The following is a 288,358-nucleotide window of genomic DNA, read 5'->3' on the forward strand; positions in this document are numbered from 1 at the left end:
TACATTTGATAATATTGGAATCATAAATTGCGCTCCTTTACCTCATATTATAATCAGAATCAGAAAAACATGCAATTTTCCTGGCTTGTATAGCTAATGCGCATGCATGTTAGCAAGTTGATTGACAGGCGATGCCTGTACCTTAAAGGTGATTGGCTCTTGTACATGTAAGGTGGGACTTCCTTAACCATTGGGTACTTGAGCTTCTTGGTTGGGCGTTCCAATTTCTCCCATTCATTTAAATAGAAGTGGCCCATCTCTGCTAAATATTCTCTGGTTCTATTTTCTTTTCATTTCAAAAAGAGTAATTTGTTATGCTCAGGGGCGGACCGGGACATTTGCATAGGGAGAACCGGGACATTTCCCGGTGGGCTGGGGTGAAAAGTGGCCAAATGGCCGAAACCCATTTTTTTTTTTTTCTCTGGTAATGCTAATTTTATTACAGCCACTGTAACCTTGTACAATTTATTTGTTCTTAAACATTTAAGGGAGAGATCTCTCTCAGTTGAGTGAGAGATGAAAAGGCCTGTACTATAAAACTGTGAGCTATAACTGCTACAGTTACTGTCTATAATAAAAATCCATGGTTGTAAACAGTTTTTTTTTAACTGTCCCCGATGGAGAACACCACCTGGTTAGTGGCCCCCAGGCAGTGTCGTGTAAGTTACTCAAAAAAGAAATTAACAGCTGTTTAAAATATCTGATTACTTCTATTCAATTGTAATCAGATTTACTTTACTAGTATTTAGTCAGAAAAGTAATCAAATTACTAATTACTTTACTTTTAAGTTATTTTCTAAAACACTTTTTACAGTAAAGTTTTTGTTGTCTTTGCTCATCGAATTCAAAATAATGTATATATTTCCTCAATTTTCATTGTTGCATGTCATACACTCCCTTACAATGACTCATTAGGGGGCGTACGCCTTTCAGACATACATGTGTACATAATTCATGCTTTAAATTCCACATAAATAATACTATTTTAGAAATTTACATTTACATTTTACATTTATGCATTTGGCAGACGCTTTTATCCAAAGCGACTTACAGTGCAATTATTACAATGACAATCCCCCCGGAGCAACCTGGATTTAAGTGCCTTGCTCAAGGACACAATGGTGGTGGCTGGGTTAGAACCTGTGACCTGAAAGTGAAACTAACAGCCCTGTGCTTTAGCCACTACGCCACCACCACTCAGAAATGTGAGTTTGTAACTAATCTGATTACTAAAATTACAAATGCAATGCATTACAATACTTTTGACTAAAAAGGTAATTAGATTGCAGTAAATATTTAATTTGTAATAATTTTACACCCAACACTGCCCCCAATTAATTTGAGACCCCTTTAAACTCTTTAGTATGCATATGGATCGTATAAATACCACTGAAGGAGGTGCACTATATGGCCAACAGGACTATCAGATTATTGATTAGAATCCATATAAAGCTGTGTTTTGTTTTCTGATACAGGGACAAAGATACATTTATTAAAATGTAAACTATGTTAACACATCAATAATAAGAAATACATATGGGGAGTAATAAAACAAACAGTGTGTATGCTCTAAGCATTTTACAGTAAAAAACCAAAAACAAAGTTTTTAATATAAAATGCAGAATAATTTCTATAATTTATACTATTAGCAATTATATTCATTGTTTCAGTTATTTCGAACAGTCAAACCCAAAATCATACATTATTAATATCTATCTCCAGTCCTTATCCACTATATAATATATACTGTATAATAAGTGAAAAGCTGAATTAAATGAAGAATATTACAAACATAATGTTTGTATTTTTTTTATTATCTTTGGTAAATAGCAGTGTCCCACTTAGGTTACTAGTTAAAAAAGTTACTAAACTGCAAGACCCTAAAATGTCAAATTGAAAGAATTAAGCAGGTATTTTTCCTAATTATGAATCATAAGAAATACACACTGGAGTTGTTGACATGTTACTGACAAACAAGACAAAAATATTGTTTAATGGACGTAAGATATCAGCAATGAAAAAACAAACAAACAAACAAACAAACAAACAAACAAACAATTACACTGTTTGATATTGTGCAATGACAATTATTTTTTAAAACAATGACACTGATTGATATTGTTAACAGCCTTGTAACACCCAAAAGGCCAGTATATTAATTAGTAATTCGATTTTATTAATTATTTTTGTCAGAAGACAAAGTATACTCTTGCTCCTTTTTAAGAATCTTTGGTTATTTGCACTTTCTCATACTTAATGATTTTCCCACCCTTTGTGACAATCTCTTTATATTCTCGAGCTCCTTTCTCCTCATTGTAGCATTCCAGAGTCACTTTTCCGGTTTCCGGAAGAGGGCAAGGAAATGACATCAGGGACATCTGATTGTTTAAGGCCTCAACTTTTACTGGGACTAACGCCTTCACAGCCTCTCTCTGATGAGGTGGATCCTGCCGATAAATTACCATAGGAGGATTCTTTACCTCCATCTTAGGTACAGCGGGCACTTGTGGACACCATTTTTGATTTCCTCTAACTTCATTTGTCTGTGTCACTGTGACATCTCTTGGCCTCATGTCCATTTGTGGAGTTGAACCAGCTCTCCTAATGTCTGAGATAACAGCAGCCATAGTTGCTCTGCAGTTCAGATTGACTTCCACCATACTGGACACAGGAACACAGTACGGCTGGTCTTTAAGAATTTCCCGAATTCTGCCGGCTGACACAAATTCGGCCATTAACCTGACCCTGACACAGACCTCAGCTATGATTTTACCCATGGCCCAAACATCTGAACGCTTGTCACGAACTCCATTCATCTGTAGGATCTCTGGAGCTGAGTAAGCCTCATTTCCCATGTTTACCGCAGAGGTGGGCCCATTTTTTGAGAATTTAGCCAGCCCCAAATCAATGATCACAGCACGATGGGTTTGATGCTCAACCTGAAATGGGAAGAAAGCAGCAAGAGATGTTTTCTTTGTTAATGACCATCCACTGGAGATTAAAATCCCAAAGATCTCTTTAATACAGTATCTAAGTTATATAAAAGTTTCTAGATTTTTAAAAGAGGTCTCAAAAATGTTTAAATTGGTGTTGGATTGGTGAGATCAAATGTCAGAGATTTAAATATGACTTCAAACATTCTCTTAAGGCAAATGATCTTACCTATGTTATCATCAACATTAATTGTATAGCTCTATTATCTTAGTGTAATTGTTTGTGTCCGACTTACCATGATGCTTTCGGGTTTGAGGTCTTGGTGGACAATGTCTTTACTGTGCAGGTGAAGCAAACCTTCACACATACCAGTGATGATGGTGCCTTTCACTGCTGGAGTCAGCTGAAGATACATATTCATATATATTAACAGATACATTATAAGAGTGTTGCATTTTATCTCCACCAAAGCACAAGACCTCAAGAGTCAAAAATGATCTTTGTATAGTACTTTTGTAAAGAAATATTGCAGCCAAAATGAAAATCAATACAGAGAAATTTGTCACAGGAGTTATTTTCTATGATTATTAATGGGGGTAGATGCAGTTGAGCTCCAAAAATACAAATTAGTTTATGCAGTATATTCCAAATCTTCTGAAATGGTAAATAGTCTGCACTTACAGGTGAAACTCGAAAAATTAGAATATCGTGCAAAAGTTCATTAATTTCAGTAATTCAACTTAAAAGGTGAAACTAATATATTATATAGACTCATTACAAGCAAAGTAAGATATTTCAAGCCTTTATTTGATATCATTTTGATGATTATGGCTTACAGCTTATGAAAACCCCAAATTCAGAATCTCAGAAAATTAGAATATTGTGAAAAGGTTCAGTATTGTAGGCCCAAAGTGTCACACTCTAATCAGCTAAACACCTGCAAAGGGTTCCTGAGCCTTTAAATGGTCTCTCAGTCTGGTTCAGTTGAATTCACAATCATGGGGAAGACTGCTGACCTGACAGTTGTGCAGAAAACCATCATTGACACCCTCCACAAGGAGGGAAAGCCTCAAAAGGTAATTGCAAAAGAAGTTGGATGTTCTCAAAGTGCTGTATCAAAGCACATTAATAGAAAGTTAAGTGGAAGGGAAAAGTGTGGAAGAAAAAGGTGCACAAGCAGCAGGGATGACCGTAGCCTGGAGAGGATTGTCAGGAAAAGGCCATTCAAATGTGTGGGGAGCTTCACAAGGAGTGGACTGAGGCTGGAGTTACTGCATCAAGAGCCACCACACACAGACGGGTCCTGGACATGGGCTTCAAATGTCAAACGGCTTACCTGGGCTAAAGAAAAAAAGAACTGGTCTGTTGCTCAGTGGTCCAAAGTCCTCTTTTCTGATGAGAGCAAATTTTGCATCTCATTTGGAAACCAAGGTCCCAGAGTCTGGAGGAAGAATGGAGAGGCACACAATCCAAGATGCTTGAAGTCCAGTGTGAAGTTTCCACAGTCTGTGTTGGTTTGGGGAGCCATGTCATCGGCTGGTGTTGGTCCACTGTGCTTTATTAAGTCCAGAGTCAATGCAGCCGTCTACCGGGACATTTTAGAGCACTTCATGCTTCCTTCAGCAGACAAGCTTTATGGAGATGCTGACTTCATTTTCCAGCAGGACTTGGCACCTGCCCACACTGCCAAAAGTACCAAAACCTGGTTCAATGACCGTGGTATTACTGTGCTTGATTGGCCAGCAAACTCGCCTGACCTGAACCCCATAGAGAATCAATGGGGCATTGCCAAGAGAAAGATGAGAGACATGAGACCAAACAATGCAGAAGAGCTGAAGGCCGCTATTGAAGCATCTTGGTCTTCCATAACACCTCAGCAGTGCCACAGGCTGATAGCATCCATGCCACGCCGCATTGAGGCAGTAATTAATGCAAAAGGGGCCCAAACCAAGTACTGAGTACATATGCATGATTATACTTTTCAGAGGGCCGACATTTCTGTATTTAAAATCCTTTTTTTATTGATTTCATGTAATATTCGAATTTTCTGAGATTCTGAATTTGGGGTTTTCATAAGCTGTAAGCCATAATCATCAAAATGATATCAAATAAAGGCTTGAAATATCTTACTTTGCTTGTAATGAGTCTATATAATATATTAGTTTCACCTTTTAAGTTGAATTACTGAAATTAATGAACTTTTGCACAATATTCTAATTTTTCGAGTTTCACCTGTATATAGCGCATTATATTAACCTTAGAGGTTACCAAAGCGCTTTACACTGTGTCCCATTCACCCATTCACACACACATACACATACACAAATGGCAGCAGAGTTGCCATGCAAGGTGCTACCCTGCCATTGGGAGCAACTTGGGGTTCAGTGTCTTGCCCAAGGAAATTTCGTCAAGTGGAGTCGCGTGGGCCGGGAATCGAACCACCAACCCTGCGATTGGCAGCTGACCCCGCTCTACCACCTAAGCCACATCCGCAACCAAAGTCTTCATTCACTTCCCCTCTGAAAAGCTTCCCCTATTCTGCATACTTGGCATAAATCCTTGCGTGCCACACAGTGTTTACAAGCTCAAAAGATTGAGTTTGAGTTGTAAATCTGTTTCTCAATATATTGGCATCAGAAGACTTGGAATATGGTGCACAAGCCATGTGGACTATGTTAATGGTACCAAATTATGCTTTTTTTATTTTATGCTTTGGTCAGATTTAGAGCTTGACAATGTCTGCCCATATTCAATAGATAAAAGCACCTTGCAGGACATTCTGCTAAAGTTCTCTATTTGAGTTCCAAGGAAGGGAGAAAATCAATAGGGTTTAGAAAAACATCATAAAGATGTGTAAATAATGACTGAATAGTCTTTTTGGGATGTGCCACACACCATTACCTGTATTTGAGAAACTTGAGCTTTAAAGATGGTTGTCTCAAGGTCTTCACCAAAGATGAATTCCAAAGGAATGTTATACTTGGAGTCTTTCAGCCATGGTTCTCCAAGAAGTTTCACCACGTTGGGATGCCGAACATTACTGGTGTTTATAAATAAGTTCTCATGGTTATACAACAAGCTCAGTAAGTAAGAATTAGCTAAGACATTTTATATAGATCTATACATACTAGTATACTCTGCATTCTCTTTCCAGCTGTTGTTTGCTGAAGCCTAGAGGAATTCTCTTCACAGCAGCCCACGTCTCTCCATACTTCTCCTTGTATGTTTTCCCAAAGTAGCCCCCAGCCAGTGTTTGTGCAGAGTATGCCATCTAGTGGTGTTATCAGAAGAGGCACATCAATGTGAGAAACATTAAAACCCTCCAAAAGGTGGCCGGGTCTGGGGTGGGGAAGATGGTGGGTAGCAGGGTTGGGTCAACAGCGATACACGATCAAGGGGGACCAACCCAAGCAAAATTATCAAGGAGGAGAACCTCCAGTCAGACAAACAGATAAACAGTTGCCCATCCTAAAGAACAAAATGCCCCCTCAAAGAGCACATCTTTGTTAAACTCAAATCTTTTTAGCCATTCAACTCTTGTCTGCTGTCAATACAAATTGTCTGCCTCATGAATAGAGTGGTGGTGGCGCAGTGGGCTAAAGCACATAACTGGTAATCAGAAGGTTGCTGGTTCGATCCACACAGCCACCACCATTGTGTCCTTGAGTAAGGCACTTAACTCCAGGTTGTTCCGGGGGGATTGCCCCAGTAATAATTGCACTGTAAGTCGCTTTGGGTAAAAGCGTCTGCCAAATGCATAAATGTAAATGAATAAATGTAAATGTCAATATATCTGGTACTTTGCTTTTCAAAGTGATTGAACATAAATATGCTTCAGTTAGTTAAATAAGTAAAACTTTATTTTAGATTCAGCTTTTAGTACTCCGTTATCATTTCAACATTCATCATCAATATTTATGTAGGAGTTTGTCCGAAAATCTCACAAAAATCAATAGTTTTGGTTGCAATATTTGGTTTTAAATGCATGAATGAATGTCAGATGTGTTACTGACTTGAATAGAAAACTAACTATCAACATGTACAGAATGTATAATGGGTTTTCTGGTATATTTGCTGGAAATCCCCACCATTAGACAACTAATATGACCACGAGTTTCAAAATTAGAGGAATAAGTTCTGTTATTTGTAATAAAACACTATAGACATTCCACATTGATCTGGCTAAATTACCTCCAAAGATGTTGAAAGTAGATTTACTGTAAAGACTCATTATTACATGTAATTTAACCGAATACATTTTCCCTTGAAGCCTTTGGCAAAACTAATTTATATTAAGCCTGTACACGCTGCACAAATATGAAGCCAAACTGGATTTGGATTGCAAAAGAAATCATAAACCTTTCATAATCATAACCCATTTCATGCCTAATAAAATCAAGTCATGTTTCCTTTAAGTTAAGATGGTCTTGATTACTTTCTTCCCACCCCCCAGGTAATTTAATTTTTTTATTATGTTTCTGCCCATATTGTGAGTGTATACCATAATTGATAATTCATCACAAATGCCATATGGCAATCTGTAGGAATTACACAGACAAAAGCAGTGATTCCTTGATAGTTGCAGCTGTTTAAACAAGAAGAAACAAGAAACACAGCACTATAAATCACTAGTATTGGTACTAATGCATAACACAACACAAAACGTGCCTAGTCAACTGTTGTTTTCAATGTTCTTACCTGTATCAGCAGGTTACGTGTCTGATAGCAGTGAATGTGTTCAAATAAAACAGGATCTGAGAATTTCTACCTAATTATCTTTCTTTTATAACCACACCCTCGTATTTCAACATTGGAGGCACATCTCCAGATGACAAACATATTCTGCAATCAGAAAAGAGAAAAAAGTGTTACTTGTTAACACAAAGAAAAAAGACTTGTGAGATGTCTAAAAAAAAAAAAAAAAGTCTCTGAGCAAAATGCTTGTTTAGGACAAAATATATTCAGGAAGGCCACCTTTTTTAGAGAACACTAAAAGCAGTGACATCTGAAGTTAAATAAAAAATGACTATAAAATCGTTCAGTTAAAAATGTAACATCCTCCATAACGTCACAATGTATCCAGAGGAGAGATCTACTTAAAACAAACATTACCGTGGGATTTTATGGTCAAATGCAAACGTCACACCCTCCTAAAACAAGAATCATGTCTGTCAAGTCAGAACAAGATAGTCATTACTTTAAGTGTTGAGCAAGAACAGATTGTGCTATTAAACAGGCCTCTGAATAATTATATTATTTCTTCATTAATTTGTTTTCCCTGTTAGAATTTATATTATGCTTATTATACTGATTCTGTTTGCTACCATGATGATGATTAATATATATTTTTGGACTATAATTACATTTTCCTGGGGTATACAAATAAATAAAATCAAATTAGGTCACAATCCCACTTAGTTCTCATGCTTTTTTTTAAAGCCCAATGTATTAAAGCCAACAGATGTCACTGTTGTATTGAAATTGTATTTGTAGACGTTTATAAAAGTGATTAGTAGAAGGCCTGTGCCATTTCGTACTTAGTTGATTTGTAAATAATTACATATAATTTGAGGTGATTTATTCCTTTAAATCTTGAAGTCCTAAAATGTAGATTTGCCAGGGAGCTGTTATCAACAAACATGTATTATATTTGTATATCATGCAGAGCTAATGGGGTAGGAAGTAAATTGGATAGACATGTCAAATTGAGCAAACCAATTTGTAATTACAAGTTTGTAAACGTAAATGTAAACCACACACACACACACACACACAGACACAAACAGACAAACACACACGCACACACACCAATCTATCACAAGCTCAGTGATGTGTTTAAGTGTAAACAGAGTGCTTCAAAAGTGTGTAAATGTAAGAATATTGTGGGTGGAAACATGTAGTTCACAGCATTAAACAGTTTTTTCTTCTGTATCAGTTTAAAGCAATCTGTTATCTCTCAGACACCCCAACATAAAGAATCATACTCTAAATACTGTCCACATACCTTACAAATAAACCTTTGGACTTTGCATAATAACAGGAACATTACTTACAGCAGGCAATTTACAGACCGATCATGACTAAAATTGACATTTATTGTTAAATGAGGTGAATTTGTACAGAAGCAATGCTTTAAATAATGAGGAAGATTTAAGATGCAACTTTTCAAGTTTACTCGCTAATAGTAACTACCCACAATGGTAAAAAAAAAAATGGTAAAATGGTCTGCACTTATATAGCGCCTTTTTAAGCCTTAATGGTATTAAAATCGCTTTACATTGCATCTCATTCACCCATTCACACACCAATGGCAGCAGACCTGCTATGTAAGGTGCTAACCTGCCATTGGGAGTAACTTGGGGTTCAGTGTCTTGCCCAAGGACACTTCGGCATGTGGAGTCATGTCGGCAATGCAGCACGTGCTGTCAGCACACTTAAACTATACAAAAAGTGGCATCTTTAATTCATCACTTTAAAATCAACACAGCTTAAAATATTAAACTTACTAGTTTGTTGTTGGACGATTAGTGGAGCATCCTGTCCCATTTGTAGAATATGTGTCTATGATGGACTTCTGTCTGCTTGTTTTACAGCCGTCGTCTTCAGTCAGTCATTTAAATGCTGCCAAACAGCTGATTTTAGTAGCTTTTATAATAGATACGAGCCTGGTAGTTAGAATTCCTCTGTTATACTTTGGAATTAGTGTGTTTAAGCTTCAGTTTTACGTGAATTGAAAGTTCATTTTCAGTTTGTACACCTGGCCATTAAAGCACCACAGGGTCAACCTCCGTAACCATAGCAACAGCTCCAGTACCCACACAGGCATAAGAGTTTCAACAATTACAACAATTTTCCCATTTAGGCTTACAAAATCTTCAGACAAACTCTTTTATATTTTTATGTATGGGATTTTATATATTTTTTTATATTTTATATAATATTTTTGCCACATGTAAATAAAGCATTTCACAGTTTTTAACTGTGGATTCTAAATTCTTATAGTTAAATTAACGGTGATATTTTTAATCGTGGTTAAGAGTGAAACCGTAAAATCATGCCATCCCTAATTCAATGCATACTCTTAAATATGTATACACTGTATCATATCAAACATTCAGAAAAATCATTAGGGTTAATCTTTCAGAAATATTTGACCCTTTCAGAAAATTACAATTCTTACGTGCTCATCTGATCTGCTTTCCTCACCATGAAAAACAACTGATCATTTCTATAGATGCCTTTAACATTTTCACTGACTCCACATATGACTCATGTTATATTTCGCATTAATCTAAATTAATACAAAAGTTATGAGTGTATAACAGAATTACAGACCAAAATTGCACGTTGTCAGCAACTGACTGTCTTGTGAGTTTTATTCCTGCAGGGGGCGCTTGACGCTCCGAAAACCGAATCCTCCACTCATCCGAATTTAAATCTAAGAACGCTGTATATCCATTTGGAGACATTTTACACTGGATAGTTATTTTTAATAAAAACTGATAATTGCAAGGATTTATACCTGTGAATGAAAATCCACCTCGGCATTATCTAAAAAAAGCATTTTTTTAAATCCTCATCCAGTAATAACAAACGACTGTGAGTTCACATACATCCTGGCCAGTGCTGAGAAAAGTAATAGATACCATGTGACACTGCCGTCTAGTTGCGTGATACCAACTCATACAATATGACAGACTAACAGCCATGCAATTGCAAGGTACAAAATTATTTTCAGCTTTGATAAAAATATATAAAAAAGGGCAGATACATGATTGGGGGGGTGGGTCAAACTACAAACAATTCAGTTACGAGCCATGAGGTTTAAACACTACACCACTACACACAGATTATGCAGACAGTTTTCAGATATTTGCACAAGGTCAGCCACCACAACCTGTAATGGATACATTTTGGTTATGTTTCATGAGTTGGCGTATTTCTGACAGTTTTTCATAAATGTTTGCGATCTTGCCACATCTTTTTTTGCAACCACTTTCCATACATGACACGAGAGGTGGTGCAAAAGTGATGCACCATGTTAGTGTTAGTTCCGTGTTAGTGATGGCTAATAAAACTCAGAAAATTTACTAAATAAAATGGTTTGCATTTCTCTAAGAGAGTGTTATTTTGCCATAACATATTTTAACCATGAATATGGTCTTAAATGTCTTAAATATGGCCACATGGGAACACGCAGCTACCTTTTGATAGTTGAAGTTTTTATCATGGCTGAAAAGGAGAGGATTCACACAGAACTAGAATAATAAGCCACTACATTCTTTAAACATGAATAAAAGAGATTGTTAAGATGCCGCAACACCTGTCAAATGCAATTTTATTATCAAAGGAAGCCTACCATACAAATACACTTTGGGAAGTTCAAAAAAACCATTCAAAATCCTCTTGTCTCAAAAATCTGAGGTGGCACGTGTCCCCTCACTCTGATGGGGCATGACACCTCTGGTGGCAGTAAAGTGTTGACAGAGAACATTTCCTGGTTATTCAAACTCCTTATTTAAGCATTGCATAGCTTGTCTTAGAAATGCATATTAAATGCTAGCCCCTGGTAATATTCTTCCCATTATATAAATGTTTTTTTCAAATAAAAAAAATAAACAATAAAAATCAGGATTGACAGATGAAAGTCAACATGAAATAAAACATTACCCTATATTACCTTCTTTACCTGCGTTTCTGGTCTTATTGTGCATTATTCATTGGTGCATGATATTCCAAAAAAAAAAAAAAAAAAAAGGTTTTCCTATTTACTTACATAGTGTTTTTCATAGTGTGAAAATTGCTCACAGGATGTAACTGAAGCCTTCTGGTTTGAAGATAAAGAAAATCGGTTGGGGGGCCCCAAAGATGTTTTTCTGCTCAAAACACGATAGAAACAGGATATGAATTATTTTAGCCACGCCTTGTGAGACCTATGCAAGCGGGTGCAAGCTCAAGACACATCAGTTGCTCTGCAGACTGACTCGGCTTGTTATTTCTAATAATAAAGTCTAATTTTCTGGCATTAAAACCTAAGAATTGGAGTGTGATTCCGCACAGAAGGGGGGAAAAACCACAACAGTACATATCTCATTAATGACTTGTTTTTTCATAGCAGTGTCCAAAGCATGAAATAAAATATGATTGAGTTGCGGTCCACCCACTCTGATCTAAAAAATAACCCTTTAATGTATTAGATTACTCTGTGGATTGTTGGTGTGTTTGTGTTCTAGCCCAGTCTATTAAATATTGCCTATATTATCAGTGCTCACACACTGCCAAAGTTTTCTTAGAACTGCATAAATAAATGTTAATTGATGCACAAGCATTTTATCAATTATGAAAGTTCATGAAGACAATCTTTTGATACTTGACTTGACAAGGCCGTGCCTGGAGAGTTTACAGTTTAAAGGTTAGTTTAAAGTGGGAATGTTAAGGCCTCTGTACTTAGTAAGTAAATGAGCTGTTGATGGTTACATGCCAAGTGTCATTTTTTTACTTGGGAAGTTTAAGGAGGGATTTGAAGGAATGAATGTCTTGCTAGGAAGTTGCTAAGATGTTCAGGGTGGTTGTTTGGGCTTTGCCAGGCTATTGTTAGGGTGTTCTGACTGAATGTAAATGTGTTGCTAAGTGGTTACAAGGAGATGGATGGATGGATGGACAGATAGATAATCCTTGAAATGCTATGTGTGACAGTGATGAATGACACATGACTGCCTGTCATGAACCATCAGTGTAGGTTGCCATGATGATGATAATTAATGACATGTTCCACTGCTAGTAAGATCTTCTAATGAGTGAGTTACAGTAGAGATCAGAGGAAAAGAGTGACTCCTGTAATTTCATCTCCCCAGACAGCAGATACACAGTCTTTTCAAGATCAAATGAACATCGTTGCTGGAACATCTTCCAAGATACAATGAACCATATCCTCTCTGTCTGTCTGCCTGACTTTATTCTATCCATCCATCTGTCATCTTTATATATATTCATGAATGCCTTGCATTTTTTTCTTTTTTCGTAATTAAAAAGAAACACACACACACACACACACACACACACACACACACACACACACACACACACACACACACACACACACACACACACACATGTTGTGTTTCCATGTTTTATGGGGACTTTCCATAGACATAATGGTTTTTATACTGTACAAACTTTATATTCTATCCCCTAAACCTAACCCTACCCCTAAACCTAACCCTCACAGAAAACATTCTGCATTTTTACATTTTCAAAAAACATAATTTAGTGTGATTTATAAGCTGTTTTCCTCATGGGGACCGACAAAATGTCCCCACAAGGTCAAAAAGTTCGGGTTTTACTATCCTTATGGGGAAATTTGGTCCCCACAAAGTGATAAATACACGCTCACACATACACACACACACACACACACACACACACACACACACACACACACACACACACACACACACACACACACACACACACACACTTTTTATTATGAAGCATTTTTGTACCTTGACATTAATTTTTCAAAGTGAAAACCTCAGAGTCTCCTAAATGGTCATGTCATGTGATTAGCAGGAATGAGTGAATTTTTTTGTATTTTATTAAACAGCAGAAAACAAACAAGAAAAACAAAACTCTAACGGGGGAGAGGAATAAACTAAATATAAACCAGAAAAATATATATACAGGAACACAACAGGAAGGAAGGAAGGAGGGAATGAATGATCGACCCAACAGACAAACAAGCTCACAAAACAATCTGACCAATACAAGAGGGAAGAGGGTGACAGGTGAAGAAAATTAATATAACAAGGACTAAACTGGAGAGTGATGAGATTAATGAGGAGGCGGGGTCAGGAAAGCACATGGCAGGCAAACACAAAGCCAAAGATAACACACTAGACTACAACATACACGACTGCCCATGTTGATGAAGGACCAACAAAGCCATGTGCATTCACACAACACACAAGACTAACAGAACAGCGCATGGCAAGTGGACCGAAACTGAAGCCATGCATTCACAAAAGACAAGACATGGAGCATGAGTGTCCGGATCCCAACCCAGAACAGAAACCGAACAAGGTTGATGAGTCAGGACCCAGACACCATGCTCGGCGCATGAAAACACAGAACCTGGCCATTGGATTGAGCAAAAGGCTGCTGGGAACTGGACAGGCTCGTCGACAGAAACGGGAAACTGGACAGGCTCGTCGACAGAAATGGGAAACTGGACAGGCTCGTCGACAGAAACGGGAAACTGGACAGGCTCATCGACAGAAATGGGAAACTGGACAGGCTCGTCGACAGAAACGGGAAACTGGACAGGATCGTCGCCGGTCACAGGGATCTGGACGGACATGTCGACAACTACGTGGTGTATTTTATGGTAATTTGTTTGAGCCAGAGCATATTCCAAAACTCCATTTGTGTCCCATTGGAAAACAAAATTAAAGTTTTATGATTAAGCAATCGTTTAACTAAACATGTTAATCATTTTAAAGTTTAATCTTAAAATCTTAAAAAAGTCATAAAATACTTTGAAACAAGTTGAATACAACAATCATATAGAACAGAAATTAACTTATTAAAATTAAATTATAATTAATTGCACAAATTCAATATTCATAGATTCAATAAAAATTTATTTGTAAATCTAAGTTATTCATACGTAAAATGATTATGTTTTAGATGCTATCAATACATCTGTACGGTTCAGTATAATAATTCAGTGTCTATGCAAACCACACTTCATGTAAAAATAAAAGTATGTACAATTATGAATACTCATGAAATCTGTATAAGTTCAATACTGTCACCGTATTTGATGTTGTACATTCATTCAATTTTATGTGTGCCATAAAAATAGGACTGTATATAAATAACATCATTGGAAAGTTAGGAGATACTGCCCTGCAATGACAAAACACAGTAACTACACAATTAGTTTTGTTATGACCGTTCTTAAAGTTATGATCAGAATTGGTTCTATTTAGACAATGATCTGTCCACAACTCCTGGATGGGACCGCGACTGTGTTAGCATATCAATTGCCTCGTGTTGGATGGACAACACCGCAACGGTAGCATTTATAAACCGCTAAGGCGTCTTTTGCTCATGTCGCAACTCGCCCGCCATCTCCTCCTCTGGAGTCAGTGGCGACTGAGGTCACTGCGGGCCACTCACATCCCGGGCAACCTCAGCGCTACAGTGGACATGCTGTCATGGCAGGTGATGCTCACTGGAGAGTGGAGATTCCACCCCCGTGTGGTCCAGCTGATTCGGAGTAGGTTCAGCAAGGCACAGATAGACATGTTTGCTTCCCGGGAATCCTCCCACTGCCCACTCTGGTATTCCCTGACAGGGGCCCCCCTCGGCACAGACACGCTTAAACAGAGCTGGCCCCAAGGGCTGCGCAAGTAAGTGTTTCCCCCAGTGAGACTACTTGCACAAACCTTGTGCACGATCAGGGAGGACAAGGAGCAGGTCATCCTCTTGGCCCTGTACTGGCACACCCGGACTTCGTTCTAGAACCTCACACTCCTTGCGGTGCCCAGACCTCTGGAACCTCCATGGGAAACGGAAGTCCTAAGTGGCCTACCACCAGCGGTGGTAGACATGATCACTCAGGCCAGGGCTCCCACTACGAGGCAGCTTTATGCCCTGAAGTGGCTTTGTTCACAAGTTGGTATTCTACCCGAAGAGAAGACCCCCAGAGATTTGCAGTCGGGTCAGTGCTTTCATTCCTGCAGGAGAGGCTGGAGGGACGGCTTTCCCCCTCCACCTTGAAGGTGTATATGGCCACCATAGCGGCACACCACGACACAGTGGATGGTAAGTCCCTAGGGAAGCATGTCCTGATCATCAGGTTCCTGAGAGGCGCCCGGAGGCTGAATCCTCCTAGGCCATGCCTCTTCCCCACATGGGATCTCTCCATGGTCCTCCTGGGCCTTCGGAGAGTCCCGTTTGAGTCCCTAGAGTCAGTCGAGCTGAAAGCCCTCTCCTTGAAGACGGCCCTCTTGACCGCACTCACCTCCATCAAGAGGGTTAGGGACCAGCAGGCGTTCTCTGTCAGCGCCACCTGCCTGGAGTTCGATCCAGAAGACTCTCACGTGGTCCTGAGACCCTGACTGTGCTATGTGCCCAAGGTTTCCATGACCCCTTTCAGGGATCAAGTGGTGAGCACAAATAAATATTGGCACAAATATTAGCATAAGTAGGCCCCAGTCGAATATAATACTCTGTGAAGAGAAAAAAACATAGAGAGAAAATGCCACATCTGGCCTGCTCCCATGCTAGTTACGTGAAGACAGAAGTGACCGAAGCTTGAAATTAAAATCCCACATCAGTTATGCAGTTGAAGTCAGAAGTTTACATACACCTTAGCCAAATACAGTTAAACTGAAGTTGAAGTTGTCGATCTGGTAGTGCTGGAGCAGTTCATCTCCCAACTTACTTGAGGCATGTCCGAGTGAGTCCAGTGCCCCCGGCCCGGAGTCACTGGAGGAGGCCGTCCAGCTGGCAGAGGTCTACATGGTGGCATTTCCAGGAGGTAGTGAAGCAGTGTTTTCTTCTCTCTCTCCTCTCTCTCCACCCCCTGTGTCTCATGTTTCCCCCCTCCTGTCCCCCTCAGTTTTGCCCAGTTCCGGCTCCTCAGAAGTGGGGAGGAGCCCCGCCCAAACACTACCCCTGGTCCAGAGGGTGAGGTGTGTGCATGGTTACATCCACAAGTATCCAGTTGTTACCACTGATATACGATTCAGTGGAAAAAGCATAGAGCCGAGGCTGTGGTTAATTCCTGCCTCACCCATCCACTAATTTTGGGGACCAATTGCCCTGGTTTTAAAAATGTTTTGAGGGAAATTTGTGTGGATGGGTCCTGCAAAATAGTGTCATGGCGTGTGATGTGTAATGCTGTTGTGGGGGAGGCAGTGCCAGGGCTGTCGACGTCTGCTCCGTGTTCTGATGACACAGATGGGGGAATTCCCATAATTGGGGGTTTCCTTGAGGGGGATTTCCCTCTGGAGCAGTCGCCCTCTGCCATAGATCGAGGTCCCCTTCGGAGAATTGGCAAGGACCTTGTCTGGCTAATGGAGCGGACTGTGCACGGGCATCGCTTTGTATTAGTTCTGGTGGAATATTTGGTGGATCTGGTAGAATTTGCTCCAAGTGCAAGAATGTCAACACCAACTGTACGACAGGGGTTCTCAAATATGGGAATTCGCGCAAGGAGATGAAGCTCCAAATTACTCGCCAAGTGGCATGGACCCTTTGAGGTCACGCAACGAGTTGGAGATCTCGATTATGAAGTTAGGCAAATGTATATACAGGCGAAGCCTGTAGCCTTGGCAACAGTAGTTCCAGAGAGGATGGAGCTCGGGTCAGAGGTATCTCCCAAACCAAATTCATTCACCCCGTTCCCTTGAGGAGACCACCCCCCACTGTCGCAGCTTACAGAAATTGCCTGGTTGCAAGCGGAATTCGCGGACATGTTTTCACCCCTACCCAGTCGTATGAACCACATAGATTTCCATATCGAGACCACCCAGGGGTGGTGGTTCGTAACCGTTTTTTTCCTTTAACTATCCCGAGAATATCCAGAGAAAAGACTGCTTTTTCCACACCATTCGGATTACACCAATTTGTGATGTTCGGTTTGTTCGGAGCCCCAGCCACGTTTCAGCGCCTCATGGACAAGATCCATGTGTGAGTGGTCATGTGTCTGTCTGTGGTAGAGGGAAAGCGGTAAGGCTCATCACCTGGGCTGTAATTACTCTAACACCTGTCTCTCATTATAGTGATGAAGGAGGGAGACCAGATAAGGCTTGCCAGAATGGCAGAGGAGAGTGAGAGAGTTGCCCAGAGCAACAGATCTTTCAGAGAGAGAAAGCTATTTTGAGTTGTTAACCAGAGCCGTTTGTGCGTGTGTGTGTGTGAAGCTAAACTGTAGAATAAACACTCAACTGTTCGCAGTCTCTTGACTCCTCCATTGCCCACAAACCTATCTTTATTACAGTATGTTATTTAATAAACTTTTTTTGCCTATTTAAAAAGTTAAATATCACTAAAATTAAATCAAATGCATGTTTCCTTCATGTTTTTGGATTAAGTAAACATTGCTTTAAATAGGGCCCTTTACAGTATATAAACAGTTTTGTTGAAATGTTTTTATTGAATTCCATGTTTTGAAGTTTAATTTAACTTCAAATTAATTCATACAACTTTAATTAAATAAAAACTGCATATATATATATATATATATATATATATATATATATATATATATATATATATATATATATATATATATATATATATATTTCTGTCACAATTTGAATCAAGCTTTTGTTTTTACATGTATTAAACATACATAAGTATTTTTAATTTGTGTGTGTTTTTGCTGGTAGCTTTACATCTCTGGATAAGAAGTTTTTTAATGCTGCATTCCAGCCCTCTCTGAATTCTGTATTTTCCCACCTCTGACTTGAAAATATGTGAATACGGGGTAGATCGATGAACCTCGACTTCAGTGTGTAGTGTCATTTGACATAATTTCCAAGAATCCATGACCTAAATCAGAGCTGGGTTTTGTGAAATATAAAAACTTTCACTGCAGGAAATGTCTGCATATGCAATATACAATAACGTACAAGATGACGTTAAGAGAAATTGTTTGTATACTATTCAATGCCTATATTTTAACTTATTTTGATCATGAAGTAGCTACTAGATAGCCGGCTAGCAAGCATCTGGAAGACTGTGCAAGTGTTTACAGATTTGGCATGTGTTCGTATGACTATGACATGTGATTGACTGGAATGCACTGAGGTCGTACGTTGGAAATTTCAACTCCGATATTCCCACCTACGACTTTGTCTGGAACGCATCTTAAAGCCCAGTGAGATTATTAAAGTGCAAAATGTTGCAAAGTAATTATACAAACAATGTCTGGAGGTACTACGTGCTTCACAATGAATAAGCGCTCTCTTCTGTCACCTATTACAACACGCACAGCTCACATAATGTGGTGATTTAAGCATATGAGCAGCTTCACACTCAAAGCCACTAGCACATGCATAAAATATATTTATTAAAATAAATCAAAACCATTAGCAGTTAAAAAGTCACTCTAGGACAACGGTTTTAATTAGACTAATTGTGCATACATTTATTCCAAACACATTCTTGCAAGTGCATTCGAAGGCAGTCTTATGTCAGTCAGATGGCATGTGGATATCGAATATTGTGACATCTTTTTTATTCTAGAATCGACTTGGTACCAAAGCACCGGCACGGTGCTTTTGGCGTCCCTAGTAAACACATTTGAATTGATACAAAAAAGTCTGATGGGAGATGGCTTTTATCACTAATTCGGCAGAATGGGGTTGATGTCAGGGTACTGGAGCATTCGGTAGCAAAAGTCCCGGGTGATCATATTGTGGCGGCAACTTTTTGCATGGGCAAGGACCACTCATGTCTTCTTTAGGAAATGTCATTGTGCCAGTGCAGTGCTGAGTGAACATTAGCTTTGACTGCTTGAGGTTTCACTTGAGTGGCCTCCCGACAAGGGTTCACATTGAGCTTGTGGCCTGTCTGCTCACTGGAGTGGAAAACTAGACTTCCTGCAGGGTTATCCTCTCCTGTCTAACCTGTCATTCATAAAACACACACCACCACCGCCTCCCGACTGCCTTTTAAAGGAATGAGCTTTATTTGTTTATATCTCAGAGGCATTTGCCTTTTTGTGTTTCAATGCATGTCTATTTGTGCCACTTGGATTATTATTCATGCAGTGTGAAACTATTAAATATGAAACTATTAAAAATGTGAACACAGCCGTAGACATGTGTCTACTTACAGTTGTCTTTGCACCTTAAACTAGGATAGGAAAAATTTAATTTGACTAAAATAATAAATAAAAATAAAGCTGCTGATTCTGCTTATATAAATTCAGATTTATTCAGTATTATGGAGCCTCCAGAATCAGTGCAATGCCATGATAAGAACAAGTTGACTTTGTCACTGTCAAACTTCTCGTGAGAACTTGAAGGCAACACAAGCTCTCATGCAAGAATCTACTACTCACTTTCACGACCTGAGCTATTGAGTATTGAGCAAGTGGATTAACAAGACAGTCATTAAGAATTAGTGATCTTTGCCCGAGGAATGAAAATTAAATTTGAGAGTATATCAAGGCCGATTCTATTGCACCATTTACAGTGAGTCATGGGAGTGGGTGGTCGCTGCAGAGCTCTTTTGACTTGGATTGTTTGTCGCAATTCCCTGATTCTCTCACTTTAAATTTTTTTTTTAATTATTATTAGTGTTTTTTTACCTCATGATCTTGGATAGTGATAATCTTCACCAGGAATTTTGTTATTAAACATAATGTTTGTGTTTTTTAAATGAAATTGAAATAACTGACTGGTGGCTTCAATAGAAGCATATACAATCGATTAACAATCTCGGAGCTCACAGTAGGTCTGTCTTTAAAGGGATCATGAAATGCTATTTTTAAAAATAATAGTATTATCTTCCCTGATGTCCACTGATAATGTCAGTCATTTTTTTATAATACATTCTAATTTTCCACCCTGTTTCTGGCCCTCTGTCTGAAACACCTTTAAAATTAAATGTAAACGCCCACTGTTCTGATTGGCTTACATCATGCAGCCCCTCATATTCAGCCTGTAGATGCTCACAGACATTGGTGCACTGAGGCGCAAAGCCAGAAACTCATCCAAACTGTCATTTAAATACATCAACAATAAAAATAGGGCAGACAGGCACAAGAACAGCAAGCACAGCTGCTGAATGAAACTGAATGGCATCTCTGTTTCTGAAATGTAACTTGACACAGTGTCTTTTAAAAGCAGCACGATAAACATGACAATGGTCAACGATGTCTGTGTAATGCATGTTATATGCATTAACGAAAAACTTCAAAATAGTCAAAATGGGTCCCCTTTGGTGCTCAGAATCATTTAATCACATTAGGCCTGTCTCTCTCCCTCTCTGTGTACAACAGGAACTGAGTGCCAGTGGGCGGGGCTAAGGGTGCAATGACAAATGTTGTAGGGCATGTAAATACAACTGAGCAATGTATCATGTCATCACGAACACACAGTTTTCAAAACGCAACATTTCAAACATGTGGGAACTATAAATGCTCTTTTTACACTGGGGAGGAAGTTTTGTGTTCTGAAATTTAAAGTATGTTTTTATGATGTGTTCTTATATGTCTAAATATCAAGGAAAATGTGAGTTTCCATTTCATGATCCTTTTAAAGGTTTATAAGTTAGCATTAATGATCAATTCCCAAATGGAAAACGTGAATAGGCATTTTTAATTCCTTGAATCAGACCAATGGCTGAAACGTAAATGACCTTAGTGACGTCAGCAGAAAAGGAAAGTTTTGTGTTGTTTTGCTATTTTGACAAATACGACGACACAATTGTATTTCTTTTAAATAACATGCACTGATGAATCGTGCTCAATAAAAGCAGGAATGTGAAGTAAATAACTGTGATTTCAAGTTGACTAAGTTTTCAGCCAGTGCATTTAATGACACAAAAGTTTTTCTTCACCATTCATTATTTGTCTCATTTATTTACACTTTTATCTTCACCTAATTCCAGTCCCCTAATGCAGACACAGAGAATGTGGAAAATAAATGCAGTTCATAAATCTCTCCCTTTCTCTCTCTCTCTCTTACTCCCTTAGCGACAGTGCTTGGCTCTTATCTTGTCTTCTTTAGCGTCACAAGAGCATGGGGAAGGAGAGTCCTTGTGACCGAAACATCAAAGAGAGAGAGAGAGGGGGAGAGGGAGAGAGGCGTGATGCAGCATCAGTGAGCTGCAGTAGGCAGAGGACAGCGGCAGCAGTAGCAGTGGCTGCCGTTCTCTATTGTTCAAGCAGAGCATTCTCCTTATCGCTCCAGCCAACCAGAGGGGCAGAAAACGAGGAGATCTTCCACATACACCGTTCCTTTAGGGAACACTATCTCAAGAGGCACACAAACTCTTCAAGTTGATTCTTTGCTCTTGTTGGGGTGTCTGTTTCTCCTAACCGAGTGGATTTTACCCGATTCAGGGGAGCCATGGGACTTGGGGTTAGGGGTGCAAGGACAGCGTTCCTGTGTTTATGGAGGTTATTTGTACTGCTTTGTGGATTCTGGACCACTCGCTCCCAAACGACAGGGGACGGGAAGTCGTTGTACTTCTGGGAGACAGGTATGGCCATTTCAATAAGTGTCTTGATGGATAGATCGTGGGGTGTGAAGGTTCCAGACATTACCTCTGTTTTGTCTATGTATACTAAGTTACAATTGGTTTTTATTCTGAGTCGAAGAATAAGGACAAGTGGAGGGCTTCAGTCTCACTTCCAAACAGCATGGCAAAGAGTATTTGAATTATTTCTCAGCATTCTGGTATCTGATTCTCAAAGTCTGCACATCAAAGAACATGTCCCCTTTTCAACATAGTAGGCTGGCTTAATTTCCCCATGTAGATTGTTTGAGTTAACAGCCATATCGTTATTGTTGTAAATCATGATAATAATATGGACTAAGCAAAATGGTGCAAATTAATACATGTTTTTGATTTGTAATCATGATTTTGGTCACGATCTTGCTATGTCCTCTTTCAGAACACAGTGATTTTTTTTTCTTTCTTCAAATTAAAATCAACATAAATTATATTCTGTTAAACAAATAATACTATGACGTATAAATACTTTAAAATTGAAATAATATATCATTATTTTTTCCACAAGTAATAAATATCAGTGATCTTACTAATTCTAGATTTTTTCCTTTAATAAAGACGTTTTGTAAAAGTAACCTAAAAGTCCATATGCTGTACTACACAATATGCAGCACAACTTAGTTGCTGGACATTGCTTAATAAAGCAAAACATTCAAATCAGAGCTACATTTAAAAACCTGTATCTGTTCAGTAACAGGCTAAATGGACAGTTTAAATTGTTGGTGGTCAGAGACGCAAGTCAATGTGCTCTTGTCACTTGTGTTGGTGAATTTTTTAGAGAGGATATAACAGCATAAGGAGATTATAGATGCCAGCGGGATTTATACTGTGAAAACTCCCAGTACATGCATGCAGAGAACCAGAGCAGCAGGCAAACATAACCTTCATATTTCCCTCCTGTAAGTCAGTAATTACACATAATTTGCACATTTCATTGAAATGCTTAAAATGCAGAGACTTTCTGGGACGGGCTGTTGTATAATTGTGGCACCTCTGTGGCATTTTAGTTGTGGAAGGACCCACGTTGTGACAATTTTATGGCCAATCTGAAGCATCACTCTGGATGTGATAATGTTACCTCGTGTTGTAGTGTGCTCAAGGGGAAGGAAATTTCATTTTGACATATGATGTACTGTATGCATAATTAATCTGACCATAAAAGAGCTTGGGCTTCAACCTGTGGGGAATTGTCTTACATCATTTTTTATTGGCTTCACAGGAGAATAATAAATCTGCTGTCTAGGTCTGATATGCTCTCATGATGGAGATGTTCATATACAGTAACAGGCTCTGAAACACAAGTATCCTATAATATCCAGAGGAATAAAGTGACGTTCCTATGATCCAAAAAAACATTTTCTTAATCAGTATTTTGTCTTGTTTTCAGTAAAAGTTTCTACATCCTTAAATCAAGATTGTGTCAAGATAAAATGTGTCAGATTTGAGAATATATCTTGAATTCTTCTTATTTTTCTTTCCCCATTGGCAAATAGTCTTTTCTTGTTTTAAGAATAAACCTCATTACATTTTGTTAGATTTGTGCTTCAAGGTAAAGTGTGAGTCCCCAACCAGCCCAACACCGCAACACTGTCTTAACCAATGGCATGAGTTTGGGCACAGGTCTGTCTGTGTGTCCAAATATTGGAAGACAGGTTGAGAAAATTATATTCTCTGAAATCAAGTCTAATGCAATTTGGCTTCTCAAGTAAATTCACCTTGTTTTTTTTTTTTCAGTGTAAGATATCTGAATGATCTTTATAAGCCTTATACATCTACACAAGCTGTTTAAGCTTTGACTTATTCTAAATGGCCATGTGTTTCTCCTTTCAATCGATAAACCTGGCATGCTCATTTGTGCTTTTATTTCTTACAAGCAGTCTGAATTAAATGGCACGATGAGCTCCATCCATTTCCCTCCGTCTTAGCTGTCTAAATGCAGGTTTGATGCTAAAATATCCCTGGCGCAAGTCTGTCTATTCCTCTCTATTGCTTAGTCTCCAATTAGAAGCAGTGTTTTATTTATTTCATCAATATACACTCTGGGCTGCTCTTTTTGACCCACACCGCATCAGATCCCAGCCTGGCTCCCATGTGTCTCAAACAAGGCTAATATTGACTGAGGAAGGATTCTTAATTAATGAGGGTATTTATGGTCCAAAATTGACTGCTTGGGTTACAGTAACCTTGACTTGTATTCTTGATTAAATAGAGAGATGCATTGGAAACTAAGAGGAATCATGTTTCATTCGATTTGTTGAGGGATTATATTTGAGTCCAAGATTTCGAATACTTTCAGCACTGGTGGATACAGTTTTGTTTTAGATGAGGAAGTAATGGCAAGTGTTTTGGTTAATCACCTGATTAAATGAACAAATTCAGCTTTACTTTTCTTCCTTTTCCATCTCAAATATAAACAAACATATTAAAGGTGATGTGTGTATTTTTTGTTAAAATATTACCTCCTATCCTAGTTTAGTAATCAGAGACAACTATTAGTAAATCAATTGTAGGTTGATTACATTGTGGCTGTGTGGCACTTTTAAAACATCTCTTCCTTTGTTTCAGTATCCTAGCCAGCCTGACATAACAGACTGGCGCGAGTTTGGAGCAGGACTATCTGTTTGTTCAACCTATGGCCGATGTGGCGAGTGTTTGGGAAACCAATTATTATTTAACTTATCATTATTTTTGCAATTCCGTTTTGTAGACACCTCACCTTTAACTATCGCCAACAGAGACAGTGCTGATTTTTACACTTGGTTCAATTGCTTGGTCTGAACCTGAGTTTAATTAATGGAGAACCTCATTTCACATTATAATATTTAGTTCCAAAGCGTCCTAAAACAGCTTTCACACCATCCAAATGAACTGAACTCTGATGTCAAATGGTCCTTTTTTTTTAAAGCACCATTAGAATGTATATTCCTTAAGTCAATAGAATAAACACATTCTAAACTGACTTTGGCAACTGGGACTGTTGCAGCTCTTCTCTTTAGCCAAAAGCATCTTGTGCACCATTTATTTATGGGCTGGAGACGTTGCTCTGAGCTCTAGCCATGTTTTCCTCTTGTGATTCCACGAGATCCAAAGTGCACGTTAGGACAAGCATTACACAGCCAAGCTTAGAAAGCACAGACAATTTAAAAGCGGGGATGTCTGTTCTACCGGTTTCATCGTGGATCCATAAGCTTAATCCATATATTCTATAACTTATTAGTAAGGTTTAAGCTACATTATTATTACATTATTGGTACAGTCTTAAAAAAAAGGTGGTTCCCTATCTGTCACTCACTCGAAGTTGTGTCCTCTTGGGAGCCCCAAACACATCAGATCTTTGAAAAAAGGCCAATGAGAGTTGGCGAGTGGAATTTGCATGCCACTCCCCCAGATATATGGGTATAAAAGGAGCTGGCTCGCAACCACTCATTCAGATTTTTTCTTCAGAGCCGAGTGGTTGATTCAGCAGATATCTGTTCTTCTCTGCCAGTCCATTCACCTCGAAAGAAGTGAATTGCTGTTGGATATACATCACATTTCAGTGGCTTTCTCTCCTTCTGCATCGGTTGCTGCAGAGTACACCCCTGGGGGCTTCGACAGCTTAAACGTGTTTATATATTCCTGCAAAAAGAGTAAATTTCCTCTTAATTTAGCAAACACATTTTTTACTTTATTTTTTATTATTCAACAAAACAGCTCCACCTCTGATGGCCATGATCGCTGCCTCACATGTCTGGGCAGTAAACACTTTGAGGAAGCATTCGTGGATGGTTCATGTTCTCATTGCTAGAACATGACCGTGGCAACGTTGCGGCCGTACCCCGCGCCGGGCCTTCTACCTACGGGTATGAGTAATCCCCCATGGACCGCTCATTCCCCAACATGCTCGTTCATTCCAGTCCATCGCCCTGATCGGCCTATTTGGCGACACCGCCAAGGACTTTGCCCAGCAGTTCTCGGCGGTGAAGAAACAGACTGAGACGATACAGCACATCTTGCCCCAGCACAGCTCAAGATTGCATACCCCATCTGTTCACCGAGGGTGTCCCCCTGTGGTAGTGAAAGCCCAGGCGGCTCCGCCCCAGGCCGAGGCAAGTCCTCGGCCCCGGTGTAGAGCCCCCCCGCAGGAAGCTGATGTCCCCCGCTTAACGGCCCATGTAGGAAGACGTCGGCCGGAACCCTGGAGCTGGTGACCAGACCACTCCATCCCCAGTGGAGGGCCGGGAGGAGAATCTTGCGTTCCCTTTTGTTTTGTGTTCGCCACACCCAGGGCAGGCTGCGGTGCCCACATTGTCAAAAAAGAGTGGTTTCCTCTCTCCTTGAGTCACACAGCCAGTGCCTACAGCTACCGTTATCATGGCGACCAGACACCGAGCACTGGCAGCCAGGGCCCTGCGAACATGGTCCCCCTGCCTTTGCATGCCAGGCCGCATCACCAGACAGCCGGTTGTGACGAGTCTCGAGGATGGCCCAAAAGGGCCTTCACCTCAGTCGCTGACCTGCCCTATGCCAGGTACGCGGAGCAAGGTTAGTGCTTCAAGGTTTCCCTCAGCGCAGCCACCTCAGGACGAAGCAAGGCTCCTCAACTTGGCATTTCCTTCTCCCCCCTGTCGCGAGGCCCCACCCACAGGTATGTAAGATACGATTGTCCCCTTAGTGCCCCTTGGACGTATGGCTAGCGCTTTCCAACCCATCGCGTTGGCTGGCCAGGACCGTCTTACTTGGCTATGATTCGGTTCAGCGGCATCTGCTTCACTTCGGTGAAGATCGAGAATGCCGCCGTCCTGCGTGCGGAAATCATCGTGCCAATGAAAGGCGGTGGGTTGCGGGCAGTCTTGGACCTGTGAGTTCTAATCCGGGCCTTGCACAGACTTGCGTTCAAGATGCTGACGCAGAAGCACATTTTGGCTTGTGTCCGGCATCAAGATTGTTAAAACTGCATGTAACGAATATTAAACAATACAACACACAAAACAAACCCTAATCTTTGTATATGGTGTATTATAAGTGCCGGCAGCCTGACTGCGAGTGTAGCAATGGTTTGAGTGTTATGAATGTGCGTGCTTGTGCTTATGTGTGTCTCATTCACAGACGCTTGCTACAGCGTTCATCTGTGACAGTTCCACGGTATAACTAATTAAACGTGCCGTTTAAAGTTGCGCTTGGACTTGTTTTAATCACAATGCAGCGATGTAAGTAACGACGTGCTATTTCTCACATTTTGTTTATGATTCATTAAGTAATAAGCAATAACAATAGCCCCCATGTGTGAAGTTTATTCAACATTTAGGAGTACACTAGTATATAGATGACATCAAAGCTTAAAGACATACACTAAAAGTAACAAAACTGTCATTCTGATTTCATGTGTTCTGGAGGAGTGTATTGCATTCAACTCATTGGCTCTACTCACTGCATCACAATCAATGGGAACAGTTAATGCAGACTGAACTCTTGTGTGTGGCCCATGCCTCAACAGGGTTTATCCACTCTTAGCGCAGAGATTACAGAGATTACGCAGGATTCATCTCTTGTCTCCTGATCACACAATCTCCCAGGAACAAATTTGTGCTGTCAGAGCTACTCTTCACACCATGCTACCTCTGTATTATAATAAGGCTTGTGAAGGGACATGCAGGTTGCCTTCTGTCAAGATCTCAGCCCAACACACCGTTTCACTTTACATAAGTACTTGACTCTTAAGGGCACCCAAATATTACAGTTTATTCATTACAGTATTTTTTGTCTTGTTTTGCAGTAAAAATATTCCATTGGCAAATTGCTTTCTTGTTTTTAACATAAACCACACAAAATGGTTTTATGCTATGAACAAGAAACAACTTCAACATTTCTTTTCAAATTTGTGATTGGGCCATGTGCCATGTCATTTATTGTAGGTGAAATTCCGAACTCATTTCAGATAATGCATTTTAATGTCAACCGGCATGACCCTAATTTTCATACGGACCTCCCGGCAAATGAACTCTCTGACTACAATTGGTTAAAAACTACTCCAGATCCTTGGCAACAGATTTAGGACATGCATACAAATGAGGCCGGTTTTATAAAAATTCTTTATTCTCCCTGAATGTTTAATAACATTTCTTCTGCAACTGTTTTGAAAAAAAAAAAAATCTTGTATGAATGACTTTTATTTCTTCATTTTATTTTGAAACACCAGAATTTTCCCCTAATTTAAGATTGTTGCACTACTAATTGCACTGTGCATTGTGAGGGCATTGTATTTTTAATGTAATAAAATGTTACCAAATGCGATTTGATCTTAAGCAGTGCTCATTTTCAGTAAATGAAGTGATCCTATTCTCTGAACAATTTAACCGCTAAACAACAGCACATATTCCTTTGCAACCTGGGATGCATCTTCTTAAAATTTACTTTTACTTTCTTCCTCCATTAGTCATATTTCCCACAGGGAATAATGAGAAAGATTCTGTAATATTTGTAGAAGTCTCTGTGAGCTCACTGTGTCTATATTATGATACATACTTTCAGGGACAGTCTCACTGGACACTGGCTAAATGGGGATATCAGCTCTGAGGAGTTGAACGGAGGCTAATTTAAGGTTATTATTTGGGAATATTTACCTCTCCAGTTCAATTTTAATTTAAATGCACCAAAATAACAACAATATTTATAAATATATATTACAAAAAAACGTTATTGATGTAAAATGCCAAGCAGAACTTTGAACATTTGAACATTTCCAAGTGAAAGCGTAATAAAAGTTTCATTCAGTAATTTTGAATTTATTAATTGAACTGATTCATAGAAATGGATCAAACTTACCAACTGCGACTGCATTTCTTACACTGTGAAAATATGCATCCTAGTGGTCCTTCAAGGACTTATCACAAAATTAGTCTAAGGATTTGGTCTTTAAAAAAATCAAATTACAACATTAACACATTGGAGAAGGAAAACACTATTGTAGCAGCCAATCTTTCTAGGAATATTGCTTCTATCTCTGTTTAATCCCTCTTTTCCAAAGGAAGTACTACACCATGCCTCTATTAGGTTTAACAACCGTTTTTGCTTTATATTGTTATGTAATCCAATTATTTTACCTCATACTGGCTGCACACAAGCCTTTATGTGTGGACATCTGTGTGGTCTGGTTCTTCCTGAAATGGTGTTTGTTTAATCTAAATGGCAAGGCTTACACTAAGACCAAGACCTCTCTAATATGGCTGTTTTGTGTGGATTAAAGATCATTCTAGATCCATAAAGTTTATTTAGTGTGTCATAAGAGGATTGGTCCTTTACACCGTGTTCCACAATATCCAAGTGCCAGACCACATATGATTATCATTTTCCACAAGCATATTTCTTGGGGCATATTAAATATAAAATAGAGTTCTCTGAAATCATGTTCGCCATAGGCCAGAGCTGAGAATTTTCAGTGTGTAGGTAGGGTATATTCAGTCATATATCTATGGCTCTATTCCAACTATTTACCTACTGAGCTGCCTACACAGGCAGTATTTAAGGCATTATAAACTGTAGGTGTGTTTCCAATGCATGATAATTATAATTATTTTAACAAAGCGAGATGTGTAAATGTACAAGCTATGCTTATTAGAGAATCTTGTTGTTTGCTTAGGAACATGCTAACGTTAAATCCAATTGTAAGCCGAGTCTACCGTGTGATTTATATGAGAAATCCTATTTGTATAATACACTTTTTTGTGTATCAATTGCTTTCTATAAAGACCATTTCAAATCAGTTACTTTTGAGCATCCATTTCAGTTATGATGTCTATGTAGGCAGCAGACAGGAAGACTCCTTACTAGGTTTGGAAAAGAGCGCATGTGTACATATATACTGTACGTTTCATATGTATGGCTGAACAGAATGAACTCTCTTATCTACTCAAGTTATTTCTCAGAAAGAAGATGAAGATACTTCATACTGTGACAACCCTAACTGTAAGAGGTCAGCTAATTTCACATTCACCCGTCAAAGGACGTCTCTCCTTTAGATCAGAATGAAAGAGACGATTGGTATTCACCTAGAGAGAACAAGTCCTGAACACCTCAGCAATGGCATTCAGAAAATCTTCTTTCATCTCCTTTGAGCAGCAACACACAGCTTTTCTGTGGGTTGAGTAAAATCGTATCAATTTTGAAGAGCAGTACCGTTTAGTTGGCTGATATAGCCAGAGATCCTGTTGATAATATTGGCCGGCAAAGGAAGGAATGTGTTTCATTCCTCAGCGATTGAGGATCAGTGGTGTCGAAACCATGTGACGTTTATTGAATTGAACAAATGTATACTTTAATTAGGAGATAAAAATGTGATTATATGCATGTCCTTTGATGTCAGTGTTGGGCAGAATACTTCAAGATAGTATTCTAAATACTAAATACTATATCTTAAATGTATTCAGTAATGTATTCGACTACATCACATAAAAAGTAACATATTTTTAAAGTCATGGCACAATTTGAAGAGTAGTGTGTGATATGCCATTATAATCTAGACTGAACCGCTCTGCTACATCTCCACTATTAACATCTAAGTGAGTCTAAACAGCTTCCTATTTGTCAGCTAATGTAATGAACTAAACACTACCTTGAGATGTTTCTTTAGATTAGATGTGGAGTTGGACGCTGTTGTTTTTCTTTATGGAAGGCAGGTTTTTTTGGGAATGTTCAGAATGGGATTTCTTATGTTTATTTAAAAATGCCATTCTGAACATTCCCAAAAAAACCTGCTTGATATGGCTAAGATATGGATATACAATGGCTAAGGCTAAGGGCTTTTGTGTCATGGAGGTACAGGTAGCATTTTTCTTATACATATTTTGGAAAGTGTATGAGATATTGTAGAGTAGTTGACCACAATCTGCCGCCTTTTCTTCTCAACTCAATTTTTGATTGGACTGGCAAATATTATTACATTTTGACACAAAATTGGGTACAAAATGCTAATTTCTAGAATAGTCTTGCTTCCATATTTAGACCTATTTATTCTTTGTATTTTCTATTTCTTTTTTTTAATGACACTTTCATTTGTGGGTGCCTTATATACTTTTACCACTCCTTTGTTTCTAATAAATTTTGTCTATTTATTCACCAAAAAAAAAAAAAATTAAAAAAATAAATAAAAAAAAAATATATATATATATATATATATATATATATATATATATATATATATATATATATATATATATATATATATAGGCCTATATATATATTTTTTATTTATTTTTATTTTATTTTATTATATATATATATATATATATATATATATATATATATATATATATATATATATATATATATATATATATATATATTTTTTTTTTTGTTTTGTGAATCAATTTGTATGAGATGTTAAATAAATGTTTTTATACAGAAATTACAATCGGAAGATGTATCATGCGCTCAAATGTAATATTTCTGTAAAACTGTTGCTGTCAACAGACACCTTGCCAGACATTAAATTCCAGAATCATTGACATGAATGAGACATTGCAATTTAATGATCTTGTGTCAACCATCAAACATTTTGGTGACTACAGTCTATTGTTAAAGTATCCCAAAAACCACATTATGAGAGGCAATCATTTTAACCTGCAAGTGTGTTTTCAAATTAGCACAATTTGGCATGAATGCAGGTGCTTGTAAACCGTGAGTTTAATACAGTTACTTCATTTTTGCATTATAAATATGTAACACATACATATTGATTAAAGCCCAACCCTGTTTGGCATCAACAACAAAAGATATAGAAAGTGTTTTCTCATCCCTTTTAAAAGTTAATAAGCCTATTTTTATGCAAGTATGCTTGATGTAGTTCCCAGAAGAAAAATAGATCTCCAAAAACGTTGGAAAAGTTTTAGGAATAGCATGTAGTCATCACTGCAAGCCCACATGGACAAAGAGACAATTTCTTTTCTAATTTTGATGGGGTCTTTACATTGGCCAATTTGACTTTAAATCTTTGCATATTTACAGTAAATTGTATCTAAATTTGGTTTAGACAACTGGCCTAAAAGTCAATCAGCCCACCGTAAAAAGTCCTGATGGCCACTTCATCCCTGCTCACCAGCACCAGGTCCCAGAAACCCTGAACCTGAATGTATGATGTCAGTTTGATTCCTGCTGCAGCTAACGATGTTTGGCAGGCTACATGATCTGAAAAAAGAGGCAGGTGGCTGCAGGATGGTCAAGCCCTCTCTCCCAAACCTCTTCTTTACCTCTTTCAGATTTTCTAGTCTTCAGTATTCCATCCATCTATCCATCCAACTAAATCTTTGAGCTTTTCCAGTCAACAGTATTCCATCAATTCATACATCTTTGAGCTTTTCCAATCTTCAGGATTCCATCCATCCATCCATCCATCCATCCATCCATCCAAATCTTTGAGCTTTTCCAGTCTACAGTATTCCATCCATCCATCCATCCATCCATCCATCCATCCATCCATCCATCCATCCATCCATCCATATCTTTGAGCTTTTCCAGTCTACAGTATTCCATCCATCCATCCATCCATCCATCCATCCATCCATCCATCCATCCATCCATCCATCCATCCATCCATCCATCCATATCTTTGAGCTTTTCCAGTCTACAGTATTCCATCCATCCATCCATCCATCCGAATAATTTCTCCTGATATCTTGGTAAATCTAAATACTTTTTGAGACACATGCCAGATTAAAAGAGAAAAGTCTGAGATGCATGAGTCTCAATAACCCCAGTGTTCTCAATTTAAAGGAAAAATAACTTTAATATTGATCGGTTTCTTACCCTCACCTATCACATTGCTTCTGAAGATATTGATTTAACTACTAGATTACTTTTATGCTGCCTTTATTTGCATTTTGAAGCTTCATAATTTTGGTAGCTGTTCAATTGGATTGTGAGGAACTACAGAGCTGAAATATTCTTCTAAAAATCTTTGTTTGTGTTCTGCTGAAGAAAGAAAGTCAAACACACCTGGGATGGCACGAGGGTGAGTGAATGATGAGATTATTTTTGGGTGAACAATCCCTTTAATCTCATTGCTGTCCAAGAGAGAAAAAAATACTGTTTATAAACACTGAGATAGAAATACTGAGATACATTAAATTATTATATAAAAGAGATCAGGGCCTGTGTAGCTCAGCGAGCATTGAAGCTGTCTAACACCCCTGGAGTTGCGAGTTCGAATCCAGGGTGTGCTGAGTGACTCCAGCCAGATCTCCTAAGCAACCAAATTGTTCCAGTTGCTAGGGAGGGTAGAATCACATGGGGTAACTTCCTCGTGGTCGCGATTAGTGGTTCTCACTCTCAAGGGGAAGCGTGGTAAGTTGTGCATGGATCGAGGCATGAGCCTCCACATGTGGAATCTCCGCGGAGTCATGCACAATGAGCCACGTGATGAGATGCATGGATTGACTGTCTCAGAAGCGGAGGCAATGGAGACTTTTCCTCCACCACCCGGATTGAGGTGAGTAACCATAACACCATGAGGACCCACTAAGTAGTGGAAATTGGGAAATGTAATTTTTTACAATCCATCCATGCTCTCATCTCTAATGTGGGTGTTGTTTGTAGTGCCAGTTTTCACTGTGGCTGCACCTCCACATTTACACCCAGGCTTTGACGCCTTCAGATCTTTTAGAAAGGGAGAGCAGGAGTGAGCTCCATTTCTGTCACACCTTATAGTAAGTTCATGCATCTGACATCAGATAATACTAATATGTCTTTTATCATCCTTAATAACTCTATTTACTTCATAACTCAACACTTACCTCTCAGTATCAAAAAGCTCTTTTTGCTTAAAATTTCACAAGAATATATATTCAAATGGACAACTTACAGTATACAGTATGTATTTTCTTTATTTGGAACTTGACATCTATAGTCGTATAGAAAAGTACTGCTGAAAGATCCTTCAAAATTTCTCCTTTTGTGTTCCACAGAAAAACATTATATCACATGGGTTTGGAATGACATGACTGTGAGTAAATAATCAAATAAGTTGCATAAGGTACTATAAGTTTCAGTAGCAGATTTCTTTCATTGTATAAAGGTCAAGATGAAATGGCTTTCTTAACCCATTTTATTTCGGTAAACCTATATTATATTATTTCTTATTTTATTTACTTAATTTTGGGTGTGAACAAACCACCGTAGGTTATTTTTGCATCCTATAGTGGTGAACTCGATACTTTACCCGTCATGGTCTTGCTCACCTACCCTCCCGATTATTTCCCCCGTCTAATCACCTTGAAGATGCTACAACACCCGAATTTGAATTTCTCTTCTGTCTGAATATTATTCCATGCAACGGGTGCCTACACGCTCCCTCCTACTCAGTTCATGTTGTGATCTCTGTTCATGCTGCTCTGCAGTTGGGCTCCAATGAAGTCTGTTTTTGCAGCGAGGGGATTGATTACACCGCTGTCACAGCTGTCAGTCATGGCACAAGCCCCCTATGCCATGCTGACAACTGCAGCCATAGCAACTGCGGCGTGACGACAGTGTTATATTAAGCATTGCATCTTTTCAAGCTCTTACTTTCTATCCTGTATTTGCTTCCTCAATGTGCGTTTCTTCAGTGTATCCTGACAAGATCTTCTGTTCAATTGAGCCTGTTATAGTTTTCGTACATTCAGAAAACACATCAAGCACATTATTTGCGATTCGATTCCGATTGATTTGGGTAGATTTCATTTATAATGTCAATTTTTGATTACATGTGAAAGCAATTTGATGATTCTGAATACCAATTTTGATACCACAACAAAATATGAAATAATTTGAGTAAACAGTTTCAAGTTCTAAAGTTATTATTCAGGACAAATACACTTTCAGTTTGAAAAGAAACAAATTACAAGCAATAGAACAAATACAAACATTACAACAAAGATACAATGTTTTAAACAACAGTATCAAGTATTCAAGTAAACGTTGAAATGTAATGGGATATGAAGTCTCTGTTCTCCACTGCACGATTATAATATATCCATAATAAAATATTTTCATAATATATTCAGCCTCTAAAGTTCCCCAGCCAAGAGCATTGAGTTGTTTTCTCATTTTCTTGTTATGGACTTAATTCACAGTACTATAGTTTCATCTTTAATTTTTGACTGGAATAACAACAAGGCTGTGAGGGATAAACTTGCAGTCTCTTAAATGGGTTGTGCTGTTGTATACAGTGTTTTGGATGAAAATTGTGTGTGATCTATAAAGCATTATACAGCTCTATACAGTGCATACCATTGAAGAGACTGTAAGTCTATCCTAGTTGCAACTGTGAATACATTGTATTGTTGTTTGATTAATATGAACAAGATATTAGAATGCAACAGATTCAAGTCAAGTCAGATATTTAATTCAAATCCAATTTTTTTTGTTCATCTGTTTATGTTCACTTTAGACATAAATGACTGTGTTTACATTAATACCTCATCAAGATGGACATTTTCATGGAATTTTGAAGTGTATTTTACCATTAAGGCACACATCCCCGCAGCTCCGCCAGTGCTCTCAGAGCATGAAAGCACTTAGAGCACACACGCATAAGCCACTTTTCAGTCAAACAGTGCACGTGTAGCAAAACGAGGAAATAAAAAGTGATCTTTAAGATTAGATTCTCTCTCTACACAGTACTCGCTTTTTACTTTTGCTCTATTAACTTGATTTAAACAAGTGGTTTTCTTGCGATAAACTGGCAAAAGAGTATAAAATAGATCTTGTCATTTTAAAGTGGCACTACAGAAGATTTTGTAGCTGAAAAATGAACAAAATGCCATTATTGATTGAGTACATAAAAAAATCAGTGTTCAAAAACCTGTCCTTTCCTTACCTCGATTCACTATGGTAAGCCTACAAAATTTATTTGTTATTTGAGGTTGTCGGGTCAGATTTGGCTTGAAATCAGAGGCTTACATCATTAATTCTTGCCTCTTTAAAACATGTCTGTAAACACAGAAAAGAAGAACCAGCTTTTGCTTGTTCCTGCTGGCCGTTCAGTCAGTCACATGGTTCAGCATTGCAGCAGTCTGAATGGATGTTTATCTGGTAACTGTTTGGCCAAGTTTTTTAATTGCTATAATGCTTGGAAATATTTTCTGGTAGGGTTGTTGAAGTTATATTGCTTGTCATGCTTTAATGAATCAAACATTAAGGCAATCAGGAAACATCGTGTGTTTCCTGATTGCGATGTATGTATGTTTTTCGGTGAAGTTACTGTAAAATGTTTTACTTATATTATTGACTACTGAGTATTTTATAACATTTTTGTATTTACTAGGTTCCCTTAGTGTGTCTGTGCTGCTGTTTTTACATTTACTTTTACTCCAATAACAGAAATGCACAAGTTATCACTTTCCATTGTTCCATGTTTGACAAAAGATATTTCCTCCCCATCATTATTGAATCCTTGTTTTATGTTTCTAGTTTACAGTTTAATTGTGTGCAGTGCATAAGGGGACTATTGTAGTATTACGGTTTACTTGCTTCAATTTAACTCATTTCGGCCATATCACAAGTTTCACCTCTTAAACTGATAAGTGTAGTACAATACAAACATTAAATCTGAAGTATGTAACTTTTTATGTGTTAAAATACATTTTCCTATCCCAGCTAAATATAACATTTTCTTGGAAACTGTAAACTCTCTGTGGCACTTTGAAAATTGCTCTGTTTGTTTTGAGCGACCCACTTAGACCCTAACAATAATACTTAACCAATGGTTAAATGGAGTTAGGGAGGGACTATCTCTTTGATTGACTAACGGCAAACGGGGGCCTTATTCAGAAAGCTGTTTTGCAATTCCGTTTGGTGGCGCGGAAATGACATACTTCAGCTTTAATAGTAGATATACTGGTAACTGGTTGTGACTGAGCCCCCTGTTCTCTATGTAAAAACGCTTTGGTGTAGTGTCAGAAAAGCATTGTACAGTATATGTGTCAATTAATTAACTCATTAATTCAATTATTCATTAATTCATATAAATATGTAAACGCGAATGATGTTTACGTTCATCAAAGCAAGTAATATTTCAGTTATAAATGATTAATCAAATAAGAATAACAACATGAAAATAGCACGTAATGACTCTGGGTCTATTTATCTAGGAGTGATCACATGCGATGTGCAGGTAACCTAAAACCATGTGATTCATCTGTTCATCCAACACAGATGTCGCTAAAGAGCACAATATTCCGAAGTCCAGCTTTAAGAATCAATATTGGAATTGTAAAAATTTTTAAATTGTGGTAAATTGAAAAAATTTAAATTCCCCAGCTTCAGTGAATCCACTGATGATAACAGAAGTATATTGACCACAGTAGCTGGGTTTCAATCCAACAATTTTTATTTGCATTTTGAAATTGCGCATAAGAAATCCTGATTGGAAATGCTTGATATGCGAATAAACTTTCTAAATTCATTAAAATCGAATGTGCTAGGAGAAGGTGGATTTTTAGGAGACTGGCCCACTGAAGGGTCCAAACTTGGCACACAATTCTTTGAACATAGTCATAGTACTTGGCATTCAGAAGTGTTTAACCCACAGCTTGACGATAAAGTGGGTCCTCATTATATGCCAGAACAATTTTGAGAGCGGGTACTCCCAGGTTTGCGGAGACCGGCGCCCTGTGTTCATCGCAGCTATTTCAGCCCCATTATATCAGATATTACCCTCATTCTGTGACATCTCCTGGCAAATAAAAATAAATCTCTCCCCGAAGCAAGGAGGTCATTCAGATACTGAATGGAAATGCACAACGATTCGTATTTTTTAAAGTCTAATATTTTTTAAATGCTATTAAAAAATGTGAAACATTTCGATGGAAACCCAGCTCTCTAGTGTAAACAGTATAGTAAAATCTCTACCGGCTGACTATATTCTTCTGTCGTACAGTGTACAAATCCCACCCCTTATTGTTATGCAGAAAACAACGTGGCTGGTTTTCCTGTTAGCTCCAGGCCTCTCCAGTTTCTCCCTGACAACAGCTAACATCCTGTATCTCATACATGAAACCGCATGGCCCTAGGTGTGTTCTTTCAAACTCACAACGTACTTGCAGTTGCGGGGCCATGTGCTTTTGCGTGTGTGTGTGTGTGTGTGTACTTGCTTGTATGTAGGTCAGCTCAATCTTTTGCAATCCCCCTGATAAACCAAGCAGTCTTAAATGGCATCAGCATAATAGTGTAACCACACAGTTGGAATCTTGCTTTGGCTAGTGACAGTTTTGCAATTGTGTGTGTGTGTGTGTGTGTGTGTGTGTGGTGTTTGTGTGTGGGTGTGTATTGCCATGGCTCAGAGAACCTCGGCAGCTGGTATTTACATGATCACAGATTGGCAAGGAAATACCATGTGGAGGGACGAGACAGGAATGATTATTCCAATCTCTCCATTAAGCTCACTGTGAAATGGATGGACTTCTATTAGGAGTACAGAAAAGTTTCTCTTCCGGCTATGCTAATTATTATAGGGCGACTCTAGATGGTTGTGCAGACTTGTTAAGTTTGCTGGGAGTTGTGAAGCTATCTTTATTCCCATATCAGTGAAAATTTGAAGGCAAAAACACAGATTATTGCATCATTTCAATTAATCTAGCCCGGTCTCATGAGAAGTCATAATTATAGTATGAGATGGCATAATCGTACTAGTTGGCTAGTACAAAAACGATGATATTATTACTTTATTTGCCTAAGTTTAGCCCCCAACCCAGATCTAAACCGAACCATAAAATGTAGCCCCTTACCCAAGGCCTAAGCCTAACCATGGTTTTAATAGGAGAATCAATGTTGAGTATCATGAAAGAAGGAAAACATGATGGTTTGGAACAAGTTGAGGGAAGCATATTATTATGTCATTTGTATTGCATAAATACATATGGAAAGAGTAACCAAATTGTTCACAGAGTAAAGCATTGGATTAGAGGCTAGCTCAGATTTGATGTCAGTATTGCATAGATGTAATACTCTGTTTCGTCTATTTCGTTGGCTCTATTGGAATAACAGTGGTACCATTTTGTACTAGCCAAATCATACGATATATTACAATTTCACAATCTCGTTCGCATTATTAAATGTTGTCATGAGTCTATGTTGTTCAATCTTATAAAATGGATAGTTCCAGTCTTGGATGTTGATTGGTTGTTGCAGCCTTTCAGCTGTACTAAAATACATAGTATTAGAACAGTTACTGTGTACTGTATATCGCTGCGCAATACCCATCGAGCCCAAGTAAACTAGGCAGGTTTACATGTCTGGGATTACGCTTCCAAATGGTAGAATGGCACTTAATGAATAAATACAGTCTTGTACATCATTACTTGTAGTTTAAAAGTGATTAGAAATACTCATGATGTGAGGATATTTGTTTAATCACTGCAAATGGATGCAAAAATATTCTGAACATTGTGATTGGCTCACATGTTCACTGTATTCTAAAGGAGAAGTGCATGATTTCACTAATGTTCTGTGTCGCTTTCAAAACATTGCTCTGTTTGAGTTGTCAGACATGCAACTTCTGGCTCAATCAATGGCATCAGTTTGAGGGCAGGAATTCCTAGTTGGCAAAGCTATGGGGGACGAGGTAGGGAATAAGGAGTGTTTGGGAAACCTGGTTGGAAACAATTAACAGATTTTTGCAATTCTGTTTGGTGCTGCTAGTGGCACAGCAATACATTTGAGCCTGACCTTATACAAATGATGTGACTAGCGTCATTGTGAAGTTAAAACATGGATTTGCACAAGGTTAATAAATTGGAAGGAGCCGACTGACGGAAAAAGCCAAGAGTGATGGAAAAATCCGAAAGTGACAGAAAAAGCAGAGTAGTGGGAAAATAGGAAGTGCGAGAGAAAAGGGAGCAGGTGCTTGATTGTGAGTCAAGTTCACGAGGCAAACACACACAGTGAATGAGAGAGTGCGACCAGATCAGTGGATTAATGTTGCAGTTTGTCTCAAAGCACAGTTAATCTACCGTGTAAGAAGCCGGCTCAAACTGGAAAGTTTGAAGTCTGTAAAAATTGGAGCATGGAGTGAAAATGGAAGTGCATCATCTTACGGTCATGCTGATGGTATGCAAATTCATTTTCTGTGTGGACTGATGATTTAATGTTACTCATGGGTGTATACAAAGATGATACATAATTTAGATAAGAAGAAAATGCATTGCTTTTTTATTTAAGCAGTTTGATGTGCAATGTTAATGAGGTGTAAAAGAAAAAAATAAGACCAGATATAGCAACTGATTGAATGATGACAAAGTCTGTAAAAAAATATCTCTTCATTTAGTCAGATTGTGCTTGGTGTTTACATTTAAACAAAATTATTATGTCATTATTTAATTGTTTTTTTTTGCTTTTTTTAAGGTTATCAACCTACTTGTCAAACCTATCAAACCCAAATGAACTATTTGTCTTCCTGACTGACAAACAAACAGCATGTCAATCAAATGAACAAAAGTCTGATTATGTTGACGAACAAATGAAACCTGGAAACTAAAATCCTGAAAGTCTTCAATAAATATTGTGAAAGAGAAATTGAAAGCATTTGGAGTTGTTCCCTACAGTGTCCCCTGTGGTTCATTGAAGCTCTTTGTCGAGTTAAAGGCAAAAGATTAAGTAAAAATACCAGATAATTTGACAGTTGATAACCAAAGTGTTGCAGCAAGGACAAGAAGATTAAAGGCTTCGTATAGTCCAAGAATAAAGAGCTGTTGACGAAAAGAGACAAGAACATATTAAACATAGCAAGATGGATGAGGAGGCATTGGGCAAATCGATTGAAGAGAGGACCACTACAAAAAGCAACTTCACCAAGCAAGCAAACTTTCTTAGTAGAGAGGCATACAGCTTAATAGAGACAAAACTCAGAGAGGAGATCAAACAGTTCTCTTCCAATGCAAGGAAAGTCATTGAAGCCAACGATGATTACAAGGCTGGAATATTGGCAGAGATTGAAGCCAAACAATAGGAAGGTGAAAATACATTTTTGACAAGGCAGCAAGAGGTTGACTTTGAGAGAACTGTAATGGACCGTGATGTAAGATTTGACTAAATTGAGGTTTAAACTAACCACTGGACAAGGTACAGGGAAGTCAAGATATTAGCTGTAGTCCTCAAAGCAGAGAAAGCCTGTGATCACACAGCCGCCATGCCTGTGGATAGTATAAGATTTACGAAGTTATGAAGGTCAACTGATTTTCCTGGTGAAGCTCGTCAATAAGGCAAATTAAGCTTTTGTAACCTGTGAGCGATGGATTACAACAGCTGAGAAAGGGGATCCAGAGAGCAATGAGGAAGGAAGGAAAGTTGAATTTGTCAGATCATGAAGAGTTGAAGAGGTTGCATAGATATCAGCAACTAGTACAACAACAGAATTGGCAGCAACAGCACCAGAAACAGCAGAATTCCACCTCCGGTTTGCGACGGAGTTTGTTTACGTATATTGGAAAATGATGATCTGATTGCTCGTCTCACTAAATATCCTGCTTATTACAAAACTACTTTCCAAATAAATAAATAAATGTACAAGATTTATTTTGACATGAAATACATTTATTTACTAACATCTTACTTGTACCGATCACAGAATGATTCGATAGTAGAAAGATGACTCGCAATATCTGGGTGACTAGTGAAATATCATTTTATCCCTAGAGGTTTGGTTATTATTCAGAAATATCAGACAGTTTGCCATAGTGATCCTAAATGAAAATAGCATTCTCCATAAATAATTGAACAAACCTTTGATTCCGTATGCAACAAACTGGCCTGTTAACTGTGAAAACTCTCTCTCTTTTATACTGCATGTTGTGAGCTCAGCTCAGGGAGTAGAGTAATCACAGGGAAGGAAAAAAAGAGAAGTGTGATCCTTCATCTCACACTCATTCTAATAGAAAATGGCCATATTCATCATGCCCTCGTCTGTTGTGATCACAGCACAGTGGTCATGTCATCTCTGAGGAGAGCCACACTTCACTCCGGGCATCAGACAAGCTACAATATACATGGCACCCTTTAATGTTAGATTTTAGAGTGGAGACAAAAAGAAACTAGATGTTTTCTTTTTCTAAAAAAATGTGAGTGGAGTTGTGGGTGGTTGGCAAGGCGTTCTGAGTGGTTTCTAGCATGTTGCTATGTGGTTGCTAAGATAATTTGGATGGTTGTAGGTGGTTACATTACCGCCTACTCCTCAAACGTGTATGTTTTATTGGACGCTAGATAAGGCTTGGTTACTTTAAAATGTCGTTCTCCATAAATCTATTTCAAACCATTAAGAGCCTTTCAAAAATTGGCCACAACTATAATTTAATGTTAATAAATTGTAATGTTTTGGAGCTTGATCTCATATAAAACATGACTGTGGTAGACTTGCCACTGTATCATAATTTTCACACCAGTGCGATGTTCATGTTCAAACCGACTAACACCGGTATAACCGCTTGTTGGACGCTAGGTGGTAATATGGGGTAATTTTCGTTGAGCAATAGCCTACACAATAACTAAGTGCAATTAAAATGTGTGTTGTTCTTTGCACTTTTTGAAAGATGGCTTTCCAACAGTTGTGAAGGGCAACATCTGTTTGGCAATGAACCAACTTCATCTGTGCATTCTCTCCATCATGTCTACCATGTGCTACCGGTTGGGTATTTCGCGGTCAAAGACATTTCTAAATTCAAATTGCAGTTCAAACAATACAAAAAGCAATCCAAATTACAAAGTGGTAAAAAAAATATAACCACCTTTCCATTTTACCGTCAGGCAAGTATCCGTCTATGACAATGGTGGAAAATAACTAATATATATATATATATATATATATATATATATATATATATATATATATATATATATATAATCACTGAAATATAAATCATGGTTCGAGGTGAACATGTTTTTGTATTATTTTATGATTTAATCACAGATGTAAAGGCTTTATATATATATATATATATATATATATATATATATATATATATATATATATAAAGTGACCCTGTAGAGTTGCGCTCACAACGAACTGCTCTGTGGAAATAAAGCTAAATGAACTTAAAGTACATCCTGAGCAGAGATGTCTGAGGTCATCTGTAGCATTCTTCTAGATCAGGGGTGTCAAACTCAATTCCTGGAGGGCTGAAGCCATCCAGAGTTTAGTTCCAGCCCTGCTCCAAAATGCCTCCTTGTAATCTCCAAGCACTCCCGAAGACCTTGATTAGCTTCAGGTTTGTTTAATTAGGGTTGGAGCTAAACTAAAGCTGGACTGTGGCACTCCAGGAACCGAGTTGCTGTTGTGATCTAATGACTGAAGCTCAGAGAAGTGAGAGTGAGTAGTTTGATGGTGCAGCCAAAAGATAATGAAGTCAACAGATGCACAACCATGTACATTAATACTGCCTCCTTCTGATGTAATAATCGTAATATCTAATGCAAGATTACTGTTAGTGCAGTGAAGAGAAAAAACAAAGTGCGTTGTTTATCGCTGTGTGAAACTCCTTTTAATGTACCCACAAAATATACTGAACTGTTTTAAATGTAAATGATGCATTAGCTTGTATAAATCTAGCCGATTAAAACCTGAAAGTTCTTTATAAATCATTTGATGTGAACCAATACAGTGGAAGGTGTGTGTCTTGCGAACCTGAGAACCCCCACAACACGTCTATTCTCTCTTTCAAATTGTTTCCTTGTAGCACTTGAAAGGATGACACATCCATTAGTGAGTTTCAGCTACAATGACTTGAGTTGTGCTTGATTTGTGGCATCGCTTCAGTCTACCGTAAACAATGTCTTGTTGTGTTGCTGGAGTGTCTTTTCTTTTCTTGGAAAGGTTTTATGCTTTGGGGGATCAGTATAAGGTTAGGATGTAACTTGAAACCTTTGATCATTGGCCCTGTATTTACAGGGTTCCAGCAATCATGAGAAATCTAGAATTGTCAAGGAATTTAAATACAATTTGGGATTTAAAGCAAAAGTCAAGTAGACTAATACAATCTCATGAAGTCACTGAAATTCCTATATGAATTGAATATATTTTTGTATTTATTTCTACACTATAATTATAATTTTATGATTTCTGCATTTCAATTTCATACCAGAATTCCATCAAATTGAACTGATTAATCATAAAAAAACTTTTAAAGATGTATTAATGTTGTTAGGAGTATCTATATAGAAATATATATGTATACACTTAACAAGATGTAAGGTTTGAGCAACCAGAATAAAGCATTTAAAAAATAAACATGGCTTATTTGTTTTATAGATCGCAGCCAAATGCAATGTAATTAGTTATAAATGTTCAATAAATAGGTAAGTTTATTTTGTTGTTGTTTTTAATAGTAATAATAATAATGAATATGGGGAGGTAAAAATGAATATTGCAAAATTCTTTAATTCTGTGGCCAATAATGATCTACAGTACATCACAACAATATACACATTTCATTGAAAATGCAAAGTCATCTGAAAAAGAAAAATGAAAGTTCCTTATTTTATTTAAAATAAGCCAAAGTGCTGGACTTTGAACAAATTACTGAACCTTTCACGCATTTGTACAATTTAGTTTTTTATTTGAACAGTCATTTCCAGTGCAATGAAGCAACTTTATCAGTTAAGAAAGAACTAATTATTAAACACTACTGATTTATCTTTTATTTGCCCCATATAGAGGTTTAATCCAATCAAAATATGAGGCTTCTTTAGTTGAACATTATAAGCATTTGCTTTGATTCTGAGGCAAATTAACCCTTCCTTCACAATGTTTTTTTTTATTCAGCCTTCCAATAATATATATATAAACTGCAAACAGCTGTCTATATACTAGATTTAACTGCACTGCTAATAAAGGTGTTATTTAATAATTCCTGAAATAATTTGCACAGTTTGCTTCGCTCTGCCAACCACGTGGAGGATGCAGTTTTTAGTAAAACATAGACATGTATGTCTCAATCATTTGCACCAGTTGACACATTTCTATTGGTTTATTGCTTTAAGCAGTATATTTCCCACCCCTAATTGGAATTGAAGAAAAAAAGAAAAAAATAATAAAAAATATTCCACCAAGTAACACAGCTCAATAGCCTAATTAAAGTTTATTTTCAGTTGCCAGGCAATGTAGTAGTAACTATAATGAACATAGAATGTATCATCACAGTTGTATGTTTATCAGCATTTTAACAGCTTCTAATATGGCTCTAATATGGCATATTAAAATATAGATTTTGAAAGATCATGCAGTATATACTTAAGTTGTCATTGTGTTGCATACAGTAGCTAGAAGGATTTGCTTTCATGTTTATGCATAGAGTATGTTTTGGGCCTAAGTGTCTGTATATCAGAGCATACCCTGAACACAAGTGAATTTATTTGCACGGAAGTTGTAATGGTAAATTTACTTGATATAAAAAAATAGCATTGGAAGTCTTTCAATGTGTTCATTTTTGGGAGATCGACCAAACAGAAGCCCTGTTGTCATGGTCAGGTGACCATTAACGTGAGTTTTCAGCCTTGCACTATAGAGCCAAATGATTAGATTTGTGTGTGGCCTGAAAGTGCCCAGTGGGCGTCTGCCAGCAGCAGTGACCAGCCCTTCAGCCCCATTAGAGGAGAGTGAGTGAAGGTGAGGACAGGGCTAAGGACACTGCAGAGCCCACACCTCACTGTCTTAACACCAGACGTTACCCAGAGACGCTATATTTATTGCTCTGCTTATCACAGGCCTGTCCTACACATTAATCTAATTTCTTGAGAGCTCTCTGAAGATTGTTTTAAGCAAAGATGCTGCCTGTCTTAATTTAGCTCAAATCACTCGCTGTGTTTGAAGTTCAACAGCTTCAATTGTCACATAAACACGGTCTTTTAATTTGCAAGAACAATTTAACATTTCTGTCCTAGAAAGACATTTCAGGCTTCTAGCTTTTTCTTTCTTGGTTGCGTGCACAATCAGTGTTCAGCTAAAACACTTCTATGCTTATTAATAATATATTCGAATATCTTTTTATATATATATATATATATATATATAGATTACTTGTATGGACCTACAGATCTTCATTTGTGTTCTGCAGAAGAAATGGTTACATTACTAATGGTTACATTCAAGTCCCATCCCGGTGCCCACTTCAACAGGGCTGGACTGGACTGAACCTTTTTTCAGATGAGGTTTTTAAGGTTAATGTACTATCAAGTAAAACAATTTAAACCTACTGTAACACAGTTCAATGGAAAGGAGGAGGCGAGAACTGGCCTGGCGATATAAACAATATTTTAATGATTAACTTAAACAAAAGACAAACACACACATATGACGGACATGTCCGTAAACAATCTCTCTCTCATCGCACCACCATCCGCAATCGGCCTTTATCCCTCTCGGAGGCTTAATTAGCCTGATAAGGGACCGGGTGAGAATGATCACGACCCGGCCCCACCCTCCGCCCTGTCACACCTACCTCCATACCCTAAACCTTTAACCTAACCGACAGTGTCATAAAAAGCAAATGTGAGAGGCAAAATGTAATTGCTGAAGCAATCATGTCATTTTGTGGTGCTTCTACAATACTTTCAGTTGAAATATCTACTTGCATGTTCTTCAAGACTCATAACCTTTGCTTCACAAGTACACCGCAGCTGAGCTCCACACAATTTGATCACGTAGAGTATGAACAAGCTTGTAAATGTAGTTGGTTGTGTATTATAAATGTTAAAATGTATGCCGCCATGTCATGCGCTATAATAAACGCGCAAAGATGTCATTGGGTAGCACTGTGTGAGGAACAAGGCAAAAATGATGTGTTTATGATAATCCACAGTTTTAGTTTTGCTTTGTGTGAAAGAGAAAAAAATTAATTGTCGTTGTAGCACCTCTAGTGTTCAAATGGTGGAATGACATTTACTGTGCATGTACATTTTTTCATTTAGCGTCTGCTCTTGTGTTCTCGGTAGGTACAAATGAGCTTCTTCTTTAACGAAGAACCGACAAGACTCAAGTTGATCTGAATGTTTTCATTTGTGATCACAATCACCTGCACAAACGCTGATTGTAATCTATAGTGATTTAGTCGGTAATCGTTTTTTCCTGCGTTTTCCTACATTAAAATAACTATAAAATCAGAAACTGAAGGCACAACAGTTTGTTTTAATTGAACGCAATTTCTTCACTCACTGAAAACCATGTATGGGCATGCTTCTATGGCAAGCCTCGATGGGATAAATACACAATCACACACTTTCACAAGGTATGTTACTTCATGAATCACATCCTAAATAACTATTTTACAAGTGTTTATGCTCACGTGGTACTACTGCTGTTATGACGTGACACGGGACATAGAACAAGAGAGACAGGGTTTTGGTGAGTTGGTATGTTTGTCACCCCTCCACTATTTTTTGTCTGCAAGTGTGTCATAACTCTCAGCAAAACAGTCTGCGTGTGAGACACTCTCTGCCAAAATTGAGTTATTTGGAGTCTGCAAGTGTGGTGCTAGCTTGAGTTGTCTCTGCATATTAAGGTGGGATAGGAGACATTATTTTTAACATCGAAAAAAATGCACACTTCAACTTTAAGTGTGTTGCTCAAAGGCACAAATTGTTTTCAGTAATACCTTTGAGTCTGCAATACTGCCAAAGTGATTGTCATTTTATGAGTGGAAAAGTTTGGGAAATGTTGTTTTATCTCACTGACAGAGCTGATGAGCCTGTGATGCTTAGATGACTGCAATCCCCCCACCACCCCACCCCCCGTGATTAATATTATGTGTTTCGTGATAAAGTAAAATCTTTTACATTTGATACATTTGGAACAAAACAAAAGGGATTTTACAGAGATCCTTTTCACACTCATACGTGTCTTTTTGTCTATGACCCTGTTTACACCTGGTATTAAGATGTGTTTCGGGTGATCCGATCACATGTGTTCAGTGCTAAATACAGGTCTAAACGGGATCTAAAACATTATCTTATCGGATCACAAAACCCACATACGGATATCAAAATGCTATCTCAAAAATGCATGTGACCACATCGCATTTGAGGTGTAAATCTGTCCTGTATGCGTCCCAGACAGCAGCATTATGAGCAGCTTTAAAAGGAAATATCCGTCCGACTGGAAAATTAAAAAATGCGGATACATACATGAAAACTTCACAGATCTTCTTCAGTGTGTCTGATCCCAAAACAAATGAGAAGCATGAATATCTGAAGTTCCTTTAATACTGGTAATCCACTAAAATAACAGGGAATTCTGCTCAAATTGTTGCGTTTTCGCTTAGATTGAAATCTCAGATACATCTAGGAGACACAGTTCACAATTTTTAGTGCTTTCTTTGTCTTTTCTGACTTTGAGGAACTTTAATGTCATGCAGTAACACACCGGCATAGTGACTGATTTAGAGGTCTTAACGAGTTCTCCAGACCCGGGACCCATCCGGGTTCGAGTCCATATTTTAATATTTGAAGTATTCACAGATAGCAGTGTTATTTGGCTGAACTCGGTGGTAAAGCGGCTCAGACTATGAGCACAGGCCAGGGGCTGTTCAAACAGATGGAACACAACAGACTCACATTGAACATCTTTCCTGACAAAGCATTTCAACAACTCATTGCTTTATCTGAGAAACGCTTATAAGAGAGTAAGACGCAAAGGCCAAAGACCTCCATCAATTGTAAGGGGTTGTTCACACAGAACGTATCTACAACCATCTATTTCCTTTTCTATGTAAATGCATGCTAGACGAACGTCTTTGTTGCCCTTTGTTTTTGTTTATTCAATGTCTCATGCAGAAGAGTTCTTTTTTAGAGGATATGTCTAATTAAAAATAATTTTAAAAAGCATCTTGAGACACCTTCTTTCTGTTAAACTATATTTGTTGCCTTGTTGGCAAACATACTGCTGTTCTCTACTAATGCAGCATCTAGTCAACAAATGAATTACTTTATAATGATATGACAGCATGTAATGTGGTGTACTGTATACATTTTCGTTGTTATTGTTTTAAATCTGCATCAGAAGTGTTCCGCTCCATTCAGAGTGTAGTCTCACGTGTCAAAACAAACACCACAAGGCATCAGTGAAGTGATAGTTTTTATTTCGCCTCTAGAGGACGCTCTCATAATGTATAACGACAGCGGACCCTTCCCAGCCGCTCCAGCACCGGACGCAACAGGGAAAAACTATCGGAGTGGATTTTTGCAGATAACCGATAGTTCCAGAAATCTGTTATCGATTAATCTGCGAAACCAATATATTGGTCAACCTCTACTTGAAACCGTTAACCCCAGGTCATTCTAAATCCCCTGGTAAACAGAATCCTGGGTTATCTTATTTCATTTTCACACTTATTTCATGTCATGTTAAAAACATCTGCACCAGAAATTAAACAAATGATGAAATGAAGTGTCAGCCGATCTGAGAAGGTTGAGTCTGGAGCTGTGATTGTTTCAGTCTAATCAGATGTTATGGGCCTCTCCATCCTGACTGTGCCTTTGGCTTCATGTTCTCTCAGTGTGGGAATGTTGCAGTGGTTCTGGTGTGAGTTTTCTCAACTTTAATTTTTCCATTCCTGCTAGTTATTCTGCACTGCAGCCTAGCAGATTTCCCCACTGGCTTGAAGACTGCAGCACAAACCCTCAGAGTCTCATACTTAGTCAGCAGTGCCCTATTTACAAATATTTCCACCAAGGTCATGTCTATTTTTCTATTTTATTGTGGCATGCTGTATTGTTTCAATAATAATTGAAACAATTGTAAATGCCAAGATATATTATACTTCAATTATTGAGATGCATCTCATTCCTCTGTAATAAAAATGACATATTTAGAGAGTATACACTCACTAGACACTTTACTAGGTACACCTGTACATACATATTCGTGCGATTATCTAATCAGCCAATTGTGCGCCAGCAGTGTAATTTGTAAAATCACACAGATATGGGTCTTGAGCTTCAGTTAACGTTCACATAATCCATCAGAATGGGGAAAAAAGTTTATCTCAGTGATTTAGACCGTGGCATGATTGTTTGGTGCCAGACGGGGTGGTTTAAGTATTTCTGGAACTGGTGATGTCCTGGGATTTTCATGCTCAACAGACTCTAGAGTGTATAGAGAATGGTGCGAAAAACAAAAAACAACCAGTGAGTGGCATTGTACCATTTGATACAATGTACTTATTATGTACACACACATGTTGTTGCATTGTAATTACATTTAAAGTATACTTTTAATTAAATTTTTAGTTACACTGTTAACTTTACCCCTAACCCAACCCTTACCCCAAAACCTAACTCTAACCCATAATCATAACCCTAGCCCTACCCTTACTCCTAAACCTACCCTTTACCTTGTTTTCATTTTTGATGAGTTTTCGAGTGTGGGGTTCACCAAACTGGATCACAAAACCTTAAAGCCCAGAGCCCCCCCGGGCAGTCAAGGGCCTCTTGTACTGAAGGGCCCCTGGGCACTTGCCCCATTGGCCCGGTCGGCATCTCTGTGCGTGACCTTTGATCAGACATTAGATGTTATCATTATGTTTTCTAGCATCTGTTAGACATCCTCTGTGAACTTACCAAAAAATAACTGCTCTGTTCAGTCTGTTGAGTTATGGTTGTCTGTAAGAGGTCAGGAAGGGAGACCTCCTGAGAGAATTCACTCTTCTTATTCAGGCAAACCAAAAGCTTGAACCCCTTTCAGAGGATTTTCCGAAGGGAATATACTATTGGTGAACGGTAGAAAATTTACATTATGTGTTTGACATGAAACTGTGCCAAGTTCTTAATATCGGTATTTAAAAAGTTTCCTGTATCCCCAAAAAATGACATTGTGCACGCTTTCTTATATTAACAATTGGAAATATTATATTATAACATGTTTGTTTTTTTGTTTTTGTTTTACCGTACAGATTTGGTACATCCGTTCCTTGTTTCAACTTTTGAAGTGTAATATTAAATATTAGGCTAAATTTTGTTATATTTTTCATGACATGGTAACACTTCACAAAAAGGTTGTATTCATTAACATTAATTAACTAAATTAGTTAACATTAACTAACAATGAAGAATACTTTTACAGCATTTATCAAACTTGGTTAACCTTAATTTCATCATATACTAATACATTTTCATATTATAAAATGTTTGTATGTTAACATTAGTTAATGCATTATGAACTAGCATGTACTGACAATAAATAAACAATTGTATTTTAATAAATGTACATTAATCCAGATTAAAAACTGCTGTAAAAACATTGTTCATTGTTAGTTCCTTATACCTAATGCATTAATTCATCTTAGCAAATACAACCTTATAGTAATGTATTTCCCAACCTAGCTTAACTAGATTTAGTGAATTAAAGATACAATTACATTATTCTTTTTATGTACTTTCAATATTGGACACATATTAAGTTAGATGAAGGCATATGATAAATTAATATGTCCGCATCCAATTCATTTTCATTAATTAACAACATGTACTGTATTTAGCCAGCTTGAGAAGAACTGAGACTACTTACAGGACTAGATATTTTGTGGAAAACAAAAGGAGATTTTCTGAAGACTCTTCACGCAGCTGTTTCATAAAATCAGTTTGATCTTCAGTGATGGTTCGTCAAATGTGTTGTGATGCGTAATTTTGAAATTTGAATTGAATTCGATTGCAAAGCTTTGGTGGAGAAGATTTGTGTTTAGAAGTCTTCAAATATAGAAAACGAGTCATATAGACCTCCTTTATGGTGCTTTTTGTCCTCTTATTGGTCACTATGAACTGCCGTTATATGGAAAGATTATATGGCATCTTCAAAATAAAAATGTCTCCTTTTGTGTTCCATGGACAACATAACAGCGTATTGGTTTGAAATTGAAAAGGGTGTGTTCAATGACACATTCATTTTTGCCTGGACTATTCCTTTCACACTTTTAACCACTTTTTCAAAGCTATTTCAAAAGAAACACTTTTTGAGGTTGAAGTATACCTAATATTTTTGGAGTGTATAGTTGTTGTTTTTTTCTGTACGCTACATCAGAGCTCACAGCACCCATGCCCAGCGATCAAAGAAGCATCTCCCATCCTGTCCTGTATTAGCTACAGGCCTCTGTTATTTTAAATTTTTTTCTTCAATGCAACATCCTCCCCTAGGGCATCCTGCAGTGTTTACCATCCAAAACCACTCATGGTCCAGACCCCACACTGAATGTCTTTTATCTAAAGGGCACATTGGTGGAGTCTGGCTGTTCTGTGGCAGTAAAAATCCTCTTTTCGTTTCTCAACGGCCCCCAGGGAGGTTTCGCATGGAAGTGGCATGCCAGATCGCCATCAACAAAGTGCTGCACATGGGCATCATATTGATATTTACTGCAGTACTGAGGGGCACATGGACCTGCTGTGAATTGTCCTCTCTGCCTGTGGGGGAACAAAACTAAATACAACATCAAAATGTTTTTGCCTGAACATATTAAGCGCTAATATCCATCCATCCATCCATCGTCAACCGCTTATCCTGTGTACAGGGTCGCGGGGGGCTGGAGCCTATCCCAGCTAACATTGGGCGAAAGGCGGGGGACACCCTGGACAGGTCAAGCGCTAATATTTATTTATTTATTTATTTATTTTTTTGGGCCATTTTTTTTTCTCCAAACTGAGCTTTCAGAAGGCTTTGATTTCATTTCCGCCAGCTTAGCTGCAGTTGATTAATGTTCTTACAACAGGCCTTCTTCTGCTGCCATGTCGTTGTTTTTTGGATAGAGCTTTTCACTCATGATGTCAATTGTAGGCCAACCCAAATGGATACCTGACCATGTGAATTTCCCTTAGAAAGTTCCTATGTTTATATATATATATATGTTTTTCCATTTTTAAAAAAAAATTATATATTTTGTGTGGTTGATATTACTCTATGAAATATTAACATTTTGTTCTTCAACATAAATTACACACAAATTGAATTTTGAAGTTCAATCTAAATTGCATAGAAATTATGTACTGTATTGAATATGAAACGTTCTCAAGGAATAACACATTGTGCATGCATTTTGACATTTGAAATTTCAACAAGGTCTACAAAGATTTGTTTAGCATGTTAATGCGTCCTTCTGGTGATTGTATTCCTTATTTAGCCTTATTTTATATTAACGGCTTCAAAGTCACATTTAAGGTAAGAATTTCTGTATTGCAAAACTAAACATGAATAATTAATAAAGAATAGTCCTAATAATTAGTATGAGTAATATATATATATATATATATATATATATATATATATATATATATATATATATATATATATAAATCGTACATAATTTACTGAGTTGGCTATTTATTACGATGTTGTTCACATGAGGCGTTAAGGACATACTTATTAATATTATGCTCTAACGCAAACCCCTTATCTAAACTTCAGTAGAGTGTTTAAGCATGATAGGAAGCTGGAAGTTGTGAGTGACAGAAGCAAGTAATTGTCACGTATTAGTTGGCATCGCTTGGATCTTGATCAGCTCCGATTCCGTGACAAAGTTTACAAATTGGGGAGCCATCAACATTGATGATGCCTTGTGGGTCTTTTAAATAACCATAATATTCCCACACTGTGGACTTCAGCCATTTGGCAGAGGGAAATAAAGTTTCAGGCTTAGACATTTCAGTGCGCACCGTTCTTTCTGCTGTGCAGTTTGCACGTGTGGATTTTAAAATGAATTGACGGTTCAGTGAATCAGGAGATGAATGTTGCAATTTAGAGATCTCTATTTAAAACTGTGGTATAGCATGAAACCATGACACCGTTACATCCCTACCCAACCTAAAGCTAATCATAAAGTCTTACCCCTTACCCAACACTAAACCTTAAATCTTACCATGATTTTTATAGGAAAATCACTGTTGTGTACCACAGAACAAAGAAACATTTGGGTTTTAAACATTCATTCTTATGGTTTCTCCTTAATTTAACCCCTAATCCAAACCCCAAACCTAAACCGAACCATAAAGTTTAATGCCTGACCCAAGCCCTAAACCTAAACTAAACCATGATTTTTTTTTTTTTAAACGACTGTGTTTTCCATGGAAGGAAGAAAAATTGCGTTTGGATGGAACGATATGAAAGATGCGCATTACAGGTTATTGACATACATAATTTATATGATCTATGATCAACAAAATATGATCACAGACGTTTCCTTTCTTACAATAAAGTTTTGGTTTGGAGGCTTGTTAAAATTTTATGCCTGTTTTGTGTAGATGTGAAGTTCTGTTTGTTGATTTGTTGGTCTCTATATGAGAATAAAAGTCATACTTTAAAATAAATCTTATGATTTTCCAATCTCTTACGAATTATTATGAGTTCTCATGAGACTATTTTGGTAAGTCTCTTCAAATAACGTTAATCACAGACCATATTTCACACATGCATTGAAACTGCAGTTCTAAAAGCCCATTGGGCATTCCCAAAACAACCCATGGATCTAAATTGCAAATTCTCCTCCGGGTTTTAGGACTGAACAGCACTATTGATCTACACAAGAACAGAGGGCTTTTTGATGTTGTTTAAATTTTTCTTGTTATTGAACATTTTTACTCCTCAAAGACCAAATAATGTGCTTACTGTACATTTTTCATCTGCTAAATACAGATTTGTAGCCGTGCTGGATTAATGTATTTACCTCAGATAACTTCAGACACTAGAAACTGACCTACTCTTATCCAACTTTCCCACCAGCCCATATCAAAACGCTCCATTTGCATTGTGCATTTCAGTCTATTGCAGAGTAAATAATGCAAAACGCTTTCTCAGGACATGTATGGACTCGCAGACTTGAGTGAAATTGAAAATGACATTTATTATTGCATCTCTTTGGCGTAGGCCCCGTCTGGCGGTCCGAAATTGTTGTACTCGGAACCGTCATATCCTGCCGGAGATAGGAAGCAGGGGCGAGGAGCCTACCCCCGTGCTGGATGGGACTCAACTGGTGGTGGTGGGGTGGTGGAGGTTGCCACTTCAGCACACTGAAACAGCAATGTGATAGATTGTGAGCAGATTTATAAAGCAATGGCTTACATGTGATTGGCTGGGGATGTAGAGCCGCTAGTCTTCCCGTTAAAACTACGCTGCGCTTACATGTCTGGCAGAGATATAAAGCATCTGAAAGCTGTACGTTTTGTTTTAACATGCCGTTTAGGGGTGGATTATCTGAAATAGATTACCGTAATTTCCGGACTATAAGCCGCAACTTTTTTCCCACGCTTTGAACCTCGCGGCTTATACAATGACGCGGCTAATATATGGATTTTTCTCGCTTTCAAATTTTATAAAAAAAAAAAAATCATTCTGTGACGTGCTCAGTTTTTTGACGGCGTGAAGCTTTCATTAGACCAATGAAATTGCCGAACGGGTTAAGGTCAAAACAACTTTTTTTGTTTACTGTTTAGACTAAATCGAGCGCGCTCAAACTTCCCATCATTCTGATTACGGTAGTCATTTTGTCACCCTCAAGACACTGAGAAATGCATATGATGCAGCTTTCAAGTTGAAGGCGATTGATCTGGCTGTTGGAAAAGGAAATAGAGCTGCTGCACGGGAGCTTGGTCTTAATGAGTCGATGATAAGACGTTGGAAACAGCTGCGTGAGGAATTGACTCAGTGCAAAAAGACAACTAAAGCTGAGGCTATTCTGAGGCTATTCAACTCCGACACCGAAGGAGATGACTTCAGTGGTTTCAGTGCACAGGACGAGGAAGATAGTGACCAATGACTTTCTTGGTAGGCTACTGTTTACTGCAAATGTTTTATTACAAGCCGTGTGTGGCAGCGGGGGCGTGGTCAAGCGCCCGTCCGGGTGAGAAAAGCGGTAAGGGCGCATACACCTGTGTTAGACATAATTTAGCTCAGGTGTAAGCGCCCTTACAGCTTTTCTCTCCCGGACGGGCGCTTGACCAGGCCCCCGCTGCCACACCGTGTTTCGTTAAAGCCTATTTATTGTTGTTACAAGCCGTGTTTCGTTAAAGCCTGTTTAAAGTTCATTTGTTTCAATGTACCGGTAGGCACCTGCGGCTTATAGACAGGTGCGGCTTATTTATGTTCAAAATCATATTTTTTTTAAAAATCAGTGGGTGCGGCTTATATTCAGGTGCGCTCAATAGTCCGGAAATTACGGTATACCAAAATCATTTCAAAATAATACATATTGTATGTGTATATACTTTTTGATCCAATTAAGTCCAAAAGCAATAACTGATTATTTCACAAATAAATTCAGAAAACAAAGCACAATATACAGTTTTGCTCATGGATATCTAACTTGCTAATAAATGCTTTAAACAGTGTTCAAAAGTGAAATTTCCACTATGTGGCGCTAAATGCGAGTAAAATGTTCTCCTAAACAGATGAGGTTTAAAGGTTAATGCCCTATCAAGTTTTAAATCAACAAAACTAACCTTTCTACCCTAAACCTTAAACCTCAACCTAACGGATTGTTTTATAAAAAGGAAATGTGAGATAAAAAATGCATTTGCCGAAGCACTTTTTGGTGATTCTATGACACTTTTGACTTGCAAGCTCTTCAGGACTTGTACTCTGGTCCCATGCATCGCAAGTGCAATACTCTATCATTTGAGCTGCAATGCATTTTGATCACATCTAAACAAGCTCACAAATTTAGTTGGTCATGTAATGCAAACATTAAAATATAGAAGACTTGCACTATACTACTAAAAGTATTTTAATGTCATACTAAAGCAATGTATGAAAACTAAGTGTTTATGAACTGACAATCTGAGTTTTTTCTTGTGATTTGTGTGAACGGTAATGAAAGTCAATGTTGTTGTAGCACCTCTATTGTTAATTTTACCAGGAAACTGCCACGATACAATGAGTGATGCAAAACTAATTTTACAAAAATGTAAGTATGCGTTTTATGAGAACAGGTAGAAAAAACTAGAGGCAGACCCATATATCGGTTTTACCGATAAATCGGTGCCGATAGTTGCCTTTTGCTGATGGGGTCGAATCAAGTGGGGATTTGCTGTATTATTAACCTTTCATTGTTGACATTATTCATTCATATTTTTATCCTCACTACAGTGCATATTTTGATAAGATAATCAAGTATTGAAGTGAGGGCCTGCAAATACAAATGCGACTAGATGGAAACGTGCCCCGTCTCCAGCTTCATATCTTATTAATAATAAAAAACCTTATTCCTCATTAAACCTCATCTGGTGAAATACATATACTATATACAAAACCCTTCATCTGGCGAATATATTGACCTTATTCAGCCCACCCTTTTTCAGCGCTACACACGTCCGAGTTTTGTCTCTTATCTTCCAGTTTGATTTGGAGCTACTGATAAGAGTCGATCATAATGGATTACGTAGTATTTTTCAGAACGAGTTTGATGGTGCTAGTCTGCATCATACCTTTACTATAATGCTAGTGAGGTGTTTTTCTGTCATTGTAAATGTGAATTTGTTTGATGCTCACTGAGGTAAATTGGACCTGCCAGATCAAATTTCATGTCAACTACACAATTTAACTCAAATTATTAACAAGTTCAAAATTAAATGCTTGTATCATGAAAAAGTGCATTGTGTCATAGCTGTCTGAATGTGATCTGCCCAGGTCCAATTGTGACAATGTAATGTAAGACATGTAAATGTCAAATGGCAATTCATACTTCAGTTCCATTTGACATTTACATAGATTTTAGTTTAAACCCATAATTACAAATCTGATATCTAAAATCTATTTCACAACACATGATATAAAAGTTAGACCAATATAAAAATGTATGATATAAGAAAAGTCACATATTGCACATACAACATATATTTCAAAATACCATAAATGTATATATATTTTACTAAATCATAGTTTAATATAGATAATATGAATAGGCTATGTAGCCTACATATATGCCCAAATATACAGTATGAACTATGCTTTTCTTTGTATGTTAATTGCCATATATAAGATGTTTGTATGGGAAAGCAGATGAAATACCTCTTATATTACACTCTTAATAAGCATACAATCCTTTTTTTTCTATTCATATTAATGGACTATTAAACCAAGTCAAATAAAAGATTCATCAAGTTTATGCAATGTATTAAAATGATGATTATTTTTACAATAATATAGCAACATGCATATTTCATGTCTGTTTTGTATTTTAAACCCATATAATGTTCTTTCTTTTGTGGAACGAATAAGGAAATGTTAGGCACAATGTTAGGTATGGGACTGAACCTCAGTTACCATCATTTTATTTTATGAAACAAAGATGTGATGAATGTGTGAAACATTTTGCTTAAAAGTGCTTAAAAGAGTGATTTTAGCCATTCTAGAACTTCCACCTGACCAGCCGTTGAATAATCAATGCCCCCTCTTTCCAAAACCCACACTTCAAAGACACGTGCACACACACTCTAGTGAGCGTTGTGCTGGAGCAGATGGAGTAGGACAACATACCGGCACTTATGCAAGCATATATGGGCTGCCCTGTGAATGAGCACAATGCATGACAGGACGAAAGACTTATGATTGGCTAAACAAAGGATCTGACAGCAGCCCAGATGTTTACAGAGCCTAGTGCTTTTACAGAGACAGGTCTGATATTTCAACTTTTTCAGTAATATCTGACAGGTAATAGGGATAATTTCTGAATGTCATTTCATAATTTTTTTTTAAATACAAATCACTTACAGGACCTTTAACATCTTAACATTGTTTGAAATTATATGGGTGTGAGTAAATGATGACTGAATTGACATTTTTGGGTAAACTGACTCTTTAAAGAAAGAGTCAGAGAATGCATTTGTGAAAGCACAATAATACATTATGCTGAAGACTGAGTAGTTGAATAGATTACAGAATAATTTGACTTGTGTTTGGCATGTGGTAGCAAAATATTCTGTTGTGAAATTCTCTCATGGTGTGCACTTCCTTTAAATTCATGTTTCAACACTACAAGTGCATAGAGGCCTGTTGATATTTTACTGCCCATGAGGTTAGCAGGGCATATTAGATGTGAAAAACAGTGTTTTCACTGTATCAAATACTTTCTCCTATCCCAGCGTAATGAGCTGTGACAATTATAAGCACAGACTATTTAGCCCGAGACAGAGCAACTAGTTTTAAAATGAGTGGGAGAAACTGGAATAACCAATATGCTGAATTTTTGAGCATTTAATGAGTTTTAAAGGCTTTTATTGGCAAAAACATTCAATATATGCAAAGAGTCAATATTTACAGTGTTGACCCTTGTTCTTCATAACCTCTGCAATTCACTCTGGCATGCTGGATATCAGCTTCTGGACCAAATCCTGACTGATGGGGATCCATTCTTGCCTTATTAGTGCTTGGAGTTGATCACAATTTGTGGGCTTCTGCTTGTCCACTCGCCTTTTGAGGATTGACAACAGGTTCTCTATGGGATTAAGATCAGGGGAGTTGCCTGGCCACGGATTCAAAATTTCAATGTAGTGATCTCCGAGCCACTTCATTATCACTCTTGCCTTGTGACATGGTGCTACATCATGCTGGAAAATGCACAGATCATCACCAAATTGGTGATTTTAGTTTGCAAAGTTACTCTTGCAGGACGTCTTGATACCATTCTTTATTCATGGCAGTGTTTTTGGGCAGAATTGTGAGAGAGCCCACTCCCTTGGATGAAAAGCAACCCCACACATGGATTGTCTCAGGATACTTCACTGTTGGCACAACACAGGACTCATGGTAGCGTTCACTTTTTCTTCTCCGGACTATCTATTTTCCAGATGTCCCATACAGTTGGAAGGGGGCTTCATCAGAGAAAATAACTTTGCACCAGTCTTCTGCTGTACAATCCTTGTACTTCCTGCAGAATTTCAGTCTGTCCTTGATGTTTTTCTTGGAGAGAAGTGGCTTCTTTGCTGCCCCTCATGACACCAGGCCATTGTCCAAAAGTCTTCGCCTCACTGTGCGTGTAGATGCACTCACACCAACCTGCTGCCAATATTGAGCAAGCTCTGCACTGGTGGTGACACGATTCCATAGCTGACTCCTCAGGAGTAGACGGTCCTGGCGCATCTAGCTGAACCAGCCTGAAAAATAGTGTTGTTTTAGCATGATATGAGCTAAAGAATCACAATGTATGATACCATTGTCAGATTTAACTGCTGATTTGAAATATGGTCTTTAATTATAATCTTGATCTTGACCAGCCACTTTGGAGATCTTGGTCTTTCCCCATTTAAGTAGATACGAGCCAGGGCTGGACTGGTAATCTGGCATACCGGGCATTTCCCCGCTGGGCCGACGCACTTTGGGGCCAATCAGAGGCATACTGACCATCGGGAGAACCGAGCGGGCCGGTATGTCGGCCACAAAATGTGCCCAACGAGCCGCGATAAGCTAAAACGAGCCGCCGCATTATGTAGAATGGACCACAAAACGGTGCTGCGATAAACAGAAACCAAGTTTTAGGCCAGTTGCCATGTAAAATCCCAGGCCGATTTCTTTTCCCAGTCCAGCCCTGATAAGAGCTGTATTTTCATGGCACTTGTATACATAGAAAATAGCTGCCAAGTGTTCCAAAGATGGCTGCCGAGCGGACTGACTTGCCTTGAAAGGGACTTTATGTAAGCCTTACTTAGGTCACCAAAAAAAATAAAAAATGGGTTAACACTGTGGCACTATCAAAGTATTGCTCTGCTTGTTTGAGAATCTTACACAGATTAGGACATGGTTGTACATTAGACTTCTGGCCTTTGGAGCATCACTATTGGACTACAATGGTTAACATTAACTTGTTATCTGCTAAAGTAGAGATGATGAAAGGCTAAAGTCTTAGGGCTGACTGGACTTTATCTTCAGAAAGTTGTAAGGACTTAATTTGGTCATAATATTAATTGTCTTTGCTTGAGGTCAGTTGTCTGAATCGGAAGTATAAACGCATGCATCTTTTTTAACTGTGACATGCCAGAAATAGCTGATCAGGGAATATATTCATTTAAACTGATTTAAAAGACATTGATATCAGAAGAGTCTGGTGCAATTGACATGCATTATACACATCAAGTGTTTTCTTTATCTTTTATGTATCAGAAGCAATTTGACTTCAACATCTTTTCATTTTTTCAGCAACTTTGATGTCTTAGTGTATCACTTAATTGTAACGCACACTGGCCTTTTCTTTAAGGAGTCATGTCTGAAGGAATCACATTTTCCTTGATCTTTAGGGATAAAACAGTTTATTGTACTATGAAAACATACTGTAACTTTCAGAAATTCTTGCCCAGTGAAAAAAGAGCATATATTGAAACAGTCTCGGTAAAAATGTGCGCACTTTTTCAAACATTAGACAGACTTGAATACATTTGATGAAATCATTTTTATTTTAATTTTGTGCCATCATACCATCTCTAACCCATTTATCTGTAATGCATTACATGCTCAAAGAGCGTTGAATCGTTTCCATCTAATGTTTCTGCTCATTTCTGTAGTTTTCTCTCTATGAATTGAACTGTTGTCACCTTGTCGGTCTGACTGACAGCATGAATTGTCTGCACTCTGTTCTCTCGCACCTGTCAGACACTGATGGACCAGCATTTTGTCAGCAGAATTGCCTTTTATCATGACAGCTGGCATCTCCTCTGAGCACACAAAGTAAGGATGTGCAAGATATTGATCAATACTGACCTGCTACAATGACCCCAGTGTTGAGGGAGATTACGTTTTTTTAAAAAACATTGTGATATTGTGTATTTTTGGAGAATCCAGCAAATTAAACATTTGAAAATAAAAGGTACGTTGTCTCATTTGATTATTTTCTATTTTTTGTTTGGAACTTGATGGATGCAAACCAAGAGTATTTTTATCAATTTAATAATAAATCTGGCATCAGTGCAAAAACATTTTAAGATTACAAAACACTGGATTTTTTAATCAAAAGATTAAAAACAGAAATACAAAATAGCCAGTATACTGTATTTTCTCTTAGTCACTTCATGCATTTTACTCATCGGATAGATGGCTGATCATGAAAAGAACACGACACGATCACACAGGAAGTTGGCATATTGTTTCCGAGTGTTCCGGTACCCAAGGATCGGCTGCATTATACCGACTCACCATTGACCAATAGCATTGGCTCCAGCGTGTTTGCTTTCCCCTTTAGCATGACCGAAAGCGTGTTGCATCAGCAGTGTGGGAGACCAAGGTCGGGTCCCAGGAAACCAGGAAGTCATTGAGTTTGCATAATCAGTGATGAGCATGAGTCTGAGGTTGCAGTGTTCCCTCTAACATCACATTTTTACACCATTGATGGTTATGTTTAGGTTTAGGGTTTGGGTGGAGGATTCAGTTTATAAAATATGCATTCCTCCTCACTGCATTACAGCCTTTACAGCTTAAAACGACTTGCTTCACAACTCGCTTTTGGTGCACATCCATGGATATTTCCCCAGGAAAATGGAGATCACCCATGCCCATGCCTCCAACAACACTAACTGCATTCACCACTGAGGGCAGTGTTTCACATTTAGCTATTCACAGACCGATTTTAGCTTAAGAAAAGTTAGCCTACTGTTTTTGATTTCACTATGATCAGTCTGAAAACTGGCCTCCAAGACGGATATAGATTTGAGACAGATAGCAATCTGATCACTCAAGCTAAAAATAGTGCAGGAATTTAAGATCAGTTATACACTATATCCATTTTGTGGAGAAACATTTAAATGGCTAAGTGTGAAAGGAATGTGCATACCTAATCGGACTGTTATCTGATCATGAACTGACCATGTGTAAATACCCTTATAGATGTATATACGGCCGATATATAGATCTATAAAAATAGCCAATATATGAATACCCACGACCGCACTTTAGTTTAATTATACAGTAACCGGCAAGGTGTGACGCTGTTCGGCAACCTTAAACAACTAATGGTAAAATGGTAAATGGTCTGCACTTATATAGTGCTTTTTTTAACCTTAGATGTTACCAAAGCACTTTACACTGTGTCCCAATCACCCATACACACACACACACACACACACACACTCATACACCAATGGTGGCAACTAGACTTCACTTCAGATTGTGCCAAAAAACAAGTTCAAATAGCACGTTTTTCCTTGTCTTGACTTGCTTGGGATGCGTCCCAAGTTGTAAATATTGTAAAGCAGTCCTGCCTACTTAAAGCTTTTTAACTATCTATGTGGTATAGCAAAATTTGTACAAGGAAAAACATTTAAACTGAAACAGATTATATTCCTTTTATACCATTTACCCCTAAATGCAAAGTTCAGTATATCTGAATATTTATTATCTGGATACACAACTAGCTGCACCAAACAGAATAAAAAAGTGATGGCTGTTTTCAAACAAGTCTCAAACCCTCCCTTCTGAAGTCCCGCCCCAAACTCAGTGTCAGTGTTGCTGTATTGGGATGGTCAGAATTTTTCAAACAGAGCAATGTTTTGACTGTGCCAGAGACCACAGTGCTACACATTTTGTGGGACTCAACCTACAGTCAGTATACATATATGTATTTCTCCATATTATTGTAAGTTGATATAGGAGGACATTTCAACAAATTATCACCTTTATTTTGCATATTTCAAAGGGTTTTATTTATGTTCACACCTCTTCACGTTCACAGACCACCTCTGTCTTAAAATCCTCTTTCTCACCCTGTGGGGGAGTTGAGTGACATGAAAGAAATATCTCTTTTTGTTTTCGGTGAGCGATTTTGCGGGGATTGTTTGTATTCCTGCATTTCACAAAGATGATTAGCCTCAGGAAAGCTACAGCCGTTCTGCTCCCACCCACTGTTGTTATATGACGCACAGCCATTAAATCTTTGAATTAAACAGAGAACTGTATGCTGTGTGTCTCCAGCTCAAAAAGTATTACATGATCAGGATCTTTGTATGTTTTTAGTGTTAAAGGAGTGGTGGTGGTGTAGTGGACTAAAGCACATAACTGGTAATCAGAAGGTCGCTGGTTCAATCCCCACAGCCACCACCATTGTGTCCTTGAGCCAGACACTTAACTCCAGGTTGCTTCAGGGGATTGTCCCTGTAATAAGTACACTGTAAGTCGCTTTGGATAAAAGCGTCTGCCAAATGCATAAATGTAAATGTTAAAGCTGATGTATCTAATGTTTTACATGTTAAAATTCTTAGTTTAATATCCAGTGTTATCTACAGTATAAGTAAGCCATTCATAAGTTGATTTAATCTTAAGGTGTAGCGCCATAGTATAACTCCAATTTTACAAAAAATCTAAAGTTCTGACAAACTTGCCGCAAATTACCCACTCATTATTTTCACATGCAAATGAGCTTGCGATTCCCCACAAATGTTTGCCACAAGTTTCAAGCTCTTCACCAGTAGTGGTGAACCTACAGCAAACCTTTGGTGAGAATGAAGAGATTGCTGCAAAGCTTGTTGGCATGTGAAAGTAATGAGTGGTGAATTTGCAGCAAATCAGCAGCAAGTTTGCCAGAACTCTCGATTTTTGTAAGGTACTGACGCAATCAAAACCTTGTTCTGCGTATTTCAGAGGCCAGTACACCTCGACACAGCAACATTTGACTTAACCAATGGTATCAGTTTTAGATGGGTCTACATGTTTGTACAACCATTATAAGACAGGGGGACTTTTCTGGAATCTGTTTGAAAACTGCGATTATTTTCGCAATTCTGTTTGGTGACACTAGTGGCTCTGAATTGACACACTTCAGCTTTAACTGGAAGGAGGGACCTGAGTCATATCTAATGACATATATATCATGCTGACACTTTAGATTTGGGTCTATAAGTAACCATTTAGCAATTAGTTAATTTGGAATACCCTGAAACATCATCAAACACAGACAACGCCTGTTGTCCCAACCGTGCTGATTAAGGGCCATACAGCATAGTTGTATGTGTGATATTGCTTTTATACAACAGTTTAAAGAACAAGTAATTGAAAAAATAAGAAAAAGTAAGGACTGTCACATCAAAAAGCATTTGTGCATGGAACTCCTTTCTTACGGCATGGATCAGGATCTGCCATTGCTAAAAAAGATGTGCAAGAGCCTCAGTTATAGAGGTCAACCGATATAGGTTTTTGCTGATACGATAGCTAAGTTGGGAAGACAAGATGATAACCGATTAATCGGTCGATAGTTTTTAAAATTGATACTGAATGAAAAAACAACATTTAAAGTAGGGATGCACCGATACCACTTTTACTCTTCTGATCCTATTTAGATACCGGAAATCTCAGTATCGGCCGATACCGATCCCGATCCGATGCCAGTGTTGTTTTTTTGCATAATCAGTTTAGAATATTTTTACATTATTGTGTAGACCTATTTGGGAGTACTCTTTAATATGTAAAGAAACACAAACCTCTAACTACACATTATTTCAATATACATTTATAGCTTATTAAGAAACACTTTATTATTAACTAGTATACTGGATAATGTAGCAGCAAAATTAACAGTAATTCCAGTCTTCAAGTCGTCAGTAGAAAAGAAACCAGTGTTTTATATTGGATTTTTCTTTGTTTCTTTTTTTTTCCAAAAATGTTTCAACTTACATCTGGACTTTAAAGGATTCAGATCTCTTTTTTTTTGTTCAATGTAGTTCTAAGACATCAGTCCATTTTTCATTCACACAGTTATTTTTTGGAACCCATTCAAATGTAAAAAAAATACAAATGATGATAATAATAATAATAATAATAAATAGTTATTAATATTATTATTATTATTGACTTTTAAACCCTCGCGCTTTTATTCCATCCAAACACTCCAGGAAGTCCCGTATGTGTCTGTTTGTAGGTAAGTTCAAAGCAGTTTAATTCACTTATTCAAATTGTGGTAAAAAAAAAAAAAACACCCCAGATGCCGTTCTAAATGCATATTATAAGTGACCCGAACTATTGAGTATGTACATCTGAGATGTTATTCGTAAGTAGCGCTCAAATATTGTGCAAAGTGAAGGCTAAAAATAGCCGTGTGTGTAAGTGTAAGTAAACAGAGCAGCACCATTCACTAACGCGCTGGCTATGTGCATTCTTTATATTTACTTATTTTACACGTTAAGCCTTTTGTGATTCACAGAGATATCGCATGTCTTCAAGCGGCTGATCACTTCACTTACTGGTGAGGGGTCTTTAATGTGAAACTAGGGCAAACTAGTGAATTGCAATGTCTTATGATTTGTTTAATACGTATAACTGAGAATAAAAAGTAATTAAAATCAGATGCGTTTCTGATTTGTTTATATATAAGATATTTTTCTCAAATCTCTCACTACCTTTAAATATACAACTTAGCTGGCTAAATCATAAACGTGACTGGAAATAAACTAATGCAAATTGATGGTAATACATTTTATTTCAACATTTGGGTAGGACTTGTGTGTTTTTTGTCATTATTAGCTATAATATTAGCATCCTCTCAGCCTGGTCTGCAAACATACTGCTGTTCTCTATTAATGCAGCATGTATTCATGAAATGAATTATTTTATAATGATATGACGACGTGTACGGTATACATACCTTTTAGTTGTTGGTGTTTTAAATCTGCATTGTTCAGCTTCGTGCAGTGTTTCTCTGCATTCAACGTGCAGTCTCACAAGTCAAAACAACCACCACAGACATCAGTGATAGCTTTTATTTTGCCTCGAGAGTTCGCTCTCATACTGTATAACAACAGCTCGACCTTCCCAGCCACTCAGCACCGGACACAAAAGCACACAACGCGAGAACCGATAGTTCCAGAAATGTATCGGTGCTGATTAATCGGCAAAACCGATGTATCGGTCGACCTATACTCTGTTACTTATTCAAGAGTGTCAATTTATAACTTGTAACAATGACTTGGGCTGTTTCTTACAGGTTATTGGAGAAACAAGAATATATATGTGTGTGTGTGTGTGTTTGAGAGAGAGAAAGAGACTGAGAGAGAGCGATTGAACTTGTGCGATTTCCTGCGTCTGTTGCGACTCCCAAGCAGTGGTGTGGTGTTAGTCAGCTTGGTGAAGATAATAGAATACTGGTCAAATACATCGTATTTTCTCTTTGTAAAAATAGCCATCCGAGGGGGGGGGTCCCCCTTGAGTATTTACGGTAGCGGTGCACAATTCACTATTGAAACCATTTTCTCTTCCGCCATGTTAAATATTTATAACTCCTTCCAATGCGGAAACTCTGGTAAAAGGTAAGCGCCTTGAGTATTTTTTTGATTACGCCGACTGTTGTGTCTCTCTACTGTAATAAGTCTAAATGCTGAAGCTGTTAGTTTAACTCTATTTCCCAGCTGTAGTAATGTAGTAGTAATCCGAGCGATCATGGTGTGAGGGATAATTCTGACTTCAAAGAAACCGCTCGCTGAATAACATGTGCTGACACAATGCATGTCAAACTTAACTGGCTCATAACACATACAAATATTCCGTTGTTGCCACCTGCTGGCTGAAACCATTAATGTCACAGGGAAAAATAAAAAATAAAAATATCTAGCTCTTTTACACATCTGCACTGTTCTTACATGTTAGTTTACAGTAAAACGGCACAAACACAAGCGGAGTGATACAAATAGTGATAAGTCCAAGTGCTTGCGTTCTGAGACTTAGTACACATGGAAAAGCTCTCATCCAATCTGATTTAAGGACCAGAACTATCCATCCATCCATCTTCAACCGCTTATCCCAAGTCGGGTCGCGGGGTGCCACATTAACCAGCTCTGACTGGGGGACCCCGAGGCGTTCCCAGGCCAGTGTGGAGATGTAATCTCTCCACCTAGTCCTGGGTCTTCCCCGAGGCCTCCTCCCAGCTGGACATGCCTGAAACACCTCCCTAGGGAGGCGGCCCAAACCACCTCAACTGACTCCTTTCGACGCAAAGGAGCAGCGGCTCTACTCCGAGCTCCTCACGGATGACTGAACTCCTCACCCTATCTCTAAGGGAGAAGCCCGCCACCCTTCTGAGGAAGCCCATTTCGGCCGCTTGTACTCGCGACCTAGTTCTTTTGGTCATGACCCAGCCTTCATGACCATAGGTGAGGGTAGGAACAAAAATTGACCGGTAGAACGAGAGCTTTGCCTTTCGGCTCAGCTCTCTTTTCGTGACAACGGTGCGATAGAGCGAGTGCAATACCGCCCCCGCTGCCCCGATTCTCCGGCCAACCTCCCGCTCCATTGTCCCCTCACTCGTGAACAAGACCCCGAGGTACTTGAACTCCTTCACTTGGGGCAAAACCTCATTCCCTACCTGGAGTACGCACTCCATCGGTTTCCTGCTGAGAACCAGAACTAACTGTTGTATAAATATATATAATTTTATACAATGCATCCAAGTGTATTCTCCAGACTTGTAACACACAAGTTAAATGACTGTTGTTGTATAATGTAAAAAAGGCTATTTGGTTATTTTAAAATAAGTGTGTCTTCTTATCTCCTTTTGTTATGAAAATGGATGTAACGGTGCACTTTATACTTACAACCGCATGGAAAGCACACCTGACATTAACTAGGCATAATTAAATCGCCAGTGTCTAAAAATCCTTTTGTTTATTTTATTTTAGCATTTATTTTTCCCAAACTACGTCAGTATACTTATGGTTCGCAATGAATGGCCTGGTGGGTAAATTTCCCTCTCTAATTCCTGTGATGTGATGTATCAATATACACTTATTCCCTATGCCGTTTGGAGTGCCCTTCCATATAAACATATACGCTCCCTTTGGATTGGAATCTCACTTAAGATGACTGAATGCCATCCACTTCACAGGCCACAATCGGTCGATTGGAACGCTATAGATTTTTGCTCAGGCAGGCAACAAACTAGCTTTTTATATTATTAGATGATCATGTTAAGGTCTAGAATGTTCATGAATCACTTTCAACTGTGCTTTACAAAAGCCACACCCTCTATTTCCCCTGCTCTTGTTTAACATAATGAAGTCTGTTGGGACGCTTTTAAAGCAAAAACCTTCTCAGATGAATTGTTATTATTGGGCCTTATTACAGAGAGGACAATTTATTATGTAGGAAACTCTGACTATGGGGAATGTGAGATGGAAAGAGGGTTAGTGATACAGCTAATACAATACAGTGATAATTAATAGCAATAAAGCCTAATTTTCTAAAGTGGGTCTCTAAATTTAAGTACCTGAAGCACAATCACAGTTCTCTTTATCTCAGTTGGAAATTCTTTTTTGACATTTTTATTTTTTTTATTATTTATAACTACATTTATAGCTTTTTTTAATGCTTCCTTGCTGAAGAAAAAAAAAACATCTGGTTTGCTGGTCTTAGCTAGTTTTAGGAGGCAAAAATTGGTCCTTCAGGTGGTCAACATGGTCTCCAGCTGGTTTGCTGATCTTAGCTGGTCTCTCCCAGCCTGGCCAGCTCAAAAGTGCCCAAAACCCCAATAAAGTCAGTCAACAGACCAGCCTGACTTGGCCGAGAGTCAGCTAAGATCAGCAAACCAGTTTTGGATCTTCTAGATAATAATAATAATAATTGATAGTAGAAGTACTGGTCTTATATTAATCCTTGATTTTTATAGCCATAAATACTGTTGCACTATGTTTAGAAATGTTTACTATCAAGAATTGCTTAAATTTTGTTGCATTTGTCATGATCACAAAATTAGAGCTAATTGTGAGGTTGTTTGAGATGCCTATACTCTTCTTCATTTGGAGAAAAATACTGATGCCAATACTAAAAGCAGCAGGTACTGAGCTATGATTAAGACTTAATTCATTTTGATGGATTAATCACTCCATGTTCAAATACTTAAAAAACAACACTTTATCAACCTCCTGTTGTTCCAAACCGGCATGCTTTTATTTTGTCAGTGGAATGCAGGAGATGTTTTAAAAACAATCTTCATGAATATTCATTCATAGTGACCACATCTGTCAAGCTCCATGAAGGCATCATTAAAACACCATAAAAGTAGACCATGTAGCTATGCACTATATATATATATATATATATATATATATATATATATATATATACACTCACCTAAAGGATTATTAGGAACACCATACTAATACTGTGTTTGACCCCCTTTCGCCTTCAGAACTGCCTTAATTACGTGGCATTGATTCAACAAGGTGCTGAAAGCGTTCTTTAGAAATGTTGGCCCATATTGATAGGATAGCATCTTGCAGTTGATGGAGATTTGTGGGATGCACATCCAGGGCAGGAAGCTCCCGTTCCACCACATCCCAAAGATGCTCTATTGGGTTGAGATCTGGTGACTGTGGGGGCCATTTTAGTACAGTGAACTCATTGTCATGTTCAAGAAACCAATTTGAAATGATTCAAGTTTTGTGACATGGTGCATTATCCTGCTGGAAGTAGCCATCAGAGGATGGGTACATGGTGGCCATAAAGGGATGGACATGGTCAGAAACAATGCTCAGGTAGGCCGTGGCATTTAAACGATGCCTAATTGGCACTAAGGGGCCTAAAGTGTGCCAAGAAAACATCCATTACACCACCACCACCAGCCTGCACAGTGGTAACAAGGCATGATGGATCCATGTTCTCATTCTGTTTACGCCAAATTTTGACTATCATCTGAATGTCTCAACAGAAATCGAGACTCATCAGACCAGGCAACATTTTTCCAGTCTTCAACTGTCCAATTTTGGTGAGCTCTTGCAAATTGTAGCCTCTTTTTCCTATTTGTAGTGGAGATGAGTGGTACCCGGTGGGGTCTTCTGCTGTTGTAGCCCATCTGCCTCAAGGTTGTGCGTGTTGTGGCTTCACAAATGCTTTGCTGCATACCTCGGTTGTAACGAGTGGTTATTTCAGGCAAAGTTGCTCTTCTATCAGCTTGAATCAGTCGGCCCATTCTCCTCTGACCTCTAGCATCAACAAGGCATTTTTGCCCACAGGACTGCCGCATACTGGATGTTTTTCCCTTTTCACACCATTTTTTGTAAACCCTAGAAATGGTTGTGCATGAAAATCCCAGTAACTGAGCAGATTGTGAAATACTCAGACCAGCCCGTCTGGCACCAACAGCCATGCCACGCTCAAAATTGCTTAAATCACCTTTCTTTCCCATTCTGACATTCAGTTTGGAATTCAGAAGATTGTCTTGACCAGGACCACACCCCTAAATGCATTGAAGCAACTGCCATGTGATTGGTTGATTAGATAATTGCATTAATGAGAAATTGAACAGGTGTTCCTAATAATCCTTTAGGTGAGTGTATATATATATATATATATATATATATATATATATATATATATATATATATATATATATACATACTGTATATGTTTTAATAATCCATACAATAACTATGTGTGAAGTTGTTATTCACTTTAAATATTCCCTTCTGTTGCAACTCTAAAAGCACATTTTCCATTCCATATATTTGAACTGGTGTGCCACATTCGATTATGCATACACATTCGAGAACCAATTGTGTTTGGGGTCAATGATGTCAGACATGGTACAATGTGTACAAACAATAAATTTTTTAATCTTAATGTGAATTCAAATGAGATTTCAGAACTTTTGACAGAGGGAAAAGTTATCAAGTTAAATTTTGGTTCTGCATTCAGTGAATTTGCACTTAGACATTGTTGTCTTACTTGTAGTGTGTTCTTGTCTGCAGGTCCATGGGGCAGGTGTATGGGCAGTGAGTGCGGTCCAGGAGGGAGTCAAAGTCGGGCTGTGTGGTGCGCTCACATGGAGGGCTGGACCACCCTTCATACCAACTGCCTTCAGTCCACACGACCAGCCAATCAGCAGAGCTGCTTCCGTGTATGTGACTGGCATAAGGACCTTTATGACTGGCGACGGGGTCCGTGGAACCAGTGTGTTCCCATATCCTTGCGGACTGGTGCTGGGCGCACAGGCGTATGCTCGCAGGGCGAAGAGGGCATCCAAACTCGGGAGGTAAACTGTGTGCTCAAAGCGGATGAGTCGCCGGCTGACGATGCCATCTGTGAGTACTTTGAGCCCAAATCCCGACAGGAACAGGCCTGTCTCATCCCATGTCCTCAGAACTGTGTGGTGACCGAGTTCACCCCTTGGACCACATGCTCCAAAACATGCGGGCTGGGCCTGCAAAACCGCATTCGCTCCGTGGTAGCTCCACCACTTTTTGGCGGGCTTCCTTGCCCCAATCTGACTGAGTTCCAGATGTGTTCGCCGAGAGCTTGTGAAGGCAGAGAAATGGTGTTTAATTTGAGGGTGGGTGGATGGAGTGAGTGCAAACTGCCCTCTTCATCTCCAACATCACCACCAGAGTCCTCTGGCACCCCTGTGCGTCCCGTTCGCCAGGCCCAGTGGCGCAAAGGCAAAGAGAGGAAGGGAAACAGAGACCCAGAGATGCGTGAGCTTATCAAGAACAAACGCAACCGCAACCGGTTGAACCGACCAGAGGATGACCTCTGGAATATCGAAGTGGGCTACCAGTCGCGACAAGTGGTTTGTGTTCATCGAAATGGGAGTATGGTATCACTCAGGTGAGTAGCTTTTCTCAGGCAGTTCACATTTGAAGTAGATGGCAAATGCATTTTTACCTGAATGAAAATGAGGTTGTGAGACATGGAAGTGTAATTCATTCAATACATCATACTCTCTTAAAGGGATACATTAGGAACCAGACTAAAATGGCCCATACCGCCACAGTAAAACTGGAAATTTGCAAAGGGTGGCATAAAGGGACAATTTTTGCACTTTTGTTAAAGGGGTCATGACACAAGAAATACAATTTCCTTGCTCTTTTAACAAACAAGAAGTCATTGTACCATAAAAACATACTGTAAGTTTCAGAACTCAAAACTTCCTTCACACTGCAAAAAAGAGCATTTGCTTAAATCAAGCTGCCAAAATGACTCGTTCTTTTATACCTCCTCATTGTGATGCCACACTGTGGTGGACATTAGCATCTGACCTCCTCCACAACAACACCTACTTTACCTTTAATCATTTCCTTATCCCCGCCTAGTAGCAGTGAGCAGTGAGATGGCAAGGAGAGAGCAGAGAGCCAATCATATCAGTGATCATGTTTTATCAAATATATGCAAATATATTTTTGTGCAAAAAACTTTATATTTTAAGTGAACATTAAGGAACATATTAAAATAATTAAAAAGGCACGTCATGCCCTTTTTAAGTGTGAAGAAGGTGAGAGTTGTTATTATTTGTATTATTATTAATATTGCTAATACTATTATTATTTTACTTACTTTTATTTGTAAATGGAGATTAAACAATGCAATGAATTAATCGTATCATTAAGGTTATAGCATATGTATTTCACATATATGTATTTAACATAAAATAAACCATTCCTTAAAAGGTGTTAGTTAAGCATACCATCTTCCTGAAAAATAGCGAAAATATATTTCCCTTCTGAAAAAACAACAACAATGTAGCATAGGGTTGTTTCCGATACCAAAATTTTAGCTTCGGTACGATACCAGCCCTGGTACCTCAGTATCGATACTAATTTTTATGAAATTACAAAGAAAATTGTTGTCAAAAAGAACTGCATAAATAGATAATAATAGTCTTAAAAGTAAACGTCTTATAGATAAAAATTATGACTTTTCTGTTTAAATATTTCTGGATTCCATGTTAAATGTTTTAATGAAATGTTATGATCAAATTGAGCTTACTCAAATACATACTGTACAGCTTTGATCAAATCAAAATATAATCATTTATACATAATTACTTTTTTTAAAAATATGCACAACAGAGCTTTTCAGTTTTAACGAAAACATTAAATGAAAACAATTTGATTTCCTGAGGCTGCCATGGCTGAATCACAACATGCTGATATTCAGTACTGGTATTCAGCTTTTGTGATATTGCTTACAGATAATAATGCTAGTAATATAACCATTTCATACTATATTATTGTTATAATGAGTATTATTGCTACTTCTTTGAACATTACACTTTTATACAGTAGTAATATGTTTTCAATTTTCACTGTCTTCAAATTCACTCATCCAGTTAAATAGAGCTCTCATTTCAGCAGGACTTTTATTTTGAAAGACCATTGAAGTTCTTCCTGTTTTTGAAGGGTTGTTATAATCAAAAAAAGGTCATTTGAGAGTTCACGGCTATTTATACACTAAACACACTTCTCTGCAGATGGATACTATTGGACACACTGCATGAAAATGTGTTGCATGTGTGTGTGCTAGAGGGGTGACCAGGGGTGGCCGTGGCCCAACTGGACAGAAGCCTGGCCACCCCATTGGCCACCCCACTCACAGCTGCACCTCTCCGTCACTGTATCCGCTCCCTTCCACTTTTGTATCCACACGCCTCCGACAAAGGTGCACCCATAAACATTTTAAATCTACTTTGCATCAATTGTTTATCCCGTGTAACAACTGAACTGAAGTCGGTAGTGCGCTAACATAGCGTTGTTCAGCCGAAACCCTGCTTATAAGAATAATACAATGTAAATAAGAGTACTGAGGTTCGAAACTCAGCTAAACGTATTGTTTTAAAATGATTAGCAATGTCTTAATTGCATACAGGTAAATACAAATTTTACCACATTAATAGTAATAATTGATATTGATCAGACTTAATAACAGCTGTTTTTAATTGTATACGTTGCCTACAAACAAAACAAACATTCAAAACAAATGATGTATTTTTTCAGCATTGCAAGATTTCTATTTGCATATATGACCAAAATCTTTTATCACAATACAAGTAATTCTGCATCACTGTAACATTTGCTGAAAATTTCACAAAATAATAGTTTATACTGTATATTAAATATCCATTTGAAAATGCCTAATTATGTAAATCTCATTGAATTAAACACTTTACAAATTATGAAATGCATCTCTTCATTATGTTCCATCATGGTAACAAAACAAAGGACAAGATTACCCATTTGGATAAGTCTGACATCAGTGCAAATGCAGCTTTATATTATGCAACACTTGACTTAAAAACAAAAGACAGTTTATTTCTCAAAATAGTAGAACTAAAATTATTAAACCGATAGTTCTTACTAACTCCTGATTTGATGATCCGTCTTCAAAGCCACTGTAAAGTAGCTAATGTGTTTATTTATTGCGTATATGCAAAGTACTATTGCATATATTTGCATACAAATGCAAATACGTTTCGAAGTGGTATAGCAAAATCTCTGCTGGTTTATACATTTCTACTCACCAGCCACAGCATCTACACTAAATAAGGTCTAATATATGTGCTCATACTAAGTAGGAGGCTTTCTCAATCTACAGAACATCCATTTATATTAAATAACAACAGGCCATTGACATGTCTGCATTAAGAGAGAATCCATTATGCATTACTTTCTCTTGAGCTGCATGCATTTATTTTTGTTGTTGCACTAAATGCCCTCAGGCTAATAGTGGTTAAATTAGTTTTTAAACTTCGGGATTCCGGTTTGTTTGTACACTCCATCAGGGGCTGACGGTAAGAGAATGATGGCTACGTGACTAGTTTGTGTCTGTGCCATGCTGTCAATGCATGCCCACGCTTGATGTCTAACTCAACTGTACATATGACAACTATATTCCCCGTCAGCAAAGTCTGTGACACCGCAGGAGTGTATGCCAGCGCTTTCCGCTGAGTTTCAAGTGATTTATAGTCATTTTAAAAGTTGTTCTGCAGTCTTACAGGTTATTTACTGAGTGTTCAGCCTTTATTATTGGTTCAAGGTAAAGAAAATAGGAAATGTTTTAAGAAAATCCTTTAGAATGTGTTTTATAGAATATGAAGTAATCTTAGGCCATGTCCACACTAATATGCGATGGAAACTGAAAATAAGAGTTTTTAAACTTAAACGGATTAGTGTAGATGTGGCCATAATTTACTCACCCACATATCATTCCAACTTCATATTATTTTCTTTCTTCCTTAAAATACATAAGATGATGTTAGGCAGAGTATCTGAGCTTCTTTTTTTCCATACGACAATAATGGATGACTATTTGTATTATTAAGCCCCCCAAAAGCATATTAACATTATTATGAAAGTAATATATATGACTCAAGCTCTATTCAAAGCCTTTTGAAGCAATACGATAGCATTGTTTGAGGGACAGACCAAAAATGATGTTGTTATTTACTGATAATCTTCCACTTTACAGACTAACAGATCACCAGCAACTCTTGCGAATCTGGGATCTGTTACTAACAGTTGGCTGTTGTAAGAATTTATATGTAAATGGAATCACATAAACATCTGACACACCCCCAGGAGCGTCTATATTAATGTTTGACTTGTTTATCTTTACTTGTGAAATATTCATAGTTGTTTTGCTAGATCAGGAAAGTGGAACAAACTTTTTCTGATACAATTGCTCTGTAATCACCCAATAGATCTCTAAACAATCCATTCACACCATTCTTATTCTGTTTCATTACTTTACTGTTTCAGTGCAGTGCCACACACACTAGCACTCTATGAAACCACATACATCATAGACTTTTGCTCATCTTTACCAGAAGGTTCTGCGTGAAACAGCATTGTTTAATTTAGAATATTATGACCTAATTTCATTCAGAATTTGATGGAATTCTTCATAATAGACCTGCCACTGTACAGAGAATTTCTTGAATTCCCACAATTGAGTTATTCTTACATTAAAAGAGAAACATCATTCTCATTTAAATTGAAATGACTCTGTTCCCTCTTTATCAGTAAGCTGAAAACAATCACTCACAAAAATGCATAACCCTGTGCATGAAAGCAATTCATATAAGAAATAATGTGAAGTTCATGAGTGCAGTAGTGCACATTTAAGCAAAACAAGAACACTTGGAACATAACAAAATAATCGTACAGTTTAGGGTGTCCTATGTAGGGCAGGGCGATATATTCACAATGATTTTAATACACCTTTTATTTTGCCAGATATGTTTCCAAAACACATGGCATATTTTAATAGTTTTGTGATCCTTTCTTGCCTCACCATTTACATGAATGAGAGCATTAAGGCAGCAATATTTAAATAGCTTCACTGATTTAAACTTCAGAGGAAAAGTGCAGTTGGAGTTGGTAAGCTTGATTCATTTATGTGAATCAGTTCAAACGGTCTGTTTCACTGAATCAATCCAAATCTCTGATTCAATGATTCATTGGCTTTATCATTTTAGAAATTAAAAAAATTATAAAATCTTATATATACCAATCAGCCACAAATTTAAAACCACCTGCCTAATATTGTGTAGATCCCCCTTGTGCTGCCAAAACAGCACCAACCCGCATCTCAGCATAGCATTCTGAGATTATATTCTTCTCAGCACAATTGTACAGAGTGGTTATCTGAGATACCGTAGACTTTATCAGTTTGAACCGGTCTGGCCATTCTCTGTTGACCTCTCTCTTCAACAAGGCTTTCCGCTCACTGGATGTTTTTTTGTTTTTGGCACCATTCTGAGTAATTTCTAGAGTATGTTGTACGTGAATATCTCAGTAGATCAGCAGTTACAGAAATACTCAAACCAGCCTGTCTGGCACCAACAATCATGCCACGGTCCAAATCACTGAGACCAAACTTTTTCCCCATTCTGATGGTTGATGTAAACATTAATTGAAGCTCCTGACCCCCATCTACATGATTTTATGCACTGCACTGCTGCCACACTATTGGCTTTTCAGATAATCACATGGATGATTGTTAGTGCCAGATGGGCTGGTTTGAGTTTTTCTGTAACTGCTGATCTCTTGGGATTTTCACACACATCAGTCTCTAGAATTTACTCAGAATGGTGCCAAAAACAAAAAACATCCATTGAGCGGCAGTTCTGTAGACAGAAAAGCCTTGTTGATGTGAGAGTTCAACAGAGAATGGGCAGATTGGTTCGAACTGACAAAGTCTACGGTATCTCAGATAACCACTCTGTATAATTGTGGTGAGACAAATAGCATCTCAGAATGGTTGGCGCTGTTTTGGCTGCACAAGGGGGACCTACACAATTAGGCAGGTGGTTTTAATGTTGTGGCTGAATGTAGTCAGTATATATATATATATAATTTTAAGCCATTTGAGGCAATATTGATCCATCAAGCTATATTGTGAATGAAGTTCCTCAAAAGGGTTCAAATTATTGAGATGTAATTTGTTAGCTACATCGCCTAGATAGTATCAAAAGACATTTGGAAAACAGCCCTATTTTGTTTATAACACACCATTTAATCCAGCAACAGACTGGCATTCTTTATCTGTTTATTTCTGCCAAATACCTACAGTCACTACGGTTTTTACACCTCAGGAAGTGTTGTGCTGTGATGGTAGCATTATGGTATGGTAGCATTATGTTGCCAGATTTGTAAGTGTTTTAGAGACGCCTTAATCTGGGTTAAGAGTGGGTGGAAAACAGTTCCAGCTTTGAAGTTTGTGTGTTTAAGAGTCAGCGCTGCCCTGAGGTGAGCTTGGCAGCAGTGGCACCTAAGTGAGAAGTTGCTAAATGAAGGTGGAAAGGAAACAGGCTGTAATTAGCTCTAAGCTCTAACACTAAGCTTTTCTATGGCCCCAGAAAGCTTGCAATATAGTGCACGAGTAATTTGGACTACTTTTATGATGTCTCTATACTGAACCTTTAATAGTGCTTTCCAGTAGCTGGTCAACTAACTAAAGTGAAGCTTTCAAGCAGAGTTTAGAGTTAACGTAACAAAACCTACCATCCTCCATCGTGGACTCCTGTGCACTCTCCCTCCCATTGCTCGCTGGTCTAGATAGCATCCATTTGGTCGAACCACATCCACTTTTCTTGGATAATTCTGTAGTCACTTTTGTACGTTTATTTTTTTTTACTTTTCCCTACATGGTTGGTAGGTCCGGTGGTAGCCGTGTCTCATCTGTGCGGCCAACAGCTGAGACACTTCCTGGAAGACTTTTTCGTTTCGTTCATCGCTAACGAGAGGAACGTCTGCACCTTGTTTATTGACCACGGCGTGGTTTTGTGCACAGCCATTTCTTTTTACGATTCGAAAGTCACGTGAACAAATGATACTGATATCACTGTAGCTAACTTTAATACTAGCGAGTTGATATCCTGTGTCGCAAATCCAGTGACGCTGGTAGTGACGATTCTCCCTGACCAATCCGTGATCTGCAGGATTTTGACATCACATTTAGTATCGGCTCGGCTTGCTTGGAATGTCGTGGTGGTACTAAATAAAAGAACCATGTACCAGGTACTATCCACAGTGGAAAACCCCCAAAAAGAGAGTAGAGTTGAGTCGAGTTGTACTGTGTAGTGGAAAAGCCACTTTTTGTGGTAATAAATGGTATTTTACTGTAATTAATACATTAAAATATGTTCCCAAAAATAATATTGCTTTGTTTTGTAGTTAGGACCAATTAGAGGGAGTGGAAGGGGACCTTTTCCCACTGCGAAAACAGAATTCTGTAAAATAAACTATACCAAAGAAATAATTCAAAGAACAACAAGGTATATTCGAATATGTAAAAATATCATGTCCAAAAACATGGTAATACATTACACTTTTTTGTAAATTCAGTATGGCCTTATGCAAAATGTTGCTTCTCCTGAAATGTGATCTTGTTAAAGTGATACTTCACACAACAATTTTTTAATTGTTTCACTATCCCTCATGGCTTTTCAAACTTGTATGAATTTCTTTCTTTCATGGAACACAAAAGCAAAATGTTAGCCTCACCATTCACTACCATTGCATATTTAATTTCGTACAATGAAAGTAAATGATGACTGTTGCTATTATTCTGCCTAACATCTGAACTATGCTTTTAACTGGTAAAAATAAACATCTTGCTAAAAGTAATGTCTTGTTTTTACTGACTAGTCTTCCTTTACCTCTGACCTGTATCAGCCAGTGCCCCCACTGGAGTCTTCCGGAAACCTACCAGTCCTGCCTGATGCCCAAAGACTGTGTGATCACTGAATGGGGCAAGTGGAGCCCTTGCTCCAAGACCTGCTCTGACCCCAGTGTCCCGCAGGGCATGCAGTCTCGCAGCAGACAGGTGCTGCGTCTTCCTGCTGGAGGAGGTATCCAGTGCCCCCAGCTGGAGGAGAGTCAGATCTGTGAGCCGATAGGGGATGGTGTGCCACCCTGTTCCACGTAAGTACCACAGACAAGTTTTTACAGAAGCTATTGTTGATTTGTTTTTGCCTAAATAATCTCCTCATGATGCTGGCCACATCTGGTAAAATTTCTGAAAAACCTGACTTGGGACATTATTTTAGGAAGGTGATGATATAATAATACATATTATTTAACCATTTAGTATTATATTATTGTTACTATGAGTATTATTGTGACTGCTTTGAATATTGCACTTTTATACAGTAGTACTATTTTTCTGTCATAGTGTCTTCAATTTCCCACAATGTTTGTGAATGGTTTATTATATCAAGCTTCCCGAGACTCGCAAGCTAAAATCTCCGAGATGCAATGGAGAAAGAGAGTTCACAGCTGTTTATACATTCAACACACTGATCTGTGGCTCTGTTGATGGATACTATTGGACACACTGCATGAAAATCAAGCATTAGTAGTGTGTGTTGTGTTTGTGTATGTTCATGTGCGTTCCTGTGTGTGTGTTTGTGCCTGTGTGTGTGAAGGAGATGACTGGGTAGAGAGGCACCTCTTATTCATACTGTGGTGCGAAGCGCATGTGACTGTATATTATTTCATTAAATTACATCTTTCTGCTTTATAATGATCACACTTGGCCATATAGAGGCTTTTTTATTATTATTTTCAAAATTTTATTTAATCTCAAAAGTCTCACATTATATTACATTTAGCTTATGACAGCACAAGTTAATATGGTGCTGAAATTAACAACAAGATGATATCGTACCATTTCAAATTTTTGGGAATCGCAATATTTTGTTAGTACCAGTATTCCGTGCAACCCTACTTTGGACACACGTTGTACAGAACGGATTATCTCAATACGTAGTAAAAGGATTTAAGTGCTAGACTTCTTCACCAAAACTTACCAGCCAGTGGCTAATCAAAAACATTTTTAGTCACATTGTTTGAATTTTGTCCAGATTTGCAAGTAATTTACTCACATTTTAGAGGTTTATGCATAGATTAAACAATTTGGGGATTTTAAGAATTAATATTGGGGTAGTTCAAATTAAGATCTATAAGAAAAAGCTACATTTTTAATTTCCTTAATTTCCATCTTAATTTAGCATGTTAAATCTACAATAATGTTTTTGTTTGTTTATTTTTTTTATTTTTTATTTTATGAATATTTACATCACTATACATTGTTATATTACCAAGGTATTCAAATAATACAAACTATTAAAACAAAAAATCCAAAACCAAACTAGTTAGCATATTGTAAGATTACTGATTTTCTTATTAATCTTCATTTGAACAATTTAATTAAAATTTTGGTGCCCCTTTTTAATAACTTTCATTAATGAATCATGAAAAACATTATATAATGCTGGAGGAATACTTTAGATTGGGTACTGCAAAAATATTTACAAATAATTACTAAATGATTTGTAAAATGTGTAATTAAAAAATCATAAATACATTTGACAACAAACAAACAGAAATATGGTAGAAAGTGACTTTTACAGACCTGAGTTACTAATTATCTAGACATTAATGAATATTGGTAAAGATGAATAGTGTGTAGTGGTGAAAAATACAAATCATTTTTAAGAACATTTGAAAAGAAAAAAGTGCATAAGTTCATTTTTTAATCAAAGTTTAAAGACATTTGTAAACATCCAAATGTAGATTAACAAGGATCTGTTAATCATTGCATAATGTTTGCCAAAATCATTTGTAGGTGTTAAAACTTAAAAGGCCATATATGGATAAAAGTTTAACAACATATGAATGTATTTAAATATACATTAACTAATGATCTGTTAAGCATTATATGTTTATTAATGATTTGTTAAAGGAATAGTTCACCCAAAAATGTATATTCTCTGATCATTTACTCACCCTCATGTAATCCCAGATGTGTATGAATTTCTTTGTTCAGCAGAACACAAACAAAGATTTTTGGAAGAATATCTAAGATGTGTTGGTCCATACAGTGCAAGTGAATGGTGACCAGATTTTTGTAGCTCCAGAAATCAAATAAAGGTAACGTAAACATAATTCATAAGACTTCAGTGTTTAAATCCATGTCTTCAGAAGCAATATAATATGAGTGGGTGAAAACAGTCTTTTTTACTCCAAATCTCCACTTTAACTTTCACTTTCAGATGTGAAAGTGAACATAAACAGGCACCACATGTGACTTTCAGATGTAAAAGTGAAAGTATATATTTAGAGTAAAGAAGGACTTAAATATTGTTCTGTTTCTCACCCAGACCTATTATATTGCTTCTTAAGATATGGATTTATACAGTGGACTTACTTTTATGTTACCTTTATATGATTTCTTGAGCTATAAAGGTCTGATCACTTGCTATGTATGGACCTACAGAGCTGAGATATTCTTCTAAATATTTTCAAATATTCTCATTGCCCTTGATTGTGTGCCATTGTGCAGCAGTTTCGTGTTCAGAATGAACAGGCAAATTACTTGACGTTGGACCCTTTTTTCAGTTTGCACTAGAACACCTAAAATTATTTTAGAAAAAATAAACATAAACATAAATGAGGCAAATGTTGTCATACAATAAAAGTTTAAAGCATACATAAAAATCAATCTGGATAGCATAGCTCAGATCATTTGTCTTATTGAAAATGTGCTTACCTTGGTATCTTGGCAAATCTGAGCACAGTTTGTAACGTTGTTGAGATCACTTTTGAAACTCTAGATGATCCATGTGAGATTACAAGGGTCTTTTTTTCTCAGGAGAAACATCTGAGGAGACTTTGGTACAATTTGGTCTCCATTTAAACTTATTGATCACTTGGAGAAACAGTTGAGATGTTAAAGGAATCTCATTTCGGATTTTTCTTTTCAATGGGCAAGAACATGCAACCAGAACTAATAAACAGCAGTTACTTCTCAGCATGGCAAACTGAAATGCTTTTGGCTCTTAATGGAGGAGCGTGTGTAGCAGGAAGCCTTTCTGGCAGGCAGTTGACCTATGCTCTGCGTGAGCGGTGATGCCAGAGAGAGTCAGCATTCTCCGCACAAGAGCATATGGAGACAGAATGAAACGGATTGAGATTCTCTGTGGTCCAGAGCCAAGAGAGGTGCACTGACAAATGGAAGTGATCTGAGGAGCTCTGCTGTGCTGCTCTGATCTTATTCTCTCACAGATGGTGCAAACTGGCATGTCGTCATAGGGCAAACAACGCTTTTTGAGTCGCCCACATACTACAAAGCACAAAGATAATAGTAAGGTGCTTTCTCCTATTCCAGTTACATGTGCTATGAATACCCAACTCGTACGATAACACTGTGATGGTTTCAGAACATATTGTTTGTTTGTGCAATCCAATGTGTCAACTTCTGTCTCAACCAATGTAGTGAATTTGGTGCAGGACTTCCTGTTTATGGAACAAGTGTTGGTGCTCTATAAGTATTTGGGAAACCCTTTTGGATACAATTGTTATTTTTGTTATTCCATTTGGTTCCACAAGTGGGGCTTAAATTACTAAAAGGAAAAAAACCTCCCAAATAAAACCTCTTTGAAATCTCATTTGTTTCTCCTAGAAAGCAACAAGATTACATTGAGATAAAAAGGAGATGTTGAAGTCTTCAGATTTTCTCCTGAGCAAAAGGCCCCAGTAATCTTACATGTGTCTTCTCTAAAGACTCACCCAAGAGATCTTAAAGGGATAGTTCACCCAAAAGTTCTAAATAAAATCTTATTATAATTTACTCTTAATTGACCCTTGTGCCATCCCAGATGTTTATGATTTTCTTTCTTCTGCAGAACACAAATGAAGATTTTTAGAAGAATATGCTGTCAGCTCTGTAGGTAAATACAGTGCAAGTAAATGGTGATCGGACCTTTTGAATATACAAAAATCACATAGTCAGTGTAAAAGAAATCCAAATGACTCCAGTGGTTAAATCCATATCTTCTGAAGCGATATGATAGGTGTGGGTGAAAAACAGATACATTTTTAAGTCATTTTTTACTATAAAAGTCACTTTCACTTTCACATTCCTCTTCTTTTGTTTTTTGACCATTAGCATTCTTCATGGATATTGCCACCTACTGGTCAGGGCTGGTCAAAGGTGGAGATTTATGGTTAAAAAAAGGACTTAAATATTGATCTGTTTCTCACCCAGACTTTTTCATATCATTTCTAAATCATGGATTTACCCACTGGAGTTGTATTAATAATTTTTATGCTGAATGTATGTGATTTTTGGAGATTCCAATTTCTGGTCACCATTCACTTGCATTGTATGGACCTACATAACTGAGATACATTTATATTTATTCATTTGGCAGTAGGGTTGTGCCGATGGACGATATCATCGTCCATCGTGATGGCTGACCAACATCACGATGTAGAGCCACCATCGTGATGCCACGCCCCCTTTTGCGAGTCTTGCTAGTGTGACTCACTAATCCTAGTCTCTTCCTAAAAACTTTGCAGGGATTGCTCTGTAAATTAAATTGAGAATATAACTAATGCATATGCTATTTTAAATACTGTAGTATATGCCAGAGACGTGACGTGTTAGTCTGTGAAAATACCGTGTCAGGCAGGCTACACAAATATTGATCTTGACATTGTTAGCTTCTTGTCTTTTTTTACATGTCTTACACTGTACATTTAGATTAAAATATGTTATGTTGTAGGCTACAAGAAAATAGCCTTTATTAATTAATTATTAGTAGTTGTAGTGTCTCAGAAAATCTTGCTCATTGTCACATAGCTCTTGTATACACTGAAGCGGCAGTTTAAGATAAACCCAGACCAGCGAACGTCAAATAACTTTTGTCTGGTTAATACTTTTAAGAAAAGTTTCCTTGGCCATAAATCCATAATGTCAAATCAAATGAAAGAAACAAGGTGAATATGAATAACACACATTTATTAAAACATAGAAGAACAACAAATAAAGACCTAGAAAACGGGAACAACACTCAGACCGAAACTCGGCATTAACATTTCACTTATAATTAGCAGCACAATTAACTTCAGCACAGGCTACAAAATAAATTATGTTATTGAAATATTGTAAAGTGGTCATATGAACTACACAAATGAACGTTTAAAAAATAATATGCAAAATCGAATAGCTCCGCAACAGATGGCGAAAAATGCGTAAAGAAGTCTAATATCTTTCACTATAGACCATGTTTAAATTTCGATGTTTCTGGCCAGAAATACCAACATATTCACTTTATCTGGTTTTAATAAGCGGATTGGAGTATCTACACTACCCGCTGTGCTGAAGACCCGCTCTGATGGAGTACTGGTTGCACATATGCACAGATATTTCCGTGCTAATCTTGCCATGAACGGAAACCTTTTGTTGTTCGTTTTCCACCAAGTCAGCGGGTCCTCTTCCCCATCAATGGCCATTTCCTGCAGGTACATGGTCATTTCTGCCTCGACCTTTTGCTCATCATTGAGTAAAATAAAGAAATTATAGTTTTTAAGTGGAAAATAGTATTTATGTAAAGAGATATATTAAAATAAAAAGTGCACAACTCTTCTTAAGTGAAAGCTAAAAAAAAGCTTTTTAGCTTTACTGATAAAGCGCCGACGAGTCATTGGTTGGGTTAGTAAAATAACGAAATTATAATTTTTCATATAATTTTTGAAAATATCATCGTCCATCGCGATGTTTTACTGTCAACATCGTCAACTGCCAATTTAGGGGACATCGCCCAACCCTATTTGGCAGACACTTTTATCCAAAGCGACTAACAAAAGAGGAAAACCTAAGCAAATAATCTTCAGGAGACAGTGGTACGAAAAGTGCTATACTTCAAAGTTTCACTAACATCAGAATAGTATTCAAAACAGATTAAACTGCAACAAGCATTATTTATATAGTGACTGGTTAAGTGCTCATGGAAAAGATGTGTTTTAAGTCGTTTTTTGAAGAAGGAGAGTGAGTCAGCTTCATGGATGGAATTGGGAATGTCATTCCACCAACTTGGTATGATGAAACTGGAAGTCCGGGAAAGTGTTTTGGTGCCTCTTTGTGTTGGTATGACAAGGTGACGTTCCTTAGCCAACCGCAGGATTCTGGTGGGCCTGTAGTTCTGCTGAAATGATTTTAGGTATGCTGGAGCAGACCCAGTGACTGTTTTGTATGCCAGCATCAGAGCCTTGAATTTAAGACGTGCATCAACCGGCAGCCAGTGGAGAGAGACAAAGAGTGGTGTAACATGTGCTCTCTTTGGTTCATTAAAGACCAGACGTGCTGCTGCATTCTGGATAATTTTCAGAGGTCTAATAGCACATGCAGGAAGGCCTGCAATGAGAGTGTTACAGTAGTCCAGTCTAGTTATGAAAAGTGACTGAACAAGCAGTTGTGTGGCATGTACAGAGAGGAAGGGCCTTATCTTCCTGATATTGTAGAGTGTAAATCTATATGATCTTGCAGTCTTTGAGATGTGGTCTGTGAAATTTAGCTTTTTATTTATGGTTACCCCTAGATTTCTGACCGTTTTGGAAGGTGATACTGTAGTTGCACCCAGCTGCACGGTGATGTTGTGTTCAACAGCAGGGTTGGCTGGAAAGACAAGGAGTTCGGTCTTGGCTGAGTTGAGTTGCAGGTGGTGTTCCTTCATCCAGGCTGAGATGTCTGCCAGGCAGGCAGCGATTCTAGCAGTCACAGTTTGACTGCAAAGACAAGAAGAGTTGCGTGTCATCAGCGTAGCAGTGGTAAGAGAAACCATGTGCCTGAATGATGGGTCCCAGTGATGTTGTGTAAAGAGAAGTGGCCCAAGCACTGATCCCTGAGGTACCCCAGTAAGTAATTGATGTGGCTTGGATACCTCACCTCTCCAGGCTACCTTGAAGGACCTACTTGAGAGATAGGAGTTAAACCAGTCAAACCAGATATTCTTCTGAAAATCTTAATTCGTTCTCTGTAGAAGGAAGAAACTCATACACATCCGGGATGTTATGAGTGTGAGAAAATTATAAGAGAAATTTCACTTTTGGGGTAAACTATCCTTTAAAAATGTCTCAAATTGTGCTCAGATTTGCCAAGAAACCAAATTCTGCAATAAAAATCAGACATTTTTATATGAACATTTCTCATAAAAATTTCCCAAAGCCAAATGATCGGAGCTATTCTATCCATATTAGTATTGTTCCATACTTGTACTGTACACTAACAACGTACATAAGTATATACAGTCAAGGGGGGCAGCTATTATAAAATGGTTCCATAGCATTCAGACATATGTTTAGCAGCTCTTACTTTACCGTGAGCAATGTACAAACTTATACTATTTTATTGTATTAAATATACATGTTTAATATTAACAAATAGGCCTAACTGGAAATTATTATTTGTGTTTTTAGATACTGTATGGATGACCCAAAGCAGAGATTCAGAACTTTAATATACATTATATGCATATTTTTACGGTAATTTTAGTTATGCCTGGCGGTCCACGGAATGGAGCGAGTGTCGAGTCGATGCGTTGCTCAGTCAACAGGATCGGCGGCGTGGCAACCAGACAGGGCTGTGTGGTGGAGGTGTACAGAACAGGAAAGTGTACTGCGTTCAAGCCAGTGCTGAACTACTCAACTACATCAATAACAACAAAGACAAACAAGGTAATGCAGAGATATTTCCAGTGTACGGTTACAGTGTAATTTTCTTTGTAATTTGGCAAAATAAATACAAAATACAAAAATAGAATTCAAAAGCAGACCATATTGTGTCTAAAATTATTGTAAGTTGAAAATGTACTAGAAATCTTACTTTTTTGCTGAATATCAGCATTGTCTTGGATATTACTCAATTTTACCAATTACTAAAAATTTTTGTTTTATTTTACAAAAATATTTTTGTTTTTATGTAGTATACAATAATAGCCCAGGAGCTAGAGAGATTTATGTTATTTAATTAAGTAGTACATAGAACTTACGCATACATACACCCACACCTTCATGTATACAATCTCCCGTACTCTTTCTGTGCCTTCTCAGTCTGCCACGCACATGCAGGTATGCATGCAAATCCCAACTGTATACATTGTATCAGCATTTCTTTGCATGCTCCACATGCAGGCACACATCATCATCATCATCATCACTCTGTTAGCAGCCCACCCATCTTCATGAAAAATACCTTATTTTTCCTCTCTCCCTCATTTGATGTTCAGAATGGTATCGTGCGCACATTGAAAGTTATCGTAACACACATGTCCTTCCACATTAGAGCAGATGAGTGCTGAGTGCATGAAAAGCTCTGGTTAAAGAACCGTTATTAAAAAAGGCCACTAGTGGAACAGCGTATGGAGGGAAATCTGTGTCCTTATCAGCATGCTGCAGGAACCGTCTCGCTTCAATTTGCACCGGCTGACAGCAGATAAATGAACGCAAACTCTGCAGAAAGTTAAAGGAGAAATGTGCATAAGTGTTAGTGCACTGATAGAGACCAGGGAGGATGTTTTTCAACTTCAACATTCTTTGATGTGTTCAAACCATCATCAAATCTATTTGGAAGTGATGCTCATTTACATTTTCTGCTGAAAACACATTGCATCACATAATATAAAGTTATTTCCCACAGATTGCAATGCTCTCTTAAAAATAAAGATCCAAAAATGATTTTACTGCCTGATGCTGTAGGAGAATCTTTTTAAGTTCCATATGATGTCATAGGAGAACTTTTTTAAGTTTCAAATGACACCATAAAAGCATTGAAGTTCCTGTGAGGTGAATCTTTAAGTTCCATATGATGGCAGTGAAAAACCTTTACACTCCAAATTACATCATAGAACCTTTTTTTAAGTTGTTTGTGATGCAATAGAACCCTTTAAGTTCCAAATGATGCCATAAAACCTTTTTTAAATTAAATATAATTCCATAGGATAAACTTTTAAAATTCTGGATGACACCATAGAACCTTTTTGGAATTTCGAATGATGCCATAGAACATTCTTTTTAGTTCATTGTGATGCCATATAACCTTTTTAACCCTTGAAACCTTCAATGTGCACCACAAGATACATGCTCTTTACTTTTTCATAGGGGATATGAGAAACAGTTTCTCACCCAATCTGTTGTTATCATTCTTCATAATTGAAGTTTGTTTTGTGTATGTGGGTCACAAGACTTGGTTAAAATTTTCTGTGATCGTTAAGTCAGACTGACCTAAAACCATCTTGGCTGCCCATGGTGCAGGACACGCTGACTTTGTGATAATTATTTATATATTAATCTTACATTTCTTCATTAAAAAAACAAACAAACAAATAAAAACAATAAAACTGCTAATATTATTTGTGAACGTTGTCTTAAGATCCGGAATAAGAAAATTAAGTCATATGTTTTTCATGCTGTTATTTGTCACATTTTTAAGTGTGTATCACCTGAGATACGTTGCCAGATTGAGGGAAGAAAAAGGGTTAATCCACAATATTACACATACACGTTTATTTCACTTACACATGCCATATATGCAACCTTTAAGCTAAACTTTTCTCAGTTTTGTTACACACACACACACACACATACACACACACACATGTTTTTATTCTGTGCGGACTATAGATCCTGTCCCCTATCCCTACCCTTTAACCTAACCCTCACAAAAAAGTTTCTGCATTTTTACATTTTCCAAAAAACATTGTTTAGTGTGTTTTTTAAGCGATTTGAATTATGGGGACATTAGAAATGTCCTCATAAACCACATTTATAGCATATTACCCTTGTAATTACCGGTTTGTAACCTAATAAAATGTCCTCGTAAACCTGCCCACACACACACACACACACACACACACACACACACACACACACACACACACACACACACACACACACACGTATTATATTTTTTAAATGGGAATTCATAAAGGCAATAGAGATATACAACTCATAATATCCAAAATATATAAAAAATTCCTTTGGATTCATTTGAAAGTCCAAATTATATAAAAAGTTACATGAAATTATTTTTTGCTAATAATTTTCCACTCTTGCCTGTTTTAGGTTTAAAACATAATTTCATATACATTTTAAGTTCCATATGGTGCCATAGCTGAACCATGTTAAATTTGATATTATGTCATAGGACTAGGAGAGCCATTTTAAGTTCAGTAAAGTTCTAGGGAATCTTTCAAAGTTCCATGTTATGCCATAGGTGAACTTTTTTGAATTTATACTGTATGATACCATTTATTTATTTTTACATTTTTATGCATTTGGCAGACTTACAGACTTACAGAGCCCTTACGAGCAGCCTGGAGTTAAGTGCCTTGCTCAAAGGCACAATGGTGGTGGCTGTGGGGATTGAACCGACAACCTTCTTCTTAACAATTTAGTGCTTTAGCCCACTACGCCACCTCTGGAGCTTCCTGATACTACAGAAGAAAATGTTTGAAGATTCATTTGACGCCATAGAAACTTTTTTAGTTCCATATGATGCCATATAAACTTTTAAGTTCCAAATTATGCCTTAGAACCTTTATTAGGTTCCCTTAGGACAGTGGTTCCAAAAATGTAGTTCCCTTTACTAATTGAAAGATTTTAAGCCAAAATTCAACAAAGTTTTTCAACAAATATCTGATGCCAAACCAGGCCAGTTTGTTTCCTAATCTCAAACAATAATTGATCGTGTTTATTTAGAAACCAGTCTTTAAGCACCCCGCGCTCATCCACGTACGGACAGAAAACACAAACAAGTTCTTAAAATGGAAAAATATTGCTGATGTTATATGGGATAATGGGATAGTGTTGTGCCGTGGGATTTTTTTTATGGCAGATGCTATTTGTACACTGGTGCATATAATGGTGGTACATGCTATCTAAGGCAATCTACACACAAGCAGTGCTGAGCCACACGAACTAGTGCAATCGACAGACCCTCTGGATCAAACCCTTATCTGAACTCCTCATCAACATTTATTATAACTATATAGCTAGTTTTTTTAACAGACTTCTCCTTCTATCCCACTGTCTCCCTGTGCCTCCCCAAAAGTTTGGGAACCACTGCTTAAGGAGAACCTTGTTAAGTTTCATATGATGTATTAGGAGAGCTTTTTTGATGCCCTAAGAGAAAATGTTGAATCCATGTGAATCTTTTGAAGTTCCATATTATTTCATAGGAGAACTTTTTCTGAAACTCTATATGATGCCATATGAGTAAATGTTGTAAAATATATATGTAACGGTGGCCAGCTGATAGATATCTGTGCATTGTGTATAAACTTCACTCTCCTAACCTCAAGAGGTGTGCTAGCGACTGACGCTAGAGGCTGTAGCCTTTAGCCTCCTTGTTAGCGCTTCCGCCTCTCATGGAGATGCCGGTTCGAGTCACGTAAGGAGCGGGTAGAACAGGAGTGTCACATATATGATGCCTAAGGAGAACATTTTTTATTCTGTATGATTCGGAAGGAGATATTTGTTTTACGTTCCATATGAAGTTATAAGAGAACATGATTAGGCCTTTAGAAAATATAAGTGTACTTGTGCTTAAAAAAACCCTGCAGGGCTTCACAGTTCCTCTGTTAATGCATGATACCTAGAATCAATACTGAAATTGTAACAATTTTTTTTTTACTTTTTGAATCTCCAAAGAACAATAACGCCAACTCAAGAACACTATACAGCAAACAAATATTCTTTGGTTGTTTGTTACTTAAAAGAACCATTGAAAAAAAACTGTATTTTTAAGACTGTTGGAATCCTCTGCCCTTTGCCTCCCTGAGAGCTTAGCACAAGTAAATGCTAACCAGCTTATGCCTCACATTATCCCTTTTGCGTTGAAGTGTTCTGTAAAGAGTCACAATATAAAATCTGAAGTGAAGTATTTATCCTCCCTGGTAGTGAACTAATGGTGTTTGTTAGTAGTAGTTTGCCAGAGTTTGGTGTTTGTGTGTTTTATAGAGGACAAGTCTCTAAATGGCCAGACGCCTAGTGTCCCTCCTCTCCTCTCTGTCAACTTTGAGATCTCAGGTAAGGTCTATAACCGCTCCTATAAACTTTAAAAGGAATATTCTGGGATATTCTCAACCTAATATCAATGTACAGCATGAGTGACATCCTGTCAGTTCTGAGGAAAACATGAAAGGTGTTTGCCTGTGCATTTCAAAAGTATGATAAACACTTAAAGATTTCTGCTCCACTAGCGTCAACAAAAAGAATTGCAAAAATAATAGATAACTGCTTTCAAACAGGTTTACTTAAAGATTGGCTCATCGTCTATTGATAAGACAAACAGATCAAACCAATGTTGCTGTTTTGGGATGGTTGGGATGCTCAAAGAAACAGAGCAATGTGTTTTTTACTTTTTGGGGAAGATTTACCTAGGGTATGAGAGAGAATTATAACATTGAAAAAATGTGTACATTTTGTACTTCACCTTTAAGCATTACGAGTCAAAATTATTGACAGAATCAAACGCATGCCACAGTTGGAATATTCCTTTAAAAACACTTTTCATTTCTTTGTTATTGCTGAAATTATGTTTTTGTTTATTCTCTGTGCCTGAGGCGTGTTTATATATTTTGTTTGTTTTGTAAATAAATATATCTGTATTTTTTAACTCTTTTTGTCCACAGAGAGCTCATTACAACTGTACATGATGCAACACTCTGCGCTTTAGGAAACACTTTCCTTTGGGCACCAGATGACTGACACATATTGATTAGCAATGACAGTCCCTCTGACTGCTCCTACTGAACACACTGCTTTAATAGATCTGGAAAAGCATTTTGAATATATTTGTCAATGAAATTGTGCAATGGAAATGTAAGGTAAATGTCTATTGTGAGCAGAATATTTTCTGTAATTTTGCTCAAATATGCAAAAAAAAATTAAGAAGCTGAAGAAATCGTCACCTTCCTAAAATAATGTCCTAAGTTATTTTTTCAGGTTTTTCAGAAAACACAAAAAACTGAACCAAATATCATGAGGAGATGATTTAGGCAAAAATTAATAATTTTTGTCAAAAAATGACTTGGGACAATAATTTAGGAAGGTGACGATATGTATTTACAGTATATACAACATTTTGTTTTTTTTACCAGCTTTTAGAAACATACTAGCATATATATGGCCTCAAAGCTAACAGACAAAAAACCTCATGCTGTTAATGCTCGTGAATAGTGCAACAACTATATCAATAAATGTCAGTCTTCTTTGCAACAGCTGTAAAGTACCATATCATTCTCATACACAGATTGGAGATATGGAGATATGATATCCACTTGGGTTTGTCAGAGCAGGTGCAGACTTTGATTAGACAGAAAGTTTGCACATAAGGTCTAGACCATCTGGCACGTAAACAAGGTCAACCTGTGCAGTGTGATGTTAACTCACATGATAGTCCATTACACTGAAATCTGCCTTTCCATTAATTTGAGGAACATGCAGTGTTGGAACAGTTACAGTATGAGGTGAACTGTCATTCTCAACGCCTGTTGTCCCTTCGAGAGCAATTTTCCATCAATTACTTCCTTGAAGGTCTACAGCACAGTCAGTCTTCTGGGACCAAAGTGCTTTCTAGTTCTGAATCTGTGCATGTGTGGAGCCGTTAGTTGTAGAAATCTCCAGAGAGCAGAACTCACACCACATGTCAGTATGTCAGTCCTCTACAAGAAGAATTTAGCACAATTTGATGCTAAAGCAGCAGACATGTCACCTGTCAGTTTGATGAGGCTGCTCCTCACACAATGAAATCCTCTTTTAAACATTAATGCACCACGGTTGACATGGAGCTTGAGTTGTCTTTTATAGTTCCCTGGAAAAAGCAACCTCTAATCTTAGTTCACCCAATACTTTTGTTAAACAGGGCTGATAGTACTGCCTTCTTATTGTTTGCTGGAAGTATTATTACATTAACTTTAATATTTGAAGTCGAGGTAAAATTCCATTTCAATGTAAAAAAATATATATTTTGCCTTTTAGTTATCTAGACTTAAAAGGTAGAGTTAGAATAACTGCCCTGGATTGATCTTGTTGAGATAACTCCATTATCCAAGTTATTGTTGGCTGAACAATTATTTTTTTAATGAAAAATTATTCAGCAGAAATAAAAAATCTAGGCAAGTCAAGGCAACTATGCACATAATTTAAATAACAATAATTCAAATATTACAACAAAATAAGAATAATTCAAAGCTCATCTTTTTATTAAATGATGTGTTTGATGATTTTCACCATCATTGTGATTTGCTTGTAAAGTGTTGCGGCCCATGCGTGCCACCTTTTACAAGCTTAAGTCTGAATATGATGGAGGGATTTTCCTGTGATTGACAGTATTCTTAAAATGACCAAATTCAAATCAGCAACTCTTATGTTCAGCACTGTTGATTCGTGTTTTTTCATGTCTTTTATTTTGAAATGTGTAGTTCCTGTTTCATGTAATGTGATTTCATGTTTCCCTCCAGGTTCGTGTGTCTTGTTTTAATTGGTTTATTGTTTGATTATCTTGTTATCAGTTCTGTCTGTCCATTGGTTCCCTCGTCATTGTTTTACACCTTGTCCATGTATTTAAGCCCTCATGTTTACCATTGTCCTTTTGTCAGGTATTGTTGAATGTTTCTTTGGTTGTGTTTGGTAACGTTGTCATGTTAGGTCAAGTCATTGTTTATAGTCAAGTTCAAGTCAAGTTCAAGTTCATGTTTGTTTCACATTTATTGTTCAGGTTTTTTGGATCTCACTTTTGTTAAATAAATTGCACTTCGATTCTTTACTTCATGGTCATCGTCTTTGTCATTGCTAGCGCCAGCAGCATCATTACAGAATTCCTGACCGACTACAATGAACCCAGCAATCCAACTCCTTCACCTACATCCCCTGGAGGATTATGTGGAGGACTTCTGTGCTCTGGCCTGCCAGGTGGACTTTAATGAGGTCCCACGTCATAGCTGCCGAGCCAGCGTCCCACTTAATGGCCGCTGATCTAGTGCCATCTTTTGCTCAGGGTCCTGAGTCGGCTTCATGCAACGTCACCGCAACACCTCGGCCTGCTCCATGCCACGTCACCGCAACACCTCGGCCTGCTCCATGCCACGTCACAGCAACGCCTTAGCCTGCTCCATGCCACGTCACAGCCACGCTTGTTTCTGCTCCACGCCATATCATGGTCACATCTAAGCAGTTGGACCTGGAGATGGTTCCCGCCCTTGTACCCACCCTATGGATGCTTCCTCATGATCAGGCAAGGGGAACTTTGGACCCTCCGAGCCCTGGACTCCGCCTTGGCCTGTCGATCCCTTGACATCGCCTCGGCTCTACTTTCCCTCGCCTCCACTGCGGTCTTTCAGTCTGTTGGCTTTACCGGGGTCCCTCGTCCCTCCAGCTCCTCCTTGGTCTGTCGGTCACCTGACTCTGCCTTGTATTTCTGATCCTCTGGCTGCGCCTCGTTCCTCTGATCCATCAGCTCCACCGGGGACCTCCATCCCTACGACTCCGCCTTGGTCCTCAGCCCCACCGGCTCCACCTCAGTTTTCCGATTTCCCCCAGCTCCACCTTGGTCCTCCCTGCCTCTGGCCCTTCGAGCCTTCGGCTACTCTCTGGGTACCAAGTTCCCTTGTGTCGCCCTTCAAGCCTCTCACAGCACCACCTTCCATGGCTCCACATTCCATTGACTCTGCCCTGGTCCCATGCCCCATGTCCTGTCTCGCCAGGCCACGCCCCATGCTATGCCACGCCTCAAGACGAAACCCCCCCCAAGCTCCCTACAGAACTTTGAAAATTATGTCATGTTTTATGTGTTTTGTTCATGTGTTGGGATGTCGGAGCCTTAGTGGGGAGATATGTCATGTATATTTTGTTGATTCACGTTTTTCATGTCTTTTATTTGGAAAAATGTAGTTCCTGTTTCATGTAATGTGATTTCATGTTTCCCTCCAGGTTCATGTGTCTTGTTTTAATTGGTTTATTGATTGATTACCTTGTTATCAGTTCTGTCTGTCCCTCATTGTTGTTTTACACATTGTCCATGTATTTTAGCCCTCATGATTACCATTGTCCTTTTGTCAGGTATTGTTGAATGTAACTTTGGTTGTGTTTGGTAACTTTGTTGTGTTAGGTCAAGTCATCATTTCTATCAAGTAAATTTTAAGTCATGTTTATAGTTAGGGTTTTTTGGTTCTCACTTTTGTTAAATAATTTGCACTTCGGTTCTTTATTTCTTGGTCATCGTCTTTTTAATTGCCAGCGCCAACAGCATCGTTACACTCTAGTTTGGATTAGTCTGATTTTATGGACCCAAGTTATTTCTGAACTGACTCAGTTACATCCTGCATTTAAACCCTGATTCTGGGTTTGACTGTGGGATCAATGCCCCCTTGCATCCAGGAGCAAAACATTTCGAAACAGTATTATGTAACAAAGTCTCGTTTGCTAAAATCACTCACTTGGCAAGTTTGATTTACACTCCGAAGAATTGGTTGGAAACAAATGATTCATATAGGTTCCGAAGCTTTATAAGACAGCGTTTCGAATGTGCCCATCACTACTTTCCCTCTTATGTTGACACAACTTAAAATTTTAAGGTGAACACTTACAGTTGTAACATGATTTTATTGTATTTTTTTCAGTGCACAATGCAACTTTAATGAAACGGTAATGACAAGGAGTCGATTCCAGAAAGAAATTGTTATTCATTTCCGAGGCATTGGGATATGATAGTCGGACTTCGCACAGGGGAATCGGCTGTTCAGACTGTGTTTATTTTCTTGATCACTAAACTTCGACATATTCTAGAAGCCTCAACAGTGCATATTTAAAAAAAACTGATTTTAAAAAGACAAAACGGATAAACATGACTCTTTTGTATTCTGTCAGCTGGTATTTTACCTTGGATAAAGCAAATAATCAAGTAAAATGCCAAATTTCATACAGAATATTGTCATAAAATAGCAACTTCCATATTTATTTTTAAAATACAATTTACATAAAAAATTTATAAAAATACCTAAATAGCTTTTTGGCTTTTGGTTACAATAAATTATCAATATTTAAAATATTAGAATTTTTTTATAAAAAGTTAATCAAAACACATTTTTTTTATAATAACATGAGCTAATAACCATTTACAATAAGACCAGGAATGTTGACATACAAACTTAACAAATAAACACACAATATCAGATTCCATGTGGGCCTATGCATTGTGCATGGCTTTGCCTGTGGTTTTCTTCTGGTTTTTGTCTGCTATGTTGCAACAGGAAACAGCATTGAGGATACACGGGATGAGGATTATTCAGGGTGTATTTAGTGCTCCCTATTGTTGTCTTCTAAAGTTGCAAAAACCTAATTGTACGTCATGTGTCCTCCGCGTATGGTTGTCTGGTTGCCGTTTTAATGCATGTGTTTACTTTACAGCATCACAACCTGTGGACAATTGGCTTTGCACGGGATCTTCTCCAAGTACGACGCGGCTGTGCCAGATCCCGTGCCCAATGGAGTGCGAACTGTCCCCGTGGGGCGCCTGGGGGCCCTGCACTTTTGAGAACTGCGACGAACGTGTCGTGAAGAAAGGTATGTATCCAACAATGTGTTCGCTAAGCAAAGAGTAGGTTTGGACTGCCAAAAACTGAGCTTCAGTATTTCACAGAGGTAAAGAGCAATTTGACAGCTGAGATTCTGTGGGGAAAAGACTAAGACTAAGATTTAGCCAAATGGAGCCGTGTTTTTTTTTAAAAGCTCACAAATGTTTTCAATTCACCAAAAATAAATAAATAAATACAAATACAAGGTGCTGAATTATTTTCATTTCCATAATACATTGGATCAGTTTTCTTTTGAGTTTTTAATGATGAATTATGTTCAATGATGATTCTCAGAAAGTTATTTATATTTTTACTTTATTATTGTAATTTAAATCAGAATAAATTAATGGAACATGATGCAGATAATAATGTTACAAATGCAAAAAAAAAAATCATATAACTTTGTTGTATACATTAACATGAATTAATGCATTATGAACTAACAATGAGCAATTGTATTTGTATAAATTAATATTAAATGAGAATAACAAACGCTGTTAAAAAATACTCTCCATTTTTAGTTTATGATACCTAATACATTTATTAATGTTAACAAATTAGTGAACCTTATTGTAATGTGTTACAAAAAATCTTAATTGACACTTGAAATGGATGTGACTTATTTTCAAAAGAGTTAAAAGTCAGATATATAAGTATTTTTGTTGTTGTTGTTGTTGTTTATTTGCAGGTTTCAAGTTCAGACGGCGTAAAATTACTAATTACCCAACGGGTGGTGAGGGAAACTGTCCTCACCTGGTGGAGGCCGTCCCATGCGATGATCCGAGCTGTTTTAACTGGCAGCTGCTCAAGCTAGAGGAGTGTATTCCTGATGACAACATGGATTGCGGAGAGGGGACTCAAAATCCGAAGGTCCGCTGCGTCAACAGTGAAGGTAATAAACGCTGTTGTATTTTAAGAAAGAAACAGTCAGTTTTACAAATGGCATTTTCAGATCTGAAATTAACCCAGTGTACTTCTTAATCTTTGGTAAATGTCCTGGGCTATGTTGTCTTATACTGCTCAGACTCTATCCTGTGTAATTAACCCTGGGTTATAAGTGAACATTTGTAAACTCTGTGTTAAATGTTCTTATTTGCATATTTATGAGATTAACAACTTAGATTGGCAAGTACTGCATGTGACAAGCTTGCAATCTGTTTTAATAACTATTTGTCGTCCTGTGGAAATGTCGGCACATTATAAGAAACATATTCCAAATATAATGCTATCTCCGCATCAGTCCAGTTAATGCATTTGCTGTCTCTGTTTTGACTAGGAGCGGTGGTGGCGAAGTGGGCTAAAGCACATAACTGTTAATCAGAAGGTTGCTGGTTGGATCCCCACAGCCACCACCATTGTGTCCTTGAGCAAGGCACTTAACTCCAGGTTGCTCCAGGGGATTGTCCCTGTAATAAGTGCACTGTAAGTCGCTTTGGATAAAAGCGTCTGCCAAATGCATAAATGTAAATGTAAATGTAAATTACTATCATTCTTAACAGCCATTCAGACCAAATGTGCTCTAGACTAGATGTGATTTAAATGTTTTTAAACATTTAAGGGGCCTTTTAAAACTGGTCTTCACCCATAGTTTTAACAAGGCTTTAATTCAGGGTTAAGTATAGTGTGAAAAACCCTTAAGAAAACTTCAAATGGAGCACATGGTCTTGTTCCAAAAAAGCAAAAATAATCTCTTCCATAAAGCTTGCCAAGTACCTATACTGCCAAAGCAGCCCAGTTGATTCTCACTTGCATTCTGACAGCTTCTGTAGTGGATGCCTTTAAAAAGTCATATTGATTTTGAATCCGGTAACTTGCCTCTGGGAATTCAAACAGTATCCTGGAATAGGGCAGTCATATCCCACCTCACTGATGGTGTGCTCTTTCCAGAACATTTTCCTTCTTGGCTGGAGCTCTTTATGCTGGTAATGCTGCAGATAGCAGGGTAGGGTTCTACCAGCTGTGTGTAAGTTCTCACCTAAATTAGGACCTAAAGCTCACACAAATATTTAGTAGAGCGTAAATTATGACTTAGTGCCCATTTACGCAACAACTAGGTTAAGTTTGAATTTACGAACAGCTGGGTCAACCGGCACCAGGAGTGTAAACATAATCCCAATAGTGATCTTCTCCTCTGGATGATGGTTAAAAAGATACTCATTTATCAGAACTGTCATTTATTCCCTGTTTTTGTCTAGACTTTTATGTTGAAATCCTTTAGTCCCCCGTTCCTGTTTCCTGTTAGTTTTGTAGTCCTTTAGTAGTTTCTTTTTATGATTGGTTTTCCCCTGATTGTTTCCCCAGGTGTTCCTCGTTCCCTTGTTTTCCTTCGTGTGTTTAAGCCCTTGTTTCCCTTGGTTTCTTTGTCAGTCTTTGTTGCTCTGTGCTTGGTACCTGTGTTTCCTTATATTCTAAGTTACTTTGTTTATCTTTGTTTTATTAAAGCTGTGTTTAGATCCTCATTTCTCGCCTGCCTCGTCACAAGACCGTCTAAAGATAATCATTATACCCCAAGTCGTAAATTCCCCACCTCTTAAACACCAGCATGTTGTGACAAGTTGCCCTTATGTCAGTGTTTCCTGTACCACATTTCAGGGCACTGCACATATACAGTGGACTCAAAAAGTATTTGGACACTATTGCGCGCTTAAGTCACACTTAAAAATGTCTGAATGTCATTACATAATATCAAACCAAGTGGCATCTGCAAACAAATGATGCTAGACCTTTTCTCAGCACACTTTTTTAGGCAAATTCATTAGTTAGTACCAAATAAAAAAAAATGTTCACATGTCTTAACGGCTGTTCACACCGAACGTGCTGTTTTTCAAATAGTGTTTCCATGTAAACATGCACTTAACATACGTCTTTTACTAATGCACTGTGTCTGGCTGTTTTTAGCATCTTGTGCATGAGCGGCACATTTCTAAGACGCCATGTCAAGTTAAAAGCACTTAGGGACTGTTTGCTCTGAACGAGATTTGCACCTGTATGCAATGTTTTTAAATAGCTTTTCTATGTCAACATGTGTTAGACATACATCTTAGACCATTGCACCGTGTCTCGCTGTTTTTTTAGCTTTTCCGCATGAGTGCCACATTTTTAAGGTGCCATGTCAAGTTAAAGGCACTTAGGGGCCATTCACACTAAACGAGATTTTGCACCTGTATGCACTGTTTTTTTTTTTTTTTATTACTATGTGAACATGTTTTAGACAAAAGTCTTTGACTGACGCATTGTGTTTTGTTGTTTTTTAGCATCTTGTGCATGAGCACCACATTTTTAAGATGCCACGTCAAGTTAAAAGGACTTAACAAGGTTTTGCACCCGCATGTGTTGTTTTTAAATACTTTTTTCTATGCAAGCATGTGCTTCACAAACGACTTTGACTGTTGCACTGTGGCTCGCTGTTTTTTTAGCATCTTGCTTATGAGTGCCACATTTTTAAAACGCCTTGTCCTGTTAAAAGAACTTACCAAACAACATTTTGAACCTGTATGTGCTGTTTTTTTTATGTCAACCATTAGGTGTTTGACCATTCATCAGTTTTAATAATTTTCCAGAGTCACAATTTATAGCATACTGTATGTTTATTGGTTTGAGTCTGAAAAAAGAAACCTTCACTGGCTCTACATGTAAACTGCTTTTGTTTTCAAGAAGTCACAATTTCATGTGACCACTCCCATTTAGAATTTGCTCATTAGCCATGTGATATGATATAAATATCTATATAAAATTATAAAGTTTAAAAAATAATGCTCTACAGCATCTGCTGCATATTCAATCTAACGCCTCCGTTTTGCCATAACCATGCTCAGCACACTCTCACACTTTGGCGCACTGATTCCATCATATGTTGATTAAAATGAATGGCAGACTTGTCATCTGCTCCACTTGGACACTTACAATATTGCTCCACAAATGGCCACACTTCTGACAGATCGATGTAAATGTTGTATCGCTATCTGCTACAAGGAAAATTGTATACAAGGAAAAGTGTCTCTGCTTTTGATAGAAATATTTATTGTGTGTTTGTGGTTCAGTGCTTAGATAGCATGTCCCTGTGCTGAAGCCAAATCCATGCTGATACTCCTGAGTAAAAGATATCACGAGAATGCCCATGCTTGGTGCCAAATTGTGCAGAATACAAGCTGTCGAAATGTGAATGTTTTTGCTTGTCCTTTAGAGTTTGTTTGCTTTTATGATTGTATAGTTTAGAAATGGAAGACGAACGGATTGCCGACTATTTTAAATGCATGTTGACATTTCACAAAAATATGTCCAGACTTATTTTACCCCAAAATCAACAGAAATAAAAAAGAAATTATATTTAACAAAAATAAAATTTAGCCTGTTTTACAACTAACAGGTTTTTGCATTAACGATGATTAAGCACTTTATCCTATCAAATTCTCATAACCTTAGTTCATAATGCCATTTTGTTTATTGTCATTTTCAATATTCTCATGGTGATTCTCATTGTATTATCATTACTGTAAACATGCAATCATTTTTTTATTTCACTAATCATCAATGAAAGGCAGTACAACAAATACTATTATGATATATAAATAGTTTACAGAATTAAAATAATACATATACATTTTTTTGAATTCTGTTACAGTTATTGGGTTGGAAAATGTGCTTAGTTTAAAGAAAAATAATGTCTCAATGCATAAAATCTTAATGGTCTTAAAAATGTGCAATCAATTGTTTTATGCAAAATATAACTACGTCTTTATTTTGATTGATCTTTTGATTTCTTTTAGAATTGTGGCCTGAACATATTCTCGAGAGGTTTCATTAGATTCACCCATTTACCATGCGTGCTTTACATGAGAGCTCGAATCCACTCACATCAGCTTGTACTTGAAAACAATATAAATGTGTTCTTGGAAATTGGTCAAGACCACCTGGGAGACTCCAGTCTGTGTTTATATTTAAAAACTATTTAAAAATTCAGCTTGAATTGCAGTATTGTTCAAACATTGATTAAGATATTTTTAGCAGCTCAACTTAATTGTGTCGTCATGAGGAATCACATTTTTCTTGATATTTTGACAAATAAGAGTTCATAGTACTCTAAAACATGCTGTATGTTTCAGAACTCAAAACTTCTTCCTCAATGCATAAAAGGCCTTTATTGAAACCAAGCTGCAGAAACACCTTGTTCTCTGATTTTGTGTCATCACAATGGGTATATGCATTACTCAAATAGAATGTCACAGTGTGTTCGAAGTCACGTTTAGAGATGTTATGTTTAGAGATTTCAAGCCATGTTTAGAAATATTTTGTGCTGTTGTGATGTATATTGGTACCTGTGTTTTATTCTAGGTAAAGAGGTGGAGAGGGAGCTGTGTGCTGATGTGGTGTACCCTGCACCTGTGCCCTGTGTTGTGCCCTGCCCTAAAGACTGTGCCCTCAGCCTCTGGACCACATGGTCCACCTGCTCCCAAACCTGCTCCAGCAAAACTGCCGAGGGCAAACAGATGAGAACCCGAGCCATACTGGCTTACAATGCAGGAGAAGGTAAAGAGAATATTACATAGACACTTGTTTTTGTTTTCAAACTCATTTTTTATTATTAGCCTCAGCCATGACGTACAGACCCCCACCCAACCCTATCCCCCCTTCCCTGGGGTGTGCCTTGCACCCCGTCTGCCAGCTGGTCATCCCCGTCTGCCGGCAGGTCATCCCCGTCTGCCGGCAGGTCATCCCTGTCTACCTCGATAAGGGGAGGAGACAAGGGGAAGGAAATTAAAAAAAATGTGGCACCTTTAAAAAACATTTAAAAAGAGAGGGAAAAGGCCAACACGGAGTGGCAGTGGGAGAGAGAGAGAAAAAAAACTCTAACTCGCCGGTTTTCTGATATGCCATAGCTTGGTCCTGGGCTACTACTGTGCCCTCTATTGGACGATAGTCGCACCTCCCTGGGCGGATCGGAGGCAGTCCTCCGGCCCCTGGCGGACTATAGCACATCCCTCCTCCTTCCCGGATTTCGGCACCAGTGTAAAGGGTTAATGGAAAGGAGGAGGTGAGAACTGGCTTGATAATATAAATAAAATTTTATGAAGAACTGAACCAAAAGACAAACACACACACAGGTGTCGGGCAGCAGCCCGTAAATCTCACTCTCTGTCGCATCGCAGTCTCCAGTCGTCCCTTATCCCTCTCGGGCTAATCAGGCCAATTAGGGGCCAGTTGTGCGGAACCACGACCTGGCCCCACCCTGCCACAGGGGTAAATGTATCTGCTGATGCTATAATTAAAACATTCGGAATATCGGCCAGTTTATCTGCCTTTGTGCTATATCGGTCGACCACTATTATTATTATTATTTTGATTTGATTTTTTTAAGGAAACTTTTCCATTGTCACACTAGGCTCAATATAATGTTTCCTCAAAAATATTGGAAGCAAATGACAGGCTTAAAAACTTGAATGTCATTGCATAGATAACAAAATATCCTGCCAAGTGGCATCTTCAAACAAATGGTGCTGGACTGTTTGTTCAGAACTAAAGTCTTTTTTTAGCCACTTTTTTCATTATGAATAATATTAATTATTTAACATTTATAACCAGCTAAACTTATTTTCTGAAATGGCTGACAACATAGGTGTGGACTGTGACTTTTCAGTTCCAAGCAGAATAGTAGTCAGTTTACGAGGCTCTCTTCTCACCTCTCTGCGGCTTACTGAGTATTCCTGCCTTGAGTGACAAGCATACTGGCTATTGTCTTCCTGTACCTGAAGCTCATATTCCAGGCAATCAGCAAAGTCCAGCAATGTAGGAATAGTAATTTGCAGAGGGTGGGTGTACCGCTTAAAACTAAACATGAGGTCATGTGGCAGTTTACTCAGGAGTCGAGACACATGTGATCCACATTCCAGCTCTACACTACCTTTGTGGCCCAGCTGTTGCAACATACTGACAAGAGAGCGCACCTGCAGCCCAAACATCCTGAAGGCTTTTACATCTGCACTCCAGGTCCATCCATCAGCTCAGCAATTCGTTGCAAGGCTAATTGGTGAGGTTAACCATACATTTTATGAAGAGCTTTCATGGTGTTCGTGAAAGGAAACCTTGCGTTGCTGTAAGAGTCTGCCACCACAAGTGCCTCCTCCAATTTCAGATGTCTGTGAGGATTTGAAACTTGAAATTTTCTGTGGCATCATCAGGCAGGATGTTCTCCAAAGGAATTCTCAGCCTTGAAAACACGCTAGGGTCAGGAGATGTAAAGAAGGGGATGGTAGGGGCTGGACCTCTGTAGGGTTTCTCATGGGTAGATGAGGGTAAGAGACGCTCTGAACTATATTCTGCGTGGGCTGGCCTCCTCCAGTCCTGTGATGGAACCACAAACTCGGGCAGCCGAGGTGGCATAGAATACGGGATAGAGTTAGCATACCTGATCTGAGGTGAGTCCCTATACTGTGTTGTAAAGGGGGGCTCTGTCGTGTGAGGAGGAAAAAATGTTCATGTTTCTCAGGTCCTCGATCAGCTCTGGGCTTTCCACTGGCACTACCGGGCATGGCTGTCTCTTAGTGGTGGGTGGTGGCAGCCTGGAGCGTGGGGCTGGTATTGGGCGGTATGGCTGTGGAATCTGAATGTGGACTGCTGGAGAGTGAGAGCATGGTGATGGCATCGGTGAAGTGACTGACTCAGGTGGAGCTCTTCGCTCAGATTTTAGGCTTTGAAGCTCATGACTAAGTGCCACATTCTGTTGACGCATCTCTTGGAGTGCTGAGATGATCTCAGGGAGCTGGTTGGCTTTCCGTTGCAAGGCTGCATTCTCCCGGTTCATTTCCTCTAACATAACTGCAAGCTCTGGTAGCTGTTTCACTGGCAGTTGCAATGCAGCATTCTTTTCTCTCAGCTTTTCAGAAGTGCTGTCCCATTGGTCGGTCAATATCCATTCTGAACACTCTGATGTTTGGCTGATTGGTGAAGTGGATCTGGAATGACCTGTAGTATTTAGTGGTTCATCCTCCAGTGCACCCCGGTAGGTAGGCGACCGTGGTTGCTGTCGACGAGGCCCAGGTACGCTGAGCTCATAGTCTTCAAAGTAAGCTGGAGGGTTAACTCGTCTCCTTGGTCGCACAGCAGGGGCTTCTCTTTCTGGGTGAGACATGTCTGTAACAGTCCACTATCCGGCTCTTAGGACCTTGTAAAAACTGCTGTTCACTTTTGATTCTAACTCTGGTTCGGAGTAATTGAACGGTTACAGGATGTCCGGTTAGAACATTAAGTCTCACACCAGGGTGTACTTGTGGATGATGTATTGTGTGTGGTTCTGTAAACATGAAACAATATACAAAATATGAATGAACATAGATGTACAAATCACAGATCTATAAACAGTACTAGATCTAAAACGCAGTACTTGAATACTGGTTATAAGTATAAGCAGCATGGTAAAAGGCATTAGAGGACTAGTCATAAATCAAATATTATATATACAAATTATTATGCTAACATGCCTAGCGCACAAAGTGTTAACAGCGCATGCGTCTAACTCACCAGATAAACATGCCGGTACATGTTCCCAGAGACATGTTTTAAGTCTACACGTTGTAATGCAGATATAACATTAAATAATGTACAGATAAATATCATGGGAGGATCATATGACATTTAGGCGACATTAAGACATAATTATCAATATAAACATTTAGACGGAATGCCGCTATATCTCTCTCATAAACGTTTACACAAAAAAAAAAACTTTGCAATTTGCTGTGGTCTGTAGTGCATAAGATAAGCATTAAAAAAAGTTGAAAGAGAACTGTCAAGGAAAGATTCTTGTTTCCCAAGGGAGACGTTTCTCAGCCTAAAACTGTCCAACATTTGGATGGATGACTCTGTGCTATCACTGCGGTGTTCTATGACATGATTGTGAGGGTTTTAAGTCTCTTAAATCTTCTTAATCTGTTTGACAAGGTTTAGACATCTGTTCTGTTAGGCTACTGGACACAAGCAAGATGGTGTTGAAGTCAATGTGAAATGCTATTGGCAACCCATTTTCTTCAATAATCTGACACATTTCTGAGTACAACACAATATTAATTGAGAAAAGATGTAGGGTGGGACTTGATTTCTGTCCATCGGATGTTGATTGGATCATGAAACGTGGGTGTTACATGCCAAAATGGAACACTAATGAAGGATTTGTGTCATCAGCCAAAAATGAAAGTCGTTTCAGAGGCAGAGCAAGTTTGATATTGATTAAACTTAGTTATATCTTTAACTAAAGTATATAAAGACAAACATTGTTTTTACTTGGAATTATGTGCATCTTGCACAATAAGACCCTGAACATCCTTTAAGGTAAATAGGGGCAGTTTTAATATTGCCTTTCCTCTTCAAATTTACATTTACATTTATTCATTTGGCAGACGCTTTTATCCAAAGCGACTTACAAAAGAAGAAAAAACATCAGCGAATCATCTTAGGGAGAAAGTGGTACAAAAAGTGCCATATTACAAAGCACGGTTAAGTGCTTTTGGAAAAGATGTGTTTTTACCTGTTTTTTGAAGATAGAGAGTGAGTTAGCTTCCCGGATTGAGTTGGGAAGGTCATTCCACTACCGTGGTATGATGAAACTGAAAGCCCGGGAAAGTGTTTTGGTGCCTCTTTGTTTTGGTATGACAAGGCGACGTTCCTTAGCCGACCGCAGGCTTCTGGTGGGAACGTAGCTCTGCATAAATGTTTTTAGGTATGCTGGAGCAGACCCAGTGACTGTTTTGTATGCCAGCATCAGGGCCTTGAATTTAATACGTGCATGAACCGGCAGCCAGTGGAGAGAGACAAAGAGTGGTGTAACATGTGCTCTCTTAGGCTCATTAAAGACCAGACGTGCTGCTGCATTCTGGATCATTTGCAGAGGTCTAATAGCACATACAGGAAGGCCTGCAATGAGAGCGTTACAGTAGTCCAGTCTAGTTATGACAAGGGACTGAACGAGCAGTTGTGTGGCATGTACAGAGAGGAAGGGTGTTATCTTCCTGATATTGTAGAGTGTAAATCTACATGATCTTGCAGTTTTTGAAATGTGGTCTGTGAAATTTAGCTCATCATCAATGGTTACCCCTAGATTTCTGACCGTTTTGGAAGGCGAAACTGTAGTTGGACCCAGCTGCACGGTGATGTTGTGTTCAACAGCCGGGTTGGCTGGAAAGACAAGGAGTTTGGTCTTGGCTGGGTTGAGTTGAAGGTGGTGTTCCTTCAACAGCGATTCGAGCGGTCACTGTGGTGTCGTTGGGCTGGAAAGACAAGTAAAGTTGCGTGTCATCAGCGTAGCAGTGGTAAGAGAAACCATGTGACTGGATGATGGGTCCCAGTGATGTTGTGTATATGGAGAAGAGAAGTGGCCCAAGCACTGATCCCTGAGGTACCCCAGTGAGTAACTGGTGTAGATTTAATAAACTTCTGAGAGGAGTCTTCTATAGGCGAGTCTTTGGCTGATATTCACTGTTTTTCTCCACAGTAACGACAATGGTAGTGGCATGGATAACAGTTTTGGAAGGTAACGTTTCAAAACATGTTTTTAAGGCCGATAGGGTATTTTCCTGAAGAAGTCCTCTTGGATTTGTTTGCGTGGTTTGAGGAGCCCATTGAATCCTGTTTCTACTTATGATTAGTCTTTTACCATTACTAAAATATGATCTGAATATTAAATGTTAACGTTGAACTAGTCTAGAAGTTGCTAAAATATTTACATCCTTCCCATTTGTGGCTTCAGATGTTTGTAAAGACCCAATTAACATTTGCTTTATCTCAAGGTCTTCCAAGGTTTCCAAGTTTCCAGAGCTATACGGTACATTTGCTTTCTTCTTTTTATCCATTGTGTGCTGTGTGTAGATTTAGATCTTGTTTGGTAAAGATAAATATTTAGTGTCTGTGAGGGTTTATAGATATCATCAATGCACTCTTTCTTTATTCTTTAGTATTCTTTTCTAGCAGTGTTCAAGTGTTTTAAACTTGTCTAACAAGTTTAAAAGTTGTTGTAATGGGTATTTGACTTTAAATACTTTTAATAAGTTGGCATGTCCTGCGGTGGGTCATGCTATCCTCCCTCTAAAATTATTTTAAACCTAATTTTGCTAATTCTTTTATAATTATTATCCATTTGGTTTTTATTACCTCATATGAATTACTACGTAGAATATTTAAATAGTGAAAAACCAGGACTGCACCTAATATAAACACTTTTATCTTTTGCAGGCGTATAAATTTCAACCTAAAATCTTGATGTAAAAAATCCTGAAGATGAAAAAAGGCTTATGGACATGTTAGGGGCCATTCACGCCAAACTCATTTTTGTGTCCATCTGCTCTATTTTTCTGTGTAAACATGCGCAAGGCTAGCTGGAAGTCTTTGGCCATTATGCCGTGTCTTGCTATTTTTTCAGCATCTCGCACCACATTTTTTAGACACCATTTCAAGATAAAACACTATTTCAAAAACTGTCTTGACACCCTTGTATTCTGTTCGATCCATTGCTCTGCGTCTAGCTTTTTTTAGCACAAGAATGTGTTAGGTTTGAGCAGCTGCTTAAAGTGAGATGAGAAGTGAGATCTTTCACTAGAATGCATTTGCTTTTGGAGACCATTTTTCAAAATCTTTCAGTAATTGCCTTTAGTCGGACGATGCCCTTTGAGAGGCAGATATTTTTATTATACAGTGAGTATATGCCCTGTGCTGTCTTGATATACCTCTGTCTGACTTCTGATGTAAGAGATGCCAAACATTCATGCGGGCGAGACCTTATGCATAATGCAATTCCTTCAGAGTCGATTTGTGAGCTATATACATACTGTAAGCATGAATAAATATAATATCACTGAGCCACTTTCCCATGGGACTTTCCTAAAACCATTGTAGCACATCGCACAAGGCAAGAAACAAATGCAAAAACATTTTGCAAAGCTCTGTTTTAAATGTCTGAAGTTGGGTTCTGAATGGCAATATGCATTGTATTTGGAGCATTGCCGCTAGGTGCACTATAACAAGCATTAGCAGAAAGTTTTTTACGCAATAGCTTTTGCTTTCTGGTCTACTACTGTCATGAAAAATCTTGAAGAAAAAGTTACAGTAAATGGTAAATCGGTAAATACAACTGAAGCCAACATAAACAAGTTTCTCTCATAGCGTGCATGAACGTAGAAGTTGCTATGAGTTTTTATTTTTACTAGCTCAATATATATATTTTTTAGCCTAGAATGCATATGTAGCTTCTCCCGCTTTAAAAGGATAGTTCACCCAAAAATGAAAACGCCCCCCTTCACTTATCATTTACTCACCCTCATCCATTTCCAGATGTGTATGACTTTCTATCTTCAGCAGAACACAAATGAAGATTTTTTAAAGTTTGTCCTCACAATGCAAATGAATGGTGACCAGAACTTTGAAGGCTAAAAAGATGGTATAAAAGTCTAGATTAGAGTCTTATGAATTACTTCTATATTTTATACTGGTCACCATTCACTTGCATTGTAAGGAACAACAGAGCTGAAATATTATTTAAGAAATAGCTTAATTTGTGTTTTGCAGAAGAAAGAATGTCGAACACATCTGGGATGGCATGAGGATGAGTAAATGATGAGACAATTTTCTTTTTTGGGTGAACCATCCCCTTAAATGCATATGTGTGTCAAAAAAAGACCCTATTGAATTATAGATGCTTATTCTTTTAAAACTACAGTTTTTTTTTTTATGATAATTTAATGTAATTTAAATTTTGTAATAGTTGATATATCTTTTAATTTCATGTGCATTTAAAATGTAGTCAGTGTTTGGGTGACATTGGAAAAAAGCCTTTTTAACAGAAAAATGGGCAGTTTCCGTGTTTAAATATATCAACAACTCTACCTACACAAACACATGCATATAAGTCCAATGGACTGGGATTAAATAAAGAGAATTTACAGGGTCAAATACACTAAGAAGTGGTCCAGGAGCTATTAACACTGTTTCCTCCATTCTAAAATAAAGGGGGGAAAGTGTTAAAGTAAAGTCTTTTTGTTTTTTTAATTCCCAGGGTCATGCATAGTGTGACAAGCCCTTCTATTATTTTACCCATCAAATAAATGCCCTACATAAACATAATAATGTATTAAATGAATCTGACTGTCAGAGCCAATAAGTTTAATTCAGTGCCTGTTATAGATTTAAAGCGGAATACTCCGAGGCAGACAGACATTAGTGCATCCTTGTGTAACTTGCTTCCCTATTAGAATAAGAGTGCTTTGATTCACAAGCCCAGAGGGCTACTCTGTCTTCTGCAAACCTGTAAATGTCAGCAATTATTTAGACACACCAAGTTCCTCTCCTCTTGCATTGACAATCTGCCACATGTGAGGAATGTGAAGAGAAGATTATGTGGAGTGTTTCATCTCAATCAATTTAGAAGTAGTTTAAGGGACTGAAGACGTCACAGTTATGTTAAGATTTGAGAAAATGAACATTTGACCTGTCTCGCTCCACTCCGTGGGGGGCAGGCAAGATAAATAAGAAAGCTTGGATAAAGTATGTCCACACAGTCAAAAGGGGTTCTTGTTTAATGGCCAAAAACATCCAAATAAATCTATAAAAAAATATAACAACAGCTCAAATAATACAATGTAATGTTTTCTTTAAAATATTACTTGTATTTTCAATTTTACAGTTTGTTTCTCCTATGTAAATATTAAATGATACAAAGTGGCCTTCTCACACCATGCTGCCATCTTACTTTTGGTGAACATTGTACAAGTTGATGTCAAAGGTTTTACAGTATATCTAGTCACTGGACCACTCACATTCGCTACAACCAGCTTCCCCAGAATACAGAAAAAACATTTAAGGGTTTAAGTGAGGCTTAATGCATGTGGTCACACTCTTGCAGGAGGTTCCAGTTGCCCCAGCATCCTGCAGGAGGTACGCAACTGTAACGAGCATCCCTGCATCGTGTATCACTGGCAGACAGGCCCCTGGGGACAGTGTGTGGCGGACACCACCGCGTCCAATATCAACGCCTCCTTCAGTGTAGACAAATCCACCTGCGCCATGGGCATGCAGACCCGCAAGGTCATCTGCGTGAAAGTCAATGTTGGACAAGTGCCACCTAAAAAGTAAGTACATCGATATTTTAAAGGGCCTTATTGTACAATTTTGATGCATTTCCCCCACTGAAGTCCACTTATAATGTTAGTCAAGGTGTCTTACACCAAAAACAATTTGTCTGACCTTTAGTATTTAAAGGGTTGTTTTTGCTGTTTTAAGCCTAAAATAATGAAAATTGTATCACAACGCAAAGAAAAAAAATGGTAAATTAGGTTTAAATTTTTATGCTATTTTGTTCTCGTAATTGTGACTGTGTTTCTAAATTGCCACTCGATTTCTCACAATTGTGTGTTGATTTTTTTGCAATTGAGACTCTAAATCTCCTAATTTTGTCAGTTGTATTCTGCGACTTGTTTTCTCGTAATTGAACGTTTATATTTCACAATTGCGACTTAAGGCCTGTATCAACCCATTGTGACTTTATTTTTTATAATGGAACCTTTATATCTGGTTGCTACCACTTTATTTGTCGTGCTTGTCGTACATCTCGCAATTGCAATGGTATTTCTTGCTATTGCGACTTTCTTTCTCGTAATTGTGACTATATTTCTCAATTGTTGAGAAAAAAATCTTTTTTTTTTTTGCAATTGCGACTTCAGGCCTCTATCTTGCAATTTTGACTTTATTTCTCATAACTGCACCTTTATATCTCACTATTGCCACTTTATTAGTCATTATTGCTATTATATCTCGCTATTGTCAGTTTATATGTCACAGCTGCAACTTTACATCTCATAATTCTGACTTTCTATCAAATACATTTTTTTTTCTCGATATTGCAAGTTTATATTTTTCTTTATATTTATAATTGCGTCTTGTGGGCCTGGTTAGCTTAGCGAGTTCTGATGATGACTACCACCCCTGGAGTCGCTAGTTCGAATCTAGGGCATGCTGAGTGACTCCAGCCAGGTCTCCTAAGCAACAAAATTGGCCCGTTTGCAGGGAGGGTAGAGTCACATGGGGTAACTTCCTCATGGTCAATTAGTGGTTCTCGCTCTCAAAGGGGCACGTGGTAAGTTGTGCATGGATCGCGGAGAGTAGCATGAGCCTCCACATGCTGTGAGTCTCCGCGATGTCATGCACAGCAAGCCACGTGATAAGATGCACAGATTGACTGTCTCAAAAGTTGAGACAACTGAGACTTGTCCTCCGCCATCTGGATTGAGGTGAGTCCACCACGAGGACCTACTAAGTAGTAGGATTTGGGCATTACAAATTGGGAGAAAAGAGGATAAAATTAGGAATAATAAAAAAAAACATATTTACTATTCTATATCATGCTATTGCCACTTTATTTCCTGTATTGTGATTTTTGTCACGCAATTTACATTTTATTTCTTGCAATTGCAACTTTAGTTCTTGTAATTGTGATTTTATAATGTATCTTGTAATTGCCACTTTATCTCTGGCAATTGTGACTTTATATCTCACTATTACCATTTTATATCTCACAATTGTGACTTTATTCCTTGTAATTGTGACATTATGTCTCATACTTATGACTGTATTTTTCTCACAATTGCATGTTTAGATCTTGTTTATATATAAATAATTATTGAGATGTAAAGAAATTTGTGAGATATAAAGTATGATTTACCTTTTTTTATTTATATTTTTCTTTGGTGGATCAAGGCCATGAAGTGACCCAGACATGATTTTCTTTGTGATGTCTGTGCCAGGAGCAAATAGAATTGCAAAAATAATAACAGCTTTTTCCCCACTTCTGCCATTGATTGAACAAACACCAAGACAGTGTTTACAGTTTTTAAGTTTTTGAAGGCTTACTTTTTGTTGCCTCTGCTTATTAAGCTAGATGGTAAATGGTCTGCAATTATATAGCGCTTTTTTTAATCTTAGAGGTTACCAAAGTGCTTTAGACTGTCTCCCAATCACCCATTCACACACACACTCACACACCAATGGTGGCAGAGCTGCCATGCAAGGCGCTAGCCTGCCATTGGGAGCAACTTCGGGTTCAGTGTTTGGACACTTCGGCATGTGGAGTCGTGTGGGCTGGGAACCAACCCGCTCTGCCACCTGAGCCATATCTGGTGTTGTGCTGTAAGCACAAATGTACAAATTCTTCCCCCTCTGCAAAAGTTTCTAGAATAGCCGTGATGGAGGTTTATTCAGATGAATATAGGATGTGCTTATGTTTGAGTGGCAGATTTTAATTGCTCTACAGAAGTCTGTGTACTCTCAAACCCTATCATTCCATTGCAGGCAAACTACACTGGTGAAAGCTGAATAAACATAGACTAATTAGCACAGTCATTTTCAGACTGCCTAATTTTCTATTGATGATAATGGCAGTAATTAAGTGGGCTTGATTCTTTAATGCAATTTCATCACCACAAGACGAGGCACCTCTTGATGCTTAGCACAAACAAGCCCCCTAAAAATACATCACTGATCCAGTTAGGATTTGTCCTTTTAAAATATCCTCGGTGTGAACAATAATGCTAAGTTTGGGCTTTGAAAAATTCAGACTGTGTTATACATATTACCTCTCAAGTAGTAGAAAGTAATGTGTGTTATAGTCTAGTTAATTAACAAAGCAATCGTTATTTTTGCAATTTGCTTTTTGGCGCCGAAATTTCACACTTCACTTGTGTGAAATGCAGTTCTCACTCCTAAATCTTTGCAGTGTTAATAAGGCATTGGATCTGAAACAAAACAAAATCTGAATTCAAAGCATCTTTCAGACCTGTATTTCTTTTAAATGATAGCTAAATGACAGTGAGACAAACAAAGGGCGAACACCACCTAGTCATAATCAATAGCCAAGTTGTTGAAATGGTTAAACAATTTAAATATCTTGGATTGATCATATATAACAATTAGAATTTCTCTACAAATACAGACTATATATACAGTATATGAAGGCAATGCAAAGACTGTACATTCTAAGAAAGCTGAATAGCTTTTATGTTAGCAAAGATGTTCTTGAAATGGTCTATAGAAGTCTTGTAGAGAGTATCCTGAGATACAGCGTTACATGTTGGCATGGAAATCTAGGGGTCAGTAACAAGAATACATTATCTAGAATACTGAATATAGCAAGTAAGACTTCTGGAAAACCTCAGAGACAGATACATTGAAGGAAAGCAACACGAATAGTAAATGATCCGTCACATCCTCTATTTAATGAATTAGAAAGATTGCCATCAGGAAGATGCTACAGAGTGCACAGAGCCACTAAGAATGTTTTAAAGAGATCTTTTATTCCATCTGCAATCGTGTTATTGGACAATTAATTGCATATTGGTGATCTGAGGTTTTTAATTTTTATAAAGGATTTTAACGTTTTTTTTATTTATGCTTTTTACTATATGTCCTCTTTCATGCATTTTGTATATTGAATCTTGTTTATATATATATATATATATATATACTGTATATATGGTGGCATAAGTCAGAGTTTTGAGTGTGAATGTTTGCATGTTTTTGTATTGTCTTGTATGTTATTCCACCTTGTAGGGGGCTAAAGACAAATTTCCATGAGAATGCACAATAATGATTCAATTCAATCTAGACCTGCTTCCAATCAATCATGAATGTGGCCAGATGTCATGTGTATGCCAGGTTATGAGGCAGGCTGAGCTGGGATCATGTTTTACGCAGTGTTTCATGCACTGATCCACTTTATGTTGCTTACAGTGTCATACTGGGAGAGAAATCACAAACACAGACAACGATGTTAAAGCACAGGGCGCCGACCTTTTGATGCTTCTCGCATTTACTGACATCTGCTACTGAACTTCTGTGTTTTTCACTTGCTGTGCTCTTCTGGACAGTTAGAGAGGATATTATTATAATCGTCAGGCTTTTTATGATATTTTTATTGACAGTACAGTGAAGGAAGATCACAACACATGTGCACAGCATATGTGCTGTCGGACCACACATAGAAAATGAATGGGAGAAATTGCAGTGCATACTGTGTCTGCAGGAACAGAAGTCCTGCCTTTCAGTGAAAGCCAGTTGCATCATCTTATTGCCCTAGAACAGCAGGGTTGTGTGCCATTGAGAATTGAATTGATGTTTTTTAAAGCTGCCTTCACATGCTATCAGAACAATCATAAATCTGAGTGTCCTACTCAGAAGTTGCACAGGAACACCTCCCTCAAGAAACTCGAGTTTCTGTGTTAGTAGGAGGCATATACTTTTAACATGGCAGAAGCGAGTACGCCTTCTGTAGTGAATAATAGGATGTACAGTGAGGAAAATAAGTATTTGAACACCCTGCTATTTTGCAAGTTCTCCCACTTAGAAATCATGGAGGGGTCTGAAATTGTCATCGTAGGTGCATGTCCACTGTGAGAGACATAATCTAAAAAAAAAAATCCAGAAATCACAATGTATGATTTTTTAACTATTTATTTGTATGATACAGCTGCAAATAAGTATTTGAACACCTGAGAAAATCAATGTTAATATTTGGTACAGTAGCCTTTGTTTGCAATTACAGAGGTCAAATGTTTCCTGTAGTTTTTCACCAGGTTTGCACACACTGCAGGAGGGATTTTGGCCCACTCCTCCACACAGATCTTCTCTAGATCAGTCAGGTTTCTGGGCTGTCGCTGAGAAACACGGAGTTTGAGCTCCCTCCAAAGATTCTCTATTGTGTTTAGGTCTGGAGACTGGCTAGGCCACGCCAGAACCTTGATATGCTTCTTACAGAGCCACTCCTTGGTTATCCTGGCTGTGCGCTTGGGTCATTGTCATGTTGGAAGACCCAGCCTCGACCCATCTTCAATGCTCTAACTGAGGGAAGGAGGTTGTTCCCCAAATTCTCGCAATACATGGCCCCGGTCATCCTCTCCTTAATACAGTGCAGTCAGCCCTGTCCCATGTGCAGAAAAACACCCCCAAAGCATGATGCTACCACCCCCATGCTTCACAGTAGGGATGGTGTTCTTGGGATGGTACTCATCATTCTTCTTCCTCCAAACACGGTTAGTGGAATTATGACCAAAAAGTTCTATTTTGGTCTCATCTGACCACATGACTTTCTCCCATGACTCCTCTGGATCATCCAAATGGTCATTGGCAAACTTAAGACGGGCCTTGACATGTGCTGGTTTAAGCAGGGGAACCTTCCGTGCCATGCATGATTTCAAACCATGACGTCTTAGTGTATTACCAACAGTAACCTTGGAAACGGTGGTCCCAGCTCTTTTCAGGTCATTGACCAGCTCCTCCCGTGTAGTTCTGGGCTGATTTCTCACCTTTCTTAGGATCATTGAGACCCCACGAGGTGAGATCTTGCATGGAGCCCCAGTCCGAGGGAGATTGACAGTCATGTTTAGCTTCTTCCATTTTCTAATGATTGCTCCAACAGTGGACCTTTTTTCACCAAGCTGCTTGGCAATTTCCTGTAGCCCTTTCCAGCCTTGTGGAGGTGTACAATTTTGTCTCTAGTGTCTTTGGACAGCTCTTTGGTCTTGGCCATGTTAGTAGTTGGATTCTTACTGATTGTATGGGGTGGACAGGTGTCTTTATGCAGCTAACGACCTCAAACAGGTGCATCTAATTTAGGATAATAAATGGAGTGGAGGTGGACATTTTAAAGGCAGACTAACAGGTCTTTGAGGGTCAGAATTCTAGCTGATAGACAGGTGTTCAAATACTTATTTGCAGCTGTATCATACAAATAAATAGTTAAAAAATCATACATTGTGATTTCTGGATTTTTGTTTTTAGATTATGTCTCTCACAGTGGACATGCACCTACGATGACAATTTCAGACCCCTCCATGATTTCCAAGTGGGAGAACTTGCAAAATAGCAGGGTGTTCAAATACTTATTTTCCTCACTGTATATAAGGCTCATGTGTAATTCAACAGTCTAATAGAATTGCAAACTACAGTATCTATAAGCAGCAAATAAATGCGGTTTTATACGGTAGCCTGTATGTGCAAGTGCCCTTTTCATTTTCAGTGGGAGAGGGGGCAGAATGGAGGCGGCTCAGCTTGTCAAGCACATTCACGAGAATATTTTAACTTTTTGTGGCTGCCACGTATCATTGACCATTCATAGGTAACTTTAATTAACAGTCATTTTAGCTTTTAACTGGCTAGTTTCAGAACAGTCTGAATTTGCTCCCTATTATCTATGTAGTGCTCTATGGGGTGTTCATTATAAAGAAAGTGAGTGAGTGAGTGAGTATAATCAATATTTGGTGGAATAACCCTGATTTTCAATCACAGCTTTCATGCGTCTTGGCATGCTCTCTACCAGTCTTTCACCTTGGGTGAGTTTATGCCACTCCTGGAGCAAAACGTCAAGCAGCTCTGCTTTGTTTGATGGCTTGTGGCCATCCATCTTCCTCTTGATCACATTCCAGAGGTTTTCATTGGGGTACAGGTTTGGAGAATGGGCTTGCCATGACAGGGTCTTGATCCAGTGGTCCTCCATCCACACCTTGATTGACCTGGGCCAAATCACAGCAGTGCTGATTTAGGGCCATATAGCATGATTACAAGTGTGATATTTCTTATATAGTAATAGATATATACTATCTATTATATATATAACAGTTAAATTAACAAGTATATAAAAAAAGGAAAAAATGAGTACAGTCATAAAAACGCATTTGTGCATGGAACTACTTTCTTACTTGACAGATCAGAATTTGTTGTTGCTAGTTCAACCCAAATGATGAGTCCAAGCCTTTGTTAGTGATTGAAAAATTTCACTTTAGAACTAGTATCACGGCTTGGACTGTTTCTAACAAGTTATTGGAGAAACGTGTTTGTGTGTGTGTGTGTGTGAGTGAGATGGAGTGTGTGCCATCACTTCTTGCCACTCCCAAGCAGAAAGGCTGTAGTGTGTTAGTCAGCTTTCTGAATATTATGTCATTTTGGTCAAATTCATCCTATTTTCTCAGTAGAAAAATAGCCTTTCAAGCAGTGAAATTCCTCCCTATTTCATGGTAGATGGTGCGCAAGAGTCATTCACTATAGAAACCGCAATCTCCTCCTGTTATTTGTTTTTGTACTAATGAATGTCTCTGTTGTGTGACTGTGTTAAAAGAATTCAATTCTGAATTTTGCCCAGCCCTGATTTGAGCTAGTGATGCAACATTGTATTGCTGATTTGGCATAGTTTATTGAAACATAATCTTGATATAATCTCAGATACTTCAGTCTTTTCCATTCAATACTAGTTTTAGCTGGTAGTTGTAATAGTTTTCAAGAAACACTAATGAGCTCCTTCTGTGACACCTTCAAGCTAATGCGATCCCTCACTTCACATCAACACTTCTGACATTCAAAACTCATTGAAAAATAATGACAACTTGGAGGGGGAAAGTGAACAATGTATTTATTCTTCCACACTTAAATGTATGAACTTTAATACCAATAGAACATTTCCAATCCCTGTTCCAGTTCAGTAATTTCTATTCATAACAATAATAATCAAAGCCATCTGTTTATTTTTTTTTAAGAATTCTTAAAATATTTCCATCTTAGGTTTCTCCACATAGCGGTGCTTTAAGTTTCCAGCATCAAGTAATTTGGTGGTCCACTGTGCAACGGAGCAAAATAGCAGCCAATCAGAGCTTATTTGATATGTAATGAGATTTCCAATCTCCAGGAGAGCCCTGCATTCCCAAACGTGTTTTTGTCTCACTTGCAGGATTTATCGCTTCTATTGATATTACAAATAAATCGGCCTTGCTTTATTATATTGTAGCAGCTTTGCAACCTCACGTCTCATGAAACATGAAGTACATGGTGACTCCCTACCCAGAGTGCCAGATCCTGGAGGATTTGATTAAAGATCAGATTACTGCATGCCCACTGCTGGACTCCTGCATCCCTGTTTATCTTTATCCGGGGGAATTCAGCCGAGCCGGAGCAGTGCTTAAATTACAGGAGCAGATTAAAGCTAACCCCTGATCATAAATTGTGTGGTGCTGAAACACTGATAAAAGAAGAGTATTATCTGGTGACTGAATACTGTAACAGGATGTGATGTCTTATCTGGCCGGTCTGGCTTGTACATAATGTAAGCGTGGAGCAGGGAAAATAAGATTGAAAGAGCCATTGTTGAGCTACAGATGTTTCTGAGCCATGCTCAACAGGAATTGTGATGATGTAATCCATAGTATGTAGTTAGGCCAGGTGATATAGCAAAAAATAAATCTTGATAAATTCTAGCCTTTTGACAAAATTTGATATACATCTCAAAATGTATGTTTTTGTTGTGAAATTAGGGCTTTAAGACCATCTGAAATGGCTTGCCGAGCACAGTTTTCTTTCCTGTGTTGATGTTTCCTATTCAAACAGAAAGTTTAGTTTATTTTGTCAACTTTTGTAAGTAAAGGCTTGAAACATATAAGAAACATGCTTCTAGCTACGCAAGCACGTTTTGCTGCATAATTGCATTCCAAAATGTTTCTAAATGTAATTCATAACACATCGCTGCCACAAGGGGCACTATTGAGGACATTAGCGTGAACTGTCTGCTTCAAACAATGGTTGCGTACCAATATTTTTCCAATTTTTATGCCCTCCACTCGCTAACTTTCCTCAGCCTCATGGACTATGAGGTACGTCATTGCTTACTTTGCGCTAGTGCCCACTAGTGCCGGAACCATGCAATGGGTTGAAATGGAACACTTGAAGCTCATTGTCACTCTTGCAGTTGGTCTGATGTAATTTTTGGAATTATTTGGCCATTCTTCAGAGATTGATGCACGGATTCAGGTAAAGTTTAGTGGTGATTTCAGAGGCTTATGCATAAATCTTGTTATGTATATAAATTCAGTTTTTATTAGAATTAATTGTTAAAGATTAATCAACGAATACGGTAACATTGCAATGAATACATAGGCTATAACTGTGTCAGTTAGCAGTCAAGGTAGCTAAAAGTATTATGTGGTTAAATCTCAATATATCTCCTCTAAACTGCTTATTTGACCTACTTTCACTTACAGCTGTTAACAGCTTTCTGTGATATCATTCACTAGAGTTGTGTGGGGTGGGGATTGAGGAAGCACGACCTGCTGTTATGTCACAGTCATGCTACAATGTGGGATATGGAGCTGCCAGAAGCATACATCTGTGTAGGCTTGCTCGGTCAAAATCAAGGGGATGAGGGTCTGTCAGCAGAAACTTCCCTCGCCTACTTAACAAAATGGAACAGACTTCCAAAATAGCAATGGGAAGTTAGCAACTGGATGTTTAAAGTAAAGTGGAAAGCAGCCAATGACTTTTCTCTTTTAAGCCCACTACTGACCTGACAGAGTAACAGTTTGATGAGAATATTGCTGAGCAAGAAAGTTAAACTCAATATAAACACTGATCAGCCTCAACATTGAATCCACCTGTCTAATATTGTGTAGGTCCCCCTCGTGCCACCAAAACAACACCAGCCCGCATCTCAGAATAGCATTCCGAGATTATATTCTTCTCACCACAATTGTACAGAGTGGTTTTCTGAGTTACTTTAGACATCTCAGTACAAACTAGTCTGTTCATTCTCACCAGCCCACCTGGCACCAACAATCATGCCACGGTCCAAATCATTGAGATCACATTTTCTTTCCCATTCTTATGGTTGATGTGAACATTATCTGAAGCTCCTTAACTGTATCTGCATGATTTTATGCACTGCTGCCGCACTATTGGCTGATTAGATAATCGCATGGACGATTGTTGGTGCTAGACAGGCTGGTTTGAGTATTTCTGTGACTGCTGATCTCTCTAGAATTTACTCAGAATGGTGCCAAAAACAAAAAACATCCAGTGAGGGGCAGTCTGTGGACGAAATGCCTTGTTGTTGAGAGAGGTTAATAGGGCTGCAACTAAAGATTATTTTGATAATCGATAATAACGTTAATTCGACTGTAATGATTAAACATTAAATCTGAACCAATTTTCAGCTTGTGTCCTGGCTTAAAAGGTTGTATTAAAAGTGCTTACTAATAATAAAGAGGAAAAAATTATTTTTCAATAATACTTCAATGATATTCACTGAATTAAACGGAAAAATATGTTTTATTAAGTTTTATTCAGTAAAGAAATTCACTGCAAAAAAATCCTATTGTTATCAAGTGCTTATGTCTTGTTTTCCATTTAAAATAGTTGAAAAATCATTAAAACAAGATACATTTGCTTGAGAAGCCACATAAGATATTTAGACTTGCTTTAAGAGAATGTAAATAAGGGTATTTTGTATATAAGTGTATTTTTTTCACTTGGTTATACTTCTGAGAGTGCAGTAAAGACAAAACATACTTATATTCAAGATCTGTCCTCTAAAAGCAAGTCTAAATATCTTTAACAAAAAAAAATGTCAGTGTGTAATGGAGCAAAGACTACCCTCTCTCACCTTTTCACTTTAATCCATCTTTAACTCACAAAAAAGCAAACTCTCTCTTAGTAATAATGCACAGTGACATTTATTATAATTCAATAAATCACGAGCCATCACGTTATAATATAGCTTCAGTAAGTGTGCTCTCGATGGACCAGCGTCCCCGTGTGTACACCAGCCAGGTGCAGTTTCAGGGGGCTTGTTCGTTTCCGAGTGCAATTGTTCCCGGATCGATAAATAGATATAGACTATATCTGTTGGTCTGGTTTCACACTCACTTAATTCTATCAAACACCGGTCCATTTGTGTTCATCTTACGTCATCACAAACACACATGGTTAACACAACGCGACTCATCATACTTTTTATTTATTATTATTTTTATTATATTATTTTGGTGCCATTATGCACAGCAGAGTGAATGACAACATGAGATGTCCAAGGAAAGACGGTTTGCTGCTACTCGCAAACTGAGTTCTCTTACGAGAGGTTCTCTCGTATTGCGTAAGCTAGCTTACGCAACGGGAAAGATTCATCTTTTCTGAGATATTGAAGCCAAAAAATTATCCTTAATTTTGTATCCATTGTCAACGCAGTGCAGCAACTGCATACCTTAAGCGGGCTAGCTAGCGAGCTCATAGGTTGCTCTGCGGCAACTGCTGCAGCCTATAGACGAGCTTGAGTGAACTTGCGTCCAATGACAGGCGCCCGCGCCGTCACTGCATCAAAGCCCGCCAAAATGGGCGTGGCTAGAGTGCATATAAGCGTAAGTTCGTAGGCTGGAACCCTGATTTTCATCTATTCAGCGAAGCTCTTCGCATCTCTGAACTGCAGAAGCCGCGTCGCTGTTCGAGGGGCATCTAGCAAGCTTGGACAGTGCTCGAAGAAGCCGGCCGTCTTCGCCACCTTCAGCCGTCCTGCGAGCTACGCCATCTGGCGAAGTATCCTTGTTAGAGCAAGCAAGTTCCTCAGCAAACTTCACAAAAAGAGCAACGAGCGTCTTTTTTAAGATGCCTCGCACCACCTGCGCCTCATGCAGGCGCCTCTCTCAGTGCCGGAGACCGCCACCTCATCTGCGCTCTCTGCCTGGGACTGGAACATGCAGAGCTCACCCTCGCTGACGCCGGATGCGACCTCTGTGAAGAGCTTCCGATGTCGACCCTGCGGGCTCGACTCGAAGCACTCAAAACCGAAGCCGCCGCGCCGCCTTTCGTTTCGACGCGCAGAAAGAAGCGCCGCTCCCAAAGGCTGCCGGAACCGGTGTTAGAAGCGACTACCTCGCCGGAGCCTCTCCCTCGAGCCTCGCTTTCACCCTCCCCGCCCTCCCGGGACATGCAGTTGCTGCCGAGCGGCCGCACTGTTGCCATCTCGGATGACGAGGCGGAGGATAAGGGCTGCTGTTCCATCATGGCTTCGGACAGCGAGGAGTGGTCAGGCTCCAAGCCTCCTCCTCGGCCCAGGAATCCAGCAGGACCCGCGCCGGAGTCGAGGAAGAACTAACGCGCCTCCTCACACAGGCCGTTGACCGCCTCGGGCTCGAGTGGTCACCGCCCTCTGAGCAGGCTCCCAACAGACTCGATGGCTGCTTTCTTCAGAGCCGTCGCCGCGCGGTGCCCGCGGCCCGGGCTGCGCCCTTCCTGCCGGAACTCCACGCCGAGCTCTCTAAATCGTGGAACGCGCATCTCTCGGCCAGGAACCGATCCCACGTCTCCACCTCTCTTGCTCTGGTGGACGGCGCCACCGAGAGGGGCTACTCTTCCATCCCCCCGGTCGAGGATTCGGTAGCAGCACACCTTTGCCCGCCCTCCGCGAGATGGCGGTCTAAGCCAGTGCTCCCGTCTAAGGCCTGCAGAACTACTTCCGCCTGTGTTGGCCGCGCCTATGCCGCTGCCGGCCAAGCCGCATCTGCTCTGCATTCCATGGCCGTTTTACAGATCCTCCAAGCGGACCTTCTCCGAGAATGGGATGAGAAAGGCAGGCACCCAGAGGCTGTTTCAGATCTAAGGAGTGCGACGGATCTCGCCCTTCGCGCCACCAAAGCTGCAGCTCAAGCCCTAGGGAAGTGCATGGCCGTGCTGACTGTGACCAAGAGACACCTATGGCTAACACTAGCCGATATGGGAGAAGCTGAGCGCTCCACGTTCCTCAACGCGCCGCTCTCTCCGTCCGGTCTCTTCGGTTCCGCGGTGAGTGGCATTGTTGACCGTTTTTGGAAGTCCAGAAAGCCACCCAAGCCATGAATCTCTTCCTGCCTCGTCGAGCTAGCTCCTCTGCAGGCCGCCCACGTGACCAGCCTCCTGCACGAGCCTCTTCACAGCGCCCAGCTCAGCAAAGCCAGACTTCTCAGCGTCGACAGGGCGGCCACCCTAGAACGCACTCAGACAGCCGCCGCAGACCGCCGCCCCCCCGCGGGCCTCGGCCTAAGATTGCGTTGAAACCTGAGCAACCGAAGTCCTCCTAGCTTTGTTAAGGAAACGACGGCTCAGTCCCGCCGCGGCCGGACCACCGTCAAAGCTTCGCCCCCTGTCAGTCCCCTTCTCTCAGGCTACTGCAGTGGTGGATTCAGCAGCCAACAAGCCGGTGATACTGCCCGCTTGCCTGCACTCAAATGCCGTTTTCACGGCGACCCAAAGAAATCTTGTGAAAAGCAAACATGCCTTATGTGTAGAAAATGTGCCCACAATCCAGTGTTCACCCCTACACACAAGCATTACACTTCCTGTGTCCCTATCAGAGCCCACTCTCATAAAGCAGGCACAGCCAGCTCGAGTGTTAGAGTCAATAAACGCCCACTAATCCGTGCTGCGCCGCTCTCTGCCCGCTCTGTCACACGGCCAGCAAACACCTCTCTGTATGTAAGTCCCATGCCCGTGACTATGCTCGCGCATCACTTCACAGATGTGACTCTTTCCCCATTCACTTCAATCGGGAAGTCACTCACAGAACAGCCTGTCCCTGCTGTCTGCGAGCAGTCATGCATAAGCACAGTAAGCGCGCTCACACATTCTGTTCAGCTCGCTGTGTGCGGCAATCAGGGCGACTTGGCCATTCACCCTCTAGCGTTACGCTTCAAAGCGTGGAAAGCTATCCCAGGGATATCCAAATGGGTGTTAAGCACAATAAAACAGGGTTATTTGCTACAGTTCGATCGCCGCCCTCCCCGCTTCAGAGCGTGCTCGAAACTACTGTGAACACGGAAGCAGCCTGCATGCTTCGTTCAGAAATAGCAAACCTTCTGTGCAAAAGGGCCATAGAGAGATGCCACCTTCTCTGACCGAGTCGGGGTTTTACAGCCGTTATTTTCTTGTCCCCAAGAAAGACGGCGGCCTCAGACCAATATTAGATCTCAGGGTTTTGAACAAGGTGCTCGCAAAAAGACCGTTCAAAATGCTTACAATCAGGAAACTCCTCGCGCATGTGCGCCAGGGGGACTGGTTTATTTCTCTCGATCTGAAAGATGCCTACTTTCAGATTCAGATAAATCCCTGTCACAGGCCATTCTTGAGATTCGCCTCGACGGCCAGGTTTATCAATACACCGTCCTTCCGTTCGGCCTGTCTTTAGCACCCCGTACTTTCACGAAGTGCATGGATGCGGCGCTCGCACCCCTGCGGAGTCAGGGCTTGCGAATTCTGAACTATTTGGACGATTGGCTGATTTTGGCACAGTCACATACGGAGCTTCTGTCTCACAGGACAGTTCTCCTCAGTCATCTGAACAGTTTGGGTCTTGCAGTCAATTGGACCAAGAGCTCACTACAGCCCAGTCAGGCAATTTCCTTCCTTGGAATAGAACTAGACTCCATGGCGATGACGGCTCGCTTATCTACACAGCCGCACCATGTTCAGCGACTAGCCGCGTCCTTTCAGATGAACAGCCTCACGCCTCTGAAAAAATTTCAGAGAATGCTAGGTTACATGGCCTCAGCCGCAGCAGTACTTCAGCTGGGCTTACTGTGCATGCGCCCGCTTCAGCATTGGCTAAACACCCACGCGTCTCGCCGGGCTTGGGCCACGGGCCGCCAGCCGATCAGAGTGACTCAGACCTGTATCTCAGCTCTGCAGCCCTGGGCAGTGGCCGAATGGTATCAGCGGGGAGTGACGATGGGAGCTGTATCTCGCCGAAAGTCATTCGACAGACGCGTCCAACACGGGTTGGGGCGCGGTCTGCGAGGGCTCTCCGGTTTTTGGCCTATGGTCAGTTCAGGAAAAGCTCCTTCACATAAATTGTCTGGAAATGATAGCGGTCGAGTACGCGCTCGTGCGCTTCCTCCCGGTCATTCAGGGTCACCACGTCCTGGTCCGTTCGGACAACAGATCTGTGGTATCCTATCTAAACCGTCAGGGCGGTGTCAGATCCAGGAACCTCTTCCATCTGACAAAACGCATACTGAGTTGGTCCCAGTGCCACCTGCGCTCGCTGAGGGCGACGCACGTGCCAGGCCACCTGAACGACGGCCCAGACATTCCCCAGGGGAATGGTCCCTGCACGCTCAAACAGTCCAGAAGTTATGGAGCATATTCGGCAGAGCAGAGATAGACTTCTTTGCGTCAGAAGAGAACTCTCACTGCCCAGTATTTTTTTAGAAACGCGAGGACGCGCTGGCCCAGGACTGGCCCAACCGCCCGCTTTACGCCTTCCCTCCCGTCTCGCTATTGCCACAGGTAATACAGAGGATCAGGGAAACGCGTCACTCAGTGCTCCTCATAGCCCCGCGCTGGGAGAATCAGACATGGTTCCCGGAGCTTACGCAGCTGTCACTGACAGCCCCGTGGCCCATTCCAGTGAGAGCAGATCTCCTCTCTCAAGCTCGTGGCACGATCTGGCATCCCCACCCAGAGCGCTGGGCGCTGCACACGTGGGTGATCAACGACTACCCGTCGCTTTGCCAGAAGGAGTAATAAACACTATCATACACTCTAGAGCCCCTTCCACGAGAAGACTCTATGCGTCCAAATGGTCTGTGTTTTCAAAATGGTGCACCGACAGAGACCTGGACCCACGGACATGTGGGGTGTCCTCGCTGCTCGTGTTTTTACAAGAGTTGCTGGATAAGGGCTGATCCCCATCCACGCTCAAAGTGTACGTGGCGGCCATCGTGGCATTCGCTGAACCCCTGCACGGCCAGTCACTGGGAAAAAACGAGCTGGTCATCGCTTCCTCAGGGGAGCTAGAAGGATGAACCCCCGCGCCCCCCCTTCGGTTCCTATCTGGGATCTTTCCGTAGTTCTCGAAGCTATGAAAGCCTCCCCTTACGAACCGCTTCAATCCGTGGATTTGAAATACCTTTCACTCAAAACCGTTTTTCTGACTGCCCTGTCATCAGTTAAACGTGTGGGAGACCTTCACGCGCTGTCTGTCAGCGCTGCGTGTCTTGAGTTTGGACCAAGTGACTCCAAGGTCATTTTAAAGCCTAGACACGGCTATGTCCCCAAGGTGATCGGTACTCCTTTCAGAGCACAAATCATTTCCCTATCGGCGCTGCCAGCATCCGATAGCGAACGCGACGCCAATCTCCTTTGCCCAGTCAGAGCACTGAGATTGTATACTGCGCGCTCCGCCTCTTTCAGACGCTCTGAGCAGCTTTTCGTTTCATTCGGAGGGCGCACCAAAGGTTTCGCCGCCTCGAAACAGACACTGTCTAGATGGATAGTGGACGCTATTGCTGCCGCGTACGCGTCAAAAGACCTGCCATGCCCGTTAGGCATTAGGGCTCACTCCACTAGAGGCATGGCCTCCTCGTGGGCATGGTCCAGCGGGATTTCCATTCACGACATATGTGTGGCAGCGGGCTGGGCTTCCCCCTCCACCTTTGTCAGATTTTACAATCTGGAAGTGCCCGCCCTGCAGGCGAAACTACTAGCGGTTTAATACGCTACAGCTCCCCTGGTGAGCTGCACTGATGGGACACATTCCACACAGACCGGCACCGCCGCTCTGTCTTTTCCTTCCCACTATGTGCTTATGTATTACACACACACTGGCCCGCACTCTTGCCGGCCAAATGTTATTTCCCCACTCACAAGGGCTCCCCCGGGTCCCCCCCCCCGGGGCTCACGCAGTGGATGCTTGGCGCGCACGGCGTTGACAATGGGTTCCTGTAGCGTAAGCTAGCTTACGCAATACGAGAGAACCTCTCGTAAGAGAACGAATCGGTTACCTTACGTAACCTCGGTTCTCTCTAGAAGAGGGAACGAGTATTGCGTAGCCGGCCGTCCTCGCGCCACGAGTGATTTTCGCTTCATTCAATGAAAACCAGGGTTTCAGCCTACGAACTTACGCTTATATGCACTCTAGCCATGCCCATTTTGGCAGGCTTTGATGCAGTGACGGCGCGGGCGCCTGTCATTGGACGCAAGTTCACTCAAGTTCGTCTATAGGCTGCAGCAGTTGCCGCAGAGCAACCTATGAGCTCGCTAGCTAGCCCGCTCAAGGTATGCAGTTGCTGCACTGCGTTGACAATGGATACAAAATTAAGGATAATATTTTGGCTTCAATATCTCAGAAAAGATGAATCTTTCCCGTAGCGTAAGCTAGCTTACGCAATACTGGTTCCCTCTTCTAGAGAGAACCGAGGTTACGTAAGGTAACCGATTCGTTTTTTGAGGAGACAGCTGATTGCAAGGAATTAATTTGCATCTTTGTTTATACTGCACGCTTACTCAGCTCGTGTCCAAGGTCAAGTTATCACCATTGTCATCTCCCATTATACCCAATACTTATAACCTATAATAGTATTTATAAGATGGATGGATGGATGGATGGATGGATGGATAGAAAAACAGATAGTATTTATAGTGTTGATTGTACTTGTATGTCATTATGGTGTCATTCAATTTTTGGGACTTTCAAGAATGTGTGGATCCTCATGCGTTATCGAAAATAATGATGTCGTCATTGGCTAAAACGCATGCACAGTTAACTTCCTGAACGAGTGCGCACCCGAGTCCGGGTTGCTTTCACATTCACGCAAATCGTGCTACAGTTCCGTTGCAACCGAACTCGGACCACCTCCTACAAGTAGTCTTGGGCTCAGTACCACGGTGTGCACCACGGTCTGCATGACAGCTTTCACATTACCAATTCTTCATGCGAACCGTGTTCTGTTTCGACTAAACAAACAGCCAGTGTGAAAGCACCCTCAATCTCTCTTCCTTAGATTGGAGTGTTCACAGAGAAATGCCAGTTTCAGAGTTTGTTGTTACTTACATGACCTGCTTCCATATTATTTGAACTTTAGGCTTAAAGCTATAACGCATTAAATATAACTGCATTAAAGATGTAACACCAAGGTGTTTCATTTAAAGATTGCTCGACACGCAAGTTTTGCCTTAGCGGAGCAGAAGCTCCAGCTCCACTTATTCCACATCGAGAGTCCTTCTGTATTTACTTTTGTATTTATGCATTATAATTCCTTCATACTTTGCCATCTATAACACTTAAAGCTGTTTGGAGTGTGTCTGGACTGTGAGCGGTGTTTTCTTCCTTTCCTCAGTCAGGCGCGAGCTGCAGTGCTGCTCCATCATTATAGTTTAATGTGATCTCATGTTCAATAAGATCAAATGACTATTTGACAAAGATTTTTGTTAATAATGTCAACTAATCATTTCAGCCTGAGAGGTTAACTGAGAATGGCCAGATCAGTTCGATCTGACAAAGTCTACGGTAACTCAGAAAACCGCTCTGTACAATTGTGGTGAGAAGAATGGGTTGGCGCTCTTTTGGCAGCATGAGGGGGACCCATACAATATTAGGCAGGTGGTTTTAATGTTGTGGCTGAATGGTGTATTTATAGCAACTTACTTGAATAACAATACGTCCAGTTTAATGGCACAAACATTTGAAGGTCTCTATCACCCCCTTGAGTAGAAATGCAAGAACCGGGCCACGCTTTTGCAGTGTGATGGCCAAGCGCTCACGTTTGTGTGCGTGTACTTGTGTAAAGTATGTTTCTGGCCTAAGCTAGCATATATTTTGCTTCAAAGCTAAACGACATGGCCTGAAAGGCACGAAAGTCCAATTATGATTTCATGGGGTCTTTAAAAGGGTGCTTTTTTTTTTCAGTCAGAGGAGCTGACCGAGGAGCAGGTTTTCCACTAAAGGAACAATAATAATCAACCATTTCCATTAATATGCACCTAAATGGTATAGAAATGTCACTCTTTTTTCAAGACTTTTTTTGCCCAGACAACAGAGAAATGTAAAGTGAAAGTTTGGATTAATTAATTCAAAGCACTTATTGTAGTGAGCTCCTCAGCATGTGGTCTCTTCACATCTCTCAGATTTATGTCGCGTATGTCATGGTGTGCCCTGGTGACATGCAGTAGTTAAGCCTGATAATGAATCCCATTAAGCTAATTGAGGATTTGGAGAGGGTTAGACTCTGAGCTCTTTGTATTCCAAAGAGGTTTTTAATATGTAGAGAAAGCACTACATTACATTCCCTTTAAAATTAAAAGCAGTTGTGGGCTGGAATCTTTGCTCATCAACCTGGTGTATGTGACCAGCAATATTTAATTTTGTCTGTTTGTTCTTTTAGATGTCCTGAAGCCCCTCGTCCACAGTCAGTGCGACCCTGTCTGCTGCCATGTAAGAAAGACTGTATAGTGACATCCTTTAGTGAATGGACAGAGTGCCCCACATCCTGTGAAGCAGGTATCTATCTGTCTATCTGTCTGTCTGTCTATATCTATCTATCTATCTATCTGTCTATCTATCTGTCTGTCTATATCTATCTATCTGTCTGTCTGTCTGTCTGTCTATCTATCTATCTATGTTTGTCTGTCTGCCTGCATGTCTGTATTTCTTCCATCTGTCTGCCTGTATGTCTGCATTTCTATCCGTCTGTCTGCCTGTATGTCTGTATTTCTTCCGTCTGTCTGCCTGTATTTCTATCCGTCTGTCTGCCTGTATATCTATATTTCTATCCGTCTGTCTGCCTGTATGTCTGTATTGCTATCCGTCTGTCTGCCTGTATGTCTGTATTTCTATCCATCCGTCTGTCTACCTGTCTGTATTTCTGTCCGTCTGTCTGCCTGTATGTCTATATTTCTATCCCCCTGTCTGTCTGAATTTCTGTCTATTTGTCTGCCTGTCTGAATTTCTGTCTGTCTGAATTTCTGTCTGTCTGCCTGTCTGAATTTCTGTCCATCTGTCTGTCTCTATTCCAATCTATCTGTCTTTCTGTCTGAATGTCTATCCTTCCCTCTATCTGTCTATCTGTCTGTATTTCTATCCATCTGTCTGTCTGCATGTATGTCTGTATTTCTAACTGTCTGTATGCCTTTATGTCTGTATTTCTATCCATCTGTCAGAATTTTTGTCCGTCTGTCTGAATTTCTATCCATCTCTCTATCTGTCTGAATTTCTATCCGTCTGTCTGTCTGTATATCTATCCATCTGTATGCCCGTCTCTCTGTAAAGATATTTTTCAATGTACGATACACTGCAGTGTAATTCAGTATATGAACCAGAGCATTTGGAACGACAGGTACAAATGGGCAGAAGAGTAAACAGTCTCGTTATCGAGTGGTCATCCAGATGCCAGCTAACGGAGGTCAGGAGTGCCCGGATGTCCTTTATGAAGAGAAAGACTGTAAGAAGCCATCTGTCTGCCCGGGTTACAGGTACAGCTATACACACCAGAACTGTGTCAACACTTCTGAGTTATTCTGCGCTGTATTTCACATAATGTTAACAGTTATTGTTGACCTTCATTGTCATTTTTTTTTTTATATATTTTTTTTTATTGTTAATCCAATAATGCTTGTCAATTACTCACCCTTAAATAAACTCAAACACATATGTTGTTAGTTTTATAATTTTTTTATTGTGGAAAAAAAAACAAAAAACTGAATTGTTTAAGTTGTTTTATAATTTAAATTAAACAAGTTCATTTTCAAACATAGTCAGTTTCCAAGGTAGTCAGCCACTTCAGCTAATTAGGATATACGGTGTACTTACTAATTAAGCACTGGTGACTATCAAACATAATTACATTTCCTCATTGCAGGTGGAAAACACACAAGTGGCGAAAATGTCTGCTGGTGTCCTGGAGTATCCGCAAAGATAGTAAAGGAGCTCAGGAAAACTGTGGCACTGGAGTCCAGACTAGAGGTACATCAGCTACATTGATCTTTGATACTGACACACTGTGGCCACATACAGGCTGGAACAGATTTTATTATGCATCATTTTATTTGTGACCCATTTCCTCATCCTTGTTTATTTGCTATGTGAATTATTAAAATACCTACGATTATTGCTTTGTCTAAATAAGGGCTAAATTCCATTCTTCTCTATTCCCCTGTATCTGTCATATAAACAATTTATGAGATATGTATATTATTATTATTATTACAGTTTAAGGCAGCAAAGTAATTTCAGAATGTTACATCTGCATCTGTATTGTATCTTGATACAACTTTATTCCCTTTTGAATCCCTTTACTTTGGATTTTATACTTTGTGTTTTTCCAATTCTTTTATAAATTAGTATCGCTCATAAGCCAAGAGAAGACTGCATTATGTATTATACTGAAGTCGTCAGCGGTCTGACAAAGACTTCAATCAAACCAGATTTCACATTTGCCCTTCAAACTCCTAATCTGATTACTCTTGACAGTATGGAAAGGTGTCATTGTGTTTGGCGTCATGCATTGTTGGTGCTCTATTAAACTGTATTTCCACAAAGTTATTGGTTCCTGTTTACTGAAGAAGTCACTTCCAACATCTTAATTCACATCCTCACAGGAGTGTGTACCGCTAAACAGACTTGTCTTTACAGTCTTTAATATAAAACATTTATAAATTATAAATAATTACAATCAATAGAATAGAATAGAATAAAACAAGACAAGAAAATTTCTATAGTGAATAATTACTAAAATATTGTATTGGCTAGATACTGCTATATACTGTAGTCATTGGCTTAGTGTTTCTTATTTGTTCACTAATGAGTTTTAAATACATTAAATCCAGATCAAAGTGAACAACTTGACACTCTCCTGCCTTTTTGTCCTATAATTAACCAACTCGTGGAAGCCTGAACACATTTTCTCTGTGCCTGGCACTGTGCCCATTCTCTCTGTAATCTATAGGACTTTTGATTCTCACTTCTGTGTTTGTTTATGTGTGTGTGTGTGTGTGTGTGTGTGTGATCTGCAGCTATCTCATGTAGGCAGCTGGATGGTGTAGTGGTGGATGTTGTGCAGTGTCTGAAGTTTACCAGCAGCATGCCCGCTGTAAGCCAGCCCTGCCAGTTACCATGCCGAGACAACTGCCAGCTCACCAACTGGTCTAAGTTCTCGTCTTGCACCTCAGACTGTGTCGGGGTTCGGACACGGAGGAGAGCTCTCGTAGGTAAGGACTGATGACAGATGTGTTCTTTACGCTGTGGTTTATGTTGGGTAGTGGTTGGATGGTGTGGCATACTGGTTAATGCTCAGGAGGCTGCTGGTTCGATACCCACAAGGAGCAAGTTATGTACAAGCCCACAATCTATACATACAGAATTCAGCAGAAAGTTTTGGAATGGCTATCATGCACAAAGTTACACACATTTTACACCCCATTAATCCTTTATTAATCAGTTTTATTTTCTTTTTCTTTAGTAAAAAAGATCTTACATCCTTAAAAGAAGATGGATTTACTTGAGAAGTAAAATTGTGTATGATAAAAATACATTTTTCAGAGAATTGGGGAGAGCGGGGCTGTTTGTCACACTTTTACTCCAGTGCACATTTCTCAGGGTAGGTCAGATTCTGTATTTCTATATACATTGAAGTCTTTGCTGCAAAATAGCTATCGAACATTATCACCATTCTTGCCGGGAAAAAAGATACAGCTCACTGAACTTTGCACCAGCCTGACTTTCATGAAAAATGCCTTTAAACTTTCTGTATAAATCGACCTTCATAATATAGTAGATTTTACACAAGAGCTATTACAAAAATATGATGAAAGTGAAGATTTGCTTTGGGGGGTAGAATTCACAATATAAATATTTTATATATATATACACAATATAAAAACCACATTTCAGGGTTTACACATAACATAGATCCAGCAAATTGCATCTGAATATATCAAAATGTTCATCTCGCACAACTGTTAACCACTCACACCCTGTCTACATCGGACATGAGAGGTATCGCTTAAAAAGCAATAGATCTCGTTAAAGTCAATGATGGTCCAAAGCACAACATCCAGTTTCTAATATCATCCTGTACTGAGGTGCACATCATCAGAAATGTATCAAAATGGTTAATGACATCCATTTAGTGTGTGTTTAAATACACCAACAATTAAAATAGACAGGGCTCAACTGGTGGTGGTGGGGTGGTGGAGGTTGCCATGTTAGCACACTGAAACAGCAATGTGATAGATTGTGAGCAGACTTATAAAGCAATGGCTTACATGTGATTGGCTAGGAATTACCCCACTAATGATGTGATGATGTACAGCTGCTAGAACTACGCTGCGCTTCCATTGACTGTATAAACATTTCAGCATTTTTTACCTTCTATAAAACGCCCAGTAAAATCCCAGGTTAAGGTTAAAATGTTATGAATCTGAGCTGTCTGTGAGCCCGTGGCTTTAATTGTCATTGTTTCTCAAGTTCTCTGTGTGTCTGACGATGTCATGTAAGAATATACCAGAAAAAAAGACACACTTTACAATTTAAGGTAAAGCTTATGCATGTTTTGCATGTTTTTCCTCAAGCATTAAGTGCAATTAAGTGTTTATTCACTCATGTAAAAGAGAAGCAAACCAGCATATTTTCTTTGATTATGGAAATTAGTGCACTAACATGTAATATTGTTATTTGAACAGAGTGAAGGGGAGAAGTTGTGTTTTAAGTGTTTATCGGACACTGCAGCCTCTTGTTTTGGAACATATTTTTTTGGGAGGGGCATAAAACAAATACATAGTGGGAATGGATTGTCCATATTTGAAATTCAAGAGTGTAATATGGGGTTACAGGCTCACTAATGTCACCAGTTAGGCTGTATTTTTATTGGTATTCCAGGTATTTCAAACAATTTCTTCTAATAATCCCAGAGAGGCTACATCATATGTTCATGTCTGATATTACTTGCTAATTAATCAGCACATCTCTACAATTTCTGATGGGTTGTTTATTTGTGACGTCAGTGCACCCATCTCTTGGATCTCTACAGGCATTCCTTATCCTGTGCAAATCAAAAGTAACCATTACAGACGTCCACAGTAATAATGAATCTACAGTCAGACATTTGTCCAGAAAACAAATCACATCCAAATAGGGCTTTACTTAATAGCCATTAAGTAGCCATGGACATTTTTGAGTCATAAACGGATTGTTAAATCAGAGTTTTATATTAATTCATTGATACTGACAGTTTGAAATGATTCACTTATTTGATATGAATTGAACTTCCCAATATACAGAGTTTAAATGACTAATTAAGCACTATTAAAACAACTCTGAGAACACAATGACCTATTACTTACGAGACGATCTTGAAATGTGTCTGTTGATGCTGTCTTTTAAAAACGTAATGGCCAAATGAAAATCACAATAAAGCTACATTTTATACCACCAGAAAAACCATTGCAAATATATTGTGAATATTTGGTGTATCGCCCAGCCTTAGGTATTACTATTCATTTGTCCAAAACAACATTGTGTGACCATGGCATATGTCCAGAACACCATGGCAATACCATGGTACTTTTTTATAGGTGGTCGTGCAGTGAACTGAAGTACTAGCTGCAAGCAGACATGGCGAGTTTGAGGCAGGCGGGGGAGTGTAGCGTTGACCTCAGCGCTCATGACTCATTCTCTAATGAGCTTAATTAGAGCAGTAATCAACACTTCCTCTGATTACAGGAAAAAGCAAGAAGAAGGACAAGTGTAAAAACAGCCAGATGTACCCGCTGAGCGAGACCCAATACTGCCCCTGTGACAAATACAACGCCCAGCCTGTGGGCAACTGGTCCGACTGCATTCTGCCTGAGGGCCGTGTGGAGAGCGTTTTGGGCATCAAGGTGCAGGGAGATGTTAAGGAGTGCGGGCAGGGTTACCGGTACCAGGCCATGGTCTGCTACGACCAAGAAAACAGGCTTGTGGAGGCTTCACGTTGTAACAGTCACGGTACGTCTCTTTACAATAACTACATGGACGTGATAATGTGAAGAAACGGCCCACTTGAATACATATGACTGGGAGAAATTGTAACGCTAAAATTGTAATAATGTCCTCATAGATTTGCGTCAAGCCCTCCCAGAAACATTTGATGATTGACAGCAAAACCATCAAGGGGCACTCTGCCACTGTTTTTAGACAGTGGGTCAATTTACATGCACACAAACACACTGATTTAAAAAATACAACAACGCAAGAATACCATGTTTACATGAGATTTGAAATCCGGTAAGAATGCTGCTTAATGTGTTTACATGACCACACATGTTGTCATCTTTTTAAGCATAATCGGTGTAAATGAACAGAAAGTGCATTTATGGACACAATTTTCCCATAAACCATTGCCAATGTACACACTCAATATACAGTACACTCGAACGTGAATGGCTCTTTGCATGCAGAAATGTAATTCTTAGGGTTAGGGGTTTTCCGAAACAGTGTACATTCAAAAAAGTGACGTGAGAGCTGCTAAATGAAAATGAAGGAATTAAATAATCCTGGTTAAAGGCTCAAATGCTCTATTATTCAGTTACTTCCTCTTAATTTCCCTGTGGTTCAAAGGCTTGAGAATTCAACTCTACAATTGATTTAAGTCAAGAAAACATTTGCCTGAAAACATCAGAGTTATGCCTCATAATCTGATCTATACTTCCATTGTTCGCATCACAGATTCTCCCGAGGGCATTCACATGAAATCAAAATGAATAATGAAGTAGCGTAGGATCTCCATTTGGGGTCTCTAAGCTCATGATGTGCGGATGTGGACGGGGATAACAGTGATGTCATCAGTAGTGATTCAGACAGAAGAAGATTGATGATGAAGATTTATTTTTCAATATCATTACTCTCTCTCTCTCTCTCTCTCTGTCAGTCACTGTGTTCCGAAACCTAGTGAGCTGCCTAAGCAGCATTTTAAGGCATTATACAGGTAGGATCCAAGATGATGGATGAAGCAAGAGATTTTTCAATTATAAATATGCATATGGGAGACCAGGGATATCTCTTACACTTTCACTCCATGGAATATTTCTGTTTTATTTGGCTACAAGACTTGGCTACAAAAAAGTTCTTGTCCAGGGGAAAAGTTAAATGACCACATGTTGACCTCTTGTGACAGCATGCCCCAATAACAGGGCATATTTTCAAACTATAGGGGCAAGTTGTCACAATGGAACTTCCCACTAAACCAGTGGCGTAGGTTTTATATGAACATTGGGGGGGTGACTTGGGGGACATGTCCCCACTATCACAACCACCAAAACAAAACCTCTGCTTTTTTTAAATCTACACCTGCATTAAACAGGTTAAATTAGGATTTTTCAGCAAATGTAAAAATTAAAACAATAATGAGGCACAAAACGATTCATGAAACAACAATGGAAAAGGTACCAAAAATGTCAAAACATTGCTTTGGCCAACAAATATTTTTTATTGATAAATTGTATACATTTGTTTCTTTTAAAACACATGACACAACCTGCCCTGATAAAAATGTGCAAGATGCCCTGACCTGACGTTCATAAACACACATTTAAATCTTTTTGGGTAAAATCACCCTTTATAATCTAGTTGACCCCTGCCTAAATGTTTTAAAGCATAGTTTGATTATGCTCACTTGTTTACCCAAGAGCCGTAACAACAAAATGACGACAGTGAAAATTTACTTTGGAGGGTTGAATAAAAAAATAATTAATCTATTTTTAGAAAGTTTTGAACTAGGTGTTTGAAACACACATTTGCATAATTGTACTTTTGACTCCAAATCTTATTGTTACTAAAAGCATTTGTGACAACTTCCCCATATGACATCTTGCCCCAGCCTCCCCTATAATTCGTTCAGTCAAAAAGTATCAATAAAAAGAACAATTTACCCAATTTTATTGTGTTGTATGCCTATTAAAGTATCACTTAGCAACATGCTAACATCAAACCTTTAAAATCAATTGTGAGCCGAGTCTCCTGTGCACATCACATGAGGAGTGCTATTTTATCTGTATGTTGCTGCCATTGTAGAGCATTCCATTTTGGTCATTAATGAGGTTCTATTGGAGTTAGGATGCTGTCTTAGAAGGTAGCTGCCCATGTAGGCAGTTGATAGCAAGGCAGCTCACTAGGTTTTCAAATCCTCTCCCCACCATCTCTCTCTTGCTGAGTTAATCACTGCAGTTCATTTTAATAGAGAGCTCTGTATGACACGTTGCCTTAGGCTGCTAAGGAAATCAGTAAATACTCTTTACCTCGCTTCTCCGGAACACATGAAGAAAAGGGCAAAAGCAAAATCACACACATTTTTTATTGAGGGGAGATAAACATGAACATGACGGATTGCTACAAGTGTTTAGCACCCTTCATATTTTCTCTCTCTCTCTCTCTCAGTGTGTGTTTTGCTGTTTGACGTGCCATGTACTCATACATGGCCACATGTGACACTTCTGCATTTTATTTAGTGGTTTGCCAGAAATTAAACATTCAATGTTTTTTTTTTTGTTTTTTTTTTTTTTACATGAATGTTTAATGTGTATATTTAGACAAATGTATATTAAGCTCCAAAGACTGAATTCTGTGCTGCTTATCTTGGGATGCCAATGTGCATGTTATGCTCTAAAAGGAAAAATGGAAATTCTATCACCATTTACTCACCCTCATGTTGCCCCAAACCCAAATAACTTTATTATGAGGAACACAAAAGGACATATAAATTGGGCCACCAACATTTACACAGTTTACTAATTGAAACCATGACTTGCATTACACTGTGATGAGAAAGAGGGCGTGGCCATGCCTTAAAGCACGGCCGGCGCTGAATCAGCTGATCAGCGGGAGAGTGAGATAAAGGGGCGGCCGGAGACACCTGTAAGAGAGAGAGAGACAAACGCACAGTTTTAAGTTTACCATTACAGTTTATGTTTACTGTTCAGCCGGTTCCTGCCTCCTTGCCCACCCTTATACTGTTACAGTGGTGCCAAAACCCGGGTGAATATGTGCTGTCACTGAATTCTCGCCGCTACCATTCACCATGGGAGCATCCACGGCCGTCTGCCTGGGAATGGAGGGGCTGCCGGCTGATCAGCTGATTCAGTGTTGAACGTGCGTCATCATGGCATGGCCACGCCCTCCTCCTCGTCAAATACACATCAATAACTGATATAGGCATTAACTCATGCTGTATAGCCAGAGGGGATCTGGCTCCCCCATTAAAGCATAATCTACAATCACATTATTCATTTAAACTACACAATAAGGACTTTAAGACGTTACTGAGCCCCACCCCCACCTCGGCTACTCAGACCACATCTCTGTCATGTTAATTCCAGCATACAGACCGCTCGTCAGACGCACAAAACCGCTTCAGAAGCAGGTGAAAACCTGGCCAGCAGGAGCCATCTCTGCTCTTCAGGACTGTTTTGAGTGTACTGACTGGCACATGTTCAGGGAGGCTGCAACATATGGCAATTCTACCAACTTGGAGGAATACACAGCATCAGTGACCAGCTACATCAGCAAGTGCATTGATGATGTCACTTTCTCCAAGACCATCACCACACGCTCCAACCAGAAGCCGTGGATGACTGCGGAGGTGCGCACGCTGCTGAGGTCCCGAGACTCCGCCTTCAGAGCAGGCGATAAGGCAGCCCTAAGAACAGCTAGGGCCAAACTGTCACGGGCAATCAGAGAGGCAAAGCGCGCACACGCCCAGAGAATCCACAGTCACTTCCAGGACAGCGGTGACACGCGGCGCATGTGGCAGGGCATCCAGGCCATCACCAACTACAGGACAACATCAGTTGCCTGTGACAAAGATGCCTCCCTTCCAGATGCGCTGAACGACTTCTACGCTCGGTTTGAAGTGCAGAACGACGTGATGGCGAGGAAGTCCACCCCTCCTCCCAACGACCAGGTGCTCTGTCTTACCACGGCTGATGTATGGAAAACTCTACGTAGAGTCAACCCACGGAAGGCTGCTGGACCAGACAACATTCCTGGCAGAGTGCTCAGAGGATGTGCAGACCAGCTAGCAGATGTTCTTACCGACATCTTCAACATCTCTCTGAGCAGTGCCGTCGTTCCAACGTGCTTCAAGGCCACCACCATCATCCCCATGCCAAAGAAGTCTTCAGTGTCCTGCCTCAACGACTACCGTCCCGTCGCACTTACACCCATCATCATGAAGTGCTTCGAGAGGCTCGTCATGAGGCAGATTAAGACCCAGCTGCCCCCTCACTAGACCCACTGCAGTTTGCGTATCGTTCAAACCGTTCAACGGACGATGCCATCACCACAACCCTCCATCTGGCCCTCACCCACCTAGACAATAAGGACTCATACGTTCGAATGCTGTTCATAGATTTCAGCTCAGCATTCAACACAATCATTCCCCAGCACCTGATTGGAAAGCTGAACCTGCTGGGCCTGGACACCTCCCTCTGCAACTGGATCCTGGACTTCCTGACTGGGAGACCTCAGTCAGTCCGGATCGGGAACAGCATCTCCACCACCACCACACTGAGCACTGGGGCCCCCAGGGCTGTGTGCTCAGTCCACTGCTGTTCACTCTGCTGACTCACGACTGTGCAGCAATGCACAGCTCGAATCACATCATCAAGTTCGCCGATGACACGACCGTGGTGGGTCTCATCAGCAAGAACAACGAGTCAGCATACAGAGAGGAGGTGCAGCGGCTGACGAACTGGTGTAGAGCCAACAACCTGTCCCTGAATGTCGACAAAACAAAAGAGATGGTTGTTGACTTTAGGAGAGCACAAGGTGAACACACTCCGCTGAACATCGACGGCTCCTCTGTGGAGATCGTCAAGAGCACCAAATTTCTTGGTGTTCACCTGGCGGAGAACCTCACCTGGTCCCTCAACACCAGCTCTATCACCAAGAAAGCCCAGCAGCGTCTCTACTTTCTTCGAAGGCTGAGGACAGCACATCTCCCAACCCCCATCCTCACTACATTCTATAGAGGGACTATTGAGAGCATCCTGAGCAGCTGCATCACTGCCTGGTTTGGGACTTGCACCGTTTCGGACCGCAAAGCCCTGCAGAGGATAGTGAGGACAGCTGAGAAGATCATTGGGGTCTCTCTTCCCTCCATCAAAGACATTTACAAAAACACTGTATCCACAAAGCAACCAGCATTGTGGACGACCCCACACACCCCTCACACAAACTCTTTACCCTCCTCCCGTCTGGCAAGAGGTACCGAAGCATTCGGGCCCTCACGGCCAGACTGTGTAACAGCTTCTTCCCCAAGCCATCAGACACCTCAATACTCAGAGACTGGTTTGACACACACGTGTCCTGAGTTGCACTTTAATTACTGTCACTTTATAACTGTCTGCTACCTCAATAACTGCTATGTGCATAGAACATTATCTCATAGTATGTTATGTTTACATTTTTAGAAACTGTCATCTTTTTGCACTACTGAGTACTGGTCGGCGCTGCACTGTCTATTGTCCTGTTCATTGTCAGTAATTTGTTGTACTGTCCTGTACTTTTTGCACATGTTTGCACGTGCACTTTATATAGGTATATATAGGTAGTTTATGTAGGTATTTTATTCCGTTGTGTAGTCTCATGTGGTCCTATGTTGGTCCTTTGTTGTTTTTATGTAGCACCATGGTCCTGGAGGAACGTTGTCTCGTTTTGCTGTGTACTGTACTAACTGTATATGGTTGAAACGACAATAAAAACCACTTGACTTGACTTGACTTGACATCACAGCTTAATTTTCTGCTACAGCATAATTTTCTGTAAAGCTGCTTTGAAACCATGTGTGATGTCGAAAGCGCTATCTTAAAAAATAAAATGGCTTGGCTTGACAATAGGACAAATTTGTATCAATATCCCAGTCCATCTTTTTATACAATGGCAGTTGATAGCAACTTATTTTCAAGCTTAAAAAAGGACCCAAAATTATCTTAAACGTTGTCCATGCAACTTATGGGAAGTGTTACTAGTATTACAAGTCTTCTGAAAGCATATGACATGTTTTGATGAGAAACAAAAAAGTAATTTTTCAGTCAAAATATTGATGTAAAATTCTCCTTTAGCATTAAACCTAAAACAATAAAAGGCATAGAGGACTGGAATGACACAATTCCAGTAAAAGATGACACAAGATGAGTAAAAGATGACACAATTTTCATTTTGGGGTGAACTATTCTTTTACCAGCCTGCTTCAAAGTCTTAGTTTCCTCAAAAATGAAAATTCGGCCATCATTTAGAAATAGAAGAATATGCTTTATTAGTCCATTTACAGGGATATTCCTTCTTGGAAATACATATGTGTTACAAAACACACACCGACAAGTGCCACAAGATACACACACACACACACACACACACACACACACACACACACACACACACACACATAATAATAGATTCGACATGCAATAATACAAGCAATAAAACAATACAACCCCCATCTCAACTCAATTTCCCCCTCCAAATATACACTATTTAATTCAAACCTATTAGACTTCCTGCTTTCTGCAAAAACACAAAAGGAGATATTTTTATGCATGTCCATGCTGCTTTTTTCAGTGCAATGAAAGCAGACAAAAAAAACACCATCAAATGGGTTTGGATAATATTTTCAATTTGGATGAACTATTCCTTTCAGCTGTCAGGGTGAGAAATGGTGAATCTAACGCATAGTTTTACTTTGATGTCTCACCCCGTGGGGTGTGTGTGTTGGTATTTGGTGTTGCCCAGAATCAGTAATATGACAGAATGTGGATTGTGTTGAAGGAATAAGGTCACAGCAACAACCCATGCTCTAAGAAATTACACAAGCGGCAGCATGTTTCATAAAGGCCAGTGACTCTGAGTCTGAAGTGGTCTCTGCCACCTCTGAATTTGCTGTAGGGCCAGATACTGCTGCATGTTGGGTCCAGGGGTCAGTGCATGTGCAGGGGGGTTCTCCACCTAGAGGGATTTCCCCTGTTTTAGCAGTGTAACCAGGCTGACATTTCTTTGGTAAGGCATAACACTGTGGGGCAAATGGGATGAGAGAGCTGGTTTTTACAGATGGATTGTGACTGGGGTTGGGTCTATGTATTCAAGCAGTATAAAAGTACAGCTCCTCTCAACTTGAATGGGGAAAGACTGGAATCTCCAAAATGGTTGGTCAAGATTACAATCAAAGAACATAATAATTGTGCTTCTTTATCTCAGATCATGCTAAAAAAAATCTAAATGAGGATTGGATCTTTTACTTGTAAGGCGAGACTTCATTTTTCTACATTTGCCATATTGGGTGTTCCAATTTCTTCCATTCATTTCAATACAAGTGGTCCATCTCGGGCTAAATAGCATCTAGCTGTCCTCACTAGCTGCACACAACAACAACAAACGGTCCGAGTGCTTTTGGACTTTCTCTCTGTAACAAAAGTAATTTTTTCAGGATTATCTGTCTTTAAATACCATAAACTTTTACTGTTTTATGTACAGTATACTTAAGGTTCGTGAGACTTAAAACTGTCTAATTAGATATGTATTCTGACGATATGTATTTTAAAGATGTGCATATTTGGGCAGTGGTGGCTCAGCGGTTAAGGCTCTGGGTTACTGACCAGAAAGTCAGGGGTTCAAGCCCCAACACCACCAAGACACCACTGTTGGGCCCTTGAGCAAGGCCCTTGAACCTATCTACTCCAGGGGTGCCGTATCATGGCTGACCCTGCACTCTGACCCCAGCTTAGCTGGGATATGTGAAAAATAAATAATTTCACCATGTATATGCAGAAATGTATGTATAATGTGTGACAATTGATCCATTTATTTTATTTTATTATTTTTACATATTACATATTTTTTATATGTGTAATACTTAATAATATTAAGTTAGGATCAATTATCTGGTGCTTCCTCAGAAGTACTAAAATAATTATTAATGTAATCCTTAAAGTGACAGTTCACATTAAAATGAAAATGCTGTCATGATTTAGACCCAGTTTATACCTGCATTTTTGGTGATCCGATCACATGTGGGCAGTGCTAAATACAGCATCTAAACAGGGTCTAAAAATGTTTGTGATTTGATCACAAAAAACACATACTTTACAGATCTTCTTCAGTGTGATTGATATCAACATGGATGGGAAGCACAAACATTTGAAAGTCCTTTAATACAAGTAAAATAAAGGTGGTTAAATTCTTTACCATTCCCTAATTGTAGCGGTGTAGGATATTTTGTGTCGCTGTGGGAGTCTCCTAGGGGACGGACTGTTCTCTGGTCCTGTCACGGCCGTGTCAAACCTTGGTTAATATATTTCAGACAGACTGCATAAGGGCAAACAAATATTTTGAACTCACCCCAGACCTCTCTGATTAATTGCTTTGATTTTTCAATCATGTCTCCATGCAGAATCCCCTGTAGGCTCATGCTGCATGACTTATGTATCAGCTGCTTGTTAGCTGAACAGGATGTGTCAAGTTTTGAATATCAAGTAGAAGTAAAACCATTCTCCTGTATCCATGTCCTGATCTTTGACTGATACAGCTAAATAAGGGCTTAAACTATTTAAGTGAGTTTTACAAAATCTATCTGTGAAAATTGTCCCCCAAAATAAAAAAAAGATAAATTATACTTGGCACAAAGAAAATTAAGGCTATTTTAATGACCATTAAGATGCAATGTGACATTACTTTAAAGAAAATTAAGCATATCTTTCCTCCAAATTACCACACAGTAATGTGTCCATACGTTTTACGTTTTAGTGTAATACAGCATAAATTCATCAGTATCAATTTAATGCAGTACAACAAATACTTGAATGATGTACACATACAATTCAATGGAACATCATTATTTCTCTCAAATTAAAATAATTAGAATTTGGGGGGAAAATGTTCATTGTTGTCACTAAAATCATCATATAATGCAAAAAATCATAATGGTCGTAAAAATAGGTTTAGTTTTCATTAAGCAAAGTATAATTTCTTATTTCTTTCTTTCAGTTATCAGGTGAACAGGTTACTGTCAAGGTACAGTTAGGTACTGTAATATCACATTTAATTAGTGTCCCCATAAAACGGTTGTGATACATGATACTGATGCAGTCATTAGCACAACAGTTGCATGCAGTCAGTTACATTCAGTGTCCAAACATTAACACTTACTAAGTGCCAAATGCTTGTAGTACAGTAATTGGCTTTGACTAGTAAATAAACACGACTACTTGGCTGGTAATTTTAGAAATTGTAACAAATACATGATTTACAATACCAATTAGAGAGACCATCACCCAAGTATTTCTTTTATTTTCATAAAAAAGCACTGGCAATGTATTTCTGGTGTTAAAACACCAAAACCAACATCTGCAAACCAAATTAACATGATGTCTTTGTAACAGTTGGCATTTCACTGAGTGGCTTGTATATTGTGCTTTAAGTGATGTACAGTTTGTTGCAAATATACAATGGTAAAAACAACTGTGTATGTATGTATGTATGTATATGTACATACATGCAATCATATACACACAGTAGATACGTTTATATATTTGAATAAAATTATGTAGAAATCAGTTACAGAAGGCTGTTTAGAAATATTTATGGTGAATCATTTTGGACCCTGAGCACAACTAGTAGAGATTATTCTTGGAATATTTAAGCAATAAAGTAAGAGAGGCTGTATTCATAATATAGCATGCCATTGAGTGCCTGATTGTATTGTTAGAATGGTTGCTGCATAAGACATTTAGGACACTAATTTTCATTTTTAAAAAAGCATTCTGTGCCGTCTTTCCACAAGAAGATATAGTTCCTGATGAGTAAACAAAGGTTAATACTTAGATTGCCTCTATTTTGGTGCTGTGCAGTGATATATACACAGTGGCATAGTAAACTGGTGTTTCATGTCATAGATGTTACTATATGTATTTTAGCACAGCTGGAACACTGTTAACAAATCAGCTTCCAGGACAAGAACTATCTTATTTTGTATGTACATTTTCCACAGTATTTTGGTAGCAGTGATTTTTCCATTTTATTGACTTTGATGTTCTGAGCCAATTCTTGGCCACTCTTGTAAGGATGCTCTGAAGGATACAGTGTACAGAGAAAACTGTGTGCGTGTGCGTGTGCGTGTGCGCAGCATGCGCGTGTGTGTGTTTTTGGAAAAGGCTGATCCTCTTGGGCCAAATGAGCTGGCAGTACACATGAGCAAACTGCTATAATAAATTCAGTATTAGCTGCTGAAGCATATAACATTCCCTGTCCCTGTAGCCATCTTTTCTATTTTATAAGAATTTCTTCACACTTTTTATGCATGTCAATATTTCTAATGATCTAGGCAAGGTAAAAGCTTATTTTACATTTGTAATCAAACATTTAAACCGATAATTGGCCATATTGAGATTATCTGCATTGCCCATTAATTGTTCCCGTTTGGTAAATTTTGCCAGACTTTCGACTTGCGGCAGAAAGTCTGATCCTCATCACAGCTTATTCTGGCCAAGAACCGTCCAATTAGACAGATAGAGCGCTTCTGAATTTTTGATTAACGTTTTGTTTTTACGTAGTCTATAGGGCAGGTTTGTCTGAAATACTCTAGATGATGCCACAATAATGGACTGTAAAATGGATTTGAGTGGTCTTTGAGACTCCATCCCATTGTTATGTTTGCATTAATACAGTTTTGTTGATATTAATTCACTCCCTCCAGGATTTAATGATCTTGTGATCGTGAAGATGAATGTGAAATTCAACCACTCTCAAAATTATCTGCTATAAGTCCCTCAATTTTTCCACATTAACCTTGATTCTGAGCTAAGCAGATTACTTTTCTCCATGTTTGACTGTGGCAAAATAAATGCTTAAAAAGCATGATGCAGTCGAGTCATCTCCAACTGCACAGCTGCCATTCTGTCATCCCCACGTACTGTAGGGTTGCCATCTGTCCCATATTAGCCGGGATGCCCTGTATTTTGGTTGAAATGATGACATCCCAATGGGATGGCTAGTGTCCTGTATTGTAGAGCCTAGGCGCTCAATGGAGATCCTATTGTGTTCACATTCAAAATGCTTGTCTAAACTTTCTCAGGACTGCAGACGGTTGTGCGTACATCACAGCTAGCAATTAATTTTCATAAAATTAAATGAATGGTATTTGTGTGTGTATTTATTATTTTTTCCTTGCTAACTGCATATTCAGTCAAAAAAGTGTAGCGAAATCCTGGTAGGACTGATATTTATTTCACATACGTCCTGTTTTCAGGGTATTTAGAGGAAGCCTGCATTGTTCCCTGTCCATCTGATTGTAAACTCAGCGAATGGTCGAACTGGTCACGCTGCAGCAAATCCTGTGGAAGTGGGGTCAAAGTTCGCTCCAAATGGCTTAGAGAAAAGCCATATAATGGTGGAAGACCCTGCCCAAAACTGGACCACCTTAACCAGGTAAATGTCACCCTTCCATATGCATAAATTAAAACATGCAAGTATGATTATAAGATGATTGAGCACATTGTTTTATACCTTATACAACTATTGAATACTTATTGGCTGTGTTACAAAACCTTGTGGTCTGCATTTCGCTCCACTGCCTGGGTAAGCATCTTCTAATGCAGCATCCTAACTGAACATCATAAGGGACCCACTAGGAACACTACATAGGCAGCAACTCTTTGCATCATACAATTGGCGCTCACTGTACAAATTGTTTTCTTTACAGTTGCTAAGCCAACTGTGTGACAATTGCTTGCACATATTGGGTAAATTAGTCTAATTTTAAGAACTTAGGCTACACTGCTTACTTTTTGAAATGGTCTTTGCATTTGGAGCACATCTATGATGCCTTTAAATGCTGCCTACTTAGGCTGCTCACTGGGTTTTATAACAGAGCAATTATATTCCCTTAATATCTGAAACATCTGGCTCTGATTATACAATGTAAAGCATGCTTAAGATCCAAAAATAGGATCACAAGTGAATCAAATGATTGAGCATTGCTTGTCTTTTCATCTAAAAATGTTCTGAGATGTGCTAGAAATAAACCACATCAAAGCGCTTCTGAACTCTTTGATCCTGACAAACATATTTTTGAATTTCATAAAACTGTTGAGATTAATTACTTTCATGAATTTTGTTAATTACTAGATTACCAGGGTGGTTAGAGGTCATGTTGTTTTGAATTTGCCAAATTTGAAAATGTCTAGGGCAAAAACTAATTCATTTATACTTTGTCTTTCTTAAAGTCAACAGGAAATCAAAATGGACCCCCTTTACTTCCTTAACACATGATAGGATACCTGTCTTAATGTGCACATTTTTCCAAAATCTTTTTGGCTGATGTCACGTATCCCTAATATAATAACCTTCCCCTCCAAACACCTGACGTCATTCTGGTATTTTTTACAATCTAATCAATTCCAATGCATAAAATAAATTCCCGTCCTACATTTTCATTTTTCTCTCTACATATCCTGTCAAATATGCAAGATTATCCAATTAAAATTACGTTGTGAAACCATTTCATGTTGACTTAATGCATTGCTGTTTCTTTAAATGTGATGTTTGAAATTTTTTTGATTTTAAACTACTTTTTCCTATCCCAGTTTAATATGTTTGAGTAATCTGTTTGTAGGTAGATTTCCCTGAAAAATACAAACACTGTGTCTCTGTGGTTCGTGCATCCTGACTAGCCCGACACAGCAACATTGGCTCAACCGATTGGGGTGGGACTATGGAGCGCAACTCGCACAGTTTTCCATTAAATTTGTCTTAAACAATTATCAAATGACAAATCAATGATTATATACTCTAGTCACGGGGTTTGGGAGGGTTACTTTGAAATGTATTCCACTACAGATTACAGAATACATGCTGTAAAATGTCATTTGCAACGTATTCTGTTGGATTACTCAAGGTCAGTAACTTTGGATTACTTCTTCAGCACTGGTAGATTTTTTTTCACTTGTTTTGACTATAAAACTCTGCCAGTTCAGTAAGACAAAATAAACATGTTAAAAATACATTCTCTGAAAAACATAAATATCTTTTGCAGTGTTGTTTCTAAAACAAGATTAATCAAACTGATCTTGTTTTAAGGATTTTTAGATATTTTTACAGGAAAACAATACAAAGATTATCAAGAATATAATTTTTAATATAATATCAAAGGTCTTACTAGAAAAAAAAAATTATGTTCTAACGTGAATTTCCTTGATGAAAAATATTATCGTGCCTGGCAACGTGCACGTAAAATGGCTAGATAGCATTTTAGCTTAGCGTAAAGCTAACAAATTACACAAGATTTATTTCTTCTGCTCCAAACTTTTTTCCAAACAGTGTTTCACCGCTGTTCAAATGCACTTTGGATCGCATCATATATATGTATAAATGTTTTCCATCTGAAAGGACTAAATATTAAATTTAACAAATGACAATAAAATGTCAAATTCATCTCTTCAGTAATCAAAATACTTTTTGAATGTAACTGTATTCTAAATACCAATTATTTCAATTGTAACTGTAGTGGAATACAGTTACTTATATTTTGTATTTTAAATACGTATTCCCGTTACATGTATTCTGCTGCTCCCCAACCCTGTCTAGCCATCACTGGATGATATAAAGTGTATATGTATCTTTCATATAGCCTACACACAATGTTTTTTCAGTTACAGTATAAGTGTGTCTTTTTGTAGCTTGACAGCTTGAAGGAAATCTATTAGAGTCTACATACAGAGAAATTGCATTACTATTACAAATTGTTCGTTTTGAGCGATTACAGCAGTTTCACACGCTAGCAAACTCATCAACATCACTTTGTTCTTTCTTGAAGAAGTACAATAACCTTAATAACTTTTGTGAGTATACTGACTGGATTCACAGCTTTGGACTGACCTGCACCCAGGGCTGGACTTGGAAGAGAAATCGGCCTGAGATTCTACTGCTGTCCTTTTCTGCCTATCACGGCGCTGTTTTGTGGTCCAATCTGCATATCGCGGCACCTTTTTGGGGTGCATTCTGCAAAACGCCGCGGCTCATTTTGGCTTATCGCGGCCCATTTGGCCCTTTTTGCGGCCGACCCACCGGTCCGCTCGGTTCTCCCCATGGCCCTGTCGGCCCACCGGGAAAATGCCCGGTGTGCCAGATTACTAGTCCAGCCCTGCCTGCACCGTATCGACACATTGTGTGTGTGATGCCTGGGTGCTTCTACGTGGGGCAACCAAATTCTGTAAATGTTATATCACCCTCTTGTGGTTCCCCAAAGCTGTGTAAGTCAGACTATATATTAAACGGAAGGTCAACTGACAGCAAATTTGAAAGCAGAAAAATTACGTTTATAATTTAAATGTCGGCTAATGTTAATATATCAATGTCTCAAAAACTAGAAAATAGCATGCCGAACAATAATCGATGCCTCAATATTTTCTGACATTCCTACTATTATGTGACACTAGTGGCACAGAAATGTCACACTTCACCTTTAAATAAATGAAGAACAAATGCTTTCTTAACTTAACGTTATGTTCTGAGGTGCTGATGTTCTGATCATATATTTCACATTTGTCTCTCTCTCTAAAAATGCTGCTTGGCAACAGGCTCAGGTAATTTGAGTCTTCTCTTCTTATACTTTTTTATTTAATTTCTGCTTTTGGTTCTGTGCTGTTTTGAAACTGCTGGTGTTTCTAGCTTGTATACTTGAATGAGAACACATTTTATGTGGTACATTTTGTAGTTGAATTGATCATTGTAATGAGCTGGCGGTCTTATTCTTTAGGTGTATGAGGTGGTCCCGTGTGTGAGTGACTGCAGTCAGTATATTTGGGTCGCAGAACCCTGGAGCGTGTGGAAAGTGAGTAATGTGGACCTGAAGGAGAACTGTGGTGAGGGTGTGCAGACCAGAAGAGTCAGGTAAGAGTCCAAACACATTTTCTTTGTAGAAGCTAAGCTGTATTTCCTGAATTAACCTTCAAAGGGGCCATATAAGTCCTTATAAGTGCACTCATAATCCTAGTCAGTGTTTCTTGTCTTAATTCGTTTTTTTCATGACCATTTTCCTCTCTCTGACCTCTTTAAAATTAAACAATCTGTTTTTGATTCCATAGCTTTACTGCTAATATTTGTAACTAATCTTGTTGCATATGAATTAGTAACAAGCCCCTGCCAAGTTTCTGAATGCCAAATAGGCATTAATGTCTAAATGTGAGCAACAGGGCCCAAAATGAACTGACAAAAACTTTTTACAAAATGATTTAAGGCATTTTTCCTAACATGCTGTATTTGAGTCTCTCTGAATAGTGAGATTGCATCTTGATTTTAGTTATCATATTTTTGTTTTGATGGTTTAATGTGAGGAATATTCAACACCACACAAGATCTGGAGGATCTTCTTTTTCAAATCAAAGAAAATCTTCAGTTGGTAAATGTAAATTTGCTCTGTTATGTATCTGTACCCATCTTAAATGGACTTCCAGGTGTATGTTGAACTCAGTAGATGGCCCCACTGATGCAGTGGAAGACTATCTGTGTGATCCAGAAGAGATGCCACTGGGCACGAGGGAGAGCCGACTGCCCTGCCCCGAGGACTGTGCGCTGTCCGACTGGAGTACCTGGTCTCCATGTGACCTGGTGAGAGGTTCCCGCTAATCCATTTAGTCCCAGTTACGCCTGGTTTTAACATCCATCCTGGGTGATCCAGTCACAAGTGGTTGGTCAAGAATGTTCACCATTTCCACTAGTTTTAATATATGTCTCCTTTGACCACTTGTAATCGGATCTTATTGAGGGGAGGGTTTCTGATTTCATGACTGCATACAACTCACAACGTCATTGTGATACTGATAGAGCGCAATAAAACTTGCTGCTATTCCTAAATATACTTTCTCAACACAATCGTGACATTTATTCGATTAAGTGGGTTTGTATTGTATTTTACTACTTACAGTTAACGGTAAAGAATTTATTTGGCTACAATGGCTGTTTGGTTGAAATTATTGGAAAACAATCACTCTTTTAAGCCATTTCAGAGCAAATAGATAAAATAAGATGTAACTCTATATTGAATCACATTGTAAAAAGGCTGGCAACTATCAGGATATAATTCTTTTAGCAATATTGCACATTCATGTTCGTGTGTCTTCACGGCCTGGCCCTGCCCTCCTCGTCACACTCATAAATCATCAGACTCAGGTCAGGGGAACCCCTGGCATGACTCATTTCCCTTCCTTCCCAGAGGGGGGGGCCTTGCCTTTCGGCTATGCATGCCGGCAGGTCTTCCCCACATTTATGTAGTACTGTGAGAGACGAGGGGAAGGAAAGAGCGAGGCGGAGCGACAGAGAGAGAGAGAAAATTTGTTTGCTGGCTCCCGGTCCTCCCCCGGGGGACAGCAGCGAGTCCTCCAGCCCCTGATGGACAGAACTGCTCTTGGCGGCCAGCAGCTACCCCTCCGTCCCCAGGCAGACAGACGGCTGCGGCTGCTCCTTTGGTGTACAGAAGCAGCAAGGGCTCCGCGACAGCGCATCCCTCCTTTTTCCCAGTGTTTGGCAACATTGTAACAGGTTCAGGATGGGCAAGGAGGCGGGAACCGGCTAAGCAGCCGACATAAACTTAAATGATATTAATGAATTTGAAACAAACAGAGACACAAATGCACAGCAGTGTTGCGTCTATCTCTCTCTCTCTCCAACCGGCGTCTCCGGCCGCCCCTTATCTCGCTCTCCCACTGATCAGCTGATTCAGAGCTGCTGTGGATCTTCATTGCCCAGCCCCGCCGTCCTCCTCGTCACACATACTTTTCTAAAGAAAGCTAAAATTTAGGTTACAGTAAGGCACATACTTTGGAAGTGAATTGGGGAAATTTATGGAGGGTTTAAAAGGTGAAGAAAACATTTAATCGCTGTTTTTACAGTCATATGGTGTTATGTCTTCTTGGCAACGAAGTTGTAAAATTGGCTATAAATTTACATAAAAATAGTATGTGATTTTATCACATTAAAATCATGTTAACACACATATTGGTTACGTCTTGTAGCTATACCTTTGAAACAGTGAGTATTTTAACATTTACAGATTGGCCCCCATTCATTTCCATTGTAAGTTCCTCACTGTAACCCAGATTTTTGCTTTTTTTTTTTTTTTTTTTTTAAAGAAAAGGAGGGACAACTCTTTTTGCTTTATGTGATTTTTGAAGCTACACAGTGCTGGTCACCATTCACTTGCATTTTATGGACCAGATATGAGAGAGCCTTCAAAGAATATTTGTTTGTGTTCTGCTGAAGAAAGAAAATCATACACATCTGGAATGGCATAAGGGTGAGTAAATAATGAGAGAAATTTCATTTTTGGGTAAACTATCCCTTTAAATGTAACATAACTTAGAACTTTTTACTGAGATGCTCAGTGTCTCTCTCTTTGTTTCTCCTTATCTGGGTAATGCCAATGGGGACTTTATTTTATCCTGGGCTTTTATGACCTCATTGAGAGTCAGCAGACATTAAAGTCTTAATAGCGGCATAAAAATCACAGCAGGTCATTGAGATGCACTTGTTCGACAGTAAATGAACAGCACAAGGATAAATATGAACACTTATTTTCTCTTGTCTTTGTTGCATGTGATCTTGTAAATGTATTTTGAGTTATGTGCTCTCACAGACATGAATGAATAGGACTCTGTGTGTTTTCTGTGTCTCCTAAGCCGTGTTCTGGAAGTGGCGATCGGGAGAGGACGGCATTTGCCCTGCGTCTGCCTAAAGAGGGAGAGGACTGTCCGGTTAGCATGCAGACTGAGCCCTGCCTTCTGAACCGCAACTGTTTTCACTATAATTACAACATCACGGGTGGGTGTACAAGGAAATTGAAATAGTTCTTAATTGTTGTGATGATTCAAAACGCACCTCACATTTAAAGAGCAAAGTATGTATTTAGGTACCACTTGTGGCACCAAATGTGTCTGACTACTTCAGTATTTTCTCAGCATTACAACATAAGCTCTTATATGTCTTGTTTTGCATTGTTCTCGCTTCAGTGCCATTAAAATGCATTAGACTGTGTGTGTGCATAATTCAAGAGTTACTATCATTACTGGAAATGCTTTTTCCTTCTGGCCAGAATTCATTCATGATAACCTCCTAAGAACGTTATAGTAAAGTGCTGAATTGGTGTTTGTTTATGGAGCAAAAACTTTGCCCTAAAAAGTGTGTGTGTGTGTGTGTGTGTGTCTGTGTGTGTGTCTGTGTTTTCTTAGACTGGAGCACATGCCAATTAAGTGCCAATGCTGTGTGTGGAATTGGTGTCAAAACGAGGATGTTGGACTGCGTAAGAAGTGACAGCAAGTCAGTTGACATGAAGTTCTGCAAAGAGGTTTGAAGATTTGTTTACAGGCCAAGTAGTTTTAAACTACTGAATATTCAGAGCATTGAAAAAGTAACTAGATGTGCATTTCCTAAAGGAAATAAAACTTTTTGCAAAGCAACAAATATAGCAAAATTCCTGAATAATCTTTTGCTCTCTTAAAATATTGTTATGATGAGACAATGGTGGGAAAGGAGATAATTTGTGCCATTTTAAGTTATGGGTTAATGAAATAGTTCACCTAAAAATTACAATTCTCTAATCATTTACTCACCCTCATACCATCCCAGATGTGTATAACTTTCTTTCATATGCTGAAAACAAATGAAGATTTTTAGAAGAATATCTCAGCTCTGTTGGTCCTCACAATGTAAGTAAATGGTGACCAAAACTTTGAAGCACCTAAAAGCACATTGAGGAAGCTAAAAGTAATCCACAAGACTCAAGTGTTTTAATCTTTTTTTCTGTAAATCTGCTGTTTTGACCAGCCCTACTATTTGCATTCACCAAAGGACCAAGTTTCCTTCCTTTTTTTGGCGATTCGCGTTCTGCTCTGCAGGGAGGAGAAAGGGAAACAATGGGAGGGATAAACAAAGGTTAAAAAAAATCATATTTGCACAACACTTGCATTGAATGGACCAACAGAGCTGAAATATTATTTTAAAAAGTTTTTCTTTGTGTTCAGCAGAAGAAAGAATGTCTGTGATGGCATGAGGGTGAGTAAATGATTAGAGAATTAAAATTTTGGGGTAAACTACTCCCTCAATGTGAGTCAGAAATGGGAAAAGTCAGACAGCTCTGGTCACTTTAATTGGACCCTGTGGGAGATAAATCAGCTGTGTGGTATATTAACCTTGTAACCCTGCCTTTAACCAGTCCCACTTTGCACACGGGTAACAAACATCTCAAGTGCAGAATGCCTGTCCTTGGGAAAGAAAAAAATGCAAAAAAAAGGCAATTGCAATTTCTATGTTTTTTCTCCTAGACAGCAGGGAGATTAAATGGAAAGCAAGTGGAATCTCTTGCTTCTCAGATGTTTTTTATTTATTTTTTGCTGAGATAAAGACCCCAGTAATCTCACATCTCTCACTTTTTAGAAGAAACAAGGGGATAATTCAATGAAAAACTAGAGAGTTTGTTGAATAGTATTATTAAATAGAAAAACAGATGATCTAATCTGATAGGTTAAAGGAATAGTTAACAAAAGATCTCTCATCATTTACATCCCACATGTGCTCTTCTTTCTTCTACAGAAAACAAAAATTGATTTTTAGAATATCTCAGCTCTGTAGGTCCTCACAATGTAAGTGAATGGTGACCAAAACTCTGAAGCTCCAAAACGCACATGTAGCCAGTATTAAAGTAATCCATACAATTCCAGTGGTTTAATCCACGTCTTCTGAAGTTATCCAGTTGATTTTGAATGAGAAAAGACCAAAATGTTTCTCCTTTTCACTATAAAATCGTGACATCGGCAGTCTTCTTGGCAATCATGATTTCAAGCTCGATTAAACTTCCTATAGCGCCATCTAGCGCTCTGCACATGCGTCAAGCACTAGGAAGTGTAATCAAGCTTGGCATCATGATCGTGCCTAGAAACTGTAACGGCAAGGGGTCTAGTAAAAAAGGAATTACATTGGTGTGTTCTTACCCAAAACTGCTTGGATCGCTTCAGAACACATTGAATAAATGGTAAATGGTCTGCACTTATATAGCGCTTTTTTTTAACCTTAGAGGTTACCAAAACACTTTACACTGTGTCCCATTCACCCATTCACAACTCATACACCAATGGCGGCAGAACTGCCATGTAATGCCATGCAAGGCATTGGGAGCAACTTGGGGTTCAGTGCCTTGCCCAAGGACACTTCGGCATGTGGAGTCGTGTGGGCCGGGATTCGAACCGCCAACCCTGCGATTAGCAGCTAACACCTGAGCCACAGCTGCCCCATATGATTACACCACTTGTTTTGGTCACCATTCACTTGCAATGTGAGGACCTACAGAGCTGAGATATTCTTCTAAACATTTTAATTTGTGTTCTGCTGAAGAAAGAATGTCATACATATCTGGAATGGCATGGGTGTGAGTAAATAAGTCGAAAATGTTCATTTTTGGGTGAACTTTTTCTTTTAAAGCCTTTTTGTCAGGGTTAAAATGAGAGATGAGCATTTCTCATGAATGCTAAAGAAACAGGATTAAAGAGTGACTTGTTTTCTCTCACAGCTGGGCTTAGAGAAGAAGTGGCTGATGAACGCTTCCTGTATGGTGGAGTGTCCAATCAACTGCCAGCTCTCTGATTGGTCGGCTTGGTCTGATTGCTCCCAGACCTGTGGCCTCGAAGGTAATGCCAAATACTGGACTAAAGCATATACGATTCCTCACTGTTCTAAGGAAACTTTCATCCCAAAGTGTTGTCATCATTTACTCACCCTCATGTCTTTCAAAACCGAAAACAAAATTTTAGGCAGAATGTCCGAGCTGCCCTCTTCCATACAGCGAAAGTGGATATTAATTTACATTGCCAAGCTTCAAAAAGGACAAAAGCACAATAAAACAATGATGAAAATAGTCCATACAACTCATACACTATATTTCACTCTATTCTGCCAAAGCGTATAAATCTAATTAGTGTGTGTGTTCAATTAAAAAATTGTCCCCATTAGGCTTGAGTAGATTTAATTTTTTTGAAGCCTAATGGTTCTTGTGTATCACATGACCAACTGCGGTGTGAAAAGTATGAGGATACACAACCGCAAATTAGATTTGAGAGCTGTGGCATAGGGGAACGTTTTCAGTGAATAGCGTCTTAAATTTCAGTCTGTTCTTGACACAAAGCTGTTGTATACTTAAAATATAGGCCTCAAGTTTTATGGTGCTTTTTTTTGTCAATGTTTGGAGCTTGGCAGTGTAGATCACCATACACTTTCATTGAATGGAAAAGAGCAGCTTGGATGTTCTGCCTAAATTCTCATTTGTGTTTCATGCAAGTTTGAATATTATGAGACTGAGTTCATGATAACAGCATTTTCATTTTTGGGTAAATAAGTCATTTAAGTGATTATTTATATTCAGGCATGTGCAATATTTGGTTCAAGGTATCATCATTGCTCTAAATAATGTATGTGCCAAGATATATTTATATACAGTATACAGTATGTGAAAAGATATAGCAAAGGAGAACTCTGAAATATGAGATGAAATAATGTACTGACTGAAACAGTACTGCTCAAGGAATAACAAACCAGCCCTAGACAGACACTGACAGTCTGACTGCCAAGCACTTCCAAGATAAGGTAGAAGAGAGGAACATGGGAGAGAGAGTGAGATGGTGTATTGTGTGCCGTGTTATGCTAAACACATGTGGGATGAGCTAGCAGGTTATCTAACACAGTCTTGGCTTGAGCTAGAAACTGCAAGATGATGTGTGTGGGTGAATCTCACAAAAAATTAATTTGTACCGCCTTTATACTGATTTAAATGTAAACAAAAGCATAGTATTACAATAGACTGTATATAAGATATTTTCCTGATTTTTCCATAACTGTTGGAAACCTGTAAAAAGGATTCATCAGGTAATTGTTGTTGTTGTTGTTGTTTTATTCTAATAAATGCAAAAAAAGTTTTTTTAGGGGGTAAGGTTAGTGTTTGGGTTAGTCTGTACTACTTTAAAACCAGACAGAAATGTGGTAAAGTAACCTTCACTCCACTTTTCTATAAATAAAAGCCAAAAAAAAAATGTATAGAGTAAACATGTGTGTGTAGTTGAGCTGTAAGATTTGTGAGCACTCCAATATTATTAGAGCTGTAATTATATTGGAGTGCTCAGGAGAGTAAAATGCTATAAAATGACAACAGACACAAGTCGTACCTACAAATCATAAGTACTAATAATAATATTTCATTTATTCTCTTAAGATACCACTTATGCTGTATAAGATTAACTGTAGATGCACGTCATGCACAAAGACAAACCTACAAACACATATAGAGCTCAATACGGGTACATTTCACAAACATATGAAATAAAAACTGAGAAATGGAGCCTATTTTGAGATTTTTTTTGGCATTATTTTCATGGTTATAATGCACATTTCCCCCCTAATTTACATTACCATCTGTCCAGATGTTTTCAATTTAAGTATTATTTGAATTACCATTATTCTCAATGGATATTCACATCTCTATAGTGAATATATGTTTTTCTTGTCCTTGTGTTCTAAAGGGAAACAACTGGGTGTTCCTTAAACTTCAGGCAATTTCATGTCCCAGGGGTTGATTTAAAAAAAATACAAAATACAAAAAATAAATAAAATTTTATATAATGGTCACGATAAAAATGCCTTAATTTATTTGTGTTACATTTTAAATGTCTTTTATACATAGATTTGACTGTATTAGCCTTGACCTAGACTTATGAAAATACTAATTATTACATTTTTAAAACTATGCTAATCCCCCCCAGACAATTTTGCCCCAATAATGTTTTTAAAAGTTAGTGTACTTGTTCACCAAGTGGACAGAAGTGTCAGCGAAGAGCATGCTTGAGATGAAATATGAGACAGTTGATTTTTAAAGAAAATTCAATGTTAATATGACTGTGCAGAATATTTTTTATTGGGCATCATTTCCAGTCAAGCTGTCATTTTGCCAAAGTTTGCTAAACGAGTGAAACATTTTTAATAATAGTGTGTATTTAGGATATTATGTTAGCCATGAAATTAGCCTCAGCTAGATAAAGGAGTTGGCCAATTTATTTGAAACAATCTTTAAAAATGTAATTTCCATCAGCATAATTTCCTGCACAGAATTCTATAAACACATTACAGAATTTGAGATGTGCTGGAAATGACACTGTGTTTGGAGTTTTCGTGACATTCAGACTAAAATAAAATGACATAAATCTCCTTTGATGCATGAACATACACTGTCAGACATTGTTAGTAGACAGATTTATGAAATATATTGAGACTGTGAAAAGTATTTTAACGAGACTTTACTTTCTAGCAGTACACAGTGCTAAAAGTGCCTGAGGTTGAAGAAACACCCAACTATTTTCAGCTCTAACATATTTCATTTGTTAAAAATGCTCTTTTTGAGACCTTTTACTTATGAGGAGGACCCCAAAAGGAGGTTTTGTCAGAGAAAGCTAACTTTTTGGGGCAATTTTGAAATACATACACACTGATTTTATGAGAAGATATTGTTTGAATAGAAAATGTTTGTTGCATAAATCAGAGAAGCATTTAAGATTTAATATTTACAGCCAGATAATCACACTGTAAATTATTGATTAAAGAATAGCATCAGCCATTTATAAGGTTATTATTAGTCTGATTTATATTGATGTTTCTTAAATTACCTTGTTCTTACTGGAACTCTGCCTCAAATGCATTTTTCTCTGTATCATGTGTCATTATTCTCTAGGGAAGATGTGGCGGATACGGACGGTGGTACAGGCAACTCAGGGAGATGGGAGGCCATGTCCGTTCCAGATGGAGCAGTGGAAGCCATGCCCTGTGCGACCCTGTTACAAATGGCAGTACGGTCCCTGGTCAGAGTGCCGCGTGGAGGTCTCTCTCTCTCTCTCTCTCTCTCTCTCTCTCATTTCCTCTGTTTCTATTGGGTTTTCTCATTTTCTATGGTGATAAAGGAAGAGTTCATCTACAAATGAACATTCATTAATTTACTCATGTCAGTCAGAACCTTTCTGACTTACATGGAACACAAAAAGAGATTTTTACATAATGTCCAGGCAGCTCTTTTGCATACAACTGATGTTGAGTGTGACAGTTAACAGGACAGTTGTCATTATTTATTTACCCCATGTCATTCCAAACTTGTATTACTTTCTTCCGTTGAACACAAAATTCGATTTATTTTATATATATATATATATATATAATGAAAGTAAGGAGTTCACTTTGAAGCTATCAAGCCGCAAAATGTATAAAAAAAAAAAGCTTGAGGCAGACAATCCTCTCAAAAGGAGGAAGCAGGAACCAGATTAACAATAAATAAGACTTTAATTCAACATAAAACACTGAACTGAAACAGAACACATGCACAGACAAAATACTGCTGCATCTGTCTGTCTCTCTCTCTCTCTCTCTCTCTCTCTCTCTCTCCCTCTCTCTACACCCTCCTCCTCGTCACATACCCCCATCACCCGATTTAGGCTGGGAAAACCTCCGGTCTGACTTACTCCCTTACCGGAGGGGAGGAGTTGCCTTTTTGGCCATTCCGTCACTGGCTGGTCTTTCCTGCTCTGGGTGCCTGAGTAGGACGAGGGAAGGGTTGGGGAGAGAGAAAGAAAGTGGGAGAGACAGAGGGAGAGAGAGAGCACCTCCTGGTGGACGGCAACAGCTCCTCCATCCCCTGGCGGACGGCAATGACACCTCTGCTTGCTGGAAGTCCGCGAAACCCAGGACTGGAGGAAGACGTGCTGTCAGATAGCCCTCACAACTGACGGAGGATCGCGACACCGAGGAGAGGAGTGGTTCAATGGCATCTCTCTCTCTCTCTCTGGCATCCCCTGCTCCTACTTTTATCTCTCTCCCGCTGATTGGACAACTCAGCGTCGGGCGTGAATCCACTCGGCCCGGCCACGCCCTCCTCCTCATCTCAAAGCTCAATGAAAGTATTGTAAAAGTTGAAAATGGCAGAGGTATTCTTCAGCCTTTTTTTTTTTTTTTTTTTTTGCTGAGCTCCAAGGTGGCTCATTAGATTCAAACATTTTAATATTTATTGAATTGTATTGAGCAGTTCAATACTTGAAGCTAAACACCTCAATCACTCAACAGCATCCACACTGAATATGGTAACTCCCTGTTAACTTGCTTTTCCAATGCCTTGTTTTTCATTTTCTCCTTTGTCTTCGTCTTCTATTCTCCTATTCTCTCTGATCTCACATCTCAATCCTCCTTTTGATCTTGGGATTTAGGAAGTGTTTATGATTGCTTAGTGGCACAAATCTCAAATCTGTGTGTGTGTGTGTTGAAGGAGGTGGTGTGCGGGGTGGGCCTGCGTTTCCGCAACCTGTCCTGCTTTGTATCTGATGGCTCCAGCAATGGGCAGAGCAGCATTGTAGAGGAGGAACTCTGTGCTGGACTGGAACTGGCTGTTGATGACGATAAAAACATTGTTCTGGAGGAGACCTGCACCTTACCCTGCCCTGGTAATGTGTTATGTAATCAGATTACTTTTGGGATACTATATTACTTTTCATTGCATGTAAATAATGTCAGCCAGAAAAATTCCCATCCACAAAAAAAATAAAATAAATGAAAATGCTATTTCGAAAAACACCTGGAAGTGTAAAATAGCACTTCTGATCTGGAACAGATAGAACTTTAGCCAGCTGACATTGAAAAAAGTAATGCAAAATTAACTTAAAGCCATTCACACCGAGCACTTACCCTGCATTTGCACTTTTTTTAATCGTTTTTCTACATAAACGTGCTAAACGGACGTCTTTGATTGTTTGCTTTGCTGATTGTTCAGTGTTTCTCCAGGACTGTTGCATTTCTAAGATACGTGCCAAGTTAAAAGATCTTCTACCTTTAAAAAAACGTGTCTCGGGACACCTCGTGTTTCATTCCTTAAGCTGAGTCTTCCTTGTAGCCTCTCAGTTTTTCAGCGTCTCACGCAGGTGCTAGGTGTTTCAATTGCCATGATAATTTAAGAGAACTTATGAAAAAATTTCTTGAGACACCTGCTTTCTGTTCCAGCTTTTTTTTTACATAACACATTTGGTTTGAACAACCCCTAACTCATTACTTTCTATGAAAAGGGACCCTTACGCCAGCATTTCACACATGGGTACCATATTTATTAAGCTGTGGTGTCAATTTATAAAGATATTTCCAAAATGCATCTCGAGCATAATGAGCATAATGCAACCTGCATAATGTTCCATTTGATGCGTGGAGTCTAGCTTTTTTTTTTTAAGAAATTACTTTCCATAAAAAGTGACATTTGCACTGTGTCTTGCTGTTTTTTGTGCATTTCGCACAGGAACATGTTACATAATAAAATAAATAAACTTTTAAAAGCACGTCTGCATTTTTTTTACACCATTGCACTGTGTCTAGCTTGGACCAGTGGTCAGTCAAAAGTCTAATTATGGAATACTTTAATACCCCCTGCCATTATCAAGGTGTTGTGAGTTGATAAGTGGGCAGCTGTCACATGAACGGCTCTTCTGTTCCTCCGCTCAGGTGACTGTTATCTGATGGAGTGGTCCGATTGGAGCTCATGTCAGAGTGTGTGTGTGAAGGGCCAGCGTTTGGACTTCAGTCCTGTGCAGGTCCGCTCGCGTGCCATCTTCGCCCAGGAACCAGAGAACATCGCTCAGTGCCCCGATCAGGAGTGGCAGTCCCGGCCCTGCACCAGTGAGAAACGCTCTTCTACTCTCTCATTTGCATATAGACACATCAACCAATTGTTTGAATGTATTAAGTATGGATGATTTTCGGAATGAATACCTTTCAAATCACCTGATTTAGCATATCGTCTTGGTTACTTTCATAACCTACGTTCTCTGATGGAGGGAACGATAAGTTGTGTCAATTTAGTGACATTAGGGGTCGCCCTTGGGAGCCCCAAACACCTCTGATCTATGAAACTCTCCCAGACCTACAGGTATAAGAGGTGTTGGCTCGCAACCACTCATTCAGGTTTTGTGCTGAGGAGCCGAGACAAGGTCCCAGCCATTTCAGCGGGTAGTTCAGTGTTGTGACAGGAGGGACACAATGTCTCATTCCCTCCATCAAGGAGCAGAGGTTACAAAAGTAACCAAGACATTCCCTATCTGTCACTTACTCGACGTTGTGTCGATTTTGTGACAATAGGGGTGCCTATATGAAATGCCATGACTAGCTGAACTGTGTTACGTGGACTGGCGGTGCGAGACGGGCAAGCTGTTGTGTGCCTAGTAGCTAGCGCACCTGGCTAACACGTAACCTCCCCAATGCACCTATGAGCGTTCTACAGTCCCCCGCACCTCAGGGACAAGTCGACTGCCCAAAAAATGGGCACAGGCTGACCCAGACATGGCCTCTTCTCTTTTTTTCTCCCCAAAAAGAATGGAAATCGTTCAGCTGGGGGCCATAAGTGTTCACTTCGGGGAGGTCCAAATAGATGCGTAAAGCACGCACCGGACACATCAACGACAAAGCTAGGTCTGCCCACTCCTGTGTTCCACTCGCAGGAAGCGGCCAGGGTGCGAAACTCAATCGCATAGTCAGCGCATAGTCAGATCCTCCCAAACCTCCCTACAGCTGCACGATCAAACACTCGGCGGAGTTCAGTGGAGAAAGCTTCATACGTGGTGCAGCACAGATGTCTGTTGTCCCACATGGCAGTTCCCCATTCACCAGCCCTTCCGGAGAAGAGCGCGACTTTCACTCGTCTTTCATTGTGTCAGAGGCAATCGCAGAGGACTGTAGGGTGAAGAACATTCAACATTGATACAGAAAGGCACTAACGGAACCCGCCACACCTGAGAACGGAAATGGAAAGAGGATGCGAGCCACTGGGCACCAAGAGGCGTGGTGAACCATCGAGGTCAATGGGGGTGTTTCAGGAGAGGGACTGGGATCGGGAGAATGGCGGAGTTGTTGGACCACCGTGGTGAGTTCAGCAAGCTGCAATGCCATCATCTCCAATGCCCGATTTGAAGCAGAGATTTGGCCTTGTTGATGCCCTAGCAGAGCTCCTTGCAGTGACAGAGTGGAGCGAAGAGTAGATTCCTCTGCTGCGTCTATGTTTGGCTAGGTTATTCAAGAATGAGAAAGAGACCAATTTCAGAAGAACAGTTCAAAGGATTAATTAAAAACAAATGTCATCATGAACTGTGCTGGCAAAGTATTAGAATCCTAGCAGTGGGTGCAGTGGCAGGAGGTGAGGAACAAGTCTGTGTGTGCTTAGTGGGTACACAGAGGTCAAAGGAAGTGTGTGTTCATAGACAGTTTGTAGAGTCGTGATAAGCGAGCATCAATGCCTTTAACTTGACACAAGCAACCATTGGCAGCCTGTGCAGTTTGATGAAGAGAGGTGTGATATGCACTCTCTTGGGCACGTTGAAAACCAAACATGCTGCCATGTTCTGGATCAATTTCAGAGGTTTGACTGAACATGCAGAAAGTTCTCCTATAAAAGCTTTGCAGTAGTTCAGTCTCGATATGCTTGGACAAGGAGTTGTGTAGCATGCTCAGATTGGAAGGGTCTGATCTTCCTAATGTTGTACAGAGCAAATCTGCACGTCTGCAAGTTCAACTGATCATCAAACACAACCCAAAGATTTCTGGCTGTCCTGGATTGTGTAATTGTTGACAAGTCTAGTTTAATGGTAAAGTTATTATGAACTGCTGGGCTCGCTGGAACGTAGTTCCGTCTTTGCTAGGTTGAGTTGAAGGTGGTGTTTTTTCATCCAGCACAACAGGCCTAACAGGCAGGCTGAGATCATGCAGCTACTATACGATCGTTAGGCTTGAATTGAGTTGTGTGTCATCGGAATAACAATAATAGGAAGGACTATGTGCCTGAATGACAGATCCCAGTGATGTCATGTTTATGGAGAAGAGCAGGGTCCCAAGCAATAAACCCTGAATAACAGAATTAATATAGTAAAAGAGCCATGTAGGGTGCTACTGGTTGTTTAGATCAATTTTACTATCAGAAACGATTAATAATTAATAATTATCAATTATGAATGACTAATTCAATTAAATAATATAATTTAATTCATTAAATTCTATCCTCAGGGCACCACTCTTTGAGAAGAGAAAAATGATAGTAAGTGACTGATCGAGTCTCATAAAAATCTACCCTGAAGGTTGAGTATCTTGATTTTTAATCAAAATAATCAAAAAGGGGAGAAACTAGTCAAACTATTGCCATACGAATCCAACAGTAATCTGGTTACAGTTGATTTCTAACAGCAACAAAATAATAATACACTGAAGTAATAGGGGAGTTCTTGACGTGGCAGAGGCTGGCTTCAACACAATATTCAAACAAACAACTAGGAGTACTTCTTATTATAATATAACAATATTTATTATAATCAAACAGCAATGAACTCCGCCAATACTATATGAATATAACACAAAAACATAACATGAAAATCCGAACTAAATAGTGGAGCTGTATGCTAGTGTATTTATGTATGTATGTATGTGGGGGTGTGTCTAGAATCGGTAACAAAGAAAACAAAATGTTGGATTAAACTCCACATGGAGAACTAGTTTCAAAATGGAGGATCCGTTTCAACATGGAGAACTAGGTTCAAAATGGCAAGCTGGATTGAAAATGGAAACTAAATTCAAAATGGCAAACTGGATTGAAAATGGAAACTAAATTCAAAATGAAGGATCAGATCCAGCATGGAGAACTAGGTTCAAAATGGAGGACTATATCGAAAAGGCGGAGCCAACGATCATTTGAATTTGGAGGGAAGGGAGAAAAGGAAAATGGCTGGATCAGATCCAGAGCAATGGAGCTACTACAACGTGGAGGTGGAAATGAGCATGCACACAAAGGAACTGACGAAACAGGCTGGAAAATTTGAAACACCAGCCTCGGACATAAACCGCGGTGCTGCTCACTCCGTGGATTTCAGTGAGAGAGAGAGCGAACAAACAGGGGTGCATGCAATTTAACTGAGGATAACCGCTGGTAACAGCTGGACTGAATCACTAGCTCAGATCACTCAGTAAACAACATTTCACCCAAATTTGACGATCTCACAAATCAAAACAGCACAACAGCGATCGGAGTTAAACATACAAGATTATCCTCAAAACATCAAACATTCAGCATCAAATATACAATTTAGTTGTACAAGAAAAGTCACAGTTTCTAAATTAAATCTGCCCAGATTTCAAGCCTTACTTGGGAAATCCTGAGTAATTTCTGCAGAGTTGGCCATTTGAATTCCTGTTGCGTTGAGCGTTCAGGAGAAAACGATCTGGAATCGGTCCTTTGTCTTACGCTCGTTGGTGAAAAGACGCATCTCTGCTTTGTTCCTCAATCCGGTGACAGAGAGAAATGCAGGCGATGGTCAACGTTGATAGAAAACAAGTAAGAAGGGTAGCTGGTCACCTTTCCATTTTCTAAATTCACTGTTGTCTTGCAGTGAAAATGAATGAACCGGTTGTAATAAGTATACTACTAGACTGGAACAAAGATAAATTAATCTTACTCCACCGTGGCCAAATGGTGAGGTTAGAAAAATGTGGTCTCTCTGTCCAGAAGGAGGGAAAATGTGTAGATGCATGTCTATTTTTAAACCGCTGGGTTAGAAGCTGGGTGCAGAGAGGATGAAATTCACCTCTTCCCACTAGTTTTGTTGACAAGATGACGTCATCGGTCATAGGCTGCTTTTTGACCAATGGCGTTTGAGATCGGGTCCATGGGCGGGACTTCACATCCAGCTGTGAAACTGTGAAGGACCCTGGGAAACTGAGTTCAATGTCTCACCTTTGATCATAGAACAAAAGGCCATGCTGTTTCCGCTGCCATTTTGATTGGGAAGGCCCTACAGCCATTACAAGCATGAGACAAATAAGCAAACAAATAAATAAATAGATTCTTGGTTGAGTATGTCAGGGTCATTTCTTATCTATAAAAAGCATTTTAAAAAGATGAGTTTTTAATAATTTCTGTAAACAGTTCAATGTGGGAGCATCTCTTATGACAAGAGGCAGAGCATTACATAACTTGTGGGCAATAAAAGCCCCAAAAAAGACATGTGAATAATGGTTTGACCACAGATTAACCACTGTCAGTATATTAATTTACTCTTCATTCTTGTAGATGGAGAGTGTTATGAGTACAGGTGGATGGGCGGTCCTCAGCTGATCTGGTGTGAACGTTCTGATGGAATAAACGTAACAGGTATTGAATCACACTACCTGACATCTGTCTCCATAAGTCAAATTATGAAAATCCTAGTTGTACATGTATGAACAAACGAACATCCCATCTCCTTTGAAAAGACAGAGGTTAGGTTCGGAATAGCATACTGATGTGCTACTCTTACTATTCCTTCACTATATAGTAGGTATACAATTACTTAATGACCTACAGTACTACACTTGCTATAATATGCAGTATACAACTAAGCACACTGAATGAAATACTGAATACAACAATGCAATATGCTTGACTTGACCTTCCATTTGATTTTTATAAAGAACGAATGCCATATTCTATTTAGACTCATTATTTGATTGGACTGCCTAAATGTAAGACTGATTAAAAATGGAAAACAACCATTTCTATTTCAAAGATGATAACTAGGCACAACTCACATGCAAGGTAGTGAGGTCATTTGATGATGATGATGATGTATTATACTACTGTTTGAAATGTTTAGAATTGCAAACTGTTTGTAAAACCATTGCTAATAAAATCGGATATTCACTCAGTGACCACATTATTAGGTAGACCTGTACACCTACTTATTCATGCAATTATCTAATCAGCCAATCGTGTGGCAGAAATGCAATGAATAAAATCAGCAGATACAGGTCAGGAGCTTCAGTTAATGTTCACATCATCCATCAGAGTGGGGAAAATATGTTATCTCAGTGATTTTGACTGTGGCATGATTGTTGGTGTCAGACAGGCTGGTTTGAGTATTTTTGTAACTGCAGATCTCCTGGGATTTTCACGCACAAGAGTCTCTGGAGTATATAGAGAATGGTGCCAAAACATCTAGTGTCCAGCAGTTCTGTGGACAGAAGCACCTTTTTGGTGTGAGAGGTCAACAGATTGCCAGACTGGTTTGAGCTGACAGAAAGGCTGCAGTAACTCAGATAAACCTTCTGTACAATTGTACTGAGCTGAATAGCATCTCAGAATGCACAAATTGTCGGCGGTTGGGCTACGACAGTAGAACACCACTGTCAGCTTTCAGTTCTTGGCTGACAGAAGTGGAATCCGACATGGTCTTCTACTCTTGTAGCCTATCTGCCATAAGTTTCGATATGTTGTGCATTCTGAGATGCAACATGGCGTTTCCATCTGCAAAACTAACGCTCACTGGATGTTTTTTGTTTTTGGCACCATTCTGAGTAAACTCTGGAGTGGTGGTGGCGTAGTGGACTAAAGCACATAACTGGTAATAAGAAGGTCACTGGTTCGATCCCCACAACCACCACCATTGTGTCCATGAGCAAGACACTTAATCCAGGTTGCTCCGGGGGGATTGTCCCTGTAATAAGTGCACTGTAAGTCGCTTTGGATAAAAGCGTCTGCCAAATGTATAAATGTAAACGTAAACTCTAGAGACTGTTGTGCTTGAATCCCAGGATATAAGCAGTTACAGAAATACTCAAACCAGTTCGTCTGGCATCAACAATCATGCCAAGGTCGAAATCACTGAGATCGCATTTTTCCCCCATTCTGATGGTTGGTGTGAACATTAACTGAAGCTCCTGACCCGTATCTGCATGATTTTATGCATTTCACTGCTGCCACATGGCTGATTAGATAGCCATATGACTATTTAGGTGCAGAGGTGTACCTAATTAATTTGGTCAGTGTGTAAAACATAGCATATAAATATAGCACATAAATATAGCAATAGTATAACAACATTTTCAATGCCAATTATGCTAATGCAAACAACATTTTGGAATTATTGTCAAAAGCTTGTGCTTTTTTCTTGAAGAGGGATGCCCTCCAGCCCTGCCACCAGGGTTAGATCCCTCATGTGATCCACCTTGTGACAAGCCACAGTCGTTCTGCTCGGAGGTAAGACACAAGAGGATTGTGGGAATACTATAATTCTGAGAGTGCAAGGTATCTGCAACTCTCGCTTTAACTGCAGTTATCGTAATGAAGCTTGTAACAGCAAGTTGCAGAGCCGTAATCTCCATAGACGTATAGGAGGATACATTAGTTGTTGACCAATATATGTATGTTCAAAGATTCAGTCTTAAATTATCACATTTGTTCAACCCAACCCTGAATTGTTGCTTTATTGATTTAGGGTCTAAACACTCGACAAGCACCAAATAAGTACAAATTGGCTTTAGCGAGTAAATAAAACAGATTGAGAGTGTCAGTCTGAACGCAAGTGTCAACAACTTTATTAGAAACTGCAGCATGATACATACAGTAGTTAAAGTCAAACTGAAAGAATGCTTGTCTTATGATGCGGTAGTAACGCTGACTTGAAGTCATGTCAGAATGATTGTATTTATTAGCCGAATGCACATAAACGTCAGCAAAATACCATAATTATCAGTGGGAAACTCACTTTCCAATGGAGCCCTGACCTTCCAATTCAGTGCATATCATTTTAAGGATCATCGAGGAAGTCAATTGGTATTGATCTTAATTCAGCTTTAATCATGAATGTTGTACAATTTATTTTGTAATCATTTTGTTGAAGAATACTGATTAAGCTTGCCAGAAAATATGACACATTTCACCATTTATGAGGCAGCAGACTGTGCGACAAAGCCGCAGCACTGTAATAATAAATTACATTGATAATGCAACAGTTAGAAAACCTAATTCACATCCTTTGCTACTAAATTTGTTGCATAAAAAAAAGTTTCCAATCAACTTTGGTGAATATGCGTCATAATTATGATTTCTGACTTCATAAGTTGGAATGTAGTAGGAGGACTTGAATGTCCTGGTACACATAAACATGTTCTCTCCCATCAACAGTGAAGTGCAATGATTTTAGTGTGCTGAAAAGACATGTGAATGGAGACGTGTGGAAGCAGAGAGCTTATTTGTGTGGCTTTGCTGCTCCCTGCAGGATGGTTTATGTATGTGTGAGGAAGGCTACACTGAGGTGCTGACTGTAGAGGGGAAGTTGGAACAGTGTACACCAATCCCTGTGCTGGAGATCCCTACAGCAGGAGACAAGAAAGCTGACGTCAAGACCAGCCTGGCCATCAACCCCACCCTGCCCACCACCACACAGCCAGGCAGAGTGGGCCGCACATGGTACTTGCAACCTTTTGGACCCGGTAAATGTTTCATTTTACATTTGTAATGCAATTCTTGCTATTAGATTCCATTAAAAAGAGCCTGTTTCTCTTTTACATCAAATGAACAGCTCCATCTAGTTATTGGTTATTTATTGGTTATGTAGTTTTGTGATTTTCAATTTGTCGTTGGAGTTTTAAAGGGATTGTTCACCCCAAAAAGGAAAATTCTCTCATCATTTACTCACCCTAATGCCATCCCAGATGTGTGACTTTCGTTCATCTGCAAAACATAAATGAAGATTTTTAGAATAATATCTCAGACACCAGTGTTTAAATACATTTAAAAGCAATATGATAGGTGTGGGTGAGAAACAAATCAATATTTAAGTCCTTTTTCACTATAAATCTCCACCTTTGACCAGCCCCTACCAGTAGGTGGCTGAATGTTAAAGTGAATGTCAGTACCACACCAGTATGTTCAAGTGAAAGTAAAATTAAAAAATTACTTAAATATTGTTCTGTTTCTCACCCAGACCTATCAAATTGCTTTTAAAGACATGGATTTAACCACTGGTGTCTTATGGATTACTTTTATATTTTCTTTATGTGATTTTTGGAGCTACAAATGTCTGGTCACCATTTACTTGCATTGTATGGACCAACAGAGCTGAGATATTCTTTTTTTAAAAATCTTCATTTTGTGTTCTGCTGAAGAAAGTCATACACATCTGGGATGGCATGAGGGTGAGAAATAATGGAGAATTTTCATTTTTGGGTGATCTATCCCTTTAATGTCTTGGAGGTACTAACTTGTGCATTAATAGCAGTAGGGAACACATTCTTTTGTTATTTTAAAGAAATGGCTTTACGATTAATCACTTATGTGAAATATTTCTCAAACTGCACTTTATTCAAACTTTTTCCTTTTTCTTTGAAATGAAACCTCGAAAAACGTATTGAAAACACAAAAAGCCTGATTACAATATCTTGCATTTTTTAAGTACTCTCACTGGAAATTGTAGATTTCAAAGTCTTTTTGTAAACTAAAAGTAGTCTAGTACTCTGAGAAGCAAATTACTGAGTGCAGACAAGTTTTTGCATGAACAGCAAATACGAAAAGGGCAAAGGCCAAAAAGACAAAAAACATGAAACCTTAAACCTGTAATTACAGAAATAGTTCATTAAAAATTTGTATTCAGTTTACTCCCTCATGATGTTCTAAACACGGATGCTGTTACATATTCTCATTTGCTAAAAACTCATTCAGCTCTTTTCCATACAAAGACAGATCATAGTGACTGAGACTGTCCAAACATACTGAAAAACACCATCAAATTATAATAAAAGTAATCTGTATGACTCATGTACTATAGTCCAACTCTTCTGAAGCCATAATATAGCTTTGTGTGAGGAACAGACCCAAATTTAAGTTGTTGTTCACTATTATTACACGGCACTCTGGAATACTCGATTCTGATTTGTCAATGGCGCCATCTAGCGGTCTGATATATCTGAGTGAAAACTGCACATCTGGGGATTAAGATGTATCAAGCTGCTTATCCGGGTTTTTGGAGTCATCTTTCCTGCTTCTTTTATCACTGTGCAATCTCTTCAAGTAAGCTAAGAAAATAATTCAAACTCAAATCAATGTTTCATGTCCATTTATTTGGTATTTAAGTAGCTTTGAAATAAGCTGGATAATGAGCAGTCAGATGGACATTCTAACAAAATAAGCACCAACAGAACTCTGACACAAACTGGAGGTGGATTTCAGCAGTTCATCGGTTTATTTCTTCTCAAATTATTGCATTATTTCAACACAAATCAATATTTTATTTCCATTTCTATGTGTATTTGCTTAGTAGCCGTGTAATAAGCAGGAGTGAATGTACAATCAGCAATTTGTTATTGCAAAATAAACCCCTTCCTGATCAACCTTTCAGGGTTTATTATGTGATAACAAATGCCTGATTGTACTTTATCCCTTACTTAATGTTCGCCTCTTCTGCACTCTCAAATATCATTTATTCTCAAAATGGTTCATCATGTTTGGTTACGGAACATGTGAAAACCAGATGTATTTTGCAGTCAATTAGACAATTTGGCTGGTAAAATTAACTTTAAAATTGACATAACCCCATTTACAGTAAGCTGCAAAATCGCACATGATAAATAACAATCTGCTTTTCTCTCTTTAGATGGTAAACTGAAGACTTGGGTGTATGGTGTGGCGGCTGGTGTATTTGTGCTCCTGGTGTTTATAGTGTCAATGATTTACCTTGCGTGGTAAGAACAACACCCCTTTATTTCCCATGTGCTTCATCATCACCATGTTTGTTTCTCATTTACTCCATCCATTCATTTGCTTCTGTTTTTCTTTAACCTACATCCATCCATCCATGCCTGATCCATAATTAGCAGCAGTTACAGTGCCATCCGCCGCTCGTTGAGGAAGCCAGATTGTGGCAATGGTACGGTGGTGTGGATGGCTCAAGTTGCCCATGAACTGACATAAACCTGCCCTGAGTGCCGGCAGCCAGGTCATGAGTCTAGATCCAGTTAAAGGCCGGAGAAACTGGATCCTGATAACCTGACAAATCACAGTCCCACTTGCTGATTGCCTCGGCCCCCGGCCTGTTCCTTACGTTCTGTCTGGTTAACTTGCATCAATCTGCTTGGGTAGGCTGCCTAAAAAGATACACACATCTTCTTTTGATAATATGCCACTGGGTGATTCTCACAAAACATGTCATAAAATGTTCTGGTCATATTTAAGCCCAAATCAATAAAAAAAAAAAAGATTCTACTTTGCATAAAGAAAATGAAGTCAACTTTTAGCATTATTAAGATTTTATGCATTGTGACTTTGCCCCAAAACACACACACACATTCTCATTTCCATAACGCATCCGAAAGTTTTACTGTTCCCATTGTTTTCAATGATGATTCTCTTTACTGTAACATGTAATTCTTTAACCATATTTATGTAAAAACTTTTTAATTAGAATCAGTGGAAATTAAAGGCAATATACCAAGAAAAGACAACTATGATGTATGAGTACGTGACAATTTAAATAATATTAATAACTTTTAATAACTTTTTTCACATTATAATAATGAGAATTACGGGATAAAATGCATGTAACTGTCATGTAAAAATTTAAAAAAATATATTAATGGCCCTAAAAAAATAGGCTTCATTGTCTTAATTTGTTTCTTTTGATTTCGAAGTAAATTAGGACAAGGACATTTTCGAGAGTTTATTTGAGAATCACCCTATGATGATACCAAAAACAAGTCAAGCTTTATTCTGAGCACCTATCAGATGTCATTGTAAAGCACAAACCTGTTAGTCATTACTGAATTTCATGCCTCTATCCATCATTATCTGTTTTGTTTTCTCATTGGAAACAAAATCATTGATTTCTTAACATTTCATCCCATGTTGTCATATTTGTAACAGTACTGTAAATAGTAATCGCCAGCAGGAATATCATCATCCTGTAGCACAAGACCGGTTGCCCACTGAAGCTCTGCTTAGCTTCAGATGAGCCTGGTCAGTACCTGAATGGGAGACCTCCTGGGGAAAAAAGGTTGCTGCTGGAAGAGGTATTAGAGGGGTCAGCAGGGGGTGCTCGCCCTGTGGTCTGTGGATCATAATGCCCCAGTGTATTGACGGGGACACTATACTGTAAAAATGCACCATCCTTCAGATGAGATGTAAAACTGATGTCCTGACTGTCTGTGGTCATAAATATCCCAGGGCACTTCTCATAAAGAGTAGGGATGTAACCCATGGCCAAATTCCCCCCACTGGCCGTTTGCAATCTTGGCCTCCTAATAATCCCCATACATTAATTGGCTCTATAACTCTACTCTCTCCTCTCCACCAATAGCTGGTGTGTGGTGTGTGTACTGGCGCATTATGGCTGCTGTAGCATCATCCAGGTGGATGCTGCACACTGGTGGTGGTTGAGGAGAGTCCCCTGTTCACTGTGTAAAGCTTTGAGTGTGTTGTCAGAAAAGTGCCATATAAATGTAATGTTTATTCATTCATTCATTCATTCATTCATTCATAATGTAATATGCTGTATTTCTACATGTTTTAAGACTCACAAAGTACACATAAGACTAACATTTTGGAAGTGACAACCATATTTAAATGTGGGAGTTAATCCACTACAGCAAATTTCTTATCCTAAATGTGAAACAACATTAGCCACCAAAGATATATTATCATCCGGTAATTTTAAGGAAACCACAATTAGAGGTGTCGGTGTTGTGTTTCATTTATGCTTCTTAATCTGTTGCTTTTTGTGATTGTCACTCCCTTACATAACAAAACTGTGTGTGTACAGAATATCCTATTCTGTACATGGGATAGTTCATGTAAAAATCTAAATATTCCAAATCTTCCCTTGGAATATACACAAAGAGGTTTGGAATCACATGATGGTGAGTAAATGATGACAGAGTTTTTATTTTGGGGTTAACTATCCCTTTAATCGCATTGAAAGGAGTGGCATTCACATTTAGCTGCAGTGTGTAAGTGGCTTATAAAAGTAATTTTTACTTCTTTAGTAATTCTTACCATGTGTATAGCTATTACACAGTTTTGAAATCATTTTTTGTCCTCAGCAAAAAGCCAAAGAAACCTCGGCGAAGACAAAACAATAACAGATTGAAACCCCTGACTCTGGCGTATGATGGAGATGCGGACATGTAGCCTTTCTTGAAGAAGTAACGCCATGAAAACATCAACATTCTGCAAATGGATGAAACCTGTCTGGGTTCAATTTCACTCCAAAATCAAAAGGTGGGGGATTACATTTTGCATAAAGAAAATAAAGACTTCATGATTTAATCACAACTCAACAATATCCACTGAATAGCAACTGAATTCTCATTTACTTAATGCATCTGTACATTTTACTTTGGAGTTACTCTGATATTCCCATTATTTTCAATGGTGAAACTCATTAGACTTATTAGAGTTTAGGGCGTTTTTTTTTTTTTTTTTTTACTGTAATACATTTTTTCTTGGTAACACTTCACAATAAGTTTCTAGTTGCTAAAATTAGTTAATACATTAGGTATCATGAACTAACAATATTTTTAACAGGATTAAGTCATTTTGATTATTGTTAATTATATAAAAATACAAATGTTCATTGTAAGTTTGTTAGTTCATAATGCATTATGTGTACATATACAACTTTTAATTTAAAACATTTATTATTATATGATGAGATTAACATTAACCAAAAAGAATAAACTATTTAAAGTGAATAAAAATTGTGAGTTCATGTTAACTAAGATAATTAAATAATGTTAACAAATGCAACCATATTGTAAAGTGTTACCGCTTTATTTTACTAATACAAGCATATATTAAAGGACAACAAATACCATGATGTAAATACTTTTCAGTTTGGGGGGGGGTGGCTAAATGTCATGAAAATTATGTCACAACAATGCAGAAAATCCTAAAATAGGCTTCAGTTTAAGCATAAAATTACGTTTTGTTCATTCTCTTGATTTTGGGGTGAATTATGACCTGAATCCAACTTAAAAAAGAAACATCTAAGGGCCGTGCAAACTACCTGCTTACTTTGCTTTTACTCCATGTTCTTGTCTGGAAGAGCCTTTACAATTTCTACATGCTGAGACAATGCCTTTGTTTTACGTTCAGTTCCTTACATGTATTTGTTGATTATGCAACTGCGGTCAAACTAGTCATCTGCTACAATTGGTGAGACTTCTCTCTAGGAGCACTTCGGCTCAAATTTCTTCTGGCTTGTGCTTCCCAGCAGAAATGCTTCATGTTTTGGGGACATTTTGGAGGAAGTTATAGAATAAACAATGACTCAACATGCAAAACGACAAAAACAAGAGAGCTCTTAACTCTTAAGGAAACTTGTGAACTTATTATAGACATCATATTATGGATAAAAATTTACTCAGAAGATGCAGCCTTTCTATGGAAGGTGAAGGTATCGAGAAAAAATTATGTTTTCCTGGAAGTCCCACTCTGATTTCAGGTGTTATTTTGTACTATATTAGTGCAATACTGCAAGCGTTTGCCATTGAACAATGCCTTTAAAGCAGCGGTTCTTCAAGGCAAAAATAATATAACTGGAGCGCACCAATCAGGCAAGATAATTGAGAGAGTGTATAAATATATCTCAGAATGGGAAGTCCTTTTGTTTTCACTCATTTGTGCATTGCATAGTTTCTATTATGTCTTTTCAGACTTTGAATATTTATTTTTTGTTATAGATTTACATTCTGACATTTTATGTATATATACACTCACCTAAAGGATTATTAGGAACACCTGTTCAATTTCTCATTAATGCAATTATCTAATCAACCAATCACATGGCAGTTGCTTCAATGCATTTAGGGATGTGGTCCTGGTCAAGACAATCTCCTGAACTCCAAACTGAATGTCAGAATGGGAAAGAAAGGTGATTTAAGCAATTTTGAGCGTGGCGTGGTTGTTGTTGCCAGACGGGCCGGTCTGAGTATTTCACAATCTGCTCAGTTACTGGGATTTTCACGCACAACCATTTCTAGGGTTTACAAAGAATGGTGTGAAAAGGAAAAACATCCAGTATGCGGCAGTCCTGTGGGCTGAAAATGCCTTGTTGATGCTAGAGGTCAGAGGAGAATGGGCCGACTGATTCAAGCTGATAGAAGAGCAACTTTGCCTGAAATAACCACTCGTTACAACCGAGGTATGCAGCAAAGCATTTGTGAAGCCACAACACGCACAACCTTGAGGCGGATGGGCTACAACAGCAGAAGACTCCACCGGTACCACTCATCTCCACTACAAATAGGAAAAAGAGGCTACAATTTGCAAGAGCTCACCAAAATTGGACAGTTGAAGACTGGAAAAATGTTGCCTGGTCTGAGTCTCGATTTCTGTTGAGACATTCAGATGGTAGAGTCAGAATTTGGCGTAAACAGAATGAGAACATGGATCCATCATGCCTTGTTACCACTGTGCAGGCTGGTGGTGGTGGTGTAATGGTGTGGGGGATGTGTTCTTGGCACACTTTAGGCCCCTTAGTGCCAATTGGGCATCGTTTAAATGCCACGGCCTACCTGAGCATTGTTTCTGACCGTGTCCATCCCTTTATGGCCACCATGTACCCATCCTCTGATGGCTACTTCCAGCAGAATAATGCACCATGTCACAAAGCTCGAATCATTTCAAATTGGTTTCTTGAACATGACAATGAGTTCACTGTACTAAAATGGCCCCCACAGTCACCAGATCTCAACCCAATAGAGCATCTTTGGGATGTGGTGGAACGGGAGCTTCGTGCCCTGGATGTGCATCCCACAAATCTCCATCAACTGCAAGATGCTATCCTATCAATATGGGCCAACATTTCTAAAGAATGCTTTCAGCACCTTGTTGAATCAATGCCACATAGAATTAAGGCAGTTCTGAAGGCGAAAGGGGGTCAAACACAGTATTAGTATGGTGTTCCTAATAATCCTTTAGGTGAGTGTATATATTACACTGGTGGCCAAAAGTTTGGAATAATGTTCAGATTTTGCTCTTATGGAAAGAAATTGGTACTTTTATTCACCAAAGTGGTATTCAACTGATCACAATGTATGGTCAGGACATTAATAACGTGAAAAATTAATATTGCGATTTGAAAAAACGTTCAGAACTGTCTTGATGGCTCTTCTCACGCACCTTACAGTCTAGCTGATCCCACAAAAGCTCAATGAGGTTAAGATCCATAACACTCTTTTCCAATTATCTGAGTCTTCTCTTTACTGTTGTATATGAAACTGGTGTTGAGCGGGTAGAATTCAATGAAGCTGTCAGCGGAGGACATGTGAGGCATCTATTTCTCAAACTAGAGACTCTGATGTACTTATCCTCTTGTTTAGTTGTACATCTGGCCTTCCACATCTCTTTCTGTCCTTGTTAGAGCCTGTTGTCCTTTCAACACATTTCAAACATTGTATAGCCTCATTCCTCAAAACAATGATTGACTGACGAGTTTCTAGAGAAAGCTGTTTCTTTTTGCAATATTTGATCAAATATTGACCTTAAGACATGTCAGTCGATTGCATAATTTTGCAACTCAAAAACAAACACAAAGACAATGTTAAGCTTCATTTAATGAACCAAATACCTTTCAGCAGTGTTTGATATAATGGAAAGTGATTTTCTAGTATCAAATTAGCAATTTATCATGATTACTCAAGGATAAGATGTTGGAGTGATGGCTGCTGGGAATGGGGCCTGTCTAGATTTCATCACAAATTACTTTTTTCAAATAGTGATGGTGCTGTTTTTTACATCAGTAATGTCCTGACTATGCATTGTCATTAGTTGAATGCCACTTTGGTGAATTAAAGTACCAATTTCTTGCCAAAACAGCAAAATCTGTACATTATTACAAACTTTTGGCTGCCAGTGTGCATATGTATACAGTACCGTGCAAAAGTCTTTAGGCACATAAGGTGTTTCACAGAAGCATTTTTCTTAAGATGGTTATTTATATCTTCAGCTTTAGTGTGTCAATAGGAAATATAAATGTTAGACTCACAAACATTAATTTTGCAAATAGAAAAGATTAGAATAGAAGAACAGGGAGCCCTGCAACAGATGTCATGGCCCCCTCAAAGCCCCCCATTGAACATCGTGTCAGTCTGAGATTACATGAAGAGACAGAAACAGTTGAGACAGCCGAAATAGATAGAAGAACTGTGGCAAATGCTCCAAGAAGCTTGGAACATCCTATCTGCCAATAAACAAGAAAAATTGTGTCCAGGTGTAAGTAGGAGAATTGGTGCTGTTTTAAAGGCAAAGGTGGTCACACCGAATACTGATTTAGCTTCTTTATGTTTACTGGACTTTGTATGACATTAAGTGATCAATGAAAACTATTTATGGCATTATTTTTGAAGACATCCTGACTATGCAACATTTTTCACAAGTGCCTAAAACTTTTGCACAGTACTGTGTGTTTGTGTGTTTGTGTGTTTGTGTGTGTGTGTGTGTGTGTGTGTGTGTGTGTGTGTGTGTGTGTATAAATATGGTTGATATACAGTTGTTGGGGAAAAGTGGTCATGACAATATTATGACTTTGGGTTAAGTGGTCGCCCAATCTAATGACTGGTTTGTAATTATATGAATGAATTATGTGTCAAGACAATAAGTCTCTTCATAAAAGTAAAATGTTCTGCCTTATTATTGATAAAGAAATATGGAAGGTGTCTCGATATTGTTACTAATTGTTGCCAATTCTCACAAGACAGTGGTCATGCAAAATACTGTGGCCCTAAAGAGTATTTGGACACTTAAGCCACACTTAAAAATGCCTATATGTCATTGAATAATAAAAAAAAAGCAATCAATATCGGGCTTGGTCAGCAATTAAAGACACTAACTACCACACCTGGAGTCGCAAGTTTGAATCCAGGGCATGCTGAGTGAATGCAGTCAGGCTTCCTAAGCAAACAATTGGCCCGGTTGCTATTGTGGGTAGAGTTACTTTGGGTTAACCTCTTTGTGGTCGCTATAATGTGGTTCTCGGTGGGGCGCTTGGCGAGTTGTGCGTGAAGCCTCCACACGCGCTAGGTTGCCGCTATAACGTGCTCAAAAATCCACGTGTTAAGATGTGCGGATTGACGACCTCAGACAAGGAGGCTACTGAGATTCGTCCTCCGCCACCCGGATTGAGGTGAGTCACTACGCCACCACCAGGACTTTAGAGCACATTGGGATTTCCAAATTGGGGATAAAATCCACAAAAAAGCAAACAATTGGCATTTGCAATCAAATGATACTAGACTTTCAATAATTTTTTTTCTTCAAGGTTCAATTAAGTTGAGCTCAGTTGACAACATGTGGATATTGTTGATATCTACCAAAAATAATTTATTTCAATAAATTATAATAAATGTATTTATTATTTAAATTAATTTTATTTAAAAAAGAAAAAATAGTGATTACAGTGAGGCACTAAAATACACAGTTTTAAAAGTACAGCCACAAAACTTAAACATTTTACATGCTAACATAATTTTACTGTCATAAATTCGATTACAGGGTTTATAGGTGTTACATCGCCTCATTTTGGATATATCTTTACACAGATGTGTTAGTAAGCTATTTTATCACACCAAAATCATGTTACCACATATCATTTTTACATCTTGTGGTTGTACATTTGAAACAATGTGTATTTTAATGTTTATTGTCTGGCCCCATTCACTTCCATTGTAAGTGCCTTAGCGCAACAACTGCGATTTTTGCTTCTTTTTTATATAAAGAGGGGTGAGTTGAAACTATTTTTCATGGTAATTAACATTATGCCCCAAATGCTGTCGATTGGGCTTAACTTGTTTTGAACCCTGAAACATTCCTCTACAATTAATGCTACTTTTTTCAATGACATTCATAATTTTTTAAGTGTAAATGATGCATGCAGATTCTTTCTGGGGCCATTATAAAAGTGTAGCAATTTTGTTAGACCTGAAATATAAATATTTTTATTGTAAGATATTATGGGATCATAAATATAGTCATAAAATGTTTCTCTCGCATACAACAGGTGCAAAAACTGTGCAACTCATTTTGGTATGTAGGCTTGAGATTTTATTGTTAAGCAGATTTTTAAGTAATTCATTTATATATCCACATATTATTATACATTGCTCTGTATCTCTTTAAAATAAATATTGTGTATAAAAGGCTAAGCTAATCTTTGAATTGTATTTGATTTGAATTTGACAACCCGTTTTATTGAGACAACAGTGTGAATTGATATCCTTCCTAAAATGTAATCGTTCTATGAATCCAACTAAGACTTCCACTGAAAACGTATAGAAGATGCCTTCATTGGTCAATATTCTGTTCGTCGAAATTTCCCCCCATTTTAATAAGCTGCTGCATTAGAGTCATTTGACCTGCCCGTCCTGCTAGCAGCTGGTGAAATTAATGTTTACCTTTTAGTTTGATTTGTAAATAATAAGTATTATAAAATCATATGGATTTCTTTTAAAGTGTACAGAAATGTTTAGAAACATTGCAAAGTGGTATCGCTGATATTTGTTGATTATGGTCATGTTGTAAAGTGCCATTGTCTTTTTTTTTTTTTTTTTTTACAGCTTGTATATGTTTTCTGACCTACAAATAATAAATGCAGGTGTATTAAACATGCATATAGGATATTTCTTATGTACTTTTTTTATATATATATATATATATATATATATATATATATATCTTATGCACTGGAATACATTTTTATTTTATTTCACAATTTTTAACAGTTTTTCTAAGTAATGTTTTTAAGTAAAGTCTTCAGGACTTAAATCCCTGACATAATATTGATTAAAGACAGTGAGAAAATGTAACAAACATTTCAATTATTACAGTAACTTTTACTTAAGAAATCTGATACATGGTACTTCAATAAACTTTGACCAGCGTTTCCCAACTTTTTTTGCCATAAGCCTGTATGTGTGTGTATATATAGTGCATCCAGAAAGTATTCACAGCGCATACTCATATTCATAATTTTCCTCAAAATTCTACAAACAATTTCCCATAATGACAACGTGAAAGAGAAGTTTTTTTGAAATCTTTGCAAATTTATTAAAAATTAAAAAAAATCACATGTACATAAGTATTCACAGCCTTGGCTCAATACTTTGTTGAAGCACCTTTGGCATCAGTTAAAGCCTCAAGTCTTTTTGAGTATGATGCTACATGCTTGGCACACCTATTTTTGGGCAGTTTCTCCCATTATTCTTTACAGGACCTCTCAAGCTCCATCAGGTTGGATGGGGAGCGTTGGTGCACAGCAATTTTCAGATCTCTCTAGACATGTTCAATCGGGTTCAAGTCTGGGCTCTGGCTGGGCCACTCAAGGACATTCACAGAGTTGTCCCGTAGCCACACCTTTGTTATCTTGGTTGTGTGCTTGGGGTCGTTGTCCTGTTGGAAGATGAACCTTCACCCCAGTCTGAGGTCCAGAGCGCTCTGGAGCAGGTTTTCATCAAGGATGTCTCTGTACAGTGCTGCATTCATCTTTCCCTCGATTCTGAGTAGTCTCCCAGTTCCTGCCGCTGAAAAACATCCCCACTGCATGATACTGCCACCACCATGCTTCACTGTAGTGATGGTACTGGCCAGGTGATGAGCGGTGCCTGGTTTCCTCCAGACATGGCACTTGCCATTCAGGCCAAAGACTTCAATCTTTGTTTCATCAGACCAGAGAATTTTGTTTCTCATGGCCTGAGAGTCCTTCAGGTTCCTTTTGGCAAACTCCAGGTGGGCTGTCATGCCTTTTACTGAGGAGTGGCTTCCGTCTGGCCTGCAGAGTGCTGCAGAGATGGTTGTTCTTCTGGAAGGTTCTCCTCTCTCCACAGAGAAATGCTGGAGCTCTATCAGAGTGACCATCGGGTTCTTGGTCACCTCCCTGACTAAGGCCCTTCTCCCCCGATTGCTCAGTTTGGCTGGTCGGCCAGCTCTAGGAAGAGTCCTGGTGGTTCCAAACTTCTTCCATTTATGGATGATGGAGGCCACTGTGCTCATTGGGACCTTCAATACTGCAGAAATGTTTCTGTACCCTTCCCCAGATCTGTGCCTCGATACAATCCTGACTCGGAGGTCTACAGACAATTCCTTGCACTTCATGGTTTGGTTTGTGCTCTGACATGCACTGTTAACTGTTGGACCTTATATAGACAGGTGTGTGTCTTTCCAAATCATGTCCAATCAACTGAATTTACCACAGGTGGACTCCAAGTTGTAGAAATACATCAAGGATGATCAGTGGTAACAGGATGCACCTGAGCTCAATTTTGAGTGTCATGGCAAAGGCTGTGAGTACATTATGTACATGTGATTTTTTTCGTTTTTTATTTTTAATAAATTTGTAAAGATTTCAAACCAACTTCTTTCACGTTGTCATTATGGGGTATTGTTTGTAGAATTCTGAGGAAAATAATTAATTTAATCAATTTTGGAATGTAGAAAAAGTGACGTGCTGTAAATACTTTTCGGATGCAATGTATATATAAATATATACACCGATCAGCCACAACTTCAAAACCACCTGCCTAATATTGTGTAGGTCCCCCTCGTGCTGCCAAAACAGTGCCAACCCGCATCCCAGAATAGCATTATGAGATTATATTCTTCTCACCACAATTGTACAGAGTGGTTATCTGAGATACCATAGACTTTGTCAGTTTGAACCAGTCTGCCCGTTCTCTGTTGACCTCTCTCATCAACAAGGCATTTCCGTCCACAGAACTGCCGCTCACTGGATGTTTTTTTTTGTTTTTGGCTCCATTCCGAGTGAATTATAGAGACTGTTGTGTGTGAAAATCCCAGGAGATCAGCAGTTACAGAAATACTCAAACCAGCCCATCTGACACCAACAATGATGCCACACTCCAAATCACTAAGATCCCATTTTTTCCCCATTCTGATGGTTGATGTGAACATAAGCGGACGCCCCTGACCCGTATTTGCATAATTTTATACACTGCACTGCTACCACATGATTGGCTGATTAGATAATTGCATGGATGATTGTTGGTGCCAGAGAGTTCGGTGCGTGTGATTTAGATATTAACATAATTTATGACGTTTATTTGAAATGCGTAATTGGAACAGACTTATGCATACCCCACTGAGCTAGAGCATTCATTTGTATATGTTTGAATAATAAAAATAATTACTAAATATTTTCATGTTTACATTTTCACTTATTCAATGTAGAAAGTACTTAATCTTTTCTGCTATATTTATTTCACCACAATTTGTGTGTGTGTGTGTGTGTGTGAGCGTGTATTTATCACTTTGTGGGGACCAAATGTCCCCATAAGGATAGTAAAACCTGAAATTTTTGACCTTGTGGGGACATTTTGTCGGTCCCCATGAGGAGAACAGCTTATAAATCACACTAAATTATGTTTTTTGAAAATGTAAAAATGCAGAAAGTTTTCTGTGAGGGTTAGGTTTAGGGGTAGGGTTAGGTTTAGGGGATAGAATATAAAGTTTGTACAGTATAAAAACCATTATGTCTATGGAAAGTCCCCATAAAACATGGAAACACTACATGTGTGTGTGTGTGTGTGTGTGTGTGTGTGTGTGTGTGTGTTTGTACTTTATTAGTGAATCAGACAGACTTCTTTTCCATTTCTCAAATTGTAAGCACTTCTCAATCCAAACTGTATATTTGTGGGGATATTTGCATGCATCACTATACTGATGAGGATATTGTGTTATTCATTTTAACACTTTCTAATAATTTACTACTGCTGCATTATATTTTCAGTTGATTACTGATACAGTAGTAATTTCATTTTAGAAATAAATCTGTCACAAAAGCTCAATAAGTGAAACATAATAAAACCACATTAAGGTGAGGGTCAACAATATTATGAAGGTACAGTATTTTAACTGTGTTCAAAAATGACAAGGGTATTTTTCATGTTAGGATGAGCCATGTCATGCTCAAAAACAATGTGACAACTAGCCCCTGTCTCCCGTATTCATATTTGAATATTCATGTACAACTGATCTTTTTAATGACGTTTAATGCTTGTTAAAGCCTTATTAATGTTAATGTAAATTATTATAAAGTGCTGTCGGATTGGTTATTAGACATGGGCGTTTCCTCCCTCGTTTGAGCATCAGTGTCAGGTCTCCATGTGGCTTCACATCGCAGACACGAGCCATTCATCTGGAAGATCATCTCTCCCGAGGAATTCTTCATTTAATCTGATCGGGAATCTGATCGGAAAGGCCGTAAGAGAAGATAAAGTGTCAGAAAACTTCTGAACGATGATGATTACACAGAGTTTGACATTGCTTATGATACTCCTCTCCATTTATGGGGTAAGTGCATTAACATTTTACTTTAAATACTAGGCTAATTAATGGTGAAAATCCATCTGTTTGCCGCGATTGTTGAAGCTGATGTGGTTTAATGTTCAGCGCCGTACAGTCAAGAAATCCCAAAAGAATGTGTGCAAGATTGTTATCATAAATTTCAGGCATAATTAAAAACTAATCCTAAAGGTATCAAAACTGAAACGTGTTTTAATATAATTCCTTTATTTATACAAAAATAAATAAATAAAAATAAATTACGTATGATCCGTTTTTAACTTGAATCGGCGTCTAAAAACGCGGCGCAACGGCCAAAGACGTCCGTCTACTCTAGTGCATGCTTGCATGGGAAAACAACTGAAGAACCGCGCGGAAGGACGCGAAGACGAAAAAACATTCTGATACACGCACAACCTGACTGTGATTGCACATAAGGCGCGAAATTGCTGCGTTGCTTGGCATCCGTAAACAGCCAGTAGTAAAGAGTTCACTTACCTCCTGAATGCATCCCAAATATGATGAAATTCCCGTTTTTTGACTTTCTATGAAGTCTTGACTATCAGTTTATGGTTTGCTGTTCTTCACAGGTTTTAGCTGGTTCCTAGGCTGGTCAACCTGTCTAAACCCATTAAAGAAGACCACCCTAACCTATGGAAACCATCTTAATGGCCAGTTAAACCCAAGATTAAGCTGCTATTCATTTATTGTTTTATTTCAGCAGAACTCTGCATTTTATTTGCAAATCATTCTCTAACTTAATGTCCACATAGCAGTATTTATCCTGTTCAATTTACAGTGAAGTGCACACAGCAAACAATACAGTGACCATGATATAGGCATTATGGGATGTCATTATGGTGCCTGTATATTTGAGTTCACTACTAATGTCATTAAATTATATAATAAATACTGTATACCAATGTACTGGGAGTACAAAACTCTGCTTTACACTTTTTAAAATACTGATATCAACCACAGAATTACAGGCGGTAATACATTACTTAAATTTCATCAAGAGTGACCCTTCAGAAAGAGTGATTTATTGCAATGGCAAATAAATATGTATAAATGTGTACAGTGTCAGTTACATAAACACAAAACACCATCAGTGTTACACTGGAGGCAATGCCCAATTATTGTTTTTCACTATATAAATAACAGTAGTTTACATGTACATGTGTTGTCTTGTTAAACATAACAATTGTCATTGTTAACTATAAGGTCATTCAAATCATACTTTTCACTTCTAAAAATGTAGCATTATTTTACATTTAAATTGAATGCATTGTCTTAAAATATAATTTTTCAATATACTCTAAAAAAAAAAATTATTTTTAAGATTTATGCATTTCAATTTCATAACAACATTACATCAAATTGTGTACTATTTACCTACATTTAATTAAATATATATATATATATATATATATATATATATATATATATATATATACAAAATTTAATTTGATGTAATTTTTATATAAAATTTAATTGCATAATTCTTTAAATAAAATAAATGAATAACATTTTCATGCTTTTTCTGTTCAAATTCAGATTTTTATTTTACAGTGCTAGTTATATTGGGCGAGCTAACAGCAGTGTTGATGTCTGCCTCTTTTTATCTCCAGTCTTACCTCCTCCTTTTGATTCCCTCCCTCCCATCCATTCGCCTTTATCTGGTCTGGCTCATACTTTAGACCTAAGATCGATTTTTCCCTAATTGAAATAAGAGGCAACATGGTGTTTGAGCCTCTAAAACAGATTATTGCTCTTTCATATTAATACGTGTGAATGTAAGTGTCTGACACCTGGAGAAAATATCCAATATAAGAGTTCTGTGAAAACAGATATTGATATCATAAGTTTCGATTTTGCCTGCTGGAAATGTTCATGGGAGTTGCTCCAGTGTTGCAGTAATTTTGCCTTCATCTGATTATTGCATACAGAGCCGACTGTTTATGTTTTCTCCATTGATTCATAAAGTTAAATCATGGCTTCCTGATTTATTCACTAATATTCTCAATGCAATAATGGATTCTTTTTCAACTTTAGGTTGGTTTGAGTTTCACAGGGAGCATCTCTCTCTTTCTCATCTCTGTCTGTGTCTCTCTGGGAATGTTTCAGCTGAGTTACAGTATGTCGTGATTTCATCTTTTCAGGTGAATTTAATTTCTCCTTTGACTGTTCCAGACACCAATATATTAAATTGCCATTATACATTTAATTTTTACAATGTATTGTGGCGATACCTTGGTCAAGTGATGGTAATACCTTGGTGCTTTGATGCACTCTATATGTACCTGGTACGAAATTAATATCATATTTATATACCATGGTATTTACATGGTATCCCAAGGTACTTCAAAGAATATAAAGGTATTACCATGTCTTAAAAACCAAGGTATTAACATTGCACCTAAAAAAAACATGGTATTACCAAAATACCGCAGTACTTTCCTAAACACCCGTTTGTCACTATGCACTGCAAAATATCCCTGATCTATAAGATTATTGCGTGCAATGTCTATAGTTTGATTTTGAAGTAATTTTATGTAATATTGGATATATTTTAAATGTTGCACATTAATGTAGCTAATGGGAATCACTGATTTTACCACATTTATTTTTAGACAAAATACTTATTTGTCCATTTCAGTTTTGTTCAAGATGATTATATAACAAATTTAAATAACTGTCCAATAAGTGAAATGATAGCATTTGTGGTAAAAAGCGCAAACCCTGTTGTAGGAGCTAAAGACCCCCATAAAACAAAGTGTTTTACTTAAATGTTCTAAATAGATTTTAAATAGCTCATATTGACTGATCCAGTCACAGTGGAGATTCATTTGTTTATAGAATGCTTGAAATGATGTGAAATGCCAAATGTAATCCCTTTTCTGAAGTGGTTATTTTAAATTTTTCTTTAAATTGGTACACTGTGACCAGAAAAAAGGAGCAAATTTTCCTTAAGGTGTGCCTTTAGCCCTGTTTTCCCCTACATGCTTAAGAACATAGTATTGTATTGGTACCATCCCTTAAAAACATAGTATCACCATAGTACATGTCTAAAAAAAAAAACAAGGCATTACCATCGAGCATGTCTAAAAAACATTCTATTACCATTGTACTTGGTTCTAAAACATAGTGTTACCATGGTACATGCCTTGAAAACATGCTATTACCTAAAACATGCATCCTCCTGAAAACACTGATGATATTAAAATGATCTCTACAAAATGTCCATTCTGTTCACAGAACGTTCCATCATAACCAGCATATCGCATAATTTCATATTTGAATTCAAGAATAAGATGCTGTTTTTTTGCACACATGACCATTAAATCATGTTTGGGCAAGTTACCTCTCTGCCGTCAGACAGCCATAATCCTGCCCAGAGCTGTTTGGGAGAACGGTCAGTCTCCAGAATAATTTAATTATGTTTCACAGCATTCTGACAGAAAAGCTACATGTCTTTTATTGTGTTGTGTATCACAAAAATAATTCTGAAATGTAAATGAGTCAAACAAGCTAAATGTTTTTTGTTACAATTGTTTTCTTGTATCTCACAAGCTTATTGTTGTAGGAGGCTAGAATTGGACAATATCTTTTCTATATGGCACCTTTTGTCTGTCTGTCTCTCTGTCTGTCTTAGTATTCTCTTGTCTGTTCAGTATTTGATATACATTTACATTTACATTTATGCATTTGGCAGACGCTTTTATCCAAATAGTGCAATTATTACAGGGACAATCCCCCCGGAACAACCTCGAGTTAAGTGCCTTGCTCAAGGGCACAATGGAGGTGGCCGTGAGGTTTGAACCAGCGACATTCTGATTAACAGCCCTGTGCGTTAGCCACCACCACGCCACCACCACTGGCACCACATACTGTACGTGTACTGTATATGTAGGACATATTTACTTGCATGTTAAAAATACAGTACATCATGTATACTGTACATAATTTGCACAGTATATGTGATGTAAATGATATTGGATTTTTAACATGCAAGTGTTAAAGATCATCAAGAGTATTATAACATTACAGATATTAATTAGAACCAAAATGCATTATAAAGAATGTAGGAGACAATATGATTAATAACCGAAAGCCCATTTGGGGAGAATTCAAATAATTTTACTTAACTGAGAGTCCCACATTATGTTGGGTGATGTTTACAGACAATAAGTTGTGAAAACAGCATGAAGTGCATAGACAATGTAACAAACCCTAAAATGACTATATAAGCTTCACGTTTCTGCCTTTGAACCCTCCAAAAATTGGACACATTCACTTCAATTGTTATACATTTTTGTGGTAGTCAACATTATGCCACAAATGCTGCCGATTGAGCTTAATTTGTATTGAACCTGGAATATTCCTTTAAATACTAGTTCTTAGCTTCAAAAATGACAAAAACAGCCATAGCACCTTTGTAAATCGAGCCATCTTTCCATAAAACACCCGTAGGTCATTTTGATCTCATATTGATGTCCAAAATTAAATTATGCATTACTGGTACAGCCATATTTGTTTCAAGACTGCCCTTGTGCTGAACCGTGGCATTGAACAAGTGGAACAAACTGGAATATTTGGAATATTAATCCAAGAGCTAACTTTCAAAATAGCTCTCTAGTAAAACAGAGTTTCTGTTAAATCATTCCAGTTGAATTCAGACAGCGAGTGTTTTCATGAAAGTGCACCCAGACATTTTTTTTGTGTTCCTAAAAAGCACCTCTCTTGTCTCCTTTTGTGTTTCTCAGACCGGATTTGCCAAAGGAATGAGTCCTTTGAGCCCCAGGTCTCTACAAATGGACAAACCAAAGACAACAACGAAGCATCCTTGTGCTGACTCTGACTCATCGGCCAGGTCAAGTCCCGAAGTCCGTGATGCTGATCGGACCCCGGCCCCCCTGTCTGACAAACTCCGCCCATGTCCCGAGCAGGAGCTCTGGGACTGGGTGCCAAACTTGACGGAGACAAACCCATCCGCCCAACAATCCAGGAAAAGGCTGATGGTGAAAAGTGGAAAAGTGAAGAAAATGTTTGGCTGGGGGGATTTCCAGTGCAAAGTGAAGATGACAAGCTTTAACTTGTTCATCAAAGGGAAGATCGTTGATCACGGCAATGGAACTTTCAGCGTTTATTTCCAGTACAACACCACCGGAGGGGGTAATGTCTCCGTAGGGCTAGTTCCTCCATCCAAAGTGGTGGAATTTGATGAGAAGATGCAACAAACTGTTCTGCACTCGGTGGAGTCCAGGATGTTTAACTGCAAGGTGGAGCATGAGAAGGTGGAAAAAAGTACGCAAAACAATCACTGCTGGTACGATTTGTTACAAAGCTGCGATCAGGATCAAACCCATAGTCATGTGTCGTGGCTGTGCTCCAAACCTTTCAAAGTCATCTGTGTCTATATATACTTTTACAGCCTGGACTACAAACTGGTCCAGAAAGTCTGTCCAGACTACAACTACCACAGTGAATCTCCATACTTCCCTTCTGGATGATCGATTTATCGCAGAATGATGCAAATATTAGTACAAGTATTGAATAGGAACAACTTGAATAGGAACAGGTTACCCAAAAATGAAAATTCCAACCTGGTTTCATCTCAAATATTTCTATATTTTTGCTAAATTACTTTTATGTCCCTCATTACGTACATAAAAGTCTCCTGGTGAAATGAACACTAGAGGTGCTAAAACAACAACTTTTATTCGTTTTCATGCAAATCACGAGTAAAAGAGCAGATTATCAGTTCATAAACACTGACTTTTCACCCTGTTTCTCACACAATCTTCTGACATTTAAATACTTTTACCAAAGTGCTTACATTTACAGCGATACATTTTAGAATCTGCCTTGTTCATACGTGATCCAATTGCGTGGGAGTTCAACTGACAGAGCGTTACATTTGTGATGCAAAGCGGTACAAATACTGAAGAGCACATGAACAGGGTTGGACTGGTAATCTGGCACACCAGGTATTTTCCTGGTGGGCCGATGCACTTTGGGGCTGATCGGGGGCGGACTGGCCATCGGGAGAACCGGGACTAAGCTGAAATGAGCCACCGTGTTATGCAGAATGGGCCACAAAATGGTGCCGCGATATGCCGAAGGGGGCAGCGATATGAAGAAAAGGACAGTGACACCCCTCCAAACAACTTTTGGGCCAGTTTCTATGTAAAATATCAGACCGATTTCTCTTCCCAGTCCACTCCTGCACGTGAGTCGACACATGAGCTGAAAGTGTGATATGAGCACCACAAAATGATGTGTTTGCTTTGACGCATTTGCTCTTTTTGACACTTGGTTAGGTTTAAGGTTTAGGAAAGGGAGGTAGATCTTGATAGAGCAAAACACATAGGTTTAACTCACTTTTAGCACCACACAGTGGAGGTTTCAACTTTTAACTGTCGCGGTACTTGTAAGGAGCTGCGTAATATCATTTTGCTAAATTGTCAGCACAGTCATGTAATGTGCATGAGATCAGGCATGGAAATCCTGTCATCACTTACTCACCATCATGTTGTTCCAAACCTAAATGATCGTATGGTTTCAGAAGACTTGGCATGTATTTCTTTTTTTTGTCATTTTTGGAGTTTGACAGATCCAGAACACTGTACACTTTTGTTTAACGGAAAAGAGCAGCGTGAACATTGTGCCCAACCTCTCCTTTGGTTTTCCACAGATGAAAGAACAACTTACAGGTTTGAATGGACATGAGGGTGAATAAATGATGACAGAATTTACATTTTGGGCCAATTATTCTTTTAACTTTTAAAATTGTTTTAAAAAGTTGATTGCTACAGTATGGGTGTTACACAAATGGCTTCTACCTGTAAGTGAAAATGTATTTTTTATCAAGACAAGCATGTCAGTGTATTTATTCAAGTCTAAGTATGTAACACTGCTGATGCCAATATGAGAATGCCATTTTTATAAGGATATTTTGGCAGAATATTTTTGGGAAATCCCAAACCAGCTCAGAAATGTAGTCTCATATTAGACTAGCATTATGATTTTCAAACCCTGTGAAACATTTTGTGGCGCACTCAGTGATTGGTCTTCATGCACACTTATGAACTTTAGATGTTGCTGTATATGTGTCATTATTCCTGACATACTGAGCAAAAATGTATGAGATCCTGTAATTGGTTTTGCATTGCTGAGATCATGTGTCAGTGGTTTGTCATATTCTTTGGTGAATTAATGAAAGTGCTCATGAAAGTGATGATAATTTAATTAACAAAAACAATTTTATGCCACACACCGTTGGAAGCAATTACTTAACACATATTGAAAATGTATGTAAAATGCATGTTCATATTAATGTTTCTCAAATCTTAAACATTTCAAAATGTAAAATGTTGGACAGTTTTGAAACTATATAGGATGATATATGCCTATTGCAAGCACCTTTGAACTTTTTGAATCTTTAATTTCTGTGTAAACATCTTTGCAGAGTACACAGGGATGTTGTTGCATTAACAGCAAACATGTATACTCGTTTAAAAGGTTTTCAGACAGCAGAATCACTTGCAAGGTAATTACAATCTTATGCTTCTTATGCTGCACCCACCTCTGCATCATTTCAAGATAAAGTCATGTCATTTTTATTTGTATAGTGCTTTTCACAACACATCGTTTCAAAGCAGCTTTACAGAAAATCATGCATTAACAAAAAAATAAATAAATGAAACCGTAAGATCTATAAAGTTTTAGAGTCATCATTGTGTAGTTTGGTCAAATATGATTGTAAATTCTGTATAAACATTAATTAATTAAATAATAGATTTTATTTAGAACCACTGTGAGCAAGCTGAAGGCAACTGTGGCAAGGAAAACAAAACTCCATGATAAACAAGTAGCTAAATGTCAAGGCATGTCCATAAAAGAGTGAAGAGCCTGAGTTTCTCCCACAAATTCACAGAGAAAAAGGATACATAAACATAAAAAGAACTATCTATCATCTGTCTGTCTGTGTCTACCTGCCTACCTACCTATCTATCTGTCTGTCTGTGTCTGCCTGTCTATCTATCTCTCTATCTAACTGTCTGTCTGCCTGTCTATCTGTCTGTCTGTCTGCCTGCGTGCTTTCGTGTGTGTGTGTGTGTGTATATGAATATATACTGTATTAATGACCGTTAAGTACGTCACAGTAATAAAAAAATATTAAAATATGAATACGCATACGCATTAAAACATCCTCTACGTCACTAAAATCCAATACGCATGGGATTAGATCCACTACGTCATCAAGCTTCAGTCTGCAGCGAGGAGTAGCCTACTTGAGAGAGACAATAGTACTAGTAGTGTCTTTGTGAATATAGGTAACTTTTTTTTCATACTTCCCTGACACAAAAATGTATGTTGTATTGTTGTTCAAACCATTTAAAATAGTACTTGATCGAGACCAGAGAAACGCAACACAGGCAATTAGAATCATTATGGCGCTACGCAGTGGTTGCTCAGGACAACTGTGGATATTATTTTAAAACCTTTGTAATCGCAAACGACTGTGATTGACCCATTCTCACCAGCGATTAGAAAAGTAACAGGTATCACCTGGTCACACCCTGTTCCTTCAACAGCGGTCTGAAGAATAATTTACACCTGTTTTTTGACACTAAGGAACTTCAATAGCAGTTGCACGCATAGTGAAGGATCGAAATAGCATAATTATTATTAAGATGGATCACACCCCCTATTATTTCCGTTCTACAATCTCATTCTACTTCGACGTTCGCGCTGCGCTCGTACGGTAGCGCGCATGACGTCACCACTCTGCTGAAGTACGCGCACCCAAACACACTCATTGAGACACATAAAGGGTTTTTATTTTCTTTTAACAGCATGTTTTAAATATCTACAGCTGAGATCCAAATCTCTAGGTGAGTCTCGCAATAAGCTAATTGTTTAATTGCAAATAGTTCCTTTCCTTCATTCACTGTTTTGCAAAATGGCATAATATAGTGGATGAGAATAAAATGTGGATGTTAGAAATACATGTAGGATGAATATTGTGAACGATAAAAGGATCTTTAGCTCAGCTATTATATATAATGTGGTAACACTTTACAATAAGGTTCCATTCGTTAACATTGGTTTGTGCATTAGATATCATGAACTATATATTTATTAAATAATTTAGTAATCTTTGTTAATGTTAGTTAATAAAAATAGAATTGTTCATTGTTAGTTCATAGTGCATTAACTAATGTGAACTAATACAACTTTACATTTTAAAACCTTATAAGTATATGTTGCAGTTAACATTAACTAAGTATTGTCATTGTTAGTGCATGTTAACTAATGTAACAAATTGAACCTTATTGTTAAGTGTTAATATTAAATGTAAGTGCAGTGTAGTTCTAGCGGGAAGACTAGCAGCTGTTCATCATCACATCATTAGATGGGTAATTCCTAGCCAATCGCATGTAAGCCATTGCTTTATAAGTCTGCTCACAATCTATCACATTGCTGTTTCAAAGTGTGCTAACACGGCAACCTCCACCACCCCACCACCACCAGTTGAGCCCTGTCCCGCACGGGGGTAGGCTCCTCACCCCTGCCTCCTATCTCCGGGAGTATATGACGGTTCCGAGTACAACTCCCTCGGACCGCCAGATGGGGCCTACGCCAAAGAGAGACATTACTTTTCTGTTTTACATTCATCATATAAATGACATCTTAAACGTCACCTTGCGTGTCTTCCCGATAGAATGTTTATTATTAGAGCGCATCTCTTCCCAACCATATGTCAGCTGTCATCTCTTACAAGATCAGTGTTTGTACAGCTGCTGAATTACATATTGAGAACTGATCATAGTTTAAAAGATCAAGGACAGGCTTGTATGATCAATTAATTATATTTTATTTATACAGAGTATTAATAAATGGATGTATGTTCTACATTATTGTAAGTTGTTTAAAAATGTGGGATTCTTTGTTTCAGATAAACTCATAATCATGGAGAAAGGGAACCAGTGAGTATGCAGACATCCATGTTAATGTGTAATTAAATAAAGAAGATTCTTTTTTTATATATGGTTTGTCTTGTCTGTGCAGTGGTTATTCTCAATTCGATCACTTTCTTCAAAGTCAAGAATCGTCCGTGGTGAACAAGTTCCTGCAGAAATACTGGAAAACCAAGCAAACTTTGACCACAGTCACAGGGAAGGAGGATGAACACGTTGTTGCTTCCGATGCAGACCTGGATGCTAAACTTGAGGTGACAAGCTGATATATTTTATAGATCTTCATCTGTTTATCCAGCTGAAGAAATCAGGACTCCCCAAATGAAAGATAATCACAAATGAGATCTATTTAATATCTCAGTTGCTTTCCTTGAGAGCGCAAGATCAAATTAAGACCTCCTTCTGCTTCTCCGATGTTTCTCCTAATCTCACGTTAGATTTGCCAAAGTCAGAGATTTCGATATACATAAACATGTCTCATCAAATTCTCTCGAGACCAGATTATCTGATCCATGCTATCTACATGCATTTTATAGCTGTAGTACACTCTCACAGTATGTCAATAGTTGTCTCAGTTGTGTCTATTTTTATTTCTTCTAAGGAACTTTTAGGGAAATATCTAAAATTGTCAACATTAGGCCTCCTGAGCTATATGAAAGAGCAACTTCTGAGCAATAAAATTTTCCTATAAATAGGAATGTGGTTCATTTGGGTCCCCCCCAGGTGTTTCATTCTGTACAAAGAACGTGCCTGGAGCTCCTTAAGGTGATTGAACACTATCAAAGAAGGATCAGCCGTAAGTTACCTTCAAATTCCGCCATTTATCTCTAATCACTCAAATTGTCACAACTTGGGAGATTGATTTCACTTTTAATTTTATTATCCAAAGAAAGCATACCTGATGGGAACTTGATGTCCATGGCTAAGTTCTGATGCTCTTTCCAGTTTTGTCCCAGGAGGAGAATTAACTGGGTCGGTTTCTGCGTTCCCAGGGTTCCCAGGACAAAAGTCGAGCTGGAAAGATCATGCAAGCGACTGGGAAAGCTCTCTGCTTCTTCTCTAAACAAAGGTCAGCTCTCTACATTTACCTTGAACTTCATAAACAAGCTTGTTATTATTCAGCTATTTGAGTTACAATGACCAAATTCTACATTACGTCGCAGTTTCCTGGCGAAATGAACACTAGAGTCACTGCTGCAACTGTGTTATTCTTTTATACACAAATCACGACTACAAAAGATGGTTATGACTTTATAAACACGTATCTTTTATTCACACGCTGCTATTTTATGATATCGAAACACTTTTGCTCTAACTCATCATTTGAAAAACTATACATTTTGATGCTTGTATTACATACCCACCTATATTTACACATTTATTCCAATGTGGCTAGTTTGTGCAGTAGCTCACCTGATATAGTGTTGGACTTTGGACATGAAAGACTGCGGTTTGAGCCCAGCCCAGCACTCAAGCTGACATGTGAGATGAAAGTATCATTAAAAGCACATTTTCTGCTGCAACCACATAATTTCATGATGCTTTTATATCGAATTTGCTTTTTGGACATATCGGTTAGGTTTTGGTGTTGGTTAAGGGTAAGGATGTCTGTTTTGTTTACCTCTCATTTGCTATGAGGATGCTATCGGTTAGGTTTAGGTTAACGTTTTTGGTTAGGTGGGTATGTGTTACTCATTAAAACCTCCATCTACTATTCACCTTAAAAACCTCATCTGATTACGACACCATTTCACTCACTGTTGGCGCCCCCCGCTGGACATTTCACTGGGAAACTGCAGCCAAACATGTAATGAATCACAGAATTTTGTTTTGCAAAAATGTTGCCATGGTAACGTAATTGTCATGAGACCAGGAAGTAAAATTCTGAATTTAAGAACTGGTGTTGGAATTATAAATGAATTCATATGTTTTACATTTACATTTATGCATTTGGCAGACGCTTTTATCCAAAGCGACTTACAGTGCACTTATTACAGGGACAATCCCCCCGGAGCAACCTGGAGTTAAGTGCTTTGCTCAAGGATACAATGGTGGTGGCTGTGGGGATCGAACCAGCGACCTTCTGATTAACAGTTATGTGCATTAGCCCACTACGCCACCATCAATATGTTAAACGCTTCTCTCTGCAGGCTGGCACTGTACATCCCGCTGGGTCGACTGTAGCAGGAGGTGGAGATGTTCCGTTACCGAGCGATCTCAGACACGTGGCTGACGGTGAACCGGATGGAACAGAGTACAGAGTCTCTGGATGAAAGATGTTTCTCAGGAGCTTGACCCAGATACACACAAACAGATGGAGAAATACCGCAAGGTCTGTTTCACCATGACAGGTCACACCGAGAACTCTGATGCAAAAATATAATCGATAAAAGCTTATTGCAAAAGTGTATCAAAAAGAAAGTATCTCAGAAACAGGGGCGAAAATTTCATCAAAATGTTGGGGGGGACAGTAAACATAACAATTCTCAAGAGCAATTTTTGAAGGGGACACCAAGGGGTTTTTTGTTGTTGCCCCGTTTGCATTTGTATTATTTTATTTGTTAAACAATTATTTTAAGAATATATCATTATATTATTTACAATACACATATTTTAATGATATTTTAGGGGGGGGAACCCTCAGATGGGGGGGTCCTGACCCCCCCGCGATTTCCGCCTATGATCAGAAAGAAAATCAGTATTGCAGCACATCTCATGTTATTGATTTTATTAGGATGAATCGCTGTTTTTTTAATTGCTCATCTGTAAGGCTCTTTGGATAAAAGCTTCCACTAATGAATAAATGTACATGTAAATTTAAATATGGAATATAATTTGTCTTTAATTTCCTTCCTTGGTACAAAAAACACACAATACAACCCATATAATTACAAATAGGTAACGTATATCCTCACATCCCTATATACTGGCCATGAATTTAAAAATGAAAATAATTAATCAAATACAGGTATACTGTAAATGAAGGACATTTAAGTCATTGTTGCTTGGAAACTTTTTTGCCATATAAAAAAATTTAAATAACGTAATTTACATTAGCAGGTCAAAAGTCCCAGGAAATGACTGTACTGCAGTTAAACAGTCTCACCGGTAGAGGGAGTACCAGCCTGTAACCGTTATACAGTGGGATGAGTAGAAAGTCGATTAGTTATAAGTTATCCTACATTAGTTTAGATGAACTAACTATGAAAAATACTTTTATGGCATTTATTAATCTTGGTTAATGTTAATGTCAACACATACTAATATATTTGTTAAATAAAAAAAATTAGTGAAATCAGTATTTGTCAACATTAGTTAATGCACTATGAACTAACAGTGAACAATTGTACTTTTGTAAAGTAACATTAACAGATATTAATAATTGCTGTAAAAATGTATCATTCATTGTTAATTCATGATATCTCATGCATTAACTAATGTTTACAAATGGAACCTTATTGTAAAGTGTTACCAGAATGTCTTGCTGCAAAAACTACATTTATTTTAATCAGGAAAATTCACAGATTATTTGCCTCTTGTTCATTTTTCCAGCAGTTTCAGATCATTTTACACTTCTCAGGTTCAAACTCAGGTGCGTCAAACCAAGACGAGTTTTGACAAACTGAAGAATGATGTGTGTCAGAGGGTTGATCTGCTTGGATCTGCTCGCACGTCCTGACAAACTATCAGGTATCCAGTAGTTTTATGTTTCCATGTACAAGTGTAGATGGTGCTGTATTTGAATTGGTTCATCGCCCAACCCTAACCTTACCCTATTTGTAGTTTATTTCTCTTAACCTGAGTATTGTAACTGTATGCTAATATACAGTATGTAACTAAGAAATAAATGACGACGTATCGTTTCAGTCAGGAGAAGGATGGCTTGAGTCTGTTGAATGAGATTCTAGGCAGCAGTTCTCTGGATGAGAGGGGTTTCTCGCAGGAATGGCGTGATGTGTTTGGTGAAGATGAGCCGACCGGCAGTATCAGAGCAGAGGTTCAGACAGAGGAGGATGAATCTGCTTTCTTTCTGCCATCCAAACTGCTCGATCAAAACATGAACGATCTGCAGTCTTCAGTCTCAGGTTAGAGGAAAGTCAGCCGTGTCCAGTGGACCCCAACACTACATATGTAATATAACTTTAGCATAAATGTGTAGGGGGGTACACAGTGTGCACTCAATGAAAATGTGTTTTTACATGTTCTTCACAAATAATGAGTCAAGGCCAATTAATCACTGGTTAAAAATATTTTTTTATTGTTTAAATTTGTTTCAGTAAATATTGTAAACCAGTCCCACAGACCCAAACACCAAAGGGTTATGCAAAAGGCTTTAGATCCAAAAGTTTTAAAGATCACAAACAAAACTAATATAATATATTTATATATATTGGATGGATATATATATATATATATATATATATATATATATATATATACACATTTAAGCAATATCACACTCGCAATCGTGCTATATGGCCCTACATCAGCACTGCTGTGATTTGGCCACAGGCCGAGTGCCGTAGGTAATTACAGCAGTGCTGATATAGGGCTATATAGCATATAGCATGATTGCGAGTGTGATATTGCTTTTATACAACAGTTCAATGAACAAGTACATTTATAAAAATTTGAAAAAACGAGTATGTTCATAAAAACGCATTTGTGCATGGAACAACCTTCTTACGTGACGGATCAGAATCTGCTGTTGCTGGTTCAAAACAAATGATGCGTCCAAACCTCCATTAGTAATTCAAAATGTTCACTTCAGAAATAGTATCATTGCTTGTGCCGTTTCTAACAAGGATGGAACAAGGATGGTGTGTGTGTGTGTGTGTGAGAGAGAGAGAGAGAGCGGAGTGTGTGCGATCACCTGTTGCCGCTCCCAAGCTTTCTGAAGATCAGCTTTCTCAGTGGAAAATTAGCATCCAAGCGGGGGTATTTTTCTCTATTTTGTGGTAGCCGCGCAAGAGTCATTCACAATAGAAACAGCGATGTCCTCCATCATTTTAAACAGTATTTATCCATGTGTAAACTCGGTAAGCACCTCAAGTTCTGTAATCAAACAGTCTGTTGTGTCTCTCTGCTGTGATGAGCCTTAATCCTGAAATTGTTCTTTTAAAGCCTTTTAAAACAATGTCCTAGCTTAAGTAATGTAGTGGTAATACGAGCGATCACTGAGTGCTGTTCTATGTAAACAATGAGTGCTGATGCTGTCAGACCATCAGTGCTCATGGAACGTCTCGTCCAATCAGATTTGAGGACCGTAAATACTGTTGTGTGTGTATATATATATCCATTCTTGTCAAACTTTGGGGTGTCAAATTAATTTAAACATTACAGTGCATTGATTTGATAAAGAAAAGTTGATGATGAATCAATTACATCATTTAATTATAAGCTATAATAATAGTCAAATTATTTTGCCTTCACTTATTATTAGGGCTGTCAATTTAATGTGTTAATTCAGTGCGATTAATTTGATAAAATGAATGCAATATATCCTGCCCTGGATCTTGTTAAGGAATATTTATACCATCAGAGCAATTTAAGCTTAAACTACCACCTGTTTTCAGCAGGGGTCAGTAAGTGAAACTCCCTAGTTAAAACATGCAGCTGTACAGAAAACAAACCGCATTCAGACTTGCTTGAGACCGCACAAAATGAGGATGCCTTCTTGTGTTCGAACACAGCTGGATGTAGCACAACTCCAAATGCAGGGGTTTTGAGATGTGTTTTTAAAGTTTCAAACTACATTTAACGACACAGCAAGCTAAAAATGCTGTGTTTATGACAAAATGTCACCAAAGTGCGACGCACCTTAATCATCCGCCTGATGCATGTGTACATTGACACATCCTTATAATATGCCCTTATAATAAATCTATCTCTGACAGATTGATGAATACAGTTGCCAAATAGATTGCTGTGAACTATAGGCCAATGATAAGCTAATTTGTGAGTAATTGTGATTAATCCGATTAGTTCATTGGTATTTCATGCAATTCAATTAAAACGTTTAATCGATTAACAGCCCTACTTAATATACATATTCTTTAAAATAAAAATAAGAAATACTTTAAAAACAATTATTGAGTGATAAAATATGATTATATAACTGTATGCTTTTTCAATCACAGATAACACCTAGCATTCCATTAGAGTATGTTAATATATTTATTTTGTATATTGAAATATTGCATGTATGCTGTAAATGTATTAATGGAAAGGACAAGGAGGAGGCGAGAACAGGCTTGATAAATAATATTTTAATATGAAACTCAGACAAATACACAAATGTGTCAGACAGCTGCCCGTAAATCTCTCTCCCTGTCCCACTGCAGTCTCCAGTCGGCCTTTATCCCTCTCTGAGGCTTGATTAGTATCACGACATGGCCCCGCCCTCCTCCCTGTCACATATGCATATCTTTTTGTTTTATCATTATTTGATTTAGATGTTCAGCCTTGATTAATCTAGATAGAGTGGAAAATATTTGTAAAGACTACAATTTATCTTAGTTTAAAACTAATGCTGCATTTCAATAGCCTTAAAGAAGAGAGTTGTTTAGGCAATGCCAAGAATTTATTTATTTGAATGAAGGTCAGATCTTTAGCACATAGAAACTCTAGCTAATGTGAAAGCAGCCATTGATTAGTAAGGCAGTTTATATTTCTTGCTATTGTTCTAGTCAGAGATTACCAATTAAAATGCTGGGAAACAGCTTGGTCAGACCAGGCCTGTGTTACATAAAAATGTATAATTTAGTATTTGTTGGTTAACTGTATTTATTATAACCTAGTGATTAATATACGTGTATAGATGTGCCTGAAAATACAGTCTTATTACCTAGATCTTGACATTCACTATGACCCTACAAAACTGACTCAATCTGCATACATAAAAGTGCAATAGGGATGCAATTTACATTTATTTTCTTACATATATAAACTGTATATGTACACTACCGGTCAAAAGTTTAGGGTCACTTACTCGTTCTTTATTATTATATTTCACATTTAAGGATAATAGTAAAGTCATCAAAACTATGGAAGAACAGAAATGGAACTATAGGAATTGTGTTGTGACTAAAATTCCAAAATAAATCAAAACTATGTTATATTTTAGCATCTTCAAAGTAGCATAGAATTTGCAGAAACATACTCTTGACATTTTCTCAACCAGCTTCTTGGAGGTATCACACTGGGATGCTTTTTAAACAGTATTGAAGGAGTTCCCATCTATACTGGGCACTTATTAGCTTCTTTTCTTTATTACTTGGTCCAAGCCATCCATTTCAAAAAACGTAATATATATATATATATATATATATATATATATATATATATATATATATATATATATATATATATATAGTTTTGTAATGAAATAAATTATATTTTCTTCTACAAAACTAATTTCAAACATTTAAGCATACACCTTCAAATCAAAAGGTTTTTAAATATTCAACGGTGTTGCCATGGCGAGGCATTAAATTAATGGCAAAAAATGGGAAACAAGAAGTGTCTTATATCTACTTTAAAATAGTTATCTTATATTTCCCCAAATATTTAACAGACTTTGAAATATCCCTCTTTTGTTTACCTGAATTGCTTCAAATTTGATTGAATAATGTCAAGACAGTGCATATTTAAAATTCTGAAGGTATTCTTGATATCTTAAATACTGTTGCCATGGCAATGCATTAAATGTCATGATTCCTTTTTATGTATATTCACATGTTTTTGAGAAACTTGGCATTCTTAAAATTTATTGAAATTGTGCACACACATTAGAGTCATTGGCCCTTAGGTCGGAGCAAAAGTTTGCGTGTGGGGGGCTCTGTGTCGACCCTTTAAAATGGTTGTGTAAGACAGCCTCTGTAGCACCTCCATTTTCACCTACAGTAACCAAAACTGGTACATATCTAGTTCTCATCAAGCCAGACAACTTTCATAACTACAATCATTAGGTCTGCCCAATAGGAAGTCGGCCATTTTGGATTTTTTATTTTCTCCCCAATTCCCAAACCGCTCTAAGTCCTCATGGTGGTGTAGTGACTTGCCTCTGAGACGTCAATCCACACCTCTTATCATGTGGCTTGTTGAGCGTGTTACTGCGGAGACCTAGAGCGTGCGGAGGCTTCATGCTATTGTCCATGGCATCCATGCACAACATGCCCCACCGAGAACAAACCACATTATAGTGACTATGAGGAGATTACCCCATGTGACTCCATCCTCCTTAGCAACCAGGCCAATTTTGTTGCTTAGGAGACCTGGCTGGAGTCACTCAGCATGCCCTGGATTCAAACTTGTGACTCCAGGGGTGGTAGTCAGCATCTTTACTCGCTGTGCTACCAAGGCCACCCATTTTTGATTTTTTGAGTATTGCATTCTCTGAACTTTTAAATACTCCTCCTAGGTGATTCATGAGATGGTCACCACATTTAGACAACATTATGCCAAGACATTGAAGATACTAAATTGTGAAAAGATTTTGATATATCAAACGGTGCTGCCATGACGAGGCATTAAATTATTGGCGAAAAATGGGAAACGGGGATTGTCTAATATCTGTGTGCAATGTGGAATTTAGATAAAAATGGAAATGTATGTTATTCTTGGGGGCTAATCACATGGATTTTACTATATTGGGTCACGGTCATAGTGCCAGCAGGAAGTGTGGCTCTTACAACAGACTTTAAAATAATCCTCATATATTTACCCAAATTGCTTCAAAATTGTTTAGAATAATGTCAAATGACAAATGCAGTCCAACTTGCATTTTTTTCTGAAAGGCACCGGGTGGAAATGGACCAGTTGTGCTTGGGCCCGTCATCACTGCTTGCAAATATTATCTTAATATATTATATTAATATATGCACTGATTGGAATGCGTTATAAAACATCAGTTTAATATAGAACAAAATTGATATACAAAAAGTGATAAACCACTGAAATGCTGTATTAAATTATGTATTTAAAAAAAAACAGGAAGCACATGCTTGGAGTAAAATGTATCCAAATACATGAAAATATTATGCTTTACAAAATGGCATGTTAAAGTGAGCATACGGCAGTTATATGTATATATAACAGTGTCACTTCTATCAAAAAGTCTAAAAACAGCACCATTATTACGGTTTGATACACAAGAATGTAAAGATAGGGTTGGGCGATATATACCAGATATTCACAATTGTGATGATTATCATGTGCTAATAGATAGTAAATAAGTTTCCTAAAGAGCATATCATTACAAGAGTTTTGTTATCATTCCTTGTCTCGTGACTTGCCAGAGATTTTTTAATATATCTCTGCATCTCTGATTTAATCTTCATTAAATTAGTTTGATTCATTACGGTGGATCAGTTTCAACCATTTCAATTCTGATTCAACAATTTGTTTGCATCGCCACTAATTAATTTAATTGAAGTTTAATTCATTGAAGTTTTCTTATGGCATTTTTCATATATTGTTTCCTTGTGTTCCATTAAACAAAAGATGAGGAAACTAGCTAGCTACTAACTAGCTTTTTACTGTATTTTATTTCTTGCAACAAACTTTTTGGACCCTATTTTAAGAGCACTAGTGCAGCACTATGCCATAAGTAATAAGTGCAAAGTCAGTGGGCATGACCATGAAGTTTTGGTATTTTTGTGCAAACATGTGCTAAGTCTAGGCGCAAGTGGGTTTGGTGAAATCATGTGCGCAATGCGTTAATGGGCTGGGTCAAGTGCAATGTTTTTCTCCAGTTATTGCAGTGTCTGCATCCTATTATATAGTCCATTCCCTCAAGCACCAGCAATATAAACAAAAACACCACATTTGTAATAAGTTGGTAGTGTAAATGGACTGTGTGCAATTAATTAGAAGAATATAAATATTTCTTAAATGCTTAGAAATTATATGTTTAATTTATGTGCTTCCGGTAATTATAGGGAATGTAAGTATAATTAATGATTTTTATCTACTGACACACAAATCATGGCTAGTATTAACAGTGATTGTATCGTTTTTACTAAAAACAAAACTATATTCCAAATAATGAAATGGTCAAAAAAAATCATATTCCAAACACAACACTAATACCAGAAAAATAATCCATGACCTATAGATAGTTCATTGCAAATCTCATAAATGTATGTTTCATAAGACGGCTACATCTCTAATTGTCAGGGACATAATTTGATGTTCCACAATATTTATTTAGAGTTTGGACATGAACTTTATTACACCTACTGGTGGAATCTCCAAACTTCAAATGAAGGAACTAAATTTAGACTTTGCGCTGAAAACAGACCTGCTTTTGAAACATCTTGGTGCAGTTACATATTTCTCAGGTAAATAGCAAACTACACTTTGTGCCACTTCATGAACACAGCACACCCACAGTGTGCTTACACCCACAGAAAGCACAAACACTTCCGCCCATGCCCACTTGCGTTTGTGCTGGCACGAAACTTGCACTTTGCACGCTCATGAAAATAGAGCCCACTGACTCTAATTGGCAACAATGGCTGGTTGAAATTATGGTTTCTCTAATTGAAAAAAAAGCTATTTCATAGCAAATCCATTAACTTTGGATTTTTTTTTAAGCTACGGTATGTCACCCAACCCTAACAGAAGTTAAACCTGAGTTATTTGTTAAGGCATGAGGGAACATTTTTGGCTGTTTGCCTTGAGGGTCTGTTGATTATAGTTGCAGTTTGTAAGTTATTCTTTTTAATGATCATATCTATCATGTTTAACCTGGTTAGTAAGATGTACTGTTAGGTTAAGTAAAGGTTTGTGCATTCCAGAAGAGTTACATGAAGGTCCTTACAACTTAAAACATTGTGGTCCTTTTGTACAAGCTTTCACAAATGCTGAAATGTCGCTACAAAAATTCAGAGAAAATCTCTTATGGGTCATTTCAGATCTGAGCTCTGATAGGCTAACTGAGCAGCAGGCACTTTCTAATACTGCAGCTGTTTTGTACCGTGGCCCCTGTGAATGGACCAGACATTTGTCCTGAAGTCTGATTATCCAGAGAGCTAGAACAAGCAGTGGTGTCTACTGGGAAAAGAGACGAACAGAGCAGCTTTACGGGACAGAACGCTGAACCGCTTGGGGAGAAGTTCACCTTGTTTCTGTCTGGACAGGAGACGATCGGGAAGCCTCGAGTCCTACAAGTGCTACAAGGAAATACAATCATAGACGAACAACATGAACAACTCCTTCAGAGGTCCAAATCAAAATATTGCAAAATATTTTTACTGTTAAAAGCTTAAATATGATAATGATGATGAGTAATCCATTTTTGGTACAGGGGTGTAAAAATAAGTTAAGTAATATTATCGTGGATAATTATACATCAAATAAAAGAAAAATAAACATTAGAAAGGTGGCAGCATCATTATTTTATTTTAAATTCTCACTTTATTTTATTTCTTAACAACAACTTACTTTTTCCAAAATTGTCATAGGCTGTTTTTCTGATTTAAACACAATGGGGTATGTATCCTATAGAGACGTTTGTTCCAAAAATGTATATAAAAAAAAAGTGTTCTTTTTTTGCAGATAAACATTTCTGAAATCCAAAAACTAGATATAGAGTAGGTATTGCACAACAGAAGAGCCACAGTGCTTATTCTTGATAATAGTGTATTTTTGGATTTTAACATTATTGTTTTATGACAATAAATAAAGGTACCTTTCTAGTTTCTACATTTTTAGTACATTAGACCTTTGTTTTGTTGGACAAGGAAAACAAGCTTCTTACAATGTGACTCACATTTGGTTTTCCACCACTGAAATTTGGTCAAATTGTATAATTTACAGATGGAGCCATATTGAGAGCCTGATTTCTCTGGGATGTAACCATGTAGGGCATTAAAAGTGAAGCTACCAAAAGGAAAGTTTGTTCTGAATCCAAATCCACAAGGATATAAAGATAAATATTAATACTTCTAGAGTTATAGGCACTCCAAATTTGGAAAAACAACCATTTCTTTTTGGACTCTCATTATTGGAATATAATGCAACAAAGGGTGCTGAAATCAACTGAGTTTAGTAATAGACCTACATATTTCTGTGTAAAAATAAAATAATTATGCCGCCACCAGGTCATTTTTTGTCCTGTAGTTTTGCTCCAAAATCATAGAAGAACATATTCACTTTAACCCCCCTTATAAAAAATAACGGATTACTCATTAAATATTGATCCATGGCACTTGAGGCTTTCATCATCTTTCACCAGTAAAAAAGTAAATAAATAAATCAGGGATTATTTGACATGGAATATCCAATGTCACATGGTTCCAATATTCATATATCATGATGTTTACTCCAAGGAGCCTCAAAGAACCCTGAAAGTGTTTTCATCATAATCCATAAAATCACTGGAGTGATGCATACTTACTCAATATCTTCAAACACTTTGACTCTCTCACAGCCCTCGGGAGGCTCCCGTTTAAACATATAACTGTTGTTGGGTTTTGGGGAGCTGGCGAGCTGAGGGAGAGGTGAACCGCTCCTGAAATCTGAAAACAACATGAAGCTTTTATTTCAGCAATCTTACCCTAAAACAACGTGTCAATACCAGGGTACTGAATGATTAATATATTCATGCATCATTACATTAACAATTACTCCAAGGTGCTTCAAAGTATACTATGGTATATTCACTTCACTTTACTTTAAAAGAAGGTTGTGTTTGTTAACATTATTTAATGCACTATGAACTAACATGAACATGAACAATACTTTTACAGCATCATTTTTGTTAATGTTCATTTAAACATATACTAATACATTTTTAAAATCAAAAGTTTTATTTGTTGACATTATTTAATGCACTTTGAACCAACTTGAACTAACAGTGAACAACTGTATTTTTATTAATTAACTTTAACAAAGATTAATAAATGCTGTAAAAAATATATATTGTTAATAGGGCTGTCAATCAATTAAAAGTTTGAGATTTATTATGAGGACTTGTTTAAGGACCTGTCAATGTACACCTGTGTCAGACATGCTTGTGTAGCGTCTCAGGTGCGTTGCATCATAAACATAAAATGTTTAGGTCACTGTGTCAAGTTAAATATAGTTTAATACTAGAACACATCTTGAGATCCCTTAGTTCGAATTTACACTCCATCAAGTGTTTTGAAAGCAAGAATGTAACGCATGTTTGTGTTGTTCTGCTGCTGAAGGGTTGTTTTGTTCACTGTATAAACTGTATGTTGCTCATAAAGATGAAGTTTCACTTACTGCCCTCTGGAGTAAACAGGTGGTACTACAAGCTTGCATTTCTCAGGGATCTTCCTTATTACGGTCCGGGGGCATTACGATTAATTGCGTTATTTTTAATCAAATTAATCGCACTGAATTAACGCATTAAATCATGATACCTAATGCATTAACTAATGTTAACAAATGGAAACTTATTGTAAAGTGTTAAACAAATTTCTACAACCATCAAATTCTGCCACTTAGACCAGCAAACCACCAAAATGGTTTTCTTTGCAGCACATATTACTGTTGCCTATTTATTTATTTATTTTCCTTTTTTCACACATTATGTAAATCTGTTGTTGTAGAGAATTAACCAAGCAACTTTGTTTTTATTATACAGGCAATAATTATTTATTCATAGAGGTGAATCTTGTGAAACCTGTCAACACGTCCAGGTCACATTTCATCCCAAAGTTTAAAAATATATATATTTTGCATAAAGAAAATAAAGTCTAATTCTAGGACAATACAGTAAATATTTAGGGCAGTGTTTTTCATGGTAACATTAATTTCAAGTCAGTTATAAGCCCATTTTTCAAACAATTTTTCTCATATGTCAGGAGTGCACATAGATGCCTAAAAATGTTGCCTAACTAGGCAGCTCACTATATTTTATGGCAGGGTACCTGTTTCTGAGTCTGCAGTGGGAGAGCAGCAATAACAGGGACTGCAGGTGAGCTGCGCCTCCATATTGTGAGTGTGATGAAGAGGAGGAACAGGGGCACGACCGCCGTCTCGCACCTCCAGAGCCTGAACCAGGAGGACACACAGAGAGTTGCAATGAAAATATGCAGCATGAACAATTGTTTTAAACACCCAAAATGACTGTTTGTGTATACCTTGTCTTTCTCCCTCCCCCAGTTGTCACAGATGAAGACATTCTCCAGCTCTTCATTAATACAGTCACTACAGCTGGGGATTCTACATATGACGGGTCTTGAAAACACCATATTAGATGAAGCTGCTGAGAGCAGCTTTGGCTGAAAAGAAACACCATTTTTGTTAAGAATCACAAAATTAAAAGGCAGATTATCAAACCACAGTGTCTCGCAACCCACTGTGAAATTTGGTGGAGGATCGGTGATGATATGGGTACATACATATAGTACTCTAATGCATAAACAAATGAGTAATCAATTACTTGCCATTTAGACCTCAAAATATAAAAAGTTTATATTTAAAATAAAGTTCAACCTTCAACCTTTGAACCAATTTTTCTAATGAAAAAATTAGCACCAAGCATAAACAACAACATCTAAATTAAAAAATTACAACAAAAACAAAACATTTGCACTCACACATAGTAATATATGTTCCAAGTCTTCTGAAGTGATAAAATCACTTTAAATAATTAAATGTAATTTTAGGGTGAACTATTCCTTTAAAAACATCATGCATCCACAGCACCAACCAATGTATTGAGTAGTAATGGCAAGATTTAACTGAGAGCAGCAGTTTCATTGTTGTCCACTGCAGGTAAATGCACAAAGAAAAATCTAATTACAATATTTGAGTAGTGTTTATATAATTATATTTAAATTAAAAAAATTATATTTAAAGTTGAATGAGTACTTGATTAATCGATTTCTAGAGTACATACCCAATATTTTATATACTGTGTAAATTTCATTTGTATATAAATACTGTGTAACATTTTTAAATATATATATATATAGTTGAAGTCAGGGGTTTACATACACCTTAATCAAATACATTTAAACTCCTGACATTTAAGCTTAGAAAACATTCTCAGTCTTTGGTCAGTTAGCATCACTACTTTATTTTAAGACTGTGAAATATCAGAATCATAGTAGAGAGAGAATTATTTATTTCAGCTTTTACTTCTTTCATCACATTCCCAGTTTACATACACTTGACCTACATTCACTTGGGTCAAAAGGTTTGGGTAAAACATTCCACAAGCTTCTCACAATAACTTGCTGGAATTTTGGCCCATTCCTCCAGACACAACTGGTGTAACTGAGTCAGGTTTGTAGGCCTCCTCGCTCGCAAACTATTTTTCAGTTCTTCCAGATTGAGATCAGGGCTTTGTGATGGCCACTCCAATACCATGACTTTGTTGTCCTTAAGCCATTGTGCCACAACTTTGGAGGTACGCTTGGCATCATTGTACATTTGGAAGACCCATTTGCGACCAAACTTTAACTTCCTGTCTGATGTCTTGAGATGTTGCTTCAATATATCCACATCAATTTTCTTCCTCATGATGCCGTCTATTTTGTGAAGTGCACCAGTCCATCCTGCAGCAAAGCACCCCCACAACATGATGCTGCCACCCCCATGCTTTATGGTTGGGATGGTGTTCTCACCGTATTTCCTCCAAACATAACAATGGTCATTATAGCCAAACAGTTCATATTTTTTTCATTAGACCAGAGGAAATTTCTCCAAAAAGTAAGATCTTTGTCCCCTGAGCAATTGCAAACTGTAGTCTGGCTTTTTATGGCAGTTTTGAAGCAGTGACTTCTTCCATGCTGAGCATCCTTTCAGGTTATGTCGATATAGGACTTGTTTTACTGTGGATATAGATACTTGTCTACCTGTTTCCTTCAGCATCTTCACAAAGTCCTTTGCTGTTGTTCTGGGATTGATTTGGACTTTTCGCACCAAACTACGTTCATCTCCAGGAGACAGAATGTGTCTTCTTCCTGAGCAGAAGGCTGCATGGACCCAAGGTGTTTATACTTGCATAACATTGTTTGTACAGATGAACGAGGTACCTTCAGGCGTTTGTAAATTGCTCCAAAGGATGATCCAGACTTGTGGAGGTCCACCATTTTTTTTTCTGAGGTCTTGGCTGATTTCTTTTTATTTTCCCATGATGTCAAGCAAAGAGGCCCTGAGTTTGAAGTTAGGCCTTAAAATACATCCATTGGTAAACCCAGAGCCATATAGAGAGAGAGTTGCGACAACTCCATTGACTCCAATGGAACGTTTTTTTTACAGCAATGGCGGCTTGTGGAGCCTCTCAATAGTTCCCGGAAGTAGCAGCAAACACATGCCGCGCCGTAGAGATGCAGCAGAACAAACCGTTTGCGACGCACTTTTAAAAGACGTGAGACGTTTAAAGAATAATATTATCTTATTCTGTATATTATCAGTACATCTAAATAAAAATAACTTGTAAATTAAAACCTTATAGTTGAGTATTACTCATTAAATTAGGAGATAAGGGATGTTATCAGATAACTAGCAGATTAGGCAAGGATTGGAGCTGAATAAAGTATTGTATTTTAAAATGTAATTTTAAATGTGATGCCAAGCTGAATTTTCAGCCTCATTACTTTTGAACGGCAGTTTATATACGAGTATGCTTAAGTTGTTTTAAAGCTGAATATATTGTGTATATGAATAAGTATTGTAAGAATTATACATTAGATATATAATATTTACAATACATAAATAATTATATTACTATATATAGAATTGTAAGAATTGTAAACAATAAGCTTCATTTCATTAAATTGTACATTTACGTAACTGCTGCTAATAGTTAATAGTTCATTGACCCATTGTGCGGTGCGAGCTGGAAATCACCTGTCACCAGCCTGTCTCTGTACTATCTGAAAAGTCATAAATATGACATTAGTTACCATGAGATTATTGAAAACAATGAACATGAGGTAACATAAAAAGGCAACAGAAACCCTAGCCTGAAATAAGTTGAGGCAAATAACGGTAGCTGAACACTAATCCTCAAATATTAGCTGATTTGATCTTTAAAAAACAACATCGCTGTAACAACAAACTCATGCTACATACATATGTCGGCGTGTTACATAAATATATAAAATAAATGCATTTATTGACTACTAATTACCAGAAATCGCAGTTCTGTCACTCTACTCTAACAGTTTGAAATGCCCGCCAAAGCACTTCCTGGAACTATCTGAAGTCTACGTGAATCACGTGGCGATCAAGCATTCAGAACTTCCGTTGTCGCAACTCTCTCTCTATATGGCTCTGGGTAAACCTAAATTCAGTACACCTCCTATCAGAAGCTAATTGGCTAATTGCCTAAAGGCTTAATATAATTTTCTGGAATTTTCCAAGCTGCTTAAAGGCACAATTAACTTAGTGTAAGTAAACTTCTGACCCACTGGAATTGTGATATAGTCAATTAAAAGTGAAACAATCTGTCAGTAAACAATTGTTGGAAAAATTAATCGTGTCAAGCACAAAGTAGATGTCCTAAATGACTTGCCAAAACTATAGTTTGCTAATATAAAATCTGTGGAGTGGTTAAAAAATGTGTTTTAATGATTTCAAGCTAAGTGTATGTAAACTTCTGACTTCAACTTTATATATATATGGGGTGTAGATTTAACACATTAATTTAGTTCGATTAATTATATGGAAAATAATGTGACACATTGAAACATGCCCCCGAACTGTAGGTAAATTCTATAATAGAATTTATAATAACATTTTCCAATCCCTCAAATCCATTCAAGCCTTATGTAAAACCTTGATGTGGCAGTAGGGGGCCGTCAGTGCTCCAGCTGTACAGGCAACATGCCTTCTCAAACCAATGACAGCAACAGGCAGCATAGTCTTCAACAGACATGCTGTTGCACTTAAAGACAGCTTGATCGAGCATAAAAGAATGCAGAATGCATAAGACACTTTTTCAGCGTTTCAAACTACTTTTAACTTGACACAGCATCTTTAAAACAGCGCTTCACCAGAGATACTGAAAACTAGTGAAACGTAACACAACTTAAGGTGCTCCAATGCATAGACCAACAGCTCAGACAGAAGTAGGCCAATAATAGGATTACGTTTAATGATATGGAAATAAAACAAACAATATTTTCACTTTAAAGTCACTTTTTGTATTGTAGAAATGCTTGTCTGATGCCACAATATATGTATATGATGTAATGTATTTGATTTTTCTAAATTTTTATATCTATTATATTTATTATTTGAATTACTATACTTAAAGTCAGAAGTGTACATACACTTAGGTTGATATCATTAAAACTATTTTTTTAACCACTCCACAGATTTCATATTAGCAAACTATATGGAGAGAGAGAGAGAGAGAGAGAGAGAGAGAGAGATAGATAGATAGATGTACTGTGTATATATACATAAATTTTTATGTGTGAACAGGAAGAGACTGTGTGGTTGAGCTGTTGTTTCAGAGGAAAGGGAGAGGCGCAGTTCAGGATGGGACTATAACGTACTCACATTTTTTGTACATACAATCTCACATTCACAAATGGATGTACCTTAGTCTGATTCAGCTGCGCAAACATCACATGTTCTTCCTCCTTGATACTGCGACTTCCCTGCAAACTGCGCTGCAGCTGTTGACGGAGTTTAGCAATCTAGAAATCAAATTTTACCATTGGGAATGTCACTGACACATACAGTGCACAAAATCCAAGCTTTATTATTGGTTTTAGAATCAAAAGACTGTTATCTTTGAATCAGCCGAACAAACTTAACCGGCTCCCCCACTGAAAAAAATTACATAATGCTACTGTATGTCTAACTCTACAGGTTTTACAAAACAAACTTCATTAAATATAATCAGACATGCTGTTAAAAAGATGTGTGGTTTGTTGTTACTGGCTTAACATGTGTACAACAGTCAATAATGGCAAGTCAGGACACACTGTGGAATGTTTCAGAAAAATATCATTATGGGACAACAGATTAATTATATGCCTCAAGTATTCCTGCAAACACAGTGATGGTTTACTATATTCCGAAGCAATTTTTTAATGTGCACACTGTATGTGTGCAAGCATTCTCATGCAGACACACCTCTATAAGATGGTCAGCGTTGCCCCATGATGATGAGCTCTTGTGTAACTTCACCTCTCCTTCATCTTCCCTCCAAAAGCCTGGCGTCTTCAATAAACATTACAACATGAGTAAAAACAGGCATGCTTTTTTACATTCAGATTACAAAGTCTACACATGTTTCATAAGCATGAGTAAGTGACATTTGCCTTAGCAAACACCACTAATAAAATGCTGATTGTATATGATATCTTCAAGTCCTTTTCATGTAACCAAGACATGTGAGTTTCTCATAAAGCATCAACAGGATGATTGTGGTAGGTAAATGTAATCTCTTTGACCAAAACCACAATACAAAGATGAACAGAGACTGGGAGCTACAAAGAGCCGCAAATGACGGACATTTTGCACCACAAATACGTGCAGTTCAATCTCTCTTCTGATAGACCTTCTCTGTTTTTAACTGAACCTGCAGTGTCGTGTTACAACTTGAACATCCAGGCTGTCTTGAATGTGTTTTGTTGTATGGTATGCCGACAAACGGGTCCTTTAACAGTTTCCTATTTGGAGATATGTTAACTGGAGATGTTTAATAGATGAATGTCTTTTTAATCAATACATGGGGTATTTAATGAATAATAATGATACATTCATAATCAAAAAATCTTTCACTTCGTCCGCCATCTTGGATGGTGTTTGTCGCAATGCATTCTGGGAAGGATAAATGAATGAATAAATGAATATCACACATATACAGCACTTTATATAGTGAACAGGGGGACTCAATTACCACCAGTTTCAGCATCCACCAGGATGTTGCGATGGCAACCATAGTGTGCCAGAATGCTCACCACACACCAACTGTTGGTGAAGAGGAGATAGTAGAGTGACAAAGCCAATTCATGGATGGGGATTATTAAGACGCCATGCTCTCCAAAAACACTCTCCATTACTGCATACTTTGGAAATACATATAAGCCTTATTAAAGAGCCATCCTCTTTTCACTAAGAAGGAAGTGACATCCGAAATTCATAGTATCAATCTCTCTCTTTTTTTCAAAAGATCAAATTAAATCATATTTTTTATTAAGTTACCCATTTAAAGTCAACCTGAAATGCCATTTGACCTAATCTGACATATTTTAACCTGGTTTCATGAAAAGTTGTAATAATAGTAAGAGATGGTAAAATTGTAGGAAATCGTACAATGTACGTCTTCTACTCACATACAGAAAAATAAACAAATCAACGAATGATGTTATAACGATTAAACTTTAGCCCAAACATAAAACTACCCATAAAGTGTAACCCCTTACCCAAACCCTAAACCTAACCTTGAATATGTATTTTGTGCACCCTGGAATAAAGGAAACATTGGGGTTTGGAACGAAACTAGGGAAGCGTATTGCAGGTTATTAACAAATTTGTATTGCATTAATAAAATGGAATGAGTAACCAAATTTGTTCACAGACGTTTCCTTTCTTAACTGTTGTGTTCTGTTCGTTTTGTGCGAACACATTTTGTCTTCCCGGTCAAAAATGACCGGCCAACTAAGATTGTTTATAAATCTCTCATATTGCATATATTATCACAAGATATTGAATTAGATGTTTTTGAACATATTTAAAGAATATATATAATAATAATAATAATAATAAATTAATAACCACTTGCTTTAGGTGTCGTTTTAAAGCTTAGAAGCTGGACTTTACAACGTGTAATGTAGCCAGCTGATACGTGATAGCTGTGCAGTGTGTAAACCTCACTCTCCAGGCCTTTTGAGACACACTAGTGACCGAGGCTACAGTCTATGGCTTTTATAGCCTCCTTGCTAGAGTGTCCAGCTCCCATGCCAGGGATTGCCGGTTCAAATCTTTCTTGGGGTGGGTCGAATAGAACCGGAGACAAATCCATATAGCTGTTCCTACCAAATCTTAAATAATGCTTTTTAATTTGCTGACAAATAAGAACTTGTTTGTTCGGTCTCATCATTTGCACATTTGTTATCATTACAGTTATATTCAGAGTTGGTAAAACTACATAAAAAAAGATGAGATAGCCATGTGTTATATATCACTGGAAAGGTCTTAATTAGTAGAATGCAATGTACAAATGTGTTTCACTCAGAGGCAAAACTGCTGTGAGTATTAGTGTAGGAAATTCCCACAGACACACATAAATATAATAAACAGGAGTGGCTTATAATAGTTTTTCCTTATTACTTCCTGAAACATACATATATCATAGATAATGACATATTTACATAATGACATAACTTGTGCTGCATTCCATTCAAGTTGGATGTGGGATATTCCTACTTGATATCTCTGATCTCCGGCAATAAAGACATTCCACTACCAGATGCTCAGAAGATAACGTGTAAGGAAACAAATCTGCAACGCTCCCGTTACCTTAACAGTTGTTTGACTGTCACCAGAGATGTCTCCTAGCAATGCTAGCATTTGTGCTACAGGTGTACAGTTATCAAAAGAGAGTTTAATTTACTGTGTTTATACAGCTATCTCTGCAAACGTTTGTTAAACAAGCTTTAATATTATGTAATGTAGGAACTTTTATCAGGACTCATTTATCGATATTACTTAAAAAAAACTTGTCGGCACTCAGGGAGGTATACAAAGTAAGTGGTAAACATTCACTTTTATTATGTCAAGCACCTGCATCTCAGGAAATCAGAGATTAAATGTTCCACACGAGTTTCCCAGTTGGAATTCCGACTGGGAAAGTGGCTTTCCATTGTACTTTTCCTAGTAGGAAGCTAGAAAATCCGACTTTCCGAGTTGAATGGAACGCAGCAATACAGCAGACTATACCGATTCAAATGAGCCCAAACACAAAAATATATGATAAGGAGATCTTGAAATATTCCTCAAAGAGTGTACATGGAAAGACGATGCACAAAAGGCGCTCAACACACATTGAGCGTGTGTGAGAGAGGTTTAGTTCTGGTGGTTTAAGAGGAGATTTTTTTAGGTTATACACCAGTTTTATTGGTAGGGTTATGCCAAGTTTACGCTAAACAATTTTAAGCTTGATTTTCGCTCGCCAACAGTTTTGTGGAGATCGCCGACAAAAGCCTGAAATCGTGTGGGTGGTTTTTGTGGCCTCTCTCCGGACCCTGGTGGGCTAGAGAGGTGGAGCGGGTGTCATTGGAAAGGTCTCAGCGAGCCCCGCCGAAGGAGACCGGTCCGAAGTCCGTGGTCGGTCTGGTTCGGTAGAGAGGTTCGGTGGAAGGGGCGTTTTACGGGGGGCCCCCTAACTCCGGTTCCTCTTGGGCTAAAGAGACAAGCCAGGGGTCCTCGGAAGTGTCTGGAGGGGCCCTTTCCAACGAGCCCAGCCACGAGAGAGTGGGTGCCGGGGTCCGGGAGGCATCGCCGATGGCCGTGAGATATCTAGGATTTTAAATATCTGGACCTGTCTGCAACTCCAAATCACGCAGTGTGAAATATGTTTTGACTGAATACAACTACAGCGTTGACTTACAGCCAATGAGAGAGCAAGAAACGGGTCACGGCAAGTTTCAGTGGGAGGAGTCCTGATGTACCTGCAACAGAACATCAACTAGCATGGCTGCGATATCAATAAATTCTCATTGGACTGAAGAAATGGAGGAAAAATGTGTGGAACATTTGATGTTTCATCTGAACTGTACCACAACCGGGTGGAGAAAGAGAAGTGTTGGAGAGAAGTTACCAATTCTCTTGGACAGTCAGGTAAGCAAATAGGTAGATTTTACAGTAGGAGGTATTTTTTCATATTGTAACCAATAAAATATATGGTGCCTTGAGGCGATTAAAAAAACATACAGATCATATTACAAAATGCATAACATATGATCATACATTTGTTTTCGTATCTCAAATCACTTCTCGCGTGTACTCTGTTGTGAAACGTAATTTGGAGTCCAGGCAGAGTCGTCGGGAATTCGTCAATAAAGTGAAATGTTTTGTAATTTGTTCACCACTGTCACGGATTCTTCTTGTAATTTGAAAACGCCATGACTTCAGTGAGAAGACAGACAGTTCTGTAATATGAACGGTACCATGATCCGACGACTTTGAAAGTCGTGCAGTGTGTAGGGGCCATTAGGGTATAAAACAGATAATTTGTACAGAATAAAAATCATTATGTCTATGGAGAGTCCTCATAAACCACAAATACCAATGTGTGTGTGTGTTATGTGTGTGCATATGTTCGAAGACTTTGTGTGTGCAAACACGCATCCACATATGTGCACATCTAAAGGAATGGGATGATCCTAAACACTTAATATTTGTGTATTTTGTAGTCTAATCCATTCATTTTCAATGGCCGGCCATTTTTGACCGGGAACACAAAAGTAATAAAGTGAAATAAAACCAAAACAATGTAAAGAAAATGGTTCTATTTTTGTGTTTTCAGATACCATATGTGAACAAAGACAAGGAATTGTATTCCAATTGGATTTAGTATAAAGTATAAATAATTTGCAAGAAAAAAAAAAGGCGTCTGGGTCAAAATGACCAGAACACAACATAAAAATTAAAATAAATTGTTGGATAGGAGGCTAGGATGCCTGTATTTTATCGATTTGAAATTCTGTATGTTGGTTGTTTGGTTTAAAAGTTGTTCTTTTTCATATACGCCAAGTTACAATTTCGCCATCTCGTACAAATTATTACAGGTTGTCATGAGATTACGTTGCGGGACTTGATTTTATTCGTCAGGTGTTTATTGGACCATGAACATTGGGCGCTGCATACCAGAATGGAGCAAGATGATTGATGGAAAGGGGTTGAAAAATAAGAGGGCCTAGTCAAATTGAAAGTCATTTCAGGGGTGGAGCAAGTTGTGATTTTGATTCATTTTGATTAAAGATTAGAACACCAAACATGTTGTCTTTTTTTTTTTTTTTTTTACTTGATTCATACACAATAAGATCTTTTAATTTCATGTTGACTTTAAAACAACAGTCATGGAGAACTATCAAAATGCTAATAATTTATTCACTAATCAATTTAAACAATGGCAAAATCTGCTACTGTCGACAAAGATCCTCAATGTGGTTATGTTTTGTTTGATGCATAAAGAGAAGAGAGATGTTAAGAGTACCAGGATGATTTTGACATTCTTCACTCTGGGAGCATGAGGCCTCTGCGAGCCGGATCAGACATTAGCATATGTATGGCTCTCGCAGCAGGCAGCTCAGCGCAGACACACAAAGAGCTGTTGGAGAGTGCCAGGTGGTGCAGAGACAGAGCCATGTGCGCTCTCAACCCTTAGGTACTGTGTGCACACACCTACACAACAAATACACACACACACACACACACACACACAGAGAGAGCGACAGGTGCAAAGTGCTGTACCTCCAGAAAGAATTAGCTCCACGCAACAAGAGAGAGAACTTTCTATGGCAGCAGACTGATGATGCAACAGCCGTTCGTGGCGGTTTTGTTTTCAGAGAGACAAGGGGGTCTCGGCACGGCTAAACCTCTGAGCAGTAAAAAGACTTCATGAAATGACTAAATCAAAATCACGTATAGACACAAAAAACAGTCTGACAAAAAAAAATCAACACACACAGATGACCATCTCAACTAGTCAAAAATAGTCAAGCTAGCAAAGTAGAGCCCCAGAGAACGTTTTTCAATATACAGTGGCCCGAAAGAAGCATTTGGACACTTTGTGCCAAAACATACTCTAAGTACGTGAACTAAGACGCATCATGTGTCGCTGCGTTATGAACTGTTAGACTGCAATTCATAACACAATTCAACAACGCATTGCATTCTCGACGCTGCCACAAGGGGCGCTATATACTCCGGTGTTTTTTCTCTTTCAAGCCGGCTACTGACATGGCAGAGCAACAGTTTGAAGAGATTATTTCTGTGCAAATTATAGTTGATATATTTATAGCAACTTACCTGCATTTACGTATGGGCGTAGATCATTTTTTGGCCTTTAAAGTCAACGTGAAATCAAAATATATCCTTTTATTTTTCTTAATACACATTCCTGGTCTAACCGTGCATGATTCATTGGTGCATCTTATTCTGTAGAATAAGTATGATGACTTTGAGTGAGGTTGGGATTCTGTTTTTAGAAATAAGTCTTGTTTTTCTTTGAATGTTAGAAAAAAACGTGTTGCTGCTACATTTTTTACCTGTATTAGATTATGGTGATATTTTATACAGAAATGCTTCAGCTTCATCATTACATATGCTGCTCGACACAGTTTATCATGGGGTTCTGAGATACATTACAGGATGTAAAGGTTTAACTCCTCATTGTGATCTGTATGCAAAGGTTGACTGGCCTTCGGTAAATATGCGTAGGATGTTGCATTGGTATGAATTTATCTATAAAGCACCGGTTGGTTTGCTACAATTATATCTTACAACTTATGTTAAAATTCAGAGCAATTTACATTATAGCTTATGATCTGAAGATGTATTACCTGCATTAGTACCTAAAGAACAGAATTTGGAAAAAAAAAAAAAAACATTTGAAAAATGTAATATGTTGCTCCACCTCTTTTATTTTTAAACCCCTCCCCTTCAACCAACTAGCTTCATTCTTGCATGTAACACCCACTTTTTACAATCCAAACAGTTCTAGATAGATACATTATAAAATAATATTATTCCCTACATTTATATATATGCTGTTTCACTTGGAAATAAGGAAATAAATTGGGTTGTGAATGGCGGTTCATGACGACTTGGTAACATTTTACAATATGGTCTTATTTGTTAACATTAGTTATCTGCATTAGTTAACACAAACTAACAATGAACAATAGTTTTACAGCAATTATTAATCTTGGTTAATGTTAATTTCAACATAAACCAACACATTTTTTTAAATTAAATGTACATGTTTACATTAGTTAAAACATTATGAACTATGACCACATCCACACTAATTAATTTTGCTATGTTTATGCCTTTCATCGTAACTCAAACTGGTTTTGTGACACCTGTATGAACTTGAGGGAACATACTTCATCAACTAAGCTCACCTTGATACCAGTTGGTTAAAAGTCATTGTACAAAATGCTCTGAAAAGTGTCATTAGATCTGAGTAAAGCTCTGGTATTACTATATGTTTGCTGATGATGCTTTGATATTTACTTTAATACTTTGTCATCTAACGCAATGACATTAACACATTTCGAGTGATATTATTCATTCTGGGACCACTGTATATGTAACTATGTATGTAACATTTTCTCACCTGTGTGGCTTTATCACTCATACAGGATGTCTGGGGTTGGTTCACCTCTCGCGGCCACTGTCCAGTCAGATACAGCTCAGGAAGATTGTCCAATGAGGTTGACTGTCGATTGGCTGGTCGTACTAGTAAGAAACAGAGAATATAATGTAGGTAGGCAATGGACAGTAACAGAAGGCATTACTGCACTACAGTGATAGAGAGGAAGTTGGTGGGTGTCAATTGAAAGTAATAAACTTTTGCCTGAACTGTCAGAGCTGTACTGAAACAGAACAAGAACAGATTGTTATTATGATGGAATGGAAATAAATAAAAAAAAAAAAAAAAAAAGGAGTGGTTGCCAGTTTTACCAAAGTGTTCTGGGTGGTTGCTAGGTGGTGTCTTATCAGACCAAGTCAAAAAAAGTACTCCTCTGAGTCTCTACAATATTCTGGTCTCAAGATATTGCTCGGGTCCCATCTTTAATAAAGTCTATGAGGATAATTCCTTTTTTTTGTCAGCTTAGAAAACCAATAGCACACCTCTCCTTAACAAGCAACATGATATAGAATTCAATTCCATTTATGTAAATGGAGGACAGTTTTATCCAAAGCACATTTTATCAGAACGTGCATTTAATGGGAATCAAATGTCAGGGGTCTGTTTAAATCCCTAACTCTATGTATGAAAGATAATAACAGTGATGTTTGACTAAGCAAGCACCTTTATCAAAAAAACAAAAAAGGTATTGGCAGATATATAAAACAACAAAGTTTTTAACAAACGCAACGCAGAAATAAATACACTATCCTGTGAATCTAACTTTAATTAGTGAATACACAAAACAAACAAACTGATATGTAAAGTAAAAGTAACCATTGATTGAGTGCCCTTTAAATGATTGTTCTCAGGTTATGCACTAAGTCAGAGGAAATGAAACAAAGTGAAACTGCTCATTAAACCCACATGCATGTAGATACATGCACCAACAGCTGAAATGCATAACAACCCGGTTGTATGCAGCCCACAGCACACAGAGCGATTCCTGCATGCGTTTGTGTGCTTTTCCAGGTTGAACGTGCAACACGGACGTCTGTGCAAACATAAATGTCAAAACATATGCAAAGGAGCCCACAAAATGTCCTATCCTGACGTCATTGTACAACAAGAAACCTAGAAAAGTAAAGTTTGTCAAGACAAACTTTGATTTTGGCTTGACAAAACCTTGTTTGAAAACGTACAAAAAGGTTTAAAAAGCCTTGAAATTGTAAGGCATTATGTACTTTGAATATTTAACAGTGTTAAAAGTTGCATTGGATGGATGGATGGATGGATGGATGGAAGACAGACAGATAGATGGACAGACATATATAGATACTGTTGAGAGATGGATGATGGATGGATGGATGGACGGACAGACACAGACAGATGGACAGATAGATGAACAGACATATATAGATACTGTTGAGAGATGGATGGATAGACAGACACAGACAGACGGACAGATAGATGAACAGACATAAATAGATACTGTTGAGAGATGGATGGATGGATGGATGGATGGATGGATGGATGGATGGATGGATGGATGGATGGACGGACACAGACAGACAGGCAGATAGATGAACAGACATATATAGATACTGTTGAGAGATGGATGGATGGATGGATGGATGGATGGACAGACACAGACAGACAGGCAGATAGATGAACAGACATATATAGATACTGTTGAGAGATGGATGGATGGATGGATGGATGGACAGACACAGACAGACAGGCAGATAGATGAACAGACATATATAGATACTGTTGAGAGATGGATGGATGGACAGACACAGACAGACAGGACAGATAGATGGACAGACATATATAGATACTGTTGAGGATGATGGATGGATGGATGGATGGATGGACAGACACAGACAGACAGGCAGATAGATGAACAGACATATATAGATACTGTTGAGAGATGGATGGATAGACAGACACAGACAGACGGACAGATAGATGGACAGACATATATAGATACTGTTGAGGGATGATGGATGGATGAATGGATGGATGGACAGACACAGAAAGACAGACAGATAGATGGACAGACATATATAGATACTGTTGAGAGATGGATGGATAGACAGACACAGACAGACGGACAGATAGATGGACAGACATATATAGATACTGTTGAGGGATGATGGATGGATGAATGGATGGATGGACAGACACAGAAAGACAGACAGATAGATGGACAGACATATATAGATACTGTTGACGGACGGACAGACGGACAGATGGACAAACGGACAGATAGATAGACAGATAGATAGATGGACAGACATATATAGATACTGTTAACGGACGGACAGACGGACAAGATAGATGGACAGACATATATAGATATTGTTGAGAGATGGATGGATGATGGATAGACACAGACAGACAGACAGATAGACGGACAGACATATATAGATACTGTTGAGAGATGGATGGATGGATGGATGGATGGATGGATGGATGGATGGATGGATGGATGGATGCTCCAACGTTCCTGGATGATAACTACCAACTACCAACTGAAACATTTTCAGCACAATGCACACACCTTTATTGAATGCACTTGTTGGAAGACGGCTGCACTACATTCACTTGCAGATTGCTGTGAGGGCAGCTGCAGAAGCCTTTGTGTGGTAGAGAAGCGTTTCAAATGCAAATCTACACCGCATCAGGCACTCATGTGGATGTGAGACAGAGAGCTGTCTGAGTAATAGGTAGAGCACTCTTTGCTAAAACAGTTTAGGGAATAGTGGCTTAATGATATAAGGACAGGGCTTCAAAATGTGAATTTTGAAATTCTTTGCAACGACATGTTAACTTACACAATAAACGCACTTGTGAACAATTCACAGCACAATGAAACAAAAAGTGATAAAACAATGGCTATGTTTGTAATGGAATAATAACTTACTGTGCATGATACTGTATACTGATTACGCACTAGTGTGCGAAAGAGAACACATTTTGCATTTTTAATCCAATTAAGTGTACAAATAATGTAACAGCTTTTATTATTTGTATTGATTGATTTTACTTGTCATTCTGGAAATGGAAGGTTAAGTTGAGCACATTGAGCGCAGTGTTTTCTGTTGTACAAACTAATGCACATTTTGGCAAATGTAGTAGTTCTTCCGAATATTCAATGAACACAAAAAATTCTCATTCTGTGCAAAGTATTCATACTGCATATTACAGAAATAACAAGAGCAGTATTGCAATGTGACTACATGATTGTAGCCATGCTCTCATTTCTGCAGAAATATGTTTAAAGGTGCATTAACTAAGGGATGATGTTGATAATCAATTGCAATTTGTAAAATAAAGCGTTGATTTATTTTGCGATAATGTACTGACAACTGACTGTATATTCTTCCACTTAGTACACAGCTATTTTCCAAATAAATAAATAAATGAAAATGAATATTGATTTGAATCAAAATTTTATTCTGACAAGAAAGAGATATACGAGAGATAGCTTGTTGCACAGCTATAGGAAAAATCAGTTGTCTATGATACACTCAAAAATCTTTAAAAAGTATCTTTAATCAAATAAAATTAAAAATAAAACAAATTATTTTAAGTTTACAAATATTTAAAATTTTGTTAGACATCACACAATTAAAAAGAGGTTAATATATATATATATATATATATATATATATATATATATATATATATATATATATATATATATATATATATATATATATATATATGCGTGTGTGTAAATGTGTAACAATCAAATACAGCTATTTAAACTAGCGGTCAATATACAAAAATATTTAATGGTAGAAACAGTGATGGACCAATCACAATCAAGAATTAAATGGCAGCAAAATGAAATGAAAATAAATGCCACTTTACAACCAAAAATATTTCTAAATATGTCCCTATACTCATTTTATACTCAAGTTATAAATAAGTTCCTCTGATACTGAAATTGATCTTTAAAAAAGTCATATTGAACTAATCTGTTTTTAAAGGAACAAATGCTTTCACACATTATATTTGCACAAATATATAACAATGGCTTTAAGATTTATCATTCCTTATTGTCCTATATACTGCATAATATTTGGAAAAATAGGCTGCAACTGGATTTACAGTGCCACATTGCACTTACCGTACATTGGTATTAATAAAAAAATACCTTTGTTTTGAATAAGAAAACTGTACAAATTTGTACACTTTCTGCTTACACAAAGGCTACAATAAACAAACATTCTCTACATACATTTAAGCATAATTGCACAGACTATATTCAGAGCATAGAGCATATACAGTGTGTTGGATACAGTACCCATCCTGATGAAGGAAAGTGTCTTGAATGTATAATTAATATCCAACGTGAAAGTTTTCAGTTATATTGGTTTCATATAATTTAAATATGAGTAAAGCATCACATGCAAAGGGTTTAAGGTCAAACAGGGTCACTGCATTAAATATGATAAAGACTAAAGATTACACAGTTTAACATAGCTTTCATTTTTTTACTGACTGTTACATTTTTCCATACTTGCAAAAGTAAACACTCACCTCTCCCTGCAGTTATAAAGAGAGTCTCTGATGGGATTATAGTGGGCTTACTCTGCTTCATATCAACAGCGTCTGATGATGATGATGATAACGACCATGAAGGACTGCTGGTAGGTTTTAAAGAGCAAAAATGAAAGTAATCTCCACCAGTTACTTCATCTCTGAGGATCTTTGGCACGGACAGGCTGAGTTCTGCTGAAGTTCTTGCATTTGGTGCGTACATGAGCACTGTATACACAAACTCCAGAACAAGAACTGAAAATGTGTTCATGCGAAAAGCTGCGCTATATTTACACGCTGCTTCCTCTTAAACTACTCTGCACATATCGGGTTTTCATTCCCTGTTCAACTTTGCATCAATGTGAATGCAGAGTTCAGTAGCAGCACCATGTCTAGCTCTCCGGCGCAGATGTAGTAGTGACAGATGTGAAGTTCAGACCGTGGGCAGGCGGAAGGCGCATGCGTTGACATTTAGTTGTCTCTTTGCCTACAACAAAGAGCCAATGGGCCCATTGTAGTTCCTGTTGGGGCGGAGTTTGGTGTTGTATGGAAACTGGCGTTTGAGAAATTTTAATCAGCTGAATGTTTTTCATCATCTGGTATCTGAACAGAGAAAGTGTAGGAGTCTTGTTTACATTCTGAAAATCATCACTGGAGAGATCTAGAGATGATCTTAAAGAAATTCAATGATCAGCAGTTACAGAAATACTCAAACCAGCCCGTCCAACACCAACAATCATGCCATGTCATGTGCACAGTGCAGTGCATGAAATCAAACAGATATGGGTCAAGAGCTTCAGTTAATGTTCACATCAACCATCAGAATGGAGAAAAAATGTGGTCTCACTGATTTGGACCATGGCATGATTTTTGGTGACACATGGGCTGGTTTGAGTATTTCTGTAACTGCTGATCTCTCTAGAATTTACTCAGAATGGTGCCAAAAACAAAAAAACATCCAGTAAGAGGCAGTTCTAAGGACGGAAATGCCTTGTTGATGAGAGAGGTCAACAGAGAATGGCCAGACAGATTCGAACTGACAAAGTCTACAGTAACTCAGATAACAGCTCTGTACAATTGTGGTGAGAAGAATAACATCTCAGAATAGCTGGTTGGTGGCACAAGGGGGACCTACACAATATTGCAGGTGGTTTTAATGTTGTGGAGTAAATATATATATATATATATATATAGCTTTTCTGTAATTCCTATTATTCTCTGCATTACAGTGATAAGTACTGTTATTCAGATAAAGGACGGGCAAGGAGGTGTGAACCGGCTGAATAGTAAATGTAAGGTTTAATGTAAAACTCAACTTAAAACATAAGACAAACAGACACATATGCAACGCTGACGCGTGCATCTCTCCCTCGCACCGGCGTCTCCGGCTGCCCCTTATCTCTCTCTCTCTCTCCTGCTGATCAGCACTGCAGCACTGGTCCGGCCGTCAATCTCCACAAAGTAAAGTTTTAATTTATGGTCATGAGAACTGTTCATCTCTTAAAGGAATACTTCGGGTTTAATACAATTAAGCTCAATCAATAGCATTATGTGGTGTAGTGGCATAATGCTGATTATCAAACATTTTTATTTCAACTTCCCCCTGCTTTTGTTTAAATGACTAAATAAAAAAAGGAATGAAAAAATTCTGGGATACAGTGATCAATGGAAGTGAGTGGGGTCAATCCGTAAGCGTTAAAATATTAACTGTTGTAAAAGTATAGCCACAAGACAATATGCATGTTAACATGATTTTAGTTATACAAATCACTTACTAACCTTTTCTGTGTAAAGTTATAATGACAACATAATGCCACAAACCTTGTAATCCCAGTAAACGATGATTTAAACAACTTTACAGCTCAAATAATATACACGTTTTTACAGCAGAATAAATGTAAGTGTCTTTAGAAAATGAAAACTTTCACATTTCTGCTTTTAAACCCTCCAAAAACCTGTCCCCATTCACCTCCATTGCAAATGCCTTACTGTTACCTCGCTATTTGCTTTTTTCAAAGAAAAAGAGGGACAAGTCAATATAATTGTTTTGTTGTAATCAACACTGTGCCACAAATGCTTTCGAATGAGCTTAACTTGTATTGAACCCGGAATATTCCTATAATTGCTGCAATTGCATATCTTTATCATGGTCCATAAGGAAATCTGTTACAAATCATGTGGTCTTATACAGAAGTCAGGACTAATTTTGTTACTAAGTACATAGTGTAAAAGGCATAATAAAATTAGGATTCAAAAATAGTAACTTTATTATGGACAGCTCTTTTTATTTCCAAAAATAGAGACACAATCATTTAAATAGTTAGGATGCTAAGTTGTTGCACTGATTAAAGCACAACAAAACAGCATCTTACATTACATTACTCTTAGACTCAACAATCAGCCTATCTGACACTAATGTTAAACCTACACATTTAAAAAAAAAAAAAAAAAAAAGGAAATTTTAAAACAAATTAAAAATTATTTTTAGACGTTTAATTGTACTTTACAACTAACCTCAGGCCATTTCTCTTGACTGAACTTTGCCTTTCCTGCTGTATAACCGTCGCCTTAACCATGGTCATTTCTTCATATATAATAGTTGAATTTTTTTTATTTTCTCTTATTGAAGATTTCAAACAGTTTACAAATCAATTAACAATTAACAGTGGTTATGAGTAATGTGTTATAAATACAGAACAATAAAACAATAATATGATTCCATGAATTCAAAGTCAAGTAATAGTCAATGACCACACAACAAAGAATAATAATAATAACTTTGAGACATTAACAAAACTTTATTCCCACGTATTCAAACCCATCAGGTTAAAATTATTGTAATATTTGCATTAAACTCTTTCTCAGTCACTAAATACAATACTGAAATTATTTGATTCATATTCACATTTAACTCTTGCTACGGATCAATTTAGGACCACAACGAATTAGTGCATGTCAGTCATTCACATAAATTCCTTCTCAAGCAGGTTGGACGCCTCTGGAAACCTAACTATCAGTGGGTGGGTGAGTTAATCATGGGTAGCATCATCCCAGTAATCTAACTGCTTTAGTTTCTGTCACAACAGAGCACCAGTTGTTGACATTGATGCCAGTGAAGTGTGCATACGCTGTCTCTTTGACTCCTGAAAGTGTGAGAACTTTACTATCATTACTTATTAGTAAAGCTAGCTGGTTTCTAGTAAAGCAGGATATTTAAATCTCTAAACTACTATTATACACTATCAGAAGGCACCAGGTTGCCTGTGGTATCCAGCTGCATGCATTTACAAGTGCAGGCAGAGACGGGACATTCGTTGTGATCTCTGAAAGGAAAGAAAATATAATTCAACTCTGAATGTATGACTTTTAGTATACACATCACTAAGATATCAGATTATCCTAAACATAATAAAGAACAACCCCTTTTTTTATCCCCTTTTCTCCTAATTTGGAACACCCATTTCCCACTACTTAGAAGGTCCTCATGGTAGTGCAGTTACTCACCTCAATATGGGTGGCGGAGGATAAGTCTCAGTTGCCACCGCTTCAGAGACGTCAATCCACGCATCTTATCACGTGGCTCGTTGTGCATGACACTGCAGAGACTCACAGCATGTGGATGCCCATGCTACTCGCCGCGACCCACACACAACATACCACGCGCCCCATTGAGAGCGAGAACCACTAATCGCAACCACCAGGAGGTTACCCCATGTGACTCTACCCTCCCTAGCAACCGGGCCAATTTGGTTGTTTAGGAGATCTGGCTGGAGTCACTCAGCACACCCTGGATTCGATCTCGCTACTCCAGGGGTGGTAGTCAGCATCACTACTCGCTGAGCTACCCAGGCCTCCCAATCTTTAAAGATTCATTAAAAGAATAGAACACCCAAGAATGAATACATTATCATATTTTTTCCTTATTAAAGCTTGCCAGTGTAAATCACCATCCACTTCCTTTGTATGGAAAAGAGCAGCTCGGACATTCTGCCAAACATCTAATTTTGTGTTCCGTAGAAGAGAATAATAGAAGGTGAGTAAATGACAAAATGTTCATTTTCGGGTGAACTATACATTTTATATTTACTATTCATGCGTGAATATGAATCCTCTTACCTAAACCAGCTAAGCATGTGACCTGCGTGACCCCCATGCCGGCAGTTGTGGCACCAGGTGAACCAGTTATTGAACTGTGCCAGTTTTTTGTCTCGTGTGAGATCAACTTTCTCATCCATTTTACCTGTGCCTGATGATATGAATCTGACAATGAACTCTGATACATTACAGCAACATTTCAATTAATGATTTCATATGTCAAAAACATCAATGATCACTAATGATTACTGGCTCAGAATCATTAACTATAGATGACTTTCTTATATTATTCATAATATATTAAAGCAGTTTGATTGTAATATATGTATATATAATATAATATATGCTATTATGATTTCTAGGCCTCGCCGAAATATCGGTCGACCACTAGTCACTAATCAAATCTGTAAATTAGTTAATGTTAACTTATTTGTGCAAAAGGTGAGATTTCCTTGCTTCCATTTATATTTACATTTATGCATTTGGCAGACGCTTTTATCCAAAGCGACTTACAGTGCACTTATTACAGGGACAATCCCCCTGGAGCAACCTGGAGTTAAGTGCCTTGCTCAAGGGCCCAACAGTGGCATCTTGGTTGTGCTGGGGCTTGAACCCCCAACCTTCTGGTCAGTAACCCTGAGCCTCAACCACTGAGCCACCACTGCCCCCATTTGGCAGACGGTTTTATCCAAAGCGACTTATAGAGCCCTTATTACAGGGACAATCCCCCTGGAGCAGCCTGGAGTTAAGTGCCTTGCTCAAGGACACAATGGTGGTGGCTGTGGGGATCGAACCAGCATCCTTATGATTACCAGTTATGGTGCTTCCATTGAAGCATGCAAGATGCTCTTTGGAACATTGTCAAATCATGCTGGGTAACATGATCATCAGGTTTTACACAAATGTGTGTAGTCATTTTTACAAGTGGACTCTCAGACTTGTCAACCTCACTGTATTTGTTTATTAACAAACCGCAGAGCTTGTATCAGACATCAGTTAAATTATCCGTCTACATAAAACCCTGTGATAGAGTGGTCTGTTACCTGGGCAGCTGGACACAGGGGTGCCCATGTTCATTAGGCAGAGTGCACAGCGTGGAAGCGGTTTGCGACAGCCTGGGCAACTGGTGACCTTTGACTTGGTGGGCGAACCACTGACCCCATACTGACTGAATCCACGGCCCTGGTGTGGCATCGCTGAGCAGCTGTATGATATAGACTTTCCACAGAAGTTACAGCTCACAAACACCTGCACACAATATAAATAATGCACAAATAATAAATAATAGAATTAAACTGGTAAAATTCTGTCATCGTATGCTCACCCTCATATTGTTCCAAACCCGTATGACTTTCTTCTGTGAAAAAAAAAAAAGAAGATGTTTGACAGAATGACCGCCTCAGTCACCATTCACTTTCATAGTATGGAAAAAAGATGTATTGAAAGTAAATGGTGATTGAGGATGTCAGTCCCTTATATTCTGCCTGATATTTTCCATGGAAGAAAGTCATTTAGGGTGCATAAATGACAAATTAAAACTAAGGATGCATCTATAATTTGGATAATGTTCGTTATTTTTTGGCTGATAAACAATATTATTATTAAATCTATACTGTATCCAAAAACGTATCAATGCAAAAATATAATTGCATTATAATCAGAGAGTACTTTTTTTTTTTTTTAAATAACTAAACTTAACAAGTGGCAGAAAGAAACATGATTCTTGCCTGTGCAAGCGGTTTTGAGCTGGCATCCAATTTGCTCCTATGAATGTCAAATTCAGCCCGTTTATGCCAGAACCTCCAGGCGTCCAGCAGATTGCGATAGTTCTCAATCCAACACTGAACTCGAGGGTCCTTCAGCACTTCTCCTGGGGAGCCCTACCACAACAAACACACAAAACAATATATTGTATACAGTGTTTATAAAGCATACTTTCACTCATTTTATTTGCATTTACCGAAGAAATATAGACTTCAACTCCACATCTATTAGCGATCTATCTATCTATCTATCTATCTATCTATCTATCTATCTATCTATCTATCTATCTATCCATCTATCTATCTATCTATCTATCTATCTCTGCCTGCCTACAGTATCTTTATGTCTGTCTATCTATCTATCTGTCTGTCTGCAGTATCTATATATGTCTGTCTGTCTATACATATATCTTATAGGTTATAATTATAGTAAAGTACTCAATTGTTGACAATTAAATGTAATCTATCTATCTATCTATCTATCTATCTATCTATCTATCTATCTATCTATCTATCTATGTCTGTCTGCCTATAGTATCTATACATGTCTGTCTGTCTATATCCATCTATCTCTCTCCGTCCATCCGTCCATCCATCCATCTATCCATCTCCGTCAGTCTATCAGTATGTGTGGACATTCTGGTACCTTTAGCATGCAGAAACTGGCAGTCTGCACGTCTCCAGTACGGTCTACATAACTCTCCATAAGATCCACTCCATCTTTCGTCAGGCCTGTCAACAGAATGCCCTCCAGATTACCAGCCTCTTTCATCTCATTGGTCAGCTTGTCTATGTAACGAGGCAACTAATAGGAAGGCAAAAAAAACAGGTATTATTGATTGAACATCAACGAAGCCTGGATGAACTGATGGGTGAACGGTTCTTACCTGAGCATCATTTAGAAACATGCATGCAAAGGCCACTCGGTCCCTGACAGCCACATGACTCTCATACTGTAAATAGAAAGCAAAGGTTTAAAGGCTTAAATCAAATTGCCATCAGGACAAAATTACACAGATTTCTTTTTTCAGAGGAATATTCCAGGTTATGTTCAACTTAAAGGAGTCACCTATTTACTTTTTTGTTTTTACCATTTTATTTTCTTTCCTGAGGACCGCATACGTATAATGTTAGTAAGGTCTCAATTTAGTTATTAATGTCCTTTTCCCACCCTCTTGCTGAGCCTTAGAATTAAATAATCAGTAGTTTTCAATATAGTGCTCCAATATTATGTTTAACTGCCCCATACTTCAATAACAGCCTTTTTAGCAAAGCCTACATTCCATTGTGCCAGGTTCACCAAGCAATCCACACTGAAATGTGCCATCTAAACTTCAGATGCTTTTTGTTTTAACGAGGGATTCTTCAAAAGGATAAGTACAGCGGCAGATGCGGCATGTGTCCTGTATTTACACATACTGTGGGAGGAGTTGAATTTATTGTCTGTGGTAACAGACAGCATGGCACAAATGTGGAGAAATATTCTGGAAAATATTATTTTTAGTATTTATTAGCATACCAAGACACCATCATATGCTCCAGGTTCACTGGTGAGGAAGGCAAACATTATACACAGGTAGGGTTTCTTCAGCTGGAGTCTGAGAGAGCTGCACATCTCCCTCCACAGAGAGGTCTTCTCATCTGTGTAACCCGACAGAGCCATGGCCACCACATTCAGATTCAGATCACCTAATCACAACATACAGAAAGAAATTATGAAACACCTCACTTAAAGGAACAGTTCACCCAAAATTGGACATTATTTTTCTTATTTTCTTCTGATAACACAAACAAGATATTTTAAGAATCTCTCAGCTTAACCATGAAAGTTTTCGGCTATATTCGAAGTCTTTTGAAGTCATATGAGAACTTTGTGTGAGGAACAGACTGAAAAAAAGATAGTACATCAGTCACAGTACATGGATCACATTTACAGTGTTTTTTTTGTCCTTGTTTCTTGGTCGTCGTATGCTTTTGATGCATGTAAATACTTTCAATTTTGCTAAATATCTCCTAATAACCTTTTTGTGTTCCACAGAAGTAAGAAAGTCATAGAGGTTTAGAATGACATGAGGGAGAGTAAATGAATTTTCATTTTTGTTTGAACAACCCTTCATATAAACAAGACACAATGCAATGACAAATCCCTGTGGCACTAGATGTGAAAGACCCCACACTCTATAAAGGACATTTGTGTTTTCTGAAATATTTAGCCAAAACAAATAGTAAAATCCAAACAACCATAGGTTATTATGAATGATAACCAAACAGTCCTATATACCATATGTTTATGTGGTTTCAGGGCATTCAATATTAAAGAACAAGCAGCACTTTACAATTTCTGATCAGTAGTGTGTCACGCAGGGATCATGCTTTTGTTCAACAACCCATTTTATCAAGTATGTAAGAAAGCTTTTTGAGTGCAAGTAAACACTAGCTAAAATCAGCCTACATTTCACAAATCCATCTACATTCATTAGAGTAAACTTCAATAAGGGTATTTCTACTGTATATCTATTTCAAAAAGAAATATAAAATGATTCATGTAACATGTTAACTTGATTCCCTTTGGAATGTGATTATACTTTGATACCTTAAAAGAAAGTACAATTCTAGATAGGAGCTTTATTTTGAACACTAGAGAAAAAAGGAAAACAGTATAATACAATACATTTGTACTTTGTTGTCATATAATTGATGAGACTTTTTTGCATGAAGGGAAATTATTTAATTTTTAGGGCTATAATTTTTTTATTTTTTGCATTGTAACATTATTTCCATGGCAAACACATTTCACCCTGCAAATTGTAATTATTTTAATTATCTTTTGAGGGTTTTTTGTGTAATTCCTATAATTCAATGCTGCTTCTCATTAGATTCTCATTACTGTAATCCAATAATTTTTCATTCAAATTAACATCAAAGTAGTATACCAAATACTACAATGGTGCTGAAATAATTCTGCTTAAATAATATATTTTTTTGTATTACACTAATGACAATGAGATATTGCACTAAGCTAATGAGAATTGCGTATTCTGCAATTTTAGATTGGAACTTTATTTGTGAACACTTCAGAAACAAGCAAAACAGTATTGATTTAGAGTACAATATATAAAAGATTTCTGAAAAAGAAAATTTCTAATCATATCATTTATGGGGTAGTTTTTGCATGAAAATATATATATATATATTTTTTTTTTTTTGTGACAATATTTTCATGACAATCAAGCACACTTCACGTCCAAATTCTTATTCTTTTAATTCACTTTTAAGTTTAATAATAATAAAAAAAAAAGACTAGTTTCTATAATACAGTAATGTTTCTATAAAATGATTGTAATACATTATTTTTATTATTTTAATTAACAAAGCCAGTATAACAAAATGTACATACTTCACAATTTAAAAAATAAATAAATAAATATATATATATATATATATATATATATATATATATATATATATATTTTTTTTATGAGAATGAGGTTTTTATTGCATAAGAAAATGTGCTTATAATGTAAAAATGCATAACTTCATTGCCCTAAAACAGGCTTCATTTTCTTTAAACAAAATAAAACTTTTTTAAAACTTATTAATTTTATTATTAAATAAAATTATTTAATAAAACTTGTTTTATCTTTTGAATTTGGGTTGAAATATGACCTAAAGATATTCTTAACCGCATTCATGAAATTCACCCTATAGGAGTCCTTGTGGGGGTGCCAGTCACTGGACCCAGTCCGGTGCCGTACCTTTCTCTGTTGATGCTCCTTTATTAAGAATCTGGATTGCCCGGCGGATGTCCAGATTAAAGAGGGCGACAGCTGCGGCTCTCTCCCACTCGCCCTCCTGCTCTAGAGTCTTCAAAAAGGGCTCCACATCGATGTCTGACCCTTGACTGATCCAGCCACACAGCTGCAGGGCCATACTGCGCTCCTCGCTGTGATACCGTGGTACATCAGTCTGTCTGTCTGAACCCGACCAGCACCGCAGTGTTTCTGTAGTACCTAAGAATGGAGAAGAAGATTGTAAAATGAAGGGAAATAATTGCTAATATACAGAGCAAATGTTCTTTTTACCCATCCATTATAGAATTAATGTTTCACAAAAAATTTGACTTAATCTATCACATTTGTTGTCTGTCCTATTCGAATGCTCTCTTCCAAACCAAAGTGAGCTGCCTATGTAGGCAACATTTTAACAAAAGTCTGTTCCAAAAGGTAGGCTAATTATGCTGCCTTCTAATTATTAATTTGGCCAAATTCTAAGGGGGCACATACTCTCACAGAGCACTTTACTAGGAATACTATGGGCCTAATAAAGTGCCTGACATGGTCTTCTGCTGTTGTAGCCATCCACCTCAAAGTTCAAATTGTTGTGCATTCTGAGATGCTATTCTGCTCTCTACAATTGTACAGAGTGGTTATCTGAGTTACCGTAGCCTTTCTGTTAATTCGAACCAGTCTAGCCATTCTCTGTTGACCTCTCTCATCAACAAGGCATTTCCATCGAAAGAACTGCCGCTCACTGGATGTTTTTTGTACCATTCTGAGTAAATTCTACAGACTGTTGTGCATGAAAATCCCAGGAGATCTGACACCAACAATCAATGCCATGGTTGAAATCACTGAGATCACATTTTTCCCCATTCTGATGGTTGATATGAATATTAAATGAAGTGCAATGATTTTATGGATTGCTGCAACTCGATTGGCTGATTAGATAATCGCATGAATAAGTAGGTGTACAGGTATTCTTAATAAAGTGGTGAGTGTATATCTTTCATGCAGAAGTCAATACTCTAAGCATTCTGACAAGCTCAGTAAAATGGAATATTCTCTTGTTTATTTCTATGCCTAATGATTGTATTATAGTCAATCTTTTTTTTTTAAATAAATTGTGCATTGTACATTAGGAATGCTACTTGCGTTTCACATTCGGTTACTAAAGAAGTTCCATTTCAGTTAGGATTTCTTAAAGCAGCTCCCTATTTAGACAGCAGACACCATGGCAGCTCACTAGGTTTTGGAAAAAGAGCCTGATTAACTTACCAGAGCTGAACTTGACAATATTTTTGATGCCAGAGTAGATCAGCGACTCTTTATTGCTCTGTTGCTTCTGTTCCACATTTTCAGTGTACTGTTTCATGAGTATCACACACATAGGAAATATAAGCATTTAAAAATAGAGCAAGATAAACAATATATATGACAACAAAAATCAATCAATTATACCAGGGGTTCACAAAGAGGTGGATGCAGTTCAGTGATACATTTATAAGAAATGTGAATATAGGGGCCTGGGTAGTTCAGCTAGTATTGATGCTGACTAGCTCCCCTGGAGTCGTGAGATCAAATCCAGGGTGTTCCGAATGACTCTAGCTAGGTCTCCTAAGAAAACAAATTGGCCCGGTTGCTAGGAAAGGTATAGTCACGTGGGGTAACCTCTCGCTCTCAATGGGGCGTGTGGTAAGTTGTGCGTGGATTGCGGAGAGTAGCATGAGCCTCTGCATGCTGTGAGTCTCCGTGGTGTCATGCACAATGAGCCACGTGATATGATGCGCGGATTGACGGTCTCAGAAGCGGAGGCAACTAGTGTTGTCCTGTCAGCGTTAACGCGTTAATGTGTGCAAATAAATAAAAATGTATAATGCGTTATTTTTTTCTTAATCGCGATTAAGGCGTGTACCGATATGACATTTTATTCAGCTCATTGTGAGTTCTGAACACCGATTAGAGGCAGAACCCTTGCAATGTGTCCAGCGGGGACATTACACTTGTAAACACACTACAAACAAATACTGATGGGAGTTAGAGACAAAAGTTAAGTTCTTCACGTCTTTTTGTAAGTCAGCATTTTACCACATAAGCATGTCAATTCTTACAAGCCTACTGCGCAGCTTGCTCTTCCGTGAAGGGTCTGTTGACGCTCTGCTCAAATGTAACAATTTAACTATGTACCTGTTGCCAGTGACATTCTGAAGCATCAACTAATGATTACTAGATAAATAAAAATTAAATAAATATGAAATATATTTCCATCAGCAGTGTCAGCGCTAAAAGCAGAACAAGATGCGCTTTTCATATGGAGTTCAACTTGCACTTGCTGCCCTGAAACAAATCATGTGCATTCCATATTCAAAGTGAAAATTGTGGAGGATGGGGTTTAAAAGATTTAATGCGCTCAGCAATGAATAGTAGTTCTATCAATCTGTAAACATCGCTCTTAGACTTTGGTCAATGTTCAATGTTACTTGAATTGGTGCTATTTTGGTGAATTTCTGTCTTTGTACAGTGGAGTTTGGCAAATGTTAATAAAGCATTATTGTTACATATTGTTTTGTACTATTGTGTTGTTCTTTCCAAAGAAGAAAATAAATGTATTTTGACAGAAAATAAGTCTATATAGTCACATTTCAGAACTTTTAAATTCTGAGTTTAATCGCAATTAAAAGATTTAATCTACTGAAAGCACTATATAAAAAAAAATGTGATTAATAGGGGCCTTTCGCCCCTGCAACAGGGGGGCTTTTTACCCCAAATACCATCCTTTCACTTATTGGACAGTTATTAAAAAAGGTTTGATTTAATGACCTTAAACAAAACTGAAAATTATAAATAAGTATTTTCTTCAGCTATATTCGGTCTGTGCTTACTGAAATGCAAAACACTGCCCCCTTTGGCCAAAGGGGCACATGTGAGCTCCATTTTCAGGATTAAATGTCCATGTAGGACTGCCAAAAGCGAGCTGTGATGCAAGTTGTTTCCAGCTGTACAGGCTGTAATACAGTGAAGAGGAATGCATATTTTATGAACACCCCCCCAAATCCAAACCTAACCATCAGTGGAGTAAAAAGTAATGTTAGAGGGAAGAATGCAACGTCAGAATCACTGATTATGCGAATGCAATTACATCCTGGTTTCAATGCAGGATCTGAACTGGGGTCTGTCATGATGCTGATGCAACATGCTTCAGGCCGTGCCACAGGGGAAGGTAAGCACACTTGAGCCAATGAAATAAATGTCTCCGCAAAATCGACAAAAATGATAATTCCTAGGGCACTGGAACTCTCGGAAACAATATGCCGACTTCCTGTGCAATCATGCAAATGAGTCACCAGTGTATTATTGTGGATAGAGGTCGACTGATAGTGGATTTTGCCGATACCGAAAACTCAAGTGGTGGAAAACTATCAGGTGATATTTAAAAATATATATATTTATTGAATGTTAAAGAATTCTTCAAAAGGAAACTATCGGCACAGATTAATCAGTAAAACCAATATATCGGTCTACCTCTAATTGAGTAATCAACTATTTCAGATAAAACCGCCCCAACAAAACACATTAAAATAAAACAAACTAACTGATCATTTTACATGTCAGCGAGACAGTCCCTTCCTGTCTAAGTGCTAAGTTCTTGGCAAGCATAAACTGCAAAGTGGACCAGCCTTTATGCCGATAGTTAAAAGTTGAATAAGTTGTGAAAAATCTTCAAATAAAAAAGAACCCTCCATATAAGGACCATATTTTACAAGACATTCTGCAATGACTTGGACGAATGACATTTTTGGCAATGGACAAAGAGTTTTGAGGCTCATAATATGCTTTGATATTTGTTGCCATAAAATGCTAAATGAAACAGCAGATAACCATCTTTAGCAGGACACAAATCTCTGAATGACACAGCAATGCAGTGAAGGATATAATGAAGTGTATACCACAGCGATCTCAGCTGGGGTTCGTCCCCTCCGGCCAACACATGGTTTCGCCACACCTGTACGGTATCATGGCCGTAGCGCGACTGCGCGCGTTCCCTCATCTTGGTGGCGATGTCCTTTTCATAAGCAGCTGTTCCCTGCCCAGTATCCTCTGCACATTCATAGAGGTGCCGCCCACATGCCCACATCAGCGATGTGGTAGAACTCCAGGCTAATGAAATGCGTTCGAAGACGGTGAAGTCATTCATGACCCTGTTGGGCGATACCACCACCATGCGGTTCTGCGCTGATGGATGCCATGCAAAGCTACTGATAATGCTCTCACTGCAGGGCTGTACGCTGCGCTCAATGATGGTAGGCTCGACCTCATCGCCGAAGGGCATGGGTGTGTGTTGCATGTCATACAGACGGATAATGTTGCTGTCGCGCGTCAGCGTGGCCAGCAGGCCCATGCGAGTCGGGCACCATGCCACTTTAGTCAAAGGTTTGGGCTGCTCAGTTAAAGTGAAGACTGGTTTCTCAAATTTGCGCAAGTCCCAGATGGCTACTTGGCCTTCAAAGAAAGACGCTACGCGATCTTGAAAGTGAGGGTCCACCGTTACTCCCTGAATGGCTTTGGTGTTCACGAAAGTCTTCTGGCTGGTGTTGCGCAGGTCAAAGATTGCCAGATTTCTGTGCATCCCAGCCAAGAGTAACTTTTGATGATCACGAGGGAGCCAACAAAGAGAAAGACAGGCATCATTCTGACCCAACTCGTACAGCGGCTTGGTCACTACAAGCCCAGAGTCTGCATCTCCAGACAGACGAACTTTCTCCACAGGTACCGCCTCGGGAGAAAACTTACTACTGATGTCCCATATCAGAACCGAGAAATCTGCCCGATGTTTATCCAAACCAGCAGCAAGCCAGTTACTGTCCACCGGGTTCCATGCAAGGGTGTTGCACTGTCGGGCGTGCTTGGGCACAAACTCTTTACCTACCAGCTCTTTGCATTTGGAGTTGTGACTCTGTCCCAGACTGGTCAGGACAACTCGGCCATTGGCCTGTCCCACCGCCAGCAAACATTCAGATGTTTCAAACTTTGGATACCAGGCCACACATTTCATATACGGGGTGTCTGAGTTGATGGCCAGCAGTGTGGCAGCTGTCTCCTCGGATAAGGGAAGAGAGCCAGCTTTGGTTTCCGAGGTTCCTGCTGGTCCGATCCGAAACAGGCTGAGTTCAGTGTCACAGATCACATAACGGTCTGCGTGATGAGGAGACCACAGGATATCTGGTTTATAACCGCTCGACATGGCAGGAGAGTGGCTTCTTCAATATATTTATCTGCAAATGATAATATAGATTATTTATATATTACACCTTAAAAATCAGTGTTTACAAAACACTTGATCAGGAATATATATAGAGTCCACTTTGAAAATCTGGTGTTGAAAAATGTATTTTAATATGGAAAAAACAGAAAGTTGAGAAAATTTTCAAACAAAGAAGTTACAATGAAATTCATTGCTAACGTTTAACTAAAATTGTTAGGCTGATATTATTTGTATAGAAAAACTGCAATACATTTAAAGAAATGCAAACAGAAGATTTTTTAACATACTGACTCAGACTAGTGATCCCTACTGTATATGTTTAAGCATATAATACAATTACAGGAAATTAAACCATTTTAATGCATGATTTCCACAACAGTTGAAAAGCCATTTTTAACCACTCAGGGATTGATGTTACATACAAACCTCGGTAGCTGTTTATCTATGATGATTATAATATGATATGACAGTCTTATTTATACAGCATGTCATTGCATTTTTTATTAATAACAACATAAATGCATTATCGCTTACGAAAATGGCAATGAACCAAGTACCTCTGAAATATTTACAAAAATACATCAATATTTTTTACAAGTAAAATTATATATTTTTTAATCTATAATTTAACTATTCATGCAACATAAGGTTAAAATACACTAAGTTTCACTCAAGACATTAATGATAAAATATGTAACCAAAAACATTACCAAAGCCCAAAAAAGATTGGAAAAGCCCTAGTAAGTGTTTAATGTGTTTCATATAAAACATGTGATAAAAACTGTACAAACACTAATTATCCATTCTGCATCCCACAACTCTTGAACGTCATGTTAATTTATAATTAACATATTAAAATAAAATTTAAGACAAAATAAAAAATAAATATGCAATTTGATAAACAAACAAGTAGACTCAAATTTTTATTGGACTTCCTAAAGTCCTGACTTTAATAAAAGTGAGTTAGCTAGTCAGCTACAGCTAAACTAACCACATCAAACTTTACTTAACCGCAAACAGACAAAGGATCTGAGACAGCAGCGCTATGAAACACACTTAATATTTATTTTTATATATTTTATATATATGAATGATTCATAACTGTGTCCACTAGCGTTTCATAAATATGCACTCACATTTGACGAGCAAACATGTTGAAGTTTCTTTCAGTCGCGTGAAGCCGGAAACGGTGTTGACTGTAAACAGTGTAACTGAAGAATACAACATAAAAGTCCCATGCGTGTGAAAATCTTTTATGCAGCTTTTGCTTTTGAATGGCACTACTAAAATATAATAATAACAATAATAATAAGAAGAAGAAGAATAAGAAGAAGAACTGAATTTACATCTTGCTGATTCTACAAAGGGGAATGCAAACTAAATAAATGCATATGTATTGTTACCATTTATATATATATATAAACACACACACAGTATATTAACAATATTTTTGGTTTCTTGTAACTATTATTTATTCATTAAAATATTAATACATTTGAAATGGTTATTAAGAATGATACACATTTTTTGTGATTCATTAATGCATGGAAGGACATTATTTTGGATAGTGTGTGAAAGATGACTCAAAAACAGAAATGTACATTTGAGTTTAAATACTTTGCTGCCCTCTGCAGCTGCAAAAAGCTTAATTCAATGAAAGTGGAATTGAAGATATAATATTAATTTGAATATAAATCACAAACAGCAAACTGATTTGACACACTTGTAGACAATTTTTTCTTCTTTTTTTTTTTTTTTTTTACTTTTTATAGAAAAGTGCTGCATAACGATTCTTCAAAATTTCTCCTTTGGTTTATCACAGAAAAAATAACAGCATACTGATTCGGATTTAAATGAAGGTGAGTAAAAATGACATTTTTCATCTGGTCGAGGAGGTTGATAAGGGTTTTAGAAACACTGAAACACTGACTATACATTATTACTGCTGTGTTGAGACTGCATTCTATTTTTATATATACAGTATACGAATACAAATATTTGTTTTTGCATATATTATTTTTATATAATAAAATTTTAGGTAATAAAGTTAAAACCAATCAACATGCAGGGTTGGGAGGGTTACTTTTGAAATGCATTGAACGTATTCACCATAGAGTGGTGGTGGTGTAGTGGTCTAAGCATATAACTGGTAATCTGGTGATCAGAAGGATGCTGGTTCGAGCCCCACAGCCACCACCATTGTGTCCTTGAGCAAGGCACTTAACTCCAGGTTGCTCCAGGGGGATTGTCCCTGTAATGCACTGTAAGTCGCTTTGGATAAAAGCGTCTGCCAAATGCATAAATGTAAATGTACAGATTACAGAATACATTCTGTAAAATGTAATTTGTAAATTATTCTAAATACTTTGGATTACTTCTTCAGCACTGGTAGATTTTTTTCCACTTGTTTTGACTATAAAACTCTTCTAGTACAGTGAGACAAAATAAACATTTTAAAAATACTTTCTCTGAAAAACCTAAATATCTTATTCAGTGTTCTTTCCAAAACAATATAAATCAAACGGATTTGTTTTAAGGATTTTTATAGGAAAACAATATAAAAATGATTAACAAGAATATGATTTTTGCCCGAATATCAAAGGTCTTACTAGAAAAATAGAAATTATGATCCAACGTGAATTTTCTTGACAATAAATACGATCGTACCTGGTAATATGTGCATGTAAAATTGCTAGAAATAGCATTATTACTTATCGTAAAGTAATCCGAATATCACACCTGCGGGACAGGTACAGGATGGCAACAACAACTGCCCGAGTTACACCAGGAATGCACAATCCCTCCATCAGTGCTCAGAATGACCGCAATAGGCTGAGAAAGGTTGGACTGAGGGCTTGTAGGCCTGGTGTAAAATGGGTCCTTACCATCCATCCATCCATCTATCTATCCATCATAATAGAATTTGTATTTTTACAGATTCTTTTGAATTTGTCACCAAATTGACCCAGTTGCTAGGGAGGGTAGAGTCACATGGGGTAACCTCCTCGTGGTCATGATTAGTGGTTCTCGCTCGCAATGGGGTGCATGGTAAACTGTGCGTGGATCACGGAGGGTAGCATGAGCCTACACATGTAGAGTCTCCGCGGTGTCATGCACGATGAGCCACATGATAAAATGCGTGGATTGACGGTCTCAGAAGCGGAGGCAACTGAAACTTGTCCTCCGCCATCCGGATTGAGGTAAGTAACATTGCCATCACGAGGACCTACTAAGTAATTGGAACTGGGCGTTCCAAATTGGGAAATTGTGCTAAGAGCAATTACAATATACTCTTAGCACATTGTAAATTAATTGAGCAAGTTATTATAAGCGGCTTATTATATAGGCATGAAACCAATGGCAGCTACAAGGTTTTGGACACAGCCAGTAACATCTTGTACTTTGTGAACAGGTGAAAGCACTTGAGGATCTCTGTTAATTTCAGGGAAGTGGAATCATCTCAGAAGAGCAATTTCCACCCATCTTGGTGTGGGATCCTGCAGAGTTACTCAGAACACATAGTTTCCATTTTCCTTCTCAACATATGGAGACATCTCACATAGTTCCTTTGAGGAGCACCTAATGGAACAGGTGTGGGTGAGAAATAACTAAAAACACCCCAGAAAACTTTAGAGCTGTGAAATCATTCTCCCCGAGTAAAGGAGCTTCCACATGACTCATGTCAGGGTGTCAACACACTGCTCAATGCCAGCGCCAAGAGACATGTTGTTCTCTACATGACAAGTGTTGCAGATAGTTTCACGGAAGGGCAATTTTACAAGTTCACCAGGCAAGAAAGGATGAGGTGTGCACAGTAAACACTGACAACATGTATTTGGGGAAGAGAAAAAAGTCCTGTCATCTGATTTGACATATTCATTGCAGAAAGTAATAAGAAGGCCCGTTTAAGTTAAGGTCTTAAGATATTCTTGTAGAATTTAAATTAGTTAAAATAATAAATGTTCGGATAATTTTTTTTTATGTTAAAATACTCACAAAAGTATATCCACAAGGGGGGCCTGGGTAGCTCAGCAAGTAAAGTCGCTGATTACCACACCTGGAGTCACGAGTTTAAATCCAGGGTGTGCTGAGTGACTCCAGCCAGGTCTTCTAAGCAACCAAATTGGCCCGGTTGCTAGGGAGGGTAGAGTCACATGGGGTAACCTCCTCGTGGTCGCCATAATGTGGTTCTCGCTCTCGGTGGGGCACGTGGTAAGTTGTGCATGGATGCCGATTAACTTGTAATCCGGAATGTTCCTTTAAGTTCTACCTGTCATTGCAAAGACAGACTTTGCATATATGCTAATTAGTACTGTACTCTGTTAGTAATTAGTACCCTGTACTCATTAGCTGCCTTCGAAAGGTCAGCAGCAACAGGGTCGAAGTTGGAATTGTTTGGACCAGCGCTGGAGGTAACACTGAAGCTTCACTCCATTGAGCTCAGTTTATTCAGCAACGTTGATGCAAGTCATGTTGAAGCCCTTTTAGAGGTGGAATCCAAACTGAAATGGGAACCTCTCTATTTATTTTAACGAAAGACAGCAAGCGCACTTATCATGCAAAACCTCAGGTAACATTAGATAATGTGATGAACTACACCTGCGGTTACTCTGCGAGGACACTTGTATAAAACAACTTTTGTTGTTTTTAAACGTGCTTTCTAAATAAAGTTGACGACTTACCACTGACCTTATTTTACTCATAAATCCAAAATTCTAATAATAAAACCCCATAGTAAAATCCAGAGGGGACCCAAGGCAAATTCTCTTCTGGGTTTGTGGACTACAAACTGAACAGATCTATTTGCATAAAGTGAAACTTTTCTAAACTTTGTCGCATCACTGAACATGCCTACATTGCATCGTAAATGGTCGCGGTCACCCATGTTGCCAGAAATGGCTAACTCCTTTTGAAAATGGTAATGAAAAACAAAATCATGTAAAAAAAAAAAAAAAATGACAAAAAAAACATTATATTTCAAGCAGGGGTGTAACTAGAGGGATGGGGTGAAAGGGGCCTGCAACGGTCGACCAAAAGAAACCATAAAAATGGCAGCGGGCCCGAGGGGTGATGCAAATTAAACCAAGGCCCCCCAAGGAGAAGGCTCAACAGTTGTTTGCACTGGGGCCCGCAAGTTCCAAGTTACGTCACTGATTTCAAGGATATGATATTAATATTCAGGACTTTAGTTTTAAGAGTCTGAATGAAAGTATGTGAAGCTCGCACATCCAGGAAGTTTTACCACTGCCTGAGCTCCCTTGAATGAACCTAAAGGTTGGGTAGAGATACCAGCCCATTTCAGCCAGAGCCCCATGCTGGTCGATTGCAAAGAAGTTTGGAGCGGGTGTGAGCTGGAATGTCATGTTCACAGGCCGCCCCATTCTTTTGGAAACATGTCAAAAATCTATAGCATTAAGATTTGCCTTCACTGGAATTAACGAGATAGCAAAACATGTTAATTAATATATGGTGTCCACAAACCTTTGGCCATATAGTGTATTAGAAATCAGAACAAGGTACAGAACTAGTACAGAACAAGGTGGCTTGCCTCGCTCTCTAGCGTCCATTTGACACAAATACTAATAGCATGCATGCAGGACAGGATGACCGCTGAAATTCTACTATCAATATGGAAAGTTTTACAATCCAAAATCCGTACAGTCAATTAAAACTCAATTTAGAGTCATATACTGTACATATACCACCAGACAGGTAACATAAGGCAGCTTTTCACTCCCTAAAGCAAAAAACGATTTCCTTAAATGTACAGTACTATATATGGCAATGAATACATGGAACTCACTTCCACTGTTATTGACTAAAATAACACAGAAATAAAATAAGACAAATCACAGGGCACACCTTGGATCATAATTTTCATAGGATGTTATGCATATGGGGATTTGTAGCTTTACTTTGCTGGGAACTGAGCTGAGAGAGTCATTAGAGTTAGTTCTTAATGTAATGTTTTTATAATATATGTCCTAAGTTGGATATTTGTGTTGAGTGAAATGTAAAATATATGTTCTTAAATGTGTTTTATGTTGGATATTTGTGTTAATTGTAATGTTAAAAATATGCCCTTAAATGTGTTGATTTGGTATGGATTGTAATGTTTAATGTATGAAGGTATGGGATCCTAACAAATATATAACAAAGATATATCGGTTTTACCGATAGTTACTTTTTGGAACTATCGCCAATCGTTTTTTTAAATTTTTTTATTATCCTTCCGTCTTCCTCTGTGGTCGAAACTCTTTATCTTAATTTTGTGAATATATACCTATTCTATTGAGCATTGTAACGGAGTCAAAACTCTGACACATTACTGTTTATGGACAAATTTTCACTTATTAGTGCAAAATGTTATAAAAAGGACACATACTGTATGGCAATTGACAAGTGATCGCAGATGATCTACTATTAATGAATGATGATCAACTGTTGATGAATTACTGCTTATACAGTATTTATTAGCCCATTTGACAATGTTTACTTTATAGTGATTATATCGTAATACATTGTAGATGATTGCCGATAGTTCCAAATAGTAACATATATATCGTTTTTTTATTTTATTTGTTAGGATCCCCATTAGCTGTGGCCTAGAGCAATGCTAGTCTATAGAGGGACTATTGAGAGCATCCTGAGCAGCTGCATCACTGCCTGGTTTGGGACTTGCACCGTTTCGGACCGCATAGCCCTGCAGAGGATAGTGAGGAACAGCTGAGAAGATCATCGGGGTCTCTCTTCCCTCCATCAAAGACATTTACACCATACGCTGCATCCGCAAAGCGTATGGTTTGACCCCACACATGGTTTGATTGTGGATGACCCCACACACCAACTCTTCACCCTCCTGCCATCTGGCAAGAGGTACCGAAGCCAGACGGCAGGAGGGTAGCTGGAGACGTAGCTGTCTGTCTGTCTGTCTGTCATATGGTCTGTCTATCAATCAATCAGTATTTTTTGTCGCTTTAATTTGGTGACTAGCAATATATATATATTTTTTACTATAGGTACTCACTTTTCAACTTAAATTGTATGTTTTGCAATTATCTCCCAAACAATTTGCAAGGCAGAAGTTTCAGACTTATATTGGTCTAATGGGAAATGATTGAACCAGGTGAGTAGTCAGTTGTGTTTTCACGATTTGTGCTGTGCAACACAAAATAATATGTTTAAGAGGTGACATTCTATTGCATTTGATAATCTGATCCATTATGTTACCACCTTTCAAATCTTTCTTCTAGGTTCCTTTTAACAAGAAGACAATCAACTGATTTTGAGGCCATGGACTTAATTTATAACATGCAACCACGACTGGACCCATTAATACAAGGCCCAAATTTCAGGAATTTTGAGAAAATGGAAATACTGCTTTTATTTATTAAATGTTTTTATAAAAATGTTATGCCAATGCATTTGTCTTATGGTAGTCAAAGGAACTGGTATAAGTCCAAAAAACATTTTGACAAAAATAAAATATCAAACCAAGTGCCAACAAACAAATTCTTGTTAAATATTTTGCTTGAAAGGTGTGCTTGTGGTTCCATATTCGGTTGTCTGATGAAATGCATCGCCCCCTAGTGTCTAATTATGACTAAAGTATTTGAGGGAATGCCCCTGGTCTCCCTTATTATTTGATACATCTTTCATCAATCTGGATTCGGTCAACTTGTATCATCACCAGTTTATTAAGAGACTGTACAATACAAATGAAAAATAAAATAAAAAAATACAGAATTGGAGAACATAACAATACAAATAGCTTTGGACTCATTTTGTCCAAACAGCTGGAAAATACTGTACAGAACATGTCATTTTATACAGACAAACATGTTGATAGGACTCTTGCATAAGCACAACCATTTGAGGAATATTTCTGATGTTGTCTATGCACTTGAAAGATTTTGATTTATGCATTTTAGTTTCATAACAAAATTCCATCTAATTTAATTAGTAATCTAAAAAAAAGAAAGAAAAACGAAATATTTTAAAATCACAATTTTATTAGATGGAATTATGTGATAAAATTGCAATGCACTAAAAAAAAAAAGAAAAAAAAAAGATTAAAATATTTGTGTGTGTATTTTAAGACACCAGCCTGCTTATTCTAATAAACGTACAAAAAATATTATGCTAGCTGTCTTATTGTACGTGCACACACATACACACACACACACACACACACGCATGCATGCATGCACGCACACACACACACACATATATATATATATAGAAAATAACTGACTAGAAAGACATTATCTTTTGGAAACTTCTGCAATAAGAAAAAAGTAAATCATAAGCCATGAGAACAAAAAAATACGTTTGCACATCCCCTTCAACTGTTGTGCATTTATGGTTGTATGATTTGGCCACGTTACACAGGATTCATTAGGTTTCAATCTGTTTTGGGAAAAATAGAGGGCACGCAGTCACATTTTTCTCATACAACACTTGTAACGGAGGTTCATGATATTGGGTTTATAAAGAAATAATTTATCACCACAATATAGTTCAACAGTCAGACATTTCTTTGTATTGAACTGTAGATATGAGGTCGTAAGTTATTAACAAACGTCTTGAAAATAGTTTATTACATATTTATATATTTCTTTTAAGATTCATACGGGTTTGGCTTGCCTTAGAGATTCATGAAGGTAAACTCTTTTGTGGAAGTCCATGAACAGCTTGAATGCCTCCACCAGAATGCACAGATGGATCGGAGTCTGACCGAAAGCTACACAGATATCAGGTCAGGGGGGATTGGCCAATGAGATCAACCTGCTCATCTTCAAAATACTTTTAAAAGATCTTCCCTTTCTTCTTGTTCTTTTCCAAAGTCCTGTAGGGGAAAAAAATTAAAAATAAAATTAATTTAAATACTGATAAACTGCATCCCTTGGGCCCACCACCCATTGGAGAAACCGCAAGAGTCGGGTGCGCTGCCATATGGGTGGCGGTGAAGGCCGTGGGCCTCGACGGACCAGACCCGGGCAGCAAAGGCTAGCTCTGGGGACGAGGAATGTCACTTCACTGGAGGGGGAAGGAGCTGGAACTGGTGAGGGAGGTGGAGCGTTACCAGTTAGATCTGGTGGGGCTTACATCAACGCACAGTTTTGGCTCTGGATCCGTACTCCTGGATAGGGGATGGACTCCTGGATAGGGGATGGACTTTCCCAGGGTGTGAGGCGACGGGCGGGTGTGGGGATACTCACGAGCCCCCGGCTGAGCGCCACTATGTTGGAATTTACCCCGGTGGACGAGAGGGTCGCCTCCCTACGCCTACGGGTTGTGGGGGGGGGGGAAACTCTGACTGTTGTCTGTGCATATGCACCGAACAGCAGTTCAGAGTATTCGGCCTTCTTGGAGACCCTGAATGGAGTCCTGAATAGGGCCCCAGTAGGGGACTCCATAGTGATGCTGGGTGACTTCAACGCACACGTGGGAAATGACAGGGACACCTGGAAAGGCGTGATTGGGAGGAACGGCCTCCCCGATTTGAACTCAAGTGGATGTTTGTTATTGGATTTCTGTGCTAGTCATGGATTATCTATAACAAACACCATGTTCGAACATAAGGATGCTCATAAGTGTACGTGGTACCAGAGCACCCTAGGCCGAAGGTCGATGATCGATTTTGTAATTGTGTCGTCGGATCTAAGGCCATATGTTTTGGACACTTGGGTGAAGAGAGGGGCAGAGCTGTCAACCGATCACCATCTGGTGGTGAGTTGGGTCAGGGGGTGGGGAAAGACTCTGGACAGACCTGGGAAGCCCAAGCGAGTAGTGCGGGTGAACTGGGAACGTTTGGAGGAGGTCCCTGTCCGTGAGATCTTCAACTCACACCTCCGGCGGAGCTTTTCAGGCATCCCTGCGGAGGTTGGGGACATTGAACCGGAGTGGGCAATGTTCAAAGCTTCCATTGCCGAAGCCGCGGTGGAGAGCTGCTGCCTCAAGGTTTTAGGTGCCTCAAGGGGTGGTAACCCTCGAACACCATGGTGAACACTGGTGGTCAGGGAAGCCGTCCGACTGAAGAAAGAGGCCTTCCGGGATTTATTGTCCTGGAGGTCTCCGGAGGCAGTTGCAAGGTACCGACAGGCCCGAAGGGCTGCGGCCTCCGCCGTGAGGGAGGCAAAGCAGTGGGTGTGGGAAAGGTTCGGAGAAGCCATGGAGAAGGATTTTCGGTCCGCACCAAAGTGCTTCTGGAAAACCGTCCGCCACCTTAGGAGGGGGAAACGGGGAACCATCCAAGCTGTATACAGCAAAGATGGGAAGCTGTTGACCTCAACCGAGGAGGTTATTGGGCGGTGGAAGGAACACTTTGAAGAAGTCCTAAATCCCAACTAGAGGCAGAGCTGGAGGCTGATGGGGGATCAGATTCTATTTCCTTGGGGGAGGTCACTGAGGTAGTCAAACAACTCCACAGTGGCAAAGCCCCGGGGATTGATGAGATCCGACCAGAAATGCTGAAAGCTTTGGATGTGGAGGGGGTGTCATGGATGACACGCCTCTTCAACATTAGCGTGGAAATCTGGGACAGTGCCTAAGGAGTGGCAGAACGGGGTGGTGGTTCCCCTCTTCAAAAGGGGGATCAGAGAGTGTGTGCCAACTACAGGGGTATCACACTTCTCAGCCTCCCGGTAAAGTTTACTCCAAGGTGCTGGAGAGGAGGGTTCGGCCGATTGTCGAACCTCGGATTGAAGAGGAACAATGCGGTTTTCGTCCTGGCCGTGGAACGACCGACCAGATCTTTACTCTCGCAAGGATCCTGGAGGGGGCCTGGGAGTATGCCCATCCGGTCTACATGTGTTTTGTGGATCTGGAGAAGGCGTATGACCGGGTCCCCGGAGAGACTGTGGGAGGTGCTGCGGGAGTACGGGTGGGGGGTCCCTTAGGGCGATCCAATCCCTGTACGTCCAAAGCGAGAGCTGTGTCCGGTCCTCGGCACAAAGTCGAAGTTCATTCCATGTGGGGTTGGTCTCCACCAAGGCTGCGCTTTGTCACCAATCCTGTTTGTGATATTCATGGACAGGATATCGAGGCGTAGTCGGGTGGGGAAGGTGTGCTGATTCGGTGGGCTGGGGATCTCATCGCTGCTTTTTGCAGATGATGTTGTCTTCATGTCATCATCGGTCCGTGACCTTCAGCTCTCACTGGATCGCTTGGCAGTCGAGTGTGAAGCAGCTGGGATGAGGATTAGCACCTCTAAATCTGAGGCAATGGTTCTCAGCAGGAAACCGATGGAGTGCGTACTCCAGGTAGGGAAGGAGGTATTGCCCCAAGTGAAGGAGTTCAAGTACCTCGGGGTCTTGTTCACGAGTGAGGGGACAATGGAGCGGGAGGTTGGCCGGAGAATCGGGGCAGCGGGGGCGGTATTGCACTCCCTCTATCGCACCGTTGTCACGAAAAGAGAACTGAGCCGGAAGGCAAAGCTCTCGATCTACCGGTCAATTTTTGTTCCTACCCTCACCTATGGTCATGAAGGCTGGGTCATGACCGAAAGAACTAGGTCGCGAGTACAAGCGGCCGAAATGGGCTTCCTCAGAAGGGTGGCGGGCTTCTCCCTTAGAGATCGGGTGAGGAGCTCAGTCATCCGTGAGGAGCTCGGAGTAGAGTCGCTGCTCCTTTGCGTCGAAAGGAGTCAGTTGAGGTGGTTTGGGCATCTGGTAAGGATGCCCCCTGGCCGCCTCCCTAGGGAGGTGTTTCAGGCACGTCCAGCTGGGAGGAGGCCTCGGGGGAAGACCCAGGATTAGGTGGAGAGATTACATCTCCAAACTGGCCTGGGAACGCCTCGGGGTCCCCCAGTCAGAGCTGGTTAATGTGGCTCGGGATAGGGAAGTTTGGGGCCCCCTGCTGGAGCAGCTGCCACCGCGACCCGACTTAGGATAAGCGGTTGAAGATGGATGGATGGATGGATGGATGGATACACTGATAAACTTACAGCTTGACTAAAAATGAAGACATTTCTTTTCATTTTTCTTTGTTTTCATCAAACATCACTTCATTCACTTCACTGCGTCTCATTTTTAAATCTCATGCACTGACACTTTTGTCCACTTGGTTAATAAGTACACTAACTTTCAAAAACTTTATTAGGGGCAGAATTGTTTGGTGTGGTGGAAATGACACCTGTGGGACAGAAGTAATTTTTTAAAAAATTTATAGAAATCATTTGCATACAATTAATAAGGTTTTGGTTTATTTCACTCTCCATTAAGATTATCATAGTTTTAAACATGTCATAATTTGTATTTTTATGATGGAATTTCATATTTTAAGATTGGAAGTCTGGGTCTGGGACAAAGCTAAAACAAATATAAATCTGAACATAAAAGGCATTTGAAAAGTACCAATAGTAAATGATGAAGACCTGCTAAAAAGTTTCAGTTTTAATTAGACATTCATATAAACTGAAAGAAAAAAATTAAATCTTTCAGTTTAAAAAAGAATCAGATAAATAAAAAAAGAATCATTCACCCACTAGGACACGAAATTGCCTGAAGTTGAAGAAACTTCTTTTAATATTAATATTTAAATGTTTAGTGAGTTCATTAGCATATTCGTTTTTGCAGTGGTTTTCAAACTGGTATCGAAATTAGAGAAATTTCAGTTGCTTTAAACTATTAAAATGTTGGTGTTGTGACAACACTACTAGCAACTACATAGCAATGTGTAAAAAACAGTCAGAAAACCCTTGGACATTTGCACAGACAAACACCATTGACATTTTCTTCAGCAAGTCATTTTGATTGCTAATATTATAAATAAATAAGTTTTTTTTTTAACAGCATTCATACTAAAGATTGATATTTGTAACCACTTTGGAGTGGTGGTGGCATAGTGGGCTAAAGCACATAACTGCTACTCAGAAGGTTGCTGGTTCGATCCCCACAGCCACCAACTGTGTCCTTGAGTAAGGCACTTAACTCCAGGTTGCTCAGGGGGATTGTCCCTGTAATCTGCCAAATGCATAAATGTAAATGTACTTTTGTAATCTCTCACTCTTTGCTAGCGTTTTTCCCGCGCAGGTGCAGGGTCTGCATATATATATTTGATTTGGCACAAGTTTTAAGCCGGATGCCCTTCCTGATGCAACCCCAAGTGGCTGGGGGACTCTCACTCATTTTAGAGTCTCCAATTCACTTAACCTGCATGTTTTTGGACTTGTGGGGGAAACTGGAGCACCCAGAGGAAACCCACGCAAACATGGCGAGAACATGCAAACTCCACACAGAAACAATCTAGTTGAGGCGCGACTCGAACCCAGGAACTTCTTGCTTCTCGACAGTGCCAACCACTGAGCCACCGTACCTGTAACACTGAGCCCTGTAACTACTTTTGTAACCAAGTACAGAAAAAGATCTTACTATATGAATTGATCAAAGCCCTAATACTATCTGCTTCCAACATGGCTTAAACAAAGTTATGTGATAATCTAGGCCTAATTAAATGAATAAAAGCACTAATATTGGCTGATACTGACATATTGTTTATATTTGTATGTCAGAATAAAAGTATAGAAATGTTTTGTCATGAAGGGCAATTTATAGGAGTTATTAGTAGAGAAATAAGTAAGATGTAAGGTTTGACTGAAAGCTGTAATGTGATCACGTACATTTTATGCTGCTCCAGAATACGCTGCTGGGTCTCCCAGTTAACTCTCTCATCTTCAAACTGACGTCGTCGCTCCTCCAGCTCTTTATGCTGAGCCTCCAGGTTCTTCTTCATCTGCTCATGACGCCGCTGAAGCTGCACAGGTCACAGAATGTAATAGATTAGGCAAATTAGTCACACTAAGCATATATTAAAACTATATGTAGGTAAATATTGTTGTTTATTAATATACAGTATATCATTGCACATAAATGAAACTAGGTTTCAACAGTATTTTACTTGCATTAAACATTTTAGCAACTTTAATCCAAATTATGTTTCCTCTTCTAAATGAGTGAGAAAACATGTTACCCTTTCAAGTTTTTTCAGAGCAAATATAAACATAAATTGTGTAATGCTGGAAAACATTTTTTTTGCGATATAATTTGTTTTCGCTATCTCGCCCAATTCAGGCCATGAGGTGGTGTGATGTCAGTACCTCTGCCTCAGACTCTTTCAGCTTTTGGATCTTCTCCTTGACTTTCATCTCAAACACCTGCTCCATCTCCATTTCCATCTTCTTCATCTTGGACACATGCTCCCGTCTCTCCTCATCCATCTGAGCGAGGGGGCTCCTAGTATTGGCACATACAATTTACAATCATGAGACCACACCTACAGTTCCCCAAGAGATGAATGCACTCCAGTGCTGTCCCACAGAAGGACATAAAATGTAACTTAAGAAGACAGAAATGTGAATCAACAAAGCCCTCAAGCCACAGTGACGAGATTGTCCACCACTCAAGCTTCAAGTGACCCCATGATCAAACACTCCTGCTAAACATCTCCAGGCTTAAGGCAGTTAACCTCTGATGCCTTACCATGAGCGGACTTGCTAAAGCAGTGAAAAAGGAGATTGAACATCAAACAAACATCTTTGTTCAAAAGGAACCTGGAAGTTGATGTAAACGGCTCGGACTGGGCTGTTAATGGCAATAGCTTTTGTGTCAATGTGAGTTAGTAAGCGGTGCACAGAAAAGCTGCAAAAAGGTAAGCCAGAATCATACGTGCAAAAGAAATAAGTGATAAGTCTTGATGCATCTAAATTTTTCAGCCAGTGGTGCAAATGTTGGCTGTCTTTGGACAGTTTTAGTTTTAGGGTTATAGTTATTCTGCGCCACCAAACGAAACTAACGATCTTTAAATGAAGATCAACGTTTAAACGAAGATCACGATTAAATTGAAACTCTATATATTTGACCAGCCCTATCCACTTAAATAATAATTTTTGGCAAATAATACGTTTACTCAATACAGTAAAACATTCAAAATATACATAATATAAATTTATTACACGGCGCTCTCGAATAGTCTATCCTAATTGGTCAATGGCGCCATCTAGTGGACTGACATCTATGAGTAACAACCGTATATCCAGGGATTAGGATCATTATGCGATATTTACAAGAGAGCCAAGAACACAATTTCAACTCAAATCAATGTTTCATGGCTGGCTAATGAGAAGTAAAATAGTCATTTTCACGAAATAAACACCAACAGAACTCCGACGCAAACTGGAGGTGGATTTCAGCTGCTCAGCTATTTATTACTTCTCACATAATTACATAATATCAATGCACATCAATAGTATATGTCCACTTATATATTTATTTACTAAGTAACCATGTAATAAGCGGAATAATGTATAGTTAGCTGGTTGTTCTTGCAAAACAAGCCTCTTCAGGATGATACAAGACCCTGATCACCCTGTCTGGGTTTATATTGTGATAACAATTGGCTCACTGTACATTATCCCTTACATATTATATAATGGTTACTATTATATATTTATTTTTTACATTTGCACATTTTCCACTGATAAGTTTGCTTGTAGATTTTGAAAATGACATGATTGAGAGTTAAGTGGGCAAGGCTATCATTTAATGTCAATACATTTTCAGCATGGCCGATATACTGGAGTATCACTAGGGTAAATGCACCTTATTGTGGAATATATGCTCTCTATGTCTTTTTTGCAGTGTCACACAACACATAATCCACTTGACATGGCAGTTTCCTGAATATGCTTTTTCAATACACAAAACTATTGATAGTTTAAAATGCCTATGATGTGTTGTGTGGATCAACATAGAATTGTTTGAGAAAGAATCGTAATGCATCTGTTAATCGTTTTTTCCCCCTCCACCCCTAGACAGAAGGATAACAACCACTTGATCATATTTAACATCAGGAACATAAGGAAGGTTTGGCTAAACAGAGGCCCCTTGCCTGGCCATACATATACAATTGGTTGGGGCAAAAAGCTCTAATATTCCCCCCAAAAAATCTAGAGCTAGAGGAAGAGAAGAGAGAAATAACATCAAGAAAAGACACTGAAAGACAATGTTCACAGAAGGAGAGAGGATCCATACCACACAGGGATGTACAGTATGTGAATAACATAAATGACCACTTACATGCCTTCAACTGTGTCAATTCTAAAAAAGACAAAAACCAGACACACACTTAGCATGCTAAAAATCATAATGAGCACTAAAGAGCAAAATTATATCTATAAACTGAGTGTAAGAGGAAAGACTATTGTGCATTACAACACTTTTAATGTGGTTTCCTGCAAAAGACATGGAAACTGCACAGCAGACCACAATTGTGCCTGTGAGTGCATGCTCATGCATATGTGCTTGCATTAAGAGTCTAGTTTCTAAAATTAAGGGTTAGAGAGCATGGCTACATAAAATCTTTATATAAACTTCCTCCAACAGTCACAAAAACAATGTACTGACAGACAGAATTAATTTCTTAAGACATTTAAGTTATCAGCTTGAGCAAACATGAACTTAAGTCCTGCATGACATTTTTGAACATGAACATGATGAAATATGCCACTATAATGGAAGTTAAATAGGTTACAAATGGCAATCCATGTTGACTCAAAAACAGAAGTAGATAAGCCACAAAAATGTCTGGTTGGCAGTGTGTACAACTGTAATTTTTAAGAGTCATTTATTCAGATTTGTTCTGCTTTAGCTGTAATAAACAGTCTGCTGTTCAAACACCATATGCTAAGTTAAAGAATGTATTGTTGTTGCTCCCGGGTTATAATGCACATTCTCACACTGTGACACAACATGAGCATCTACAGACCGAGGTAGACACTAGGTCAAAGTTCAGCTTGTTTTAAGTGTCTGAGAATAAACAGATGACTGCTTTTTGAAGTATGGAATGTAAACCTACATATACCAATGGATATCTGCTGTCTTTTCTCATTCTAGGCATTTCCGCTCACACTAATAGAATTTAAACATCTTGAATTTGAAGACAAAATACACTGGAAAAGGTCTCATTTGAAATCAATAGCATGTTTTCAGTCAAATATACACTGACATTATTATATTAATGAAACAATATTAGGATTCTAAACTTCATTGTTTGCACCATGATCAACACTTACTTGGTGAGCTGGCCTTTAGCTCTGTTGTTGTTGTCGATTCCGTTACAGGTTACAGCTGCCAACTTCCTGCTTCTGTAGTTCTCATAATGGACGTTATTTGTTACATCCTTGAGGTCCTGCATGTGGGTTCTGACACAAAACAAATGGTTATTGCAGTGTCATGATGACGTGAACACTTTGTATTAGCTGGTTTTCTGCATTAATTGGTCATAAAATGTGATCATCTCTTCATCAAAGTCACAAGTATAGACAAACACAATGTGCTTAAGCTAACAACACAAACAATTATAATCTTTCATGTATTTATTGAACATCTCATTAAACAATCTCAGTGCTGTGGAAAAAGTAAGTGAGCCCTTGGATTTAATTACTGGTCTATCCTACTTTGGCAACAATAACCTCAATCTAGCGCTTCCGGTAGCTGCGAATTAGACATGTACAACGTTCAGAAGGAATTTTGGACCATTCTTCCTTACCGAACTGCTTCAGCTCAGCCATATTCTTAGGATGTCTGGTGTGAACAGCTCTCTTGAGGTCATTCCACTGCATCTCAATTGATTAAAGATCTGGGCTCTGACTGGGCCACTCTGAAAGGTGAATTTTCTTTTTTTTTTAAGCCATTCTTTAGTGGATTTACTTTGATGTTTAGGGTCATTGTCCTGCTGCATCACCCAACTTCTACTGCACTTCAGCTGGCACACAACCACACTAACATTATCCTGTAGGATATCTTGATAAACTTGGGAATTCATTTTTCCCTTGTTGATGGAAAGCAGTCCAGGCCCCAAAGAAGCCCCAAACCATGATGCTGCTTCCACCGTACTTCTACCATTGGGATGATGTTTATGTTGGTATGCTGTGCCCTTTTTACACCATGCTTAGGGCTACATGTTCATCCCAAACAATTCAACCTTAGTTTCATCAGTCCAGAAAACATTTTCCCAGTAACGTTGCGGAGTGTCAAGGTGGTCTTTGGCAAATGTTTTTGTTGGAAAGCAGCAGCTTCCTTCATGGTGTCCTGCCATTGATGGACACCATCCATGTTTATTGTTTTATGTATAGTAGACTCATGAACAGAAATTTTAACCAGTTCCAATGATTCCTTCAAGTCTTTAGAAGAGTTATTTATTTACCTCATTGAGCATTCTGCCCTTTGAGTCATCTTGGCTGGCCGGCCACTTCTAGGGAGAGTAGCCACAGTCCTAAACCATCTCCATTTATAGACAATTTGTCTAACTGTGGACAGATGACTATCTAAACTCTTCCAGATAACTTTGTAACCATTTCCAGCATTATGCAATGCAAAAATATTTGATCATAGGTCTTCTGAGATCTACTTGTATTTCTGTACAATCGAATTTCAAACCAGTTTATTTTTTGTGGATCAGCTGTTACACTGCAGATACATTTACTCTCCATGTTCTAATGTATATCTGTGAGACCTCCTGACAAACACAAGACATAAATGTTTTCTGCAAAACACTTTAAGTGGAACATTTGTACCTGATGAGCATATTCCTTAAGAGTGTGAAATCACAGTGCTCTCCATTTTCAACTGTGGGGAGAGAAAAGACAAATCAGATAAGAAGATAAATCAGAAATCGATCAACCAAATCTATCACATGTTTTACATTTACAATATAAAAAAAACAAAAATAATTTCCCCCATTATCGATTTTATTTTTATATATATATATATATATATATATAGCTTTCACTCAGTTGCCCCCCCCCCCCACTGAGCTGGCGCAATACATTGGGGACTGACTTTGCAAAAAATGCATGTTCTGCTACCTTGTATCTTAGAAGGCAGCATAATCAAGCACAAGATGCCTTAAAATGCTGCAGGTGATTTTGGAACAGAGCGGATGTGTAGATCAACTATGTTGAGTTTTAAAGCATTTCTAGTGCATCTACCTTCTGCCACTCCCCATGGATACTGCCTTCCTCTAACCTTCTTGCCGTTCACCTCGATGATAGTGTTGCTTCCGACCACAGCCAGGGGCAACCGATCCTTGAGCGAGAGAGAGTGCAAGAGAGAGGTTCATGGATGAATGTGTCAGCAGGAATCAGTCTTCTGCACCAGCATGCAAAACTTGGGAGACTTTCAACGTGCAGCCACCTGGTGAACTGCATGTACTGTCTACCACAAGACAGATTCACACTTTTGGCACTGTAATGCATTTAGATTTACTCTATAAGTGAATACTTGTGTACATGTGATTTTTTTTCTCAGTTTTTTTATTTTTTACAAATTTGCAAAGATTTCAAACAAACTTTCACATTGTCATTATGGGTTATTGTTTGTAGAATTTTGAGGAAAATAATGAATTTAATCAATTTTGTCTGTAAAATAACAATGTGGAAAAAGTGAAGCGCTGCGAATACTTTCCGGATGCACTGTGTGTATGTATATATATGTATATATATCAAGATGTATATATATACAAAGATGATTGGCGGGCTGGATTTGGCCCTGTCCTACACAGTCTCTGGTGAGTTTGATGAGCAAAACCAAGTCATTCAAAAAAAATCATGGTTGTGACGTTACACACACGATCACCCACATTTACATTTATATGAAGTTTTATATCTTCTACACCTAATCAGCATTCTGCAACTTTGTCATTGTTTTCAGTTAGGTTAGCCAATCATAGCAGTGGTCATTTAAATACAGAAGTCTTAGAGGACTATTAATCTGAATAAACTTTTAATCAGGTTTATGACCAATCTTACTTTGATTTTTTTCACAATCTTGTTATCTTCCTCATCATCCATCTCTGGAAACTCGTAGATTTTGATCTTGTGCTCCAGAATTTCTCGCATGATCTGGAGAAAAAGTTAAAAGTATTTAAAAAAACCTCACAAAATTTCCTTGATTCCTTTAGGCCAGCAAACAAACTCAAAAGGGTGACAAAAGAGTCTGTTTAGGTTGAAGAGTACAACATCCTCAGTTTATTTATTAGTGTTCAGATTTTCTCATCTAATCTTTCCTGTCAGGGCGGTAATGCAGAGCTCAACTCCTGTAGAGATAATACTCTGATAGATGGCAAAACACTCGACACACACGGTGCCAGAGGCTTGAACCCTGCTGTCTCTTCTTGACTTGACCTTAATAAGGTGTTTCAATGGACAGGACTTAGCTTGCTGACCTGTTTCTTGAACTGTTGGCACTCTTCCGGGGTGAGGGTATCTGCTTTGGCAATCATTGGGATGATGCTGACCTTCTCATGCAACCGTTTCATGAACTCTATGTCAAGAGGTTTCAGTCTGTTGGAAAGAACACAACACAACACCATAATAATGATGTAATGATAACACCGCAGCCCTCAAGCATGGTAACATCACTGTAACGCACAAGTTCTCATGAATTATTGCTTCATGGAAATTTTGGCTCATATATTTTAACAATTCCAAACATGTGGCTGGAAGTCTGTCTACACTATTCCAGGATGGAAACTCAGCATTAAATGATAATAAACCTGTTGTTATACATGTGTATTTTTTGTAACAGACTCCTCTTTATTATTGTAAACATACTTTCTGTTTGTAAAAACAGAAAACATACTATTTTTCTGACAAGATTTACATTATTTACTTCCTACCACTCTTCAGCTCTGATAAGACTGTGCTCGGTAACAGCAGGAAAAGGACTATGTAGACACGACAAGGCTGAGGAGAGTGACATATTCCTCCTCCTTTGCTTATACACACCATCTTCACTGCAACTGCTCATCAATCCACTATTGTCTGAGAACAGCTGCCAAAAGTAACACATGGCTAGTCAAATGTTTTCACTGACTATAAGGAAATATCACTCTATGGGAAATTATGACAAAAATTAGAAGACTTAATAATTTGAAGTGTAATATACGCTTCATACAGCCAAACAATTTTGGGTTTCCATCCAAAATATAGTCTGAAGACATTTCTGATATATAAGACAACTGTCAATCCATTTGATATGGAATGGCATAATGCCCAAGTAAATTCAAAGTTTATTGTTTTGTTGTTTAGTAAAGTCATCCTCAGTAAACAATATTCTTTTTACAAATGGTTGTTTAAATAATTTCAAGGAATAGTTCTCTCAAAGATGAAAATTCTCTCATTTACTCACCCTCATACCACCCCAGATCTGTATGACTTTCTTTCTTCTGCAGAACAAATTATGATTTTTAGAAGAATGTTTCAGATCTGCCGGACCATTCAATGCAAGTCAATGGGTGCAAAATTTTGACACTCCAAAAAGCACATAAAGGCATCATAAAAGTATCCATATGACTCCAGTGGTTAAATCCATATCTTCAGAAGTGATATGATAAGGGTGCGTGAGATACAGGTCAATATTTAAGTCCTTTTTGGCTAGAAATTCTCTCTGTCCAGTAGGAGGCAGTATGCAAGAAGAATGTGAAAGTGATCTGTTTCTCACCCACCCCAATCACATCACTTCTGAAGCTATATGGAGTACTTTTTACTGACTTGTGTAATTGTTTTGAGCTTCAAAATTTTGACACCATTCACTTTATGGAAAGCAAATGAAGCAAATCTTCAATTGAGTTCAGCAGATGAAAGAAAGTCATACACATCTGGGATTGCATAAGTGTGCGTAAATATTGAGAGAATTTTAATTTTTGGGTGAACTAACATTTAATATTCCAGCATTAGTTTTCATTTAAAGGGATGTTCTGGGTTCAGTACAATATAAGTCCACGTTTGTGGCATGATGTTTTTAATATATATATATATATATATATATATATATATATATATATATATATATATACACACACACACACACACATACCATTAAAGTGAGGCTGTTGCAATAGAAGTGAATGGGGCTAGTCCATAAACTTACAATACACACTGTTTCAAAAGTATAGCTATAAGACATAACAGAAACATGTTAACTTGATTTAGTGTGATAAGAATTGTGTTTGACAGGTTACAAGATTTACCAGCATATGTTGCCATAACAGTGACGTTGTAATATTGGATATACTGTAACTTCACACAGCTAAGGTTAATAAGCTATTTTAACTAACACACTAACATCATGTTAGCAAGCATAGTTATTACATTTTGTAGCTATTCTTTTGAAACTTTTGAGTATTTTAACATTTATGGACTGGCCCCATTCACATACATTGAAAGCCCCTTACTGTAACCAACATTTTTGCTTTTTTTAAAACTAAAATAAACAAGGGCCACGTCGAAATCATTTTTTGTAGTAATAAACATTATGCCACAAATGCTGTCGATTGAGCTTAACTTATATTGAACCCTGAACATTCATTTAAGTTTCCAACTTTCATGGACTGATCAGATATGTACATGAATTTGGGCAAAGTTGAGCCAAACACATCGGTTACAGGACAGCTCATGGTCTAAAAGACCCAATTTAATTTATAACCCTAACTTAATTTATAAACAAATTCCTAGCCATATAACTACTTACACCAGGTAAGCTACATATTATTATCCAGACCTTTGGAATGGAAATGCAGAGACGGACATCTCTGAACATTAATTGAGTACACCCCTGTTGTACATGTTAACATTATATAATGCACTAGGAACTACCATGAACTAACAATGAAAAATTGTATATATCCAACATTACCGAAGTAAAATATGTTTAATTGTTAGTTAATGATACTTTACAATAGGTTTTTATTTGTTAATAGATTAAAGTGTTAACAATAATTCTTGACAAACACATAGCTATTGTTGATCAGCACAAAATCACCCAAACAATGCGCAGAAGTAATAAATATATAGCCAACATTTGACAAGGGATCATTTTGATGCTTAATGATTTGTATTGAAATATGATAAGCATTAGGTCATCTCATTCTGATGCGGTCATCTCAGTGTTTTCCTGCACACAGCCACTAGATGATACCACTTGATCGTGCAGTGGTGACTGAAGCAGTTAATGCAGGCTGTTAAACGTGGATATGACACGTATGACATGCAAGGCTAAATCGCGATTTCCAATTTAATTCACTCCATAATGCTGCGGATATAATTTCATATACCAATGTCTCATAGGTCAACCTTTGCAGAATTTAAAGAGCTTTCCCTCAACATGTACGGTTTCTGTGCTGCTTTTACAACTGTCATGCTGATTTTTCCACATTAATGTGAAAATGCCAATGAATAAAAATTGTCTATTACATGTTCTTAGGAGTGCTGATCCCTCTTCATCAAGTGGCAAGTAAAATTTCAGATATGCAGAGAGTCTCCCAAAAACTCATGTCCATTTTTATTACATTCGCAACTAGGGTTGCCACTTAAGAGCACGCACCAGTGTGTCTCGCGGCTCTTTTCACCCGTTCTGTTGTGATGAGCTCGCTGCACTGCACGAACAACAAAACCAGCACAAGAGAGTCGTGAACAAATTACTCTTTTGAACCGGGTCTTTTTCAATCATCCGAAAAGAAGTGAGGTTTTGAACTCAGGTTTGCAGTTTGAATCAGATTAACTTTTTCAGCGAATCAGCCATCAGAGAGCTCACAACTGTGAGTGCAGACATTTCAAAATAAGAGTCCCATGTGTATTTCAGGCTTCTTTATAATTAAATGTCTCGTAATGTGTACCCCTTTTTTCCTTCTTCTGGTCATTATTGATTAGAACTGGAGTTGCACAATAAACTGCATCTGGGATTTTATTCAATTTGCACTCTTGTACTTGTATGATAAATTAGCGATCTGGAACGATTTCACATGACACCATCTGAACAGCTTAAATACGGGACAAATCTCGTCCGATCTAAATGGTGGAAAATAAATAATCTAGACTGAAGAGTTTCAAATGTCTGCACTGTACCTCCAGGGTTTCATGTTTATACAGACAAACAGCTCGATATGTTGAGATAAATTTCATGATTTCACTGCAAATATCACATCAGCAATGCTAAAATTGCAGCTAGCGACCTAGTTTTTAACCAGTCAGCAACTGTAACAATGGTTCAAACCGGTTTTATATCAGACCATTATATTTCTCTTAAAGAATTTAAATAAACCTGTCTTACTTGAATGAAGTTCTAATGGTGAAAAGCAGAATCCTCCATCTCACATGTTCTCAAAAGTGTGTGCTTGATGCAGTAGTGAATTTAAGTGAGAGAAGTTGTTCCAAAGGAAGGTTGAATGGGAGAAAAATGCTTATCAAAAATGCACCAGACAGGGCATTGTGTAACATGAACCCCTGACGAAATAATTGTTTTTAACGGATTTACACAAGTCATGCGGATCGATTAATACGGAAGAATCACATCCCTGGTCACTACTGCATTTTGCCTCTGCATCATAGTATATGCCATGGGCCATTTTTTGCCTTTTTATTTTCTTAAATGACATATTAAGAAACATTATGCAGAAATAGGACATACTGTATATTGAGCAAAAGCATAAGAGATGCTGTTCAAAACCCCATATGACAGGGGGCCTGGGTAGCTCAGCAAGTAAAGACGCTGACTACCACCCCTGGAGTCGAATCTGAGATTCGTCCATTGCCACCTGGATTGAGGTGAATCACTATGCCACCACAAAGATTTAGAGTGCATTGGGAATTGGGCATTTCAAATTAGGGAAATTCTTCCGTGGAAACAAAGATGTTAGACAGAATGTTAACCTCAGTCACCATTCACTTTCATTGCATCTTCGTTAAATAAAATTAAGTGAATGATGATGGTGGCAATACTTCTTTTTACATTTCTAATGACAGAATAATCATTTTTGGGTGAACAATCACTTTAAAAGAGAGTCAAAAAGATAGATAGAGAGAGAGAGAGAGACAGGTGTCGGATCACTCACCCATGTCCTGAGGGTGCGATGAAATACAGGCAGCAGTGCACTCTGCTGTCCGGCATCTGCCGTCTGTTAACACGTGACTCAGCATTCAGATAATCCTCAAACTTACTGTCGATGTGATTGATGACCGGCTGCCAGCTAAAGCAGACACAATGAACACAACAGAAACATCATATACAAACCGAAATACATTAACTGACCTGATAACTGCGGTCATCATTGGCACTCTATCTTGAGAGTACAAACAAAGCACACTGAAATCATTCTCACCAGTTGCTGTTGTCTACAGCATCTCCAAATCCTGGAGTGTCCACTATCGTGAGCAGAAGCTGGACGCCACCCTCCTTCATCAACACTTTGGACTGCTCCACCTGCCCCATTGAGAGTTAATACACTAACTGAAATATATTTCATCATAGAGGGCTGCGCAGGTCTGGAACACACTCAATCTTTTCATCACAAACTACAAAAGCCCAGTACAATGTAAAGAGAATTATCATAAGGCAGAAATTTTATGTAATGCTTTGGAATACACTGACAGTCATTCTAAAGACTACAAGAACAAACATGCAGGACATAGCACTACACTATTCCTGAAGTATGCTGCCGAAACCAGAAGAATAGTGCCGTAGGAGCCTGGGAGTGTCTGCATGGAGTTGCGATCTTATCAAGGCTGTCTAAAACTCTTTAGAGACATAGGCCTATATTTAAGTAAAAGGGTCATATATGCAAGTAAAAGGGTCATTGACAAATAATGTTGTCTGAGTGATAAAAATGAGGAATAATTTTAACATTAAAATGTTAATGTTAGTTTATCAAAAAGTTTTTGTTAATTAATTTACAAAGAGCATTAACTAATGTTAACATATATGGCAAACAATGTATTTCAATAAAGTGAAATTAAAATGAACCGAGATTAATAAATGCTGTAAAATTATTTTTCACTGTTAGTTCATGTTAACCAATGTTGTTAACTAATGCTGCCCTCTACATAGTGAGTAAATCACTTGCATATGTGACAAAATTTCATGCTCTATGACTGAAGTATGTATTTTACTTGCCAGTGGCAAGTAAAGTTGTGTAGTGGCGAAGAAGAATTTGAGCACTGCAATCCTTTTACTGAATAAGAAGCTAGTGATTAAGAAGCTGGATTAAGTCTAGTCTGTTACTGCGTGTTGTATCTTGCAAGTGTTGTGTCTTGCGAGTGCACGCCCTGAGGGAAATATGCCATATATATATAATTATATGTGGTTAAATATTACATATATTATATATGATACACCCTTCTCAATTTTCTTATTATCTTTTTTGTTTTCAGTTGCATTACACTTACATGTTGTCAAAAGTCTGGAGAGTAAAAACAAAAAATGTACTAGCCAATGGCGATTCTTTCTTCAACATGTCCGCACAGGGTTGTAATGTTAACAAATGGAACCTTATTTTTAATGTTATCAAATAGTTTCCTTACACCCTGAATGTATCGAACTTTTCAAACATGTTTAAAAAAAAAAAGTCACATTGTTTTATTTTTTTATTGAGCCACAGATATCAAGAGGTTGTTAGGCCTAGTCCTGTTTTTACCTTAACAAAATGTGCCTTTATGTGAAATGTCACAATCTCTGATATGTTCTAAAAATTTCACACACAGTTGTACGGGTCCTCGCCATTTCTTTTTTTATTTTATGATTATTATTATTATTATTATTGCCATTTTTCGTCAAATGACAACATAACGGCTACCTGCTTGTTGGTTACACCGCCTTTCCCCCCCAAATTTTAGTAGCATTAAAATAGTGCTAAATAGTAATAAAATACTATTTCAAACTATGTATACCAACATTTCCTTTTTCAAGAATTGCAGCTTTTAATTACACTTAGATTAGATTAGTCTCCAGAAAAAAAATATAAAAGTCTTTGAGTTCAGAAATTAAAAAACATGTTCATCTTAGCAGAGGTGTACCCAAATAATTGCGTGGTGTGAATTGCATTTTTGAATAAAATAATGGCTAAAAAAATATATATATATATATAAAATCTGGTTACGTGATTGACCCAAACACCTAGAGGTGCTTGCTGCTTCCTATTCCCAATGTACAACTGAGAATGAACAAGCAACATCCATTCACATTTAGGAAACAAAACTTTGTTCTGTACCTGAACGGTCTTCTTGATTCTATGCGAAGGTCCAGGGTATACTCCAGAGTACAGATCCGTTAGGAAGAGAGAATTGATCAGTGTCGACTTGCCCAATCCTGACTCTCCTGAAAATGGGCATAAAATTAAGAGAAACAAGGTTAAAGAGTGATCTGAATTCAGTATTATAGCTTATAACAAATAGATTTGCATTTGCAAAGAAATGCCATTGGTTGCAAGGCAAATTATATTGTTAAATGTTTTATGAAAGTTTAGGTTTAAGGCTTTGGTTCTGTGTAAATGAAATCAGAGCCACTCTGCTGTTGTCTTGACACTCGGCATTAGTGATAGACCAATATATTAGTGAAGCTCATTAACTGGCCTATATGTCGACAAGTTCAACAACATCGCCCAATGACACCGTTCACTTGCGTGATTAACACAAGTGTTTCCACCAAATCTCATTTGCTGTCATTGATTTGTATTATGTATTTTGCACAATATTTACACAAATCCTACTGATGCATTTACATAATTACAAAATTATACTGATGGAATGGAAGGACAGTTTAGGTCCTAGGTGAATGGCTACTAACAGTGTCATGTCAAAGCTTCGATTGGAATAACAGTGTTATTCTGACTTAAAAGTACTGTAGAGAACACCACAAAGAACCAAGTGGTAGAACAGTGGAATTTAACCTCACAAGCACCTTTATGACAGTTCTTCAGAAAATTACGTTGTAACAGTGCGGTTTCATTCTTTTCAGCTACTAGCTGCTAGGGCTTGGCATTATATTGAATCTTAATGATATAATCAATATAATTTTGCAGACGATGTAAAATTGCCCAATATCGTAAATATTGCGATCATTTTAATGTGCTTTCATAAGGCCATTAAGTTTCATAAAGAGCTCATCAGAAGACTAATTTCAAGATCCTTCAGGGCTGCACAATTAATCAAAATAACATGGACATTGTGAGTTGGTCATATGTGATTATTAAATCCGCAAAGGCTGTGATTTAAAGACAGATAAACATGGTCTGTGTGTTATTCAGAACAAACCGGTGATGAGCTGATCTGTGTGCTTGCACATGGTGGCGCTCTCAGATCAGTTCACATGCAATGTGAAGTCAAAGTAATGCAGGTTCAAGCATTCACGCAATTTAAAACATTAGTAACCGCTACAAGTTATTATACAAATCTGCAAACGTGGCACTGTATAACAGAAAAGAGGAGATTACAGCCTTTCAGGAAATGCGGGTTATTGTAAAATGTCAAATACAAATTACCTTTGCTGTGTCAAAATTAATGCTCCTTGTGAAAATGAAGTAAATACTACAGCACTTTCGGTGTCAAAATAAAATCCGCAGGTGGAGGTGACGTAAACAGGACAGAAATATATATATACAGTGAACTCATTGTCATGTTCAAGAAACCAATTTGAAATGATTCAAGCTTTGTGACATGGTGCATTATCCTGCTGGAAGTAGCCATCAGAGGATGGGTACATGGTGGCCATAAAGGGATGGACATGGTCAGAAACAATGCTCAGGTAGGCCGTGGCATTTAAACGATGCCCAATTGGCACTAAGGGGCCTAAAGTGTGCCAAGAAAACATCCCCCACACCATTACACGACCACCACCAGCCTTCACAGTAGTAACAAGGCATGATGGATCCATGTTCTCATTCTGTTTACGCCAAATTCTGACTCTACCATCTGAATGTCTCAACAGAAATCGAGACTCATCAGACCAGGCAACATTTTTCCAGTCTTCAACTGTCCAATTTTGGTGAGCTCTTGCAAATTGTATCCTCTTTTTCCTATTTGTAGTGGAGATGAGTGGTACCCGGTGGGGTCTTCTGCTGTTGTAGCCCATCCGCCTCAAGGTTGTGCGTGTTGTGGCTTCACAAATGCTTTGCTGCATACCTCGGTTGTAACGAGTGGTTATTTCAGGCAAAGTTGCTCTTCTATCAGCTTGAATCAGTCGGCCCATTCTCCTCTGACCTCTAACATCAACAAGGCATTTTCAGCCCACAGGACTGCCGCATACTGGATGTTTTTCCTTTTCACACCATTCTTTGTAAACCCTAGAAATGGTTGTGCGTGAAAATCTCAGTAACTGAGCAGATTGTGAAATACTCAGACCGGCCCGTCTGGCACCAACAACCATGCCACGCTCAAAATTGCTTAAATCACCTTTCTTTCCCATTCTGACATTCAGTTTGGAGTTCAGGAGATTATCTTGACCAGGACCACACCCCTAAATGCATTGAAGCAACTGCCATGTGATTGGTTGATTAGATAATTGCATTAATGAGAAATTGAACAGGTGTTCCTAATAATCCTTTAGGTGAGTGTATGATGATGAGTTTGAAGTGCAATCTATGTTGATGCATGTAGCGTATTAGTGCAGGTATTAACTTAAAATGTTGATTTAGTAATTAGAGAAAATGTTTTTTTTTTTTTAGTTAAGGACCCTGACAAAAATTAACCATGGTTTTACTATAGTAATACTGTACTGTAACAATGACTGCTGTCACCATATTTTTCTGAGCAGAAATGTTGTTATAGGGAGCGACGTTACTGCTGCACAGATGAAAGCATTAACCATGGTTTTATAATGGTAATACTGTAGTTCCTATATACTAACCATGATTTTACTATACATTGTAACCATGACAGTAACCATTTTACTACAATGCCATGGTTAAACTATGGTTACTTTTGTAAAATAATGATTGTTATTTAAGGGCAAACCTGTTGAAGTGTTTACCAAATAAATTATTCTTTGGATTTGGCAGTAATGTTTTTTTAACAAAGCAAATATTGAACCGTACCAAAACTGTGACCCTTAAACCTTGACACAAAACAAACTGTGAGAAATTCGAACCGTTACACCCCTAATAATAGGCTATCTGTTTCCTATAAAGACAGACTTTTGTTCAAGACCACAAATAATGTTTTGAACATTGTTTCTAATGAATTAAAGCCTCAGAATATGCTGATCTATCTTGTGACCTTAAAATAACTCAAGTATGCGCAGCCACATGTCTTCGGTTTTCGAAATGCAGGGGACAACACCACAGCTCACACACGTAAAGCCAAAGCAAACACAGGCCTGTAAGAGTTCATAGAAAATTCTTTAAAAACTAAACAGATCTTGTATCTCTAAGAACTCATTTAATTGTAAAAGAATCAACTTCAATGCCATGCTTTCTAAAATGTCAGCCATTTTTCACTGCAAATCCTTTGCATTTTTTAAGATGAACAGGATGTGAAATCACTGCCTTTTAACCCCCGTTTCCTGTGTGATCATTCAAACAGCATTTAGACCAAATGTCAAGAATGTAGTCTCACAACTGCCAAACGTTAAACACTAGACAGGAAGCTTCTCAAGTGGCCGTACTACAGCGTAAACTGAATCCATCACAAGCCATTTGTTTCTAGTTTGCAAAGTCATGTGTTGAGAGGTGCTTGGTCTTTGCAAACAGCATGCTACAAAGGAATACTTTACCACAAAATTTAAATTCGGTCCTTTTTTACTGAACATGTTGTTCCAAACCTGTATGGATTTCTTTCTGAGGAACACAAAAGGTGATGTTAGAATATCACAGTCACCATTCACTTTCATTGCATACTTTTTCCCATACAATGTCAGTGAATGGTGACTAAGGGTGTTTTCACACTTGGGTCCTCTTTAAAAAACAAACAAACTCAGACCCCTTTAAGTGACCCAGTTCTCTTTGCATTCACACTATCCGTGACCTCTGTGGGGTATAGTGGGCTCAGATCTCTTTTTGGTTAACTTGACCTGTTACGGGTTCATAGTCCATTTTGCATTCACATTGTTTTGTTTTTGTGAAACCCAGACCCCTTTTTTAAATACAAAATGTATGATCATTTTGTATTATTATGGCAATATAAAGTGTTAAGAGTACAATTAGTTCTACACATTAACTTGTGAGATTATTAAACATGTTTAATACCCTTAAAATTAATAATATGCATGAGTACAAGTGTCTTTGTTCAATTAAACATATATTAATTATATTTTGCTTCAAAAAAAGAACTGTATTACATAGTGTAAATATATAACACCTTGTTTTTATAGATTAAGAGGGAAAAGCAATGGATTTAACTGAATGCATTGTATTTTTAGATTAATAATAATGAATTTAAAAAGGCAAATTTCAAGAAATTTCAATCATGTATTATTGTTAGATTAGTTGTATTACCAAAAAAATATATGACTGATCAGGGTTTTATCTATTGACAGCTTCAGGCAACATCCAGTCATTGAAAGCAATAGTAATATTTTCCTATCGTAATCTCTTAACTGTCAAGAATCATTCCAACCTTTGAATCTTCATATGCACAGAACACTGAAGATAAAGGTGTCTGAGATTGTTTGGATTGATCACATATGGGCTAAAAATCCCACAAACAACGCTCAGACCCCTGAAATGGAAGTGTGAAAATGCCCGAAGGCTAGCATTCTGCCAAACATCTCCTTTTGTGTTCCACGGAAGCCATGAGGGTGAGTAAATGATGACAGAACTTTCATTTTTCATTTGCAACACTATAAAGTAGATCAAAATCAAAACATTTAAAGGATGCTTTCTTACCCACAACCATCAGAGTGAACTCAAAGCCCCGTTTGACAGACTTTCTGTACACTTGGTTGGGGAGGCTTGCAAAGCCCACATATCCTTCCAGATTCTTCTGCTGCTAAAAACAGACAAGACAAACACTTTCAATCAGGGAGAATTGTTGGCATAAAGTCATGGATAAAAACAAAACACTTAAATAAGGTGTTTCCTGAAAATGGGAAAATGGCACATCAACAAATCTGTACTGTATTACTCACATACTTACTGCTGTTAACATGAAGGTAATGTGGCAAAATGAAGTAGCAGGGCATCAGAAGAAGAGATGTTTACCATATCCAAGAGTTTCCAAAAGCATTTATGCAGATAGGGAAGAAAGAAAGAAAGAAAGAAAAAAAAGAGCATAATTTAAAACACACACAGTGATGTCTACTGTACATACAAAGGTTCAAAAATTAACACTTGCCAAGTGCAAAATGTGAGTAAAAAAGAAAAAGAGTTGCACTCCAGCTGACTGGTGACGTTATTAGTAAAGGCAACATTACTGGTTTAACTCAAATGCTAAGAGCAATAGTTTAAATGTCGCTGAATTAAATAATGTGAGCGCTTCATACAAAACAACCACTAAAGAATCTGTCGTTACATATTTATCAGGATATATAAATAAATATTACATATATAACTGGAATGTTTATCTGCAATGCCATAAGTTACATTTTCTCCAGAACAAAATGTAGTGACACATACAATATGTGTTGAATATTCATCATATTATAATAAGCCACCAAAATTAAAAAATGACGAACAAATTAAATATCGATGCATCTTCTAAATGTTTTAATTCACTTGTCATTGGCAGTTGTGTCAAATTGTTAATTTTGAACCCTTAATATCCATTCAAAAGTTTGGACATGCTTGACTGAATACATATTTCTCATGATCTTAAACATTTAATCTCAAAGTTTATGCTAATAAACTTAAAAGGATAGTTCACACAAAAATAAAAATTATCACATCATTTACTCACCCTCATGCCATCCCAGATGTGTATGATTTTCTTTCTTCAGCAGAACACAAACAAAACATTTTAGAAGAATCTCAGCTCTGTAGGCCCATGCAATTCAAGTGAATGGAAAGAAAACATATTGATGCTCCAAAAAGCACATTAAGCATAAAGGTAATCCATAAAACTCCAGCAGTTAAATCCATGTATTCTGAAATTGTCTTTGCCATGTATTTGGTTTTGGGTGAGAACAGACCGATATGTAACTTCCTTTTTCACGTTACATCTAGCCATGTATTGCAGTCTCTAGGCACGATCATGATTTCAAGCTCGATTACACTTCCTAGTGCATGATGCGTGTGCAGAGTGCCAGATGGTGCGACAGGAAGTGTATTCGAGCTTGAAATAGCCAAGGAAACTGCTGTCCAAGTTATATTTTGGGTTGTTCTCACCCAAAATCGTTTTGATCGATTCAGAAGACATTGATTTAACAACTGGTGTTGTATGGATTATTTTTATGTTGCCTTTATGTGCTTTTTGGAGGTTCAAATTTTGGTAACCATTCACTTGCATTGTATGGGCGTACAGAGCTGAAATATTCTAAAAATATTTTTGTTCTGCAGAAAAAAGAAAGTCACACTTCTGGGATGGCATGAGGGAGTAAATGATGAGAGAATTTTCATTTTTGTGTGAACTATTCCTTTAAATGCTTGACAACAGTTTTGTAGACAAGTATATATTTTGCTTAAAAATGAATGTCTTTACTCTTTACAAAAATAAAATCTCACTTATTTTTTAAAGTCTAGATGGAACGAATTGTGAAATAAATATAGCCAACATTCTCAGCATACATGGGAACTCATTATTTTCAACATCTTAGGTCACTAAATCATTCCCATACTTCCATTTGTGCAATTTCAGATTTAATAAATTAGCCTCCATTTTGAAATCCTGAAAATTATAATAATAAAGAACAACTAGGTGTGTCCAAATATTTAACGGTTGCAGTATTATCGTACGAGTCATGCCCCACGCTCTCGGTGGGGCGTGTGGTGAGTTGTGCGTAGATGCCGCAGAGAATAGTGTGAAGCCTCCACATGCGCTATGTCTCCACGGTAACGCACTCAAAAACCATGTTATAAGATGCGTGGATTGATGTCTCAGAAGCGGATGCAACTGAGATTCGTCCTCCTGCACACAGATTGAGGCGTGTCACTACACCACCATGAGGCCTTAGAGCGCATTGGGAATAGGGCATTCCAAATTGGGGAGAAAAAAAATACAATGTCCCCCAAAATTGGCTCAGGTGGTAGAACGGGTCGGCCACTAATCACAGGGTTGGTGGTTCAATTCCTGGCCCACACGACTCCACATGCCAAAGGGTCCTTGGGCAAGACACTGAACATGCATGGCAGCTCTGCAGTCATTGGTGTGTGAATGTGTGTGTGAATGGGTGAATGAGACGCAGTGTAAAGCGCTTTGAATACCGCTAAGGTTAAAAAGGCGCTATATAATTGCAGACCATTTACCAAATATGTGCTTTACAGATATAAATTCATAAATACATCATATTAACCTCAGCCGTTCTGCCATTTACACCTGTGCTTTTAAGCCAAGAGTTCTGTGGAGGAGATGATATCACAAGTTTAGTCATGCTGTCATGCAACTTTTGCCCATGTGTAGTGTTTTCAAAAGAAGGACCAAAGATTTAGTCACTGAGTTAAAGATTTAATTATTGTCTGAGAACATACTTGCTACTAAATCGGTTGTGATGTGTAATATACAGTAGGTAGATGTTAGGCCTAATATAACATGAAATCAGACAACCCAAACAAGACCCTCACTGATTGATATACAAAGAACAAAAACAAAAATGCCTGTATGGTCCAGAAATGAGACATGTAACAGGTGTTTTATGAGGATATATGAAGTATTCATCTCCACCCTGCAGCTGAATAAATGTATACCTACATTTTGGATATTGAGCAGCTCGTGATTTCCAGACACGTGTATAACTGGGGTTTAACAAAGTTTATTATGTCTCATTTGGCACTTATTCTCTAAAGGCGAATTAATGAGAGAAAATGTGTTTGTTTTTTACAGTGGGAATAAAACTAGCGCTCTGTCCCTTTACGAGAGCACATGCATGTTAAACAGAGTACGCTGCACAGAGACATGGATTTTCAGTCCAATAGAAAGAAACTGTTCTTGTGTTCCAATGTGTGGATTACTAATTTTCACCAACATGTACAAATTTAAAATTTGGGGATTTTGAGCACTGTGAACACGGAATGTGTGGGGACACTTCAAATGTTGCAAAACACGTTAAATCCAACTACGAAATTCATTAAGTGTTTTTATTTACTTCTATTTTCTACACATTGGTAATAGCTGCTGCTAAAGCACATGAAAAGAGTGAGGCCAGTGCTAGGAGAGTGCACTCTGTGTCTGCACGATCTTGTGCGAGCACGCGATCCAGTATATTATGCATTTGCGAATCTTAGCGAGATAAATATACTCGCACTCGCTCCTCGATTAGAAGACTTTGTTCGATGTAATTTTTGTGCTCTCTCGCTTGTTGTTTGCTTGCACTAATGTTATAAATGCAGCACTGGCCCGATTGGGCAAGTGACAGTTCTAGCAACTGGCCCGAATCTCTCTCACACTGGCCCCGGGCCATCGAGCAGTCCTTATTGTCGAGCCCTGACCTGGCAAAGACATTTGGTTCCACTCCGCTGTACATTTAACATTTAATCTGCATGATAAGTTGGATTCTTTTTTTTTTCTTTGCTCCGCTTTCTCCAATTTGGAATGCCCAATGCGCTCTTAAGTCCTCGTGGTGGCATAGTGACTTGCCTCATTCCGGGTGGCAGAGGACGAATCTCAGTTGCCTCCACGTCTGAGACCATCTTATCACGTGGCTTGTTGAGCATGTTACCACGGAGACATAGTGCGTGTGGAGACTCACACTATTCTCTGTCGTATCCACGCTTAACTCAACACACGTCCCACCGAGAGCGAGAACCACACATTATAGTGACCACGAGGAGGTTACCCCATGTGACACTACCCTCCCTAGCAACCAGGCCAATTTGGTTGCTTAGGAGACCTGGCTGGAGTCACTCAGCACACCATGGATTTGAACTCGCGACTCCAGGGGTGGTAGTCAACGTCTTTGATCACTGAGCTACCCAGACCCTGATAACTTGGATTCATAAGGAAATAAATCTTGTGACTGCCCTTCCAACCACTAATTTAATTAGCCAATGTGATTTAGACAAACCCGAAATATAATCCGTTCAATATACAGAATGAGAAGTAAATCAAGCAGATCTACAAGTAACATGAATATCTGACAGTGGGAACTAAAATATACAAACCTGGTGTCAGATAAGGTGAAATATTCAGCTAGCCTATTTAAAACAGGATGTGAGCACCTGCACCCTGACCACAAGCATAGTATACTTCTGAATGACACACGACATCTGGTATTATGTGAGATAAATAACTGAAGGATGTAACACCTACATTTTTCTGTTACACTTACAGTTGAAGTCAGAAGTTTACATATACCTTAACCAACAACATTTAAACATTTTCACAATTCCTGATATTCAAAGAAAACATTCCCTGTCTTAGGTCAGTTAGGATCACTATGTCAGAAATGTCAGAATAATAGTAGAGAGAATGATTTATTTCAGCTTTTATTTCTTTCATCACATTCCCTGTGGTTCAGAAGTTTATATACATTTTGTTAGTATTTGGTAGCGTTGCCTTTAAATTGTTTAACTTGGGTCAAACATTTTGGGTAGCCATCCACAAGCTTCTCTCACAATAAGTTGCTGGAATTTTGGCCCATTCCTTCAGACAGAACTGGTGTAACTGAGGCAGGTTTGAAGGCCTCCTTGCTTGCTTTTTCAGTTCTGCTCACAAATTTTCTATCTGAACTGAGGTCAGGTCTTTGTGATGGCCACTTGACTTTGTTGTCTTTAAGCCATTTTGCCACAACTGGAGGTATGCTTGGGGTCATTGTCAATTTGGAAGGCCCATTTGTGACAGATCATTAACTTCCTGGCTGATGTCTTGAGATGTTGCTTCAATATATGCACATCATTTTCCTTCCTCATGATGCCATCTATTTTGTGAAGTGCACCAGTCCCACCTGCAGCAAAGCACCCCCACAACATGATGCTGCCACCCCATGCTTCATATTTATGATGGTGTTGTTTGGCTTGCAAGCCTCACCCTTTTCCCTCCACACTTAACAAATGGTCATTATGTCATACATTTTTGTTGCATACAACATTTTTCCAAAAAAAATATCTTTGTCCCTATGTGCACTTGCAAACTATGGTCTGGCTTTTTTCATGGTTGTTTTGGAGCAGTGGCTTCTTCCTTGCTGAGCAACCTTTCAGGTTATGTTAATATAGGACTTGTTTTGCTGTGAATATAGATACTTGTCTACCTGTTTCCTCCAGCATCTTCACAAGCTCCTTTGCTGTTGTTCTGGGATTGATTTGCACTTTTCACAACAAACTATGTTCATTTCTGTTCATGGCTAGACAGAATGCGCATCCTTCCTGAGCGGTGTAATGGCTGTGTGGTCCCATGGTGTTTATACTTGTGTACTATTGTTTGTACAGATGAACGAGGTACCTTCAGGAATTTGGAAATTACTCCCAAGGATGAACCAGACTTGTGGAGGTACACACTTTTTTTTTCCTGAAGTCTTGGATGATTTCTTTTGATTTTCCCATGATGTCAAACAAAGAGGCACAGAGTTTGAAGATAGGCCTTAAAATACATCCACAGGTAGACCTCAAATTCAGTACATCTCCTATGAGAAGACAATTGGCTGATTGCCTAAAGGCTGGACATCATTCTTTCTTTAAGGTACCGTTAACTTTGTGTATGTAAACTTCTGACCAATTGGAATTGTAAAATAGTCAATTATAAGTGAAACAATCTGTCTGTAAACAATTGTTGGAAAAATTACTTATGTCATGCACAAAAGTAGATGTCCTAAACGACTTGCCAAAACTATAGTTTGCTAATATGAAATCTGTGGAGTGGTTAAAAATTTGTGTTAATGACTTCAACCTAAAGCTGCGTACACACTGCCAGCGACATCGCGCGAGACAGCGACACCATCCCATTCATTTTCAATGAGAGCACAGCGACTTCCGGCGACACGAGCTGTCGCGACCGTTGGCGACTAGATGTAGGCGTGTCCAGCGACGTGACAAAGTTGAGACAAGTTCAACTTTATTCAAATGAAGAGCGACTTACGGAAGCGACAGAGAAGACGGGAGAGCTCACGTGATCCTTCTCTCTCTTTCTCTCAGCTCCTGCAGTAACGGAAAGATGGATGAAAGGCTAATTCTTGCTGTTAGCAATTTTCCAGTGCTCTATGATAAGTCTCTTCCCACGTACAAGTACATTTTTAAGAAAAATACTGCGTGGAAAGGTTTATCTGAGATCGCGGGGATTTTGTGGACCCAGACAGACCGGCATTTGCGTTTTCGCCGCAGATAAACAGCCGTTAACTTTTTTTTTTTTAAACCTTTATTTATCCAGGAAAAGTCCCATTGAGTTACAGTAACTCTTCTCCCAGGGAGTCCTGGCCAAGATAGGCGGCCAAAAAGTTGCAAAGAAAAAAAAAAATTACAATTACATACAAAATTACATACTACACAACAAATCTCTATACATAGACTATACATATACAAACAAGACATTTTGGATAACTTAAGTAACTACAAACATATAATTTAAAGGGTACCTATTTAAAAACAATTACACCGTTCAGTCAAAGTTGACTTTAAAAGGTTTTTAAAAATATGAATAGATGGAAGTGATTTTAAATTTAAGGTGTTTTGGAGTTCATTCCAGACATTTGGTGCATATGATGAAAAAGCTGTTTTACCAAATTCTGTTTTTGTTGATGGAATAATTAATTATAGCAAACAGCACGCCTTGTTTCTCATTAATCTTTGATATAAAGCATTTTATGTACTGATTCCATTTATATTTAGACTTTTCCCTCCAAAATGTTTGTTTTTAGCAGCAAGAAAAGCGATTCGCTGTCAACAGCAATGGAATGACATCCGTGAATGTCATTTATAAACGTTACTAGGCAACCAGTTGTGGGAACGCCCACTAGCGACTTCACCGACAGCCACTGGCGACCTGCAGCGACAAAGTTGCTGGCAGTGTGTACGCAGCTTGAGTGTATGTAGACTTCAACGTATCTACTTTATACACCAAACCACAAATAAACTTTTCCAATGCTTAAACCGAGATCTTAATTTTCTCTCCATCCCCACGTCATCAAGAATGGGTCACATGTAGAGAGACAGTAGTGATCTGTCCAGTATAAACAACTTTTAAATTACTTTATCTGGACACAATAATGCAAACAAACTACATCAGATAGAATGCAATACATTTTTTTCATGCATGGGTTTGTAGAGGTAGTACCAGTAGTATAAATATGAAAAATAAAATGTAAAAGCAGTGATTTTTCATTTTGAACACATGGGTGTGTATAGGTGGCATGTACACTGGCGACCAATAGTTTGGAATAATGTACAGATTGTGTGGTTTCAGAGGGAAATTTGGTACTTGAATTCACCAAAGCGGCATTCAACTGATCACAAAGTATAGTCAGGACATTACCGATATAAAAAGCATCACCATCACTATTTGAAAAAGTAATTTTTTTATCAAATCTAGAGAGGACCCATTTCCAGCAGCCATCACTCCAACACATTATCCTTGAGTAATCATGATAAATTGCTAATTCGGTTCTAGAAAATAATTTGCCATTATATCAAACACAGTTTAAAGCTATTTGGTTCATTAAATGACGCTTAACATTGTCTTTTTCTTTGTTTTTGAGTTGCCACACTGTGCAATAGACTGGCATGTCTTAAGGTCAATATTAGGTCAAAAATGAGAAAAAAGAAACAGCTTTCTCAAGAAACTCATCAGTCAATCGAGGAATAGCTATACAATGCTTGAAATTGCCAAAAAAACTGAAGATTTCATAAAAAGGTGTACACTACAGTCTTCATAGATAAAGGACAACAGTCTCTAACAAGGACAGAAAGAGATGTGGAAGGTCAGATGTACAACTAAACAAGAGGATAAGTGCATCAGAGTCTCTAGTTTGAGAAATAGACGCCTCACATGTCCTCAGCTGACAGCTTCATTGAATTCTACCCGCTCAACACCAGTTTCATGTACAACAGTAAAGAGAAGACTCATGAGTGCAAGCCTTATGGGAAGAATGGCAAAGAAAAAGCCACTTTTGAAACAGAAAATAAAAAATAAAATGTTAGAAAGGGCAAAGAAACAGACATTGGACAACAGATAATTGGTAGAGAGTGTTATGGATCTTAACCCCATTGAGATTTTGTGGGATCAGCTAGACTGTAAGGTGTGTGAGAAGTGCTCAACAAGACAGCCACATCAATGGTGCTACAGGAAGTATGGGGTGAAATGTCACCTGAGTATCTGGACAAACTGACAGCTAGAATGCCAAGGATATGAAAAGCTGTCATTGCTGCACATGGACGATTTTTTTGGATGAGAAAACTTTGAAATAGTTCAAGAAGTTTTTTTTTTTTCAAATTGTAATAGTAATTTTTCATGTTATGAATGTCCTGACTATACATTGTGATTAGTTGAATGCCACTTTGGTGAATAAAAGTACCAATTTCTTTCCATAAGAGCGAAATCTGTACATGCCAGTGTATAAATGAATTTACATGTATGTGCGTGTATATTGCATTGTATATTGCATTGCACTATACTGTACTTTACTGTACCATGGCCCAGATTAGCATCATGTGAAGCCTTTTAGATGCTTTGTCTGTGACATTATGCGCCATACATCTGGTTGAAGAAGAAAAAAAAAAGTACCTTAAATAAAGCAAGCTACTTTTGGCATGTAACTTGTAGTGTAACTTGCTACTTTCTCATAAGTGTAGCTTGTAGCTTAGCTTAACTCATTTTTTTTTGTTGAGTAGTTAGTAGTTTATTTTGCAAAAAATTGTGAGTAGATTGCCCAACCCTGTATGCATGTTATATTTGAAAACAAAGAAACAATTTAAAAGTGTTAATTTGGTTAATCCCGATTAATTTAAAACGAGCAAAAAAACTTTTTTTTCTCTCTTGAATGTCTCACCAGAGGGAGGAAAAACCCCTGACAGGAAATGCCTCGCGCGCTATAACTAACCTAAATTACTGTAAAAACACTCCGCGAGCGACGATTTAAAATCACAAAAACCAGTCGACTGGAACCGAACGCTGATGCAACCAATACAGAGACTCGAAAAGGAATATTTTTCGAGATAGGGTATCGTTAAAGTGAGAGAAACTTACCCATAATATTGATGTTCATGTGCCGCTTCAAAACCGATCGTCCGTTGGCAGCCCTACATTCCCCTTGATACAACTTCCGCAAAAATCCGCTACGCCAGTGACGTAGAGACGCGGCCCCAGAATGGAGGATGTTTACGCAAAATACGTGTCCCAACTTTGGTGAATACCCAGTCAAATCAATAAATCTCGCGAAATGCAGCACGCACGCACACCTCCCACAATACACGCCTCATAAATAGAGATAAATAAATACGTTTTTTAATTCATAAATAGTTTGACCTATCTGTTCAGCAGTATAAAGAAGTTTATCGCTGGTCGGCCTTGGTCAACACTAATTATATTAATGATATTTAACGCTGTATTGGACTCATTATGAAAAAATTATACTAAATTATTCAATTTTCTTGCATAAAAAGACATTAATAAATTAATAATAAAAAAGGTCAACCAAAAAATTGTTCACATATAGACAGTCCTATATGTATGCCCAACATATCACACACAAAACTCGTGGGCCGTGTCTCCATCCTATGTAGAGCCTATTCATTAAACAGGGTGTACGGGAACCCACACCGGGTTCCCAGGGGGTTCGAGAAAAAAAGAGAGAGAGGGAGAGAGAGAGAATAAATAGAAAACTGTCAACATTATTTTAAATGATTATCATTTTATTCTAAAAATGTTGGATTAATCACAATTATTTCATTCAGAAAATGTTTTTCTTTGGGTTTGTACATCTAACATTACTATAATAGAAAAAAAAACGGTCTAATTGACACTGTCAATTAATAAAAAAGTAAATAATTTCCACGTAAAATATAAACAATTAATTTTACTTTAGTACAATGGTACTAAAAGAGAGTTATTTTAATTTTACAAAAAACATTTCTTTGTAATAGCATGTTTGATATTTTTCTCAAACTAGGGTTCCCTCGCAAGGGGATCATCATAGTTAGGGGTCTTTGGCGTCCTGGTTTACAGCAAAAGAAATTGCACATTTAACTTTTATAAACCTTATTAAAAATGTAACGGTACGTTTAATGCAGACTTTTGTTTTGAAAGCATGACATCACGCATGCGCAGTGTGTTGTGGACAGCGCCATGTTTTAGTTGGGCCCTGTCCCAAATGGCACACTCCGGACTTGTGGACTTCCTCAGAGTCCACACTTCGGTGACGTCATGTAGTGCAGACTTATAGGGCCCCTCGCGCAAGTCCACAAGGGCGCATTGGGAAGTATTTTTGGGACAGAGCACGCGCAATTTAAGTCCACGAGACCGAAAGTCCGCATGAAGTGCGCCATTTGGGACAGGGCCTTGAAGCAAGTCTCCAAGGGGCGAGGTCCAATCAAAAGTGATCATCCCTATGCCATACTCACTACGAAAGACAGAGCTCTTGATGTGGGCATTCTGAAGGGAGTATGACATCACAGTAACCTTCACTAAAATCTGCAGAAAGGGCTCATTGTGAAATAATTAACTTTGTTAAGAACAAACTTTCGAATGGCGTCCCCTTCCCGAAGTGCCCTTCAAGGGTGCATAAATGCTGTTTGGAATGCACCCTACATCAACACTGCTGTCATCGCACATGAGCTGACATTAAACAGTAAGGTCACGCAGTAAGGTATGGAATGATTTTCCGGACATTATTCAAAAGGAATTGCAAATTGTATTTGCAATTGCGTTTTCAATTTGTGGACGCATAAAATGTGACATAATCCAAACGCAATTGCAAATCGCGCATTACCGTTTGCATTTTCGTTTAAGCGAACGCACAGTGACTGCCAGATTTCAAATGGAAAAGCAAAGTCCGTTTGCAACTGTGTTTCCCATATCTTACGAGTTTTGGCCCTGTCATATTTAAATAGCAATTTCAATTACCATGTCTGCTTTTTCACTTTCTCAGCGTCGCGTATGTAGCCAGCCAAAACTCAAGTGGAATACTAATTCCCTTAGTATTTCCATTGATGCCTTAAGGTGCGTACACACTGCCAGCGACATCGCGCGCGACAGCGACTCAATACCATTCATTTTCAATGCGAGCACAGTGACTTCCGGCGACACGAGCTGTCGCGACCGTTGGCGCTAGATGTGGGCGTGTCCAGCGACGCGACAAAGTTGAGAAAAGTTCAACTTTGGAGCGACTAACGGAAGCGACAGCCAATAGGAGAGAGGACGGGAGAGCTCACGTGATCCTTCTCTCTCTCTCTCTCAGCTCCTGCAGTAACGGAAAGATGGATGAAAGGCTAATTCTTGCTGTTAGAAATTTCCCAGTGCTCTATGATATGTCTCTTCCCACGTACAAGGACATTTTTAAGAAAAATACTGCGTGGAAAGGTGTATCTGAGATCGCGGGGATTTTATGGACACAGACAGACCGGCATTTGCATTTTCGCCGGAGATAAACAGCCGCTATGGCAAACAGCACGCCTTGTTTCTCATTCATCTTTGATATAAAGCAATTTATGTACTGATTCCATTTATATTTAGTCTTTTCCCTCCAAAATGTTTGTTTTTAGTGGCAAGAAAAGAGATTCGCTGTCAACAGCAATGGAATCCGTGAATGTCATTTATAAACGTTACTAGGCAACCAGTAGTGGGAACACCCACTAGCTACTTCACCGACAGCCACTGGCGACTTGCAGCGACAAAGTCGCTGGCAGTGTGTACGCACCTTTACACGGAAACCTGTCAATCAGGGTCAAGGGTGGGATTATGCTATGGGGCGTGTTTGTCTTGGGAAGTGACGTCACTCACAGTCGACGGTCAAGAGTCATTATATAAACAAGCATTAAAAGTAATGGACCAGAAATCTGTAAGATGGCATCACTGCATCATTCTAAGGAAGCATAATATCTTGAGTTTTGACAGTTTTGTAAATTTTTCTTTACTAATACTTTTCTTTACTTTACTAAAATTTACTAATTTTTAAGTGTGTGAACAACATTGCACCAGAAATATTCTGTCAACTAGTACATAAACAAAAGAGTGGAATAAGAACTAGAGGCACAATAAGTGGAAACTATAGCCGCAAAACGTAGAACAACATTTGGTCAGACATCATTTTCAGTAAGAGGCATACATTTGTGGAATGCATCTGAAATTAAAACATTGACAGACTTCAAGGTTTTTAATACACATTTAAAGCAATGGCTGAAACTGAAACAACTTTGTGAACACTGACTGTACAGGACATAACACAATGCATACAAACATAATGTTGCATATGTGAGCACACACAGACATATGCACCCTTTTGTGTTCTTGTATTGTTAAATGTGTCTAGACTTTGATTTATAGTGACTTCCACATCTACTTAAGCCCATATCTTATTTCATATATGGGATGTATTTGTTGTATGTATTTTATTAATTATAAATCTTAAACTCAATACTCTGTAATTTTTGTTTTAAATTTATAAGCCTAACCAGGGACAGGGGTTGCAAATTAGTCATGGCTAGAAACATGTATGCGTGGCATCTACTTTGTAGGCCTATTCTTTATAAAGCAATGTTCTATGCATTTGTCCCTGTCAAATAAACATTAAAATAAATACAAAATAAATAAAGAGGTGATGCCCTGAACAGACGCCGGTTTATTTGATCTTGAGCGTCGACTGTGAGTGACGTCTCTTCCCAAGACAAACACGCCCCATAGCATAATCCCACCCTTGACCCTGATTGACAGGTTTCCGTGTAAGGCATCAATGGAAATACTAAGGGAATTAGTATTCCATTTGAGTTTTGGCTGGCTACATACGCGACGCTGAGAAAGTGAAAAAGCAGACAGTGGTAATTGAAATTGCTATTTAAATATGACAGGGCCAAAACTCGTAAGATATGGGAAACACAGTTGCAAACGGACTTTGCTTTTCCATTTGAAATCTGGCAGTCACTGTGCGTTCGCTTAAACGAAAATGCAAACGGTAATGCGCGATTTGCAGTTGCGTTTGGATTATGTCACATTTTATGCGTCCACAAATTGAAAACGCAATTGCAAATACAATTTGCAATTCCTTTTGAATAATGTCCGGAAAATCATTCCATAGTAAGGTGGTTTTTACTGATACAACTGAAGCAGCTGTAATAATAAATACTTGGAAGATCTTTACTGATAGGAAAGCTGTAAAATGATTCTTTAAGACTGTCTTCACATTTTGTTTTATTATTATTTAATTAGTATTTTCCCCCCTCTTTTTATTTAGTTCAATTACAGACAAGTACAATGCAAAAAGTACAAGGCAAATATAAGGCATTGTGGTACAGTTCAGAGTATGTGAAACAGAGAATTACAACAACAACTAAAACATTAAATTAACATATATGTACAAAATAAAAATACTGGGATAAAATATTATTATATGCTATATAATAATAGGGCAGTTACATGAAGTTGAAAAGATTAAACACTGTTTTATTATTATGCATTCAGACATTTGTATCATTGGTTGCTTCCACCTGAGAGAGCCCCTTCCTGATTTTGTATTGAACAGGAAGTTCTTGCCCCCATTTTGCAATTTCTATCAAACTAATCCAAGAAGTTATCTTGCATTTGCAATCGGTATGGACCAAAGTGTCCAGAGTGTTTAATGCAGACATTTATTTAAATGTTGCCTCGAGCGTATGGCAGAACCCAAAATTACGTATTAATAAGTCTCCTTTCTGCTGGGCAGAGTGGATTTTAAGGGAGATTAATATGCTCTCGATGATCTATAAGAGAGTGTTGAGATCCTTTGAAAATTTGGCTCAATATTCCCAGATCTCAGGTTTATAATTATTTACAGCTACGCCACCTGCTCTGTACTATTTTAGCATGCACTCACCTAAAGCGGCATATAGTCTGGGAATGGTGATTACAGCTTTTGAAAAAGGTCAAGAGGTATCAGAGTATTACTCCCTGTTAATTTAGAGCAGACATGGGCAACATACGGCCCGTGGGCCGGATCAGTGTGTGTGTGTGTGTATACACTCATGTGTGACCACAGGGAGGTTTGTTGGGTGTCAGGGCGGAGATTAAATGTTCCCCAAAACTGCACTTAACACGAACGTGCGAGGACACGCTTTAAGTGCTGCAAAAGAGAGTCGCTGTCCATGTTTGAAGTGCTGAAATGTGACCATCTAGTGTTGCTCGTCATTGCAACTTCATTATATTTGTTGCATAACTTTGAAATATCTGGGGTCCTAGAGCCTCAAGGGGACTGTATTTATTCTTTTATGTATTTTACTTTCTGTATTAAGCAATAGTATATCCCTTATATTTCTATTCAGCATTCTTGTATAATAATCTTTTTAATCGTAGCTAAAATGCAATCAAAGTGGCCAGGAAAGAGGGGAGACAGACAGAGCTGAGCTCCATTGAGCATCTACTGTCAGCTGCTGCAGCAGGTCAGTGCAGAGTTTTCAGGAATCTTCCTCTATTTTCAAGTTTTCATTTATTTTCTCAATTAGTCAATATGAAAAAAGATCTTGACAAAGTGCATTTCAACATAGTTATTTCTAATCAATCCAGACAGATAAACTGGAGCATAATGAATGAGCCTTAGTTCTACTTTTGATTGGTTATTAAGTCAGAAAGACATGCACATTAAAGCTTCTCAAATGTCCCAGATATATGAGATCTTGTAATCTCAAAGTGTAATACACTGTATACACACACACACACACACAACATAAAGGCAGCATAAAAAGTAAACCATATGACGTCAGTGGTTTAATCCATGTCTTCAGAAGCAATATGATAAGTGTGGGTGAGCAAACTATAAATATTTAAGCTTTTTATTTTTATTTTCTCCTCCTTGCCCTGTAGGTGGCGATATGAATGATGAATTGCCAAAAAAGTAGAGATTTATAGTAAAAAAAATTAATTAAAAAAAAGTGCTTAAATATCGATTGGTTTCTCACCCACACCTATCATTGTCATGTCTTGTCCTGTCTTGTCATGGTATGTCTCGTTTCTGTTCTTTCCCTCTACTCTGTCGCCCTCTGCTAATCGTTATATGTTACTTTCCCTCTCCTTTCCCTCCGCTTCCAGCTGTTTCTCATCTCCCCTTAATTCCTCGTTAATCCTCTTCCCACCTGT

At 38.4% G+C, this 288,358-nt stretch overlaps 6 protein-coding genes and 1 pseudogene across 9 annotated transcripts; 3 read left to right on the top strand and 4 right to left on the bottom strand.

The window, feature by feature from the left end:
• Positions 1-1,482: 1,482 nt before the first annotated feature.
• On the bottom strand, positions 1,483-7,991 carry LOC127657790 (uncharacterized). Its single transcript, XM_052146703.1, has 6 exons — positions 7,909-7,991; positions 7,633-7,776; positions 6,063-6,205; positions 5,836-5,974; positions 3,230-3,337; positions 1,483-2,939 (listed from the first exon to the last, which is right to left on the bottom strand). The coding sequence occupies exons 3-6, from the start codon at positions 6,203-6,205 to the stop codon at positions 2,220-2,222; spliced, it is 1,110 nt and encodes a 369-aa protein (XP_052002663.1). The 5' UTR covers positions 7,633-7,776; positions 7,909-7,991; the 3' UTR covers positions 1,483-2,219.
• A 13,814-nt stretch (positions 7,992-21,805) lies between these two features.
• LOC127657782 (thrombospondin type-1 domain-containing protein 7A-like) lies at positions 21,806-173,146 on the top strand. Its single transcript, XM_052146684.1, has 30 exons — positions 21,806-22,161; positions 71,803-72,658; positions 80,005-80,253; positions 87,668-87,849; positions 92,131-92,199; positions 97,579-97,734; positions 98,434-98,637; positions 103,077-103,271; positions 108,226-108,269; positions 108,531-108,555; positions 111,625-111,850; positions 130,712-130,827; positions 131,663-131,798; positions 132,185-132,288; positions 133,338-133,532; positions 136,045-136,308; positions 147,593-147,777; positions 151,100-151,233; positions 151,797-151,950; positions 154,017-154,158; positions 154,566-154,681; positions 156,899-157,016; positions 160,100-160,245; positions 161,675-161,849; positions 162,892-163,065; positions 167,492-167,572; positions 169,353-169,435; positions 170,457-170,670; positions 172,830-172,917; positions 173,053-173,146. Exons 1-30 carry the CDS (start codon positions 22,029-22,031, stop codon positions 173,144-173,146), a joined length of 5,058 nt encoding a protein of 1,685 aa, XP_052002644.1. The 5' UTR covers positions 21,806-22,028.
• A 17,189-nt stretch (positions 173,147-190,335) lies between these two features.
• Positions 190,336-191,079, top strand: LOC127657794 (neurexophilin-1-like). The gene has a single exon (XM_052146707.1). The coding sequence runs from the start codon at positions 190,336-190,338 to the stop codon at positions 191,032-191,034; it is 699 nt and encodes a 232-aa protein (XP_052002667.1). The 3' UTR covers positions 191,035-191,079.
• A 3,252-nt stretch (positions 191,080-194,331) lies between these two features.
• Positions 194,332-199,425, top strand: LOC127657798 (islet cell autoantigen 1-like; annotated as a pseudogene).
• Positions 199,426-202,978: 3,553 nt separating this feature from the next.
• LOC127657786 (glucocorticoid-induced transcript 1 protein-like) lies at positions 202,979-226,800 on the bottom strand. Of its 2 annotated transcripts, none has more exons than XM_052146691.1 (8): positions 226,370-226,800; positions 221,801-221,922; positions 214,585-214,671; positions 214,044-214,121; positions 209,625-209,765; positions 209,412-209,535; positions 207,911-208,031; positions 202,979-206,684 (listed from the first exon to the last, which is right to left on the bottom strand). In XM_052146691.1, the coding sequence occupies exons 1-8, from the start codon at positions 226,638-226,640 to the stop codon at positions 206,444-206,446; spliced, it is 1,185 nt and encodes a 394-aa protein (XP_052002651.1). In that variant the 5' UTR covers positions 226,641-226,800; the 3' UTR covers positions 202,979-206,443. The 2 variants fall into 2 exon arrangements, with proteins under 2 accessions (XP_052002651.1, XP_052002650.1); XM_052146690.1 differs by having other exon boundaries at positions 202,980-206,684; positions 214,044-214,142.
• Positions 226,801-228,647: 1,847 nt separating this feature from the next.
• Positions 228,648-242,441, bottom strand: LOC127657783 (GATOR complex protein MIOS). Of its 2 annotated transcripts, XM_052146685.1 has the most exons (11): positions 242,403-242,441; positions 239,937-241,276; positions 237,282-237,380; positions 235,983-236,237; positions 233,747-233,916; positions 233,115-233,180; positions 232,874-233,032; positions 232,192-232,344; positions 231,508-231,712; positions 230,486-230,615; positions 228,648-229,692 (listed from the first exon to the last, which is right to left on the bottom strand). In XM_052146685.1, the coding sequence occupies exons 2-11, from the start codon at positions 241,243-241,245 to the stop codon at positions 229,602-229,604; spliced, it is 2,637 nt and encodes an 878-aa protein (XP_052002645.1). In that variant the 5' UTR covers positions 241,246-241,276; positions 242,403-242,441; the 3' UTR covers positions 228,648-229,601. The 2 variants fall into 2 exon arrangements, with proteins under 2 accessions (XP_052002645.1, XP_052002647.1); XM_052146687.1 differs by lacking the exon at positions 230,486-230,615.
• Positions 242,442-248,876: 6,435 nt separating this feature from the next.
• LOC127657789 (septin-7-like) lies at positions 248,877-273,013 on the bottom strand. 2 transcript variants are annotated; one of them, XM_052146701.1, is made up of 13 exons: positions 272,914-273,013; positions 268,306-268,412; positions 266,422-266,522; positions 266,155-266,289; positions 261,490-261,607; positions 261,074-261,166; positions 260,255-260,351; positions 259,841-259,892; positions 258,338-258,466; positions 257,343-257,363; positions 255,365-255,500; positions 254,888-255,021; positions 248,882-250,114 (listed from the first exon to the last, which is right to left on the bottom strand). In XM_052146701.1, exons 1-13 carry the CDS (start codon positions 272,921-272,923, stop codon positions 250,075-250,077), a joined length of 1,173 nt encoding a protein of 390 aa, XP_052002661.1. In that variant the 5' UTR covers positions 272,924-273,013; the 3' UTR covers positions 248,882-250,074. The 2 variants fall into 2 exon arrangements, with proteins under 2 accessions (XP_052002662.1, XP_052002661.1); XM_052146702.1 differs by lacking the exon at positions 257,343-257,363 and having other exon boundaries at positions 248,877-250,114.
• Between the last annotated feature and the right edge of the window lie 15,345 nt (positions 273,014-288,358).

The sequence above is a fragment of the Xyrauchen texanus genome, chromosome 17, assembly GCF_025860055.1.
Source record: "Xyrauchen texanus isolate HMW12.3.18 chromosome 17, RBS_HiC_50CHRs, whole genome shotgun sequence".
Taxonomy (NCBI): Eukaryota; Metazoa; Chordata; class Actinopteri; order Cypriniformes; family Catostomidae; genus Xyrauchen; species Xyrauchen texanus.

Excerpts from the sequence above, each read along its gene's own strand:
- LOC127657789 (XM_052146701.1), bottom strand. Across the intron at positions 261,608-266,154 it reads ATCGCACCCTCAGGACATGG|ACTGAAACCTCTTGACATAG; the intron begins GTGAGTGATCCG and ends TCTTTCCAACAG. Across the intron at positions 257,364-258,337 it reads GCTAAAGGCCAGCTCACCAA|AATTGACACAGTTGAAGGCA; the intron begins GTAAGTGTTGAT and ends TGTCTTTTTTAG.
- LOC127657786 (XM_052146690.1), bottom strand. The coding sequence starts at position 226,640 with ATGAACACATTTTCAGTTCTTGTTCTGGAGTTTGTGTATACAGTGCTC. Across the intron at positions 209,536-209,624 it reads GGGGGAGGGAGAAAGACAAG|GCTCTGGAGGTGCGAGACGG; the intron begins GTATACACAAAC and ends CTCCTGGTTCAG. Across the intron at positions 208,032-209,411 it reads CACTGCAGACTCAGAAACAG|ATTTCAGGAGCGGTTCACCT; the intron begins GTACCCTGCCAT and ends TGTTGTTTTCAG.
- LOC127657782 (XM_052146684.1), top strand. The coding sequence starts at position 22,029 with ATGGGACTTGGGGTTAGGGGTGCAAGGACAGCGTTCCTGTGTTTATGG. Across the intron at positions 154,159-154,565 it reads CTATAATTACAACATCACGG|ACTGGAGCACATGCCAATTA; the intron begins GTGGGTGTACAA and ends GTGTTTTCTTAG. Across the intron at positions 167,573-169,352 it reads TGATGGAATAAACGTAACAG|AGGGATGCCCTCCAGCCCTG; the intron begins GTATTGAATCAC and ends TTTTTCTTGAAG.
- LOC127657794 (XM_052146707.1), top strand. The coding sequence starts at position 190,336 with ATGGACAAACCAAAGACAACAACGAAGCATCCTTGTGCTGACTCTGAC.
- LOC127657783 (XM_052146685.1), bottom strand. The coding sequence starts at position 241,245 with ATGTCGAGCGGTTATAAACCAGATATCCTGTGGTCTCCTCATCACGCA. Across the intron at positions 232,345-232,873 it reads CCAGTTTCTGCATGCTAAAG|GGCTCCCCAGGAGAAGTGCT; the intron begins GTACCAGAATGT and ends TTGTTGTGGTAG. Across the intron at positions 230,616-231,507 it reads CCCTGTGTCCAGCTGCCCAG|GCACAGGTAAAATGGATGAG; the intron begins GTAACAGACCAC and ends TCATATCATCAG.
- LOC127657790 (XM_052146703.1), bottom strand. The coding sequence starts at position 6,205 with ATGGCATACTCTGCACAAACACTGGCTGGGGGCTACTTTGGGAAAACA. Across the intron at positions 3,338-5,835 it reads CTCAAGTTTCTCAAATACAG|CTGACTCCAGCAGTGAAAGG; the intron begins GTAATGGTGTGT and ends ATGTATCTTCAG. Across the intron at positions 2,940-3,229 it reads TCAAACCCGAAAGCATCATG|GTTGAGCATCAAACCCATCG; the intron begins GTAAGTCGGACA and ends TTCCCATTTCAG.